Genomic DNA, 288,358 nt, shown 5'->3' on the forward strand with positions numbered 1-288,358 from the left:
TCTTCTGCAACTATCATAATAGTGATGCGTTTTCTTTGTTTATGTATAATTGAATATATGTTATGTGTTAGTTAAGTGCATATGTATAAGGTGTGAATAAAGGGCCTATAACAAGCCATTCTTTTGTTTTATAAATATATCGACTAAGAGTGATTAATTCCCTTTCCAAGTCCAATAACTTGTTTTGTTGGGCCATGGGGGATGTAAGTTTGATATCCCTCCACGTGGCCAAGAAAAAAGAAAGACAAGGCCTCTGTCTCGGTCACAGCGTCATCAATGGTATATAGTGTGCACAGCGACCGTTGGCTTCAGTTCAGCTTTTACATGTATTGGCTTATCCTACGCACGACAGCTACTCAACCACAAAGAGCATAAACTGCAATGACATGGACATTCTACTGCGGGGTAGGCTGGCAGGGGTGATGAGGAAAATGTGGGAGGAACATCCAGTCGAAAGAATGTTACCACGGTTAAGTAACATGTTCGACGAATGGATTGTGTCCTCCCATGTATTCCTCATTTTACAATAGAATCCCAAAGCAGTATTTGCATGTTTGGAGGAGGGAGTCAGAATTTACAGTTTCAAATTAGATTTTAGGAGTTCCTTATTGGTCTATGTGTACAGAACGTAACACTGCCTTCTCAAAACACCTTCCGGCCTGAGGAAGAGGCCAGACTATAGTGCTTGGTGAATGTGTGGACTGAGGACCGTGTTGCAGCTGCACAAATATCCTGAATTGGGACGCCCCTATGTAAGGCAGAGGAAGTAGCCATGCCCCTGGTCGATGTGCTGCGAGACCCTCAGGAGGATAATTTCCAGCTAATCTGTAGCATTCAGAAATTCCTAAAATGATCCACCTAGATAAAGTTTGTTTTGAGACCTCGATACCCAATTTATGGCCCGTGTAACCAACAAAAGTTGATCGTCTTGTCTTAATTTAGACATTCTGGAAAGCTAAAAGCTAAGTGACATTTTTGGTCAAGCCTGTGTAGCCTTTCCTCTTCCTTTCCAGAATGAGATGGGGGATAGAAAGAAGGTAGAATGATTTTTTGAGTTAAATTTAACTAAATTGGGGAAAAAGCGGGAAAACAACCAAAAAAAACAAGCTATGTGGTGGACATGGTTGGCCTGGTACAGCAATGGCTTCTATTAATTTTTAGAAAAACAATGCTCCGCTACATTCCCCCGACTCTTGCAGTTAGGAAATCACACATTTTTTGTAATGTTTCACAAAACAAGCAATACCACAAGCCAAAAACAAAGCCATGGTACACAGGAGTTTTATGCTTACGGCCTGAACAGACGTACTCAGCATGTGTAAATCAGGAAAACAAATGTGGTGAGGAAGGGCAAGCATACATTTTTTAAAAAGACCACAGGCAGACCTTTTCATGGGTAGGTGACTTGTGCAGGTTACAAAAGTGTATATTGCCTAAAGCAGCGACTAAATGTAGGTCACATTTGGGAAATGAAAGGGTTGTGTGACAAAGGGCAGCAGCAAATGGGTCCAAACGTCCTTGGTGGCTTGGACACCCTAGGCACAAATCTGTATGGTGTGTGCTTGAGCAAAATTCCTGAAATTCTGCTGTGCGAAAAAACTTGGGGTTAGCCGTGTTTTAGACTTTCCTCTTTGCGCCCAGGTAGGTGCATCCACACATGTGAGGCACCGTTTTTGTCGGGACACCTGTAGGAACGCGGGAAGATAGGTCTGTCGATTCTTGATACTATGCCTTATTTACACCTCTTTGATTTGACTGTCCTCTCCCTCTTCCAACTGAGAAGTAATAGTGAAAGGACCTGTCCCTTCAAGGTGTACCAGTGTACCAGTGGGCCAAGTTTGTGGCTGTCTGATTGCAGCACCAAGGGATTTGGCTGCTGCTTTGGAGGTCTGTTACAGACCTCCAAAGCAGCAGCCAAATCCCTTGGTCAAATCCTCAAGGCTCTCGTCAGCCTTGCTGCCAAATAAATGTGTGCCACCAAAGGGCATATTAAGAAGTCTAGACTGCAGATCTGGAGCAAAACCAGACTCTCAATCAGGCAAATCTGCGCATTACAGTGCTAGCCGCCATAGTCCGCCTGATACGGTCAGCAGAGTCGAGACCAGTCTGGAGGAATTTGCACATTGCACCTTTCCCATACTTGACCAAGTTTAAGAAGCTGTCTCGTTCTTCCCCTTCGGGGGTAGGTTCAGCCGCCATCGCTATGCAATCCCATAAAGTGAAAGTGACCCTGGCCAGTGCACAAGTGGCATTTGCCGATTTAAGGGCCATACTCCCCACAGAGAAAACATTTCTAGGCAAAGCATCATAACGCTTGTCATCCTTGTCCGAGGGATCATTGGGTATGCATTTTGTTTGGATGTAGAAGTGGCAGCCTGAACTACCAAACTTTCGGGAGTTGAATGCTTTGTCAGATAGTAAGGGTCACTGCTTGACGCTATGTACTTGCTTGTCCGTTTTTTTTTTCACTGCTGGAATTTCTTCTGGTGTCTCCCATTTGGCATTAACTCTCCTTTGTACAGCTATATAGAAAGGAAGAAAAGGGTCTTCCTGAGGTTCCGTATCTAAAATATCAGTCAGGTCATCCTTCTCAAAAAGTGGTGCAGGTCTTTTCCATCCCAGATATTCTATGACCCTACACATCCCAGATATTCTATGACCCTACACATCAGTTGTCTGTAAGGTCCATCAGCATAGTCTAAGGGATTTGGTCAGCCAAACTCTATTTCTGGGGAAGTGTCCAACCCACTTGCAGATTGCAGGGTTTCATGAAGGTCTTTTATTCTTGAGTCCTCCCAAAGTGATGCGATTCATCCGAAGATGGGTCATCATCCTCATAAATTGAGCAGTGGGGTGAAAGTTCAACATCCTTCGAGGGTTTAGCTATTGCGTCAACAATGGCGTCAAAGTCTTCGATGCCGTCGATGGCTTCGGCGTCAGGGCTATTTTAGGCTTTGACTTGGAGTATTTCGGCACCAATGATTTTGTCTTTGTAGGAGTCTTTTCTCTACTTGAGGGAACCTCCGAAGGCTCCCGAGGAGTTCTTCTGGACACCTGGGCCCAGGGTGCACAGGTTTTGTCCCTGGTGTTCTTTTTTCTATGTTTGTCGACATGGGCAGGGGTCTTATCTTTCTTTGAGGGATGGGAGGGAGCGGGGGAGGTCGAGGCCACATTCTGAATACTTTGAGCATTTTTAGTCTGAACCTCTCCCGCTCAGCCGGTGAGGCTGATTTGGTTGGGCACGAGACCCCTTTCCTAGGAGGAATTCGACGATAAATGCCATGAGGATGACGACGACTGGTATGAGCCAATGCGTGATCGGGACATTTTAGCTTTCTTCCAACGAGGAGAGTCATCTCGTCAGAGGATTGTTTTTTCGACGGGGTTGTCAAAGGGGTTATATGAGACCTACCTATGCTCCTTCAAGGTTGTTGCTGTCATCAATAGACAGGACCCACACTCCGATGTTAAATGAGTGGATCCTAGGCATCACACCCGATGGGGTTCCGTAAGTGATATTGCAGTCATGACTTTTTTTAACCCCGATCTCAGAGTTGATGATGCCGACGACAATGCCATTTCACTAAACGAAAGGTTTCTCGTCAACTAACAGAAGCATGCCGATCTTCCGAACCGATTGCTCTCACGGAAAAACAGAACTGAAGCCAACGGTTGGTATGCGCGCTATATACCATAGATGACGTCGACCCCGAGACGGAGGCCCTCGAGGGACATCGAGTCGACGCGCAACTCACCCAGCTGGAAAAGTTTCTGAAGCAGCTAAAGCTGGATAGAGATATCATAAGATGAGGAATACGTGGGAGGACACAATCCATTCAAAGGGGTTGTGGATCTATAGCAGACTATTGGCACATGTGGTGGAGCTGTCCACGTATTAAAATATATTGGAATGAAGTACTAGGGTGGATCAGGGACCTAGACGGGATCCAGAGAACAGTAGACCCCTCTCTTGTCCTGTTCGGATTTGAAAAAGTTGATGATGAATGGAGGAAGGTCAAAGATATAGCTGCGCAGTTGTTATTAGCTGCGAAGGCTCTGATAGCCACAAAGTGGAAATCCCCTACAGTCCCAACCGAAAAAGAGTGGGTCAATGTAGCTTCCAATATGTGCACCATGGAAAAGATCACATCCTCCATACATGGGAGATCCACACAATGCGATATCCTGTGGATGGAATTCCTTAACAAGTACATGCCAGGAACAACACACTAATACCAAGCGGCAGACCAACCCCACTACCCCGAATTGTAGGAGGACCCCTCACCAACAAAACACACAATGCACTGAAGAGAAACAGCACGATAACTCCCCCAGCAAGCGGCCTCTAACACCTACTGAACAGCTCGCCGAACATTGAATAATGCAATCCTCAGCGGAAGTGCCCAAAGTCTTGCAGGGTGGGGAGAGGGGAAGATGGTAGAACTGTTGAAGTATACTGACACATTGAAGTGGGGTTACTTAGGAACGGAAAGTTTATAAGATCAATGTTGAAATGTGCGATTGGAATGTAATAGAATATCCTCACCAAGGATACGAGTTCAAATGCCAGTTCATTTCCTGTGTAATGCTGTTACCTTGTATGCAACAAATTCTAATAAAAACACATTTTTTAAAAAAGGTGTTCTTACAGTACATAAATGGGGTGGTCTTTTCAGACTAGATTTTATTCCCAGTAATCCTATAGATGGTAATTCTTTGTCTGTGCCATGCACTTCTCAGGGTCCCTCCACTATCAGGTGGATTAAAATCCCACTCAAACACCATATGTAAGGGTGCAGAAGGAGGACTCTGACACAAAGGTGGCATTTCTGGGGCTATAGACTTTTAATAAAGCAAAAGAAAACCTATCTTTCCCTATTCCTTAAAAGGAATTTAAGTACAACGGATTCACAACCACACTGCGCATACACGTTAAGTTTAGATGAATGGAATATTTTAATGAAAGTGAAAACAGCCAACACGTGTTTCGACCATAAGGTCTTCTCCCAGGCTGATATATATACATATCGATCACAGACAGTTAATGTACATAAGAAATAAACATATTTGAAAAGTCAAAATTCACAATATTACAATGAAACAATTTTACCATTCATGAGTTGACGTCAACATAGTGACCAAAGTCACCAACAATCCATAGCAGGGAAAAAAAAAGACAACACGCGGTAAGGGTACATATAATTCATTGTTAATTGATAAAATAACCGTTTTAGTCAACCTTTCAAGGTACAACTAATGTTAAGAGTGCAAGTCCACCATGTACAACAATGAAAAATGATTTGCCATATTTATAGTACCCAAGTGGGTATTCATCTACGTGTATGCACAGTGTGGTTATGAATATGTTGTACTTAAATTCCTTGTTGGTTACCCTGGGCATAGGGTCCAAATCATCACAACCGCCAGCTGCATCTTCATTAGAGAAACAACCAATTCTCAACCTTGAACTAGAGGCTTAATATTAAACTAGCTCAAGTTATAGCATTGGCAAGCGCTTTGTGGTTCCAGTCTTATACCAAACAATTATTGTTGCTATTCCTAAAAGGGGTTTCCCTGCCTCAACTAAAGATCTAATGTGACAATCAGGATGTCTGTTAAAAGTAAAAGTGTCCACTGTCATGTGTCGAGAAAACCCTACCTCTGGTCCTTACACTATAAACTAAAGCAGCACTGTTCTGATCCCAGGAGAATGCCTCCCTTCTCCTGGGTTATGGTCACAGTTCCACACAATGTTTCCTTACTGGGCCTCCTGACATTCAGTCTCAAACAAACTTGGGGGAATTACTCCCTTCCCCAGGCCCCAGGTCACAAAGTTCCTGGTAATCATAACCCAATCTCTTACAGGTGGAATGACTCCCTCCCCCTGGTATTCTCCTCATTAGGTTTCACACTTACATCCAACTCAGTGTTATGAGGGTCTGCAACCCTCGCTTCTCTCTTCTTTGGTTTGGCCCAAATCTCTGCCAAATAATGTCACGAGGAAGATGACTCGTATCACCCTCTTGGTTTGGGTCCTCAACTCTGGTTTCTCCCTATGTACCCTTGGCTGCCTTGCTTGGCAAGTACTGACATGAGAAAGACAGTCCTGCTAGTTATATTTTTTAAGGGTTTTGCCTCCTGTACCTTCCAGCCCCTACTGGTTCCTGCGCCTCTTTAGTTACCTTCTCTGTTCCTGGGGTGCACAGCTGGTTCTTCCGGCGGTCTCTCTCACACGCTGTGTGCTGCCTGGGCATCCCCATGTCTGGGTGCCTTCACCTCGTGGATCTCCTGCCTGGCCCTTGGATCGACGGTATGAACGCTGCCTCATACATTTGTGTCACTGTCTGCCAGCCTCCCGTTACCGTCTGGAAGCCATTGGGCAAAGGAGTCCCACTGACCTCTTGACTCTGGGAATGGACTGCTCTCGGCGCTGTCCTGGCCTTCTCTGTGTGCTTCATTGTCTCTCATTCTGGTTGGCTGTGTTTCTCCAATAGGCAGTCCTTCTTTAGTTCTTATGGTATACTTTCCTTCTTGTTATTGCTCTTCATTTGCTCCTGTGTCCCACCTCGTCCCAGTACTTGGATTAACTATGTTCCTGATGTTGTGCTTCATCTCAGTACTTTCCAGGAACATGAAGTAGTCTACAACAGTGCATAGCTACGATCTACAAGGTGGTTAGCAAAAGGAGATTCAAGAGTGTGTGGGGGTATGATGTTCTTATAAGAGCTATACCCAGAATGATCGTACTTCTCCCGAGTGGGTTGGGAGCCCCTGCCCATGAGATCGTCCCACATTATATCACCCCACCGCCCACCCCCCCCCCCCCCCCCCCCCACTATTGGGTACTGACCTCTCATCCCTGGCCTCATGGAAAAGGGCACCCCCTCTGGGAGACATTAATCATCACACAGGGTACGCGAATAGGGCTGCAGGAAGTTTAGGACACCATCTGGGAAAGTGGCCCCTTTGCATCATCCAGGTGAACCACGCATGCTCTATCCCCATTCTGCTGCCCGTTTGCGTTGGTGATCGTTTAAACATATTCTGGTACTGGGGAGCCTGTCCCATATTAGTCCATTCTCCAAATAATCTTTGAGTGGCCAGGAGTAGGTGATCTGGAAAAGCAAAAATGCTGTGCTAATGCAGCCATTATTAATGCAAGAGAGAAATGAAGGGAAATAAACCAACTATTATATCAGTTCAAAGCAACTACTCCAGATAAAAAAAGGACTCACATTTTGTAGAGCATTCAAAGCTGAAACTTTTTCCCTATCCTTCAGGTAAATACCTGGAAATTCAAAATAACTAAAGGGCATTTCTACCTCTACCCAACGACAGCCAAATAAATCATTGCCACTGGGTCATGTTTTCAGATACCTCCAATTCAGATTCTCCCTCAGCGGAGCTTTTTGATTATAGGGATTACTATCAACCATATCATCGAGGCACATGTCTGCCTTTTTCAGGGCGAGGGATCCCAGAGGTTGCTTCTGGGATCCCTTTCACCCAGAGCCATACAGTTACTGGAGCCTGAGGAGGAGTCTATACCGGTGGTAAACCCATTGCTTGCACTACAAACTTTCAACCTTTCAGCTACTGAATTTGCACCTTAGAGGTGGTATTGCAGGATTCAGCCAGTACTCTCTCACTAATAGATGAGGAGGGCGATTGGGATTATGAGGAAGTCACTCTTTCTCCGCTCCCCAACAAGGTGGATTTTATAAATGAAAGTCCTTGATCAGTATGTTTACCGCCTATGAAGAAGGCCAAGTCTAGATCTATCAAAAACAAGAAAGCAATGAAAAAGAGAAACCCCTTAATTCAGCGTGGAAAGCTTCCAGTGTCCTGTATTTGTAAAAACAGTCACTTGGGCCCGAATTCAAAGTCCAAAGTGATTCATACTTCGAGCAACGGCACAGTTAGACAGGTCTTAATTCAGGGCCCCATGGATCGCTGGCTACAAGTTCCATCTACACAACTCACGGGCGAGGTGGTGCCAGATACACCTGCAGCCTCTGTAAGTGAAGTTCCAGCTTTGGAAATTTGAATTTGAATTTTTTTGCAAAATATAGCCACTGAACCAGTAGGTCCCCACATGCCCGCTAAGAAAAGTGGTAATTTTCCTTCCATTCAGGATCAAGTACCACCCCCTAACATGACACTTCTAATCGAGGGAAATTCATTGTACACTTCAGCAAACAAGAAGACCATCATTAAAGAAGATATTAGATTACTGGGTAAATGGGAAGTTAGAGGAACTGCACCCCACCGACTAACGCCCCTTTTAAAATCACAGAGTAATTATGGAAATCTTCTCGCAGATCATCCAGTTAATGATGATAAGTTCCGCTGACATAACTCACATCGAGCTACCAAAGTTTAACAGTCCCCTCAACTGGGTAAATATTGAGTTTCTCTCTCCCCTGATGGTCACACTGTTAAAAACGTGTGCATTCGAGTTGGAATCCCTTGGCTTCAGGTTAATAATCTGTAGAAAGTACTGTCTGCCTTCATCTGAAAAGACATCAAAAGCACCAAACACATTTTCCACTGCCAAACCATCGCTCTGAACGTGCTTCGTTATTAGCCTCCACAATCCACCTTGACAACAACATTATGATAAAAAAGCAGATTGAGCAATGGACCTGTGAAGCAGTGGTGACAAACATTTAAAGCATTAAATAAGCAGTGCTGCATAGAATTTGTTATGCAATTAAGCAGGTTTGCTAATTAAATTGACACTTGTGTAACAAAACTAGCTATTTAAGTTACCCTGTTCAATGAAAGTACTGCTCACCCTACATTCCTCTCTTGCCCCGGTCTCTCTCTCTCCACCCTCTTATTTCTGTTCACTGCAAGTTCAAAGGGGCTAATGTAGAGAGAGTGAAGCAGTAACCCTCTCCTCCAATCTTAAGCACCAAAAGCCTGTGTTAATTGGGATGATACTTTTACGAAGCTAACTATATCCTGTCTGACAAAGACCAGTATGTGTTAACTTATTTTATTTTTAAAGGACATTCACGTAATTTCATTCCTAAAAATGTTGTTTCGTAATGCATAATTACAGTATTGCTACTGTAAAACATTGTCTCCAAGCTTTACAGTAACATTTAATTTACTGCATCAAAATATCATAGTTTCAACTATATTTCATTTAATTGGGGAAGGTGCATCACATTAACTAGTGAACACTTTTGAAAATGTACATGATCACACAACCAAATGCTTTGGTGGAAAACCTATGTCTGTGTCAGGTCCGTAGCATACATCTGTGCAACTGGTGCTTAACCTAGGAGCTGATCCCATACTCAGTGACATTCTAACTTATCACTCTGTTGCTTGATACCAGCTACCCTGAAAGTGAGGTGGCCGAAAACTGCAATATTCCACCTAATTTTCCCAGTTCTCTGCTTGCTACGCCATCCACTCGGATTAGTCTTACTCTCTTGCATAATGAATACACAAAGCTAACTAGATGTTTACGCCATCCACTATGTACATCTACAGATCTGCTGCAATACCATACACTTTAGTTCGCCTCTGAGGTTGCTTTTCTCTATAATTACATTATATATTCTCAGCTGCGTTAGAGTGATGGCCAAACTGTTTTCAGAACCTTTTTATAATATCCATTCATTTATTTGTATCCATTCATGCAGCTAACCTTTTTACATTTTACAGACACTCATCCAGGACTTGCAAAGTCTATTCTTGCAAAGATTGCACAACTTTGTTTATTTACTGGACCCAAGAGAAATACACCCGGCCCATGGCAATGGATGATAAAAAAATGTAATTTTTTAAAATGTATTTATTTATTTATTTTTTTATTTTGTGTTTATCAAATTTCTTTGATTTTACAAAATGCTGCTAGGTCTGTACAGGAAAGATCTTCGTCTTTTGTATTGGGAATGAGTTCCTCTGCGAGTATAAACGTTTGGTTTACAGATGCTGTGTGCCGGTTTGAAGTCGGTCATCTGTTAAGTTTCCTTGACAATTTTCCTGAAGGTTATCTTCTTTGAGGCATTTTGCTAAGGATAAGTCTATGATCTTTGCTGCTGCAATTGTCCAAGAGGTTTTGTTTCCACTTATGAGTCGGTTCCACCAGACGACTTCTTCTCGTAAATCAGAGGGCTTTAGTAGCGGGAGTAAAAAGGCTTGCCTTAGGTCGATTGTTTTTGTGCAGGATATTAAAAGATGGCGTATTGTTTCGGTTTGTGTGGGATCTTTGCACAGTCTGCAAGTACTCACGTTGGACAGACCTCTCAATGCTCTAATTTCATTTGTTGGTAAGAGTTTTAGTCGTGCCCTTAAAAACAGTTGTCCTGTTGTTTTGTCAGGAAATCTTCTCACGATTAGTGGGTGATCGTTTAGTTTTTTTGTGTGTTGCGGCAAATGGGCGAGAAGTTTATTTGTTGCTGCTTTTTCTTGCGTAAGTATCCAGTCTTGTAGATCCATTTTCTTTTTGATTTTGTTGGGGGTGAGGAAAAGTTCTTCTTTGGTGAAACCGAATTCTATCAGAGTATTTTCCTTTTTTGTCACCCAGGCGGATAACGATTTGCAGTTTCCTCTTTGAATTTCTTGATTGATCAATTTGTACTGACTTGGAGCGTCTGGCATGATTATTTTCCGGTATAACAACATTTCATTTGCATCCACTGTCGCTTTCAATGAAGTTAGTCCTAGTTCTCTTCTGATTGCCGCTATCGCTGTTGATTTTGGGAATTGCATTACTTCTCGCCAAAAGTAGCCCTCCAACTTGTCCCAGATGGTTTTTGGGATTGTCAGGAAGGCTTCCTCCTCCATATGTCAGGGCTGGGACCACTTTGCCCATGAAGAACTTTATGATTGGGAGCAAAGAGAAGCGGCCAAATTTCCTGTCCATTGCTCGACCCTGAGCTGTACGTTTTCTGGTCTTTTCCCAAAGATTGTGTTGCATTCTTACTTCGTTGCCTGAGCTGTCAATTAGTACTCCAAGATATTTGAACTCTTTTACCACTTCAATTTTGGTGTTCTCGATTGACCAGTGGAATGTTTTTTTTCTAGCAGTTAATTACTCGAGGATCAGAATTTTTGTTTTCTCCTTGTTTATTTCGAGGTTGTTTTCTGAGATGTAGTTTACTAAGTTGTTTAGTTGGCGTTGCAGCCCAACAGGGGTTTAATCAAGGAGTATAATATCGTCTGCATAGAGAAGCCTTGGAGTTGGGATGTCACCCAGTTTTGGTGCGAAGGTTCTGAGATCTTTACCGGAGTCTTTGTAATCCCCAATGAAAGCCGTAAAAAGTGCTGGAGCCAACGGGCATCCTTGCTTTACGCCTCTGTTGATTGCAATTTCTTTTGATAGAGTTCCAGCGTGGTTTAGTTTTACCCTCATTGATGTGTCTTGATGAAGTGCCTTTATAGGCTCTAGTAATTGGGGTGGGCATTTCCATTGTTCTAGTTTGGCCCATAGCCTGCTTCGGTCGATTTTGTCAAAGGCCTGCGTTAAATCCACAAAGGCTATGAAGACCTTACGTTGCTGTGCTCGAGTTTTGTTCTTTATGATGTTGAGTATCATGATGTTTACTTGTGTTCCAGAGTTCTTCGTAAAGCCTGATTGGAGGGGATCCCAGCTGGGTGAGGTTGAAGCCCACCTTTGGAAGCCTTTTAGCAACAATGAGCCAAAAATGTTCCCGATGGCATCTAGTAGTGCGAATGGGCGGTAGTTAGTGGGTTCAGTGCTGTCGCCCTTTTTAAAGATCGGGACCACCGTGGCCTTTGTCCATGAGCGGGGTATCGATTTTGAGGCTGTTACCGTTTCGAAAACAAGACTTATAAACTCGGCCCATTCTTTTGGGTTGTTTTTCAAGTCTACATTTGTTATTCTATCTGGTCCGGGCGCACGACTTGGCTTTAGTTTGCGGATTGCATCTTCTATATCTTCAGTGTCGGAGATATCTTCCCAATTTGAATTATCATTAGCGGTGTTTAGGATTTGTGATCTGTTGGGGCTTTGGAATAGGGTGGAAAAGTGGGTCGTCCATCTTTCTTCACTCACTGTGTTGGCTAGGTTGTTGGCCTGGTTGCTGTCTATCTTTTTTATGCGTGACCAGAAGTCTCTGGAGTTTCTTCCCATTACCTTTTTGAGCATTTCTTCTGAGTCTTGTTGGTATATTAGGATGCGGTAAGATTTTAACCAAGCTTTGTATTTTGCTGTTTCTTCTCTTAGTTTTTTTTCCGTAAGTATCAATTTTGATTTTGCTGCAAGGCGTTTTAGTTTCCTTAGTGCACAGCGCCTGAGTACCAATAGTTTGTCGTACTTGTGGTGTCCTTGGGGTTTGTCTTTTTTCTGGCCCGTTGTGGGGTTTATCTGGTATTGAATTAACAGGGGTTGGTAGTCTGGTTCCGTTTTGCACCTGTTAGGCTCTTTGGCAAGTTTCTTTTTGTAGTTTTGTGCCCGATCTTTTATCCTTTCAGCGTTCAGTCTTAGGCGATTGCCTTGGGTTGTTACTTCCACTTCTTCCGACATTAAGTGTTTGACTGGGTGTTGTGTGGTCCATGATATTTGGAGGATGTTATGATCGCTTTCCTCTGTGCGTAGAACCTCAAATGAGGTTATGAGTTCTAGCATGCCTTCTGAAGTGAATATATAGTCAATTGTTCCCGCTTGAGATGCTCTTTCCCAGGTTGGAATTTGGGGTTTTGTTGTTGACAGGAGTGCCGTGTTGTAGAGGTTTCTGGAGTCCATTCATTTTAGCCATTTTTTGCCTCTTGAGTCTCCTATTGTCTCGCTGTTGGGTGAGAACTTTTGTGGGGACATTTAGCGTTCAGGTCTCCGCAGATAATTAATTTGGTGGTTTCGGAGTTTATTTGTGTCTCGTCTATTTCTGTTTCGATTATACGAAGAAAATCGTCATCTGAGATTTTGTCTGGGTTCCAGTATGTTATTATTACGATCGAGGTTTCCCAGCTTTTGTTCGTGATTGTGTTTTGTCGGGTCTACTTCACCTTAATTGATATATGGTTCTGTGAGGAAGATAGCTCTTTATCTATTTCCAGACCGCTGCCTGTTCGAACTGCGATCAGGAGGCCTGCAGATGGGTGGCCCGTTTTTCCTCTTACAGCTTTTGAGGTTGTCAATTCGTACCCATCTAAAGCTGGCGAGGTTGTGAGCCAGGTTTCTTGTAGTGCTAGAATATCGAAGTCTCCTAGATTTGTTTTTCCTGTTTTCATCAGGTGTTTGAATCCTCGGGTGTTCCACGATGCCATTTTCAGAGTTGTTGTCGTTGAGAGCAGGTTTGTTGCTTTTCCTAAGGGTGAATCTTTCTCTGCTCTTGTTGGTCGTTGCTATTTAGTAGACCTGTTTGGGCTTGTTTTGGGAAACCAGGACCATAGCTGTTTTATCGGTCCAAGGGAGAGTCTGGTTGTCTTTTTCTGTTCTTTGAATTTAAGGTTCTTTCTTGGTGTTGGGAGCTTTTCTGCTGTCGTTTCATTGCCAGCGTGGTTGTTTATCTTTCTGGGTTCTCTCTGTTTCAGTTGATGGGGTATTTCTTTCTTGCCTTCTCGACTGGTTTTCAGCGTCGGATGACATGTTTTTTCAGGGTGTTTCCGGTGATGTTATCACCTTTTCTGTTAGCTCCGAGGCGGTGCGACGGGAAGTTGTCCGGGCTGGACCGGCTCTGCTGTTTGGGTGTTTGATTGTCGGCCCAGTGTTCCGTCAGAAGATAGCCTATTTGTCGTAGATCCGTGTCAGTTTCTTTAGACAGGGTGATTCCTGCGTTCTTTTTTATGTGTATGTATGCTTTTGCTTTGCGGGCTTTGTGGTATGGTTCTACTAGAGGGATGTCTTCTGGTATCAGGTGTCTAAGGGACTTGATGTTTCTGAAAATTTTCATTATCGTTCCTCTATTTAGAGTTACTGCTTCAGAGTTGTGATCTGTTTGTTCCATTTTGAGGATTATTGTCTGGTGGTTTTCATCATTCTTTTTCTTTAATGCGCGGGAGGTCCATTCTTTTCTGCGCTTATTCCAAGGGGCCTTTTTTTCCGATTGGGATCGGCTTATTGGTCTGCATCGAGGGGTTCTCTCCTTTGACCTCCTGGTTTTATTTCTTTCAAGGTGGTGGGTGTCTTTATTGTTGACGTTGCGTCTTTCATCCAAGAATAGGGCTTGCCTTTTTTGGGATACTGGCAGGGTTGGCTTTGGTTGGGAGGTGAAATTCACTCCTTTCGGATATCTTAAGCTCACTTTGGGGGTGTAGCGATGTGGTGTTACGCTGTTTCGTCTTCTTTTTGTTTGTTGCTTTGGTGGGGTCGAGTCGATGCTGATTGTTGAGACCTCTTCAGCATCTTGATCTGGCGTTAAATGTATGGACAGGTTCATTAAGTTTGTATCTGCCAAGAAGTCTTCCGTTGTTCTTGGCGATTTTGAATAGATTGTTGTCCCAGTTGATGAGTGGGGGGTGATTTTGGTTGCCGATTAGTGAAAGTAGTTTGTTTGGGAAGAGGTGTTTTTTCTGGTCTGCCACGATCAGTAATTGAATCTTTGGTCATTGTGCGGCTTTCTGCCAGTGTGTTCTTTTCTGAGATTCGAGTAGATGGATCTGTTGTATAGAGTTGGTTGGGTAACTGATTCTTCTTGCATGTTTCTTTTCCTTTGGTTCCCAGAATTCTCTTTATTTTGGGCTCTTCTGGTAGTGTGCTTCGGAAACTGAAGATCTATCTGGGAGCATAATGGTTGCTCCGTTTGGGTTTCTGCAGTCGAGTAATGTTTTTGTTCTCCCTTTTCAGCTCTCGGAGTATGGTTTTTAGTTTTTATTTCTTGTTCCTTGGCCGTGATGAAGCCTTCTAGAAAAATTAGTTTCGTATGCATGAGAGCAATTAAGGTTGTATTGTCTTTTAGCGTGTCATTCAGGGTCTCGTAAAGTTTTCCGAAAGGAGCTAGAGCTATGGTTATCGCTGACATTATGGTCATCATGTCTGGTTTTCTCGACAGAGTTTCTGTTGTTTGAGGGAGGCTTATTCTGCCAGGTCTACCCGGTGATGTTTGGGGCTGCTCAGATCTTGATCTTTCTTGTGTCTGGTTGTGTGGCAGATAACTTCCTCTTTGGTCCCTTGTTAGGGTGCTTGTTTTCATGGGTCTGGGCGTTAGCAAAATTTCCCAGTCCGCTCCGACTGCTGGAACTGATGGAGCTTGTCTTTGTTCTATGATTTTGTGTGTTGCTGTTTTGGGAGTTTGGGATTCCGGCAGCTTGTTTTGGGAGCCAATGTTTGTTTCTGCTTCTGAGTGGGTTCCGTTGGCTAGGGAGGGTGCATCTTCGTCCAGCTGTGACTTGGTTTCCTTTTAAGGCAGAGGGTCGATAGAGTACTGTGGGTGTTCGTCTATGATTGCCGCTTTTGGTGGTAGTTTGTCCATGAGTTTGCCAATTGGCATTGTTGGGTCCTGTGTTATGCCGTTTGAGTTTTGACTAGGCTGGTCTCCTTGCTTGGCGATGTCTAACATTTTTCCCTCTGAGTGTAGGACCTTGGGGATCGTTTTGCGAGCTTTTGGTGCCGGCACTGGGTCTATTAGAGCCTCAAGTATCTCGTTGTCAGTTAATTCGTTGAGAATATCGTGTTTACGCTTCCCCTGTCTGGAGAAAAAGACTTTCAGGGAATTGCAGAAGGTGGTTTTTAGTAGTGCTTCGTTTGAGGGGTCCCGTTTCCCTTTTTTTGTTTTTTGCTGATTGCGGTTTTTGTTAGTTTTTCTTTTTGTCTGGCTTTCATTAGCCTGCTTAGTTTTCTGTGTTTTTGGTGCAGGCTGTGTCGGACCTTTTTTTGTCTTGTTAGTTTCTGTGCCGGGTGCTGAGTCTGTTTCAGGTGTGACTTTTTTGCCTGGAGCGAACTCTTCCCAAACACTGTTTGGTTGAGTTCCGTCGATCACCACTAGGGGTGCTCTTCCAGACTGCGTGGGTGTTGGAGCGAGGAGCTGGGGAGGCGTGCTGTAATTCTCCCAGCCCTCGGCTTCTGCTGCTTCCTCCGCGGTCTCCGACACGTGAACCATAGCTAAAACAGTGCTGCGAGCCGGTCTCTCCACGGGAGCTGGAGCCACCGGCGACCTGGTCGAGAGCCTCTGCGCTCGTCCTTCACAGGTGGTGCTGGGAGCCGGTGAGATTTCTCGGTTTCCTGCGGCGCTCGTGTTATTGTTGTGAGCGGGCTCATCCGCGGTTGCTCCCCCCACTGGGCTGAAGCCCCTCGCAGCCTGTCCTCCGACATGCTGCAATGGGCTGCTCTCGGCAGGAGGGAGTTGGCGCGAGGTCAGGTCTTTGTTCGGCTCCGCATTTGTTTTTTTTGGGATTTGCGGCCGAGAGGCGGAATTGTGATGCGTTGTCACGCAGGCTTCGGTCGCAGACGACGGCTGAATGCTTTGAAAGTCTTTAGCCAGTGATATGGCTTTTTTTGGTGCTGCAGGGTTAAAGATGCAGTTTGAGCATCCGCTGGGGGTCCCGCTTGGGGTGGTTGAGTGTGGGGGGGGGGGGGGGGGATTTAGGGCCAGGATTTGCTTGAACTGGTAAGCGTGCTTTAGGTGCTTGTTTTGTAGCTAGTTGGTTTATTGGTTGAGAAGTTTGAAGTATTGATGGAGACGGGCCCGTACTCCTCAGATATCTTTTTTCCGGCTCTTCAACCTCTGTTGTTGGTCTCCCCTGCAAAGAATGCGGGGGGTACGCGGGTTCTGGGTTCATTTCTTTTGCAGCCTGACAGCCTTTCAGTCCTGACCAGGACTGCAAAGACTGCTCAACTCTGCTCGAACTCCGCGGTGCTGGGTACGTTTTTGTAGGTCCTCCCACAAAATGGTGGCTGTAGAATGGAGCACAGAGATAGAGGCAGCCTGGGTGTCTCCTGCAAAGACTGCTCGACTCTGCTCGAACTCTGCAAATGTAAATTTGCTTTCTGAAAATGGTGCATGTCATCACAAACCCAATTTATGTTTGGCACACTGCTGCCACCAGAGCCCAATCATTCAAACATTTATAAAGTCAACGTTAAATAAAACATTCAAACATCCCCATCAAGTGTACTCGCCTTTCACAAAATCTACTTGAGTGGGCGAGTAGACTTTGCAAGCCCTGGTTGAGTGTCTGTAAAATGTAAAAGGTTAGCTGAATGAACGGACACAAATAAATTAATGAATATGTTAAAAAGGTTCTGAAAACAATTTGGCCAGCACTCTAACACAGGTGCGAATATAGAATGCAATCATAATCATAGAGCAAAGCGAGCTCAGAGGCTAACTAGAGTGTATGGTATTGCAGCAGATCTGTAGATGTATAGATATATTTTATTTGTATCGCGCTCATAGACAAGGGTTTCACAGCATAACGAGGCAAGGGAGGACCAAAAACAGCAATCTTACTATGCCCAGTGACATTGACAACGTGCAAGTGCAGGGGAGAGGGCAGGGGGGAAGTGCTGAACACGGGATAAAACAACAAAAGGTAGCGCAGCCAGCAGGTGGCAAGGTTAAAGTGCAGACAAGGGGTGTCTTATAAGTGCAGGTAAGGGGACTGTAGGGTTGCAGATACAGAACAAGTACAAGTGTTGCCAGGCGGTAGTGCGGGTGTGTGGCTGGGTGGGCAGGGACCTCGGCCCGAAAATCAGGGGGTAACCAGGTGCCCGGTGACGAAGACAGATCAGTAGCGGAGAGGAAGAGCGAAGGCAGAAGCAAAGATGAAGGTCTTGAGATGCTTCCGGAGCCGAAGATGGTTCTCCTTAAGTTTCTGAGAGGTAGGGAGGCTGTTCCAGAGGGAGGCCCCAGCCGAGGAAAGAGATCTACCTCCAACTCATTGGTTGGAGAAGCGACTGACCCCGAGGGAGTTGGAGGAGCGAAGAGCTTGAGTAGGAAAGTATTTAAGGAGGAAGAGTTGAAGGTAGTGTGGACCCAGACCCAGAAAGCCTTGTGGGCAATGCAAAGGGTCTTAAATTTAATCCTTGCAGCCACTGGGAGCCAATGAAGAGATTTCAGGGCTGGAGAGATAAGATCCCAAAGCTTGAGACCAAGGACAAGTCTCGCAGTGCTGTTCTGGATGAGTTGCATAGGGCGGAGCGTAGAAGCAGGCAGATTTACAAAGAGGATGTAGCATTAGGCCAGCCTAGAGAGAACCAGAGCTCTAGAGACTGAGCTTCTGGGGGAAGGAGAGGAAAGGAAGAATACCTCTGAGGAGGTGCAGTTGGTAGTTTGACTTCTTAGAGATTTCAGAGATGTGAGGAGAAAGGGAGTGTGGAGTCGAAGATGACCCCGAGGTTCTTAGCCTCACAGGTGGGAGCAGGGAGAGGGCCAAGGGAGGCAGGCCAGAGGGACAGGAAAGGAGGGTGGATGTGTGCTAATGAGGAGAATCTCTGTCTTACTGTCATTAAGGCAGAGGTCATTGGCAGCACACCACTCCTGGATAGCAGACAGACAGTCGGAGATGAGAGAAGGAGAAGAGGTGGCAGAGGGAAGCCTGAAAATGAGCTGACTGTCATCCGCATAACACTGAAAGTTTGGAGCAGAGAGTGGCAATGCAGTGGGCGAGAGGTGCCAGATATTGGTTGAAGAGCCAGGGAGAGAGGTTAGATCCCCTGGGGAACACCACAGGTAGAGAGTGAGATAGAGGAAAGGAAGGACCCAACTTGGTCCTGGGAGGGTCTATCAGAGAGGAAAGAGGTCGGCCAGGCCAGGCCCTGATCGGTGACACCCAGGTTATCACAGAGACAGTTGAGCAGGATGGCGTGGTTGACCGTGTCGAAGGCTGAAGAGAGATTGAGTAGGATGAGGACAGATGGGATGTTAAGTCGAGGCTGGAGAGCAGGTCTTCACGGATGTTCAGGAGAGTAGTTTCTGTGCTTCTGGCAGCTCTGAAGCCAGGCTGATGGTCATGGAGACAACCAACCGAATCAGTGTGAAGATTAAGCTGGGAGATGGCCAGCTTTTCCAGGAGTTTGCCCAGGAGAGGAGTGATGGAGATCAGGCGATAGTTAGGTGGGCATGAGGGGTCGGCTGTGGGTTTCTTGAGAAGAAGGCGCACAAGAGAGTGCTTAAGAGGGGAGGGGAAGGCTCCCGAGCCGAAGGAGAGGTTGCAGAAGTCAGCCAGAGCAGGAGCAAGGGTGTCAATGTGGTCCTTGATGGTTTTGGACGAACAGGGAAGAACCTGTTTTGACGGGACTTTTATAAATCGGACTTGTCTGGAAATCATATCACAGGAGAACAGAGCAAAGGAAGAGAAATAGGGAGGGGGCGGCTGCAGGATGGCCAGAGGTAGTGGAGAGAGAACGGGGAAGAGGAGGAGAGGGTGGACAGGATGTCCCAGGTTTTAGAGATGAAATGAGAGGCAAGGGCCGCGCATAAGGTTTGGGAGGCGACAGGAGAGGTAGAGACTGAAGCTGGTATTGCCTTTGGAGGAGGCGGCAGACCAGTTTGCCAGAGGATGTACCCGAGGCCCGCCATTTCCTTTCAGTCACCCTACACTCGCGTTTAAGGGTAGCTTGGTCGGAGTCGTACCAAGAATTGCACTTGGCTTTGGGCTTCAAGCAGATCCTCATGACAGGAGCAAGAACAACAATAGTATCAGAAATAAGAGTAGAGCATGGAAAGGGCCGTGTCAGGATGTGAGTCAGCAAGAGGAGGGGAAGGGAGAGCGAAGGTGGTGGCGAAAGCCTCAACTGACACAAGCTTCATGGGTCGGATGACCAAGAAGGTAAGTGAGGGATAGAGAGAGAGAGAAAATCACACGGGTCGCGAAAGAGTCCAGAGGAGGAACAGGGAGCATCCAGATGGATGTTGCGGTCCCCAAGAAGGAGGAGTTGTGTGGTTGAGGTCAGGAGGGAGGAGGAGGAGGAGGAGGAGAGGTCCACCCACTCAGAGAGGAAGGAGGTGATCTGACCAGGTGGCCAATAGATAGCAGCCACGGTAAGAGGGCGGCCAGGGGAGAGAGCCTGCAGACAAGGCATTCGAATGAGGAGGCCTGCATAGGAATGGGCGAGGCAGGAATCCACTCTGGGAAGATCAGGGCTACACCCCTTCTGGAACAGTTGGATCAGTGTGTGGAGAGGATCTTGTAGCCATCAGAGAGGAGAGTATCAAAGCTTGTGACAGAGCTGGCCGTGAACCATGTCTCTGTGAGACCGAGGACATCGGGGTCAAGTTCATCCAGGAGGCGGCAGATGTCAGAGGAGTGTTTGATGGCTGAGCGAGAGTTGAGAGTGGCAATGTGGAGAAGGTTGCCATCCCTAAGGACTTCCGGCGAGGGGTACAGATCAGAGGTACGCCCTGTGGACATGTAGAAGGAGGTGTAGATGGAGCCCAAAAGGAGGAAGGAGAAGAGGGCAAGGTAGCCAAGGAGGAGGCAGAGGGGCGAGGCAAGGAAGCCGAGCAAGGGAGGGAAGGGACAGCAGGAGAAGAAAGGAAATAGATGAGGCACGGGAAGCGTCTATCAAAGAGAAGGTTGGCCTGAGGACCTTGGAACAAGACGGTGCCATTCAGTTAAACATTAATGATGACCTTAGAGGAGTGGAAGTGGGCCAGGAGGGCCTTCTTACTGGGTGCCACCGTTAATGGGAGAAGAGAAAGGAGAGAGCACGGAGACTTTATGAAGATTCCATAGATCTGGCAAGGGAACGACAAAGAGGATGTCGGTGAGGGTCTGTCTAGAGGATGCCCTGGTGTAGGTGTCGGCGATAGGGAAACCAGGGTTAGAGACCAAGATATACTTTTTGAACTTCTTCTTGCCAGACCTAGTGAGAAGGTAAGGATAGTCAATGGAGAAACAGAGAAGATAGGAGAAACAGAGAGCGCCATGGCTGAAGTGGAGGGAGAGGGGGGGCAAGAGGGAAGCAGGAGAGGAGGATCAGGATAGGACAGCGGGGCAGTGTAGCACAATGCAGTCACTGGGCCAACCAAGTTCAAGAGAAAAAGCACACAGTACAACCAAAAGGGCACAGTTAAATTCAAATTGTTAGCAGAGGGTGAAAACACAGCTAAATCCAAATTGGAAGCAGAGGGTGAAAACAGCTAAATTCAAATTGGTGGATTTATATCAGAGTGGATGGAAATATTGATAACTACTTTGCGTAAACATCTAGTCAGCTTTGTGTATTCATTGTGCAAGATAGTAAGAGACAAATCAGACTGGATGGCGTAGCAGGCAGAGAACTGGGAAAATTAGGTGGAATATTGCTGTTTTCAGCCATCTCACTTTCAGGGTAGCTGGTATCAAGCAACAGGGTGAAGTTAGAATGTCAATGAGTAACAAAGTTACTCACCGTAGTGAGAACTTACTCCTAATCCATAGTCCCCTTTCCTCCATACTTGTGGGACATTCCGTCCATCGGGACAGGACCGGAGCACTTTTTGTTAAAAAGCATCAAAAACTGAAAATGTTTGTCCTTCTCTTTTTTTTTACGCGGGGTGCCGCACACGGCGTAACCCCGCCCTCCCGAGCTCCGCCACGCGCATCGCCCATCAGTCCTTTTCTATCGCCAGGCCTGCAACCATTTAAGCAATAATAGAGGATACTTATTAGAGGGGACGGCGGGCGATCATATGGAGGAAAGGGGACTATGGACTAGGAGTAAGGTAGTCACTACAGTGAGTAACTTTGTTATACTCCTACGTCCCGTCCCCTTTCCTCCATACTTGTGGGAGATTCCAAAGCACTCCTCACAGGTAATACGGGTGGATGGAACTTCCCTACTGAAAAAGGTTTTTAAGGACAGCCTGGCTGAATTGCGCATTGGCCCTGGAGCTCAAGTCCAAGCAGTAATGCTTACAAAAAGCTGATGGGGAAGCCCACGTAGAAGCCTTGGCAATGGTTTACCAGGGACCATATTTTTGGAAGGCAACAGCAGCTGGTTTGTCACGTACAAAATGGGCATGATTGCCCTTCGGAGGTTGAATTCCCTGAATGGTATACACTTCTGAAATACAGAAGGCAATCCATCGGGAGATAGCCTTTGAAGCAGGTTTCCCTTTCGGGTCTCCGAACGTAGAGTTGAGAGGAGCTCCCGAGTTCAGTTGTTCTGTCCAGATCTCGTCTGACATCTAAATTGTGCAATACTCTCTCGGCATTGGAGGCCGGGTTCAGAAAAAAAGACAGGTAATGATATAGATTGATTCAAATGAAAATCAGTCACTACTTTAGGAAGGAAAGAAGGATGAGTGCGGAGCACAACCTTATGCTTATGGAAGGTAAGGAACGGATGTTCCATGGACAGAGCTTGAAGCTCACTTACACGCCTTGCCGAAGTCACAGCGATCAAGAAGGCAACCTTCCAAGAAAGGTACTTCAGATCCGTCGTAGAAGGCTTCCTTGGTGCTTGGATAATGGGCATATTGTTCTCGGACAGGTTTAACTGTGCTAGGGACTTGAATTCGGGCACCAGGCCGCAAAGCTGAATGATTGTGGGGAGGGTGCCACATCTGCTGATCGCACTGGTGAAGCGGGTTGGGAATCAACGGCAGTCTGATGGGAGGACAAATTGACAGATGCTGAAGTTCCGAAAACCAGAATCAGGCTGGCCAGAGAGGAGGCCCAGAGACCGTTTCTGGATGCATAAAGAGGAAGTTTCCTGTTTGTGGCAGTCGCAAAAAGGTCCACTTCTGGAGTGCCCCATTGGCGAAAGATGTTGGAGAGGACCTCCACGTACAGTTCCCACTCGTAACTGGCCGCTGTCTGTCGGCTGAGTGAGGCTGCAGTGCCATTGAATTGCCCCGGAATGTGTACCCCCAACAGCCAAATTCCGCGCTGGATGACCCATTCCCAAACCTGAATGGCAAGGTCCACAAGTGGTAGTGACTTGGTACCACACTGCTTGTTGATATAAAACATCAACACTGAGTAGTCCGTGCAGACAAGGACCACCCGGTTCATGATGGATGGTTGGAAAGCTTTGAGCGCCAGAAAAACAGCCAGGAGTTCCAAATAACGTATATGAAACTGCCTGTCCGGCAGCGTCCAAAGATCGAAGACATGGAGATGATCCAGCGTCGCGCCCCACCCCCCGAAGGGAGGAGTCAGTGGTAATCGTCACTTGTGGGCAGGGCTCCTGAAAGGAGGCACCCACTGTAAGGTTGTTGGCCGAGGACCACCATAGAAGGTCTGCCATCATGCAGGATGGGACTGAGATCATCTTGGATTCCGAGTCCGAAGCCGGACACCAAGAGCTCAGAAGAGCTAGCTATGTACGCCTCATTTTGAGACGCACAAGAGGAAGAGCAAGCACGCACGAGGCCATGAGGCCCAGAAGTCTCTGGAACCACCAAGCTATCATGTGCTATGACTGGATGAAGAGTTGACAATGTGGCGAATAGATCCGCAATCCTGTCTGCCGTCAAATACACCCTGGAGTCAAATTGTGTTCCAACGGAAACCCAGGAAGATCAGATCTTGGGAGACAGACATGGAAGATTTCTGCCAATTCACTGACAGCCCAAGATGGAACAGGAGCTGGAGGAGAGACTGGAGATTGCTCAAAGCCATCAAAGGACAAGGGCTGCGTAGGAGCCATTCGTCCAAGTACGGATATACATGAACACCCTGTAGTCGAAGGAAAGCTGCAATGACCGATGACATCTTTGTAAAGATGCGCAGCGCTGAGCTGAGACGAAACGAAAGCAGGCAGAACTGTAAGTGCTCCCCTCCCAGGGAGAACCGCTGATTTTCGATGCGGCCTCCATATCAGGATGTGCATATACACGTCCTGAAGGACCACTACACTGAGCCAGTCGCTCTTCCGAAGAGAGGACTTTATTTGACAGGGTGTGATCATCTTGAATTTCTCTTGGGGGAAGAGAAAAGTTGAACTGGGAAAGGTTGAGGATGGTGCGCAGGCCTGCTTGGTTGGGTTTGGGCACCGTGAACAGTCGAGAATAGAAGCCCTCCCGTTGCTGCCCAATGGGAACAGGTTCCAACGCCCTGAGGTCTAGAATCTTCTGAACCTCCGAGCGATGGACAAAACCCACCGATCTTCTGTGATTGTCTGCCATGCCTCCAGAGGAGATGAGATTCGTCTTCCTACCGAAGTCTCGTGCGACTGACAAAAAATATCATTTTGCAGACTTGTCGGCAGGGAGACTACCTGCTCCTGGAGAGGAGGCTGATGGCCGAGAAAAAAACCGACAACGTTGCTATTTTCGACGGGTGCCGCCAACCGCAGGTTCAGACCTGCGCGCCCGGCAATCCTGGAACCCCCTGAAGCCAGAGAAGGATCTAGACTGAGACCCTGACCTCTCTGTATAAGGGGCCTTAGCTGGGACCTTTGCCAGGACTGACAAAGATTTGGTGGTTTGGGTGCTCACCTTGGTCTTTGTAAGCTTGTCATCTGTAGTTCAATGGAACAATTCCTTGCCATCGAAGGGAAGGTCCAGAACTTTATTTTGCACCTCCTTCGAAAACCTTGTTGCATGGAGCCACACTTGGCGGGAAAAGTCAATTCCCACCATCAGGCCTCGAGCTGAGGTATCCACATGATGTGCCGTGGCTTCCAGGAGATCCTGTGCCAACACCCTGGCGTCCAACAACCCAGCCTTGAAATCGTCTAGCCTATCCGTAGGAATGTACTCATGGAAATCTGCCAATTCCTTCTACAGCTTCATATTAGCTGCTGCCAGGATCAGCTCAGTATTTGCTTTGCGAAGTTGCAGTGCCGAGTTGGCAAAGACTTTCTTGCCCAAGGAGTCTAACATTTTGTCATTCTTGGATAGAATCTGAGCCACAGCTGTAGAGGTCGGCTTGGATTGAAGCGTGGCTGCAGCTACCACCGTCGAGGAAGGGAGCAGACAAGACGCCAAGGCCATGAAGGTGTGAAGCCTGTAACGGGCGTTGATTCTCTTATTAATATGCAGCCCGGTGTGGGGCTTATCCCAAACCTTACAGGCCTCAGCCAAAACGTCCTTCTGGAGGAACAGGCCGTTGCACTCTTGTGGTGACAAGGTGAACGCTCCTGAAAGCACCCCTTCCTGCGGAGTCGGGCCTCAGGTATTGGAATGTCGAGAAGGGCTATCATATCCAGAACCCGGTCATGGAATGCTATGACAGAGCGGGGCTGCTCATCGCTATCCTGATCTGCTCGAGGGTCATCCAGCGAATCGGTGGCAGATGGCTGGGCCGCCACAGGTTTTAAAGTGCTATCCTCCTCTACCAGTGTCTTCTCTATGGGAGACAACACGGGGAGGGGAGGAAGAGCTGGAGGCAGAACCGATAAGGTTTGGGATAGATTTCCTTAAAAAGACCCTTAAAGTACTCTTTCATAGGGTCAGAATGCATGAGCCTCTGACATTTCCCAAAAAATACATCCTCTGATGAAGGTTTAGGCACTGTGGTAGGAAGAGGCCTCTCATAAGGGGTGTACCCCCACGAACACAACGAGGATGGTTGCCAGGAAGGCCCACCACCAATCGGGTCCGCATAGATCAGCGGAGCAGAAGTAGGCGGAAGCGAGACAGTATGTGGCAGCGGCATCCAAGCACGCAAGTCGTAAGAAGGGTGGAACAGATTTTTACATTCCACCCAAGGTGAAAAAGGCTGCTCAGCCCCAAAACTAAGATTCCCAGTAGCCGCCGTCGAGAACGTAGGTGTAAGGGAAGAATCCAAAATGGCCACTGTGGACCATGAGGGGTGGGCAGCCATTTTGTTGATGCCTGAAGAGAACTGCGTCACATGTGCAGATGAGGCAACCGTCTCCTCAGGCTGGTCAGGGGACTTAAGTAAAACCTTAGTCTTGCCATAAGGATCCTCGGCAGAGCCAGTACTGCGAGGTCTCGGATGTTTTCTTGACATTTTAGAGCTAGCTCCCAAAATAGCCTCCAGAGGAGGAACCTCAGCAGAGCCGGTACCAGAGGAGTTAAGGTGCATGACCGGCCTCTTTGCCCCCTTGACAGAACCGGTATCACTGCGACCTTGAGCGCGGGAAAGCTGAGGAATCGCCCTCACAGCCAAGACCTTAGGGACAGGTCTCTCGGTTTTGTCAGTAGTAACCTTAGCCTCACGAAGAGGAACCTCGGGTATAGTCCTGGTATTTGTAGCTCCCTCGTAAGGGGCCTCAAGCCGTGTCTTGGTTCAGAAAGCTCCAGAAAAGAAGGCCCCGGAGCGAACCTCAGTGTCCAAAATCACGGATGAACTGGGTTGACGTTTAGCACCTGAACGGTGAAACTCGGAACGGGTTCCGGTCTTGGCAGGTCCGTCATGGGAACCCTCGGAGAAAACTCTGGTACGCCTATTAGGCCTGCGAGGCACCTCAGGAGAAACCCTCGAGGAAGAGCCGCTCGAGCCCCTCTCGGTCCGAGAAGACCTCGGGAAGGAGTCCCCGGCGGGGCCGCCCCAAAAAGTAAGGAACTTCCCAGGCTTCTCTTATTTTCGTTGAGGAAAAGCTGAAGATGACGCGGAGGAACGTGCTGAAAGACGTCCTCCAACCGAATAAGACAGCGTTGGAGTGCCCGGACAGAAAGGGAATTTGCAGTAGAAGCACGAATCCCAGCGATGGTCCGGTCCGAGACACTCCAAGCAGAGAGAATGGGTATCCGCCCTAGCGAAGCGACATTAGCATGAAGAACAGGACACAAATCCCAGACGCTCCGCCATAGACGAAGGACTAAGCAATCGCAGAACCGGAGAAGCGGAGAAGGACAACGGGAACAAGAAAAATTCTTCCCGGTGATGCAAGTGCATCCAGCCCCGACCGCGCAGAGACAAGGACTGAAGGGCAATGCACGGGGCGGAGCTCAGGAGCGCGGCGTTACGGCCGCGTGCGGTACAGAAGGAGGACAAAAATGTTCAATTCTTCATGCTTTTTAACAAAAAGTGCTCCGGTACCATCACGATGGACGGAATGTCCCACAAGTATGGAGGAAAGGGGACGGGACGTAGGAGTATATCGGATCAGCTCATGGGTTGAGCGCCAGTTGCACAGATGTATGCAACGAACATGACACAGACCTGGGGTTTGCACCAAAGTATTTGGTTGTGTGATCATGTACATTTTCAAAAGTGTTCACTCGTCAATGTGATGCACATTCCCCAATTAAATTAAATATAGTTGAAACTATGAGAGTTAGATGCAGTGACCTAAATGTTAATGTAAAGCTTGGAGACAAATGTTTTACAGCAGCAATTCTGTAATTATGCAACAACTTACATTTTTAGGAATTAAATTATGTGCCTGTCCTTTAAAAAAAAATAATAAGTTAACACATACTGGCTTTTGAAAAAAAAGAAATCGTACCTAGCACTCCCACACAGGCCTTTTGACGCTTAAGATTGGAGGAGAGGTTTACTGCTTCACTCTCTCTCCATTAGCCCCTTAGAACTGGCAGTGAACAGAAATAAGAGGGTGGAGAGAGACTGGGGCAAGAGGAATGTAGGTTGAGCTGTACCTTCATTGAACAGGGTAACTTAAATAGCTAGTTTTGCTGCACAAGTGTCAATTTAATTAGCAAACCTGCCTAATTGCATAGCAAATTGATATGTGACACTGCATATTTTATGCCTTGCAAACATAAGGTAGGTTTGTGGTGACATGCAACCATTTTCAGAAAGCAGATTTAAAAAAATGTTTTATCATCTGTTGCCATGGGCTGGGTGTATTTCTCTTAGGTTCAGTCGATAGACAAAGTTATGCGACCTGCAGGTCTAGTAGAATTTTAAAGAATTTGCCACGCCTTACTCATCTCACTAATGTCTTACTTTAGCGGTAGACAAAAATTCTATATACTGATGCTCATTTTATGTTTTGGATACAAATATCATCTGTGGACATTAAAATAAAAATTAGTACAACATTGCTAATAAAAGGGGTTGGTTTGCTAATCAAGAATATTGTAATTAGCAAACTCTGATAATCAATTTTTGTAAACTAATTTATGCTTTGTTATTTGACAGAAAGATTGTAATCCTACGCTATCTTGGCTCTCAGGGAATACTAGAGGCCAGAACTCCTTTCTTGGCCAACCCTTAGGCTTTCTTCGACTAACCTCCTCTGATATATTTTTATTGCAGGAAACATGGCTCACTGCCACTTTTATTATCGATGGTTATAACACATTTTGTAATCCTGCAAAACATTCACACAGAGGTCATCCTAGTGGTTGCTTGGCCATCGGAGCCCATGCCAGATTTACTTTAGAACCTTTTAGTGTTGCGCATTCTCTTCCATATGTATTGTCAGCCTCTGTATATCATTTACAAACCAATGAAAGATTGTTGATTACTGACGTATACGATCCACCTGATGGTATGGTTTCATTGAAAATACAATGCCTAATCGAAGATATTCCCTTAAAATGGTAAAATAGGTACCCCACTAACAAGGTTTTGACTGAAGAAGATTTTAATTTGCATGATTTACATCTAGACATGTCTGAAGACCGTAACAAGAAAATGTTAGAATATTGTCAAATGTACGCCTCTGGTGAACTGATCGTGGATGGAATATTCTTTTGATGGCCAGGATTTAACCTGCTTGTTCAGAGAAAATCCAGACCATGCAGATTCTAACTCCACTTAAACCAACAATCGCTCTAAATCTTCTTTTCTATGGTGTGGTAAACCTAAAAATGTCTAGAAGTTGTGATTTGTTGGACTTCAAGGTTAGGCCATCACTATTGCACGTCCTATCTTTTCACTGTGTTTAAGGTTAACAATGCTGGAAATTGTATAGTGTTGTCTGCAAAAGCGACAACAAGCATTAACAACATCATTCTAGCAAATCAAGATTCTCTTGAATCTTGGCTTTCTTTACACGATTGAGCTATTTAGCTCATGGCAATTTAACCAGTTCTATAAGTGTCCGGAAGGTAAACACTATAAGTAACATTGGCAAATCTAACTCTGCAATATTTGAACCCCTGACCTTAAGTAGAAAGATACAATATCGCTGTAAAAACTGGTTGACTCAACACAAGTACTCTTTAAATAATTATAATTGGTTATTTCTTTTTAGAACTGTGAAGAGAAATGACAATCGAAAATTCTGGACCGTTTCTGAATCCCAATGGGTGGAGTATATTACCCAAATGTATATTGTGAGAAACAAAAGGAAAACTCGAGATAGATATATTCCCTCGATTACATTTTTTGGGAGGGATTTGATGTGGAGGATATTGTTCTTATAATAAAAAAGCTGAAATCCTCCCACGCCATAGGTCCAGATGGCATAGCTAACATTACAATGAAAGCTAATCCGGAATTCTGGGCAAAAGTTTTCCGAGAATTATTTAGAGAAATCGAGACAATTGGGCAAGTTCCAGACAGCTAATTTCTGTATATAAAAAAGGTGGCAGACATGATCCCCTTAATTATAGACTTTTGGCTATGCAAGATAAAGTCAAAAGATATTTTTGTCAATTTTGCTAGTCAAACTTAATGAATGGGCACAGGTAAGATACTTATTTAAACCCTTTGACTGGTTTTAGAAAGGCACATTGCACTTTAGACAATATATGCACAAAACAGTACTTGACGGGAGAGGCAAGGCGCTGCCCTGATTGTAACCTTTATTGCTGTCTCATTGATTATAGTAAGGTTTTTGACCTGGTATCCAGTCAACTGTTATGGACCAAACTTGTCTTATGGGAGATCGATTTGCATCCATTGTATTTTCTTAAATCATTATACACTCATATGACAGTTGCAGTTCACCTGAATCAGGGGCGGAGGGGGGTGAACTCACTAGCTTTACTGAGAGAAATCTAGGACTGAAGCAGGGGTTTGTACTTGCACCCCTGCTGTTAAATCTGTAAGTCTCAGATATGGCTAGTTCGATTGACTTTGTAAGACATTTCCCTCCTAGAATTGATAGTGTTGCAGTGTCATGGGGCTTGGGTATGCGGATGACACCATCCTTTTTGACCAGACCCCACAGGCCTTCAGCGCTTGATAGACACCCTCAATGTTTTTGCACAGGCAAAAAAAAAAATCACATGATGATTAACAACAAGAAAACAAAAATCAGGTAGAGGGCAGCCCTTCGAAAGAAATCTACCTTTGCATGGAATTTGGGAAACGATAAACATGAAGTGGTGGACAGATACATCTACTTATGCTTCCCCTTAAAGTTTAATCCTACTAATCAATTTTATAAGGACGTCATAACTATTAAGATTTGGAAAAATGGTTGGTCATTAAACGGTACATAGCTAGCAGGGGGAGGTAACAACATAGCAGGTCTGCTGATTATTTATCGAACCAGCATTATTCGCGCAATGATTTATGGGCTTCAGGCCCTCCCCTTGAGACAAGTTAAATGGCTTGACAAGTTTGAAGCCAAATTGCTTAGCTCCGTAATTAACTTACGGAGTTCTGTCACAGTTGAGGCTTTGAGGATGGAATATGGTGTTTGGTCCCTTAGTACGATTTGGCTAGTCCAATTTACCATTCTTTTTCTCAAATTGACATCACTGTTGAGTACAGCTAACAAGCTTTTGAGAATATTGGGAAATTGTGACTAATGAAAAAGTCAATCCTTTCATCTTCGAACCGGAACAAATCGGAAAATTCCCTTCTGGGAATATCAATGACTTCTGGTTGTGAATTGCCTAATATAGAACAGATTTTGAAGCAGAAGTCTATAGAGTGGGACAGAATAGGCAATTTGGACAAACTAGCTACCAAGACAAAATACAAGGTCTTTTCATCTCAAAGCTTTTTACTATTTACTAAAAACACCTTGTTCTCATTTGACTGAGCCTTGCTTTCCGGCCCTACAAATATGTATTTTATATCTGCGTCTCAATCTTTTACCTGCGTTGAAGTACCAGGGGGCATGGAAGAACATTCCTTTTGACATCAGACTTTGTAGTCTTCGCTGTTTACAGATTGAAACAGGTCGTCATGTTTTGACAATGTGCCCCAGGTTGCAACCTTATATGTCAAAGGATATGGGAAATTTGTTGAGTATATCGAACAAATTGAAACTGATCAATTTTGGAACACATTATTTAGAGCCGAATCAATTGTCATCACTGCTGCTGCTTACTACATCTGGAATGAGGGGTGAAAAAGGATTGTCAAGATTTTAAATTTGAAAAATAGCAGTTACTCACCGTAGTGACTACCTTACTCCTAGTCCATAGTCCCCTTTCCTACATACTTGTGGGACATTCCGTCCTTCGGTACGGGACCGGAGGACTTTTGTTAAAAAGCATCAAAATTGAAAATGTTGTGTTGTTCTTCTCTTTTTACTCGGGGTACCGCACACGGCCTTAACCCCACCCTCCTGAGCTCCGCCCCACGCATCGCCCTTCAGTCGTTTTCTATCACCAGGTCTGAGACCATTTAAGCAATAATAGAGGATACTTTTTAGAGGGGACGGCGGGCAGGCGTATGGAGGAAAGGGGATCATGGACTAGGAGTAAGGTAGTCACTACGGTGAGTAACTGTTATACTCCTACGTCCTGTCCCCTTTCCTCCATACTTGTGAGAGATTCCCAAGCACACACCACAGGTAGTACGGGTGGATGGAAAAAACCCTTTTACTGGAATAAGTTCTTCAGAACAGCCTTGTCAAATTGGGCGTCAGCCCTGGAGCTCAGGTCTAAGCAGTAATGCTTACAAAAAGCTGATGGGGAAGCCCTCATAGCCGCCTTGGCAATGGACACCCAAGGGACATACTTTTGGAAGGCAACAGCAGCCGCTTTGCCCCGTACATGATGAGCATGGATGCCTTGTGGAGGTTGAAGCCCTTGAATACTATAGGCTTCTGAAATACATGATGCAATCCATCGGGAGATAGTTGCTTTTGAAGCTGGTTTCCCTTCAGTCTCCAAATGTGACAAAGAGTTGTGAGGAGCTTCTGAGATTACTCGTTCTATGGAGGTAAAACTTCAGGGCTCGCCTGACGTCCCAAGTTGTGTAAAACTCTCTCGGCATCAGATGCCGGGTAAGGAAAAAAAGACAGGTAAGGAGATCGATTGGTTCAAATGAAAAATCGGTAACCACCTTAGGCAGGAAGAAAGAATGTATGCAAAGCACAACCTTATCCATGTGGAAAGTGAGGAACGGATGTTCCACAGAAAGAGCTTGGAGCTCACCTACTCGCCTCGCCGATGTTACTGCGATCAGAAAGGCAACCTTCCAAGAGAGGTATTTAAGATCGGTAGTGGCCATGGGATCAAGCGGCTCATGGCATAACACGGTGAGGACCCATTTGGGAGGAGGGTTGCGCACCAGCGGGAAGAGATGAAGACGACCTGCAAAATGTCTTTTAATGACTGGATTAGTCAATGAAAACGAACAGTCGTCCGTGGATAGGTAGGCTGCAATAGCAGATAAGTAAGTCCTGCATGACAGAACATGAATGCCAAAAGCTGCCAGATGGGACACAAAAGAGAGAACAGTGTCAACCGAAGCATGCCTGGGATCGAGCTGTTTAGCTAAACACCAATGGCAAAAACTGAACCATTTGCTCCTGTATTGAGCCCTCGTGGAAGGCTTCCTGGCCGCTTGGACAATGCGCATATTATCTTTGGACAGATTGAACTGTGCTAAAGATCTGAATTCCGGCACCAGGCCGCCAAGCTGAACGATTGTGGCGAGGGGTGCCACATCTGATGATTGCTTTGGTGAAGAAGGTCGGGAATCTGCAGCAATCAGATTGGGGGGTGGGGGGGAGGGGGAGTACCGACAGATGCTGTAGTTCCAAAAACCAGAACCTGGCTGGCCACCAGGGAGTCATGAAGAGGAGAGTGCAGTTCGATGTGCTCCTGAGCTTGAAGAGTGACCGGTGAATCAGAGGCAATGGAGGAAAAGCATAAGCTTTCATGTTGTCCCACAGAGGGCATACCCCAGGGAGGAAACCCCAAACCCGTCCCTGGATGCATAAAGAGGTAGTTTCTTGTTTGAAGAAGTTGCAAAGAGGTCCACCTCTGGGATGCCCCATTGATGAAAAACGTTGGAGGACTTTGCTGTTCATTTCCCACTCGTAACGGGCTGACGACTGAGCGAATCTGCCGCCACATTGATGTGACCCGGGATGTGCACTGCCTAGAGCCAAACATTGTGCTGGATGGCCCAGTCCCAAATCTGCATATACATATCCACAAGGAAAGGAGACTTGGTGCCGCCCTGCTTGTTGATGTAAAACATTGCGATAGAATTGTCCATGAGTACACAGACTACGCTGTTGCTGATAGTCGGTTGAAAAGCTTTGAGTGCCAAGACCACAGCCAGGAGCTCCAGTTAATTGATATGGAACTGCCTCACTTGAGGCGCCCACAAATCAAACAACTCGAGGTGATGTAGCGTCGCTCCCCACCCCAGAAGGGAGGAGTCTGTAGTGACCGTTACTTGTGGGCAGGCCTCCTGGAAGGAGGTCCCCACTGAAAGGTCGATGGTGGAAGACCACCATTGTAGATCCGCTATCATGCAGGATAGAACTGGAATCATTTTGGAATCCGGGTCCGAACCATAGGACCAACAGCTACGAAGAGCTAGCCGAATGCACCTCATCTTCAGGCGAGCAAGAGGTAGAGCCAACACGCAAGACGTCATGAGGCCCAGAAGTCTCTGGAACCATCAAGCCGTCATGTGATAAAACTGGAGGAAGATTTGGCACGTGGTCGACAGGTCTGCAATCCTGCCCATCATTAGGAACACACTGGTATTGACAGTATCCCAACAGAAACCCAGAAAGATCAGGTCTTGCGAGACCATCATGGACGATTTCCGCCAGTTGACCGACAGCCCAAGATGGAACAGGAGCTGAAGGAGTGACTGGAGATTGGTCGTAGCCATCTGTGGGCAAGGACTGAGCAGGAGTCAATTGTCCAAGTATGGATATACATGAACCCCCTGCAGTCTGAGGAATGCTGCGATAACCGACATCTTCGTAAAGGCACGTGGTGCCGAGCTGAGACCAAAAGGGAGTACTCGAAACTGGAAGTGTTCCGCTCCCACGGTTAACCGCAGATATTTCCGATGTGGGCTCCAAATCAGAATGTGCATGTATGCATCCTGGAGGTCTACCACACTGAGCCAATCGCTCTTCAGAAGAGAGGACTTTATTTGGCAGGGCGTGATCATCTTGAATTTCTCTTGGGCAAGAGATAGATTGAACTGGTAAAGATAGAGGATGGTGCGCAGGCCAGCCTGGTTGGGTTTGGGCAATGTTAACAGACGGGAGTAGTAGCCCACCCCTTGATCTGTGAGGGAACAGGCTCCACTGCTCTGAGGTCTAGAAGTTTCTGTACCTCTGCTCTGAGGAAGGGTGACCCGGTCTGCTGGAAGGGAGGGTTGGAGGTTGGGAGGAGGGGAAAGCGAAAGCTTGCCCGAGCAATGGACAAAACCCACCGGTCTTCAGTTATGGTCTGCCATGCCTCCAGATGAGATGAGATTCGTCCTCCCACCAGAGTCTCGTGCGACTGACAAAAAATATAATTTGGAAGATTTGTCAGCAGGGAGACTACCTGTCCCTGGAGAGGAGGCTGATGGGCGAGAGAAAAACCGGCCACCTTGCCGTTGTTGCTTACGGCGGGGCCCACCAACTGGAGCTTCAGATCGGCACGCACAGCGATCCTGAAATCCCCTGAACCCAGAGAAGGACTGACTTTGCGACCCTGACCTCTGTGTATAAGGGACCTTAGCTGGAGCTTTCGCCAGGACCGATAAAGGCTTGACGGTTTGAGTACTCGCCTTAGTCTTTGTGAGTTCCTCATCTGTGGAGGGATGGAACAACTCCTTACCATCAAAAGGAAGGTCCAGCACTTTGTCCTGCACTTCCTTGAAAACTTTGTTGCATGGAGCCACGCTTGGCGGGAGATGTCAACCCCGACCATAAGGCCTCGAGCTGAGGAATCTACATGGTGTGCCGCAGCCTCCATTAGATCCTGTGACAAAACTCTGGCATCCGACAAAACAGCTTTGAAGTCGTCTAGCCTAGCTGCAGAAATACACTCCTGGAAATCAACTAGCTCCCTCCATAGCTTCACATTGGCTGCTGCCAGGATGAGCTCAGTGTTAGCCTGACGAAGTTGGAGCGCTGAATTGGAAAATACTTTTTTGCCAATGGCGTATAGAAGTTTGTCCTCTTTGGAAACGATTTGGGCCACTGCAATGGAGGATGCAGAGGCCGGCTTGGACTGGAGGGTGGCTGCTGCCGCCACAGTTGACGATGGGAGCAGACAAGGCTATTTCTTCCGAGGCATGAAGCTTGTATCAAGTGTCAATCCTATTGTTGAGATGCTGCCCGGTGTGGGGTTTTTCCCCAGACCTTTAGGGCCTCAGCCAAGACGTCCTTCTGGAGGAACAGGCCGGTGCGCTCCTGAGGAGACAGAGTTAAGGCTCCCGAAAGCACCCCCTCCTGCGGAGCGGGGGCCTCGGGTTCTGGAATGTCAAGGAAAGCCAGCATATCCAGTACACGGTCATGAAATGCTCTAATAGAGCAGGGCTGTTCATCAGTGTCCTGATCCGCTAGGCCCTCATCCAGTGAAGCGTAAACAGAAGACTGATCCACTGTATGTGGCGCCTCAGGTTTTAAAGTATTATCCGGAGCAGCCAATGTTTTTTCTATCGGGGAAAGCGGAGGCATAGGAGGAAGTGGTGGAGGAGGCCCGGCAGGAAGAGGTGGAGGAGGTGGCACCACCGGGACCTGTGTAGGAACAGCTGGGGCTGGGACAGAAGGTGGTACAGGAGGTCCAGGATACATTTCCCTAAAAAGACCCTTAAAGTACGCCCTCATGGGATCAGAATGCACGAGCGTCTGAAATTTCCCAAACAAATGCATCCTCAGACGAAGGTTTTGGTGCTGGAGTGGGCAGGGGCCGCTCGGGCGGGGCATACCCCCATGAACGCAATGAGGATGGTTGCCATGAAGGTCCACCACCGGCTGGGTCCACATAGATCAGGGGCGCAAAACCAGGAGGGAGCAAGACTGAGGCAGCGGTGCCCGAGCACGCCAATCGATAGAAGGGCTGAACGGGTTCTTGTTGTCCACATCGCGTGGAAAAAAACTGCTCAGCCCCAGCACCAGCCGTAGTGAACGTCGGTGTAAGAGGTAGTCTAAATGGCCGTCGTGGACCCCAGAGGTCGAGCCGCCATTTTGCCGACACCTGAGGTGAACTGCGTTACAGGAGAAAGCGAGGCAATGGTCTCATCAGGGGAGTCAGGGGTCTTATGTGACATTTTAGCCTTGAAACAAGGACCCACGGCCGAGCCGGTACTGATAGATCTAGGGTGTTTACTGTACACCTTAGGGACTACCCCAGAATTAGCCTCCAGTTTAGGAACCTCGGCAGTGCCGGTACTCGAAGCCTGTGGTGCGCGACTGCCTTCTTTGCCCCAGAACCGGAACCACCACAAGACGTGGAAAAGGTTGAGGAATGTACCTCACAGACATGACCCTCAAAGAGGATCCCTCCGTTTTGTCAGTATTGGATTTAGCCCCAAGAAGAGGAACCCCAGGTTTTACCCTAGGACATTTAGCTCCCTCAAAGGGGGCCTTGAGTCGCAACTTGGAGTGGAAAGCTCCAGAAATGGAGACCTAGGGGCGAACCCCCGGTATCAGTGCTGACCCTGGTATCCAGAGCCAAAGAAGAACTGGGCTGAACTTTAGCCTCCAAACAGGGAGCCTCAAAGGAAAATCCGGTTTTGGCAGGCCTACTGAGGAGACCCTCGGAGGAAGCTCTGGTGCGCCTATTAGGCCCTTGCGGGACACTTCAGGGATAACGCTGGTAGCAGATCTACTTGAGCCCCTCCCGGTCCTAGAAGACCCCGGGAAGGAGCCCCCTAGCCAGGACGCCCTAAAAAGTAAAGAACTTACCGGGCGTTTCTTTTTTTCGTCGGTGAAGAGCTGTAAAAAATGCTGTGGAGGAACGCGTTGACACACCTGCTCCTACCGAAGACGACGACGCTGGAGTGCCCGGAAGGAGAGCGAGTCGCAATAGAAACAAGAGTCCCAAGGATATTCCGGGCCTAGACACTCCAGGCAATGAGTAGGGATCCGCCCTCGTGAAACGGCATTCATATGATGAACAGGACACGAATACCAGATGTCCCGACATAGACAGAGCAGTAGATGACCATGGCAGTGGAGCAGGAAGGACAATGGGAATAAAAGAAAAGATTCCCGGTGATGCTAGTGCGTCCAGCCCCGACCGCGCAGAGAAAAGGACTGAAGGACGATGCGTGGGGTGGAGCTCACAAGGGCAGGTTACTGTCACATGCGGTGGCCCCACGTAAAAGTAAAAGAAGGACAAAAACAAAAATGTTTTTAATGCTTTTTTTTACAAAAGTGCTCCGGTCCCGTCTCGAAGGACGGAATGTCCCACAAGTATGGAGGAAAGGGGACAGGACGTAGGAGTAAGAGGATTTCACAGTTACAGCTCAGATTAATAGAACTCTGTTAGTTTGGCTCAAGACGTAGGAGCCTATGTTGAGCACAGTCTTTGGTTACGTGGAGGCACATTAAGCACTTTACGCGATTTAGACTTAATAATTTCTAGTACTATTTAGCTGTGTATTGTGAGAAACCTCAGGGTTTCTCACAATGAACCCCTTGGATCTAACTCCTGAACCCCTTGGATCCTCTACACAGGTACCCAGGGAAAGGCCATCAATGTTGGCTCCCGACCCTGGGTGCGGAGAAGTGAGGGAGGATCACGTGGTTGACGGGCCCTTGGGAATTAGGAGTGGGGTACCCTGGTGCGAGACATGGTATCCCCTTTTCCTATTGAAAGCCAACCCAATCTCTCCCCAACCTTCATAGGCTGTTATAGGTCCGCAAATACCTCCCCTCTCGAGCTCTTCGCTCCTCTACCTCCAACTCGCTCAGGGTCAGTCATTTTTCAAAGAAACAAGCTGGGGGTAGATCTCTGTCTTCGGCTGGGGCCTCCCTCTGGAACAGCCTCCCTGCCACTCTAAAACTTGGAGAACCATCTCCGGTTCCGGAAGCACCTCAAGACCTTCCTCTTTTCTTCTGCCTTCTCCCCTGCTGATCTGTTCTCTCTTGACATCATGCACCTGGCCACCCTCTGTCCTCCGGGCCCAGGTACCTGCTCACCCTGCCACCCTCCCGCACTGCCTTCGGGCCACCCCTTGCACTGGGGTCTGTATCTGTAACCATACAGCACCCCCCCTTTTTCTTCCTGCACTTCTCAGACCTACTCTGTCTGCTGCCTTAAACCTAGCACTTGCAAATTGCTGGCTGCACTAAAACTGTTTGTTGCCTTTATTATTTATTGTTATTTATCCGTTTCACCTCTGCTTCGCACTTGTCACTTCTCCCCCCTTCCATGCACTTTTCCCCTCCCCCTCTCCCATGCACTTGCACGTTCTCAATGTCACTGGGCCTAGTAAGATCGCTGTTTTGTTCTCCCCTGTTCCCCTCCCTTGCGTTGTCGCGCTCTGAAACACTTGTGTATGAGTGCGATAGAAATACAATATCAATAAGTCAGTTCCCCTAATTTCTCCACCATTGACAGTACTGGGACGAAGAAAAAGAAGCTAAGAGCAATGAAGAGCATGCTCTTTTACCATTCTGGTACTGGGAGGAAGATGGCTGCTAAGAGCTGTCAGGTTCAGGCATTTCCCATTAATTGTGGTCAGGCTGGGCTTATTGACTGCTCACACCTGCAACCTGTCAAGGGGATGGATGCATGTGTATAAAAGGAGCTCAACAGAACAGCAATATAGACATAAGGGCTGACCGGTAAAGCAGCAAGGATGTCGAGGCAAGCGGAAGAGAACCTTCCTGGAACGAGACGCTGAGATGCTGGGGACCATGAAGAAAGAGGGTGCATGGAAGGGAATAGTTTCTTACCTGTAACTCCATTTCTCCAGCATTGGTATCTTTCATGGATTCACATGCTTAGAATATTCCCCGTCGTCAGGCTGGGAATCCGGATCCGGATTCCCAGCCTGACGACGGGGAATAGTCTAAGCATGTGAATCCATGAAAGATCCAATGCTGGAGAAGGGTGGTCGAGGAGCTGGGACTCCTTGGAGCAGAGGGAAGCCATGAGGAAAGGCTGCCCTTTCCCTTATGTCTGCATTGCTTGTTCCCCTATGTGGAGAGGCCCACACAGTGCCTGAGGGGCAGTAGGTGGAGGTCAGGCCTTGAAAGTCAGAGACCATGTGCTCCGGGCTGCAATGAGACCTGTCAGAGCGACCAGTGTGTTTCTGGTGGCTGGGAAACCTGGTGCGCTAATGTATGACCTTTGCTATCAAGAGATATTTTGCATCAGAGCGGTTGCTTGGCACTCCTGAGCACATTTCCGAAAGTCTTTGGTCTTTTGCAACTTCAGTTACTGAATCAACAGGATTCATTGGCATCGGAGTGGTCGCGTGTAGCATAAGACACGTTTTCGAAGGTCTCTGGACATTGCGCAATCCACTTAAAGCAAAACGAACCAACTTGAGCACTTAAAACAGAACAAACAAACAGACAATTAAAGAAACATTTTAAGTGGAACGAACAATATTTCTTGAACAAACTTCAAACACATTCTGAGTTCCACAGTGAATTTAACTAACACACAAGCAATTTACTACATGTTGTGCTTCAAATTAAACTTAACTTTGGAGGATAAGAAAATACAAACTGAAGTTTAATTTATATTGGAACTTTCAACAACAAAAAGATATTATTTTCAACATTCATGAAAGCTACAAGCTACCAAGATGAATCTTTGAAAAATCGAAACAGAATTGTGAAAGTTAAAAAGGAGCAAGGAGCTTTTCTTTTTGAACTGTGTTGCTTAACCAAATTACACCTTGGGAAATGGAACCCTTGAGATATGGCACATTTGCTGAAGTGAGAACTGAGTCTCAAGGTTCCCTTGTGTTTTGTGGCTTGGAACTTGTAGAATGGAACCCCGAGCAATGGTTAAAACTATGGGCCTCAATACGAAGTCGGCGGTACTGGCGGGTTGCCGCCGACCCGAAACACTGAATCCGCCGCGTGACTTCCCGTTGCCACTGGGAAATTCCAAGTCATGGCAGAGCAGCAGGAAGTCAGGCGGTAGATTTGTTAACTTCCCATTCCCCTAGAGTCCAGTAGGACTCCACAGGAGTGAGGAGACAGAAGCACTGGCACTGTTGCTAACGACTCTGCCTACCAGGGCCGATGTGCCCGGCAGGGTGAGACCTGTCAGGCGCTACGGCCCCTGCAGGCAGACTCGTAGTGTGGCGGTCCGGAAACAAGGGTTGCTGGTACGCTAACCAGCACCCTTGTTTCCGGACCGCCACACTCGTAATGAGGGCCTATATCTTTTTGAATTTAAGGAAGGTAACTTTCATACTTTTGTGGAACTGCTTTACACTTGGGGAGGTGGTTGATAAAATTAAGCTTCGAGCTGGAAGACGCTCAGACCTGTTGTATTAAACATGGTTTTCTTTTGGTTACTGACATGCCTACACATTGTATAGAGATATAGTTGTGAGGGCAAGCATAGGTTTTGGCCTCAGACACATTCCTAAATGTAACTCTTTGACTCAGACTTTGTTTTATTTCAGTAGGGAAATCTCATTTTAGCATAGGGAAAGTTAGGCCTTTTTCCATCCCAACATTTAAGTTAATACAAGTATTTGTTTTGAATTTGGAATATGTTGTCAGTGTCCTCCTTCATGATGCCATCACCGTATGCAATGATGTATGTTTTTGAAATAATTGTATGTATCATATTCACTATGTTATGCATGATTGGTATGAATACATTCTATTTTCTATTTATTTGGGTGATGCATTCAGGATCTTAAAAGTATGTGAATGTCTAACAATAAGAGCAGGTTTTATGTAAGGCAAAGCTGTTCGTACCTGACTGCAATATAAATAATGCACTATATGGCATGTGACAAAAATAATTTTAAATTGTCAGTCACCTTCTGTTAGGAGCAGTTTTTGTGTTATATTCAGGAGTCGGTGTGTAGCATGTGGGAGTTTGGGGGACAGCTGTTTGTTGGTGTTAGTTTTGAGATGGCAAATTTGGTATTCCTCTGCCCAATGGAACATCAGTAAAGACGTTCATAGTTTGGATGAGAGGAAGGAGAATGCAGATCCTGAAGTGTAGCCCACTTCCCCTCTACTGTACGCTAAAACACTTCATTCAATATCTTTTAGGCAGGGATGTCGCTTTGGCTCCGAAAGACCCGAGTGCGCAAATGATGAGTTGCGGTATTAACTTTGATGTTTTCAGAGCTTTAAGTTATCAACCTAGTGAGCAGAAATCTATGCACGCAGTGCCTTCCTGTTCATGATGGACCCAATGAGGTGTGCTTGAACTCTACCAGCTCTGTACATAAGCACAGATACAAGTATCAGTGTGCATATAACAAGAATAAGCAAAACTGTGAGTCAGCGTGCTCTGCTTCAACTATGTACTGTGCACTACTGAATGTTTACCCACAAGGCCAGTGATCTACCTGTACTTTGTACCAGACAATATTGGCTTTGTACATCAATAGTTGGTCCAAAACACCCGGTCCTGTGCTACTTCGATTTTACCGAAGCTCCGGTGTGTTCACCTATGCTGGGCAGTGGAGAAGCCTGAAACTGCAGTGCACAGGAATGTGTGCGCAGCTGCGCCTCTAGCTTGGTGCGCTTTTGAGGGAAGTGTGGGAATCTGCATCTCTGATTAAGGAAGCTGCTGAAAAGTGGGTGAAATGTTGAGCCCCGGTTCAAGGGGCATCTGAAGAGAAGGTTAGGAGTTGCACCTCTGGCTCAGTGTGCCTCCTTTGCGTGAGGGAGTAGCTGCGCCTCTTACAAAGGGTGCCTCTGAAGAATGGGCGAGGATCTGCACACCAGCTTATGGTTCTTCAGCTGAGTAATGGGTTAGTGAGTGTCCTTATGATGATAGCCTGGACTCTTACTTGCCAATTCCTAAACTCACGCGAGCAGTATCCATTTTAGGCTAGACCGGCAGATCTGGTGATAAAGAGGGAGCTAGCGAGCAAGATACAAGAGTGCCGGCGCATTGTCTGATTGGGGATCCTGGCCAGCATCAACAGGTTGCCCAAATTCAATGTGGACAATGTAAGCAAATACTCCCAGAGTTAAAACAGCCCAAGCTCCTTCTGTACCACCATCATGGAAATGGAAGCTGCCAAGTACATAGAAACAGGAAGGGATCCCATCACTGCTCAGGCTCCACTGCATTGGCTCTGTTGCCCTTGTGAAATGCAATCTGCACGTGCAAGTCAATGCTCCAGTCAGATGCAATGATCCATGATGCAATACACCAATGGGAAGAAACAAATGGTACTGGGCAGATTGAAAGTAGAATCCATGTAAACAGCGCATGCAATATGCCTATGAATGATCCATCGCTCCCTTAAGACTTTTAAATACGGCTTTTTTCGTCAGATGCCTCAATTAACTGCCCCAAGAGAAGAAAGGCTTAACACGTCTCAAAGACCTAGCCCAGCAGTAACAAAGCACTGCAATATAGACTGATGGGGCATAGTAGCAAGAAGTGTCAAACACGTTAAACAGCATCTACAATCAATGAATGTGTATATTTTCAAACATTTGAAACAGTAGTTAATATCAAGGTTTCAGAGCCTCCTGGGGGGCGAGGGAAATATAGGTCCTAAAGTTGAATTGTAACCAATCGAGATACGCATGACAGGAACGGTACATCTGCACAGTTCTCGCTTCGCTTTTAAAATGTACCATTTGTTTAAATGAAACAAGACCAACAGTAATTGTAATTTATATTTCCCGAAAAAAGATCATTGTAAATGTATATGCCACATTCTAATGAAACTTGCTCTAAACCAACTTCCACACATTTATTTTAGCTCAGATTTCCAATTTAAAACAGTTATACACATAATAATTAATTTTGTGAATCAACAATCCATAATCTGATGCTGCATTCGTGCATGGTTATAAAAGGTGCATGCTGACATTCAACGGAACACATACAGAAATCAATACCTCACTGAAATTCAGTACTTAAATAGTTTAAAATGTGTCAGTGTGCATACAGTAGGATGACAGTACAGTATCTGCCCATTGCCCAACTGTCTCTTAACTCCTTAATCAATATATTATTCACACCAGGTTTCAAAAAGGTACGTGTAAGCACGTGAATTTGTTCTGTGGTTTAAGCAAATACAAAACTATACGTTTTCAATGTATAATTCAAAAGAAGAATACATCGGTGATCTGCATTCTTTTGGCTCCTTTATTAACTAAACCTTCTGTAAAAGAGAAGACAACTTTTACGCTTAATAAAGAACACGTTTTAAAAAATAGCTTTCATTTTATTTCCATGACAAAAATTTCACGCAAGTTCAAAAACAATACATCATTTTTGGATAAAACTGCATCGTAATATTTTGGCCACTGCATTGGACGGAAACGCATCTTGCCTTATTTCCATGGAAAGCAGACGTCCATGAGGTCTGTCGAGTGAGAGTTCACTTGCCCACGTGTTACTCCTGTACATGAATGATGACAAGGCACAGAAGAGCAACTAGTCCCAGAGCTTGTAGGCCAAGAAACCACAGCATAACCCAAAAAAATACAATAAGCACAGGCTCCACAGTCCTTTCACCAAAGTACATTCTTGAAAACCCTATGCCAATCAGGATTTTGTTTATTTCGCCAAAAAGAGTTCCCAACTTTTTATAGTCATCTGCAGGGGACTCTGTTGCATGGTTACTTTGGTTTTGGGTCACCTGTCAAGAAAAAACAAAATGCTAAAATCTGGATTAGATAATGACAGTGAAACCTTCAAAATTAGCTTTCTCTTAATTCCAATGACAAAATAGCAAACATCTCAATATTTGCGTATGCCTCATTTACGTTTTGGCACGTATGGCTTTTTTTAAACAAAAAATCTGCTGCTGCTTGTTAATTGACACTTTAAATTCGGACATATGTCCCAATTAAAAACGTATTCATGTATCATATATGTATACCTTTGATACCATTTTCTTACTACACCCATTGGGCACCACGTAGCATCAAATGAGGGCAAGAGACTTCGTTTGCATATGCATATTCAACTGCAAATGTGCAAGATACGAGGTAAAACATGTTTTACTTGTTACAAACCAGAATTACATACCTGATATCCGTTCCTCTGACCCCACAGACTCCTATACTTAATGAAGTTCAAACCCCACAGACAATTTGCTACCCTGAATTCTATGTACGTGTTTCAGTATTTTTGGCACTTTTACATCAGATGCATTTGTGGAGCCAGCTGCACTTCTAAGATGGTAGCCTTGTCGGTTCTCTTATGGATTGTTATGCTCATTCATTTATAAAAGGTTATTCACCGTAGAGACTAACATACTCCTAATCCAGAGTCCTCTTTGCTTTCCATTCAAGCCAAACATCCATCGAGACGAGGGGCAAGCACTTTTTGGTGCACTAAAAACCATAGTTTTAGGGCTGGCGCATGCACCTGTAGCCACTTCTTCCTGTACCTCGCCCCTCAGTCCTTTTCCAATCACTGAGGTTGGTGAGGTACACTCAATTAAGGACTTTTGGAGGTGAAGGAAGGCAGGCGAATGGAGAAAAGAGAATTATGGACTGGGAGTATGTTAGTCACTACGATGAGCAACTTTTTCTTACTCGTACGTCCCATCCCCTTTCCTCCATAGTTATGGTAGATACCCAAGCACTGGAACAGGAATAATGAGTGGATAAACATAACGCAATGTTACTTGAAGAGGCTTTTGAGAACTGACTGCTTATGGACTGCTGATGGGTGGCAGCTCTTGAAATGGACTCCCAGAGGACATATTTTTGAAAGGCAACTGAAGCCACTCTTGCTCTTGCAAGTTGTTCATGATGACTTTGCGGTAGTTGAAGACCTTGAACCGAGTACGTCTCGGAAATACAGGAAACAATCCACATGGCTATGGTGGCTTTTGATGCTTGTATGCCCCTGTTGGAATTGCCAAACATAAAAAAAAGATTGGAAGAGGACCTGATGTCCTTTGTTCCATCAAGGCAGAATTTAAGAGCCCTCCGAACATCCAAGTTATGTGGGACCCTTTCCCTTTCCACATCGCAAGACGGGTCTAGGAAAAGAAATGATAGGGAGATCTCCTGATTTATATGAAACTCAGACTATTTTGGGCAAACAAGATAGATGGGTTCTAAGGACAACCTTTGTCACAATTAAAGACAGTGAAAGGCTTTTCAGCACAAAGGGCCTTTAACTCACTTACTATTATTGCGCAAGTTCTAAATACAAGAAAAGTGACCTAGAAAGAAACCAGTTTACTATCCGCCATAGTCCTGGGCTCAAAGTATTTTTTTCTTTTTTACAGACAGCCTGAAGTGACACTAAGATCCCACGTATCATGAGGGGATTTACCAGGTGGGTAAAGGTGACAAATGCAATCAAAATGGCCAACAGAAAGGTCCTGCAGGAGTCCATTTGGATCCCTGTAGCAGCAAGTTCCGAAACAAATGATAGAACGTGATCGAAGGAGGCATACTGGTGATTTATCGCCATTTTCAAACACCACTGGCAAAAAAGGAGCAATTTGCTTTTGTATTCCAACTGGCTGTATGGTTTACAAGCCACTTAAATGACTTGAAGGTTTCCCTTTGAAATATTAAGATGAACTACTGATCGGATTTCAGGAACCACATTGCCAAGCTGAGAAATCGTGGGGAGGGATGAGATATCAGCTTGCTGTCCTGCAAAGCTCTAGTCCTTATAAGATTTATTTTTGCACATTTCTCTCCATAGATTTCCATGGGATCCCCATTCTTTTTGCTTGTTTTGAACAGTTTCCTGACTCTGAGGTACACACTTATGCTTTACTTCCCCTGCACTGGGGAAAACGACGAGTCACTAAGATGGTCAGTATTGAGAGACTACGGGTCCGGTGATAACCATGTCGGTGCTACCAGGGAAATTGCTGCTGGAACCGTAAATATTTACCGGCGCCCGACTTCCCGGTACCACCAGGAGATTACAACAGCGGCGGCCCGGAAAGTCAGGCGCCGGTAAAATGTAAGCCCTCATTCCCATGGAGTCCGATAAGAATCTATGAGAGTGGGGACACGGAAGCATTGGCACCGTTGCTAACGGTGGCAGTGCTTCTGTGACCACTCTGCCTACCATTGTTGCTGTGCTGGGCAGGGTGCACCTGTTGGGCACAGCGGCTCCAGCAGGCAGACATGTAATATGCTGGTCCGGAAACAAGGGTGCTGGTAAGCTTACCGGCACCCTTGTTTCCGGACCGGCAGGGTCATAATGAGGCCCAATATCTCTCTATAGGACTTAGTGTGTTGTTACAATTGCACACATCACCTCACAGTAGTGCAGTTAGGATATTTTGTATCCTCATATCGTTGTATATAATGTCTTTTTGGTTACTTTTACAATGTTCCTAAGACAGGGTAGTGGCAGCTGTGATATTTGTATTGGGTTTGTTTTATTTTGCTCATGCACTTTTGCATTTACGAGTGGCTACTAAAGGTGGCTAGCACCCTAAAATGGCAGCGCCACAAGGTTTTTTGCTTGTTTTTTGGCCATATTGTTCTTTGGCTTTCTTGCTGCCTTATCAGTTCAGGAAATGCCTTTTATGGAAATCCCTTTTTCCGGAGAAAGCTGTAGCTTTCGCAGGCTATAGGGCTGCGTTGTGTCGATGCGCCGGAGGAAGAGGCTGGGATTGCAGGTCCCAATCCACATCTTTGGTGCCAGAAAGTCTGTTGCTGGGCAGATGTGATGACCAGTGGCTATGCTTGATTGGATAGCTACTGGCAGTTTGAATAGTGCATATCCTTACCACTGGTGCACTTGGGCTTCCTCCCCGCCTGAATATTTGATAAAAGGATGACTCCTTCGACAGATCGTTGGAACCAAAACTTCTACGAAGACACAGCCCGCTGATGACCCCTGCAGCTGATCAACATCAACTCCTGTGTACACCAGTGAAGCCCTGCTTCTCTGTCTTGATCTGCCTGACGGGACATTTCTGTGGTTCCTGTAGAATTTGCAAATTCACCAAGAAAAAAAAATACTTTCAAGTTTGGCGATACAGAATGGTATTGTGTGCCGCTGTGGCCCAAGATATATTGGCCAAACCATGAGAGCTGCACATGTCCGCATTTCAGACCACAGATCTCGCATTAGATGCAAGAATATTTCAGCCTGATGGTCTCAAATTTAGAAATTCCAATACACATCAGTCGACCTATGAGGGTGGATGGTAGATATTGTAAAACTCTCCACTATTGTGGAATAACCAGGTTACTCACCGTAGTGACCACCTTACCATAGTCCATAGTCCCCTTTCCTCCATACTTATGGGACCTCTCTGTCCTGTGGGACGGGACCGGAGCACTTTGTAAAAAGCATCCACATTTTATTTTTCTAAAATGTGTCCTTCCTCTCTTTCTTGCGCGGGGCCTGGCACGCGGTGGTAACCCCGCCCAACTTGGCTCCGCCCCGCGCATCAGTCCTTTTCTATCGCCAGGTTAGAGACCTATTAGCAATAACAGAGGAACCTTATTAGAGTAGACGGCGGGTGGGCGGATGGAGGAAAGGGGACTATGGGCTAGGAGTAAGGTGGTCACTACGGTGAGTTATACTCCTACGTCCCGTCCCCTTTCCTCCATACTTATGGGAGATTCCCAAGCACTCCTAACAGGAACTACGGGTGGATGGAAATACCCCTTACTGAAAAAGGCTCTTCAGCACAGCCTGACCAAACTGAGCATCAGCTCTTGAACATGAGTCAAGACAATAATGCTTACAAAAAAGCAGATGGGGAGGCCAAAGTAGCTGCCCTAATGATGGACTCCCAGGGGACATATTTCTGAAAAGCAAACGCAGCTGCCTTGCCCCGCACCAGGTGTGCATGAATACCCTTAGGAGGTTTCAGCCCTTGGACGGTGAAAGACTCCGTAATGCAGGTGGCGATCCACTGAGAAATAGACGCCTGCTTACCCTCAGGGTTACCAAAAGTCACAAATAGTTGAGAAGTACTCCTAAGCTCGGAAGTCCTGTCAAGATAGAACTTAAGAGCCCTTCTTACATCGAGACAATGCAGAACCCTTTCTGCCTCTGAGGTAGGGTTTGGAAAAAAGACTGGCAGGGAGATTGACTGATTCAGATGGAATTCAGTTACCACCTTCAGCAGGAAAGCAGGATTCGTCCGTAGGACAACCTTATCCTTGTGAAAGACCAAGAAGGGATGCTCCACCGACAAGGCCTGGAACTCACTCACCTGCCTTGCTGACGTAACGGTGACCAGAAAGGACACTTTCCAGGATAGGTACTTGAGGTCCACCGTGGCCATGGGTTCAAAAGGCTTATGGCACAATGTCGTCAGGACTACATTTAAATCCCACGGCAGGTGCGGACTACGAACTGGAGGGTAGAGGCGTGTCAAGCCTGCAAAATGCTTCTTAACCACTGGATTACACCGAGAGTAAGACCAATGGTCCGTAGAAAGGTAAGCGGAAACCACTGAAAGGTAAGTTCTGCATGACAGAACGTGAACACCCGATTCTGCCAGGAAGGATACGAAAGACAGTACCGTGTCAATCGTAGCCTCCCTTGGGTCCAACTGCTTTCCCAAACACCAATGACAGAACTTGAGCCATTTACTTCTGTATTGGGATCTAGTCGAGGGTTTCCTAGCTGCCTGGATAATACACATGTTATCCGCAGACAAGTTAAGATGTTTTAAAGACTTGAACTCAGGCACCATGCCGCCAAGCTGAGCGATTGTGGGGAGGGGTGCCACATCTGCTGTTCCCACTGAAGAAGAAGATCGGGGGTCACTGGTAACCTGATCGGCGGATACATCGACAGGTGTTGAAGTTCCGAGAACCAAAACGTGACCAGCCACCACAGGGCTATGAGTAGATGGGAACAACGCACCGAGTTCTTCAGCTTCCAAATTGCTCGATGGACTAGAGGCAGAGGCGGGAAGGCGTAAACTCTCATGTTGTGCCATGGAATCTCGAGAGCATCCCCCAGAGAGGAGGTTCCTAGCCCACCTCTGGAGGCATACTCAGGAAGCTTCTTGTTTACCGCCGTAGCGAAGAGGTCCACCTCCGGCGTGCCCCAACGCAAGAAAATCCATTAGAGGACCTCCGCCTTCAACTCCCACTCGTAGCTGACCACTTTCCGCCGGCTGAGGGCATCCGCTGTGACATTCAGCTGGCCCGGGATGTGTACTGCAAGCAGCCAAACACCATGAAGCACGGCCCACTCCCAAATCTGGATGGACAGGTCCACAAGGGGGTCGGGGGGAGACTTTGTTCCCCCTTGCTTGTTGATGTAATACATCAACACCACATTGTCCGTGCGCACACGGACCACCTTATTGGCAATGATCGGTCTGAACGCCCTGAGCGCTAGGAAGATCGCCAGAAGCTCTAAATTATTTATGTGGAGGAGCTTGTCCTGAGGCAACAAGAGATCCGAGACCTGAAGAAGATCTAACGTCGCACCCCACCCCAGGAGGGAGGAGTCTGTCGTGATAGTCACCGTAGGGGCTGGGTCTTGAAACCCCGCACCCACTGACAGATTGCTAAGAGATGACCACCATTCCAGGTCCACTCTCATGGAAGCCGGAATCATTATCAGCTTTGAATCCGGGTCCACAGCCTGACGCCAAGAACTCCGAAGAGCCATCTGGGTCCGTCTCATCGTGAGACGAGCAAAAGGAAGAGCCAACACGCACGAGGCCATGAGGCCCAGAAGCCTCTGGAACCACCAGGCCGACATGCTCTCCGACTGGGCAAACATCTGACACGTGGCTAACAGATCTGCCATCCTGTCCCCGGTCAGGTGCACTCTGCAATCGATCGTGTTCCAGCGAAAAACCCAGGAAAACCAAGTCCTGCGAGACCGTCGTGGAAGATTTCCGCCAGTTCATCAACAGCCCAAGATGGAACAGGAGCTGAAGGAGAGACTGAAGATTGCCCGCTGCTTTCAACGGACAAGGGCTGCATAAGAGCCAGTCGTCCAAATACGGATACACATGGATACCCTGCAGACGAAGATAAGCCTCAATCACTGACATCTTCATGAAGACACGCGGCGCTGAGCTGAGGCCAAAAAGATGCACTCGAAACTGGAAGTGCTCCTCTCCCAAAGAAAAACAGAAATATCTCCTGTGTGGATAGCAAATCAGAATATGCATGTACGCATCCTGAAGATCCACCATGCTGAGTCAATCGCCCGTCTGCAAGGAAGAACGTATCTGGCTGGGCGTGATCATCTTGATTTTCCCTTGGGGTAGGAAAAGATAGATCTGGGAAAGGCCTGGTTGGGTTTGGGCACTGTAAACAGCCGGGAGTAGAAGCCCTCTCACCTCGTTCCCCGAGGGGGAATGGGTTCCACAGCTCTGAGGTCCAGAAGTTTCTGAACCTCGGCTTTGAGGCAGGGTGAGCCCGACAGCTGAAAAGGAGGGTTGAAGGGTGGGGTAGGGGTAAGCGGAAGCCCGCCCGAGCAACTGACAAGACCCATCTGTCTTCGGTGATGGTCTGCCACGCCTCCCAATGAGACGCAATGCGTCCTCCCACCGGGGTCTCGTGCGAGCGCGGAGTACCCTCATTTAGTAGGTTTTTCGGTGGTGTTGCCACCTGAACCTGAGGAGGAGGCTGAGGAGTGGGAGAAAAACCGAGTCTGTTGTTGCCTACGGTGGTTATTCCCCGAAGGACTATCCACTCTGAGATTTCCGGTCGAGGAAGCCCCTAAAGCCAGAGGAGGGTCGGCTTTGGGACAACGGTCTCTGGGTTTTGAAAGGGGTCGTAACAAGGACCGACAAGGACTTAGCTGTCTGAGTGCTATCCTTCGTCTTGGTGAACTCTACATCTGTTGTAGAATGAAAGAGCTCCTTACCATCGAACGGAAGGTCCAACACCTTGTCCTGCACTTCTTTTGAGAATTTAGTGGCATGCAGCCACGCCTGCCATGAGGTATCAACCCCCAGCATAAGGCCCCGAGCCGAGGTGTCTACGTGATGAGCCGCAGCCTCCAGGAGATCTTGGGCCAAGACCCTGGCATTGGATAATCCCCCCTTAAAGTCTTCCAGCTTCTCGACCGGGATGAACTCCTCAAATTCCGACAGACCTTTCCACATCTGCATATTAGCCCCTGCTAACACCAGTTCGGCATTGGCCTGCCTGAGCTGCAAGGCCGAGTTGGCGAAAATTTTTCTCCCAAGGGAGTCAAGGAGCTTGTCCTCCTTTCCCAGAACCCGAGTAGCCATCGTGGAAGAGGATGCTGCAGGCCTGGACTGCAAAGTGGCCGCAGCCACCACTGTGGAGGAGGGGGGCGGACAAGACGACAGGGCCACCTCTTCCGAAGAATGCAGCCTGTATCTCGCGTCAATTTTCTTATTGACGAAAAGTCCAGAGTGTGGCTTTTCCCAGACCCTGCGGACCTTGGCCAGAACGTCCTTCTGCAAGAACAGGCTGGTATGCTCCAAAGGAGACAGGATGAACGCCCCAGAAAGCACGCTCTCCTGCGGAGCGGGTGCCTTGGGCACCGGAACATCTAAGAAGCACATCATGTCTAGTACCCGGTCATGAAAAGCTCTAATAGAGCGGAGCAGGTCCTCGTTGTCCTGAACGCCTTGCCTGTCATCCGACAGGTCAGGATCCTGCTGAGCCGTGCCGGGCGCTGCCTTGTCCACAGGGGAGAATGGGGGCAAAGGCGGAAGAGTCGGGGAAGGCACCGTAGGCAAGGGAGGCGCTGGCGGAACCACCGGAGGAATGGGTGGAGCCGGAGGCGCGGGCGGACATATCTCCCTAAAAAGCCCTTTGAAATACTCCCTCATGGGGTCGGTACGCATGAGCGTTTTAAATTTACCAAAAAAGGTGTCCTCCGGGGACTGCTTTGGAACCTGAGGAGGCCTCTCATGGGGAGGACAATTCCAGGGACATAACGGGGAAGGGTGCCACACCGGCCCCTCCACTGACGTATCCACATAAATCAAAAGTGCCGACCCCGCAGGCAACGAAACATTGTGCGGAAGGGGCATCCGGGCGTTCCAATCGTAAACTGGCCAATAAGGATGCGCACGAGGAACTTTATGTTCACCCAAGGAACCGAGCCCTACACCTGAGGCCGATGGCATAGTTGTAGGGGTAGCACCCAAAATGGCTGCCGCGGTCATGGCGGGAATGGGCGCCATTTTGTCATCGCCTGAGGGGAACTGCAGCACGTGAGGAAGTGAGGCAGGGGTCCCCATCGATGGATCAGGGGTCTTAACTTTAGCCTTAACATAAGGAACCTCGGCAGAGCCGGTACTATGAGGCCTGGAATGTTTCTGCGACATACCACTGTTAGGGAGAATTCTCTGTTTAGGCTGAATTTCCTAACCTAGTGAGTCCCCCAGTAGCTTTGCTGGATTTTTGGGGTTTATTTTTTTCTCCTGCCAAGAGTGAGACTCTTTTACCCTCACTCTTGGACATGATTTGAGTGTGTTTCTTTGAATCTAGATGTGTCTAATGGGCTATGGGGTCTTTTACTCCATAGGGTTGCATGTGTTTTTGTGATGTGTGTTACACGATACCCTCTGTGCAGTAACACAGGGGTATCATAGTGACCCCCCAGTATAGACTCCATACCCTGGGACTGACTACTGTCTCCCAAGGCATGTAAAGTCACCATTGACTTTACTAGTCTTGAATTCTGAACAGAACCAGTACAAACCATCATATTGTGGACGTACTGGCTGGGGCAATTCGATTGCCCCAGGGTCTGTTAGTCGAGGGGGCACGTCTCCGTCCCCCCTGATCGAGTTTTGGCTGGTGGCAGTGGATATTACTTTTTATATTCAACCGCAAATATTTTCCTATGGGATTTCCCATTGTTTTAGGCTACTATCTTTATTTAATTATTTAAGGTAGCCTCGAACATACCGCCGGTTTATTTAATTAATATTAATTCTCCGGTTGGTATTTTTTGCCAAAACTTGATTCTAAAATGGCGTTTGTGTTCTCCACAGAAGCCCTCCAAAGTGGTGCCACTATGTCTGGGGTACTTAGGCGGGGTGGAGGGGAATTTAGGCACCCTGGACTGAGTTGCCTAGGCAACTAAACTCGCACTCCGTCCTGATTGGCCCAAGGCATGTTTGAGTGACAGCTAGGCTGAGTGAATGGGGGTTTGCTGCATAAAAGCAGGGCTTTGGGGACTGGAACTTCAGAAGTCGCCACAGGACCTAAGAATCCGACGAGGGAGAAGCTGAGCCGACCTGCCACGACACCACGACCGGTGGAGCCCTGCGGGACCATCTCACCACTTTTCCCAACGACAGAGGAGATCTCCCGCCGGAGAGTCTTCTTCCTTTGACTGGTGGGGATAACCAGTTTCACCGTCTTTTCGCTTTCCCGACGTATCTCGTGGCCGCCTTGCCCGTGCTAAGCACCCCGGCAACCGGGATACCACGTTTTACCACGACTGCGAGATAAAAGGTACCACCTTTTACCGGAAAACTCAGCGGCTGGTTTCTGCCCTGGTAGTGCAACGACCTGCATCTTTCCTCCACGTCGAGATCTTCTCTTCCCCTGGACGACGCCGCAACTTGCAACCACTACCAGGAACAACTGCCACCGCTGGAGGATCCTACCCACTTAAGGTACCGTGTCGCGCCTGGCTTCCCTTGCAACCGACTGTACGGGGTGGATTTAGCCCCCGGCTTTCGCACCTGGGTTAGCCTGGGACACCCTAGCTAAACTTTTGTAAAGCCTCTCTAAACTCTTTTCTGAACCCTCTGCGAGACTTTCTAAGCCTAGTGTAACTGTGATCTTGGGCGCATTTGTGCTCTGCTTTCTCTAAGAGTGGGCCCAGCCGTTGGACTTTGGCTCACTAGTGACTTTTGCTCTCTGCCTTGCTAATAGTGTTCCTGAATCGTAGAGTGGTGTAATCCTGCATATTCTGTCTTTTTCCCTCCCTTTTCCACAACCTTAGTAGAGTGCAATCTAGTTAAGCGCCCGCCTCTGTATGAAAATAAGTGGTGTTTTACTGTGATTTTCTAATAAGGGGAAAAGGGGTGTATATATCATAATAGTAACTGTGTGTAGAATATTTTACAATAAGAGTGCTGGAGTGTTTCACTGTGTGTTTATAAATAAATAATTATATACTTTGATACCAAAGCTCTGGTCAGTGTTTGCTTGTATTATTGTATCTAAGTGCCTATTGAGTATACTTTGCATACTGCCTAACTCTTCTTGAGAGAAGTCTGACTGCTCAGCCACAGCTACCAGGTAAATCTAGGTGGTACAGACTGCTACCAAGTGGGTTTACTGCTAACACCTGTAGTCTTAAATCTTTTGCAGTGGTCCCTAAGGGAACTGCACAGGTTTCTGCCTAACAACCACCCGCCAAATTAGCCTTCACAGGAAGGACCTCAGCACTGCCGGTAAAAGAAGAACTTTCCTTCTTTGCCCCCTCAACAGATCTGGTGTCGCCGCAAGAGCGGGAACGGTGAGAAACAGCCTTCACCGGTAAGGCCTTGTCAGGCCTCTTAGAAATGTTGGTAACTTTAGCCTCTGAAAGAGGGACCTCGGACCTAAGTCCGGTAACAACCTTATCCGCGCGGGCCTCGAACATCCGTTCGGTGACAGCAAGCCCCACCAAGGCCTCGGGGTGCACCCCGGTCTTATTTTTGAGGGAAGCCGACAGAGAGGCCTCGGAGGGAGCTCCGGTATCCCACGACTCAGTAGAACTGGGTCTACAAACAGCCCCCACAGGAGGGGCCTCAGAGAGTGCTCCGGTATCCACAGGCCCCTCACGGAGACCCTCGGAGAAAACTCTGGTACAATTATTAGGCCCAACGGACACCTCAGGGCGGACCCCGGTGACCGAGCGATCAACGCTCCTCCCGGCCCGAGAGGAACCTGGAAAGGTATCCCCCGGCCGGGGTGCTCTGAAAAGTAAAGATCTTACCGGGCGTATTTTCTTCTCGTCGATAAACGCCTGAAAACGTGAAGGAGGAGTTTGTCGGAACACCTCCTCCCACCGCTCCAACCAACATTGAAGTGCCCAGACCGAAAGGGAGTCGCAGTAAAAACAGGAGTCCCAACGGTGATCCGGACCCAAACACTCTAAAGAGTATTGGGATCCGCCCTCGCGAAGCGACGGTGACACGATGAACAATCTGGAAAGTCTAGTTTGAACGACAGACTAGTACACTATCGCTAGCGAGAGCCAGAGAGGAAAAAAGGGAAGAAAATCTTCGAGGATGCAAGTGCGTCCAGTCCCGAACGAGCGGAGAAAAGGACTGATGGGCGATACGCGGGGCGGAGCCAAGGTGGGCGGGGTTACTGCCGCGTGCCGGTCCCCGCGTAAGAAAGAGAGGAAGGACTAATTTTTGGAAAACATTTTTGGATGCTTTTTACAAAGTGCTCCGGTCCCGTCCCACAGGACGGAGAGATGTCCCATAAGTATGGAGGAAAGGGGACGGGACGTAGGAGTAATAAGAGACCTCAGGGCAAACCCCGGTATCCAGAGCCACAGAAGTATTGGGCTGAACTTTAGTACCCAAACGGTGAACCTCGGAACAGAGTCCGGTTTTGGCAGGTCCAATGTGGGAACCCTCAGAGACCACTGCGGTGCGCCCATTAGGCCCTTGAGGCACCTCGGGAGAACCCCTGGTGATAGAGCTACTCGAGCCCCTCCCGGACCTGAAGACCCCTGGAAGGAGTCCCCTGGCTGGTGTGCCCTAAAAAAGGTAAAGAACGTACCGGGCGTTTCTTCTTTTCGTCGATGAAAAGCTGGAAATGAGGTGGAGGAACGCACTGAAACAGTTCCTCCCACCGAATAAGATGACGGAGTGCCCAGACGGAGAGGGAATCGCAATAGAAGTACGAATACCAGCGATGCTCCAGGCCTAGACACTCCAAGCAAAGAGAGTGGGGACCACCCTCGCGAAACGGCGTTCGCATTAAGAACAGGACACGAATCCCAGATGCTCCGGCATAGACTGAGGACTAGATGATCGTAGAACCGGAGCAGGAAGGAAGGACAAAGGGAATAAAAATAAAAATTCCTGGTGATGCTAGTGCGTCCAGCCCCGAACGTGCGGAGAAAAGGACTGAAGGGCGAAGCATGGGGCGGAGCTCAGGAGAGCAGGGTTATAGCCATGTGCGGTACCCCGCGTAAAAATAAAAGGACACAAATTTAAAACTTTTTGATGCTTTTACAAAAGTGCTCCGGTCCTGTCCCGAAGGACGGAATGTCCCACACGTATGGAGGAAAGGGGACGGGACGTCGGAGTAGGAGTGTTTATAAATCAAATATTCTCTCACTCCTTATATAAGCAATTCTATCAGTGAGTAAATGTCCCTTATTCTGTAAATAAATCTCTTATGGGAAAGGGTACAGGGATAAATGGCACAACAGTTCCTGGCTGATTTGCATAAAAGCAAAGAACATTTTGGGATAATAAAATGGACATAGATTTGTATATCGAATCCATATGGCAGTGAAGGGAATAGTTTCTTACCTGTAACTCCATTTCTCCAGCATTGGTATCTTTCATGGATTCACATGCTTAGAATATTCCCTGTCGTCAGGCTGGGAATCCTCAGTAAGTTATATAGACATTTTCCATAGGAAAAACTTCCGACACTTGTGTCCTATCTACGACGTTTTGGGCCGCGTACGCCAGCGCCACTAGGACGTAGAGGTATAAATAGCCCCGCCCCCGCGGCTGCCTCAGATTTCGGCCCCCAAAGTAGTATGGGGGGGATCTCTGGTTTGCATGCGTAGGGGAGGCTGGCGGGCGCATGTGAATCCATGAAAGATACCAATGCTGGAGAAATGGAGTTACAGGTAAGAAACTATTCCCTTCTCCAGCATTGGATCTTTCATGGATTCACATGCTTAGAATAGATTGTATAGCAGTATCCCCCAACGTTGGAGGTGTGTATGCAAACCAATATCACAATAACCATAATGCATATTTACCATGGCAAAACTTCACATTATAGTATGTTAACAGTGAAAACACAACACTTTAAAGTACATTAGCCGAAGGATGTAACCCCTTAATTGGGGCATACCTTATTGAAACAGGTGCCGTAGGACTGCACGACCCATCTGTGTATCCTCAGCATGTTGCTGTTCGAGGCAATAATGCCGGGTAAACATGTGTGGTACCGACCAGGAAGCCGCCTGACAGATATCTCCCAGCGGAATTCCGGACCACAATGCCGAAGAAGTGGATCTCGTCGAATGGGCCCTTGGACGCTTTTCCAGCGGTTTTCCAGCTTTTGAGTGACAAAAAGAAATGGCAGACGACACCCATAGGGCTAGTCCTTGTTTTGAGATCGGTTTACCTTTAGCCGAAGGGCCATAAGCCACAAATAGTTGACTCGTGTCTCTGAAGCTTTGAGTGCGATGGAGGTAAAATTTTAAAGCTCTTTTCACGTCCAATGTATGGAGAGTCTTCTCCACAACAGACAAAGGTGTTGGAAAAAACGTCGGCAGCACTATAGAAGAGTGCTTATGGAACATGGTAGGCACTTTAGGAATGAAATGAGGATTAGTAGCCAACACGACTTTATTATTGAAAAACCTCAAGTACGGTGGATCGATCACTAAAGCTTGTATTTCTGACAGTCGTCGAGCCGAAGTAATAGCCACCAGAAAAGCCAATTTCCACGACCAAAATTTCAATGATGACGATGACATCGGCTCAAAAGGGGCCTTCATCAGCGCTGCCAGAGCCAGGTTAAGACTCCAGATTGGAGGAAACGTTTTCGTGGGAGGAAAGGTTCGGAACAATCCTTTAAGGAAATATTTAATCAGCCGGTCACTAAATAATGGAGTTGAATGTCTCTTCCGAGTAAATCTCGAAATGGCAGCCAGATGCACTTTTATGGATGAAACGGGCAAGCCTTTTTGAGCTAGGAGTAGCAAGTATGGTAGAAGCTGTTCCGGTGTGATATTAAGCGGAACCAAACCTGGTTGACCTGCGCACCATATGCAGAATCTCTTCCATTTGTATGAATATGAAGCGTTCGTGGACGGCGCCCTTGCAGCTTGCAAAATGCGACGACAGTCCGCTGGAATCGCTAACGTACCAAACTCGGAGAAATCAGGAGCCAGGCTGTCAGACTGAGGCTGTCCGGGTCGTGATGCCAAACAACCCCTTTCTCTTGAGACAGAAGGTTCGGGATCTTCTGGAACCTCATTGGTTCTGCCGCTGAAAGATGGAGTAGATCGGAGAACCACACTTGCCCAGTACGGGGCCACCAGGATCACCCGACATGGATATCTGTGGATCCATTGCAGCGTCGGACGTATGAGCGGAAATGGGGGAAAGGCATACAGAAACTTGTCCGTCCACGGGAAAGAGAACGCTTCCCCTAGTGAGCCTTGCTGTGGCCACCTGCTCGCGTATTGTGGGCATTTCCTGTTGTCTCTCGTCGCAAAGAGATCGAGGGCCGGACGACCCCATTTCTCAAAGACACGGTGTAGTTGTTGGTTGTTCAGTTCCCATTCGTGTAGTCGATTCATCTCCTTGCTGAGAGAGTCTGCTTGCACATTTATGACTCCTGGCAAGTGGAACGCCAATAGATATATCTTCTGCTGAAGGGCCCAATGCCAGATCTCCTGGGCTTCGGTCGACAGAGTTCTGGAGCGAGTTCCTCCCTGCTTTCTTAGATAAAACATTGTTGTTGTGTTGTCTTCATGATCCGTACAACTGATCCCTTTATCCGTGGAAGAAAGGATTTCAGGGCCCAACGCACCGCCCTTAACTCCAGCACATTGATGTGAAGGCCGGACTCCTCCGATGGCCATCGACCCTGAACCTGTAGGGAATCCAGATGAGCTCCCCATCCAGTTAGAGAAGCATCCGTCACCACTGTCATCTGGAACACCGGTTCCAGCAAGGGCATTCCCTTTGTCAGATTTATGGAAACTCTCCACCATTGAAGCGCCTGCACGAGCTTGCTGTTGATGGTCAATTTGTCTGACCAACGCCCTTGACTCCATGCCCATCGATCCGCCAAGAATTCCTGAATCGGCCTCATGAAGAGACGACAATTGTTGATTAAGGGTATGCAGGGCGACATGGTCCCCAGTAGGGACATGTACCTTCGCACTGACACTCTGGTGTCGACTTTCCAATCCGATGATTTTTGCTGTAGTTTCAGAACCCTTTCGACGGATGGCTTTACCAGTCCTGACTGCGTCTGGAACTCCGACCCCAGAAAGACCAAGGTCCTTGATGGCGATAAGGAGGACTTTTCGAAGTTTATTGCGAAGCTCAAACGTTGTAGGAGGCATATGGTGGCATTCAGACTTTCCTGTGCCCTCTCCCGAGGCAATCCCCTCACTAGCCAATCGTCCAGATAAGGGTACACATGATGACCTTCTTTCCTTAACCAGGCTGCTACTGGAGCCAGACATTTCGTGAACGTCCTGGGAGACGATTTCAGTCCGAATGGGAGGACCTTGAACTGATAGTGGGTTTGTCCGACGACGAACCGTAGAAATCTTTTGTGTCGTCGACACATCGGGATATGGAAGTATGCGTCCTGAAGGTCTAGTGACGACAAATAATCTCCCGGTTGTATCGATCGGATCACCTCTTGGAGTGTAAGCATCTTGAACTTTAGATTCTTGAGCAGTTTGTTGAGAGCTTGTAGATCTAGAATGGGACGCCATTTTCCATTGGGTTTCTTGATGACAAAGTAACGGGAGTACACTCCCTGTCCTCTTTCTGCCACAGGGACCAGTTCTATAGCCCCTTTCTGCAGCATAAGCGCCACTGTCATGATGCCTGCCCCTGGAAGACCAGACCAGGCCCAGCAGCCCCGGAAGCAGGCATCATGCCACTTGGAGCATGCCCAAAAGCCCCAGTTAGGGGCTGTTTGGGTGCATTCCTGGCGCCTATGGCGCAGGCTCATAAAGATAAAGTCAGTCCTGGCGCCATGGGCGCCAGGCTCATTATTGATAACTTACCTGAAGCAGACCATGCTGCATACTCACCTGAGGCAGACCATGCTGCATGAAGACCCAAGCCAAATGAGGCTTAGGAGGGACTATTTTACTGAAGGGACTATTTTGTTACTTGGGTGGGGCTGTGGAAGAATACTTACCTGGATCTTCTTCCAAGGCTATTTAAACCACGCCCAGACAGCCACACGTGCTTCACGTTATTCTGCTTGCTGCAGCGTAACGCTCACCGTGTTTTCAGCAGCTCCAGTCTTCAGCCACGCCCGCTTCAGTCCTGGGACTCCAGAAACAAGAAGAAAAGAAGGATAAAGGTTAGAACAGGAGTTTTAACTTTAATCCTTACCTGAATCCATTTCGCCACGGAGCTGAAAGACAGAAGTCTTTGAAGCATCGCTTCGCATTCCTACGGCGCCGCGCTGAACTCACCTGCTTGGCGGTACTTCAGCATTCCATCACGCTCTCTCCATCTCGCGGCCGCCCTCCGACACCTAAGGAGACAAAGACAGCAAGGTGTGGAAGGGGACTCTCTAAGGCTATACAAGCTACCCCCAAGGACTTACCTGATTTACCACGGGAGGTACTCACCTCATCTCGGGTCGGCGCAGTCAACTCTGCTTCATCGCCGTACCCTGGCCCCTAAGGGGAAAACCACAATAGACTTACCTGAATCTTACCAATTGCCATTTGGAAATCTTCGAGTGGATTAATCGGCAACCTGCAAGGAATCGGACAGAGTGAAGATCAGACATTTGAACTCTTATGAACAATTGGACTTTAGGGTCAATACTGGAACTCACCAATTCTTCTACGCCAGTGAAGTAACTGGTCATCAACGCGCCCCTGCGGTCGACGCAGGATGGAAAGCTCATCCTTCCAAACCATCAGGTGAGACTAAGGAGGGGACATCAAGAGTTATGTGTGGGAAGACAACAGGAGTGGGGAAGGTGGGTTGACACTCAATTCCACGGGTGGTTAATTCCTCTTCTCTTTTGCAGAAGAATATTCTTGCGAGCCAGACAAACTAGGCTGAGCGGGCCAGTCCAGTCAGTCACCTCGGCGCTACACGTCACGCTGGTGGAAACAACAGCGGCCCAGTTCCGGTCGACGCCCCCGTGGGAACCAGGTGAGCGTAACAGCCACCTCTTGCATTAGTATTTGAAGGTGGGGCTGCGCCGAGAACACCGGTGGAATGCGTGGTGGCTTGTCCTTGAACTGTAGAGAATGGCCCAGATGTATCGTGTCGAAAACCCATTGGTCTGTTATGCGCTCCCACTCATCGACGTGACGAGACACTCTGCCCCCCTCAGGACGTCCTGAAAGTTGTCATTGCTGGCTTTTGGCCCGTTTATCCTTCGTCGACGAGGAGTAGGCGCCTCGTCGTCTGAAGGTTTGGTAATCTCTGCCTTTACGAGTAGCTTGGGCTGCACGTCTGTAGCCTTGGGAGGAGTAGGAGGGTCTGCTGAAACCTCGGTCTCTAGACGATCCAAACCGGGAGTTACCTGATGCTCCTCTGAAAGGACGAAAGGAACGAAAATTCCTACCACTCTGGAGGGCTCCAAGAGAACGAGCCGTGTCAGAATCTTCTTTCATGCCCTTCAAGGCCTCATCCACTTTCTCCCCAAACAGGTGTTCTCCTTCGCACGGCATATCCAGTACCTTATATTGTACCTCTGGTCTGAACGCCGTGCACTTAAGCCAGGCTTGCCTTCGTAACACTACGCCATTGTTGATTTGCTTAAAGCCTGATTCCGCCAGGTCGACAGCAATGTTAATGGAATGATTGGAAGCCTCTTCTCCCTCACGTACTAGCAGCATAGCAGACTTCCTGTGTTCTTCGGGCAGATAGTCCAAGATAGGAGCCAGCCGATGCCACATATCTCCATCATACCTGGCCATAATAGCCAGGGAGTTGGCTGCTTTTACTGTAGTCGCTCCAACCGATAGCACTTTCTTGCCAAAAGCATCTTGCCTCCTGGCTTTGTTGTCTGGCGGGGTCGTGCATTTGTTTTGAGACCTTGCCTTTCTGGCCGCGGCCGCGGATACCACCGATTCCGGCGAAGGTTGAGACGTCAAGCACTTGGGAGTCGATTCCGGAGCCTTGAATTTCTTTTCCAATCGACCTTTTATTGCCGGTTCCGAAAAAGGATGACGCATGGTTTTTAGTCCCTCCTGCCAGACATGGTCTAAAATGGGGATAGCAAATATCGACTTTCTTCTCTTGCCCATATGATCGAAAAGAAAACAATCTTTTTTCTCTTCTTCTGGGACTAGGCCAAACTCCGCACATGCCTTACCCATCATGGCATGGAAAGCACCCACGTTATCAGGCGGTGATGGCTGCGCCGGACACTTTGGAGTTTCCATCTCCGCTTCAGAGACCCATGTAGGGTCCCTTGAGGGAGATAACGAGATGTCTGAACCCGACCCTTCACGTTCCGACTCTGACAGTTCTCCTTCTTCCTGTGGACGAGAACTATCTTCCTCAACCGGGTAAGCGGTAGGAATTCTGGATGTAGGGCGAGGAGCCGGGCCTGGCTCGTCGACGACTGGCGAAGCCTGCAACACTGTCGGGACACTAGGCTGAGGTAACCGTGTGTCCAACAGCTCCAACAGCTTCTGTAACGTGTTCAACACCTCCAGGGACAGAACTGTCTGGGGACTCAGTAAGGAAGAGGTAACTGGAATGGCACTTCCACTCGAGAGCGACACCGAACCAGTTGGTTGTAATCCCAGATCGGTTGGATGTGCGACCGGACCACGGTCATCCTCCGCCGACGAGATGGAGAAAGCCTCTTCTGGTTGCAGCAAGACCTCAGGCAGGATCGGATTGGAAACCTCTGGTTGCCATCGTACCGACGGGGCCACCGTCGACGATGACATCTTTTCCATAGCCGCTGTTTGACCTGACGAAATAACCGTAGGAAGAGCCGTCGCCAAAGACACAGCAGGCGTCGACGATCGGACCGTCGTCGAAGTCTGTGGCGCAGGGCCTTAAGGCGTTCCTGCCGTTTTTGAACTCGACTTGTGGGACGAGGACTCTCGACTCGAGGTAGACCTATGACGGTCTCCTGAGGAGGATTTCGATGGGTCTTTTCTCTCCTTTTTAGATGAGGAGGAAGAAGACAAAGCCTTATGTGAAGAGGAGGACCTCGAGGGGCGTTTTTCAGATGAATGTGATTTCTTCGCCGGAGGCTCCGCCGGCACTGAGCGACGAGGGGGCACAGGAGACTTAGATCTCGAGGCTGTAGAGCCTACCTCCGATGCCGGGTACGCACCCGCTCCGTCATTGAGCCAAGTAACCAGGCGTCTGTTGCGGTCTTTTAGGGTCTCTTGTGAGAAGCCCTGACAGATCTCACACGTGTCCGCCGTATGATGAGGGTGAAGACAGAAAATACAGTCCATATGCCCGTCTCCTTCATACACTTTAAGACCGCATGTAGCACACGGACGAAATAACGCCTTTCCAGACATTCTTCGAAAAGAAACAGTCGAAGAAGAAGAAGCACGCACAACCTAATAATATAGTAGATACTCGAGGTAATCCCACTACTTTGGAAGACGGTTGAAATCTAAGGGAGCCGCAGGGACAGGGCTATTTATACCTCTACGTCCTAGTGGCGCTGGCGTACGCGGCCCAAAACGACATAGATAGGACACAAAAGTGTCAGAAGTTTTTCCTATGGAAAATGTCTATATAACTTACCGAGGATTCCCAGCCTGACGACGGGGAATATTCTAAGCATGTGAATCCATGAAAGATCCAATGCTGGTGAAGATGATGTGTGCTCAAAATAGTTGTGTGCTTACAATACCACTAGGCTTGGTGCTCATTCTGTTTGCCCCAATACTCACACTATCAATAAAATGTAATTTGGGTATGAGGCTTGTGCTGAGGAGTAAACAATGTATTCCTCCCTTTATTCATTGGACACAGAAACAATGTTTTTGGTGACAATTAGTGGGGGATAGCAGCTTGTACATATGGTCTTTTTGAGGCCCACCCTGCTTTGCCAGTATAAACAAATAAAACCTTTTTGGGGTGATCTATAAGCTCCATTAGTAAGAATCAATTTCTTCTACAATGGTTAGTTATTTTTTACCTGAATTAGACATAATAGTAAAAGTTCTAAACAAAGAGAAAAAACCCAAAAACCTACAAAAGTTTCAGACATCTTAAATTAACCAGCCCAAGTCGTATTCTGGTCACTGTAATTGTTTTACCGCAGAATAAATACAAAGTACAAAGATAGTCAAAATTAGTGGTAGATCGACTTGAAAGAATCCCATGCCAAGAAGAGCTCAAGCACATTATACAAGCCAATTGTGATGTAAGCTGCTGAACTGATTTTGGCTAATAAACCACTAAGGATACCAGGGAACTTTCGTCTCTGGCCTTCCTTTGCTTGCGTGAGAACTTCAAAATGGGCTTCAGTGGAGAGAACAAAAAATGCATTTCTTGCATTTATGAGCAATGTGATTGGGAAGGTTAATTAGCATTCTACTTAAACGAACTTTGGGAGGACATTGGTTATACTCCTCTGTTTATGGAGAATGGAAAACATTGAAGGGACAGCTGATGAGGTCTTGACAAGAGGGACAGCAGTCTATTTTGACATCACTCTCAATTGGTCACAACGCTCTGGATGGACATGAGACAGGGAATTTCCATATGAGTTATCTGATTAACTATTTTGTATCGACTAGTGAACACCCAGCATCTATAAAGTTATGAGCTTTTCAGCGTTCTCTACTTAGTATACCACCCCGGGCTGGATTGATCTTGTCTGGGTTGAAAAAGTTGTCTGGTACCAGAGGCGAGATGGTAATTTGATCACTCTCTTTCACACAAAACCTATTTGCAAGAACTCAGAGCTGGGGGCCAGAAAGTTTCATAATAAGCTTGCACCAAAAGAGACAGAAAACAGAACCTACCGACCACTGCTGCCGACACCTTGCTACTTATAGTGCCTGACACCAATACAAAAAGTACACAGTTTCTAGAGAAATTAGATGAATCCCTAGTTCTGCATTTGTTTACTAATTTAGCAGAGAAAAAGGGGAACTGAATGGGGGCTTTAGTTTAGGCAAACGATGCAGAATCTGTGATGGCCAGATACGCAAACACCAAACGGCACAGGATGCTTATTTTAAAACCGAACTGTCATGGCATAAAAAGGCAAAAGTAAAACCAAAAGGAGTAAAACAATAAATAAATAAATACATACATGCACAGGAAAAACATTTGTCCTTCTCTCTAAGTGAATGCAAACAAAAGCACACCCTGTGTATTTTAGCCACACCATGTAGAGGAAAACTCTGATCAGTGACAATGTGTAAAGATGCAGGAAAGGTACAGTTGCAGCTGGTGAACTTTCAAACAGTTGCAGCATAAATACCAGCCACAAATTGAAACAATGGAGTGAGCCATGTTTGGGCAGCTTTTTGGGAGTGCATTACAATAGGGGGCAAACATTCAAGTTGCAAGCTACTAGCCAGCCATAAACAAATTACTTGCCACCTCCACTATATACATACACAAAGCACACCATTTCTTACCCACCAAGAGTCAACTACCACTAGCCAATGGCTAGTGAAAACTTTGCATCCTGCATTACAAGACAACCAAACACGTCATTTCATGTGGTGTTGCAGCATACTACTGGCAGGCTTGACCCTCTGCTTCTTATGAAGTGTTCATTTGTCAGTTTCCAGTCACTTAAACCTCAGTCAATGTACCCTCTAGCTCACCAGCACAATTCATCATCACCCCCGCAGCCAATCAGACTTCCAGGCTGAACTCAGGCTTGGGGACTGCTGTAAGGTAGACCCTCCAGTGCACCCCATCTGGTTTTGGATGGTAAAGGGGCCCTGCTGGTGCAATTTGTTTACCAATTTGAATTCCGAATAGTTTCACAATCTGCAAGATTCCTAGGCCTGGTTGACAGAAGCAATAGCTGCAAGTGTATGTTTCTCCACCTGCAGCAAAAACGTCTTGGTTCTTTTCTGTACATGGCAAGCGGGGGCTTCCATCTGTCTTTCCCCCTTGGTGGCTATGCCACTGCTAATACGGCTCTGAACCTCGCTGGGTTTTTCGAAGTAGAGAACATCCCCACAAACTGACTGCCATAGTTGGATGATCATCACAGAGTTCCACCAGACCTGAACTTTCAGGAAATACCCCGAATATTCTTTCTGTTGCTCTTTCTTGTATTACTAGTTATTTGCACGCCTGCAGCCTCACCGGACACCAAATGCAGTCAAGCCAGACAGGCTGCTTTTTTCCCCATTACTCTTCCTCCATCTGATGCTGTACAATTCAACTAAAGTTCATCAGGGCTGGAGAGGGGGGCCTCTACCATCCATCTACTAATAGAAAAGAACAGTCACAGTTTCCAGAATTGTTCACACAACTCTCCATTGAAAAGACGTTAATGAATTTCTTTTGTAGCAACCTTAACAATGTTTCTGGTTCATCATAGGAAATGCTCAAAGGTTATCGGCATTAAGAAGAGGATTTAAATCATTTCCGATCAATAATTTGAGCATAGATATTTATATTTAGGATTTATTACATTTTGGTTTATACCAACTACCACAATGGTGTCGCAGGCTACAATCAATTACGGGTTGTCATGTAGACTGTGGCAATGCTGGATGGCTTGTTATCTTCCATGCACGGGTTTCAGCAATCAGGGTTCAAAACCGCCATCCATGACAAAAGAGGTTTTACAGGGAACTTGGGGTGCGACAGGAAAATCATAATATGTAGTGATTTTGGCACATCTGCATTCTTTGCAGCCATACTTCAGTGTTTGAAAATCACCCACCCTTTCGTTTCTATTGTTGCACAAATAAAATTATAGATGTTTCCCTGAATCCCAAATGAATGTCTAGCATTCTAACCAGACATGTTTGCTATAAACTGTGACAAATTTGTAATATATTTGAATCTTTCAAAATATGTTAATATAAACATTCGTGTTTTTACAAGTGGCGTTGATGGGAACATTAATGTGGTTTCATTTCAGTGTCCAAAAAATCACTACTGTTACTCTAAAGGTCAGTCACAGCATGATCTGTTATCCATCAACCAACGGGCAGAGCCAGTAGAATAGTCCTATGTATTGCCCACTAACGAACAGGTTGCATCGAGGCTGGCGCTGCCCTCAAACATGCACACGGATAGATTTATATCCTGGTGCAACTCGTGTTCGATACAGTGGGAGAGGGTGGTGAAGCGTGCTTCCGGGCTTATAGGCACCAAGTTAAAATGTCACAACATACAAAGAAAACTCTGTATGGATTGCTATTTAATCTTGAAATACATGTTTTTATGATTCAGCACAGTTGTTCCAGGTGCAGGGCAGTATAATGTTGCGCACAGAAACTGCGAAAAAGAATTCAGGTTGCAAAAGATTAGATTAACTTGCTATGAGTGCTTAAATGAGAGAAAATGATATAGAACTGAGAAATATACAAAGCAAGCGTCAGACATATTATGTGAAAACATTTGAGCCCCACCACAGCACCACTAAATGTATAAAGATGTATACGCAATGTCAATTCCTTCAGGCTTCTGGCATAAAGATAATAGTTGGTTGAGGCCGTCAAGGTGAGTCGGTCAGTGGAAACCGGTCAGCTGTCTAACATAATCTATATATTGAAGGTTTCTCTACAGCCTGTGTACAGGAACAAGTTTATCCGCATTCTCCAAATACAGCAAAATACGTATCTGATGCACTACTAGCTAGTGTAACTAGTTTAAGGCTAAAGAATGTTAAACCGGAATATCATGCTAAGTTAGGAACAAAACACAAATGTAAGATCTGAATAACTCCCTGAAGCATTCAACAAAAGTCCCTGAAGCATTCAACAACAGTTACTTTATAGTGACTGTTGTACTCTTATTCCGCACCCCCCTTTCCTCCATACTTATGGATTGCAAATTTTAATTTTGTCTTGCAAATTTCTCATTTGCTAGGCTTTCACATTAGGAATTTCTCAGATCTGTACATTTTCTATTTTCTTAAGATGGTCTTTTTTCCATCTACTTTTTGCTGTTCTGTCATAGTCGCGACTTAATGGACATCCTGGTCTCCAACCCAGGCCTCCCTATCGCTGACACCTACACAAGTGCCTGCTCCAAGGAAACTCTCACTGACTCTCACTGACATCCTCTTTTTCGTGCCTTCGCCTGACCTACGAACCCTTCATATGGTCTCTGTGCTCTCTCCTTTCTCCTCTTCTCCCATTAATGGTGGCACCCTTTGGGATGTCTTCTTGGCCACCTTCTGCTCCTCTAAGGCCATCATTAATGTCTACATTAATGGGACCGTCTTGGTCCAAGGCCCTCGGGCCAACCTCCACCTCTTTGATAGACGCTTCCCGCGCCTCATCAACTTCCTTTCCTCTCCTGCTGTCCTTGGCTACCTTGCCTCTACCCTCCCTCCCTGCCCCCTCTCGTGCTCCTTCTTCACCTCCTTCTTCTACACCTCCCCGGAAGTCCTTCAAGGATGGCAACCTTCTCCACATTGCCACTCTTAACTCTCGCTCTGCCATCAAGCATTCCTCTGATATCGGTCGCCTTCTTGAGGAACTGGACCTTGACGTCCTCGGTCTCACTGAGACATGGTTCACGGCCAGCTCTATCACCAGCTTTGACACACTCCTACTTGACGGTTACAAGATCCTCTCTGTGCCCAGGCCCAACCGTGCAGGGGGGGGGGTGTTGCCCTTATCTTCCCTGAGTGGATTCCTGCCACTGTCACTCCTACGCAGACCTACCCCTCTTTTGAATGTCTTGTCTGCCGACTCTCTCTCTCTCTCCCAGCCATTCCCTTACCGTGGCTACTATCTATCGGCCACCTGGTCAAATTGCCTCCTTCCTCTATGAGTGGGCTGACCTCTCCTCCTCACTCCTGTCCTCAACCACTCAACTCCTCTTTCTTGGTGACTTCAACATCCACCTGGATGCCTCCTGTCCCCCCACTGGACTCTTTCGTGACCTCTGCGACTCTCTCTCACTCTCTATTCTCTCGTCTGGGCCTACTCATTCTGCAGGGCACACTCTTGATGCTCTGATCTCTTCTGACCTTCCCCTCTCCGTCCCTCTCTCCACTCCTCTCTCCTGGAGTGATCACTTTCTCCTATCCTCCCTCCTCACCCTCCCTCCCCCACAGGCAAAGCCACCCTCATCACTGCCACCCACCTTCTCGGTCATCCGACCCATGAAGCGCGTGTCAGTTGAGGCTTTCGCTGCCACCTTCTCGCCCTCCCCTCCCCCTTCGGCTGACTCCCACCCTGACACAGCCCTCTCCATGCTCCACTCTGCTATATCTGATACTCTTGATATCCTTGCCCCTGTCATGAGAATCCGCTTGAAGCCCAAAGCCAAATGTAACTCCTGGTATGACTCAGATCTCGTCACCCTAAAACGCAAGTGCAGGGTGGCAGAGAGGAAATGGCTTGCTTCATGTTCATCCTCTGACAAACTGGGCTGCCGCCTGCTCCAAAGGCAATACCGTCTCTCCGTTCTCACCAAGAAGAGAGCCCTTATCCAAGCCCGCATTTCTGCTGCATCTAACAACTCAGCTGAGCTCTTTAAAATCTGCAAGGAGCTTGTCAACCCTGCTGCAGTCTCTACCTCTCCTGTCCCCTCCCAGGCCCTCTGCACTGCACTGGCCTCTCACTTCATCTCTAAAACTCAGGACATCCTGTCCTCACTCTCCTCCTATCACCTCCCCCCCTCTCTTCCTGGCTCTTCCTCTGGCCATTCTGCAGCCACCCCTCCTCCCTCCTTCTCTGCCTTTCCCCTTTTTTCTGCTGACGAGGTTTCCAGACAAGTCCGATCTATGAAAGTCTCGTCTAAACAGGTTCACCCCTGTTCCTCCAAAACTATCAAGGACCACATCGACTCCCTGGCTCCTGCCCTGGCTGACTTTTGCAACCACTCCTTCGCCTCTGGAGTCTTCCCATACCCCCTCAAGCACTCCCTTGTGCACCCCTTCCTGCCCAGCTAACTATCGCCCAATCTCCATCACTCCCTTCCTGGGCAAGCTCCTGGAGAAACTGGCCATCTCTCAGCTTAACCTCCATGCTGAATCTGTTGGTAGTCTTCATGACCATCAATCTGGCTTCAGAGCTGCCAGAAGCACGGAAACTGCTCTCCTGAACATCCGTAAGGACCTGCTCTTGAACCTCGACTCCAACACTCCGTGTGTTCTCATTCTGCTCGATCTCTCTTCTCCCTTTGACACTGTCAACCATGCCATCCTGCGCAACCGTCTCTGTGATAACCTGGGTATCACTGGTCAGGCTCTGGCGTGGCTGACCTCTTTCCTTTCCAATCGACCCTCCCAGGTCCAACTTGGGTCCTTCCTCTCTGACATCTATTTCTCCACCTGTGGTGTTCCCCAGGGATCTAATCTCTCTCCCTGGCTGTTCAACCAGTATCTGGCACTCCTTGCCCACCGCATCGCCGCTCTCTGCCCCAACTTTCAGTGCTATGCGGACGATACCCAGCTCATTTTCAGGCTACCCTCGGCCTCCTCCTCTCCTTCCCTCATCTGTGAATGTCTGTCTGCTATACAGGAATGGTGTGCCGCCAATGACCTCTGCCTTAATGCCAGTAAGACTGAGATTCTACTCATCGGCACACCCACTATCTCCTTCCCTGCAGCTCTCTGGCCAGCCTCTCTTGGCCCTCTTCCTGCTCCTACCTGCAAGGCAAAAAACCTCAGGGCCATCTTCGACTTCACACTCTCCTTCTCTCCTCATATATCTGACGTCTCTAAGAAGTCACACTACCAGCTGCACCTCCTCAGAGGTATTCTTCCCTTCCTCTCCTTCCCCCAGAAGCTCACTGTCTCCAGAGCCCTGGTTCTCTCGAAGCTGGACTACTGTAACAGCCTCCATCTTAATCTGCCTGCCTCCACTCTCCGCCCTCTGCAACTCATCCAGAACAGAACTGCGAGACTTGTCCTTGGCCTCAAGCCCAGGGACCGTATCTCTCCAGGACTGAAATCTCTACATTGGCTCCCAGTGACTGCAAGGATTAAGTTCAAAACCCTCTGCATTGTCCACAAGGCCTTCTGGGGCCTGGGGCCTAAATACCTTCAACTCTCTCTTCCTAAATATCTTCCTTCCCGTGCCCTTCGCTCATCCGTCTCCAACTCCCTCAGGGTCAGCCGCTTCTTGAAGCAACGAGCTGGGGGTCTCCCTCTGGAACAGCCTTCCTGCCTCCCTGAAACTTGAGGAGAACCATCTCCGGTTCCGGAAGCACCTCAAAACCTTCCTCTTTGCTTCTGCTTTCTCTCTCCCTCTCCCCTGCTAAATTCTTCACTGAAACTGCACTGAATCTGCAACTGGGCCACTCTCACCGACCACGGTCCTGGGCCCAGCCACTCTCCACTTGCACTGCCTCCCTGGCAACCCCTGCACTGCGGGACTGTCTCTGAATCCCTACAGCCCCCCCTTCCCAGCACTTGTCTGCACTTACCTTGCACTTGCCACCATCTGGCCCCATTTATTTATTTTTATTGTACTTACTTTGTACTGCACTTCCCCCCCTCCCCTTCCCCTTGCACTTTTTCCCTTCCCCCTACCCCTGAACTTGCACGGTCTGAATGACACCTGGCCTAGTAGGATCGTTGTCCGTCTTCCCCTTGTTCCCCCCTCCCTGCCTCGTCGCGCCTTGAAACACTTGTGTATAGGCGCGTTACAAATGCCATATCATATCATATCAATGTACTATTTAATTACAGCACTTTGGCGTTAAGTGCTTTAGAAATGGATAAATAACAATGTCATCACTGGTATGGGCAAGGCTCCAGGTAAAATTTCCCAGGGGTTTTCTTTCAGGTACCTATGGTATTCTATAGTGCTTTTTGCACTTAGTAAGTTGTTCACACGCTTTAAAAGATGCACCATTATTTTATAGATCCCCTTAGATCAGAGAGGAATATTATTAGATCTCCCTCCTGTGTCGCACTCTGCATCTATGGTGGTATGTGAGTGGAAGAAGGGGAAAGCATTGTTTTTCTCTGCTGCTTTCTACTTTTTTTTTTAATGAGTATTTTGACTCACTTTTGTGAGCATTTGCTGTATTTAGTGAATAAAAGTGAGTGTTCTACTGATTATCTGTAGGGCTGTGTAAGGGTATAGAACTTGTGCAAGTTGCGCAACAGCAGTGAATCAGAACACAGTACCAGGGCGCATTGGTAGAGTCGGCTATCACATCATCTCCCTCTGCTCCAAACACCACTTTCAGCAGCAGAAAACCATTGGACACTTATTAGCGGGGCTGGAGGGAGCACCATATTTGGTAGAGGGGATTAAGGACTAGGATGCAGTAGTCACTATGATGAATAACATTTATATATTTCCAAAGAGAACATTAAGCACACTAACAAATATGATGGCATTATTTATACAAAAAACTGAACAGAAAATGGGATGAATTTCAACTAAATAGGTTATACAGGATTGCAAGCGGGAAAACTCATGCCCATAGCGTAATGCTTCAAGAACGTGTGTGAGAAGGCCTATTTTCCCGGTTTACAAATGTCTCCTAAAGCTACATGACTTTGAAAAGTTACTTATGTTGCCTTTGCCTACACAAGGTGAGCAGACATAATTTTAGCGGAAGGAATCTTCATGAACTTTTAGCACTCCAAAATGTAAGTGGATATCTTCCAATTGAAGGAAGCCTTTGTAACTGAGGGAATCCCTATACTTTAGGGCAAGAAGTATTTTGAAGAGCACACTTCACTGGAGCGATCATGATAAAAGTGGACGGCCCTGCTTCCACCCAGACTGTAAAGCAACCCCTCTACCTCGGTGTGTTGAAGGAATGTGTAGTGCCAACAAAGAAAACGTGTCGGAAACATCAAGAATGGATCTTGTGACTGAAGTCCATAAAGCTTTCCAACTCTTTTCACTGAAGTAACCAGTAACCAGAAATGTGAAACTTGCCTTTCATGTCAAGTATTTAAAGTCTGTGGAAGCCAGAGTTTCAAATGGTTTGTGTAACAAAGAAGACAATCGTATAGTCAAGCCTCTTATAGGAAGGGGCACACACATGTAGGTGTATTCTGGAAGTTCCATTGAAATTTCTTTTGACTAACGGGTTGGCCAGGCTTCTACATCCGTCTACCACTGTACCAGAATTGGTGAAGACTGGTACGGACATCAAAATAACTAAAAAGAGGATTCATGTCTTTATGCTGACACTTGTGATAGAATCATGTCCACATACTGGTATACTTGTTTCCTTCCAACTTTAAGCACTTCCGGGTTTCCTAACAGTCCCACGCTACACAAAGACCAAGCTACTAAGGACAATGAATTCAGGGAATGGAGAAGGAGTATGTCAGAAACTCTGGCGCCAGGTGCAGTGACAACATCACCAATGATCTGACTCGGGGGTCCTTAACCAAAGAAAGAGTCTGCCTTCTTTCTTTGAACGCCTTTGTTTGGAGGTTCTGGAGGCGCTCGTGGATTAAGACCTCTTCCTCCGATACTCCGATACTTCTCTTTGGAACCAGCAGAAGGTGTTCCACCGGAGTCCTTCCCAAGCAAGTGCCCGGCAGGCTGGTTTCCTGGGTCAACAGCATCCCTCACAGCTCTTTCCGTCATGATGAATCCCTAAGCACCAATTGCAACGGTCATGGGTGTCAAGATGTGCATAGTTCTAGAGCATTTGTCGCAGACTTTAAAGCCAGAAGGATTCTTACTCATTTTGGAAAATAATTTTTAAAAGTAACAAAAAAAAAAAAAAAGAAAAATCACATAGAAGTTGGAAACTTCCTGACCGTTGGCAGTGATGGAAATGCATTCCGAAGTCTTACAACCTGTGGCATGGTAAAAGGAACCATTGGGCCTGGGCAATGTGGCTCGACTTATACCATGGGCACCGTCACTTCCAGTGGAAGTCATGTGGCGTAGCACTCGGTGTATGGCTGCGCCACCTGGTACTGAGATGCTGATCTTATGAGGTGGATATTTCAAAGATGATGAATTTGCGGAGGAGTACCTTCATGCATGATTTTTAAGGGTCAATCCAGTGAATTATGTTACAATAGGTTTTAGACACTAAATAGATATGTAAAGTTACTCAGTTTTGATGATGCGAGTGTTGATGAAATAGGTACGCGTAGAGTATTGGCATGGTATCTTTTTTGCTATGCAACCCCTTTAATCCTAGTCACAAACATGATTAAAGTATTTTCCAACCTTTTTTCTTTTCTTTTTAAAACTAAATTAAAAAAACCTAGTAGGGATCACTTTAGAAACTAAGGGCCTCATCACGAGTTGGGCTGTAGCCATTAAATGCGGTGCTAACGGTATTACCGCCGCATTTAAGGGCTGGCCCTATCACAAGTTGGGCGCTAAATTGGCTGTTTTACCGCCAGCTTTTTTCTGGAGGTGAAAATCCCGTTTTTCGGCTGTATTACGGCTGGCTGTATTAGCCCGCAGTATTAGCACCGGAAAATCCCCATTGGACCCAATCAGGAATGGGGATTTACCGTTAAGGCCCAACCCGAGATCCGGTGGTAATACTACCGGACCAGTCGGTGCTAGGGCTATTACAGTTGGCGGTATTACAGCCGGGAATACAGCCCAACTCGTGATGAGGCCCTAAGGCAATTAACCCTTCATTGGTCTTATAGTGCAAATGTTACTCGGCTGTAACGATTTTTCTTCTGCAGTTAGATCTTTACATAGATTTACATGCATTGGCACATGCTTGGAATCCTTGGTACAATGTATACCTCAGTTCAAAAGGAGAGCAAAGCAGCAAAACCGATGGAACCTGCAATACCCCAGGTCAACCCCCCTCCTGCACAACAAACAGCCAGCAGGGGAAGTGGCTCTGCTGCATGGAATAGGAGAATTCTGCTTCACAATCCTGGTGAGGAACACTGAATGCCTGGACTGAAAGCCCCATATTGCAGTGGGTGAGGCAGAAGGTAGCACACCTGAGCCCTGCTGGAGACATGCCCCACACTCCTATAGAAATGGTAGGAGGAAGGAATTGCTGAGAGAGAGTTAAGTGGCAACACAGTGGGCTCCTTCAAATCACACTACACGTTTCCAACCCAACAAACTACAGGTATGGACAGAGGAATTGAGGCATAGGAGAGAAATTACCCCAATAATCCTCTTGAAGAACATCGACTGCCAGGAATGCAAGTCCTAGAGACATTGCAGCTCCGCCTTGTTGTGAATAAAAAGGCTACTCCAGAGCCAAAGTTGCCTGTAAAAGTCTATAGTTGGGGGGACGATAGGGATGCACACTTAAAATGTAAGATTTGTGTGTCTGATTCATAACAAATATTCACACAAATGTGTAAACTCACAAACTCGTATTCCCAATGTCAGTAATTTGACAGCATCCTCTACAGTCAGCGAGGTTAAAAAAGCTTGCAGTAAACAAGTATACACCAGCTCTACAGTAAAAACGATGTTAACAGGCACTCTCCCCCGTTCTCTGGAATGCTCTACTTGAAATAGCATTATAGATAGTAAAATACTGTGTATCAAACTTTAAAAGTCCTGCTAACAAAACAACAACCCGCATTACGTGGGCCAGTAAAAGAGCAGAATTCCAGGATGCTTTGTTATTCAGATATTTTGCTATATTTTCTGGCCCTCTGCCATTCACAATACAGACATTCTTTTAACAGGAATACATGTATTGATGGTACCCTTGATTCCCCAAGGGTAATGGATAACAAAGCTTTCTCTGTACGTTGGCTCGTCTACTAAAGGGATACTCTGTTCTTTTTTAAAGATCATGTTATCACTTGTAAGCGGATGGCCACAGCATCTCACTCTTCAAAAACGTGCTTGCTAATCCCACTGCGTCTGCAGTATTGATGAAGGGAGCACTTTGATTAGGGTTAAAAGCCTCATGGTGGACCTCAAGACAACCAATAGACAATGAAAGCTGGACGGAATTGAGACACTGATGGGGTTTGGTTGAAATCCCAATAGAGGGGAGGCCTTGCTTACCAAGCTGGAGAATGAGAGAAACAGGGTAATCTGGCATTAATGGTGCATTCTCTAGTGCTCAGGAAGTGTAGGTGTGTGTAGGTGTGCGCGTGTGCGTGCGTGTGCGTGTGTGTGTATGAAGCCCAACACGGCTGAAATATGTCTGTGGTTGCTTGTGTTTCTGTGCAAAGGGTGTGTGCCCTAGCAGTTCAGGCTGGACTCCTCTCTTTGTCGGCAATACAAGACTGATTTGCAATTGGGTTAAGATTAATTCGGAACCTTCCACCCTTCACATTTCTTCATAAAGGAAGTGGAAGGCATCAGGGAGGCCAGATTGAGTGTTAAAATAGACGATTGAAAAATGACATTAGTGAATTCTAATTGTCAGCTCAGAAACTGGATGTCAAGCGGTCTCCTGAAAACTACAGTTATATATGGTGAGATCTATTTTAACTTGTTTGCCTCATGATGGACCTGAAACCTCGCCAAGGACTTCACAATCCACCAAAAGAAGGCAAGGGGACACAGAGGAGGTAGACAGGGACGAGTAGCTCGTTGGTATTCTGTCCCAAATCTCTGTAGAACTTCATCATCAAATAACTTTATTCGGCCATGAGGCCATCAAAGTGCATCCTGACAACAAACATTTACATAAGTTGCACAATACATTATATCGTTGCAGGTCAGGTGGCCGCACACTCTATGGACCCAATCAGCTTTGGTTCCCGGTTGGTCTTGACCCCAGGGGGATGAGGTTCGCCCCAGATAGAGGATTATTATTCAGGATGGGTCACAGTTGGCCAAAAGGTTTTGGATAATGGTGCCTGCCCACCGAGATCCCAGACTTGGGTGTCCGCCCGACACATCCAAGCTCACTCAGGACATCTCTGCCCAATTATTGATCCCAGAATTCCAGCTCTACAGAATCATAGAGGGCATCACCGTCATTAGACAGTCTCTTGCAACCCACTATGGCATCCCCAGATACTGAAACACATCGTCTACCCGGTTGTAGCCAATGTAGGCCTTTGTTTACTACGCCATCCTTTGCTTCTCGCTCGTTGATCCTCGGTTTGGACACCCTTTTATGGAGAATTCAAATTTCTGTGCTAATTCCCTTCAACCTTAGAGACCCCCAGCTCTTTTGCTGGACTTTAGGAACTTTGATTTTTATCCTGGCGTGAGTGAGACCTTTATCTCACTCTGTCATGTATTTTTGATCTAATCTGGACTCTGCGTTTCTTTTGGTTTTGGAGTCTGACAAACTCCATAGGCATCACATTTTGTCTTGTGACACACAGCACCCTTAGTGCAGTGTCACAGAGAAGTCATTGGGATTTCTCTGAAGGTTTAAATACCTTCTCTTGGGTAAACTACTGTTCCCAAGAGTAGTAAAGTGAAATTGACTTTACTAACCTGTTTTTTCCTATGTAGGCCCAGTACACCCCATTTTATGTGGAAGTACTAGGGGGTTACTTAGTAACCATTTTTCCTACTTACTCAAGTAACATTTTTTATGTTACCCTCACTACATTTAATGGCTGGTAGCAGTGGTTTAATTTTCCTACCACTGTGTGTTTTACCACAGGCTGAATCCTCAGCTGTAGTATTGGACCCATGAGTGCTCATTTTATCAAATGCCATTGGTCTTCTTTTTTCGCCATGTCTTTCTTGGGTTTTACTCTGCACGCCAAACCAGGATTAATCCCCTTCGTTCGTTTTGTCTTTGGCGGGCTTCAGTGCTGAAACCCGCCTCTGGCTCCAGCACATCTGGCAGGGAAGGAAACTAGGGAGTTTCCCGAAACTCCCTGTGTTTAGTCTCCTTGGTTACTTGAATGCACCCAAAGGTGATTGGCACGCTGCTGTGTGAGTGACAGCTAGGCTGCAAATTAATGGGAGAAATCTACATAAAAGGCAAGGTCTCTCAGACAGAAGGCAGAGCCGACCACCGGACGAAGGAACCAAAGAAAGAAACTGGAAGAGAAGCTTGCTGCACCCTCCTGGACCGTTGGTTTGCCCGGTGAAGCCCTGCTGCAGTGCTGAAGCTCCAAATTTCGCATCAACTAGAGAAGCCCGCAACAGACAACTTCTTCCCTTGGGTTGGTGTGACCAACTGACCCCAAGACGAACTTGCCTGGAAACCCTCTCCTTGCTGCCTGCTGGAACTGAGTGCCAAGAGTCAGAACCTCCACAAAAGAGTGCATCGTCTTTAAGCCGGACCAGAGCTCCAGGAAGATTCCAAGGACCCTCTTGAAGCAGGACGACCCATGCCCGAGCCACCTCAACAGAGTGCTGGAACTCAGAAGCAAGGGAAGCCCACAAGGTGTCCAAGAACCGTGGTGGTTCTATTGACCGGTAGCTGAAACCGCAAAGTGCTGCTGATTTGGAAAGAGCCCTCCGCCGACCTTCAAACTGCAGTGCAGGAGTCCTCCAATGTCCTACCTCTTGTCTCCACGACTGAGGCCCAGGAACAGAGGAACTGCAGGACTGCAACCTGAACAGAAGCCAGCTGGATCCTCTTCTTCCAACCAAAGGTACTGTCTTGACTAAAGGGGTACTTACCTTTTTTGGTCTGTAGCTTGTCTGTCACACTGGAAACTTACAGTAGCTGCTTTTTCTGCAGAGTTGCTTGCAGCTTTGCTTTCACAAGCCTTACAGTTTGTGGCCCAACAGGGATTCTTCTCTACAAACTCTCTATTTAACATTGTGCAAGACATTTGTACTATCTACAAGAAGGGCCTCAGATCACCTGGACTTTGTTCAATTGACATTGGCTGTCCTGGCTCTGTGCAGACTCTTCTGACCCACTGACTGTGTGTTTATCTGTCCCTCATAGATGGTACATAAGTTACTTGTATTGCTGAGAAAGAGTTAACTTCTAGGGATTGTACAGTATTTACCCGTTGAGAGAACTTGTTAACCTTTGTTTCCTTCCCATACCTTTTCAACATCCTCAATATTGCATTAAGTGTGAAAAAATGATATATCAATGTCCACAGTGTCCTAGCTATCGAAGTCTCCTAAGGGTATAGGAAGTGTGTGTGGGACATCTCAAAAGGGTATCTACTTGCTTAAATTAAATCTGAGGAAGTGTATTTTTATTGTTGCCAACTGCCCATTTCTAAAGAAGGCTTATGTAAAACTGATACTTGTTGGGGTTGTGGGCATAGTGGGGGCACCTTGCTACATATGTTATGGGCATGCCCAAGAGTGAATGACTTCTGGAGTGACGTTTTACGCGGATTAGATCTTGTGCTGGGGAATGCAATTGCGAGAACACCTTACTCAACAATTATTTTGTCAAGCAAGGGGAGAGGTGGAATGGCCCAAAAGAACAATGAATGGATCAATAGAGTTCTGGTTGTAGCGGCAAAACAAATATTAAAAGTGTGGAAGTCCAGAAAAAAAAACAAATGTTGAGGACTGGGTACTAGATGTTCGCACTTTGTCTGAATATGAAAAAACTACTTTTTGGAAGCAGAAACGGGAGGAACATTACTTTGAAGACTGGGGATTGTTCAATTAATTGTGTAACTAATGTAAACCTACAAAGCATGTGATAGGCGAATCATAATAGAGAAAGTTACCAGAATTGTCTGTTTTATGTTGAGTGTTAATTTTTGTCAGTGATGTACTGTTTGATGTTGGTAGTTGTTTTTAACCATTACTAAAAATAGAGGTTTGTTATTGTAAGATGGGGATTGAATTTATAAAGCTTACTAGTGCTGTACCTAAAAGTTTGGATACTATATATATTGTATATGTTATATTGCTCAAATATGTGCCTCTGATGTTATGAATATGTTTTGTGTCCCTTTCAAATTACAAATAAAGAGATAAAAACAACTGACAAATAATTATATAAATAGAAATCCTTGAGTAGGGAATCGTTTCTTACCTGTAACTCCATTTCTCCAGAATTGGTATCTTTCATGGATTCACATGCTTAGAATATTCCCCGTCGTCAGACTGGGAACCCTTGGTACATTTATAAAGCCGTTTTCCATAGGAAAAAAGTCGACACTTGTGTCCTATCTACGTCGTTTTGGGCTGCTTACGCATGCCCCAATAGGACGTAGCAGTATAAATGCCCCGCCCCCGCGGCTCCCTTCAGATTCTAACCCCTCCAAAGTAGAATGGGATATATATATATATATATTATATATATTTATATTGCATTCAGGGGAGGCCGGCGAGCGCATGTGAATCCATGAAAGATACCAATGCTGGAAAAATGGAGTTACAGGTAAGAAACTATTCCCTTCTCCATCATTGGATCTTTCATGGATTCACATTCTTAGAATAGATTGTATAGCAGTAGACCTGATATGGCGGTGTGAATGCAATCCAATACCATCCTAAGCACACATTTTTTATTGTCTTCATGCTGCCGTTCGAGGCAATAATGGCGGGTAAATGTATGTGGCACCGACCAGGATGCCGCTTGACAAATGTGGGCCAGAATTCCGCTGGCAGACATCGCCACCGAAGACGAAGTTGATCTTGTGGCATGAGCTCTCAGACGTCCTTCAAGCAGTTTCCCTGCCTTGGAGTGACAAAAAGCAATTGTCGACGAGACCCATCGAGCTAGTCCTTGTTTTGAGATTGCCTTTCCTCTCGTCGACGGACCATAAGCCACAAACAGTTGTTGTGTAGTCCTGAATTGCTTAGTCCGATGAAGATAAAACTTTAGAGCTCTTTTCACGTCCCAAGTATGGAGGCCTTTTTCCGCAACCGATGAAGGAGTCGCGAAAAAGGTAGGTAGTACAATTGACGAATGCTTATGATAAAGAGTAGGAACTTTCCGAATAAAATGAGGGTTGGTTGCCAGCACCACTTTGTCCTTAAAGAACCTCAAGTACGGCGGATTTATGACCAATGCTTGTACCTCCGAGAGCTGTCGTGCTGAAGTGATAGCTACCAGAAAAGCCAACTTCCACGATAAGAACTTCATAGACGAGGAAGCCATCGGTTCAAAGGGGGCTTTCATTAGCTCCGCCAACACTAAGTTGAGACTCCAGGTCGGAGGAAAGCGTTTAATCGGTTGAAATGTACGAAATAAACCTTTCATGAAGTGCTTTATCAGTCTATCACTAAACAACGGCTACAACGGTCTTCTCCGCTTGAACCTTAAAATGGCTGCTAGATGTACTTTTATCGATGAAAAGGATAACCCACTCTCCGCTAAATGTAGCAAATATGGTAGAAGCTGTTCCGGGGTTATATTCAGGGGCTGCAACCCTGGCTGATCTTGACACCACATGCAGAATCTCCTCCACTTGCATGCATACAAAGTGTTCGAGGACGGAGCTCACGCGGCTTGCAGAATTCGACGGCAATCCGATGAAATATTCAGGGTACCAAACTCCTAGAAGTCAGGAGCAAAGCTGTGAGGTTGAGACTGTCCAGGTCGTGGTGCCACACTGTTCCCTTGTCCCGGGACAGGAGGTTCGGCACTTTCTGAAACGTTACCGGCCGCGCTATTGAAAGTTGTAGCAGTTCGGAGAACCACGCCTGTCTCAGACAATAAGGAGCCACCAAGATCACTCGACATCGGTATCTGTGAATCCACTGCAGGGTCCGCCGTAAGAGTGGAAACGGGGGAAAGGCGTACAGAAACTTGTCCGTCCACGGGAAGGAGAACGCTTCCCCCAGCGAATCGATCTGCGGCCATCTGCTGGCGTACTGTTCGCATTTCTTGTTCTCCCTTGTTGCAAAGAGATCCAGAGAAGGCTGCCCCCACTTTCTGAAAATCTTCGACAACTGAAGATCGTCCAGTTCCCATTCGTGTATCTGGTCCATTTCCCTGCTGAGGTAATCCGCTTGCACGTTCTTTACTCCCGGAAGATGGTGGGCTACGATGGTTATATTTTGTTGCAGAGCCCACTGCCATACCTCCTGAGCCTCGGTGGAAAGGGTTCTGGAGTGAGTACCTCCTTGTTTCCTCAAGTAAAACATTGTCGTCGTATTGTCTGTCAATATTCTCACCACTGACCCTTTTATGTGTGGTAGAAAAGCTTTCAGGGCCCAACGCACTGCCCTCAACTCCAGTACATTGATATGTAGGAGCAACTCCTCCGACGACCACCGACCTTGCGTTTGGAGAGCGCCCAGATGCGCCCCCCATCCAGGCAGCGACGCGTCCGTCACTATAGTTATGTGGAACTTTGGTTCTTGCAGGGGGACTCCCCTGGATAGGTTCTGGAAGACTTGCCACCATCGAAGAGCTTGCAGGAGCTTGTCGTCGACGGTCAGTTTGTCCGACCAAAGTCCCTGGCTCTGGGTCCATCGGTCCGCCAGGAATTCTTGAATTGGCCTCATGAAAAGGCGGCAGTTGTTCACCAAAGGGATGCACGACGCCATGGCGCCCAGTATCGACATATATCTTCTTACCGACACTTTGGTGTTGACTTTCCATTGCTTTGCCAGCTGGAGAATAAATGTTATTTAACTACTTGTATTTGTGAACCTCTATGTTACACCTCTACAGCTCACAATTAACCCTCTTGAGATAAGTCTGGCTGCTCAGTCACTCTACCAACTTGTGTAGTACAGACCTATACCAATAGTTGGGTATCTATTGCCAAGAGGACAAGACTGGTGTCGTCTTCCATAGGGTTACTACATACAATCTTGCCTAAAACACCCCAAATAAAGTAGCATTGTTTAGCCCCATTTGGATATTGTTTTTTGACGTTCCCCCTCTAGGACAAGATCTAAAGATTCTAGATTCCATTCTCTTTGGGCATTGTTTGTCCAATAGGCTTGGGCCTTGGTCTATCAGAGAGACCGGCTTGGCGTGAGAGTTGTAATATACATAGACCTTGTGTGCTGCACTGGCTGCTCAGCCTGGGGTTTCCTCTTGTTGTGGGCGCTAGTGGGCCTAAAAGGAGCCGCAACCAAGGGATGTCCCTCCAAGTGAAGGTTGTGGCAGGCAAGGTTTAGGTCTGAGTACACGGATTTAGTTGTGGCCGGCACAAAGGGACATACCGAATGTGGGTTGTGGGGCCTTGTTACAACAGTTGGAACCTTGGGGTGAACCTCCTGAGTGCACCCTCCTCCCCTTCCCTGCCATCCCCTGTGACTCTAATAGGGCTAATAATAGATGTTTAATGACTGTCAGCTCAACTAGCATATAACTGCAGTTACAGTTACATCCCTGAGCTGGTTGGATCTCCTTAGCAGGTGGTTGCACAGAAGAATGAAGGTCTTGGGTGCTTGGTTGGCTTGACAGTTCGGCAGCCCTAAATGGGGTTAGCCGAAGAAAGGAGCTATGCCCCGAGCACATGGCCATCTGGGTCTCACTCCAGGTACTGCAAGTTGAGCCGGGAGAAAACGTGCCCTACATAGGTCCGTGGGCCTCTCTGTCCATTTGGTCAATTAGGGCCATTGAACACGGGCCCGTTGTAGGAGGTATATGGACCTTGGACACCCCAGGCTCTTGTAGCGGCGTTAAGGTCAGCATAGGGGGGCCATTCATCATAAGGATGGGTAGGTCAAGTAGCTGGTTTTCGGTGATCACAGTGGAGACCATTACTGGAATACAGAGATCACAGTGCTTTGGGCTACCTGAATCAGTTTGGAGCAGAGGTGCAATCAGCTGGTCCTTCCCAGTGGCCAACACAGCAGTTTCTGGGGTGGCAGGAATATTCGTGGGCCCCTCAGTCTTTGGAGTAAGAAGGATAACAGTGGACATGCATGGGAAAACCCCTTCCCTTCCAGCTGCTAGCGGCTCCTCTCCCATGGCCATCGTCTTCCTCATCCTGCTCAGTTATGGACCCTCCCAGGGACTCTTGTCATACCCCAAGAACCTGTGTATCTCGCGGATCAGATAGGTGGCATCCCCCATGGATTTGTCCGGGGCGCTTGCTTCCTTGTTTTTTTTTTCTTCATCTCCACCCCCCTTCGACAACAGTGACAATGCCAGGGTTGCAGACCCTGCTCTTGCTCTGGGGGGTTAGCCCAACGTCTTCTCTGGATTGCAAGTATCTTGCGAGGAACCTTAGGTTTTGGGTAGGGGACGGGAAGTCAGTCTGTGCACAGAAGAGAAGAGGGGGATAAAGAGACGTTAGCAAAGATTCCAGCTCCTCCATTGAGGCTGTGTCAGTGTCCCAGCGTGCCAATCCTGAGTGTCAATGTGCCAGTCCTGTACCAATCCTCAATCTTCAAACCATCAAACGATCGAAAATTCAAACACTCAAACCCTGCATCAGCTTACTTTCTCTTTCTCCTTGTCTTTACTCTCGCATGGACTTGGGCCTCTGTGGCCACCACAGGCAGCGCCTCTGGGATTTCTGGGCGTGAAGCCCTCAGAGGATAGAGGACGCACACCCAGCTGTGCCGAATACCAAGCGGCGCCGGATACCAAGTGGCACTAAACACTGTGCCCTTGCCCCGCCACAGGCTTCATTGCTGCAGGGCACTTCCAGGCAGTATATGCCTAAGGGGGCGTGGCCAGGCTGCCGGAGGAACAGGAAGCAGAGCGGGTCCAGTGGGCCACCAAACACTGAGCCCTTGCCTCTTAAATGCATCAAGGATTGGATTGGAAGCATCAGACTGACTGTATCACAAATACAAAGATCTCTGGGTGGTCTGGCCTAGCATGCCACAGAATTATAGACCAGGGTATCCAAAGGGGAAAAGCCACATACTTATGTCCTATCAAAGACCCACCACATCCTAGGAACGCGACAATCAGGCTTCGGCCAGGCCACAGCACTGAATCTGCCCTGCTCGACTTGAAGAACCATCTGGATGAGTTCAGTGACAAAAAGGTACGCCTACTCGCCTCCTTCTACTAGACCTCTCAGCTGCATTCGACCTCGTCGACCACCACATCCTCTGCCACCACCTCACCACAGCAGCCTATTTCACGCCCGAGGCGACGGTCTGGGTCGCATCTTTCCTGAAGGACCGTTCCATTAGTGTTCGTCGACAATGTCAGTGCCCAACCCAAGCCCATTCCCTGTGGAGTCCCACAAGGATCGTGCGTAGCCCCCACCCTCTACAATATATTCACCAAACCTCGTTTTGACCTACTTGACTCCATCAGCCTATTCTACACCAATTATGCCGATGACACCCAAATTCTCCTCCCATTGTCCGACAACTACCTAGATGACACACACGCACACCCTTAACAAAGTGTACTCTACCATCCAGGCCTGGATGGCCACACACCGACTCTGCCTGAAAGTTGAAAAGACAGAGTTCCTCTTGGTAGGTCCCTCATCTGCAATCAAGAAACTCAACCCCACCTACGCATTCTTCAACATGGACGGCATCTAAATCCCTAATTCCTCTTCACTTAAGAAACTTGGAGTCTACCTCGATGCCACCCTCTCACTCACACGCCAGGTGGATGCCATCGCCTCATCTGCTGCCCACACCATGAAGCTCAACAATGCCTCCAGAGCCTTCCTCTCCCAGGACAGTCGCCTCACCATCGACAGAGCCATCATTGGGCAACGCTAGACTATGGCGATGCCCTCTTCGCAGGTACTTTACAACACAACATCAGCAAGATGCAGGTGATCCAGAACAATGCCTTCAGGGCTGCCCTTAATATTGCCAAAAGAGAGCACATCTCCAGCGCCAGGAAAGAGATCCATTGGCTCCCAGTTTGAGAGCGAATAATTTTCAAGACACTATCCATCACTCACAGATGCCTCTTCGACTCAGCCCCACCCTACCTCTCCCAGAAGATCAACAGAGCCCAACCAGACAGGCCACTCAGATCGGCATACACAAACAATCAGCTTCTTCCTAAATTCAAAAAATACAGAGCAGGTGGGGCAAGCTTCCCTACCTTTGCAGCTAGACATTGGAATGCACTCCTGCCATCTCTGAGAGTATAACAGTCGTACTGGGTGTTCAGGAGAACACTGAAAACTTTGCGAGTACCTCCTTGTTTTCTCAAGTAAAACAGTATTCTCACCACTGACCCTTTTATGTGCGGCAGAAAAGCTTTCAAGGCCCAACGCACTGCCCTCAACTCCAGCACGTTGATATGAAGGAGTCACTCCTCCGACGACCACCGGCCTTGCATTTGGAGAGAGCCCAGATGTGCTCCCCATCCAGTCAGCGATGCGTCCGTCAATATGGTCATGTGAATTACCAGGTTACTCACCATAGTGACCACCTTACTCCTAGTCCATAGTCCCCTTTCCTCCATACTTATGGGACATCTCTCCGTCCTGTGGGACGGGACCGGAGCACTTTTGTAAAAAGCATTAAAAAAAATGTTCAACAAATTTGTCCCTCCTCTCTTTCCTGCGTGGGGCCCGGCACGCATCCGTAACCCCACCCACTTAGCTCTGCCCGCGCATCAGTCCTTTTCTATCGCAGGGTCCAAGATCCATTAGCAATAACAGAGGAACCTTATTAGAGGGGACGGTGGGCGGGCGTATGGAGGAAAGGGGACTATGGACTAGGAGTAAGGTGGTCACTATGGGGAGTAACCTGGTAATACTCCTAGGTCCCGTCCCCTTTCCTCCATACTTATGGGAGATTCCCAAGCACTCCTTACAGGAACTATGGGTGGATGGAAATACCCCTTACTGAAACAGGTTCTTCAGCACAGCCTCGCCGAACTGAGCGTCGGCCCTAGAGCTCATATCGAGGCAGTAATGGGAGGCCCAGGTAGCCGCTCTAGCGATGGACTCCCAGGGAACATATTTCTGAAAAGCAACCGCAGCTGCCTTGCCTCGCACCTGATGTGCATGGATACCCTTAGGTGGTTTCAGCTTTTGGACGGTGAAAGATTCCGTGATCCAGGCAGCAATCCATCTGGAAATGGATGCCTTAGACGCCGGCCTGCCCTGGGGTTTACCGAAGGTCACAAACAGTTGGGAAGAGCTCCGAAGCTCGGCAGTCCTGTCCTGGTAGAATTTAAGAGCTCTTCGGACATCCAGGCAGTGTAGAACCCTTTCCGCCTCTGAGGCAGGGTTCGGGAAAAAGACCGGAAGGGAAATCGACAGATTCAGATGGAATTCGGTCACTACCTTTGGTAGGAAAGCTGGGTTCGTCCGAAGGACTACCTTGTCCTTGTGAAAGACCAAGAAAGGATGCTCCACCGACGATGCCTGTAGCTCACTCACTCTCCTCGCTGACATAACGGCAACCAGAAAGGACACTTTCCAGGACATGTACTTGAGGTCAACCGTAACCATTGGTTCGAAAGGTTTATGGCACAGCGCCGTCAGGACTACGTTTAAGTCCCAGGGCGGGTGCAGACTACGAACCGGAGGGTAGAGGCGTGTCAAACCAGCAAAATGTCTCTTCACCACCGTGTTAGTAAACAAATAAGAACACCGGTCTGTAGAGAGGTAGGTGGAAATCGCTGAGAGATAAGTCCTGCAGGACAAGACATGAACCCTTCACTCTGCTAGGGAGGAGACAAAGGACAGCACCGTGTCAATCGTCGCCACCCTCGGGTCCAATTCTTTCTTCAAACACCAATGACAGAACCTGAGCCATTTACTCTTGTATTGGGATCTGGTCGAGGGTTTCCTGGCTGCCTGGATAATGCGCATGTTATCCGCAGACAAACCCAAAGGCTCTAGAGCCGTGAACTCAGGCACAATGCCGCAAAGTTGAGCGATTGTGGGGAGGGGTGCCACATCTGCTGTTCCCCTTGGTGAAGAAGATCGTGAGTTACTGGTAACCTGATCGGTGGACACACCGACAGGTGTTGAAGTTCTCAGAACCAAAACCTGGCCGGCCACCACAGAGCTATCAGTAGAAGAGAACAGTTGACAGAACTCTTCAACTTCCAAATTGCTCGATGAACCAGAGCAAGAGGTGGGAAGGCGTAAGCTCTCATGTTGTGCCATGGGATCTCGAGTGCGTTCCCCCAGAGAGGAGGCTCCCAGCCCCCCTCTGGAGGCGTACTGAGGAAGTTTCTTGTTTACTGCCGTGGCAAAGAGGTCCACCTACGGTGTGTCCCAACGCGAGAAAATCCATGATAGGATCTCTGCCTTCAACTCCCACTTACTTATAGCTGACCACTGTCCGACGGCTGAGGGCATCCGCGGTGACATTCAGCCGGCCCGGGATGTGCACTGCAAGCAGCCAGACCCCATGAAGCATGGCCCACTCCCAAATCTGAATGGCCAGATCCACGAGAGGGGGAAGACTTTGTTCCCCCTTGCTTGTTTATGTAATACATTGACACCGCATTGTCCGTTCTTATGCGGACCACCTTGTTGAGAATGAGAGGTCTGAACGCCTTGAGCGCCAGAAAAATCGCCAGAAGCTCCAATTGATTTATGTGCAGGAGCTTGTCCTGAGGTGACCAGAGGTCCGAGACCTGAAGAAGATCTAACGTCGCACCCCACCCGAAAAGGGAGGAGTCTGTTGTGATAGTCACCGTGGGGCTTGGGTCGTGGAACCCGACGCCCACTGACAGGTTGCTGAGAGAAGACCACCAGTCCAGGTCCACTCTCATGGAATCATTATCCGTTTGGAATCCGGGTCCACAGCCTGACGCCAGGAACTCCGAAGAGCCATCTGGGTCCGCCTCATTTTTAGACGAGCAAGAGGAAGAGCCAGCATACATGAGGCCATTAGGCCCAGAAGCCTGTCCAACATGCTCTCCGACTGCATAAACATCTGACTCGTGGCCAAAAGATCTGCCATTCTGTCCCCGGTCAGATACACACGGCAGTCTATCGTGTTCCAACGAAAACCCAGGAAAGTCAGGTCCTGTGAGACCGTCATGGAGGATTTCCGCCAGTTCACTGACAGCCCAAGATGGAACAGGAGCTGAAGGAGAGACTGGAGGTTGCCCGCTGCTGCCAACGGGCAAGGGCTGCGTAGGAGCCAGTCGTCCAAATAGGGATACACATGGATACCCTGGAGGCGAAGATGGGCCACGATCACCAACATCATCTTCGTGAAGATACGCGGCGCCGAACTGAGGCCAAAAGGAAGCAGCCAAAACTGGAAGTGCTCCTCTCCCAGAGAGAAACGGAGGTATCTCCTGTGTGGGTTCCAAATCAGGATATGCATGTATGCATCCTGAAGATCCACCAAGCTGAGCCAATCGCCCGCCTGCAACGAGGAGCGAATTTGGCCGGGCGTAATCATCTTGAATTTCTCTTGGGGTAGGGAAAGATTGAACTGGGAAAGGTCTAGGATGGTGCGCAGGCCAGCCTGGTTGGGTTTGGGCACCATAAACAGCTGGGAGTAGAAGCCCTCGCCTCGCCCAAGGGGAACAGGTTCCACAGCTCTGTGGAGAAGAAGTTTCTGCACCTCGGCCTTGAGGGAGGGTGAGCCCGACAGCTGAAAAGGAGGGTTGAGGGGTGGGGTAGGGGGGAAAAGGTAAGCGGAAGCTCGCTCGAGCGACTGACAAAACCCATCTGTCTTCTGTGATGGTCTGCCGCCCAATGAGACGCAATGCGTCCTCCCACCGGGGTCTTGTGCGAGCACAGAAAACCCTCATTTCACCTGAACCTGATGAGGAGGCTGAGGAGCGGGAGAAATACCGCGTACGCTGTTGTCTACAGTGGTTATTCCCCGCAGGAGTATCCACTCTGCGATTTTTGCGGTCGAGGAAGCCCCTAAAACCAGAGGAAGGTCGACCTTGCGATAACAGCCTTTGAGTCTTGAAGGGAGGTTTAACCAGAACAGACAAAGATTTGGCCGTCTGAGTGCTGTCTTTGGTTTTGGTGAGCTCTACATCAGTAGAAGAGTGAAAAAGCTCCTTACCATCAAATGGAAGGTCCAGGACCTTGTCTTGCACCTCCTTCGAGAACTTAGTGGCATGCAGCCATGCTTGCCACGAGGTATCAACCCCTAACATCAGACCCCGAGCCGAGGTGTCTACGTGATGAGCCGCAGCCTCCAGGATATCCTGGGCCAAGACCCTGGCATCGGAAAGGCCTCCTCTGAAATCCTCCAGCTTCTCGACCGGGATATGCTCCTCAAACTCCGACAGACCTCTCCACATCTGCATGTTAGCTCCCACTAAAATCAATTCTGCATTGGCCTGCCTGAGCTGCAAGGCGGAATTGGCAAAGATTTTCCTCCCTAGGGAGTCCAGGAGCTTGTCCTCCTTTCCCAAGACCCGAGTTGCCGTCGCGGAGGAGGAAGCTGCAGGTCTGGATTGCAACGTGGCCGCAGCCACCACTGTGGAGGAGGGAGGCGGACAAGACGACAAGGCCACTTCTTCCGAGGAATGTAGCCTGTACCTCACGTCAATCTTTTTATTTACAAAAAGTCCCGGGTGTGGCTTTTCCCAAACTCTTCGGACCTCGGCCAGAACGTCCTTCTGCAAGAACAGGCCGGTACGCTCCAAAGGAGAAAAGGTGAACGCCCCAGAAAGCACGCCCTCCTGCAGAGCAGGTGCCTTGGGCATCGGAACATCTAAGAAGCTCATCATGTCCAGTACCCGGTCATGGAAAGCTCCGGTAGAGCGGGGCAGGTCCTCGTTGTCCTGATCGCCTTGAGGGTCATCTGACAGGTCTGGCTCCTGCTGAGCAGAGTCAGGCATTGCCTTGTCCACTGGGGACAATGGCGGCACAGGCAGAAGCGTAGGGGGAGGCGCCAGCGGAACCACCGACGGGACGGGTGGAGCCGGAGGCGCGGATGGACATATCTCCTTGAAAAGCCCCTTGAAATATTCCCTCATGGGGTCGGTGCGCATAAACGCTTGAAATTTACCGAAAAATGCGTCCTCAGGAGATTGTTTTGGAACCTGAGGAGGCCTCTCATGACGTGGACAAATCCAGGGACGCAACGGGGAAGGGTGCCACACAGGCCCCTCCGCCGACGTATCCACATAAATCAAGGGAGCCGCCCCTGCGTGCAACAAAACATTGTGCGGAAGAGGCATCTGGGCGTTCCAATCATAAACTGGCCGGAAAGGATGCGCACAAGGGACCTTAGGTTCACCCGAAGGACCGAACCCTACACCAGGGGCCGATGGCGTAGTTGTAGGGGTAGTACCTAAAATGGCCGCCGTGGTCTTGCGGGAACAGGCGCCCTTTTGTCCTCATCGGAGGGGAACTGCGGCACGTGAGGCAGGGGTCCCCGTCGATGGATCAGGGGTCTTAATTTTAGCCTTAACGTAAGGAACCTCGGCAGAGCCGGTACTATGAGGCCTGGAATGTTTCTGCGACATACCAACCGCCAACTGAGCCTTCGAAGGACGAGCCTCGGCACTGCCGGTAAAAGAAGAAACCTTCTTTGCCCCCTCAACAGATCTGGTGTCACCACAAGAGCGGGGACGGTGCGCTGTCACCGACAGGGCCTTGCCCGGCCCCTCAGAACTGTTGGTAGTCTTAGCTTCCGTACGAGGGACCTCGGACCTAGGCCCGGTAGAAGCCTTATCGGCACAGGCCTCGAACATGCGTTCGGTAACCTCAAGCCCAGCCAAGACCTCGGGGCGTACCCCGGTTTTGTTTTTGAGGGAAGCCGAAAGAACGGCCTCAGAGCAAGCTCCGGTACCCCACGACTCAGTAGAACTGGGTCTACACACAGCCCCCACAGGAGGGGCCTCGGAGTGTACTCCGGTGATCACAAGCCCCTTACGGAGACCCTCGGAGAAAACTCCGGTAGAATTATTAGGCCCGACAAGCACCTCAGGGCGAACCCCGGTAACGGAGCGATCAACGCCCAACCCGGCTCGAGAGGAACCCGGGAAGGTATCCCCCAGCCGGGGTGCTCTGAAAATCAAAGAACTTACCAGACGTTTTTTCTTCTCGTCGATGAACGCCTGAAAATGCGAAGGAGGAGTCCGTCCGAACACCTCCTCCCACTGCTCCAACCGACGTTGAAGAGCCCGGACCGAAAGGGAGTCACAGTAAAAACAGGAGTCCCAACAGTGTTCCGGACCCAAACACTCTAAACAAAGAGGATGGGGATCCACCCTCCCGAAGCGACGGTGAAACGATGAACAGTCTGGAAAATCTAGTTTAAAAGACGTAGGGCCTCATTCCGAGTACGGCGCTAACCAATGGCGCTATTAACGCCTTGGTTGACGCCGTACCCAGACCGGCAGCGCCTTGGTGGATGGCGGAATCACCGCCCCATTCCAAGGTCGGCGGGGCGGTAATTCCCCATTCACCAAGGCTCTTCCCCATTCCCAAATGAGCCCCCATAGGGCTCAATGGGAATGGGGAAGATGCAAATAACGGTGACCGTAATGGAGGCCCCTTTGCGCCCTTGACTTTAACACCTGCTCAAAGCAGGCGTTAAGTGCGAGGGCGCAGAGGGTACTCGGAGTATGGCGGTAAGGGAATACCGCCACCGGTCTCGTTACCGGTGGCCGCTATCCCTTACCGCCATACTCGGAATGAGGCCCATAGACAGACTAGTAAACGAATGCTAGCGAGAGCCAGAGAGGGGAAAAACGGAAGAAAATCTGAGGATGCAAGTGCGTCCGGCCCCGATCGTGCGGAGAAAAGGACTGATGGGCGATGCGCGGGGCGGAGCCAAGGTGGGCGGGGTTACGGCCGCATGCCGGCCCCCGCGCAGGAAAGAGAGGAGGGACACATTTTTGAAAAAAATGTGGATGCTTTTTACGAAAGTGCTCCGGTCCCGTCCCACAGGACGGAGAGATGTCCCAAAGTATGGAGGAAAGGGGACGGGACGTAGGAGTAACTCTGGTTCCTGCAGGGGAACCCCTCTGGATAGGTTTTCGAAAACTTGCCACCATCGAAGTGCCCATAGGAGCTCGTTGTTGACGGTCAGTTTGTCCGACCAAAGTCCTTGGCTCTGGGCCCATCGGTCTGCCAGGAATTCTTGAATTGGCCTCATGAAGAGGCGACAGTTGTTCACTAAGGGGATACACGAAACCATGGCTCCCAGTATCGACATATATCTCCTTACCGACACTTTTGTGTTGACTCTCCACTGTCTTGCCAGCTGATTGAGCCTGTGGATCCTCTCCATAGATTGTCTCACCAATCCTGACTGAGTTTCGAACTCTGCACCCAAAAAGACTAAGCTTCTTGAGGGAGTTAATGAGGACTTTTTTCGAAGTTGACCGCAAATCCTAGTCGTCGCTGAAGTTGCATGGTGGCCTCTAGACTTGCTTGCGTTGTCATAGGGGACGACCCCCTCACTAACCAATCGTCCAGATAAGGGTAAACATGGTGCCCCTTTTTTCTTAACCATGCTGCAACCGGGCCTAGGCACTTTGTGAACGTCCTGGGAGATGATTTTAGTCCGAATGGGAGCACTGTGAACTGGTAGTGGGTCCGCCCGACTACAAACCTTATGAACTTTCTGTGTCGTCGACGCATTGGTATATGAAAATACGCGTCCTGGAGGTCCAACGTCGCCAGAAAATCCCCCTGTTGAATCGACCGGTTCACTTCCTGAAGTGTGAGCATTTTGAATTTCAGATTTTTTAATGTTTTGTTGAGGTCTCGAAGGTCGAGAATGGGATGCCATTTTCCGTTGGGCTTCTTCACAACGAAGTATCGGGAGTACGCTCCTTGACCTCTGTGTCACAGGTACCAATTCTATAGCCCCTTTTTGTAGCAGAAGTACTACCTCCTGCTTTAAAATGTTCAGGTGGGGTTGAGCCGAAAACACTGGTGGAATGTGCGACAGCTTGCTTTTGAATTGTAAGGAATGACCGAACTTCACAGTGTCCAATACCCACCGGTCCGAGGTTATCTTTTCCCACTCGTCGACACAGTCAGACACCCTGTCTCCCAGGACGTTCTGAAACTCGTCATTGCTGGTCTTTTGATTGTTTGTCCTTCAACAACGATGAGTAACCTCCCCTTTTCCTTGAGGCTTGATAGTCTCGACATCTTCTTGCAGTCTGGGAAGCCCGCCTGTAGCCCTAAGAGGAGTACGACGGTCTATTGAAAGTACGGTCCCTTGATGACGAGAACCAGGAATTTCCTGACGCTCCTCTGAAGGGGCGAAACAAACGAAAACCTCTGCCACTCTGGAGAGCCCCAAGAGAACGTGCTGTGTCGGAGTCTTCTTTCATGCCTTTCAAGGCCTCATCCACCTTCTCCCCAAAAAGAAGGTCTCCTTCAAAAGGCATATCCAATTCTTTATATTGCACTTCAGGTTGAAAGTTGGTGCATATGAGCCATGCCTGTCTCCTCAGAACCACTCCGCTGTTAACCTGCTTAAAGCCTGATTCTGCCAGGTCTACAGCAATATTTATAGAGTAATTAGAGGCCTCTTCCCCCTCTCAGACAAGTAACATTGCAGCCTTTCTGTGTTTGTCTGGCAGATGTTCCAGTATGGGTGCTAAACAATGCCACATCTCTGTCAGACCTCGCCATATTAGCCAGAGAATTGGCCGCCTTCACCGTTGTTGCACCCACCGACAACACCTTTTTGTCAAAGGCATCTTGTCTCCTGGCTTCGTTCTCCGGAGAAGTTGTGGATTTGTGTTGAGACCTTGCCTTTCTAGCCGCAGCTGCCGATACCACCGACTCTGGAGCCTTAAATTTCTTTTCCAGTCTACCTTTTATTGCCGGCTCCGAGAACGGATGACGAATGTTTATAGTCCCTCTTGCCATACATGATCTAAGATGGGGACCGAAAACACAGATTTTCTCCTCTTTCCCATATGATCAAACAAAAAAGTCTTTTTTCTCCTCCTCCTGGGCCAGCCCAAATTCGGTACACGCCTTACTCATCATCGCGTGGAAAGAACCAATGTCACCCGGGGGTGACTGTTGGGCTGGGCTTCTTGGAGCTTCCATCTCCGCTTCCGACTCCCTGGTCGGGTCCCTAGAGGTGGATAACGATATATCCGATATGTACTCTCTCTCCGACTCGGATTCCGTTAGTTCGCCTTCTTCCGGGCGCGCACATGGAAGGCCTTCACGGACCGGCGCCACCGTCGACGCCATAGGAGTCGGTCGATGGGAAGGGCCTGGCTCGTCGTCGACTGGTCTCGCTGGAGCAGCAACCTGAGGTAACTTTTCATCTAATTTCTTCAACAAGTTTTGTAATGTAGACAGAACTTCCAGGGATAAAACAGTTTGAGGATTAAGCAACGGAGTTGTAACTGGGATATTCGCCCCGCTCGAAAGAGTCAGAGAGCCAACCCCTTGCAACCCAAGTTCTGCAGGCCCAGTCACCTGCTCACGCTTGTCATCCACGGAGGATATGGACAGGGCTGCCTCCTGCTGAAACTAGGTTTCTGGTAAAACCAGGTCATACACCTCCGGTCGCCAGCCCTCCTGTGGAGCCTCCGTCGATGAGGTTAATTTCTCTATCGTCACCGTCGTCGTCACCTGACTCGGCGGAACACCTGAAGAGATGATCTGCGTCACTGGTAGTGAGGGCGTCGACGATCGCACTCCCGTCGACGACGCTGGTGGATGTACAGAGCCCTGAGGCGTTCCCGCCTTTTTTTAACCTGATTTGTGTTTTGAAGAATCTGGACTCAGGGATGATCTATGATGATCACCTGAGGAGGATCTTGACAGGTCTTTTCTCTCCTTCTTTGACGAGGAGGAAGACGACAAGGTTTTCGTTTTCAACGAAGATTCTCTCGTGGAATGTTTTTCCTATGAGCCTTTCTCCATCGAACGCACTTTCTTCGCCGGAGGTTCAGTCGATACTGAATGGCAGGGGGCCCCTAGAGATTTAGTTGTTGAGGCCAAGCTATGCGTGGAGAATACCTCCGAAGGGGGGTACGCACCCGCTCCGTCGCTCAACCAAGTCACCAACCGCCTATTCCGGTCTTTGAGGGTCTTCTGGGAGAAGCTTTTACAGATGTCACAATTGTCTGCCGAATGGTGAGGGTGGAGACAATATATACAGTCTATATGGCCATCTCCTTCATACACCTTCTTTAATCCGCATGTAGCACACAGACGAAAAAGAGCTTTTCCAGACATTAGGAAAAACGGAGAAACAACCTAGCAAAAATAGTAGATGACGGGAGGTGATCCCACTACTTTGGAAGACGGTTGAAATCTGAAGGGAGCCGCGGGGGCGGGGCATTTATACCACTACGTCCTATTGGGGCATGCGTAAGCGGCCCAAAACGATGTAGATAGGAAAAATTTCGACACTTCTGTGTCCTATGGAAAACGTCTTTATAAAAAGGTACTGAGGGTTCCCAGCCTGACGACGGGGAACATTCTAAGCATGTGAATCCATGAAAGATCCAATGCTGGAGAATTACAGAAATAGGGTAATCAGTGACCGCTGGAAAAAGCAAATCAGAAAATCTCAGAATAGGAAAACTTCTCACATCGCAATAGCATTTGCATTTTGAGGATACAACAATGGGCAGATAGGGGTCCCCCAAATTGAGTTCCTTTTAAAATCCTGCAATTGTCACAGATGTCCGAGTTGGGGGCACATTGCGAGAGAAAGGGCCTTGCAATCAATGACCCCAAAACTAAAGTTAGGATAGCTGGCAAGAAAAATGTCCAAAGAAGCCCTATCATCTTGTGTGGGACAATTCTCGAATAGGTCCTGTGTTTTGACTAGCTGGGCATTTGTTTTTCTAATAATGGCTTGTGTACGGCCCATGCCGAAAAGTGTGTTCGTACACAAAAAATGACGGGACGAATACTTTGTTTCTCCCAACATTTTTAGTATCATTTCACCTCTCCCCATCTCCCATTGAGCCAACGGTGCTCCAGCAGCACAGTATGGTGTGCAGTTGTGGGGATTTCATTCCTGCTCCCAGATACTGAAAACTATATTAACTATAACATATTTCAGTTTTAAAAAATTGGCAGGAATGAACAAGTTACTTACCAACTGTAACGTTCTTTCGATTGGATGTTCCTCCCATGTATTCCTCATCTTATATATATCCTTATCTTCAGCTTTGCTGCTTTGGAGATTTTTTCTCTCTCCACCAGAGGGCGCACCACTGGAGGCTGCGGCGTCGATGTCCCTCGGCGGCCTCTGTCGAGCGTCGACGTCATCTGCTGCATAAATGCCTCGAGCATGCCCGTTGGCCTCAGTTCTGGTTTTTTCGTATATTGTAGCCACTGGATTGTAGTTAATGGCGTGCCTCTTTTGACTTCTGATTCTTAAAAAGAATTTAGAGTGTAAACCACGTAAACTGTACAGTGGGGTAGGCTGGGAGGGTCGATGAGGAATACGTGGGAGGAACATCCAGTCGAAAGAACGTTACAGTTGGTAAGTAACTTGTTCTTCGAATGCATTTGTGTCCTCCCACGTATTCCTCATCTAAGACTCCCAAAGCAGTTTTGTATTGGAGGTGGGAGTAGAATTTTTTTTAGTCATGTACAGAATGAGGTACTGATTTAGCGAACAGACAGACCTCCTTGTGAAGAAGCCGAATATAGAGCATAATGTTTTATGAAAGTATGCATGGACGACCATGTGGCTGCTGCGCAAATATCTTGCACAGGGACACCCCTTTGAAGTGCTGATGAAGTTGCCATGCCCCTGGTTGAATGAGCCCTCAGCCCATCTGGAGGATCTTTCCCAGCCAATCTAGAAGATTCAGTTATAGCCAAAATTATTCATCTAGATAATGTTTGCTTGGTCACGGCTAGTCCTAATTTGTGGCCAGTGTATCTCACAAAAAGTTGGTCATACTGACGTAGTTTTGCCAATCTTGAAATATAGAAGCTAAGAGCTCTTCTAGGATCTAATCTATGTAGCCGTTCCTCTTCCTTACTTGCGTGAGGAGGAGGGTAGAATGTAGGCAGTGTTATTTATTGTGACAGGTGAAAATCTGAGACAATTTTTGGCAAGAAAGAGGGTTTGACTCCAAGGACCACTTTATATTTATAAAAGATGGTGTGAGGAGGCCTGCTAGAAAGTACCTGCAACTCACTTACCCTGCGGGCTGATGTAATTGCCACAAGAAGAACAAGTTACTTCTTACCTGGTAACGTTCTTTCGACGGGATGTTCCTCTGACGTATTCCTTATCTTTGATAATACGTTTCCAGCTTGCTGGCCTCGGACATTTTTTCTGTAGAGGGCGCTGCGCGTCGACGTCCGCCGAGTCGATGTCCCTCGACGGCCACCGTATCGGCGCCGACGTCACCATGTCCATAAATAGACACGCGCTGCGTCCGTTGCTCAGTTCCGTTTTGTAGTATAAGAAAAGACATGCCTGAATCAGTTAGTAACCTGGAAGGAACGAAAGCTGCAACCACAAGGGAAGTTATCACTGCGGGGATGGATGGGAGGGGTGATAAGGAATACGTCGGAGGAACATCCCGTCGAAAGAACGTTACCAGGTAAGAAGTAACTTGTTCTTCGAAGGGATTGTGTCCTGCGACGTATTCCTCATCTTTGATAGACTCCCATAGCAGTGCTATGTAATTGGAGGAGGGAGTGATAGTGTTATGTATCCCTTTAGGGATGGACCAAGTGTAATACGGCCTTGCCAAATCTGGTCTCAGTGGAGGAATCCAGATTGTAAAGTTTTGTGAATGTATGTGCGGACGACCATGTGGCAGCCGCACATATGTCCCGGACCGGTACCCCTCTCTGGAGAGCCGAAGAAGCTGCGATACCCCTGGTTGAATGAGCCCTGAGGTTTTGTGGTGGCTCTTTCCCTGCTAGTCTATAACATTCCAGGATGGCCAAGATAATCCACCTGGAGATGGTTTGTTTTGTTATGGGTAGTCCCAACTTATAACCTGAGTATCCTACAAACAGCTGGTCTGCTTGCCTGATCCTAGCCATTCTGCTAATGTAAAAGCTGAGAGCTTGCCTAGGGTCCAGCCTGTGTAGCCTTTCCTCCTCTTTCCCCGGATGAGGAGGAGGGTAGAATGAAGGCAAGGTAATTTTCTGAGTAATATGGAATTCAGAAACCACCTTTGGGAGAAAATTAGGCTTCACCTGAAGGACAACCTTGTCCTTGTGGAAAATTGTATGTGGGGGTTTACAGGAGAGAGCTTGTAGCTCACTCACCCTCCTAGCAGATGTTAGTGCTACAAGTAGGACAGTTTTAAGTGTGAGAAATCTCAATGCGCAAGAGTGAAGTGGCTCGAATGGAGTGCCCATTAAGAAGTTTAAGACTAAATTTAAGTCCCATAATGGAACCTGGAATGGTTTTGGAGGGTAAACATTAGTTAGACCCTTGAGAAATTGTACCACTAGAGGAATTTTGAAATACGATGGTTCCTCCGCAGTGCGCTTGAAGATAGAAAGCGCTGCGAGATAGCCTTTTACAGTGCCAACTTGAAGGCCTGAATTTGCCAAGTAGAGTAGAAACGATAACACTGTTGGCGTACCACATGAAAAAGGGACGATATTCTCTTCCCTACACCAGCTGCAAAACTTGTTCCAACGGCAGCGGTATAAAGACTTTGTTGCTGGTCTTCTGCCCGAAAGCAACACCTCCATGACGTCATCAGGGAGATCCCAATCCTTGTACCTCAACCTTTCAGAAGCCAAGCATGAAGGTTGAGGGTTCTGGTGTCTGAATGGAGAACCTGACCTCCCTTCTGCGAGAGAAGATTCTCTTTGAGTGGAAGACGGATTGGAGGACAGATGGACATATCTAGAAGGGCCGGGTACCACGTTCTCCTGGCCCAGTCCGGGGCAATTAGGATCATGGTTTTCCGGAATCTTCTCAACCTCCTGATCATTTGAAGAATAACAGGGACTGGTGGAAACGCGTAGAGGAGTGGAAACTCCCAGTCCACTACGAACGCGTCTCCTAGAGCTCCTCTCGGGGGAAATTCCCTTGAACAGAACAGATCGCACTTCCTGTTGGTGCTTGTGGCGAACAGATCCACCTGAGGGGTTCCCCAAAGGGCGAAGATCTCTTGAAGGACTTCCTGAGCTAGCTCCCATTCGTGGGAGACTGTGCTCTGCCTGCTCAGAGCGTCCGCTGTCAAATTCTTCTCTCCGGCTAGGTGGACTGCCGTTAGAGAGATTCCTTCCCGAATTGCCCAAAACCAAAGCTGGATTGCCTCTCTGCACAGTGGCAGTGATCCTACGCCTCCTCTTTTGTTGAGGTAGTGCATGGCCACCGTGTTGTCCGTCATTATCAGGACATTTCTCGCCTGTATTTATGGCAGGAAAGCTTTCAGCGCTAGTCTGATCGCTCTCAGCTCTAATAGGTTGATGTGTTGTCTGGACTCCGATGGAGACCAACGACTGCTGATGGTCAAGTCGTTGGCATGGGCTCCCCACCCCGTGAGTGAGGCGTCTGTGACTACTGTTATCTCCGGCCATGGTTGCCAAAACAGTTCTCCTTTCAAGATGTTCTCTGGATAGGCCCACCATTGAAGGTTGCGGGCTACCTTGTCCGGAATTCGGAGGAGATCTGTCATTCTCCCTGAGAATTGCGACCACTGACTTCTCAGTGCCCACTGAAGAGATCTCATTCTCAGGCTAGCCTCTGGCACAAGGAAGATGCAGGATGCCATGAGGCCTAGCAACCTCAAAAAGTCGAAGGCTGGGAGACGCTGGGCATTCTGTAGAATATCTTGAGCCCTCACCTCTGGTGGCGAGGCTTTTCCCAGGGAAGTGTCCAGGACCGCTCCAATGAACTGGAGTCTCCGAGATGGTATCATCTGTGACTTCTTTAAATTGAGGGAGAAGCCCAGTCTGTGAAGGAAGAGGCAGACATAATCTAGCTGGGTTCGGGCCTGTTCCGAAGATACGGCCCTGATCAGCCAATCGTCCAGGTAGGGATGGACGTGGATCCCTTCCCTCCTTAGACTCGCCGCCACTACCGACATCAGCTTGGTGAAGACCCTCGGGGCGGAGGTCAGCCCAAATGGCAGAACTCGAAATTGATAATGAGAGTTGCCAATTGCGAACCTCAGGTATTTCCTGTGCTTGAGATGGATTGGCACATGGAAATAAGCATCCTGAAGGTCCAGAGATACCAGCCAGTCCTGGAGCTGGAGGGCCTGAAGGATCTGAGAGAGAGTTACCATCTTCAACTTGTCGTTCCTGAGGAACTTGTTCAATTCTCGTAAGTCCAGGATGGGTCTCAGTCCTCTGTCCTTCTTTGGTATGAGAAAGTAGGGGGGAGTACCAGCCCTTGTTCCTGTCCGCTACAGGTACCGGTTCTATGGCACCTTTCTCTAGCAGGTCCATAATTTCCTGCAAGAGGAGCGGATCTGGAACTTTTAGGGAGCTGTTCCCCGGTGGATGACTCTGAGGGATGTGTAGAAAGGGTAGGCAGTAACCTTGAGCAACTGTCTCCAACGCCCAAGCATCTGACGTTATAGCCTGCCATTCCGTCAGATGGTGAGTTAACCTGCCCCCTACAGGTGTCTTGTGTGCGAAGGCCTCAGAGTGGTTTGGAGGCGGCTGATGTAGATGCCGAGGGTAAAGAGGCACCTGCTGCTGCTGCGGTCTTAGTACCTTTGACCCGTCCACCTCGGGTGGATCTTCTTTGGCCTCTTTGAGCCGGCTGTCCTCTGCCTTTTCCGAATGCGGAATAATAGCGAAAGGACTTTCCTCTCCCAGAGGTTCCTGAGGGGCGAAAAGGAGTTTGGCGGATAGCAGCTCCTAAGGATTTTGCTGCTGCTTTAGAAGTCTGTAACTTTTCCAGACTGTCATCAGCCTTTTTTCCGAATAACGAAGAGCCGTCAAAGGGCATATTCAAAAGTCTGGCCTGTACATCTGGAGCAATGCCAGACTTTCGCAACCACGCATGCCTGCGGATTGTTGTACTAGCCGCCATGGCCCTGCTGATACGGTCAGCGGAATCGATGCCAGAGACTCGCACATGGCATCTTTGCCATCTTAAATGATGTTAAGGAAGGCTTCCTTCTCCTCTCCATCGGGTATGCAGTCAGCCGCTGATGAAGCACACTCCCATAATGTGTGACTGAACCTGGCGAGCGTACAGGTGGCGTTGATGGACTTCAATGCCATACTACAGGCAGAGAAGACTTTCTTTGCCATAGAGTCGTACCTCTTGTCATCCCTGTCCTGTGGGACAGTAGGGTAAGCAGTCCTACTGCTGGATGAAGTTGCCGCTTGAACCACCAGGCTCTCTGGGGTTGGGTGTTTTGACAGGTATTCAGGGTCAGCAGCGCTACCCTATACTTTGTCGACAGTCTTTTATTGACTGCTGGGATGACTTCGGGAGTCTCCCAATTGGATGCAATTTTTATTTGTAGGGCTGCATGGAAGGGGACCACCGGGTCCTCCTGTGGGCCTTTGTCCAATATATCCGTTAGATCATCCTGTTGGAAAACAGGTGAAGGCGCAGACCAACCCATAAACTCAATTATTCTTGCCATCAGGGTTCTATATGGTGTTTCGGCATGTTCCCCTGGGTCTGGCTTTACAAATTCCACTTCTCCGGAAGTGTCAAGTCCACTGGCCTCATGAAGTGAGTCCTGTAGTTCCTTCAGCCTCCTTTCTTCAGAGGTGAAATCCTCTGCAGGAGGCAGTGTGGATCTCTGTAAACCAAAAGTTTCTTGGTCAGAGTCTTTTTTTTCTTCATAAATTAAAGAAAGACCAGGGTATTCTGATCACCGAAATGGAGTAAAGCCCATCTCTAGGGCCGAAGGAGCCAAACTCGTCGTTATTGGATGAGAAAATGTCAAAGTCGTCGACGCCGATGTAACCGGCTTCGAAGGCGCCAAAAATGGCGTCGAAAAAACTGGAAGGGGTCTCGAAGAACTCGAGAGGATCGGGATCCTACTCGAGGGCATCGACGACGGTCTCGGCGTCGTGCCGGAGGCCCTTGAAAACACCGTTGGCTGTGGAGCCTTGGTCCTCTCTTTCATCGGCGTCGACGATCGAGTCGATCGACCGATGCGTTGAGGAACCCTTCGACAACGGCGTCGATGGCGCCGACCCATGCGTCGAAGGAACCCTCGACGACGGCGTCGAAGACGGTGCCTTCTTACCCGATGGCTCATGGCGCTCTTGGGTGGAATGTTTCGCCGGGTGCTGCGACTCGCTGCGTTTTGATTTTTTGGGTTTTTCACCCGGGGTATCACCCTCAGCTGTCTTCGAGGGGGTCGAGGCCGCGTTCTCGAAGACGCTTAACATTTTCTTTCTGAATTCCTCCCACTCAGCTTGAGAACTCTTACTGGGGACAACGAAGACGACGAGGAATGGGACCTTCGACATCTCTTTTTTGAGTGTCTAGATCTCGACGAATGGTGGGAGCTGCTTCGAGATCTAGAATGGGAGTGTTTTCGACGGCGAGGAGACGAATGCCTCGACTCAGCCGACGAAACCTTCGAGGAGGATTTGGCTGACTTACCTCTCTCGAGCTTCCCCTTTCGCTCCTTCAGGGCTTTCGCGTCATGGACATGCAGTCCTCACACTCAGAACAATGGTGCTCGGACCCTAAGCACCATAAAGAGACCCTGTGTGGATCCGTTATTGACATTTTTTTTACTGCAGTCTCGACATTTCTTGAAGCCGGATCGCGGCGTCGTCGGTTCTGATGAAGAGGCCATCGAGAACGATAAGTGAATATTCGTCGAAATAGATTTAGTAAACCTGACTGAACTGAGCAACGACGTTCCGAGGCCCCACGAAGCGCGGAAAAACGGAACTGAGCAACGGACGCAGCGCGTGTCTATTTATGGACATGGTGACGTCGGCGCTGATACAGTGGCCGTCGAGGGACATCGACTCGGCGGACGTCGACACGCAGCGCCCTCTACAGAAAAAATTTCCGAGGCCAGCAAGCTGGAAACGTATTATAAAAGATAAGGAATACGTCGGAGGACACAATCCCTTCGAAGCATGGTTTTAAAAGTTAGGAGCCTTAACGGACAAGAATGTAAAGGCTCAAACGGAAGGCATGTGAGGAACTTTAGTACCACGTTGAAGTCCCACACAGGAACTTGAAAAGGTTTTGGTGGAAACACATGATTTAGACCTTTTAAGAATTGAGTTATTAAAAAGGTATCTTAAATTAAGATTCTTCTTCTGAGGAGCCCTTAAAAATTGATAGCGCTGCTAAATAACCTCCTATCGTGCCAAACTGGAGCCCCAGATTAGCCAAGTATAATAGAAAAGATAATATTGTGGGAATATTACACTGAAACGGGTCCACATTCTTATCTCTGCACCAGTTACTGAACTTGTTCCAACGACACCGATAGAGATTTAGTTGCTGACCTTCTGGCCGAAAGCAAGATCTCCATGACATCATCTGGAAGGTCCCAATCCTTATAGCTCAACCTCTCAGAAGCCATGCATGAAGGTTGAATGGGTTGACCTCTGGATGGAGAACGTGACCTTTCCCTTGCGAGAGAAGATCCTCTCTTTTTGGAAGACGTATTGGAGGGCAGATGGACATGTCCAGAAGGTCCGCGTAGCACGTTCTCCTGGCCCAATCCGGGGCAATTAGGATCATGGTTTTCCTGAACTTTCTCAACCTCCTGATTACCTGAGGGATCACTGGGACTGGAGGAAACGCATACAGAAGTGATAACACCCATTCCACTACGAACAAGTCCCCTAAAGCTCCGCTCGGGGGAAATTCCCTCGAGCAGTACAGTTCACATTTCCTGTTGACACTGCTCGCGAACAGATCCAATTGCGGGGTTCCCCAAAGGGCGAAGATCTCTTGAAGGACTTCCTGAGCTATTTCCCACTCGTGGGAAACTGTGCTCTGCCTGCTCAAAGCGTCCACCGCTGTGTTTTGCTCTCTGGCTAGATGAACTGCCTACAGAGAGATCCCTTCTTGTATTGCCCAGAACCAGAGCTGCATTGCTTCTCTGTACAGTGGTAGTGACCCTGCTCCTCCTCTCTTGTTGAGGTAGTACATGCCCAGCGTGTTGTCCGTCCTTATCAGGACATTCTTTCCCCGTACAGAGGGCAGGAAGGCCTTCAGCGCTAGTCTGATTGCCCTGAGCTCCAATATGTTGATATGTAGTTTGGACTCCGATGGAGACCAACGACAGCGGATTGTCAACTCGTTGGTGTGAGCTCCCCACCCTGGGAGTGAGGCGTCCGTCACTACTATTATCTCTGGCCATGGTTGCCAAAAAGATTCTCCCTTGAGGATATGTTCCCTGCAAGCCCACCATTATAGATCCTGTGCTACTCTGACTGGAACTTGCAACAGATCTGACATTTCCCCTGAAAATTGGGACCATTGAGTCCTGAGGGCCCATTGAAGGGATCTCATCCTCAATCTGGCTTCTGGCACCAGAAAAATGCAGGATGCCATAAGGCCGAGCAACCTGAGAAAATAGAAGGCCGGTAGATATTGGGCATTCTGGAATTTTATTACCAGCTGCAGAGCGTAGTGAGCTCTCTCTTCGGGAGGCGATGCTTTGCCTGAACAAGTATCCAGGACTGCTGCAATAAACTGGAGTTTCTGAGATGGTATCATGTTTGACTTTTTAAATTCAGAGAAAACCCTAGTTTGTGAAGGAAGTGGCAGGTTTTGGACAGATGTTCCTGGGCTTGTTCTGGAGAATATGCCCTGATCATCCAATCGTCCAGGTAGGGGTAGACGTGAATCCCCCCCTCTTCTGAGACTCGCTGCCACCAACACCATTAACTTGGTGAAAACACTCGGGCGGAGGTCAACCCGAATGGCAGAACTCTAAACTGATAGTGAGAATTGCCAATCGCGAACCTCAGGTACTTTCTGTGCTTGAGATGGATTAGCACATGAAAGTAAGCATCCTGATGGTCCAATGATACCAACCAGTCTTGGGGTTGCAGAGCCTGAAGGATCTGAGAAAGTGTGACCATCTTTAACTTGTCCTTCCTGAGGAACTTGTTCAAGCTTCTGAAGTCCAAGATGGGTCTAAGTACTCCGTCCTTCTTTGGTATGAGGAAATACAGGGAATACCAACCCTTGTTCCTCTCCGCTACAGGTACATGTTCTATTGCACCTTTCTGTAGCAGGGATAAGACTTCCTGCAACAGGAGCGGATCTGGATTTTTGACAGAGTTGTATCCCGGTGGGTGATTTTGAAAAAGGAAAGCAGTAACCTTGGGATACTGTTTCCAGTGCCGAAGCATCTGAAGTAATTCCCCGCCATTCTTCCGGATGCTGTGCGATCCTGCCTCCCACTGGGGTCATGTAGGTCTAAACCTCAGAGTGGTTTTGTGGCAGCTGCAGCAGATCTAGCACCTTTTCCTCGCCCCAGAGGAAATTTCCTTTGCCCTCTCTGACTGGCCTGTCCCCTTCCTTTCCCAAATGAGGAATAAAATCAAAAGGGACGACCCCTCAAGGAAGATGAGCTTGTGTAGGGGCTTTGTTGAGGTTGTCGTATAGTGGCACTGAGTGATTTTGCCGCCGCTCTGGAGGTCTGCAGCTTCCCCAAACTTTCATCCGCCTTGCTGCCAAACAACCTCGAGCTGTCAAATGGCATTTAAGAAGCCTGGATTGCACATCCGGTGCAAAACCTGACTTTCTTAGCCATGCAAATGTGCGTAGCACTGTACTAGACGCAATGGACCTACTGATACGGTCAGCTGTGTCCAAACCTAATTGAAGGCATTCCCCTGAAGCCTCCTTTCCATCCCTTACTATGGATAGGAACCCTTCACGTTCCACACCCTCCTGGATGTGTTCAGCTGCCGCCGACATGCAGTCCCACAGGGTATATGTAAATCTTGCAAGGGTGCAAGTTACATTTGTGGATTTTAAAGCCATGCTCCCTGACGTAAAGATCTTTCTGGACCATGCATCAACCTTTTTATCATCCCTATCAGGGGGAATTGTAGGGTATGCAGCATTTCTAGTAGGAGGTAGCTGCTTGAACTACCATACTTTCAGGAGATGGGTGTTTACTTAAGTATTCGGGATCTGAGGAACAGGGTCTATATTTTGACACATACTTATTTACTGCAGGAATTGTTTCTGGGGTTTCCCATGCAGTGTTAACCTTCCTTTGTAAGGCTACATGAAAAGAAAGTATGGGATCTTGCTGAGGGCCTCCTGAAAGGATGTCAGTCATGTCATCATCCTGATAGACAGGTGAATTTCTACTCCATCGCATGAATTCAGTTACCCCGTTCATCAGTTTTCTATAACCTGCATTTGCATGTTCAGCTGGGTCAGGCTTTTCAAATTCATATTCTGGCGATGTATCCAGACCACTTACTGACTGCAAGCACTCATACAAGTCTTGCATCTTAGATTGAGGGTCAATTAACTCCTCAGGGACTTGTTTTGTACCAAATTTAACACCAGCAGGTGAAACCGCTTCTTCTGCTGATGAATCTCCTTCATATATGAGGACATGGTTCTAAAAAAAGTAATGTCTGCTTTCTGGATGAAACACCTTTTCAGGTGGTATAGACTTTAACACTGGTTTCGATTTTGTCATTGGAATGGACAAAGACGTTGATGGTGTCGATGTTGTAGTTATTACTTTCGATATTGTCGAGGTAGTTTGACACCCTCGAAGGAATCGTTGACCCTGAAGGAGTTGTCGAGACCATCGACGGAGCCTTCGATACTGTTCACTGTGCACTCGGCATAACCTTTTTAGGTTGAGTCATCAACAACTTGTGCTCGACCGCCTTCGATATAGGCTTCGAGGATATTTTAGACGAGGACTTTGACGTACGAGAGTCTGACGCCATTTTCTTGAGTTCTACCTCCGATTTATGCACCGGTAGGCTTTTTCTATGAGGTGTCTGGGAAGATTCCCTGGACGACACCCTTGATGATTTTTTGTTGGATTTTCTAGTGTTAGATCTTCCCCGGTCACTTTTTTTGTGGGCTGGGACATGGTCTTCGTTAGAGTTCTTTGAGGGGATCTGGGCCACATTCTCAAACATTTTTAACATTGATGCTCTGAAAGCTTCCCACTTTCTTGGGGAGTCATGTCTCGATGGACATGTTATGACTTCCACAGATGACGTTGAGGAAGAGGAAGAGGGAGACCAGTGTCGTCTTTTCTTCGCCTTTTTAGAGGAAGAAGAAGACTTCCTGGATCTACTCCTCAACCTAGATTTTTTTATGACTTTTTGTTGAAGACTCAGCCAAGTCTTTTCTCCCCCTCGAAGAAAACTTTGAGGATTCCTCCCCCACCGCCAGTTTACCTCTTCGTTCTTTTAAGGCCCTATGGGTCGACTGACAGGAACCGCACTCATCTATACAGTGGTTGGAACCGAGGCAATTCCGATGGGGGATCAGGTAGCGACATCTTTCTTCCACATTCCTGGCATTTCTTGAATCTGTGATCTTTGGTGTGTAAGGATTAGATGAAGACGACATTCGTACAAACTGAAGCGCCGTTTTATCGATCCGAAGCGAAGCTAACGGAATTGAGGCCAACGGGCGCGCTCGAGGCATTTATACAGCAGATGACGTTGACGCTCAACGGAGGCCGCCGAGGGATATCGACTCCGCAGCTTTGAGTGGAGCTCCCTTTGGTGGAGGGAGAAAAAATGTCCGAACCAGCAAAGCTGAAGGTAAGGATATATCTAAGATGAGGAATACGTGGGAGGACACAATCCATTCGAATTTTTTCTGATTATATTGCGTTGAAGTCTGATATTCTAGGTCAGATTATGGACATCGGCGGGTTCTACAATATATAAGTGATATGTTAATTCAGCCTGGGCTGAAAATGTAGGATGTTTCAAGGCAATTAGGCAGGGTATGAATAGGTTAGATTTGGCACAATTATGGGCGCACCTTAAGGAGATGTGCAAAGTGGATTTAAGGCTCTTTAAGGACAGGTATTGGGAAAGGAAAAGGAATTACTTTTTGAGAGGGTCACCCTATGCACAGGGCAAGGCCAGTATTTAGACTTGAAGGTGGAAAGGGGCAGTCAGAAATATGTGAATATTACATACAATGCGGATTTGCGTTCGCTATACACCAGGTCCTGTGTTGGTTCTCTTACTCAAAACGCATTGGTGAGGGGGTGGAAGAATTTGGACCCCTTATGTGACTCTGGCGGTGACATGGAGACTATTGCCCATTTTCTTTTTCTTTGTCTTTTCTACAAGTCCATTAGGTCCGCTTGACTGAAACCGTTGTTGAGGGAGGCACAATTTAGATCAATTCGTTTTTATTTATTTTTTCTTTGAAAATCATATAGCAGTGGTACAGACCGCAGTTGCCCACTTTAAATTGGAACAAAAGAAATGGAATGGTTACACTGCAGAGCGCGAGCCTCCGGATCTTCAGCAAGTTAGCGCACCATGATGTAATTGGGTGCTGTGTCAGTGGTGCCTTTTGCAAAGCCCTCACTTCCATCCCATCCAATATTCTGCTACTGTGCCGACTATCGATAGCCTGCGGGGAGGATGCCTGCCCTCTACCGCGCAGATCCTGGAGCTGTTAAAATCCATATTGTGACCGTCAGTTGAATGTGAGAGCTGGATGTCACAGCTCGATGAGAGGGATCCTTGGTGGCACTGGAAGGGCGAGGGTGAGCTCTGATCCAGAGGCAGCCTCAGATTGAGTGCTGTTATCAGGGTTTTGTCCTCAGGGTCTGTAAAGGAGTGGTTTTTACCTTAGATGTGAAAGTTTGCAATCCCTTCAGGATTCCAGGTAGCAAGGAGGGCAATCCCCGATTCCAGAGCCGGTTTGGATCATGCTACACTTAATTCGTCTGAAGCATAAAAACACCCATAAACAAACCTACTCATAGGGGCCGTCACTACCACCTCTCCTCCATGAGCACAAGGTAAGGCTTATAGGCTTAGAGACTACATTTCTTTCTGGGATTTGGGAGATGGGAGGGTCTCTTGGTTTGAGCAAGTAGTTTGTTTACTTTATCAGTTCCTTTGATCAAAACATCATCTACATAGGCAAGGTTTCCCCCCTTGCCCAAATCGGGAATGACCTCATGCAGAAAGATGTTGAAGTCATTGTCAGAGTTTATGCATCCAAAAGGGGTTCAGGTCTTCGTGTATTTCTGCCCCCAAAGGTAAAGGTAAACTTGTATTGGTCTTCCTTACTCACAAGTACCGTCCAGTAACTGTTGGTCAAGTCAATGGCTGTGTACACCTTTGACCCTTGGATCCGTGCCAGCCCTTGGTCTATCTAGGTAAGTGGCCATATTGACATGTGGACTTGTTTGATCAACTCCCTCAGCTCTGCCCATAGTCTCCATTGCCCATTTAGTTTTAGTATCCCCAGTAGCGGGTTGTTAAAGGTACTGTGGGTCGGATTAATTATCCCACAGGATTCTAAGTTCTTAATAATCTCTGCGAGTGGCTCCATGGACGTGATAGGTAACCGGTATTGTTTAACAAAAACTGGAGCCATCTCTGGATCAGTGGGTATAGTGGTTGAATGAACAGATGTACGTCCACAGTCATATGAGTCTACTGAAAAGATATGCTGAAGTCTAGGAATACCTGTTTCAGTTTCGGGCTTTGCTCCTCAGTCTCACAGGCATCAACAAGATTGATCCATTCTTCGACCAACTGCTTGAAACCAGGAAAGACCTTGGGCTTGGCAATTTCAGCGGTATCCTCCAGTTGGGCGGAGAGATCTCTTTTTATTGGGTTTACCTGGACAGAGGGTTTTCTGGATTTGAGGTAGTTGTTGTTGACACGAAATACTAACTCATCCTTCCTGATGTCACAGGTTTCCTCTTCCACCAATAAGGCCATGAACAGTACACCCAGAAATTCCCCCTATTATGGGTAAAAATCTTTTCTGTCGAGACAGTTGATTGGAATTGCTCCAATGATTTAATTACCTAAATAAATGGAATAATGTTGGACATCAACCGCTATTCCAATAAAGATGTCTGCACCCAAGGTGATACTTTGAGGGTCGCTGTTATCCACCAATATTCAAATGGTGTCATGTTTGAGATACACTAGAGGTGTCGGATGTAAATACAAACCTTGTTATTGGAGATGAGAATTCAAATCAATTTATATAGGCGTCCTGATGTTTTGAGGTTCTGTCGTCGCTTATTTTTTGGGGGAATCATGAATTGTTGCACCTGTCCTAAGATGCTAACGGCTTCTCCCACTTGAACTTCAACCCCATAAGGCAGCACTTGAGCAGACCAAAATGCTTTTTCTGTGTTGTCAAAGCCCATGGGGTTACCCCTCCAGTCGGGACCATACTTTATTGTTGAATAGATCCAGACTAATGGCAAATCGATTTAGAATGTCACTACCCAAATAAATGTCAGAAGGGACACCTCTAATGACCCAGAAATTGTGTTCTATAATTTTAATCGACAATGGACATTTTTAGCATACAACTGCTAGACAGAAAATGTTTAGAATTTGGTCTTTCCCGATCCACTTCCCATTTATCACTCAATTTAAATGTGGGAATGGGCTGATCTTTTGAGAGTTTCCTGAATAATCTTTCGCTCATGAAGCCATTTCCATTATTAGGTTATACTCTGGCGATCACAAGCTGCCCCTTATTTATCTGAATGGGGAAAAACAATTGTTTGCCCTTTTTCTGAATGTGGGTCTGAATATGAGCTGGTTTTTCATCGTCCTCTTTCATGGGACTCAGGGTTTCTTCTGACTTTGGACTGGTATAAAATTAGGGTGTTGCCTTCCAGTGTGGAATGCCATTTAAAACTGTCAGGAAGGTTGATTTTTACGAAATGAGAAGGGTTCCCATCACCAGTTTGTTCTCCTACAGAGATGACGGTGATGTCTGGGACCTAATTATTCTGGAAGTGAAATTCCACTTTCTCAGAACATTGTTTGATTAAATGACAGGTGCTATTCAAACTCACATCATTTGTACTCGCTTTTAGTTTTATAGGCCTTTCAGACGCATGTAGTCTGTACTTTTGAGATTTTTCAAATTTAATTGTTCATTTTTATAACGTGCTTAATACCAGCGGTTTGGTTTCCAAGCACGGGATCGGGATTCGAACCTGTGTGGCGTTGCATTGTATTGCTTCCAAGACAAACGTGTTGCCCCTGGGCTATCCTTCCTCACTGTTTGATAGGCCGGTTAGTCTGGGTTAAGGTGTGCCCTCTGATGTCACAACTATCACTGGGTGTTTTAACCAATGTCGCCCAATTTTTATCTCTAAAACCGCAGTCCCTTAGACGGAAATATCATTCCCATCAAAATGTTTGAGTTGTCCGGGAAGAGGTATAAGGGGAATCTGGTGTCCCTTACCCTTCATATAGTCAGTTGGTCAAATGCCTTTTTGAACAGGAGGGTGGCTTGGGATCCAGTATCCATCTGCCCTCTTTCTCCTCAAGGGTGCAAAGGAAGTGTGAGTTATTTGCCAGCTCAGCAGCAATTTTTCTGATATTGGATTCCCACACCGTGTGATCTTGGCTGATTTTCTGTGTCAGAGATCGGGAATCTGTAGGAAAGAAATTACATTTCTCATTGCGCATAATTGGATGATTCGCTTTCTTCCTAGATTTGTCACTGTCCCCCTTTACCTGAAGACAGTTCTCAGAACCTGTTTGTGGAGAGGAAACCTTTACAGTTTATGTATTAGCTGGCTCACATTTTTGGGGACTAGGAATCTTTCGCTCCGAGTCGGTCTCCATACTTACCCTGTCGAACTCAGTCTTTTAGGACCCATTTTCCTTTGGTAGAGATCCCTCCAATCCTGAAGGAGATGATTTCCTTACCTGAATCCTCCAGGGATTCTTCTCTTTCAAAGGGGATTATCGTGTTTTGTTCCTCCACAAAGTGGGCTCTTCTTGGACCTCTTCTACTTACCCTTTGCTGTTTGGGCTCTAACTTCCTGGGGGTAGCAGAGTCACTATCAGGCTGAGTTTCCCAGGGGTTCTTTGCTGGGAACAAAAGAAGTTTCCTCTAGGGCTTGCAATCTCCCTTCCACCTGTGCCCCATCCTCAGGAACCTGTTGATTGTCGATACTTTCCTTCAGTCATTTCCCTCCCTTCTCCCATGGCCTCAGACCTAGGTGTTGGGGTTTTCTGGGGAGCCTGGACAAGCTGTGGGTTCAGCTGAGCCCTCAGCCTGCGCCCCCCAGGTCGTTGGTCAATTGTTGGATCTGACGTTCCAGTTGTGTAACTTTTTCTGCATTGTAAGGAGGTCTCCGATCATACCTCTGCTGCTCCCTAATAGGGTAACTGTCCCTTGTAGCGGCGTAGCTTGGGTATTGGAAATGTCCCCCATAACGTACAGTCCTGATTCTCCCTTGTTCAAGGATCTAAGGGAGAAGGAGGAGGATTGTTCAGGGATCTATTATCCTGGAACCGCGGAGAAGGAAGAGGATTGTTCTGGAAGTTGTGGTTTTGAGGGTATCTGATGATAGAAATTAGGGTTGGGAGGTGGAGTAGTACTTCACTCCCGCGAGAAGTTTGGAGGGAAGTTTCCAGTGGAAGTACTTAGCTGGTCCTCCCCTCATCCCCCTTTTGTGCCGGAGGAGTGTACACATACCCCAGGATCGGTTTTGAAACCTTATGTTGAGAGCTTACATAGGTGGCAGGGTCAGAGGGGTCATTGTTTTGGAAACCTGCCTCACTACCGTTGGATTGGGCTGGGGCAGAGCATCCACTCTGCCTTTCCTTCTGCTTGTTGGAAGGAGTATTTTTAGCCCATCCCTGTTTCCAGGTCCAAAGGAGGGGTTGTTTTCAATTCTGCCACCTTTGCAGTGGCCGGTGTGGTAGATGGCTTGGTGGTTTGGGGCTATTTTTATTGTCAGTCTTGACCTCATGTATCCTGGTGGCTTGCTGTATTAACCAATCCAGTGTCCTGCGCTCATGGAAATCACGCACTAACTGGGTAATTAATTATATATTTGGGAAGTGCATGGAAACAAGTGGTCACAAATTCCCTACTATTCATGTTTACCCGCCTTTAAGTCTGTGCAAATGCACGTTTTAATTCCTGTATAAACTCCCTAGGCTCCTGATCTTCTCCACATTGCAATTTATATGCAGCCATACTGGCGTCTTGTGGGTTCCTATGAGTGGAGAAGTGTTTCAAAATGGCCACCTTAAAGGTGGACCATTTATAATGATCCTGGTCCTCCAGTCCTGCAAAGAAAGCGGAGTAGTCAGGAGAAAATATACATTTTGCAAACTCCATGCAATTGACATAATTTTTTATCTCAAATGACATATTTTGCTCATAACGTTCCAAGTGCTCCCACACTGAATACTTAGCATTCTTATGGTATAGGGATGGAAGCTCTTTATGGCTTGGATCTGTCTGATCGGGTCTTTAACAAAGCCCTTTCACTGTTTTGCTGTCTTTCTGCGCCTTTGCACTGGAGTCCATTCACCTTTCGACTCCGAGCTACTATTTGAACTTCATTCCCGGTCTCCTAACCGCTCCATATATCTATGAGATTGGGAATACCTCCCAGAATCAGGGTGTCTGAACTCCTCTTGCTTGTGTGTGCCGTGAACTCTCAGGGTCACTTTCCCCGTTATCACTTTTAGGCACAGGATAGAACATAGTCTCTTCTTCAGACCGTTGCCAATGGATACTAGCCCTCCTTCCAGGTAGACTAGGAAAATACACCCATTCGCCTGAATACGTGGAGGTTTTTAGAATGCCCTTCTTAGGTTGACATTTTGAATTTTCTTTTTCAGCAAAGTGTGTTAGATGTTCTCTTTGCAAGATCATTTTCTGCAGGTCTAACTCTGATTTTTTCATTATATGAGTTTTCAGGATCAGAAATACTTGCAGTATTATTTTTGGTCTCCCAGGACAAACTGGTCCGGCCCTTCTGTTTGGTAGAGGTGAATATTCATCAATGTCAGATAAGGACTGACCTTCTGGATCAGTTTGGCTATGAATTGGTGAGTCCAGCTATCTCATTTTTCCCTGTTCTCCAGGTCCTTGATTGGAAGGCCATCTCTCCTTGCTTATAGGGCCCAGTCCCATACCCTGATATCAGGATGTCTCCATGCCAGTTTATATTTAATTGGTTAAAAACTCTTATACTTGCTTCTCTCTGTCCTGATTTCCTGTTTATATTCAGAGAGCTAGATTTTTAACTCTGACACCAAGGGCTGGCAGGCTTCGAGCAAACTGCTCTGAGCCACCAATTGATCCTAGTGCAATCTGCCCCTAGGAAGGAGTACATGAGATGCCCCCCCATCCATTTGGGGTGGGGGGGAAGAGGGCCATCAGAAAACATTGGGATGGCCCCCCATTGCATGGGGCAGTACGTTTTTTCCTTGATGGCTTCGACACACTAGGAAATCATCTAAATTTCATAAAAATTGATAAAAAAAACACAATTTCATACCAACAATCATGGCCACACACAAAAAATTCATTCAGACATTCACACGATAAGAACACTCAAGGTGTTTTATGCATCAATGGATATTGGAAATATAATATTTCCCTTCATTTAATACATTAAACAGTGACCCAGTCCCTAATATTAGGTGTCGTGGTATATCTGATGCCGAATTAGGGTCAGATATCTTTCACAGAAAAGCGTCGACACGTGTTTCGGTCGGAGACCTTCTTCAGGACGTAGGGCAAAGAAACAGTGCTTGGCCCTGTTCTTAACAGGTATGGGCCCGTAACCAATCTAGAAACAATTAAACAAAGTGTCATCCCTATTTCTTCAAAAAAGTGACTAGTAATGTCACACTGTGTCTCAGATCTCTTCACACCCCAATCCCTACTCAACCCCAGGTTCGAAGTCAAGGGTAGGTGAACGGGATAATGGACATTAATCCTCCACTGGAAACAGTGCAAATACTGTACCTGTGGAACCAACACAAACACACGTTTCAGTGTCCATGATGATATTAATATCACTGCGAGTTATACAGTGAAGTTTAAAAACAATAAAATCACTTACAGGCACCCATGGTGCAACTCGAGAATCTTCACTGAGGTGTCGTGACCAATGGTCACTCGTGGACCAGCGTAGGAATTGCCGACTCAATAGGCCATTCACAATGCTATAGGGGAAACACATAGTGAGACCCATGTTATAACCTAGAAATCTTGTACGAATCATGGAAAACATCACACCCAAATACATAGTCCATGTCACCATGCGAAGTCTCCGGAGACACACGCATGGTGACACCCCCTCTTTCAGTGCCTCTAGGAAATGTTAGCTAATAGATTGTTTCCAGCAGGACCTAAATAGCCTGTGCTAAAAAGGAAGCAAAACAAAACATTTCTACAATGCTTGAAAATATAGGTATTGAATTTGTGCAAAGATAACAGTATAGTAAGATGTATAAAAGCCTTCCAGTAAACCTAGTGAGTACTAGTATATGATCTAATGTTCAAGAAAAATCCTCCATACCGAAAGCAAATGTATACAAGAGCAACATTTCAAAGCGTCCTCGAGTCGCAGAGGGGGAGAGCTCCATAACAGCACACATGCAGGGAAACATTAGCAGGCATCTGGTCAACCTGTCTACCCAGATTAGGTCTTTTTGAATATCATGCTCTTTTATACTGCTTGACATGGGTTTGGAGCAGCCCCACAGGTCTCAAGGAGCTAGTATCAGGCATCACTGTGCTACTAATTTATTTTGGATGTTTTTATTTGCTGCCGTCCGATGTACACCAGGTACCAAATTGAGCCTTTTTTGATTGATGCTCACACTAATGATGTTATTCCCAACCCCAAGTTCTCACTTTGAATATGCACATATTTTCGTAACGGTGCCACAGGTGAAGTCGCATATATAGGAACTTTTGCAAGTGTAGTCTGATTCAACGTGGGTCACTTTTAGGTCACAGAAAAGAACATTTGTTGACTAGGTTCATTCCAAAGGAAGACTACTGTGCGAGTGTGATATGCTCCACCTATCTTGAATGAACATTTATGTCTAAAAACCCTTAAAACTTGACATTTCTGATGACTAATATTTACATTCTATTTATTTACCTATCTGAATCAATGCCTCAAGTTCTTTTTTTTAGCAATTGTGCCATGTCTGCTTAGACATATGGTTTTTGATCTAAATGTGTTCTATACTGCACAAGTGTTTTTAATGTTACATTGCTTTGGTATGCAATGTTCTTTTACTGCACCAAATCACCAATATAGTCATCTCTTCCTTTTAATAAATCCTGGCTCAGGGGAGAAGCTAATGGTCAAAGAGAAATTTCAGACACACAGGATCTACTTTCAGCTCCTGCTAAACGATTACCAATTTTGGCCCCTGGTGGATGAACTAAAGCACCCAATAAAAGAGGTTTCTGACCAACCTGGGAGTCAGCTGTAGAACTTCGGTCAAGACAGTAACTTCTACAAAAAGCCAAAGATGAGGCCCAAGTGGCCGCCTTGGCGATAGTTTCCCAAGGAACATACTTTTGAAAAGCCAGAGAGGTGGCTTACCACCCCTACTAAATGTGCATGAATGCCTATCGGTGCCAGCAGGCCTTGTGCTTTGTGAGCTCCATGACCCAGCGAGTAATTGTAGCCTTAGAAGCCTGTGTTCCTTTTCTGTCATTTCCAAATGTAACGAAAAGATGGAGGACGTTCTGAAGTTTTTTGTCCTATCCAGGTAGAACTTTAGAGCCCTTATCACGTCTTGATTGTGCAAGACCCGCTCTGCTTCTGAAGAAGTGTACGGAAAATACAATGGTAAAACAATGGATTGGTTAATGTGGAACTCTGAAATGATCTTGGGAAGGAAAGAAGGATGTGTATGAAGGTCCACTTTATCCTTGTGGATGGACAAAAATGTGATGCAGAGCCTGTAGTTCGTCAATCCTTCTTGCTGATGTGATGGTGACCAGGAAGGCTATTTTCCAGGATAAGATCGATATTAGCCATAGGCTGAAACAGCTTATGACACAGCACACTGAGAACCATGTTTAGGTCCCATTTCACCGCAGGCGGCTTGACGGGAGGAAAAAGATGAAACAGGCCTTCCAAATGACGTTTTATCACAGGATTTGTTAGAGTGGAGGATGAATCGATGTTCGAATACGCACCAATAGCCGCCAAGTATGTACAACAGGAGTACATGTGGATGCGAGGCCAGACATAAAAGGAAAGCACACTCTCTACTGAGGCTTGCAGAGGATTGATCTTTTTATCTAGACACAAGTGGCAAAGGCTGAGCCATTTGCTCCTATACTGTGTGCACGTATATGGTTTGTGTGATGCCTGTATGATGCGCAGATTTCTCTTCGGACAGATTAAAGTGCACTATGGGCTGCCAAGTTGAGGAATTGTGGGGAGCGGTGCCACACTTGCCGATTGTTCTTGTTATGAAGATTCATGTTTCATTCATGATTTGCTGTGGTAAGGCGGCCGAGGGAATCAGCTGCTGTATTTTCTTGGCCCGGGATATGAACCGCTTGGAGCCATATCCCTGCCTGGACGGCCGATTCACATAAATGTAGGGATAGCTGAATGAGAGGAATGGACTTGGTCCCCTCCCTAGCTTGTTCACATAAAACATTGAGACAGAATGGTTATGTTAGTGTTATCTGTTAAGCGCAACATATGCCACAAGGGCATCTTAACTCAGGCAGGCAGATGAAGACCAAGTCAAAACAAGTAGGTTTTAAGAGAACGCCTAAACAGCAAGTGGTTCTCTGTGGCGTGCCGCGTACGGGGAAGAGAGTTCCATAGTTGAGCGGCAGCCACAAAGAACGCACGAACACCAATACAAGAGTATTTGAACCCAAGGACTGGAATCAAGCAGGCATCAGCAGAACGAAGAGTCCACGTAGGGATATAGGGCCGAAATTTGGTTTGTAGAAATTCTGCTCCAAATCCATAGAAAGCCTGATGTACCAAACGGAGGGATTTAAACTGAATGCACTTTGTCATGGGAAGCCTTGAAACACTTGTGTATAGACGCGTTATAAATGCCATATCATATCATATCAAGCCAGTGCAAGTGGCGAAGAGTTAGGGTAATATGCTCCTAGGCTTAAGTGCAACTGCTCTTGCTGCAGAGTTCTTCAGGACCTGGGCCTGACGAAATCAGATAAGCAGGTTCTGGCAAATAAAGGGATTGACAGTAATCCAATGAGGACACCACTAGTGATGAAACCACTGGTGCCTGCAGTTGAGGGGGTAAAAAAGGAAGGATTTTGCGCAGACTTTTTTTGTTGTCTGTCCCAAGGCGTACTATTTTGTTGATGATGCTGAACTGGAAGGCTTTCAGAGCCAGAAAAAATGGCTTACAAATAGAGGTAGTTGATGTGCTGTTCCTTGTCGAAAGGAGACCATAGGTCGAAAACTTCCATGTGGCCCAATGTTGCTCCCTATCCTAGCAGAGAGGAATCCGTAGTTGCCACGTGAAGGGACGGGTTTGAAAAAGAAGCACCTTCAAGAGAACGGAATAGTCTGACCACCACTTGAGATTGGGCATAATTTCCGGGGTCACTAGGATCAATTGAGAGTCTGGATCAGTTGCCTGACGCCAGACCGGTCTCAGGGCTAACAGTGTGCACTTCCTTTTCAGCTTCACTAGAGAAGCACCAAAATGCAGCAATCCCAGAAGCCTCTGAAGGGCACATGTTCAAATTCCATCTATCATTGTGTCCTCTATCAGAAAAACCCTGCCCATCGTTGTGTTCCGGCGAAAACCGATGTAAATCAGGCCCTGAGTGACCATCATAGAGTATTTCCTCCAGTTTGCCGATAACCAGAGGTTGAACAAAAGCTGTAGTAAAGTCTGCAAATAGAAGGCTGTTATCTGAGGAGCCAGTCGCCCAAATATGGATAGACATGGACTCTGTATGGCCTGCAAAAGGCTTCTATGACTGCCATCATCTTCGTAGAGACTCTTGATGCCGAGCACAATCCAAAAAGGGAAGGACTCGGTACTGAAAATACATGCCGACTACCGATAAACGAAGGTACCTGCAGTGTTGGGGCCATATTGATCAATACACAGAGCCAATCGTTCTTTTGGAGAGACAAACTGATTTGTGCTAGCATGATCATTTTGAACTTTTCTTGGGGGAAGGTGTAGTTTGACGTCTGACAGGTCTAAGATAGTGCGCAGGCTAGCATGGTTGGATTTCGGCACTGCAAATATGTGGGAGTAAAGGTCCCCGCCCACTTTAGTCATAAGGACTGTTTTTATTGCTTTCATTAAGTTTCTGGATTTCGGAATGGAGAGAAGGAGATTGTGTCTGAGTCGGGTGTGGACGTAAGGGGGCAAACTGGCAGGAGAGGAAGGCATAAGCGTGAATAAGCAACAAACAGGAAAAAGGGATACTTTGTGATGGTCCATCAAGCATCCAGGTGTAGAGAAATGCGTCTCCCCATTGGAGTATCATGGACCATTCCGAACCATTATTTTGGTGTCTTGCCTGAAGAGGAGATGTTGTTCCCTGAAGAGGAGGCTGTTGAGTAAGGGAAAAAAACCTTGTCTAATCCTAATCGTTCTCAGCAGTTTGTGGTGAGGGCCGCTATGGAAGCGGTTTGGCTTTTGCTGGGTAAGAAGAATTTGCGCTGCCAGCGCTTTTGTAAGAACAGACGACTTTGCAGTTAATGTGCTCACCTTGGTCTTATCTAGCTCATCATCAGTACAGCTTTGGAACAGTTCTATGTCATCAAAAGGAAGGTCCAGGACCATCTCCTGGACCTCCTTTGTAAACTTGGTCACATGGAGCAGGTGACTGACACCGATCATGGGGCCTTTTGCACAAGTATCAATATGATGAGCTGCGGCTTTCAATACATCTTGAGACAGAACCCTGGCATCCACTAGACCAGTCTTGTAATGGTCGAGCCAATCCTGAGGAATTATCAGTTCGAACTGTCAACAGGTTTAGATTGGCTGCCACCAAGACTGCTTCAGTATTTGTCTTTCGTAGTTGGCGGGCCGCATTTTTTTCCCCCAATCCCTCTGGAATCTTGTCTACCTTAGAAAAAACTTGAGAGCCTGAAGAGGTGAATGCTGAAGACTGAGTGGAGGGTAGCCGTCGCCACCACTGTAGAAGGAAAGGGGCACATAGTCATGTCTAAATATGACATAACATCAAGCACGGTCATGACACGCCCCGATTGAGAATGGCAGCTACTCCTCTTTCTCTTGTGTATCCGATGCACCCTTATCAGTGAGGCGTTCAGCAGGAGCGACCACGCACAGAGCGTTTGGCTCACGCACCCTTGATTCAGGAGGTTGCTCCGCCTGCCACTGGCTGCCAAGAGGGTCCCCCACCAACCACAGAACATCGTAGTGTAACAGTGAGAAAGAGAAACTGTTAGTGATAATGGCATGCTCGTGTGCAGAGTCCAATCCATTCCCGGACTGAAAGGTTCTCTCCCCACTGACGCAGATGGGATAGACCTGCACCTGGCGGGCTTGAGAAAGAGAAACGGTTAGTGATAGTGGCATGCTCGTGTGCAGAGTCCAATCCATTCCCGGACTGAAAGGTTCTCTCCCCACTGAGGCAGATGGGATAGACCTGCACCTGGCGGGCTGAAGACGTAGACAAATGGCTGACGTCATTGAAACATGAAGACCTACTATTTTAAGAACTTCTGTGGTAATGTGCGTCACAGATTTGTCTGAAGCCCTGGATGACTTGGCCATTATTTTAGGAGCTTTCAATGATTCCTTAGCCCTTTTTGATGAATCCTTGGCTGAGCCAGTAATTGTGTACTTTGAGTAAATGTCTGTTTGGCCGGTGTAGCGTGGCCAGTACTATGTTTAGCCACTTTTAGGGGAACCTCAGATGCTACTCCTGTTTTATTAGCCCCAGAACAGCGATCTTTGGCTTTGCTGGTTGAAGACTATCTTTATGGGGGAACCTCGGTGGTGGCCCCAGTACTTTTAGCCCTCGGAGGAACTGTGGTATCCAGCTTAGAACCAGAGTGGGGTACCTCAAGGCGAGCCCTGGTGTCGCTAGAGTCAGGACGACTCCTCCCTGAACTGGCAGAGCACGGTAAGGCGTCATCTGGCTGGGGTGCTCTGAAAAGAAAGGTACTCATCGGGAGAATTTGCTCTTCCTCAATGAATATGCCCGATTTCTCTTTTTTTCTATGAATTTCCATAGAAGAGTGGCAGGAACTCAGTGGAAAACCTCCTCCCACCTGACAAGTCTTCTTTTGAGTGCCTGGACCTAGAGGGCGTCGCAACAGCGTTTTGGAGTAAAGCGCTATATAAACATGATAAATCCAAATACAAACAGAAGCACAAATTCTAACCATGTTCTGGACCTAAACAACAGAGGCAAAGGTTCTGAGGGCCTGCTGCCGCACATGGACGTCAACAGGAGGCGCATGTCGTGAAGACCTTACGCTGCGGCATAGGCGGAGGAAAAGAAAAATGGCAGCAGAACCGGGCAGGAAGAATTGAAGGACAGAAAGATGAGGGGTGCAAACAAAAGCCCTGCAGATGCTACGCATGTCCGATCACGATGGCGCAGAGAAAATTACTTAAGGGCAATGCACTGGACAGGGCTCAGGAAGGCAGGGCTAGAGCCGTTGTGCGAAGGCCCAGTCTAAAAATAAAAAAGGACAATCATTTTGTGGATGCTACCAAAAAGCGCTCTGGTCCCATCCGGAAGGAAATAATATTTAATTATGGAGGGGACGGGATGTAGGAGTACTGATGCTTTGCTTGTTTACATGTGGTTTCCATCTAGCTTGGATTTATGTTTCTCATTGAATTTCTTAAGCACCACTGATAGGGCCTTTGGTTTATGGATGTGGTTTTATTTTATTTTTTTAAATTGTGTGTTTTTATACGAGTTGGTTTTTATGGTTCATTTTGGAATTCATGGAATGTTTTATTGCTGTAAGGATTCCAAGTGCAAACAAGGTTTGTAATAAACCAAATGTTGCCATAAATAATTAAAAAAAGAAAATAGGGCTTTTACTAAATCATCAAACTTAGTAAAAAAAAATCAAAGTACTTTTGGATTATTCCACTGAAACAGAATTCTAGGACATCCATTTCTAAGCAATATATTTTCTCCAGTAAGCCCTTTTCTAGGATAGTATTCCACTTAATGGAACAGTGTTGGCTAGAAATCTTAGTAGGCAAAACATTTTTAGGAGGGGTTGATGTGGAATTGGGCAGGCCATAGGTGCGGGAGAGAAGAGGGTCCAAACTCCAGTGGGGAGCCAGTTAGTACCAAACTATCTGGTCGGCAACAAAAAGCTATGACTCTCTGCCAGAACTCTTGAAGATATCCTGGAGAGGAGACGTGGAGCCAGCCGGTTGCTCCATGACGTAGAACGAGTGTGTACTGGTGAAATACCTTATCTGAAGCCATTTTATGAGAGCCAGTGGAACTATTTAAGATGGGGAGAGATTAATGAATATTGTTTTAAAGAAATGTTTTCGCTTTACGTATTTAGTGACCCACTTCACCTATGTTGGTCTGTCTGTCTTAGTGTTCATCTTCCACTTAATCAAGGATGTATCTCTAAATCCCAGAAATGCTGCGTTTTCCCACTTCATTTTAGGTTACTGGTACTTCTACGATTCCTTTGCCCCCTCTGCAGATCACTGCTGCATAAACAGCACATAATCTTGGGGTCATTTTTTACTTTTCCGTCACTTATCAGGATCAAATCTTTCTAATCACTCATTCTGGTAGTTTTCCATTATATAACATAAGGAAAATTCGGTATTTACTGGCTTTTTCCTCTGCAAAACAGTTAATTCAAACTCTTGTTCTTTTGCATCCAATATTCACTTGTGCGCGATTTTTGTACAACACTTTGGATGAAAGTGCTATAAAAACAAACTTGCGTTGTTTCAGTACTGCTTATCATCAATATAGGATGCGCTTTCCACTTTTGTGCTGCATTGCGATTTTTTTCCATTGTTTTTGATGACCATGAATCAATAGGATTATTAGTAGGTAAAAAACATCACAGCCAATAAATCCGGCTTAGGAAACAGAGGATATTTAAGAGCACGAGTAATTTCAAAAAAGAAATGACTTACACAGTAGGTAATAACAGAGAGCAGAGGAAGTCCTAGGGTAAGGTGCCTTTACATAAGAGCATTGTTGGATTGAATGACATACATCGGGTGATGAGGGGGAGGGGGGGATAAGAATAGGAACATATACTAGGTATAACAGTGACTGGAGTACATTATAGAATTTTTTATAAATATTGAGAGCCTGTATTTACAAATTACATAGAGTAGTGGAGAGCATTCGAGTGGAGTGGGAAAAGTAGGCACATAGTGGGGCAAGTATGGAAAATTAGCAAAAGCAGGAGGGGGCACAGGAGGGAGGAGACCGATGGGCTGTGAACGAGGAGCGCAGAGGTAGAGAGAGAGGTAGAGAGAGAGAGGTAGAGAGAGAGGTAGAGAGGGAGAGAGAGAGAGAGGTAGAGAGAGAGAGAGGTAGAGAGAGAGAGAGGTAGAGAGAGAGAGAGAGGTAGAGAGAGAGAGAGAGGTAGAGAGAGAGAGAGAGAGAGAGAGAGAGAGAGAGAGAGAGAGAGAGAGAGAGAGAGAGAGAGAGAGAGAGAGTTTAGTGACATGCATTCACCGAATTAGTGGGGGTAAAGACAATGGATGGATATATAGACTAGTAGCAGGAATTTAAAGATCATGATTTTGGATAGGGAGCCATCCAGCATGGTAGGTAGAGGCAGGGTGTTAGGGAGAATTCTCATAAATGTCCCAATTCCCTTCACCTTAGAGACCCCCATCAACTTTGTTGGATTTTGAGGACTTGATTTTTTTACCTGCAGAGAGTGTGAGCCTTTTTCCCCACTCTCTCATGTATTTTGATGTGCGTTTTACTCTTGTGTTCTTCGATTATGGGGTTTTAGATAACTCCATGGGCATCATCTTTTCATGGGTGTCACCCAGCACCCTCAGTGCAGTGACACAGGGAATCCTTTTAGGCTGTCCCAAAGTTTAAACACCTTCTCTGGGATAAACTACTGTTTCCCAGAGAAAGTAAGGTTAAATTGACTTTACTAGTCTTTTTAAATTCCTAGACCCAGCACACACTATCTTCCTGTAGAGTGCTGAAGGGGTTACCTGCTACCCTTTCCTCTCGAAATGGCTTGTGGCAGTGGTTTTACAACAAACTACCATGATTTTTCCCGACCGCGAACACCGATAGCTAAAAATCGCAGGAGCCATGTTTTTCAAGATGGCGCTTAAGCCTCCTTTGTTTAAACGGGTCCCAGTCTTCTTTTTTTGGCATTTCTTTTTGGAAAGGTCCTTCTAGTGTTTGTCTCTGCGCGCCAAACTAGGTCGGGTCCCTTTGTTTCTATGCCTTTTGCGGGCTTCAGGACTGAAGACCGCCTCTGGCGTCCGAGTGTCTGGGGTGGACAGGAAGTGAGGGAGGTGCCCGAAACTCCCTGTGCTTAGTCTCCTAGGAGACCCAAATGGACTCTGGCGTGATTGGCTGGCTGACTGTCCTGCAAGGACAGCCACCCTGCTGGGTGAGTGGCAGCTAAGCTGGAATGAAAGGGAGAAAACTGTTTAAAAGGCGAGTCTCTTGGCTTGGAAGGCAGAGTCGACCACTGGATCGAAAGAACCGAAGACTAGCTGGAAGAGGACGGCTGCTGCAACTACTGGACCGTTGGTTTGCCTGGTGGAGCCCTGCTGCAGGTCCGAATCGCCACATTCATCTCGACAGAGAAGCCCCTTCAAGGACGACTTCTTCCTTTGAGTTAGTAGGACCAATCAACTCGTAAGACACCTGGACACCATTCTAGGAGCTGGTTAGGATTAACCAGGGAGAAGGACACCCGTTTGTGTGCTTGAAGACAGCTACCGGAATTGAAGAATTGCTAGTTTGCCAGCTTTGCGACCAGTCCCCATGCAGTGCAGGAGTGCCCCAACGTCCTCCCTCTTGCCCCCACGACTGAGGCTCAGGAACAGCGAGATCTGCAGGAACTGCCAGGAACCGAAGCCTTCAGCTGCATCTTTTTCTTCAAAATAAGGCACTGTGAAAACCTGACCGAGAGAACTTACCTCTCACTGCAAAAGTTGGCATCTTGCAGGCCTAATCAGCTTGTGACCCAACATATGAACCTTTCTCCCGTGAACTACTTCTGAGAACCGTGGAAAAGACTTTTCCGTTTAAATACCAGGACCCTTTTTACCTATACAAGACTCTAGACCATTGACTTTGGCCTCCCTATTGCATTGAATCAACTCCTCTGGTGAACTCGAACTATTTGCATTGTTTTAAAGTAACTAATATTCGTTTTATTAATTTATGCCTTTTGGCTCCTACTTCAAACACTCTGAATGCCATTTTGCTCCTCCTTCAAAGTAGCTTAAATGTTTCAGAACCGGTTAGTGTAAAGTATTGTAGTATATTTTTGTGTGATATTGATTGCCTCCTTTTAGAGAATGTTTTCTAACTGACTGTGTAATAAATTAAGAAGTGTTTTACCAAGAAACCTTCAGTATAAGTGTCTATCTGAATACCTGTTATTGTGGACCTCTGTGTAACATCCTTACAAGCTCACATTCCCTCTTGAGATAAGTCTGGCTGCTCTGCTCACTACCAAAAACTGTGGTACAGACCAAAGGTTGATTTTGCTTACACCTGTAATCCTAGTTGTGTGTAGTGGTCCCAAAGGGTACTGCATACAAACTTTGCCTAACACTGGTGGCAGGCGGTGAGGATACATTGTACAGCTGTTACATTCAAAGTTCTGCTTTACTTTTGTTCAGATAGTAAACTTCACAAGGCTAAGCACCACTAGAAAAGCAATTTTATCATGCCTAATATGGATAACTACAAACAGGAGGCCCTGATCGCTTTAACAGTAGATCAACTGAAGGAAATTTGTAAGGATAGGAACCTCCCTGTTAAAGGAAAGAAAAATGAATTGGGTGAAAGATTGTTGGAACATCAAAGAATGAGAAATTGGGCTGTAACCCCCAATATCTCAGAAAATGTGGATAATGTTGATGAGGAGGATGATGATGTAAAGTCTAGCTCCAATGTTATTGAAGAGCCAGAAGAGTCAGAGGAGTCTCAGGATGTGAGCCCCACTGCACCTCTACCTGCTCTTGGGCCTCAACCTTTAGCCACAGGGACCCTACCAGGTCCAGTAATGAGTCCAGAATGTGTCTCTCTTGAAAGACTGAGACTTGAGTTAGAGTTCAAAAGGCTTCAAATGCAAAATGAAAGTAAACAGCAAGAAATCAAACTCAGACAAATGGAAATGCATCATGCTCTTGAAATGAATAAATTGTCTCTTGGAAATGGTTCTCTCCCAGAGTCTTCTAGGTCTTCCAGTCCTAAGAGACTTCTCATGCCTAAGGAAGCTGTGAGTATGTATGAGGTGAAACGTGATATTTTGGATTGGTTGGCTGCTTTTGAATATAACTCTGGGACTCAGGGTTTTACAGGGAATCAACTGATTCCTTGGCTTTTGTCTAGGCTCCCCCAGGTTGCAACTGATGCTGTAACGGAGGTGGGGGGACTTGAAAGATTGGAGTATGAAAATGTGAAGCTATCTTTGATAGCTAGATTTAGGAAAACTCCTTCCCAGTACCTAAAGAGGTTTAGGACCCTCAAAAAGCATGATGGTACCCCTGGGCTACCCGGGTGTGTGAATGTTTGAAGACCTTAGATGGTTGGGTAAAAGGTTACAGAGTTAACACTTTTGAAGGAATGAGAAATTTTTGTTACAATCTATTTTTGATGACTGCTCTCCTGAGCTGAGACAGCACTTGGCTGACTCTCGAAATTGGTCCAAAGAAGTAAGCAAAGGCTGCTGACTTGTGGGTTGCCAACAGGGCTACACACAAGGATTCTGGGGCAACTCAGAAGAGGGATGATGGGAAGCAGCAAAAGAAAGATTTCAAAGAGAATTCTAATACCTCAAATCCAAAAGAGGGCCCCAAACAGAAAAAGGGTAAGCCACAATGGAAACCGAATCAGGCTAGTGAAACCTCTGGTGCTAAACCAGAGGGAGGTCAGCAGATGCCCCCATTTATCAAAACATTTGAAAAATGTTATGCTTGTGGGTCAACTGAACATATGAAAGGGGATCCCAGATGCAAGGTAAAACCTTCAGGGATCCACACTGCCTCCTTAGCCTTTTCCCCAGAGGGAGAAGTACAAATGGCAAGTGGAAACTTTCAACTATTGGCTGAAGACCCCATTGGAGTCTCTGCCAGTGTTTTAGTGTCCCTGGGAAAAGCTGAATTTAGGGGTCTATAATTCAATTACAGATAACACAAAAGAATATTATAAGGACAGCATACTTGTAAATGGTGAGGAGACCCCTGCCATTAGAGACACTGGGTCCAGATTACAGTGGTGGATGAATCTTTTTTCAAACCTGAGGATGTTGCTAAGGCACCCAAAGGCCTCACTAAGCTTGCTGGAGGCCCTGTTCAAATGCTTCCAAGATTACCAGCTCTCATCGATTGCAACAACATGCCTGTCATGATACCAGTTAGTGTGCAGAGTGAGGTGTCTGGGAGAGTCCTGTTGGGGAATGACTTAAAAACTCTTGGGAGTTGTATCAAGCACCCTCAGGCCTTCCAGTAAAAGGAAACAGGAACAGACAAGGAAGGCCAGATAGAGTACCTTAATTGGCTCTCAAGAGGATGTTACAGAAGAAACTAGAACACCCAGCCCACAGGAACTACTAACTGCTATTTCTAGGAAGAAAGAGACAAAGGGGAAACCCAAGGTTTCAAAGAAAAAGCCAGTGAGTACTCCTGTACTTCCAACAAGGACATCCCCGAGAGGACTGTCCAAAGTCACACCTGTGACTACTCCACCAGCTGAGGCTGAGTGTGAGAAACAACCAGGAGACGTTGAACCAGCTGCTGAGGATTCAGAGCTGGAATAAGACCTTCCCCCGTTGGAGATCTGGATCCTAAGGACCATCCCGAGCTGCAGTCTTTACTGGCAGAAGGTGGCCCCTGTAGGGCAGACTTCAGCAGAGGCCTACTCTTGAAGGACTTTGCCAACAGACAGCTTCCCAGCTGGACAGGCAAGAGCAGGGAAGCAAAGGTTGTACTGGGACAATGGCCTCGTCTACAGTGAACCAACCAAGTCTATCCCAGGGGACTGCAGAAGACTTGTAGTGCCTCTAGAGATCAGAAAACAGTTCCTACAGTTAGCCCACAAGATTCCTTTGGCTGGTCACTTAAGCTTTAAGAAGACCAAGGAAAGACTCTCTCTATATATTTCTACTGGCCTAAGTTGGGGTCTGATGTAGATAAATTCTGTAGGAGCTGCCACACTTGTCAAGACATCTGGCAAGAGTGGGGCAAAGAATGTGGCACCATTGGTGCCTCTCCCAGTGGTGGGAGTCCCTTTTGAGGGTTGTAGGTCATAGGATCGACAACAAAAGGATCGACGGGTCAAAGGATCGACACAAAAGGATCGACGGGTCAAAGGATTGAATTTCTTTTTTCTTTTCACATTTTGTTGGTAAAAACCACTTTTTTTTCCCCTAAACGAAAACCCCCAAAAAATATATAATAAAAAAAAAAATTTGATCCTTTGACCGATCGATCCTTTTATGTCGATCCTTTGACCCGTCGATCCTTGGAATTCGATCCTTTGACCGGACACCCCTTTTGAGAGGGTAGAAATCGACATTGTTGGTCCCTTAGACCCTCAAACCTCTTCAGGCAACCGATTTATAGTTTCAGTGATGAATAACATTTCTAATATTCGAAAATTAAATCAGTTATGACAGAGCGTTGATAACTGCTGATCTCTCATTAAGTAGTGCACAAGTTACGGGTGTATGGCCCCAGAAAAAGGTGCCAGAGTGGGGAATAGTAGTAGAGGTAAATTGAAATTGTATATTTTAGTTCTTTGAATCTTATTAGCATGAATTGCGTTAGTTACTCTAAGAGTAATGGATCCCATATTAGTCTGTAACGCAATCAGTTGATCTCTAGAAAATAAGTGAATTTGGTAAAGGCAAGTTCAATGGAGCGAGCAAGTGGACGAGAAAGAGCTTGCAGAGAGATGATGACAAGGTAAAGGTTGGGGTCCACAGCGTCAGGCTTGAATTAACATTAACATTTGGTGATAGATGGGAAGGCGAGCCGGAGAGTAGTGAAGAAACAGAGTGAAGTGAACGTAGGAGAGATCAGAGGGATAAATTATGAGAGCAAAGGTGACCAGAGTCAAAGACAGGAATATGAGATTGAGAGTTGCCTTGAGTCTGGGTTGACAAGTTATGTGGGTTGGTTTCAGAGAGAGTGGAGTCAAGTTGGGAGTAGTTGGGCCTTAGCCCAACCAATGGTGTGTCCATGTAAACTCTATGTAGGAGATTATATTGAATTAAACTAAACCTAGCGTTCCTCAATACCTTTTTGACCTGTTCCCATATGCAAGTTCATGTATCATCTGAAATCTCATACCCAGTGTCCCTCTCCCACTTCACCTTGATCCCCAGCTCTGCTCACCTATCCCCTTATACAATTATGATATTGCTTCTCTGCTCCCATAAATCTGCCAACCTCTTTACTAGGCCTGCGAATCCCAGAAAAAAAACCTTTGACATGTTGTATGTCTGCCTCCACTGTTCGAGCGGCAGAAGCTTCCCTTCCATATACAAGTCCCCTACCCTAAGGCAACCTTTACTATGCAGTTTGCTCACGTCTAAACTCTACAGCACCTTCTGTAGAATTGGATGGAACCCTAATCTATCCCTTCCCCATTTCTCAGGAATGATCCCCTTATGGCATATCATTCCAATGGGTTACCGTCTGCAGCTGAGCTGCCATAAAGTAAGCTTCTTTATCTGGGAGTGAGTCTCCCCCATCTAGATCTGGGCGGTGAAATGTGTCTAAGGCCACTCGTCGGGGCACGGCCTCCACAGTAGTTCAGCTATTTTTCCACCCAGCATATATTTTTTAAAACCCTTTTTATTTTGTAAGGTATGTTAGCGAAGTAATATAAGAGCCTCGGTAACACCACCATCTTGCATATGGCGATTTTGCCCATTAAAGACAATGGCAATGTTTTCTAGAATGCTAGAGCGTCTCCTATTCAAATAATGCCCGGCCCGTATTATACGCAAAGGTTTCTGCCATCTAATGGAAGACCTAAGTAGCGGAAGAATTCCAATTCCCATTTTACCTCCAAATGAGAAAGCGATTCCACGCGGTCTTCCTTGTAGGATCGCCAGCGGGAACAGGAACGACCTTTCCTTGTTCACCAGAAAACCAGAGAGCCGTCTAAAGTTGTTTAGCACATTCAGGATTATTGGGATGTTCTCCCTCGGGTAACTGACGTACTGTAGTGCATCGTCGACATAGAGAGAGATATGAGTGATACCTCGGACCCTGATCCCAGTTTCCGACATGTAATGTCTGAAGTACCCCGCTAAAGGCTCCAGAGCCATGGCAAACAGCAGTGGGAAAACCGGCACGCCTGCCTGGTTCCCCTTTCTAGCGACCATTTTGAGAAGAGTTCCAGCCCCACCCCCGTTTTGACCCACGCCACTGGATCCCCATACAGTAAACAGATCCACTTCTGAAAGTCAGGTCCTACCCCAAAAGCTTGTAGTACTCGAAAAAGCCAGGGCCGCTCCACCGAATCAAAAGCCTTAGTCGCATACAGGGTCATTATCGCTAATTCTTCTTTCAAACCCTTACCTGCTCCATAATGTAGTTTAATCTCCTAATATTCATGGAAGTATTCCTCCCTCAGCCCCCACAAACCCACATTGATTCGGGGGATATGAGATCCGGGACCACATTAGATAATCTTGATGCCAGCACTTTTCCTAGTATTTCAGCGTCTACATTTATGAGAGCTAGGTCTATATGAGTCACAGTAGTCCAGATCTTTTTGAGGTTCCACAGTACTGAAACAACGCTTCTCGTATAGAATTAGGAAGGGCACCCTTCTCAAATGCCTCCTCATACACTTGTTTCAAATGGGGGATATTATATGTCTACATAGGTTAGGTAAAATTCCACAGGCAAACCATCTGCGCCCAGGGTTTTGCCCCTTTGCATGGACCGGAGTGCTCTCCCAATTTCCTCCTCCTCGATAGGAGCATCTAGTTCCTTCCTCTCTCTGATGTTGTGGCAGCCATGGTACCCATGCAAAGTCCAAGAGGTTCGCTGCTTCCTCCTCTGTGCATGTGCCTTCCCTGCTGTATAGGTTTTTATAATACGCCTGGAATACTTTGTTATGCTGCTGCGTGACGGCCTGTGTTTCCGTCTCATCGTAAATCTGCGTGATAGCCCCCTCAGAGATTCCTTGCGTATCAACCATGCTAAAAGGTGCCCTGCCTTATCCCCTTCGCTGCGTACCTTCCTCGTGTATTGACTCTTGTTGAACTTGGACAGTGCCTTTTGACGTTCCCGCTGTGTATGAAGTGCTACCGCTAGTTCTTCCCCTACCCCGTGTACATTACCCATTTCATTCTTTAGGTCTCAGATCTCTTGTTCAGATTTCTTTAAGGTTTCTGATAGCACTTTTAGGGCTTCCCACTGTAAACACTGGAGGGGGGTGTCTGTACTCCTGCTCTCTATATGGTAGAGGAGAGGCACAGAGGACCCCAGCCAAGATTCTATATTACGGTAGCAATGGACGAGCAATCAAGGCCTAGCTTCTCAGCAGGTGTTGCGGGCTGGTTCTTAAGTACAGTGTAGTCCCCACAAAGGAATGTCCGCACACTGTATTAGTTAAAACACAGTCTTTATATAATTAATATTCAAGGTTATGTACAATATCACGATAACTAACTTTGTACTCGGTTATCTATAATGGCAAATATACAGTTCTACGTGGTACCACAATTACTATTCAATCTCTTTAAAGTGCCTCAACTATACGGTTAAGGGCACACAAATCAGTTCGTAAAGGAAACCAACAATAGATATAAGAGGAAAGCAGTTTATTAGAACAATTGGCAGAATACTGGCCCCGTTACCTATACACAGTTGTGTGTGGAGATCCCCCCCCCCCCACCTGGGCAACCTGTAGAATAAATATATATCACAAGCCCAGTCCATATATTATTCAAAAGAGACTTTCCAATAGTTCAGCAACCTCAAAGTACTTGGCATTGTAGCGTTCCTCGTCGGGGAATCGACAGCCCTTCTTGAGTTCCCTTTAAGGCAGGAGTCACAGGTCGTCGAACGTCTGGCGAAGAACAGGGTGAACTACGACTATGTAGTGGTAGCTTCTTTCCTGGCGGTGCTTGTCGACGGGGAAGCGTAAACATCCTGCAAGGAAGAGGTGTGTGGGGCACCTCAGTGTCGATAGTTCAGGTCCGCAAAGAGTTTGAAGAACTGTGGCTCAGCAAGGGCGTCGGGTCGTCGGCGTCTGTGGTCTTTGGGTGGTGGGAAACCCTACCGGCGGATGCTCCTCGGCGTGTCGACAGCCTAGCCTTCTCTGGCGGGATAAGTCGGGCGGCGGTGCGGACGAGCGCGTCCGTGAATCGAAAGTTCTTAGGCAACGGGAGCACGGCGCCTCCGGTCGGCGACGGTGGCGGACAACAGTCCGGGCGCTTCTCTTTGGGATTCTGTGGTAGTCCCCGTCTCCGGTCGGCAGCCTTTCGTAGGTCTGTCTACCAGGGAGCTTTGGCAAAGGTCGGCTGGTGCACGATGGTCCCTCGTAGCTCGGGAAGAGGGCACCTTACCAGGTACTCTCTGGGTCAGTCCTTGGAGACACAGCAGCTTTCAGATTGGTGAAGAAGAGCAACGGAAATTCTTCTCGTCCAGCAGGGCTTCAAGATCAAGCTTCAGTTTCACTGCAGTTACTCTTCGTAGTTGCACTTCAGCTTCTGAACACGATGCCTAGCAGTGAGAGGTCCTGAGATATACCGTTGATCTCCCATTCATTCTGCTGGGTCACACTCAAGCATCCAATCACTTCGAAGGGCATTCAGCAGTCAGTCAGCCAGCTAATCAGGCACACACTGTATTCAGGCCATTCTTCTCCATACAGACACTCACAACATAGAATGTGGATTCAGACAAATACCACACCATTCAACACTAGTCACTTCATTCATGCCAGTTTCGGGCAGGGCTGTCTCAGTTATTGTGTCAAAAACCAGATACCAGACAGCCACAACAAGAATTGTAGATATTGTCACACACTCCATTCACCCAGGTCCCACCCACAGGTGTACCCACAACATACGGTCATTGGGAAGGCTCCAGCCAGCCTGGTCGGCACTTCCCCACACTACTATATATAGCACTTCCACTGAGCAGTCAGTCAGGGGGAAGGGACAGAGTCGGGGCTTCCCGGGACTTCGGGAAGATCAAGGTAACAGGCAATGGAAGGCAAGATGCCATGGGGGCCATCTTGTCTCCATCAGGAATCTACCGATTCCAATGACAGGGCCGGGGCATCCCAAAATGGAGGACGCTCAGGGCACTAGTCAATTCAGCACGAGCTGCCACCAGCCCGTACCCTGCATACACTAGGGGCACAGGGTTGTACCCCCCCACCCATGGGTGCCATAAGGGTATCCCATTGGTCTGTACACCAAACCAAAAGAGAGAACTGCACCGTCAGGAGTCCCACATGAACTCCTGTGCGTAAAACACGACAGAACACACGATAAAAAGCAGTACAGGACAAGGATACGGTGGCCCTCTCCCTCCGAAGCATTTCCAGCATTACACCCACATGGTCCCCACCTCTGCTACTGGCCCTTCATTGTTCTATAGGAAGGCAATTATCTCATCCCTTATAGTAATTCAGAATGCTACATCTTCCAATGAGGATACTCTCAGTCTCCATGTTGGTATAGCCATTTGTTTGGCGAGTCCCTTAAAAGATTGTCACCAGCGGGGCATTGCCTGACAGAACCTTCCATAGATACTCAGTGTGGTAAATCTTTGCACGTATTCCCTGCCCACAAATAGATAATCTAGCCTGGAATATGACCAGTGCACTGGTGAGTAAAAGGAGTATTCCCAGTCATCCCCCGTGTGACCCTCTCCACAATTCCACTAGGTCTAGTTCAGACAGCACTTTATTCAATATCGTTGACTTCAGCCTGGGTGCTGTGTCTGTGCCCGACTGGTCCATGGTCGGGTCCAGGTAACAATTAAAGTCCACATCCCAAATACAAATATTGTCTCCCCCCCCCCCCTCCACTAAAGCCAGTACTGACTGGAAATATACCTTGTTGTCTGTGTTAGGTGCTTAAGAGTTTACTATACAGAAGCTTTGCCCCTCTAATCTCCCTTTTACCATGAGAGTCCGTCCCTCCGAGTCTCTCTTCGTTGATTCAATATGCACAGGATCTTCCGAAACCATAACCCTCCTAAAATACAATGAAACCGTAGACCCTACCACTTCTCCACCCCATGGTCTACGAACCTCTTCCAGATCCGGCCCTGTTAAGTTTAATACCACTTGGACTCCATGCCATTGCAAGAAGTTCCGTACCTTGGATCGTTTGACCCTGCTGCCCAATCCCCGGACATTCCATGTTCCTATCTTAATCGCCATCAGTTCCCATTAACGCACCCGCTGTGCTGCAATCCCAACCTGAACCTGCAGGGTGTTGCCCCCTATCCTGAAAATGTGTTCCACCATGGCTATGTATGGGAATGTTCTGTTCCATTGTGTAGTCTGACTGTCGTACAAACTCTAACCATGAATTCACTCCTTTCTCCCCAACTTCCGCCTCCCTCCCCTCTTGTACCCTCCCTTCCAAAACCATACATCAGCGATTGCAACCAAACTCCCCTCAACCCCTCTCGCTCCCACTGCTTCCCCCCTCTTCCGCCACCCCCAATTCCCCTAAAGTACATCTGTTGTAAAGAAAGTCATTCCCTCTCAATTGCAGCATGCCCATGCTGCAGGTCCTCTCTGAAATGTGTGGTGTAAACACCCAGTCCATCCACCCTATCAGTTATAGCCCTCAAGGGTTAACGCAGCCGTGCTTGCAGCTCAGCCTCCAATGTGTTCTCACTCCCCAGTCTGTCCCTTCTCTGTGGTTCCTGTTCCTGTGAGGGGTCGACCTCCACTCCCTGCTGTCTTTTCCCCACAGGACTTCTGTCCTACAATTCCTGTTGTCCTGTAGCGTCTCCCCCTTTCATTCCAGCTCCCGAGTCACCGTTGTATCATCCTAGACTCCAACTAGGACCAGGCTTTCCGAAGCAGAAAAAAAAACGTGCGAGTTCCCGTTGGCCAACACCTTAAATTGTGCCGGAAAAAAACATCATGTACTTCAGATTATGTTCACAAAGCTTCCTTTTCACTGCATCAAAGGACCTGTGCTGTTTCTGGGCCTCTGGAAGTCATGGAAAATAAGGATCCTTGCACTCCCTTGCTCTATACTACCGACTTGCGTTGCGTCTTGTAGAATGACATCGCGGTCTCTAAAATGAGGCAATTTGGCCACGATCGCCTTAGCGGGTGCCGACCCGGCACCCTATGTGCTCGCTCCACAGTGAACAGTTTAAGAGGCACCGCAGGCGCAATGTTTCCAACACCAAATTTTCCACAAACAGTTCTGTGCAATTGTTCTCCTCTCTTTCTGGTGCCCCCACCAGTCGAATGGGAGCAGCAGCCCTCTGCAACCTCTGCTCTGTCTTCGAGGACTCTCGTTGCTCCCACCAAGCCTTTAACCTGATTTTGCAGTAGTGCCAATGCATTTTCTAGGTCACCAATCCGTTGTTCTGCCTCAGATACCCTATCGTTGACCTTCAAGTCTGTGCGTTTCAGGGACGCATCCACCCCCACCTCTTGGAGTTTGCCATCCAGCGCCTTTTGTGTCCTGTATTTCCGCCATCAAACTTTCCATAGTCACAGCTCCCGTTACTGGCTCAGTTCCTGCATTATCTTCCGGCCGGTCTGTGGCCTGCTTATTCTGCCTCTGTTTTGCCCACACGTATGCTTCTATCCTTTGTTGTCCCTTCAACATCTCTATTCCTCTGTGTGCCAGGCCCAATACCGTCTCTAGGAGTGCTGTGCCCACAGTGTCGATATGTCTGCCTCGTCAACCTGGACATGCCTATCCAATGCACTTCGTCCAGGTCATATCCAGTCTGTGTGTTTCTAGCCACTTCATTCAAATGGATTGTGTCCTCACACATATTCCTCATATTATGATAATTATCCTTCCAGCTTTAGCTGCTTCAGAGTTTTTTTTCGACAGGGGCTGCTGGGTGCCGTCTTGTCGAGTTGATGTCCCTTGAGGGCCTCCGTTTGACTGTCAACGTCATCATCAGTATAAATAGTGCATGCAGTGCCCGTTGGCTTCAGTTCTGTTTTTCGGAGCCAACAATTCTAAGAATTACGGCTTGGTTCTTCACTGAACTTAGTTGCTATTTTCGGAAACGTAAATGTCTTCTCCATCGACTCCATCAATGCCTCAGAAGGGCTTCAAGAAGTTCCAAGACAGTGGATCGAAGATGTCGATCACCGACCCCCACTGCATGTCTCTGGTGTCTTGGTACTGGTCACCGTACCTCCGACTGTAACTCCTGTTAGGCGATGACCGAAAAGGCACCGAGGGAGTGTAAAGGTAAATTGGCGGTGGGGAGATTGCCATCGAAGTCTCCTTCGAGCAGTTCCAAAAGAAAATCCGATGAGTCCAGAGATTCTCCTCGATGGAAAAGGTCTAAAAGATCTTGATCGAGAAGTTGATTGCACCTTTCTTCATCTACTTCTAAGAAGGCCAAGAAACAGCATCACAGGTCACCTTCGACCTCTAGTGATTCCTTGGCCGAGGTAATCAAATGTCCAACGAAGTCCGACTCCCCAGCTAAATGGGATGCATTTCATGAAGAAATGCTTCAAATCTTCGAGAATGCTGCCCAACCCCCCCCTCGAAGGACAAGCAGAAAGGCCATGCCCCTGTCGATTTGCTTCAAGACGGCAAAGGGAAGTCAAAGACTAAATCATTAAAATCTTCGAATCCTACCCATAAGCTGGAACTACATAGAGAGAAATCTTGATCCGACGAAAAATCTTTGAGGGCTTTGAAAAGCCCGGAATCCAGTCCATCGAGGGTTCCTTTGAAAAAACATAAAAAGTCGGTAACTCTGATGGCCCTGCTAATGCCTTCGCGGCAGAGCCGTCGACGCCAGTGTCGAAGTCGACTCCGACAAAATCGACTCCAACTTCCAATTCGTTGTTGCAGATTTCTTTGAAGTTGTTGAAGCCAATAGTAACTCAGGAAAAGGTATTCAAACCCTAGCCAAAGAATGAGTCTTTAACCGCAAGCTACGAAGACAATGAGCCATCAGACGATAATACACAACCATTTGGTTTACAATATGACAACCCAAATGTGCCAGAGGAGTTGATTTCTGAGGAGTCTAGGTTAAAAGCCTTGTATGATAACCTACAATCAGCCAGTGGTATAACCATCTCTCCAGAACTACAATTTGATAAACCAGATCCTACTGACCACGCCGACTCCTCATATAGTCAACGAAAGAGCAAGGTGGTAGAATTTTGTAGGTTAGGGCAGGCCTTCACCTTCTTTCGTGTAGGATGACCGGACAGATATTTTGGATCAGGGTCGCCAAAGAGATCCAATTTTGTCTTTTCACAGTGCCCTAAAAAAAAGTGTCTCAACAAATTGGGACACACCAGAGACTGTGGCTGCATTAAATAAAAAATTGCAAAACAATATAGGCCATCCAGCAGTGACCCAGAGTACTTAAAGCACCGAACACCAGAGAGTTTGGTGGTTCAAGCTGCTACATCTACCAAGCAATCAGCATACACCTCTATCCCTCCCGATAGGGATCATTAGAGTGTGGATGCTTGGGCGAAAAAGATATTTACTGCTGGAAGTATGGCTTTAAAACCTGTACCTGGTAAAAGTTTACGTTTACCCTGTGGGACTGCGTAGCTATGGCGGCTGACCACATCCTAGAAGGAGAAGAAAGACAGCTTCTCCTGGCTTTCACCAGGGATGGTAAGGAGATGGGCCTCATTACAAGTTAGGCGGCAGCCATGCCGGTAATACCGACAGGCTGCCACCAAACTTGTGAGAAATTCCGGCACCCGCGAGTGGGCAATTACTGGGTCATTACGGCCCCGTCGGACCCGGTAATTGCCCATTTGCGGGTGCTGGAAAATATTCTTCCCCATTGAGTCCCATATGGCTAGATGGGAATGGGAAAGCCGGATGTACCGGCACCATTCATGAATGGTGCCGGTGCATCCGACATGCTCTGCTCGTGGGTGCCGGTACGCCAGCCAGACCAGTAACTACAGTACCGGCAAGCTTACTGGTACTGTAGTTACCAGACTGGCAAACTTGTAATGAGGCCCAATGTGTGAATGCATGCCTCGTCAGGTCTGAAAACTGCAGATAGTATCAGCAGATCCATGGCCACTAGCACTGTGCTGCACAGATTTGCGTGGTTGAGGAAGTCCGGATTTGCACCAGATGTGCAGTCTAGACTCCTCAATACGCCCATTGACGTCTCAAGGCTGTTTGGCAGCAAGGCTGATGAAAGTTTGGAAAAACTGCAGACCTTGAAAGCGGCGGCTAAATCTTAGTGCCGCCATTAAACAGCCTCAACACTCTACCCCGGTTCATCATCTTTGAGGGGAAAGTCCTTTCGATTCTACTCCTCAGTTGGAAGAGGACAAGTCAGTCATAGAGGTCAGAGAAGATTCCCTTGAGGTGGACGACGAAGAGGTGCCAAGTCAGCTCAAGCAGCAGCGGTTTTACCCTCAGCCGCCGCTTCAGCCGCCTCAAAACCACTCTGAGGCCTTAAGTCACAAGACCCCGGTGGGAGGCAGACTTTCTCAGCATCTGAAAGAATGGCAGGGCATTACTTCAGATGCCTGGGCACTGGAAACCGTAGCCCAAGGTTACTGCCTTCCTTTTTAAAAAAAAGGACTAGGGATCATCCACCGGGGAGCAACTCTTTCAAAGTTCCGGATCCGCTCCTTGTGCAGGAAATCTTGACCCTACTAGAGAAAGATGCTATAGAACCGGTACAAAAACCAAAATATTCCTTTAGGTCATATATTGTAGAACCCTATGTAGTTTAGTGTTATAGCAAGTGTCCATCATTGTAACATCTAGTAGTGTACAGCCGCTTTTCATTAAGCATGCTGACACCTATACTCGATACATTTCTATTACAGATAGCAAACCAATTCTCCTTTTTATCAATAAAAAATAATTTACTCCATCATTTAATTTGTGCAGTTCATAGTTTTATAGAACATTCATGATATTAAACAGCTAGTAGATAAAGTAGTAGTGTATACAATAGAACCGGTACCTGTGGCAGAGAGGAACAAGGGTTGGTACTCCCTGTATTTTCTAATTCCCAAAAAGGACAGAGTATTGAGACCCATCTAGGACTTTAGATAAGTTCCTCAGGAAGGACAAGTACAAGATGGTTACCCTTTCTCAGAACCTTCAGACTCTCCAACTCCGAGACTGGATGGTGTCATTGGACCTCCAGGATGCTTACTTTCATGTGCCTATCCACCACAAGCACAGAAAGTACCCGAGGATTGTGGGCTGCGGTTCTCATTATCGAGTTATGCCATTCGGGCTGACCTCCGCCCCAAGGGTTTTCACCAAGTTAATGGTGGTGGTGGCAGCGAGTCTCAGGAGAGGGGGGGGAATTCACGTCTACCCCTACCTCGACGATTGGCTGATTAGGGCACGTTCACCCGAATACGCCAGGGAACATCTCAGCGTAACCTGCCACTCTCTCCGCAGACTGGGCTTCTCCCTCAATTACAAGAAGTCCCACATGATATCTCAAAGGCTCCAATTTATTGGAGCCGTCATGGATGCGTCCTCGGGGAAAAGCCTCGCCACACGAGGCAAGGGCTCAACACATTCTGCAAATGGTCACAAAATTCCAGGGTGCCCAGCGTCTTCCGGCCTTCGATTTTTTGAGGTTGCTCGGTCTAAAGGCATCCTGCATTTTCCTTGCACCAAAGGCTCGCCTGAGAATGAGATCCCTCTAATGGGCTCTCAGGACTCAATGGTACCAATTCTCGGGCAGAATGTCAGACCACCTTCAAGTTCCGAGCAGAGTCGCACAGGACCATCTAAAAAGGTGGGCTTGCAAGGAAAATATTCTGAAAGGAGAATCTTTTTGGCAGCCATGGCCTGAGATGTGACGGACGCCTCAATCATGGGGAGGGGAGCCCACGCCAACGAGCTGAACATCAGCGGCCATTGGTCTCCATCGGAGTCCAAACTACACATCAACCTTTTGGAGCAAAGGGCAATCAGACTAGCGCTGAAGGCCTTTCTGCCCTCTGTATGGGGAAAAGAATGTCCTGATAATGGCGGACAAGACAGGGGCCATGTACTACCTCAACAAGAGAGGAGGCGTAATGTCACTACCACTGTGCAGAGAAGTAATGCAGCTCTGCTTCTGGGCAATTCAAGAAGGAATTTTTCTATCAGCAGTTCACCTAGCCAGAGGAGAACACAGCGGCGGATGCTCTGAGCAGGCAGAGCACTGTCTCGCATGAGTGGGAACTAGCTCAGAAAGTCCTTCAAGAGATCTTGACCCTTTGGCGGAATCCCTAAAGTAGATCTGTTCGTGACCAGTGTCAACCAGAAGTGTAAACTGTTTTGCTCCAGGGAATTTCCACCAAGAGGAGCTCTAGGGGACGCGTTCGTAGTGGACTGGAAGTTTCCACTCATGTACGCATTTCCTCCAGTCCCCGGCATTCCTCCTTTGATAAGGAGGTTGAGAAAGTTCAGGGAAATCCATGATGCTAATTGCCCCGGATTGGGCAGGGAGGACGTGGTGCCCCGACCTTCTGGACATGTCCACCTGCCCTCCAATACGTCTTCCACAAAGAGAGGACCTTCTCTCACGAGAGGAGGGTCGGGTTCTCCATCCAGATGTCAAGACTCTCAACCTTCACGCATGGTTGAGATACATGGATTGGGACCCCCCCCCCGGATGATGTAATGGAGATCTTGCTATCGGCCAGAAACGAAATATTTGTACCGCTGTCGTTGGAACAAGTTCAGCAGTTGGTGCAGGGATAACAATGTGGACCCTTTTCTTTGTGATACACCTATGGTGCTTTCTTTTTTATTACATCTGGCAAATCTGTGGCTCCGGATTGGAACAATTAAAGGTTACCTGGCGGCGGTCTATTTTCAAGCGCTCTTCACAAGAGGATTCATATTTTAAAATCCCTCCGATTGTTCAATTCCTAAAGGGTCTTACTAACGTATTCCCATCAATTCCTTTCCAAGTCCCTATATGGGATCTTAACCTGGTGTTAAAATTTCAAACATGCGTCCCTTTTGAGCCAATACATGCATACATTCATGCCCATAAAGACTGTTAACTTTGAAAACTGTTTTACTAATAGCAATGTCAGCCTGCAGGGTAAGCGAGTTGCAGGCACTTTCCTGTAAACCTCCACATACTGTTTTCTATAAAGACAAGGGTAAAACCTTCTTTTTGACCTAGGTTAGTCTCCGACTTCCACTTGTCGCAAAAGATAATTTTGCCAACTTTCTACCCACCTCCTCACCCTGGAGAGGACGAGGAAAGATTACATAGGCTGAACCCAAAAAGGGCTCTCAGATTTTATATATCAAGAATGGCTAAGATTTGTCAAAATGACCAATTATTAATTGGCTATACACATCCCTAAATTGGGTTTAGCTGTGACAAAACAGACCCTATCCAGATGAATCATCCTGGCTATTGGGGAATGTTGCATGTTAGCGGGCAAAGACCAGCAGAAGGCTTGAGAGCACATTCCACAAGGGGCATGGCAACTTCTGCTGCTCTTCAGAGAGGTGTTCCAGTCAAAGACATTTGTGCAGCGGCCACTTGGTCGTCTGTTCACATGTTTGTGAAACATTACTGCCTGGATTCATCTTCCAGTCAAGGAGGACAATTTGGAAAAGCGGTCCTTCATTCAGTCCTTGATGACAGTTGAGACAAAATATAATTCGTACTCCCACCACCAAATTATTACTGCTTTGGGAGTCTATCATAAGATGAGGAATACATGGGAGGACACAATCCATTTGAAGCACACGTTATTTACCCCAAGTAACGTTTTTTCGATTGGATATTCCTTCCACGTATTCCTCATCACCCCTCCCAGCCTACCACACCGTAGAATTTATGTGTCTTTACGCTTTTCCGGAGCCCACAGTCTGTGGTACGCCTGGTAATTCCTCTACAGGAGGCAGAAAAACTGAACTGAAGCCAACAGGTGCTGTGCGCGCTATTTACTGATGTTGACAGTCGAACGGAGGCCCTCGAGGGACACCGACTTGACGAGACTGCACAAAGTGCCCCCTGTCTAAAAAAAAAATAATTCTGAAGCAGCTAAAACTGGAAGGATAATTATCATAAGATGAGCAATACGTGGGAGGAACACTGAATCGAAAGAACGTTACCAGGGGTCAGTAACTTGTTTGTCTATCAGGTTCTATCGCCTCCCTTGCTTGCTATGGCAGCCTGCACTCTTGGATCCTCTAGTGGCTCTGCACACACTTATTGATCCACTGTGAGGCCTGCACAATTATATGAGAGAGCCCTCTCGCTCGTGCCTGATGTTAACAGAGTTTCCTCCTCTGCTGTTCTGCAGGCCCTCCTCCCAGGTGCACCTCCTGCACTGTTACAGTCTCTGCAGTCATGAGTTTTGCCTTCACCACAGGGCAGGCCTCTGCTTTCTATCAGGCCCCGGGACCCCTCTCTGGGACTGCTTCGTGCTGGCGTTCCGTTATCGCTCCCCTTCCTCACCACCAGACTGGCGCACCCTGCAGGGCTCCTGTTCTACCGAGAGCGGCTCCATTCACTCTCCCGCTTCTCTGCCTCTATCAGGCCTCCTCCTAAGCTGCTCCCAAGGCGCACGTGGACAAGGCTCCTCCTTCCAGCACCTCCAGGGCACTGTCTCTCACCGCCACGGTAGCCGCTCTCAAAGTCCCCTCTCAAGATGGGCGATACCTCAGACGAGGCGGCCCGACAATTCCGGTTCACTACGACTTCTTTTACCCCATTTTGCTATATTGTAGCGGCGGTCCAAGTCTCCTCCACTTCCCCTTCACGATTCCACGAAAGGGGATTTATTGGGGAGGATTATTTCAGGATGATGTCGGGCCGGCTTTGGAGCTCTGCAGGCTCATGTCTTCATAGCTCGGCTGCCGGCCACGAACCCAGAGCAGGTATTGTTGATGCTGACTGCAGGCTTCCATTTGCCCAGTAGAAGGTTTACCAAAAATCATGCCCTGTACAAGGACTATGCCAGGCAAATTGGCTTTGCCAATGGTTGATTATAGAGCTGCACTGTGTGCATACACAGCAAGCCTTTGCCTTCTGCAATCCCTTCTCGCTGCAAAATTGCACTGGCATCCATCTGTGTACACAAAGAAAAATTCAGCAATGAAACTTTTGAAGCGAACATGGGGAACCTATTTTAAATAGAATTATGAAAAGAAAAAAAACATGGGTACATATTAGAGTATATGATGTGTTCCCCACTATCACCCTAGGGTCCGGAATCTGCAAGCGCTGGGGGAGGAAGCACTGGCCATCTCTTCCCCCCACATAAAAAGGATGGGTAGCGACCTGGGCAAAGGATCTGATAAGGAGCCACATAGGTGCGAAGTGCACCTGCTCGGATGGGAAAATTGTGTAGCCTGGCAGCTTTGATCAAGCCACCCAGGGCTGGACCAAATGCTGTGCCGCAGCCAAAATGTGCCCGTTAAATAACAGGGTCTGAAACCAAGAGCTCAGAATCTTGCACTCCAAATGGAGTGCTCAAGTTTTCAGTGAACGCTGGAAACCTTTCCTTTTCTTTCTTTCTAGCTACATTTCAGCTCCTCGCCCTGCATGGGACTTGGAAGCTGCGACTAGTCTTGTTTTTCTTTAGTTTTCATGCAGTCCTTGCCCTGTTCATGGCTCGGCTGCTGCAGCAAGCGGGACCTTCTACAAGCTTTCCCCTCCGTTTCCCTCCTTTGCACTGTCCGCACCCTGCACAGGGCACATATGCTGCCATTTACCTTTGCTTTCAAGCCGCACATGCAGCAGATTTGAATCCTTTGCATACTTCTCCTGAATTGGGCTTGCTGTGAAGAACAAGAAAATCAAGCAGGCACAGCAAGTTGAGCGGAGGGTCGCTCTCCAGTCGTGTCACACGTCTGCCACAACCGAGGCCCTGCAGAGAGGGTTGCATCACCTGCACTGCGTTTGCTGGCAACAGGGAGCGCGTGGTTCACAGGCAGCCAGCTTTTGCCTGACAGAAGGGACCAGTGAAATATAAGTACAACGGAAAACTATTTAACTTTAAAGCAGCGGTACATCAGCTCCAGAAGTGCAAAGGGGAATGGCAGAACGCACGCAGCGAGAGTCCCAGCTGCTTGAATTGGCATCAGCAGCAGAAAATGAATTTGGACAAACTGGGTGCGCAAGAAACTGTGCAGAAAGCCAACACAAAAAGGTAGACATAAACGTGGCCCTCGTTGCGCCTATCCCACTCTCATCACAGCGGCAGAGAAACAAGTAGTGTAAATCGTTCCTGTGCCCCTCCTCCCTATCCTCGATATATCGCAGAGGCGAAAAACGCTATTTGCTTAGACAGCTTCAGACCCTAATCTGCATAATGCTTTGTGCTCCAACGCAACCCTGAGGTCAACTTGGTCCAATTTTCCTTTATATACTACTCAGGACATCTTGATAGCAATCAGTAAGCTTAAATCCGCATCCCCCTCAGATCCAATTCCTCAAAAAATTCTTAAGGATATCTCGGTTGACACTGCCTCTTGGATAACAACAGCAGTCAATTACTCCTTCACGACAGGACTTATCCCTGATGTGTTGAAACATGCCTTATTTGTCCCTCTACTGAAGAAACCTTCACTGGATCTCTCTTTACTATCCAACTTTCATCCTATTTCACTCCTGCCTTTTCTGATGAAATTATTGGAATCTTTGATCTTTCCTTAACTTAGTTATTTTCTTGAATCTTCTGGGTTCTTTGACCCATGTCAGTCCGGGTTTCACCCTGGCCTCGTTACTGAATCGGTTCTTGTTTCGGTACTGGACCATCTATCAACTCTTGCTGACCAGGGTGGAGTGGGTGCACCGATTCTTTTAGATCTTTCAGCCGCTTTTGCTCCGTCAACCACTCCACCCTGATCACCCAGCTAGCCCCCGCAGGTCTCTCCGGCCAGGTGCTTGCCTGTTTTTTTTCTGGGAGCGCTCTCAGTCTGTTTCCCTCTCTTCTTTCTGCTCCAAACAAGTGCCTCTGACCTGCAGAGTTCCTCATGGATCAGCTTTTTCTCTGGTCTTGTTAAACGTTTGCATCCAGCCACTTGTCCAATTTATCCAATCCCACGGCTTCCTTTGCTACTACTAGGCTGACGACACACAGATTATTCTGCTTCTTGACCATCATTTGTCTGAAACAGCTGATCGTCTGACAGGCTGCCTGGAGGCTGTGTGGAGGTGGATGTCCGACAGCTGGCTTAAGTTCAATGCAGAGAAAACAGAGGCGCTGGTAGTGGGATCTTCTTCCTCACCTTTCTGGACTCCTGATTTCTGGCCACCCACTCTTTGGCCCGGTCCTCTCCCGGTAGTTGTGGTGAAAGATCTGGATGTTAAAGTCTCAATGAAGGATCAGGTAGCTTTCATCTGCCAAGCTGAACATTTTAGGCTAAAGACTCTGCACAAGACTCTTCCCTTTAATTTCCTCTAATTTCCATGCGCCAGTAGTATCTGCGCTGGTCATGATTGGTGTTGATTATAGTAACTCTCTCTACCTCCCCCAGCCATCATATCTTATTCGCCACCTCCAACTGTTACAGAATATGGCAGCAAGGGTAGTACTGCATCCCTCATTTGGCACATACATGTCACCCTTTCTCTGTCAGTTGCACTGGCTCCCCATCGAGTAGCGGATTCTATTCAAATCTATATGCATTGTTCACAAAGCTTTCTACATAAATCGGTGAAGAATATCTTCAGGCTAAATTTCGCCCTTATGCTCCCTCTACAGTACTCTGTTCTCAAATACCCCTGGCCATACAAGTACCAGCTTAAGCTGTCTTGTGTCAGTGGGTGGCCTTTCTCAGTGGTTGGCGCTAAAGCTTGGAATTCTCATCCGCTCACGTTATAAGCCATTTCCAACCGCCTCTCATTCGGTCGCTGCTGAAGATCTACCTGTTCTGATCCTTTCTTTCTGCCTTTGGTCCTCATCTGTTTTCTTTAGCGCCAAGATGCCTTTTGGTGGATGTTGCGCTTTACAAATTTGTTTCACATAACATAGCATAACCCTATCCTGATGAAAGTCCTTAAGAGATACAGCTGCAATCGATGGAACAGGTCAACTGACTATAATCATGAAAAGCTGATGACGTCACAACTAACACTGACGTAGATGTGTTAGACATGAAGCACATATAAATCCCGGCACGAAGCTACACAAACACTTTAGATTAAATTGCTAGTAGACACAAAGACCATACTTGTGACTCATTTAGATAGAGGACGCACACGCACTTCCGCTGAGCAGAAACCGCAAGATGCATACGCGTGCATATGGAAAAGCTTGCCTACGCTTAAAGCAACTAACATGGGCAGTCATGTAAATCAAAATGGAGGACACATGCACATTGAAGTTAATAGGAGCTGCTGAGAGGATTCGAGGACATAGGGAGAGGGAGACTTGCTGATTCTGCAGAGATGCACAGACTGAGTTTCCAGTGCAGTTGCTGAGCACAGCCTTGTCAAGGACACGGAGCGATGGATAATTACAAGTCAGCAGAAGAGAAGAAACACCTGCAAAGAATAAACACATCCCCATAAATACACTCAGGATAAATCAATTCTGTGGTCCTCACACATGTGACCTGAACAAGACAGAGCCTATTCATTTGAGCCAGACAGGAGAGACTTTTCCCATCTAACTAAATGCAAGAGGATACAAAACAACATCAGGTTCAAAAACAAGTGTTCTGTCTCAAGGCCTAGGAGATCGTAGATGGTAATTTATTGAAAACATTCAGCTCCTTCAGGGCCGTTCCCACCACCTTGGGCAGTCACACTTGGCCTGGTAACTTTCCAAAGCCCCAAGGATGAGAAGACCCTCTTTATCCAATCCCTATTCACCTTTCACGCTAAGCTCAAACAGTGATGCATCTTCGAAGCATTGCCCAATAACCTGTAACAATTGTACTCACGCCACTTAGAGGTGGTCTAAGGAGGAGCCACCAGACACGTATAAACCCAATTTCCACGCTAACCCATTATAGAATGTATATGTAGTCCACCTTACTAACCAATCCCAAGTCTGGTTAGGTTTTGTAGGATGCAACTTCATTTTGTGACGTCACCTGTTAACCAAATCGGATGGCAGGCTCAAGACTAACGAGAGCAAGTGTGGAGAATGCTGAATTGTTCAGGCTTCAATCCGTGTCAGTGAATTTGTTATAAAGACAGTAAAACGTTGTCCTATGGCTGGGTCTTCCGTTTTTGGTGCATGAGATTTCCTCGGCCCAGTTCCTCTTGCTTGTAGTTGGGGAAATTGATAACGATTCCCCCTGCGCCTATTTCAGGTGGCAGTAGCGGATGGTCGCTAAGACCCCCGGCAAGTTAAGCCGTCTTTTCCCGCTGCATGCCGAAGGATGTGTCCCGACCCGCAAGGACCGGATTAAAGGCCACGAGTGGACATTGAGAGGTTGTCAGGAGCCACCTATGAGAAATTCTTGCCCGCTCCCCTTTGGACGCCAAGCAGACTGGAAGGCAGATTGGGGGAGAGACAGTGCCCGAGGGCTTTAGTAGATCTGCGGAGTATAAGTATAGACTCAGTCAAATGACAAATATAGGGGAGGGAAATTGTTGTTTGTGTTTAGTTTTGTGTTTTTTGTGAAGGATCCCTGTGTCTAGGCATAGATAAGGACCACATGAGAGGTATACCTGTTTCTAGGTTGATTAGCTTAGCTTAAGGATGATTTATTTACGAGTTCCTGTTCTCTAGGCACTAGCTTGGTTAACGGATGACGAGAGGTATCCCTGTGTCTCTATGCGCTGGTTAGCTCATGTCATGGAAGGTGGTGTCTTACTGAATATTTTATAGATATGTTCCTAATCGACGGCATAGCAGAAGAGCCACAAAGTTTTAAGAGTTGGTATCCCCTGTGATTTTAAAAGCAGGAAGTCGGCTGTATGTCATTTGTGTTGTTGTGTCTTGAGGTATTGTGGGATTTGAAGGTGCACCTAAAATGTTGGGTTTTTTATCTTAGACGCGTAACGTCATATAAAAAGTTAATAGGACGTGGTGCGTTGTTGTGAGGGCGATGGCCCTTGGCAGGGCACAGACTTGTCAGAGAGAGAAGTGAAGAAAATTGAGAGACAATGGTGGGTTTCTAACAAGTTGAGGCAATATTGAAACTAAAAAAAGAGTGGTACCATTTGGATTAAGTTCAAGGAGCACATGGAAGGACTGTGACTAGGCATTGAGGGTTGAAAATAGGGGGCAGAAAATAGGGGGAGAGCAGTGCGCGCAGCACACTCCTGTTGGTGTTCGTGAACCAAAGAGAATGGTGGAATAGGGTTGACAGTTATTGTGGTTTTAAAAGTTTATTTGGTTAAGAATCGTTATATACCTGTTGACGTTTTTTTGAGAAAGTGTAAAAAATCCCGACTTGAAGTCAAGTAAGTATCGGCAGTCAGAAAGTGACATGCCATCATGGGGGTTACTCCCCTTAAACACTTGTGCAAGTCCCTTCTGCGGTATAAGGACAAAATATTAAAAAATCGCACAGAATGGACTTGCAATACTACGGATAAAATGGCAAAGCCATGGCCCCGGGAGGGCAGTCTTTCCAAATCTGTGCTGCAACACATGACCACTTATTTACATACCGCGTATAAAAGGGAAAAAATTTGAGTAGCCGATTAGCTATATTGGAGATATGGAAAATGTTTGAGGACAGGGAAGAGGACCCACCTAAGTGGGGGTGGGTGATAAGTCAGCACGATGTGGGGGGCGAAGCGCGCACAACTCCTCCCTTTCCCCAAAACCCTGATCCCACAACAGAAGGCCAGGGTTTGAAGGAATTAAAAGCAGCGGCAGGATATACCAACCCTGTTTATGTGACGTTGGAACACAGTAGGGATAACGGAGTGACAGTCGTGCCAAATTAATGAGTAGGAGGACATACATTACTTAAATTGGACAAAAGGGCTGCCCAGTTCCTGTTAGAAAAGGGAGGCGGACAACCACATTACATACCATGGCAACAAATGGACAAGGATAATTTGAGGTGCAAGTTACGCTTGTTGACAGCAGAAGCAGGGAAGTGGATACATGAGCTAGAAAGACTGATGGCAGGCACCACACTTGCTGTGGGAGACATGAAAAGTTTACGCTCAGCTATTCTTGGGGAGGTTGCGGACAATGTTTGGAAAAGGGCAGAGTATCCTGGAGTGACAGCACAGAACACAGCGACAACGGTGCACCGTTAAATAACTGTAGACCAGGCGTATGGCAAGCACAGAGTACAGTACCCAGACACATCTGACATAAGCGCGATTGTGGCATGCAAAATGCACGAGGACGAAGACCCACTTCAATATATTCAGGAGACACAAGTACATTGGCGCCTCGAGACGCGGGAACCGTGGGACAAAACAGTAGGGTTATTTTACCATATATTAAGCCGAGGGTTACCAGAAAAGTTGCAGAAGCAGTTGAAGTTAGTGGGGATGGAAGCAAAGCCATGGTCAGAAATTCAAATAAATATAGTACACTATTGTCCACTAATGCAGAAAAATGCAAGAAAGAAACACAAGGACATAAACAGGAAGAAGCGAAATTAGTACAGAAAAAAACGATCAAAGTATACAAGGGAAGAGGCAATGTTAACGAGTGGAGAGGGAGTGGTTACCCAGACTGCACAAAACAGGCAGCAGATGGCAGGGTGAGCACGACATTACCATGCCACTATTATATTCCCGACAGACACCAGTCAACATAATGGGGAGGGACATGATGAGCTAACTAAACATGACCATTTCATTCACAGAGCAGGGGATAGTGTGTTCGACCCCAGGAATTCACTACATGAACGCACAAGAATGTATTCAGGCATTCTGCGGTCAGACTGTACAGAGGAGTGTGGCCATAGACCATGAGTTATTTCAATACAGAGTGGAATCACCGCTTCTGGGGATACAGGGCACACTGCTTTGTTTACCTAACAAGTTTTTGTTTAGGTCAGAGATGTCCTTAGATTAGAGGGAAAGCCAAGTGTATGCACTTGAGTTCGAGACGGTTATAGTAGGGGACGAGAGGATAGCACTACATGGGACTGATGACACAGGACGGGCATGGAGAGCAGGGATTTCAGGGGAAGGATACAAGCCGATGACGAGTTATTCAGGGATGACTATTCTGACCTGGAGACAGCGTTCCATATGAGCATTACTTACTGGTGGAGAATTCACTACAGGGAAGTACCACAAAGAATGGCCCTATTTAAAAAAGGTGCCAGCACCATTTCTCGAGGAAGTTCTAGCACAAGTAGCAGACACATTATGGAACTGCAGCCTGTATGACGTCGGCTTGTTGAAGTGAGTGGGAGCTGTCAAAATCAAGCTTAAGCCAAGGGCGATTTGAACAAGGGCGAAACAATGCCCTTTATCCAGGGAATCAGACAAAGGAATTTTTTAGACTATTTCCGTGTTAGTGCAGCAAGGGATTTTGGTGTAGTCAGAATCACAGTATAATACAGCTGTGTACCCAGCAAAGAAGACGACAGGGGTATTGTGGCGTTTCAATCAGGATTTACGCTCATTAAACAATATTGTTGAAGCAGAGTTCCCGCTAGTTCCCAATCCAGCGACAATCTTATGTAGCATTCCACCGGAAGCTACTCACTTCACAGTGATACACTTGAACAATGCTTTCTTTTTTATTCTACTTCATAAGGAGTCCCAGGATCTGACTTCGTTATATGCCCCCTGCCCGGCAGCCCCATCGGCTAAGGACCCCAAGGCAAAGGACGGCCCCCACAGTGACGGCTCCAGGTCGTATCTGCAGGTATCCGCAGGAGAAGCAAGAAGCCAACAATAAGTAAGTGTGGACAGGGCAATCACCGCCCCACACAACTAAGGAAGCCTCTGAGTGGGAAGTTGCATTTAGAAGAGTGCCCAATTGCATCTAGAAGTGTACCTAATTGCATTTAGAAGTTGTGACCAATAGCCTCTCGGAGAAAGTTGTATTTAGAAGTGTACCCAATTGCATTTAGAAGAGCGCCCAATTGCATCTAGAAGTGTACCTAATTTGCATTTAGAAGTTGTGACCAATAGCCTCTCTGAGAAAGTTGTATTTAGAAGTGTACCCAATTGCATTTAGAAGAGCGCCCAATTGCATCTAGAAGTTTACCTAATTTGCATTTAGAAGTTGTGACCAATAGCCTCTCTGAGAAAGTTGTATTTAGAAGTGTACCCAATTGCATCTAGAAGAGCGCCCAATTGCATCTAGAAGTGTACCCAATTGCATTTAGAAGTTGTGACCAATAGCCTCTCTGAGAAAGTTGTATTTAGAAGTGTACCTAATTGCATTTAGAAGTTGTGACCAATAATAGTCCCTCTGAGAAAATTGCATTTAAAGTGTGCCCAATAGTCTCTCTGAGAAAGTTGCATTTAGAAGTGCGCCCAATTGCATCTAGAAGTTGTGGCCAATAGCCTCTCTGAGAAAGTTGTATTTAGAAGTGTACCTAATTGCATTTAGAAGTTGTGACCAATAGTCCCTCTGAGAAAGTTGCATTTAGAAGTGTGCCCAATAGTCTCTCTGAGAAAGTTGCATTTAGAAGTGCGCCCAATTGCATCTAGAAGTGTACCCAATTGCATTTAGAAGTTGTGACCAATAGCCTCTCTGAGAAAGTTGTATTTAGAAGTGTACCTAATTGCATTTAGAAGTTGTGACCAATAATAGTCCCTCTGAGAAAATTGCATTTAAAGTGTGCCCAATAGTCTCTCTGAGAAAGTTGCATTTAGAAGTGCGCCCAATTGCATCTAGAAGTTGTGGCCAATAGCCTCTCTGAGAAAGTTGTATTTAGAAGTGTACCTAATTGCATTTAGAAGTTGTGACCAATAGTCCCTCTGAGAAAGTTGCATTTAGAAGTGTGCCCAATAGTCTCTCTGAGAAAGTTGCATTTAGAAGTGCGCCCAATTGCATCTAGAAGTGTACCTAATTGCATTTAGAAGTTGTGACCAATAGCCTCTCTGAGAAAGTTGTATTTAGAAGTGTACCTAATTGCATTTAGAAGTTGTGACCTATAGTCCCTCTGAGAAAATTGCATTTAGAAGTGTGCCCAATAGTCTCTCTGAGAAAGTTGCATTTAGAAGTGTGCCCAATAGTCTCTCTGAGAAAGTTGCATTTAGAAGTGCGCCCAATTGCATCTAGAAGTGGACCCAATTGCATTTAGAAGTTGTGACCAATAGTCTCTCTGAGAAAGTTGCATTTAGAAGTGCGCCCAATTGCATCTAGAAGTGTACCTAATTGCATTTAGAAGTTGTGACCAATAGTCTCTCTGAGAAAGTTGCATTTAGAAGTGCGCCCAATTGCATCTAGAAGTGTACCTAATTGCATTTAGAAAATTGTGACCAATAGCCTAGCCTCTCTGAGAAAGTTGTATTTAGAAGCGTACCCAATTGCATTTATACCTTGTGACCAATAGTCCTTCTGAGAAAGTTCCAACTAAAAGTGTACCCAATTGCATTTAGAAGTTGTGACCAATAGACTCTCTGAGAAAGTTGCATTTAGAAGTGTATCCAATTGCATTTAGAAGTTGTGAACAATAGTCCCTCTGAGAAAGTTGCATTTAGAAGCGTGCCCAATAGTCTCTCTGAGAAAGCTGCATTTAGAATCTGCCCAATTGCATCTAAAGTGTACCCAACCGCATTTAGAAATTGTGCCCAATTGCCTCTCTGAGGAAAGTTGCATTTAGAAGTGTGCCCAACTGCATTTAGAAGTTGTGACCAATAGTCCCTCTGAGAAAGTTGCATTTAGAAGTGTGCCCAATAGCCTCTCTGAGAAAGTTGCATTTAGAATCTGCCCAATTGCATCTAGAAGTGTACCCAACCGCTTTAAGAAATTGCGCCCAATAGCCTCACTGAGAAAATTGCATTTAGAAGTGTGCCCAATAGTCGCTCTGAGAAATTGCATTTAGAAGTGTACCCAATCACATCTAGAAGTTGTGCCCAATAGCCTATCTGAGAAAGTTGCATTTAGAAGTGTGCCCAATAGTCTCTCTGGGGAAAGTTGCATTTAGAAGTATGGCCAATTGCATTTAGAAGTGTGCCCAATTGCATTTAGAAGTGTACCCAAGCACATTAGAAGGGTACTCACTCGCATTGAGAAGTATACCCAATCGCATTTAGAAGTTGGGCCCAATTGCCTCTCTGAGGAAAGCTGAACTTAGAAGTTGTGCCCAATTGCATTTAGTAGTGTACCCAATTCACCTGATTGGACCTGATTGCATAGAATTGCATGACGTACATAATATGCTCTGGAATGCAGTAAACATTTGAAAGGACATATATCTTACCACACCCCACGCTTACTCTCTCCTTTACACCACCACGCACTAGAACACAGAGATACTATGACACCATTCGGTATAACTGTTCTCATATCAACATCTACCGCTCACTCCCCATCGCTCCAAGTAATCACTGCTGGTTTCACACCCCCCAGCCAGGCGTTCTCCTCAGGCCTAACGCAGCCACACTCGGTCTGGATAAATCCTGCCAGAGCGAACACATATCCCTGATCTCCCAACCACCACACCTACCGCTAGGAAGCAGCTACCACACGAATTCCGCACCAGCTGCACACATACCGGTGCGCACTCGCACCTTTGAACTCTCTCTACTCTCTCTACTGACCCGAACTTCGGTTCCCAAGGGCGTTCAACCTACCAGCGCCTTCAGACCATACCAATGGTATTTAAGGCGCTATACAAATGCAAAATAACATAACATAACATATAGCAATAAAAAGTGAAAACACAATAAGATTCCTACAAGGGTACTTCAAATCATCATCTATATTCAACAGGGTCCTCCAAACGGACATAGGGAATATACACTTGGACAGCACAGTTATTCAGTACGTAGATAACATTTTGATATGCAGCAGGTCAGAAGGACAGTGTCGGAAGGACTTAATACAATTGCTGACAGTTTTAGAAGAAAAGTATTACAAGGTGGACAAGGCAAAGCTACAATATTGTCAAAAGGATGTTTTGTACATTGGACAGTAAACATGGCAGGAAGGCAAAAAAAGAGCAGAGGCGATCTACAGGACGCCACCACCACAGACTGAGGGAAATGCAGCAGTTTTTGGGTCTTTGTAATTATGGCAGTGCCTGGGTGGTTGATTACAGCACATACACTAGATCTCTTTTAAGTGGGCTTGGGGGAAGGCTGAGAGGGGGGGACGGCAAACTGACTTGGGCAAAGCAGATGACAGAATCTTTTGAAGAACTGAAAGGGGCAATATGCTCAGCCCCGGTGTTAAGGATTCCAGACTACAGTGAAGAATTCTACCTGTTCTCACACTCCAACCGAGTAGTGAGGACAACATTGTTCACTCAGAAAACGACCCTAGGGCACAAATCAATAGCCTACTAAAGCATACATTTAGATCCAGCAATGATCTATCCTTGCAAACAAGCACTGGCTGCTGCTGCCTTTGCAGTAGAGAAGTCAGCAAGCATCACAATGAGGTGCAGCACCACGCTATACGTGGAGCACGCCCATTTTGTCATCCTCGACAAGCTCAACAGCCCGTTACCCACATAGAGAGCATCTGGATACGGGGGGAATCTCAAACCCAGCAAAAGAGGTAGTGAGATGCAGAGTAGTAAACCCTGCCACATTTATAGCAGAACCTGTAGAAGAAGGAGACTATGTCCATGACTGCACGACATACACCGAATACTACGACAACATATCCAGAGCAAGGGATAATGCTCTTGGACGGGTGGGGAGTGCTCTTTAACGATTGATCAGGCGGCAGGTGAAAGACACATAGGGACAGCAGTAGTGAAGCTGAAGCTTAAGGGTATATATGAGATACTGACAATCGCAAGATTGCCCTCATATTCTTTTGCGCAAGCAGCAGAATTAGTAGCTCTCATAATGGCATTAGAGGCGCATGAGTATGAGATCACTGTATACTTCCATTCCGTCTATGTGATGTCAACAGTACATGCAGGATTGTCACGTTGGAAGAGAATTGGCAACCAATGTACACACCAGTTCAGCATGCGCCCCTATTGGCTTGGCTCATCGATGTGCTGCAACTACCATCAGCCATAGCCATCGTGAAGTGCCAAGCACACACAAGGGCAGAGGACACGATCTCCCGCTGCAACGAAGCCGCAGAAGCAAAGCAAGCAGCATATTTTACAGAAATAAATGCATTTGATACACCACCCAATAAACACATATGCAGCACTACAAATAAGGGGCACATCGGCCACTTTTACTCCCTAATAATAGGCAAATACTCCCAAAAAATGTAAATAATGAGTACAAATACCCACAACAAAAAAAGCAAATGGACACACAGAAAGAAGCCCGTACCCTGGTTTACGTCCACACAGATTCATGGATATTTTTATTTATTTTATTTGAATTTTTAAAGCGCGCAACTGCCCTGGTTGGACCAGTAGTACACAGAGTGCCAGAGGCAGAAACTACTGCCTGATCCGAAGTGGTAAACGTGTGCATAAATAAGTAAAGAAGTGTGTATTACAATAATATTACTGGTTTACAGTTAAAACATTTTTACTTGCTTATTAAATACTCCCATTGGGAATAGCACTTTTTTAGTCCTTACAAAATAATTTTACTCCCAACTTTAAAAAATAGGGAGTAAAATATTTCTACTGCAATATCTTATCTGGAGCACTGCGCATAAGCGCACTTAGCATGATATTGCATGAAGGATATAGCGCCTTACCCGTTACCCAAATAGTGGAATTTCAGGGGCGAGCACCAGCAGAAGAAAAGGAGCTATGGATAAGGAGAGGGGGTTCAATATCCCCCACATGCACTGTGGCGACAAAAAAGCACATGCAAGCTAGTGATTCCCGTAGTATTACTGCAGATTGCGCTCACACAGCTACACTAGCCTACTTGCCTCAGTAAATATACTCTTGTGGCACATATTGGAGAAGATTGGTTCTGTCCCAAACTGGCGGAACATATCACCATGTTTATGAGCGAGTGTATAGTTTGTGAAAAGTTCAATGCAGGTCACACTTTGCGCGTAGTGCGAGAAGCAATGCTGCACCCTAATGGGCCTTTCCAACATCTCCACATTGATTACGTAGACATGATAGAAATTTGCAAGGGGTATAAGTACATGATCGTAGGTGTGCCCCTATTCTCGCTGGATCGAAGCTGGTCCGTGCTCACACCGCGATGCAGTCAGTGCAGCGAAATTCCTCATCATAGAAGTAGTCCCATGACGGGCGGTGTGTGCAAGGTCTTGCTTTCAGACAATAGACCTCACTTTGTAAATGAAGTTTTTGAGAACATCACAGCCCTTCTGGGGACTAAGCATAGGTTTCCTCCGCTTATCACCCGCAAGCGAATGGGATTGTGAATCCCTTAATGGCCTGCTCAAGGAAACAAAATGCAAAAATAAAAGCAACCTTGAAAAAGGGGTGGCTTCATTGCCTAGCCTTAGCTCTGTTCACATTGCGTAATCAACCTGGATCTGAGCACCATTTAACCCCTCATGAGGTGGTAACAGGATGACGCATGAACCTCCCGATTGCTTCTCCCACTAGAGCCTTGATGGATGCTAAAGTACTGCCTCTGATCTGGGTGATGAAATGCACAAATATTTAGTATCAATGATGGCTAGTGCTTCTTTTAGCCCTCAACAGTTCCAATATCGGCGGGAGAGGACAAAGAAGGATGAGGAAGACACTGGACCAGTAGAACAGTCTGAACTGCTTAAACAACCACCCCTTTATCCGGGAGACAGTGTTCTCCTTAGGAATTTTGTCCGGTCCTGGCACAAGCCCAGATCTGAGGGGCTGTTCACAGCATAACAAGCAACCATTAGGGCCGTCACTATCTTGGAGATGTTAAGTCCTGCAGAGATGAGACCCCTTGGCCCAACACGCAGGCGGTTTGATGCACGAAGAAGAGCCAGAAGGAGAAGAAACACAGTGATTAATTTCAACACGATCAATGACAAGAGCAAATTGAAACGCAAGGTTAGGTACACTTTTCTTACACTAGTTAATCATTGTGAATGTTTCGACTGATCTCAATAAATAACTGTACACCTGCACAACTGCTGAAGAGCACTTTTACCAATTTGTAGCATTCTTCGGACAAATGATACCACCTAAGATATTCCTTTACTCTTTCATCCTCTACCAAGCCCATACTTACACGGCCTTGACACAAGGAGACACACCTGTTATTGCCTTACTCAACAGCCCGAAAGTGCGTATTATTTTTTCGAGTGATTGTTTCTTGCTGACTTAGTGCAGTATTACTGCAGGAGAGCCTGATTGTATTAACCTGTACTGGGGTAATGAATATCAAATGGTTCTGCAGACTGTTCTATGGACTTAATGGGTAAAACAGGGGGCGAACAGCCTTGCAAGAAATGGACCATATGGCAAGAGTATTTTTGGCATTCTGCCGTCTCTATCTCTTTACCCTCATTGCGTTACAAAAGGTTGCATTGTCTCACGTACACACTGAAATACATGCTATTACAACCCCTATCTCCGCTGTTACTGAAGCCATACGAGTGCAAGGGACAAGCGCTGCCCAAGAGGTAAAAAGACTCGGGTGAAGCGCAGACATGAATTTTGAACACGCAAATGCCTATTTAGCAGATTCGTCCCAGGTGTCCAACAACGTGTGGTATAAGTACATGACCAAGGTGGGGAGAGAGGCAACGAAGGAGAGCCGATATGTGTGCTCTCTCATCCCCTACGAGTGCCTCCAGAACATTCATAGCCACAGAAATCCCGAATGCCAGCGCACCGTTTCTTATGCATCTGTCGCTCTGCACAACCAGAGGCCGATTTCAAGGAAGACAGGCCACACTAAGATGGATGTCACAGGAGACATTCCCATACGAAGATAGTTATATAAAAGACTCAAGAAATGATAGATGACTATTGGAGCACAGACAAGACAATAGAATACATTCCGAACGGGCCAAACAAAGGAGAGGTCCGAATAGTGACACAAATGCAGTTACCGTGCCCAAAGACAGAACACAAGGAGATAGGAGGAATTCCAGGATGCTAGGAGAGGATGGAAGGAAGGGATGGTCGGAAGTAAAGCACATGCACTTCTGACAGTGCCAGCAGAAGTATTGCAGAAGGTGAATGATGACTATGCCAAGAAATGGGCAGTTTAAACAAAACTCCTCACCTGGGTGGAGAATGAAGCAGGTCCTATGCCAATTATACCACTCATGAATGCTTCCTTGTCTTTCCAGAACTATGGCCCTGTGAAGGTTGGGGAGAACAAAGGATGCAGGTGAATATCGAAGATATCAGGCATGAAGGTCAGCACCACAGTATTAATGGATCACTATTGGGCCCGAGGATCCAAAGCGTACATGCAGCTACCACCAAACTGGAGGAGTATGTTCCTTAGCTGAACAAACCACATTAGTAGTGCTGCAAAATGTTATACAAGTAGAAGGGTCCTACAAAATGGATACACACCAGATGAAGAGGAGATATGTAGAGCTGACAAGGGTCAAAACAGGAAATTACCTGTCATCAATGATGGAAGACACACTGGACGCAATACCACCACAGCATAGGTTGTTCAGCAGAACTGAAATGTTCTTTGCATCAGTAGTTCATGCCAATGTGAACGCCAAAAGGCTGCAGATCACTAGATGGGAACTGTTTCAGAGAATACATTTGAACATAAACGTGTTCAGCACCATCAAGGAAGAGTTGAGAGCTGTTGACTGATGACCCTACAGAACAAATATGTTCTGGATCTCCTCACGGCCATGGAAAGAGGTGTGTGCACCAAGATCGGCCTTCTTGCTGCACCAACGTGCCATCCAATGACAGAGAGAATTGGACACTCACAGAAGCAACAATGCAGATATCCGACTTGCATGCCACAATGGAGGCAGAGACCAACCCAATAGGTGATATTGAAGATTGGCTGACGTATATCTTTTCCTGGATACCATCATGGACGGCCAGCAGACTGAAGGTACTCATAGCTGCCTTAGTACTAGTACTATTCACCTTCTTTGTTACTGGAGTAGCTATAGTGCAATGCAAGAAGACCACAGAGAAGACATTATTAGACGTAGAGACAAAAACATACGGAGAGACGCAGAATTTTGACATATTGCAATCACACTTGAAGCAGTGTCCTCTGTTCCCGGCAGGAGCAAGGTTCTCATTTCCCCCAGATCCACGTAACGATTGAGGAAGATGGGTGGTGTAAGCCCAAAGAAGACTGTTGCTATACGACCTGTAGCTTGGATGAACATGTGAAATATCACAGACACTTGGGAGGAGCGACGAAAGTATGGATTTCAAAGATGCACACGAACAGTGAAAGAAATAAAGGAAGTGTGGTCAATTGAACGTGGCCCTTGTTGCGCCTATCCCTTTCTCATGACAGCAGAAGAGAAACGAGAGGTGTACATCGTTCCTGTGCCTCTCCTCCCCATCCCTGATGTATCGCCGAGGCAAAAAATGCTATTCCCTTAGATAGCCATTCAGACCCAATCGTGAAGAGATACAGCTGCAACCTGTGGAACAGGTCGACCGACTATAATCACGAAAAGCAGAGGACATCACGACTGACACCGACTTAGATGCGTTAGACATGAAGCACAATATGCATCCCTGCACAAAGCTACATGAACACTTTAGATTAAATTGCTGGTAGACACCAAGACCATACTTGTGACTTATTTAGATAGGTGACGAACACACACTTCTGCTGAGCAGAAACCGCAAGCCGCATACACGCACATAAGGAAAAGCTTTCCTACACTTAAACGCAACTAACATGGGCGGCCATGTAAATCAAAATGGATGCACACTGAAGTAGTTAGGAGATGCTGAGTGGATTTGAGGACAAAGGGAGAGGGATACATGCTGATTCTGCAGAGATGTACAGACCATGTTTCCAGTGCAGTTGCCGAGCAGAGCCTTGCCAAGGACACGGATAGATGGAAAGTCACAAGTCAGCAGATGCGACGAGACACCTGGAAAGAATATAAACTGAAAATCCTCATAATTAAACTTAGGATAAATCAATTCTGTGGTCCTCACACATGGGACCTGGACCTACGAGACAGAGCCTATTCATTCAAGCCAGACAGGGGAGACTGTTCCCATCCAACTGAATGCAAGATGATACAAAGCAACATCAGGTTCAAAGCCGGATGTTCTGTCTCAAGGCCTAGGAGATCGGAGATGTTAAATTATTGGGAACATGCAGCAACTTCGGGCCGTTCCCACCACCTTGGGTAGTCAAACTTGGCCTGGTAACTTTCCAAAGCTGAGAAGACACTCTTTACCAAATCCCTATTCACCTTCCACGCTAAGCTCAAACAGTGATACATCTGCCAATCATTGCCCACTAACCTGTAACAATTGTACTCGGGTCACTTGGAGGTGATTTTAGGAGGAGCCACCAAACACATATAAACCCATTTGCCACGCTACACCATTATAGAATGTATATGTAGTTCACCTTACTAACCAAATCCCAAGTCCTGTTAGGTTTTGTAGGATGTAACTTTGTGACGTCGCCTGTTAACAAAAATCGGATGGCAAGCTCAAGACGAGAACGACAGCAAGTGTGAGTGCTGAATTGTTAAATAAAGACAGTAAAACTTTGTCCTATGGCTGGGTCTTCTGTTTGGTGCAGGGGATTTCCTAGGCCTAGTTCCTCTTGCTTGTAGTTGGGAGATTGATAACGATTCCCCCTGTTCCTGTTATTTCAGCGCCAGTTCTGACAACGAGGTGGAATCACCCAGCAAGAGGGCATGCAAAGACAAGGGAGGTGGGGGGGGGGAGAGATCATCAAACTACAGAGGCTCAACCAAGGGGAAGAAGCAAACCGGGAAGAAAAGGGGCGGGGGGAATGGGGAAAATGATTAAGAAAGCTTTGCTAGGAAATAAATCACAGCAAGAGGAGGAAATGTTGGGGAAAATTGATTAATTGTTGAAAAATTAGGGAAAATGAAGAAAAGCAATATTTCAATTTCTGCTTCACCTCCTCGGAGGCATTCTCCCTTTCCTCACCTTCCCCCAGAAACTCAATGTGGTTATCTCCAAACTGGATTACTCCAACAGCCTCTTCCTTAATTTTCCTCTTACCTCCCTCGGCACTCTTCAACTAATCCAGAATAGGACTGCAAGACTTATCCTTGGCCTCAAGCCCAGGGACCGCATCTCTCCAGCCCTAAATCTCCACACTGGCTCCTGGTGGTTGCAAGAATCAAATTCAAGACCCTCTAAAGCATCCACGAGGCTTTCTGGGGCCTAGTTATATCCAACTTAAATACCTCCCTGCTAGAGTCCTTCGGTCCTCTAGTTCCAACTCTCTGCAGGTCAGACGTTTCTCCAAGCAGAGAGTGGGGGGTAGATCTCTTTCTTCGGCAGGAGCTGCCCTCTGGAACGGCTCCCCTGCCCCTCTCCAACTTGAGCCGATCTACTTACGTTCCGGAAGCTTCGCAAGACCTTCCTTTACTCCTCCTCCTACCCAATCCCCTTCCTGTGCTAATCTCCACCTGAGGCTGCGACTGGTTGCCTGTGTCCTTTATGAGCCTTACCGGGGCCATGCACCCCTTCAACCAGTCCCCCCCACACTTTTTACCATCACTTGCCTACAGGCCTCCTCCCGGACTAGCATGCTGAGTCTGGTCCACTCCCACCCCAGTTGACCCCCACCCCTGTTTTCTTTCCAAAACACTTGCCCTCCTGGCTCCCCTTAGCACTTGCCCAGTCCCTGGGGCCCCCTGCCCCCTACACTTCTCCCTCTCCCCCTTTCCCTATCCAATCCCCCCGATCAGCCCCCTCCCTGTGCACCTCTTGCACAATCCGAACATCACAAGGCCAAGTAGGACAGTTACTGTCATTATCTCATATGTCTCCCCTGCCACCTATTCACTTGTGGCACCAAGAAACACTTTCTTCTGCATAGACGCCATACAAATGTTCAATAAATAAAGAACTAAATAAGAATGAGGCTGACAGAGATTGCAGCGAGGATGAGGAAAGAGACCATTTGAAAGCACAAGTGGGAAACACAGTCAAAGTGAAGGGTAACACAGACACAGTAACAGATATAACAGGCAAGGGGGTGTTTAAAACAATGTTTGGTATGGCCACTGCAGGCCATGAACCCCAGAAAAAAATGTCAAAAGGACATTAGATTGGCATATAGAAAAGAAAGTCAAAAGGAAAATATGGAGGAAAGAGTTTATTGAAATCTTCACTCTGCTAGAATTTTTTTTAAAAAGGGGTTATGAGGTGACTAAAGAGGAGAAAAGAGATGGAGGACAAGAGTTCAACGAAGAGAACACCAATGGAACAAAGCTTCAGGAACTGCTTAAGGGCTTTCCTTATACTGGCAATCACAATCCTAGAAAAATTCCTAGAAGAAGGGGTAGCATTAATGGCCTACCAAGACAACATTATGGAGGTTAATGATGCCTTTGGGTGGGGTAAGAGGTAGGGGGCTCAAATATGCTATGGAACTTAGAACAACAATGGACAAATACCAAGAGCTGCGTGGGATGAAGTAGAAGCTTACCTCTGCAAGGGAACAAGCAGAAATCGGGAGGCGAAAAATACAAAAAAAATAGACCTCGGCTGGTTAAGTGGGGCATGGGAGGTGGCACCATTCCCGGAGTTTATTTGTTCCCCGCTGGGCCTGGTCCCCCAAAAAGGAATACATCACCTATCTTTCACACCGGAAGGTCAGGGAACAATGGCATTTCAGATCTAGAAGCAGCAGGGTCATATACCAGCTCCAGGAGCCCATCAGGTTAGTACAAAATGCAGGGAAAGGGGCACTACTAGCCAAAGCGGACATTGAAGCCGCGTTTAGGCTACTGCTGTGCACCCAAGATCACAACCCTGGATATGTTTTCAGTATGAAAACAAAAATCTACTTTGACAAATGCCTCTCCATGGCCTACGCAATTTCATGCGCCTTTTTTGAGAAATGTAGCTGCTTTCTGCAATGGGCCTACCAATGATTTATGCAAGAGGCATCCCCGTCCACTACCTAGATGACTTCCTATATATTGGACCAAAAAACTTTTGTCGCTTGCAAACAAGCTCTGGAAAAGTTTTAAAGATTAACAGAGGAATGGGGCATCTCCCTGGACCATAAGAAAACAGCAGGCCCGGCAAAAATAATATCCTGGCTAGAAATAGATATTCTAAAAGGGCCTGATCCCCAAAGACAAAGTGGAGGGACTGCTGGAGACAATCGCAGCATTAATGAAGAAATAGAAGGTGAAGGAGCTACAGCCATTAGCAAGCAGAATTAATTTCGCTGAAAAGGTCATACCACAAGGAAGGATTTTTTCAAGAAGCCTGGAATTAAAAGCCCATACACGTAAGGTTGGGAGACAACCTCAAGAAAGAGTTGGCAACATGGACAGGGTTCTTGAGGAAATTCAACGGATCAGTGATATGGCGCACGCCATTAAATCTGGAAAAAATGAGAGTGCTATTTATAAATGCAGCCGGCAGCAGGGGCTTGGTGGCAATTTGGGGAAAAGGAGGGAGTGCTGGACCCCCTCAGGCATGGCACACCAACGGGTGGGCCAGAAATAATATGTTACTGGAGATCTTCCCCATATGGATGGTCATGTGGCTATGGGTCAGAGATTTCAGCAACAAGGAGCTGGTATTTTGGTCAGATAACATGGCAATGACTAGAAATTGCTTTGAATAACAATATAGTCAGCGAAACAGATTGTGGGCGAAACAGATTGTGGGCAAAGAGAATGATGTTGCAGATGCCTTGTCTCGCTTACAGTGGTACACATCCAGATGCCTCAGACCAGCATATGACAAAAGTGTGAGAGGAGGTTTGGAAAGTCCTGGCAGGAGGCTAACACCAATTGAATTGAGCACAGCATTAAAACACTCCACGGCAACGGATGCCAATAAAGGTTCCCCTCCTGTCAGAGAGCCAGAGGCCTCCTTAAGTGTTTTGATGGAGCTGGCCAACAAGGCGCTAGCAGCAAGAACATCAAAGCAATACATACATGTTTGGCTACGGTGAAACAAGTATCAAAGGTGGAGCACACAAGAGATATAAATGAGAATGATGTTAGCAAGTTTGTGGAATAGGCCTTTTGTCAGAAAAGAAGAAATCCTGGGCAAGGGTGCACCTGTCATCAGTAGCACACTTTGTGAAACTGGCAGGTGGAAGGGATCCAACAACCATTGGCGTCCTACTCAGGGAATCCCTGTGACTGGCAGGGATATTTATCATAAAACCAACCTATTTAAATGCATGTGTACCTTTCTGTATTAATAAGACATGAATTCAATGTTCTGGATATCTCATCCAACTGCTACACGGTAGTAGGGCAAACAACATTTGGGAGCTAGCAATATACGAAGAAGACACCACCTAGCACAAATATGCCAGAAGCTGACCTATACAAGTAACCACGAGCAAAGGATCTCAGCATTTGACAAGCATGGAACAAAACTGAGCAAGTAACCCTAATGCAAGGCTGTCTCAACAGCGCACCAAAGCCATTAGTTCCACTACGACCCCATAAGAGTACCAACGTAAACAGTATAAATGAAGTTATGCCCTGGTGAAGAAGTCCTCGTCCAAACTAGCGCATGTCCAGATCTAGAGACTAGTTCCATCTGAACGTAGCCAACATTGTAGTAGATTCAGCTAGTAGGCACCTTGTACTTTATAGAGGCACACAGCACTTGTTTTCATCATTAGAACGATTGTCAATGGGTCCATTCAACAGCTGCAACATTACTAGACTATATTGCAGTATCCATGACAGGCAGTCATTGTTTACACAAAAACTAGCAGCGAGTGCACCTATATTCAAGGGGGTTTACTTGTAACATACAAGTACAAAATATTGTGAATGGTTATTACTGTAAGAAAGCAATGTCAAATAATCCCATACAATCCCACCGCATTTGAGCCCTTTTAACTTGTGTACTACATTTTGTATATGCTGTTAAATGAGTTATGTGGAATATGAGTGGTATGGTAAAAGTTATATATATTGTTTTTAGGTATTTGAATTTTGAAATAAACCAACAATTGAAGCATGAAGAATACTGCAGCTTATTAAGAGCAAGTATCTCTCACATAGTGGTGGACTAGCCACGACTGTTTCATACATAGGCATGCAGAACCTCGGCTGGGGTATCAAGAATATTGAAATCATGTTTTATTAATACAGAAAGGTATCCATACACTGAAATAGTGTGGTTTTATGAGGGATCAAACACACAGCACACTCGTAAATTACACCGTCAGGGGTTGGAGGAGGCTGGAAGCGCCAACAAAGGACAAAAAACACCCCATGAATGTAAAGAAGTGGAAAGTGTTAATAGCATCACTGGATGACATGTGCACCCACACATAGGAAACGAAGTTATTCAGAACAGCCTTTGCACTGGCTTAGTTTGGGGCCCTCATCATCAGTGAGTTGATACCCACTAGCACAACGGCAGAAGACCAGCTAGCAATGGAAGATGTGGGCATGGGGAAAGATAGCATGACAATCCTTTTAAGAAAATCAAAAACAGACCAAGAAGGGAAAGGTAGCATGATCAACCATTATTGCGTAGGTGATAAAGATAACTGTTCAATAAGTGTCAGAAAGAGGTTCCTCACCACACACACCTATCTCGGGGGAGAGTTTGATTCACAGAGATGGCAAGGCACTCAGCCATTTTCAATTTCAGGCAGTCATGAAGAAAGCGATCGCAAAGGCAGGATGGAACCCCACAGAATATGGCACCCACTCTTTTAGAATAGGGGCAGAGACCTCAGCATGGAAGGGAGGCCTGGGCCCACAGGGAGTATAACAGCTAGGAGGGTTGGCATCAGTATGCTACAAAAGATACATAAGGCCCGAGTTAATCTAACACAATACATTCTTAACAGATGAGGACACCCCCTACAAGGCAGTGTGGATTGTAGGGCACTCCTTTGTGGCAAAGGAAGAACAATGAACCGAGGATACAAGGGAAGGATTACCATTCAGAAACACTATCATATCGTTGTGGGGCACCCCTGGGCATGCGATGGGAATAAATACAGGACAAATTAGCGGACCTAGTGGGATTCAGAGACCCCCGGAGTACCTAGTAATACACCTGAGGGCAATGACTTATTGAATTTAGAGCGGAAGCAGTTATTGCACGATATATGCTCATCTTTGACAGGCATGCTGGAAAGACAGATTTCCATGTCTGAAATTCTACTCAGAAAACAATGGAGGGGTGCCTGATCTAACAAAGCCATAGACACAGCAAGAAAGAAACTCAACTAAGGTATTGAAAAAAAAAATCTGCAGCATGGGTTTGAATTTTATGAGACACGGGGGCATATAAATGGCAACCCAAAGACGGGACCACCTAACAATAAAAGGGATGGGGATGTACATAGAATAAAGCGTTCTTTTGGGGGAACCCGGGTGGCTGGAGACCCACTTAGGTGTGGCGGCATCAGCCAGGAAGGAAGCCGCCATCAGGCACAGGAGTGCAGCACCAGCCAGATTACACAACAGGTCCCACTGGCACGGACATAGAAAATTGTGATGATTAGGGATAAGAGTTAGTTATGTGCAACTGCTTATGCTTTTCCTCAGATTATGGAACTGTGGTCTTGCTTGTACCAGAAGAACCCTGGCATCCCCCTGAGGTGCATGCACTAGGTCCAGTTTGCTTCGTCCTGAAAGGGGGACAAAATGCAGATTAGAAATAAACTAAATGCGGCAGATGTACTATTTGTTGACGCTGGTTTGCCAAAACCCCAGGCTAAAAGTTAGCAGAGGAGATGGGCGGAGAGAGAAGTAGGAAACGAATCGACTAGCCAGTGAGGGGGTGGGAGTGGTTGAAGTGCTCGCAACTCTCATTCTGCCCCATACCTGGTGTGAGCAGTTACTCCGGTGCCATGCTGTTCGTTGCATTCCGATACTTGTAGTACTACATTTATAAAATTAGAACTAAAAGTACCTAAATGCAAAGAATTAAACTGGATGGACTACTCGCGCATTACACTTGACAGCTCATAACATATTTCCAGGAAGCGTTGGGCCTCACTGAGCGCCGCAGAGAAGTTCAATGTCTTGTATGTGTCCCAGATCCCAGGGCAGAAACCGACTGACTGTGTGTTCCGATAAGAGCGGCTGGGGCTGCCTCGTGGGCTGGAGGTTTATAACCTCGCAGGACGCGTGAGAGGTGTTTATGTGGGGAAAGGACGGGATGGGTGGACACTCACCGTCGTCCTCTGCTGCTCCAGCTGCTGCTGCCTCTCGCCTAGTCTCCTCAAGACCTCGGCCGCTTGAGGCTGGCATGCCTCCTGCCGTCTGAGCCCGGAGCCCCATACCCGCTCCCGGAGTCGCACCAGTTCCTCTGTGGCCGAGGGGGAGTGTAAGGTGGCGGCAGAGCAGCTGCTCTTTCTCACCGACTCCGGCGGGTCGCACATCCCGCACACACTCGGTTTGGGCTGAGGCGGTGACGCGCTTACCAGGAGGCGAGCACGCGCTGCAGCTCCTGTCAGTTCGTTGCAGCACGCGCGCGCTCTGCTGTTTCCCTTCTTCAGGCAACTGTCACCAACCGCTCCCGCCGCCCCCAACTCCTCCTCGCTCTGGCTGTGACAGGCAGCTGGCACTGGCCACAGCACGTGACGTGCATGGGGACTGAACTATCTTCCTCTCCACACCCTGTGAACACACATTTAGCGAGGGGAGATAAAACGAGCATTAAAGTCAATGTTGCCTGCCAGTCTAAGTCTGATAGACGTCTCGCGAGCTGGTTCTGTAAATACATAGCTTGTAATTTGCCCTTCCAATTGGAGGACTCGACCGCACGGTACTATTTGAAGGAAAAAGTGCAGTCCTTTTTCCAAGAATGATTGTATGAGGTACTAGGCCTGCGTTGATAAGATGAGACTCCAGACAAATCACAATAGGGTAGCCAACTTTACAAAACGTTTTCGCAGGATGCGGTAGTGCATCAGAAGCGGCCTGTGTGGGGCCTATAGTAAGCGCGATTCCATACAGTATCATTTGCGCCCCCTCCCATCAACTTTTTTAGTAAATTAGTGGCAGATGGCATTTTAAAACATACACAGCACAAAAAAAGAAGGACCATTATTTATGCAGAACACAAATCTGTTAGAGCTCTGTCCAGGGCCTGTGGGGCAATATATACATATATATATACATATATATAAATAAATATATGTGTATATATATTTATTTAAGACTGAGTTTATTACAAGCCTTTTGTCTAAGAAAAAAAACAGGTTTAAAAAAATCTTCACTTGCGTCACATGTAAAAACCACCAATAGTGCCATAATGTTTGGCTCACATATCTTTCTGGTTCATTTCAAACTCTTCTTTTAGAAATTTCAGCAAACAAAATATTGCTGAATTATTTTCTCCATGGAGGAACGACCAGAATTCCTCAGCATCACCCGAGTAGGTAGTGTGATGGGCGCACCCGTGCCTCGGGCCGCCCTGTACTGATACAGGCATGCATGCACACACTGACATGTCCGTACGTTCTAGGGTCCCGGCGGCAACTGCCGCACGGACCGTCTTTATTCCCAACGTGCATGCGCGGCCAGAACGAGGCTCGCGCATGCGCACTGTTAACTTAAAGACATAACATCCCTTTTTTTCTTTAAACAAAACAATGCAATCAACAACAGTTCTAACTGACCCATCGGTGGGTTGCTGACCTGAGCCAGTCTACCGTTCAGTTTCCCGAGTCCAGGACGTAGTCCTTGAGCCGAACAGGTGGGTTGCGACTCTGTCGCATCGTGTAACGCCTACCGCTCGTCGGGGTTGGTGGCGAGGCCCCTGCCACTGGTGGCGGGTCCATTGCGGTATCTTCTTCGGGGATCTCAACGTTGTTCTCTGGTGCTGCAGATCCCGTCACTTCAGCCTCTCGGGATCGGATATCAACCTTTTTGAAGAATTACTTGTTGCGGGTGACGGTTCCCCTTTCACTTGCATCCGTTAACATTGACCCCTTGACGTGGGTGACGGTCCAGGGTTGAGGTTCGCACGGCAGCGATAGCTTCCCCTCGGGTCTGCGGTTCCGGACCAGCACAGAGTCTCCCACAGCTACCTCCTTGTCTTGTAGTCCTATCCTTCCGCTCTCCTTCTCGTGGTGGGCCTCTCGATCCTGTCTCACTCGGTCGTTGTCTATGACCACTGGCTCACGGCCTTCAACTTCCGGGAGGAGTCCTCTCAGGCAGCGCCCAAACAAAGCTTTGGCTGGTGTAACCCCTGTCGACTGGTGGGGGGTTGTTCTGTACTCCCTGAGGAATTCAAAGAGGTTTCTCTTCAGTTCCCCTCCACCATTAGCCGCTATGCGGAAGACCTTATTGAGCGTCCTCATGAGCCTCTCCGCTTCTCCATTCGCACGAGGCCAAAGCGGTGAGACCTTTCTGTGCTGAATCCCCTTTTCCTTCAGATATTGCGCAAACTGGCTTCCGGTGAACGGCGGCCCATTGTCCGAACACAGGACTTCCGGGAAGCTGTGCGTGGCAAACATCTTTTCCAGGGCTAGGATCGTGTGGTCGGTTGCTGTTGAATCGACTAGCTCCACTTCTGGATACCGCGACCACTGGTCAACCACTGCTAAAAAGTACATGCCCCTCCCGGTTGACCCAAAATCAGCGTGGACCGTGCCCCATTGTAACGCTCACCTGGTGTAACGCTCACCTGACTCCCACGGGGGCGCCGGCCTGGTTCGCGCTGCTGTGTCCTCGTCTAAGGTGATGCGCAGGGTTCAGAAGACGGACTGGACCGGGCCCCAGATCTGGCTTGTCTGACTCGCAGAAGTATCCTTCTGTAGGTGAGAATATGGGGTTAACTGTCTGCGGGGTAATACAATCGGCCTCCCACTTACCCCTCTCACCCTCCTCAAAACCCTTCTGTGCTTCCCCGTAGCGTCTCACCTTAGGGTCTGGAAGGACGAGCTCTCCATCCTGCTTCTGATGCAGGGGCGCGTTGGTATCCAGTTACGTCACTGGATTTTCAGATGGGTGAGAACCAAACTTGCTTGGCTTCCAGGTAAGTTTTCTATAAGTGGTTCCCCTTGTGTCCATGCATTAATGTTCTAATGCTAGTGTCTTTTTCCCCATAGGGGCCGGGGTACGGAATGCCGGGGAACAGGCACCGACCCGAGGTGAGCGGTGAAATCCTTGTGGAAATCAGGTAAGTCTTTAATGAGTGTTTTGGTAATGTCTTTTCATTCACTCATTAACGCTGATGTCTTTTTCCCCTTAGGGGCCGGGGTCCGAAAATGCCTGGATGCGGCGCGGACCCGAAATGAAAAGGGAATGACCCAACAGGTAAGTCTTGACATGGAGTTTTAGCTTCCCTTTTCCCTTCTTTCTCTCACCTTTGTTCTTGTTTTTTTCTCCCTAGGCGCGGGGGTGCGACTGCGAATCCGGATGGTCGCTGCAGAACATGGAGGCGCCCAGTAAAGGTGAGAAGAATGCGGCACTGCAGCGATTGATGCGATGTGCTTTTAAAAATAAATGTCTTCCTTTTCAGGATTGTCGGCGAAATGTCTCTGGGATGCAGATTTAGCAGGTGAGGCCTTTTCCTTCTTCTGTTCTCTTGTTCCCTTCCTTTGCAGGTGATTCAGGATGCTGGCAGGTGTGGCAGAAGTCAAGATGCAGGAGCAGACATGGTGAGCGTCCAGCTGCTAGATGCAGAACAACGCGAAGCACGTGTTGCTGATCGGGTGTGGTTTAAATAGCCTTGGAAGAAGTTCCTAGAATGTGTCCTTCCTCCAATCAGGTATGTATCCTTCCCCGACCACGCCCGGGTGGTAAATGAGTCCCACAGGTAAAGTAGTTCCTTTCAGGCCTCAAGGAGGCGGGGTTCTGCAGCATGGTCTGCATCAGGTAAGTGCACCCAAACGCTTTCATAATGAGCCTGGCGCCTATGGCACCAGGACTGACGTTTTCTATGAGCCTGGCGCCATAGGCGCCAGGACGCTCTCCAAAGGGCCCCTATAAGGGGTTGCTGGGACCTTCCCCGGGGACTTGATGTCCGCTTTCGGGGACGCAGGGCCTGAGCCGGCTCCCCGGGAGCGGGCATCGTAACACCTGGTTCCCGCGGGGGCGCTGGTCTAGTCTGGATTGCTGTGGCCTCTTCTAGCGTGATGCACAGGACCCGGAACGCCGATTGGACAGGACCTCCAAATCGTGCTTGCCTGGCCCGTAGGAATATCCTTCTGCAGATGAGAAAGGGGATTAACAGTCTGCAGAATAGTGTGCTAGCCACCCCCTTTCCCCCTTCCCCCTTCGTTCCTCTCTAACTTCCTCCAAACCCCGGTTTAAGCTCACCTTATGGTTTGGAAGGATGAACTCTCCATCCTGCTTCTGGTGCAGGGGCGCGTGTTCGTCCAGTTACTTCACTGGTTTTCAGAATGGCGCTGGCAAAATCCACTTGACTTTCCTGAGCGATGCGCCGTAAGTATGAAAGTTCAAAGTTCAAGTGAGGCCCCCTTTATGTTGTCTTTCTAACCTGTGATCTGTCCTTTATTTCAGGTGCAGAATGAAGGCGATGCGTCGAGGGGTTAAACTGCCGAGGTGAGTAGTGATGAGGGCGATCCCTCTAAATGTCCTTATCATTCCCCAGAAATGTCTCTTGTCCTTTCCTCATAGGGGCCGGGGTACGGTACCTGCCAACGGGGCGGCGCCGACCCGAAATGTGGAAGAAAAGCCGGTAAGTATTATGGCTGTTAATCAGGCTTTCCTTCTGTGTTCCTTCTGCTCACCTTTTGTTTCTTCCTCTCTCCCCTAGGTGCAGGGATGTGGCGTCCGATGCTGACAGCCGCGATGGAGCCGGGAGATGTCTCGAGGACAGGTGAGTGAAGCGTGGCGCTGCAGCGAGCAACGCAATGCTTTTAAATGGAAGTCTTTCTTCAGGGATGCTGGCGAGAAGATTCCGGATGCAGGTAAGAAGTTTGAAATAGTCCTTGGTTTTCACCTTTCTCTTCTCTTCCTTCCTTGCAGGTCTTGCAGGTTCGAGGCGGGCATGGCTGGAGTCCAGGAGCAGTAGCAGACACGGTGAGCGTTAAGCTGCAGGAAGCAGAACAACGCGAAGCATGAGCTGCTGTCTGGGCGTGGCTTAAATAGCCTCCAAAGAAGTCCCAGGTATGTATCCTTCCCCAACTAGGTATGTATCCTTCCCTGGCCACGCCCGAGTGAAAAAATAGTCCCTATGAAAAAATAGTCCCTTTCAGGTCTCAGGGAGGCCTGAAGCGTGCAGCATGGTCTGCATCAGGTAAGTGCACAAAACACCTCCCTTTATGAGCCTGGTGCCTATGGCGCCAGGACTGATGTCCAACATGAGCCTGGCGCCAAAGGCGCCAGGACTGAGCCCAAAGAGCCCCTATAAGGGGCCGCTGGGCTTTTACCCGAAGGCATGATGCTTGCTTCCGGGGGTGCTGGGCCTGGCCTGGCGCTCCGGGGGTAGGCATCATGACAGCACTCCCTCCCAAGGACCCTCCCAAGGTCGTTCCTTCTGGAGGTTTCGGTTTGTTTGGGAAATTCCGATGGAACCTTTTTACCAGCCGAGGTGCATGTACGTGATCACTGGGTTCCCAAGACCTTTCCTGAGGCCCGTACCCTTTCCAATCAATTAGATAGAAAAGTTTTGATTTTGAGATCTTGGAATCCAAAATGTTCTTCACCTCGAATTCAGGCTCCCCATCTATCTGAATCGGTTCTCGTGGCTTTGTTAATCTGGTTCCTGGGTGCACTGGTTTCAAAAGTGACACATGAAAAACGGGGTGAATCCGCATGTTAGCTGGTAGATCGAGCTTGACTGCCACTGGGTTGATTATAGCCCCTTGAGTGATAGGTGTTTGGTAGCCAACCATACTTGATCCCCTATTTGGTATGGAGGCGCCTCTCTTCGATGCAGATCCGCATTCTTTTTGTATTTCCCTTTCGCATGTTGCAAATGTGCAGTTGCATCCTTGAAGGCTTGAGTGATCGTAGAATGCAAATGGTCCACTGCGGGCATTTCAAGGCTCAGAGGTGAGTCCAAGTCTGAAGTACGAGGGTGATGTCCATATAGGGTATAAAAGGGGCTCTGACCAGTTCCAGAGTGTATCGAGTTATTGTATGCATATTCTGCCACCTATAAAATGTCCTTCCAATTACCCTCCGATTGGTGCAACATACATCGTAGATATTGTTCAAGGGTCTGGTTCGTTCTCTCCGTCTGACCATCGGTCTGTGGGTGGTGGCTGGTCGAGAGTCTTACGTCGATTTGTGCCAGTTGACAACACTTTTTCCAAAAATGAGAAATAAACTGGCTTCCCCGATCGGAGACTAGTATGGACGGGAATCTATGCAAACGGATGATATTTTCGAGGAATTCTTTGGCAAGAACAAAGGCTGAAGGTAATCTTTTCAACGGAATAAAGTGGGCCATTTTGGAAAATAAATCCACCACGACCAGAATAGTATTGTAACCATTACAAGAGGGCAGGTCCGTGATAAAATCTAGTGACAGGGTGTGCCAAGGTGCTGGTGGAATGTCTAAGGGCTGAAGAAGACCGGCGGGTCTTGTCTTTTGACCTTTGTTTTGGGCACAAACTCCACAGGACATCACGAAAGATTTAATATCCTTTCGCCAGGAAGGCCACCAGAATTGTCGTTTAACCTTTTCCTCTGTTTTGGCAATGCCAGGATGTCCTTCCATCAGGGTATCATGATGAGGGGAAATAACCAGTTCTTGCAATTCCTTTTCTGGCAAAAATAAGCGTCCTTGGAAGTAAGGTAAGCCATCCTTGACTGAAAAGTTAGACCCCCTTTTGATCCAATCCTGCAAGGCTGAAGAGTCCAGGAATTGTTTCACTCGTGCTTGAATGTCTTCAAGGGTTTGTAAAGTGGTTATCCCCAAAATTCTTTGTTCGGGAATTATCGGCACAGGTTCTGAGTTTGTGTCTATTTCTTCCATTCCAATTCGGGATAGAGCGTCCGCCTTACCATTCTTATAGCCGGGGCGGTAGGTGATTACAAAATCGAACTCAGCAAAGAACAAAGCCCATTGGAGCTGTCGAGACGATTGAGCCTTGGCAGTTTTTAAATATTGTAAATTTCGGTGATCAGTGATCACGGTGATGGTATGCCGGGCGCCGAGGAGATAATGCCGCCAAGCCTTGAAGGCGGACTTAATGGCTAATAGTTCCTTATCGGTGATCGCATAATTTATCTCCGGCGGCGAGAACTTTCTGGACCAAAATGCTACGGGGTGCAGTTGGTTGGTTTCAGGGTCTCTCTGAGACAGGACAGCTCCCATGGCTAAGCTGGACGCGTCGGTTTCGACTATATGTGGGAGATCGGGACGCGGGTGCTTCAAAATAGGTGCGGACATGAACTTAGCTTTCAACTCCTGAAAGGCCTGTTCGGCTTCCTCGGTCCATTCAAAACGTTTATTTTTTCGCAAGAGTGCAGTGATGGGTTGCACCACACGTGAAAACTCTGGGATAAACCTGCGATAAAAGTTGGCAAAACCAAGCATGCTTTGGACACCTTTCACCGAACTAGGTGATGGCCATTTGAGGATGGCATCCACTTTCCGTGAATCCATTCGGACCCCTTTAGGTGTCAGGATGAATCCGAGAAACTCAACCTCGGTGGTATGGAAAACACATTTTTCCAGCTTGGCAAACGGTTTGTGCTGGCGCAGTTTCTCTAGGACGGCCCTGACATGCTTTCTGTGATCAGATTCCGAAGAGGAGTACACAAGAATGTCATCGATATACACGACAACACAGACATCGATGAGTTCCCGAAGCACATCGTTCATGAAGAATTGGAAGGCTGCAGGCGCGTTACACAACCTGAAAGGCATCACCTGGTATTCGAATAGTCCATATTTTGTACGGAAGGCCGTTTTCCATTCGTCGCCTTCTTTTACTCGTACCAGATGATAAGCCCCCCAGAGATCTAACTTGGTGTATACGCAAGCGTCCTTCACCTGGTCAAGGAGTTCAGGGATCAGAGGCAGAGGGTAACGATTTTTAACAGTTATCTGGTTCAATGCGCGGTAATCGATGCAAGTTCTAAGGTCGCCTTCTTTTTTAGGCACGAAGAACAAAGCTGAGGATGCCGGGGACTTTGACGGGCGAATGAAACCATTGGCGAGGTATTGATCTAAATATTGTCTCAAATGCAGATTCTCTGGTTCAGTAAGGGCGTAAATCCTGCTACAAGGGGGTTGTGCACCGGGCACCAGATTGATTTGGCAATCGTACGATCTGTGGGGAGGTAACGTGTTGGCCTGTTCCTTTTGGAAGACGTCCTGAAAGTCTTGGTACTCTGGAGGTAGTTGCACGGGGACAGAGGTTACTGATGCTAGATTAATCTTTGGATTTTCTGGGTAGCAGGTTTGTGCACAATCCGGGAAGGTTATTCTCTTCGCTCGCCAATCAATTCGAGGATTATGTGTCTCTAACCAAGGGATTCCGAGAATAAGCTGAAACTGTGGAGCCTTGATTACATCAAACACAACTGCCTCCCGATGGCCATCCGGACGTACAAGTGTCACCTCAGCTGTGGAATGTGTTACCGGTCCAGAGGCAATTTCGGTTCCATCTACTGTGGTGATGACATCTTTGTTGGTTTTAGGACGCAGAGGGAGGTTTATCCTAGAGACCAATTCTCGATCCACAAAGTTTCCTATAGCCCCGCTATCGATGTATGCCTTTATAGCATGCACCCGTTTAGACTGTTCCGGATCTATGAGGACCATTGGCACAATGAAATGCGAGGTCTGAGAGTTAGTTTTCAAGCTCGGCAAGCGGACCCCTACGCTTGCCGGGCGTGGTCGTTTCCCGATACAGAGTTTCCATGGATTTTATCAGCGGCTCCTACCACCTTCTTGGGCGGCTTAACCGGGCAATCTCGTAGAAAGTGTCCAGAGGACCCACAATAAAGGCATAATTGCATCTGTCGTCTTCTTTCCCGTTCTTTTTGAGTTAGGGGTCCTTTAACACCTCCGATTTGCATAGGCTCCGAGGCATCAGCCCCCTTGGAGTTAGCGTGGGTCTTGGCCAACACCCGGGTTTCAAACTTGGACCGATCTGCTTTTCTGTTTTGCAGCCTGTGATCCAATTGGACCACTAAGTCTATATATTCAGTGCATTCTTGGGGCGGATTTACAACTTGTGCCAGGACATCTTTAAGTTCTCCGCGTAGACCTCGATAGAATAACGTGATTCTTTTATCCTCTGGCCAACCAGTTTCCACAATTAGTCTATTGAAGGTTGCAATGTAGGATAGAAGGTCTTGATTGCCCTGTCGCAGAGATAGAAGTTCGTCATCCAGAGCCTGTCCCTGGGAGTGTTGAGCAAATAACCTTTCCATGCTTGTTTGAAATCCTTGAAAATCACGAAGAATCGGGTCATCTTGAGTTACCAGTGGGACTGACCAATCGGCAGCACAGCCGCTGAGATATGACAACACAAAGGCTACCTTGGTCTGATCATTAGGGAAGGCCCCAGGTCTGCATAGGAAGTGCAAACGACACTGATTCATGAATACGGCGAATCGTTTGGGGTCCCCAGCAAAGCGTTCAGGTGGGGCCAGCGGCATGTTTCCAGGTAGATTAATCTGCACCGGGTTACTGGAAACCACAGGAGCGGGGTTCCCCCCGGAACCGGGTAAAGGAGTTTGTCCAGCTTGACCTTGCAAAAGCTGCCTAGCCAGGTCATCAGCTCTATCCTTTATTACAATCACTTCCCTCCTGAGGGCACTAGTTTCTTGATGAGCGGCGTGTACTTCGGCCCGTAATTCCCCCAGTAATTGGGCCAACTGGTCAGTTTCGGAAGTTTCCATAGCGCCTGGGTGGGAATTTGTAGGAAGGCTTCGCGTTCTGTAACGCTCACCTGGTTCCCACGGGGGCGCTGGTCTATTCTGGATTGCTGTGGCCTCTTCTAGCGTGATGCGCAGGACCCGGAACACCGATTGGACAGGACCTCCAAATCGTGCTTGCCTGGCCCGTAGGAATATCCTTCTGCAGATGAGAAAGGGGATTAACAGTCTGCAGAATAGTGTGCTAGCTCCCCCCCCTTTCCCCCTTCCCCCTTTGTTCCTCTCTAACTTCCTCCAAACCCCGGTTTAAGCTCACCTTATGGTTTGGAAGGATGAACTCTCCATCCTGCTTCTGGTGCAGGGGCGCGTGTTCGTCCAGTTACTTCACTGGTTTTCAGAATGGCGCTGGCAAAATCCACTTGACTTTCCTGAGCGATGCGCCGTAAGTATGAAAGTTCAAAGTTCAAGTGAAGCCCCCTTTATGTTGTCTTTCTAACCTGTGATCTGTCCTTTATTTCAGGTGCAGAATGAAGGCGATGCATCGAGGGGTTAAACTGCCGAGGTGAGTAGTGATGAGGGCGATCCCTCTAAATGTCCTTATCATTCCCCAGAAATGTCTCTTGTCCTTTCCCCATAGGGGCCGGGGTACGGTACCTGCCAACGGGGCGGCGCCGACCCGAAATGTGGAAGAAAAGCCGGTAAGTATTATGGCTGTTAATCAGGCTTTCCTTCTGTGTTCCTTCTGCTCACCTTTTGTTTCTTCCTCTCTCCCCTAGGTGCAGAGATGTGGCGTCCTATGCTGACAGCAGCGATGGTGCCGGGAGATGTCTCGAGGACAGGTGAGTGAAGCGTGGCGCTGCAGCGAGCAACGCGATGCTTTTAAATGGAAGTCTTTCTTCAGGGATGCTGGCGAGAAGATTCCGGATGCAGGTAAGAAGTTTGAAATAGTCCTTGGTTTTCACCTTTCTCTTCTCTTCCTTCCTTGCAGGTCTTCCAGGTTCGAGGCGGGCATGGCTGGAGTCCAGGAGCAGGAGCAGACACGGTGAACGTTAAGCTGCAGGAAGCAGAACAACGCGAAGCATGAGCTGCTGTCTGGGCGTGGCTTAAATAGCCTCCAAAGAAGTCCCAGGTATGTATCCTTCCCCAACTAGGTATGTATCCTTCCCTGGCCACGCCCGAGTGAAAAAATAGTCCCTATGAAAAAATAGTCCCTTTCAGGTCTCAGGGAGGCCCGAAGCGTGCAGCATGGTCTGCATAAGGTAAGTGCACAAAACACCTCCCTTTATGAGCCTGGCGCCTATGGCGCCAGGACTGATGTCCAACATGAGCCTGGCGCCAAAGGCGCCAGGACTGAGTCCAAAGAGCCCCTATAAGGGGCCGCTGGGCTTTTACCCGAGGGCATGATGCTTGCTTCCGGGGGTGCTGGGCCTGGCCTGGTGCTCCGGGGGTAGGCATCATGACACCCATGGTCTCTCACTCCTCTCCATGGAGTTGAACGGTGGAGCTCTTTCAAGGGGACTCGCTGCTTGGCACGGCAGGCATCCCTTCACATGTGATTCCACTAGGCCCTCCAGGGCCGGGAACCATACTTTCGGTCGTAGTCTCGCCTTCGTTTTCGCTACCGCTTGATGGCCTGTATGGGCCAGCTCTAGGACTTTGGTCCTTAACGACCGAGGTATGACTATTTGCCGCCCCCGCAGCAACAGTCCATCATCTGAAATTGACAATTCATCACAGACTTTCCATAGTGCCTGAAGGACTTTTTGGGCTCGTTCTTCCCGCCTAGTGTTGTTTTGCAGTACATCTCTCCATTCCCTGCTCCGAATCGTGGCCTGGATGATCCTAAACACCTCATCATTGGATGACTCTCATGCCACGACCTCCCTGGCCAGCGCCACCGGCATTGCCCCTTCTAAGATGTTGTGGATGAATTCCTGGCACTCCACCAGCTCTCCTTGGCTTATTGTACTGTCCTTGTTGGGGTGGCGGGCCAGGTAATCCGCAGGATTGTTCGTTCCCGGTTGGTACACCAATTTGATGCCATATTCAATGAGGGCGAGCATCCAGCGCTCTACCCGTGGAGGAGGCTTCGAGGACACGCCCGCCAAGATGGGCAGTAGAGGTTTGTCGTCTGTTACGACGGTAGCTGGCTTTCCGAGGATGCATAACCGGAAATGCTTGCATCCCCACAGGATCGCCAGTGCCTCCCTCTCAATCTGCGGGTAGCGTCTCTCAGTCTCCGTGAGGGCCTTACTCGCATACGTGATGGGTAGCATGTCACCTCTGGCGTCCGCCTGCATGAGAACCGCCCCTAGGCCCACGGGGCTGGCATCCACGACGATCTCCGACTCCGCAGTTGGATCAAAATATGCCATTGTGTCCTGGTCAGAGAGTGCTCTCTTGATTGCCACGAACGCCTCCTGTTCACGCTTGTCCCAGACCCAAACAGCATCATTCTTTGTTAGGGCCTGCAGGGGTTCAGAGAGCGACGCCAACCCTTTGACGAATCTGCTGCAATAATTAACCATTCCCAGGAAACTGCATACCTCAGTAGGCGACTGGGGCGCCGCAGCCTCACGGATGTCCTTGATCTTTTCCGGGTCTGGAGACACCCCGCTCGCGTGGAATACGAACCCAAAGAACCCAATACGGTCCTTGAAGAACTCGCATTTTTCCTGATGCAGGGTGAGGCCTAGGTCTTTCAGTCTCTGTAGGTTTGCCTCCAACCTCTTCATGTGCTCGGCATGGGATGTCATCACTCATATTTATTACCCCTTTGAGTCCCGCCAAAGCATCCCTGATGGTATTTTAGAAAACCTCTGCGGCAGAGGATACACCAAAGCTGAGGTGCTTGAACTGGTACAGACCCTCGTGCGTGGTGAAGGTGGTAATGTACCTCAAGTCTGTATGGAGTTCGAGCTGGTGGTACCCTGCTGTCAGATCCAGCTTAGAGAATATCTTGGCCCCCTGCAGTTCACCAATTATATCATCTAGCGTGGGAGTTATGTGGCATTCACGCTTAATGGCCGTGTTCGGAAGCCGCATGTCTACGCAGATGCGTACCGTGCCAGGTTGTTTGGGCTTTGGCGCCACGACAATCGGCGAAACCCATGGAGTCGGTCCCTCGACCCTCTCAATGATGTCCATTCTGATGAGTGATTTAAGTTCTTCTTCAACCTGGGATCGGAGGTGGAACGGGTTGCGACGGTGTTTCAGTGCCATAGGCCGGATGGTCTCATCAATGTGTAGGTGCACTGGTTCTGCCTTCAGCTTGCCTATCCCCTGAAAGCTACTAGCGAATTTCTCCAGAAGTGAGTCAATGTCTCCTTGGTAGACCTCCAGTGCAAAGTGTACAAGGTCCAAAGCCTCCGAGGCGGCACAGCCTAACAGGGAATGTGGGCTGACGTCGGTGACGAAGAACCTGGCTTTAATGACTTTGGCTCCATGGGCCACGGGGGCCACGAACACTCCCTTGATGGGCAACGGGGTGTCACCTCCAAACGTGAAGATTCTGGCTCTCGACATGTCCAGGGGAGGTGGGCCCAGGATGGCTTCATAGTGTTCTGTGGCTAGCACACACACCGACGCCCCTGTGTCTATTAGCACTTGTGTGGGGGTCCCTTGAATGTCTACAACGCACGTCGGTTGTCTGCGTTTCTTTGTCCCCGTAGCCAAGTTCGAAATCAAAAAGACTTCTTCGTCTTCCTCTTCCTCCTCGGCAATGTTGAGCCTTTGGGTGTCCTGTTCCAGCGCGGCAACACTGCGTTGTGTCCTGTAACCACCACCTGCTCTGGCTGGCCCTCTCTGTGTGGTAACCGGGGCAGCGGCCCGACACATTCTGGCATAGTGTCCCGGCGTGTTGCATCTCCCGCAGACTCTGGTTTTTGCTGGACAGTCTTCTGAGTGTGGCAGGTCATATCCACAATACTGGCATATGGCAGAGGCACCCTGTGGGGTTGTCGCTTCCTGTCGCTTTTGAGTCCAGCGTGGTTTCGGCTGAGCTTGTCTTCCCACTGCAAAGGCCTCCTCACCTTTGCTTGGGCGAACCGTGGCGTCCATTGTCGCCCCTCTACTTTCAGCGAGCTCGTACACCCTTCCATTGTCCAATATTTGCGTCAGAGTCATGCTCGGCTCCCTCAGAACCTGTCTCCGCAGCTTGCTTGAGCTGCAGCCTTGGATCAGTTGATTGTGAACCATTACATCTGCGTCTGCCCACCTGCAGGTACTTGCTAGCTGTCTTAGGCGTGCGCAAAACGTGTCTAATGACCATCATCATGCTGCTTCTCTCCGCACATGACAAACCTGTCAAAGTCAACGTTCGACAAAGGAATAAAGTGATCGTGAAGTGCTGTCTTGACGGCTCTATAGGTTGCTGCTGGTAAATTGAGAGATTCGTAAATGCTCAGTACTTCTGTACCTGCTGAGTATAGCAGCGTCGCTACCTTCGCATCATCATCGGTTTCTCCGGTCGCAGCGAAGAACATATCAAGTTTTTTGATCCATAGGAGCCATCTTGGGCCCAATTTTGAAGGTGGGCCTGATGTGTCGAATTCTTGCATGGGTTGTAAGGATCCATGCTGCCTCCTCACCACTCTTGCCACTGGAGGGGCTTCTCCATCGCTGTCTGCCATCTTCACAGGTCGCACAGGCACCTCAGTCGGTAATAGAGGCCGCAAACCTGGCTGAAACTGGCTCTGATATACTTGGACCCTTGGGCAGTGGCACTGTGGTGATGTCCTTTGGCAGCTGATCACCTAAAACCTGTATATTCAGGTCTGAAATGCAGACCTCCCAGCTGGAGGGCTGCAGAGTGTCCAAAAATGGAGGTATTGTTCTCCTCAGTATGTGGGCAGCGCACGAGCGCCCTCATGGGCCGCTACTGCCTCTCATACCGAAAAACAAAATGGCCGCCATCACTTGTGTCAAGTTCGTAACACACGCGAAGAAAAATGCCCATAAATTACGTGTTCACACGTGCCAAGCGCTTCTCTCTCCGTGTCCCGCCTCGTCGCCAATGTGATGGGCGCACCCGTGATTCGGGCCGCCCTGTACTGATACAAGCACGCATGCACACACTGACACAATGAGCCACACGTCCGTACGGTCCAGGGTCCCGGCGGCAACTGCCGCACGGACCGTCTTTATTCCAAACGCGCATGAGCGGCCAGAATGAGGCTCGCACATGCATACTGTTAACTTAAAGACGTAACAGGTAGTAGCAATCACTTTTCCCAAGTAGCAAGTTCTTAAATCCGTCAAACCTGAGCAGAACAAAGTGATGTGTTTCAGGGTTTCACTTTTCCCTACCTTCGAACAGAATCGGCATTCCATGTTTGCAGATTCTGTGACAAGACAGGAGGCTTCATATTATGCATTACAATCTTGACTCTTGAAACCACAGCAGCAAAAACTTAACAAACAAAAAGTTGAAACCATAAACTTATAACACAGTTAAAAGACAGTGTATGAGGAACACACAAGTCCAACATGGAGGGCAGGTCATGCCCTGTAGATGACCAGTGATCTGAGACCCACCCCGATAAAGGTCCATTACTCTAAGACCAACTCCTCTTTCTTTGCTGCTGATGTCACACCTAAGTTACTCCTTCTAGTTCCTTTAGTGTTGACTTTGATACTTAGTGACAATTGTATTTTATACAGTAATTTTCTTTCCCGGTGAAGCGCTCACTTTTGCTTCGCGCTCGCATTCGTAAAGTGTACTCAGAGTGAATGATTTATATGTTTCTGTCTGTGAGGAGCGGGTGAAATTTTCTTTATTTACTTATCAGCACGTTTACACACGCCGTGCCCCTTTCTTCACAGAGCTCTATCGGCTGCCCGCTGTGCGTGCCTTTGAAGCCTTCGCTTCAGGCCGTCGCGTGCAGGCTGCATTAGTAGCTTATCAGCGTGTTTATACATGCCACGCCCTGTTCCTCATGGAACTCTCTATCGGCTGCCCGTCGCGTTTGCCTTTGAAGCCGTCGCTTCAGGCCATCGCGGGCAGACTTTGTTGCTCTTGCATATTTCCCTCGTTAGCTGTGACGCGCACAGCCTTTCAAGAAGCTTTGCTTCAGGCCCGCCGCGTGTCACAGAAAGTCACAAAATTCACAAAACTTCGTTATCATTGGCTTTGAAGTATTTACAGAATTTTTATGCCCAGAGATTTCACGCTGCTCACGTGTTTAAGCCTGCTAGGCCTCAGGCGGTGCCTGACATGTCTGCAAGCTTGTATTCTCATGTGCTGCGGCTATCAACACCCTGCTAGGGTGAGCAGCGGGGAGGTGCTCCTGCTCGACTGCTGTTTCCTCCAGGTAGGCGCTAGGGGTGCCCTATACCAAGACTGTTGGTCTGTTTTGTAGGAATGACACTATATGCATATATATATATATATATATATATACAGTGAAAAAACTTTGTTAAAGGGACGCTGTGGTTAAGTTGCGCTACTAAAAACCTATGAAATTCAGTGAAAAAACTTTGTTAAATGGACATTATGGGTTTAACTAAAACCGAAAAACCCTAGAAATTCGCCAGTTATGGTAAGCTAAGCAACCATAACTCGCGCCACCACCATGTACTGCTAAGACTAATACCCATGACATCAAAGATGACATCACACATGTCATTCATGACATTACTGATGACATCACATGTCTGGCTACCCCTTCTTTTTTGTTCACTAACATATCTAGGCCAGGTGGGTTTCTTCACTGACAGTCAGGAAGTAAACCTGCAAATGATACTAAGTTTGTAGACCTTACTCTTCTCATATGTACTCACACTACTTTCCCTAGAATCCACTCACATTATACAATACACATACATAAGGGAAGAAGCCGCTTTAAGACACAGCAATTATGTGTGTGCATGAACTTAAGTAGTTAGGTTATGAACATTTTCTGGTAATGCTGCTGTTTTTTGTTGTTGCTTACTTTACTTTCCCTGTATGTGCTCATATTTTTATGCATTGTGGTCTTTTTATATTTTGTGTGTACTAGTACAATTGTGAACTAAGGAAGGCATTGTTAGGTATTTATTATATTTGTCACAGTGCACAAAATTCTGGAACAAAAGGATTCATCATTTTACTATCCAATATTACTCTAATTTAATATCCAATTTTACTCTCTGCTGCCTTTGACACTGTCGATCACCCCTTACTTCTCAACACTCTTTCCTTTCTTGGATTCAAAGGATCTGTTCTTAACTGGCTCTGCTCTTACCTCTCCCACCGCCCCTTCGCAGTCTACTGGGGAGGACGAACCTCTACTACCTTCCTTCTTAATTACGGCGTCCCCCAAGGCTCAGTCCTCGGACCCTTCTTATTCTCTCTTTATACCTCGCTCCTTGCCCGTATTATCTCTTCCTTCAGGATTTCTCACCATTTCTACGCCGATGACACCCAGCTGTTCCTCTCCTTTTCCCCCTTCACCTCTGACTTACATCTCAACCTCTCTTCATGTCTTACTGCCATTAAAGACTGGATGTCATCTCACTATCTCTCTCTTAACACTGACAAGACTGAAGTCTTGTTCTTTCCTTCCAACTCCCTACCCTTTCCATCTCCACCTCCATCCATCCATTTTCCCCTTCTAATCTTCCAATCTCCAACCATGGTCGTAATCTAGGCATATACTTTGACTCTTCCTTCTCCTTCTCTCATCATATCTCCCTCACTGCTCGGGCATGTCGCTATCATCTCTTCAACATCCGTAAAGTCCGTCCCTCTCTCACCTTCCATGCTACCAAACTCTCAATTTCCTCCCTCATCTTCTCTCGCCTTTTCTATTGTTCTTCTCTCTTCTTTGGTCTTCCCGCTTCCCATCTTGCCCCCCTCAAATCCCTTTATCACTCTGCCATACGTACTCTCTGCCTACTCTATTCTCATGACTATATTTCCAATTCACTTTCTTACCTAGGATGGCTTCCTTTTCACTCCCAGCTTAAATTTCACTTCCTTTGTCTTGTCTTTAAATCTCTTCATGACCCTGCTCCTCCTTACCTCTGTTCTCTCCTCTCATTCTTTACCCCCTCTCGCTCCCTTCGTGCTGCTGATCTCTTCTTACTTTCTGTTCCCCCACCACCATTTGCCTCTTCCCGTTTCCGCTCCTTTCAGCTTCTTGCCCCCTTACACTGGAACTCCCTACCTCTCTCTATCCGCTCCTGCCCCACCTATTCCTCTTTCCGCTCCTCACTGAAAGAACTTCTTCTTCTCTCCCCTCCCGGATACATTCCCCCCTCTCTCTATCCCCTCCCTCCTTCTATTGTCCTCTCTCTGTTCTCCTTATCTTTATCTGTCCCCGTCTCTCCTATGATCTCCTCTCTTTTGTTGCTCACTTCACTCATTACTCTCTCCCTCTCTATCCTTCTCTACCCCCTCCTCTCCTCTCCCTTTTTACTTGCAAATTGTTCTAAATACCGATTTTATGGTTTGATTCATATTTACTGTTTTGCTTCTACTCTTCCATGTTTTATGTGCTAATTGTTAACTGTAAAGCGCCTTGGATTAAGGCGCTATATAAAACAATAAAAATACAAATACAATATAGTAAGGTTTTGAATATTGCAGCTCTATGGCACATTCTGCAGAGAATGCCTACATTGGTATATGAGTTCATTCATGTACTGTAATGAAGTCAGTAACACAATGGTGTTTATAGAAATGCATTACCTAATGAACTATTTGGCACATGATAGTTCTTCCAATGATTTGTTGACATTTTTCTGCCAACATTATAATGACAATCCCTTGTAGAGGCTGTGCATAAAAACTAAATGCACATGTGATGTCATCAGTGATGTCATGAATGACATTTGTGATGTCATCTTTGATGTCATGGGTATTAGTCTTAGCCGTGCATGGCGGTGGCACGAGTTATGGTTGCTTAGCTTACCATAACTGGCGGATTTCTAGGGTTTTTCTGTTTTATTTAAAACCATAACGTCCATTTAACGTTTTTTCACTGAATTTCATAGGTTTTTTGTTGCGCAACGTAACCATAACATCCTCTTAAAAAAGGTTTGTTCACTGAATATAGATATATATATCATGAATTTGATAGGTTAGTAGGATTCCCTTAGTTTATATACATGTACCATACAGCATATTGAACCCTGTGTCGTAAGCTAGTGGTTCTGATGTCCGTGGACCGTGCGCATGTCCGCGGACGGACTCGGTCAACATCAACACTATCCAAAAACTCAGGGGGTATCTTACATTGTTCTATCATGCAATAAACACACTGAACATGTTCAAAGAGCAGCATATAAATAAATTACATTACAAAATAAATAAGAAGTGCAAACTGTATATGTAAGACACCAACAGTCCAATTACATAGCATATGAAACATAATGGAACAAACAAAAAAAAATTACATCTGCCTCCAACAGAATTACCTCACTGATGCTTTATACAGAAACTTCACAACACATATCAACAGAACACTTACATAGCAGTAACATGAAAACTAAAAAACAAACTGGTAACTACACTACATTAATTCCTATATTTATAAACTTTCTCTAGTAGGATGCACTGAAAAATAATATTCCTTTTTTTACACAGAAACGTCTAGTACTTTGGAATGGCTAGGACGAAATGAGTGAGAACAGTGATGCTAATGGTAGACACTACACTTTTCTAAATAAGCCAATTAACAAACATTATTTTATGTGTACGTAACACTTTCTTTAACATACAGACAATAAGAATAATACTGAATCAGACACTTTGGAAAATCATCTGCAGCGTTCAGAGCAAGAAGTGGATCAATTAATGACCAATATTATTTTGAAAAACTTTGTAGAGAACCATATCATAATAAAAAAAAAATATATCACTGTCCCACATGTACCTGTACCCCTTCTCCATGTCCCAGCCAACCATCCCCAAAAAATCCCCATCACGAAAAACATTATGATGAGACTTCAATGCCTTGCTCCCCTACCATCCAACATGTAGAAACCCCCAATTCCCCCATATTTGTATCAATTTCTGCTTCCCCCTCTCTTTCATAATGTTTATATTTGTATACAATAATAAAATATTCTGTATGCTGTTACTATATTCCTCTGTGTTTTTTTTATTTTTAAAAAGGCCATTAGGGTGTCCGCAGACAGCACGGGTGTCCGGGATGTCCGCAATTAACCAAAAGGACACCATGCCTGTCCGCACTGTTCACAATCAAAATAGAGGTGTCCGCAGGACACAAAATCTGTCTGCATGTCCGCCATTATTCAAAATAAGGTGTCCTAAGAACATCCATCCTATTTGCATTGTTCGCAATCAGAGTGAATATGTCCTTAGAACACATAGCCTGTCCGCCTGTCCGCAAAGTTGTGACGCACATTTAATTAGTTCGGGGACCTGAACACTGTCCGTAGAACACCTGCACGCATGCGTATCACACCCTTGGGTCCTACGAACATCGCGCCTGTCTGTAACTGTCCGCCGCATGTATGTCGCACTTTTAATTAGTTTGGGGACATGAACACTGTCCGTAGAACACCCGCACACGTGCGTACACCCGACTCCGCGCATTTGGTGTCTTACGGACACCCGTCCCATTCGCAAAAGTGTCAGTGATGTCACCATGTGACCGCACCCACGCTAAGTGCCCCCGGACACCAAAAAAGTGCTTTTTGTAAGTAATCCAAGGTATTTTCCTGTGAAACTTCACCCATGCACATATCCCAGACCATGTTCCTAGCGATCTGCATACTTTTTGGAACTTTTTGAACCCTTTTTGGTGTTCTAAGTGTTTGCGGACAGCGTGGGTGTCTGCGAAGCACGCACCTGCACCCCTATAAAAGGCCACACCCCAAAGCTGCTTCTCATTCTGTTTTTGGAGTTCTAGGACAGACAATGCTGAATTTGATATTCTGCAAATTGCTGCCTTTGCTGTGCCTCCTGACACCATTGAAGAGGGGAACCATGGCTGCTGCTGCTCCTGCTAGTCTACTTCTGCCTCAGCACCACCCCAACCTCTCCAACACCATCACCTCCCTAAGGGCCTGGAGAGGGGAACTGGCATGAGGATGCAGAGGAGGATGAAGAGGATAAAGAGGATGAGGTAGTGGAAGTGCCTACTACTAGCAGTCACTGTGAATCTTGGGTGTGGAGGTTGTTTGCCACTCTTGATGGAGTACCGAAAGCTCGTGCAAACAAGGTGCCCTGCACTCAGTGCCAGTTGGTGCTCAGTCATGGCAAACCAGGTTTGTACAGCTACGCTATGACCTCAATGAAGCAACACCTAAAGTCGTTCCACGGTGGGGCTATTGGTAAGGTTGTAACCTGCGATAAACATAGTAGGTTGAGTTCCTCTGCAGCATCCTCCGTTTCTGTTCCTGCCACCACAAGAGGCACTCCTGTGGGGCAGCGCATCCCTCCAGCTGCCTCGCAGGCCATACGTGATGCTGTAGACCCTTACCTTTCGTGGGTCACAGTATTGTGTATGTACTGCGACGCAGTACTTTGCAGGGGGAGACCCTTCGAAGTGCTTTCGAGGCTGCGGTCTGGGAGCATGAGAAGGACTGCTAACTACCTGATTAAGGCCCACCCTACATCTTCCTCTCTCCACCTGCCCTTTCTTACCCCCATGGTTGGTGCCCCTTCCTTACCCTCCCTTCCCTTCCTTTCCTTATGTGTCATGTCTGAAAAATAAACAAAATACAAAACAACAACAACAAAAAAGGCTCTTTTCAGAGCCGCCTTTCACAGTTCAAAAATAGAAGTGCCAATGAAATGCTGCAGGGCCTTGTGCATTTACAGAAGTCCGCGGACAGTCCACAGACCTTTAAAAATGTTGGGGTGCTGCGCTATCAAAACCATTGCACTCTTCTCCGGGAGGAAGTGGTGGCTCTGAAAAGAGCCTTTTGTGGTGTTTTTTTGTGTTTCAAAAACTTCAAATGGTCAACACCTTGGGCCTCATTAGGACCCTGGCGGAGAGGGTATTACGCCAGCGTAGTGCATGGCGTACCTCTCCGCCATACTACGAGTTCCCGTAGCGCCATGGAGGTTTTCTCCGCCTGGTTTTACCAGCCGGAGAAAACCATGGCGCTACGGGACCTCGTTGTTAATTACGCCACCGTATTTTACGGTGGCGTAATTAACTCCTTCCCCACTCCCATTATACCCTATGGGGCGAAAATGGGAATGGGGAAGGGCAGAATGGGGATTGGGGATTTACCGCTCCGCCGAGGTCGGAATGGGGCGGTAAATCCGCCAACCCCCATGGCGCTATCGGCGGCTTTCCGCCATGCTTCGCGGTGCATTTAGCACCGCGAAGTCCGCCTGGGTCGTAATGAGGCCCCTTGTGTTTGTTGACTTAAAACAGGCGTTTGATAGCATCAATCGGCAGCTCTTATGGAGAAAACTCAAGGCCTGGGGGTGTCTAAATGAGCTACTGCTCCCTCTGACGGCGTTGTATTCGAACACTACAATCCGGGTGCGGCTAAATTCTGAAGTTGAGGTAAACGAAGACATAAAAACAAATAAAGGGGTGAAACAGGGTTGCCCTTTAGCAGCTTTGCTGTTTAAGCTTTTTATATCGGACCTTCCCGCAGCCCTTTCAAAAACAAAGACTTTTCCACCAAAAGTCAACAGCAAGCATTTAAGCTGGGTAATCTACGCTGATGACGTGGTTTTACTTGACTCCATGGAAATTGGGCTCAAAGACTGTTGTCAGCTTTACAAAACTATCTTGATTTAAATCACTTGGTAATAAATTTGAAGAAATCAAAAGTAATTTCTTTGGGCCCTAAAACGCAATCAAAGAAGAAAATCTTTAAGTGGAAGGTTTACAACAAGACCTTGACCAAAACTGACTCCATATGTTATTTGGGAGTGTCATTTAATATCTCAATAAGAGAGTGGAGTTGGACGCGCAAAGTTTTGTCTCGAATGAGGATATTCACACTGCAGAGAGCAAAACTACATGCAAAGCATGGCAAATTTACTTTATTGCCAGTAACAACATTTTATTTGCAAAAAGTGACGCCTGCCATCTGCTTTGGAAGTGAAGCTGGTTGGAACATTGATGCTGGTTTAAGGTCTCGACTAGAGGGGAAATTCTGGCGCAAAGTCCTTAAACTACCACAAAATGTCCCAGTGGTTGCCATTTGATATGAATTGGGCTTGGACTCCCTACACTCTCTTGTTGTGCGGAAATCAATACCAGTACTTCGAAAAATGCATCTAACGCCAGTGGCAAAGCCCTATTTGATTTTGAATGAAAAGAGCAAAGATCCTTCAGCCTTCCTATTAAACAGCTGGGAAGAAAAATTGTTATCAATATTGAGCGAAGCTGACTTGAGCATGGCTCAAGTTCTGCAAATCCCACAAGTTGCGAAAAAAAAGTTCTGTCAATGGAACTGGGTTACCAATATGGAAAAGCGAAGATCGTTAACGTCAGCATTAGAATTGGGATCATCAATGCAAAAAATGGGCAAACTGCCAAAGTATTTGTCTAAATTTCCATCACGATATCATCGCAACCAGTTTATAGGATTACATCTAAATCTTTATAACACGTACGAGGTTCTGATGAGGAGAAAAGATCCGGCGACCAGGTCCAATATTTGCCGTTTTTGTATGACAGATGTGGAATCGCTTAAACATCTAGTGATTGAGTGTTCGAAAATTGCTGACCAACGCTCATTACACCTAGGGCTGTTTGGCCTGAAAAATGGAAATATGCTTGAGTGGTGGAGTTATCTAATTTCAGGCACAAATGTTCAACTAACTTGTGCTACCATTAACTTTATGGACCTGATCTTACCAAACACTTAATGGATTCAGACTGGGTTTGTTTTGGCTTGTCTTAAGTTTGTGTTTTGACTGTTTCTGAAACTGGAATTTTATGAAAATTTGTACGATTTAGATAGAAATATGGAATGACAAAAGTTTTTTTTTTTCTAAATTACTGTGAATAAAAAATAAAAATAAATGGTCAACACCTACTGGAAAAAAGATTGCAAAAATTCCAAAAAGGGTCTCAATGCATTTTGTATATTTCACAGAAAAATCTGATTGCCAGCATAAGTAAGATGTACTCCATCTCTGCGAAAAATGTGTGTACTACGAAACATAATATTTTCATTGTGAAAAGAGGACATGCCAACATCTCTCAAAAAGGTACAAACAGCTTTGTTGACATTGCGCCTCGCTTTCTCCATTTGTGGACCAAATGAAGAAGAACGCAGCCACATTTGTCTCTGCGCAATATGAGAAAAAAAATCACTCGGGAGTTTGGAAACATGTCCATGACTTTCCCAAATCCTTCTTTCATTGCAAATTGAAAAGAGATTCCAGAGACATGTCCTAAACTGTTACCTCCACAATGAATAATAATAATTTCTGGATGACGCTGTGTCACGAAAGTAGCACAAAGAGGTACCAAATCCAGCCACTTTATTCCACGCACTCCATGCCAGTGAACTTCCACAAGAGGGAATCCAAGATGTGCAGGCACTCCACAGCAATCTGCATGCACCTCCAACCAATTTATCCACGAGCCTCCCAAAATCCAGACAGCCTGTCTTCTGAGAGACACAGCCATCGCTATCTGCTCTCCTCTCAGGAAACAGACTGTCTGACAAAGTCTCTCCTTACACATCACACCCAGTAAACCTTACTGACCAATTCCTTGCCCTGCTAAGTCTCATTTGCATGACTCTCAGCCTCAAAATCCCTGTATGTAATACGTGCTGTCTGTGGACAACCGCGGTGTCCGTGGACAAATCGTAAAATCTGAGAGTGGGGAATGAACATTTAAATAGTGTGCCCCACTTCCCCTTTGAGGTTGGCTCTGAAAAGAGCCTTTTTTTGTTTTTTTGTTTTTTTTGCAGATTTTTTCAGACTTCTATTAGGCTTTTTCAGATTTTATCTGCTACATGATGTCACAACAACTTTGTGATTGAGGTCTGCATATTACCAAGAAATATTGCATGACCAAAATCTGTCAAAGTCATTCCATTACAAGAAATAATTGCACCATTTTCCAAAAGGTTCTCATTTTGGAATGATGACATTCCCACACAATACATAAAACAAGATATTCCTTTATTAACAAGACATCTTTCTATGTCCTGCTGAGGATTAAATACATGACAAGGCATCCATGCAGTTCTAGGTGGTATATGTGAAAAAGTGATCTTAGCAGATGGAAACAGGTACATCAGTTCCTTTAGCAACTGCTTCAGTGCACCCAGCAAACTTGTTGCACTCAGATAGCCCAAATACATTCCTCCACAATTTACCACCAGGATATCAGGAGTGTTAAAATAAGCCATATTTTTACTAAGTGTATAAACAGCTTGCAAATTTCTCCCTGGCACATCACACCACATAGTCTCCACTCCCTGCATTCCAACATTACCTGAAATGCCACACATGTTTGCATAGCACTGCGGATTAGTGATATAATGATCTCTCACTATCCACACTCTAACTCTGTCAATCTCAGCAACCACAGCCATCTTCACAGCATAACGCAATGAAAGAAATGATTACCCTATCTCCCTATAAATGACACCCTCAGTACCTGATTGGCTAATTCCCCTAGTCCTATTTCCATGCCAGATATGCTGAGAAGCCCTGGATGTGGCACACCCTGTCCGCGAAAAACCGCAGTGTTTGCGGAGCGCGTAACACTGGGGCAGCCCTTCTACTCTTTCCACTTCACTCTCTGCACCATTCCCTCATTGGCTACTGTTAAGCAGTCACACAACCACCCACCAGTCACATCCAAGAACTCTACATCTAACTCCATCATCACGGTCCAGCACTTTAGATGTACTGATGATCACTCTGAGTACAATTCTGCAGTGATTGCAAAGCACCTACAGCAATAACTACTGTAAAATTCTCCAAGATTTCTGCTTGCAGATTCATGCACATCCACATGCATAAACACAAACTACAGGTATGAATATCTTCTGCGCAGTACAAGTACAGCTCCTGTATAAATGTTTCGGAACAGGGTAACTGCAATTTACCCTGTATAACCTACAAAAAAAGCTTACTGTCATTTCTACCATTTGCTATGATCAAGTGTCACTTGCAAAGCTGTGTGCTTTCCAAATTTTCATTTCCCATATTATTAATTGTAATGTGCAAACTGTTATTCTCTTCATTGATTCTGTCATTTTTTTTAACCACTGCCACCTATTTATCCACATTTCAATCATAGTAGAATTTCATGGATTATAGTGCATAGGATGTACATACAATTTCCTTTGTGTACATTCTGAGCATTTTACATACAATCTTTCATTTGAACTTCCTTTAGAAATGATTACAATAATAATCATCAGACACAACACACACAGCTTTCTAAGAAACTGTCATTTCATGTTAAAAGGTAGCAGAATTACAGTATGATTGTAAATGGCAAGAACCATATTCAAATGCATGCAATGTATGGTTTCCTGTTCTGTGTTATGATATGGGTAAATGAAAACTTGTAAAACCCACATTAAATTGACACTTGATCACAGCAGATGAGAGAAATTACAGCATGACATTGTTACTACTCATCCAGGGTAAGTAATAGCCTTCCCAACCGAAGTAACAGCCCATTGCACAATCACACACCTCTACATACATGCCTACCATCATACTCAGACACTCATGCACAATGCACACATACATTGCAAAACGTCCCAACCCACACTTTCTTTTTTTCTCCAACAGACCACAAAGAATGCCTACCAAAAAGCAACTCTGTAGAAAGCAAAGCAGAAGTAGAGAAAATCAAAATAAAAGTGTCCAAAATAAGCATACACCTCTAGCAGAATTTATACAAAAAGTTCAAACAAAACAGCTAATACAGCTAAGTGAAACAAAAGCTGCTACCTTTAAAGAAACTTTGCCTCCTCTTTCAAAATGTAAAACTAAACAGAAAGTTTTTAAAAAAGACTGCAGCTACCACTAATGGTAACACTGCACCTATAAATCTCGATGTAGCCACAAGTAAGCATACCAAAAAAATATTTTACTAAAAAATGTCCGCCACAGAGTCCTTCAGAACCTTATCAAAACAAGAGAGAAATCATGCACAACCCTTAAACCTAACGCAGAAAATGTATTCCTGGAAGCTCTCATAGACAGTGCAATCCTTCACAAAAAGAAATTATTTATTTTAGTTTTAAACAGAATGAAACAACTAACACAACTAACTACTAAACTACAAAAAAAGACTTCTCAATAAATGGAATATCAAGAAAGATAGCTTTGCAAACATCTGTGGAGGGGAGTGCAGTCACACCACCAGCACAGAACCATATTTCAATGAAGAAGCATACAAACAAAAGCTAAGAAACCCAATTGCCATCGATAGTAGTGGACAAGGGTTTGAAAAACGTCATAATACCATTATGGAACAAGAAACGCTGCTCACAAAAATATCCCCAGAAAACTTAGCATCAACTCTCCATTCCACTAAGGGAATGCGCCCAGTCTACAAATGGCTGTGCATATCAATGTGTAACATAAGCAAAACATCTTTCACATCTTTACGTCAGTTCCTCAATCAGTATGTGAAAGGTAAAGACAAATTGAAAATAAAACTATTACAAAGTAGGGACTCCTGTCCAGTGCAAAAATACACAGGAATACAAGGACATTCATTAGCCTTCATTTCTGGACCTATTTGCAAAAGCACCTTCCACCATATCAAAATGATATCAACACACCATTCAGCTATAAGAAATCTGGTTCATAAACTGTACTATGCCAAAAGTCCTGCTTTAGCACTAGCCAATTTAAACAACAATCTTCTACATGGTACAGCCAAAGAACTACTCCAAGAAATAGAGCATATCCAGAGAAAATATTTTCAAAGTGAAAGCCAGTTACAAAATCCAATAGCTTTACAACAGACGAGCAACAACTTTACAGATGGCAACCTTCTTTTACACACATACAAAAATTAAATACTAAAGTTTAAAAGAACATCTGCTGAAGTACCAAACCATGTCTGTGTGTGTTGCTGCAGGACTTTTTATAAGAATAGCACAACAATTGTAGACATAATATACAAAATAGAAGACAATGGAGATTCCAAGTGGTTCCAATTAGCTCTCTATCTTATAGCAGAAAACAAATACGAAATGACTGACCCTTTAACACTTTGCAGTTACTGCACTGCAAAACTTGACAACAACCAAATACCTTCACGTGCTATCACTTATAACTTGGAATTATTCCCACTACCAAAACCACTGCAACAACTTAACTTGTATGAGAGCATCATAATTCAAACAGTGCACCCATTCAAGCAATAATACACCTTCAACCAAAAACAGCAAAACTACCTCCCTCTGAATTACTGAAAGGCAATAGTGGCAAAGTAGTTTATTTGACATTAAATCTCAAAGAAAATGTACACACTCTGGGAGTGCAACATCTAATAGATCAATCTTTGATTATCTTAGTAAATGGCGTACCTACAAAAGACAAAGAAATTTGGCAACAACTTGTGGATTTACAAAAAGATAGAGAAGCCCTGCAATATCTAAAAGACAACAATGAATACTACAAAGAAATAAATATTGAAGAAAACCTGAGGGGAACCACCGAAATAATTCAAGACTCATCAGGAACTGGTCAATTTCAACTTCTAGATCCTACTGCAAAATCCAATATTTTAGACCATTATACAATTCACCCATTACACTCTAAAGACACAATAGATGATGCACTGGAAACTTACCAAATGCGACAAGCCAAAGGATCTCCAATCAGCATATGCGAAAAAAGTATAGAAGCACAAGCCTTTCTTCTACTCTTTCCTACTGGAAAAGGAGGAAGGTACGATGAAAGACCCACACAAATAACAGCATCAGAATACAGCTCTTTACGAATGTATTCTGAAGACCCCAGATTCAGACAAAACGTGGAATACATATTCCACCTTCTCTTTGAAAGTGAACTAACAACTCTATGCTACGGAGTTGAAGACACACTAAAATCAGGTAACAATTTTCAAAATATGTCAGCTACGCAATTACTAAAAAAAAGTGCAAGAAAAAGATGAAGTTTTACAGTCAAGCATTCCAAATCTTTTAGCAAACATGCGTGGTACAAAAGAATACTGGTTCCGACGTCATGCAGATGTACGCTGTATGATAAGAAACCTTGGCCCACCCACTTGGTTTGTGACATTAAGTTGTGCAGAATATGCATGGGAAGATTTACACGATTTCCTACGCATAGCAAACAAAAATAAAACAAATATAGATATAAAAACACCAGGAAAACTCTGCTCTCTAGATCCTGTAAATGTATCAAGATATTTCCCTCATTGCTTCATTGCTATGCTCCACTTCATTTGTAATAAAACTGTTCTTCCACTCAGAGAAGTGCAACACTTCTTTTGGAGAAAAGAATACCAAGCAAGAGTAGCACCACACATCCACCTGCTTTTGTGGATTAAAAATACTCCTAAATTTGGTCAGGACAGTGATGCTACTGTTTTGCAGTTCATCCAAAAATATTTCACTTGTGAAATCCCTTCACAAACGACACATAGTGACCTTCATGCACAAATTTTACAATTTCAAAGACACAAATGTGGGAAGTATTGTTTATCGCAAATATAAAAACAAAGGGAAATACTACACCAAATGCCGCTTTGGTTTCCCTAGACAAGTTTCAACAACAGGTCAAGTAAACAACTTCATGTCTCCAGTTAGACATAGTGTCAAAGGTAAATCACCTAAGAACACATATTACATAAAAAGAGCAGAAGAGTCAAAATACATCAGTGATTACAATGCAATCATTGCCCTCCTATGGAATGCAGTTGCACGAAATGTCACAGCCTACTTCACCAAAGCAGAAAAAACAGACCTGAAAGACCTCTGGGATGATATATCATCTGACAAAACACTATCACAGAAATTGTACAGTTTAGGCATAAAAATACTCTCCCATAGGTACATCCTTGTATGGAAAATCTGAAAATATAGTATGGCTAAGCCTTGGTCCTACTAAATCTAGAAAAAGAGTTCTCAAATCATATGAAGACATAGAAACAATAGCCAAAAATGATCCCAACAGCCAAGACATTTTGAAGAACAAATTACTACACACATACTACCCAAACAGAAGTACCACTTTGGAAACCATGTGTCTATATCACATAGCCCAAAACTTCACATACAAAAATAATATTAAACCAGATGAGAAGAACGGTAGATACAGAGTGGAAAATTGTGAAGGCAGCTTAGTGAAACTTACCAAACGAAGCTTAATTAATCATATCAAATGGTCATTAAAAACTCCTCAACATAAAGAACTGTATTACATGTCCCTGCTACAACTTTTTTAAACCATGGAGAAAAGAAGAAGATTTACTAGATACCTATGACTCCTATGAAGACGCTTTCAAAGCAAATGAAAGCACTATAACAGACGTAAACTTTATACAGTACAAAACAACGTTGCACAATGAACAGCAACAAGAAGAAGAACTCCAGGTGCAACTAGATGTGGACACTCCTCACAGTAGTCAACCTTCTGTAAGAGGAAGCCAAGAACCACTTGGACAGCCACTAATAGCAAATGAGGCAGAATTAGCCATCACTGAAGTAGAAAACACCACGTGTCAGAATATGTAATCTACAGAAGACTTTGCTCTACTAAAATCACAATTAAACAATGAGCAGCGTAGCATTTTCCAAGAAATAACTAAACAAATTGAACATGGTGTGCAGCATGAAACTAAACATTGTACCTCCCAAGACTACAAACCTATACTTCTATATGTGAGTGGTCAAGCTGGGTCAGGCAAAACATTCTTAATCAAAATCATCAGCAAGTTCCTCCAACTATTGCCAAACAACAAACTGTCAGTTGTTGTAACTGCCCCCACAGGTTTAGCTGCCTACAGCATAGGCGGTGTCACTTTACACCGATTACTACTCCTTCCAGTAGAACACCAAATCAAATTAGACTATTACAAACATTCTCCAGAAGCTGCAATGGAACTACGCAGAGTTTTCAAACAAATGAAAATGCTGCTAATAGATGAGGTAAGCACGGTTTCCAATCTAATGTTAGCCTTCATTCACCTCAGATTACAAGAGGTCCTGAAAACAGACTATGAAGAACTCTTTGGAGGAAAACACATTATAGTTTTCTGATATCTTCTTCAATTAACACCAGTTAAAGGTGAACCTATTTTTAAAACCTTAGGGCACAAACTATGCCTTAAAACTCTTGGCAGCATAGGAAATGTCAACCTTTGGCAACACACCCAATACAAAGAATCAACTGAAAACATGCGTCAGTCTGCAGACCTCACATACGCCAATATTTTAAAAAGTATAGAAGCACAATCTATATTAAAAACCAGGCACATCCATGCACTCTATGTCCATAAGTCATGTGCTACTGTTGTCATGGAAAAATTAGTACACAAAAATGTAAACTGTATGACCTTGATGCCAACTCTTGCAAGCTGTTCATAATTCAATGAAACAATGTTGAAAAAAGAAATGCAACCAATAGTTCAAATTTGCTCCACAGACAAACTGGACGTGCATGGTATGACACTACCCATGTGTCAACAAGCCACAACAAGGCTAAATACCTTAGAAAACTCTATCTCTAATACAGCTGGTTTGGAGAAAATATTAAAATTATCTTTAAACTGTAGCGTAGTGCTTAAACATAACCTTGACATGGACCAAGGACTAGTTAATGGAGCACTTGGTACAGTTGTTGGCTTTCAAACATACCCAAGTGACAACAACATTCAGTTTGTCAATATTCTCTTTGACAAACTATCAGATGTTAAAAGGATAGGGCGCTCAACAGCCCGCTTCCTTCTTTTCAAAGACATGAAAGAATTCATCGAGAACAACCACCTCCTCGGTCTGCGCCAATCTGGTTTTCGACCTAGGCAGGGCATGGAAACTGCCTTGCTTGATTTAAAAAATCAAATGGACGATCTCAGAGATGTCGGCAAACCCGCGCTCCTTCTCCTATTGGACCTTTCCGCTGCCTTCGATCTGGTGGATCATCATATGCTTATGTCACCACCTCTCCACCGCAGCCAATTTCTCTCCGAGCGCCTGTACCTGGATAACCTCCTTTCTACAGGACAGAGTCATGAAGGTTATCTCTGAATCTTCCTGTGCCAACCCGAGTGCCATCAAATGTGGGGTACCGTAGGGCTCTTGTATTGCTCCCACACTATATAACCTTTTCACAAGGCCACTTTTCAAAATTCTGGATGCTCTGGGCATCTCATACACCAACTACGCGGATGATACACAGGTATTGATCCCCCTCTCAGGTGACTACCAGACTGACCTTGACACCCTCAATGCCATCTACTCTACTATCCAATCCTCGATGGCAGAGAACTGCCTCTGTCTCAATAGTGATAAGACAGAACTTCTATTAATCAGATCCTCAGGGACTCTAGGAAAACTGGGCAAGCAATACTCTTCCTTTAATATCGACAACATCCCTATTGCAGTCTCCAAAGTCATTAAGACTATGGGTGTGGACATTGTACCTGACCTAACCAAGAACAGGCAGGTCAATGCTGTCGCCTCTGCATCAGCATACCACTCCAAACTACCTAACTCAGCTAGACCCTTCTTCTCCCAAGAAAACTGGCTCACTATTGCTAGGGCGATAATTGGTTCCAGGATTGACTACTGGAATGCACTCTTTGTAGGGACCTCTCGCAAAAACCTGGCCAAACTCCAACTAGTTCAAAACAATGCCTTGAGAGCCGCTACGGGTGCCTCCAGACATGACCACATTTCGGAAATCAGGAGGAAGGTTCATTGGCTCCCCATCAAGGAAAGGATTGTGTTCAAAACACTGGCCTTGACGCACAAATGCCTCCATGGGCTGGCACCACCCTACCTAGCCCACAGAATTATCCCCCACACCACTTCCAGACCATCACAAACGGCCTACGCCAACAGAATAACGGCGCCCATGACACACAAAATGCGCGCTGGTGGCTCGAGCTTCCCTAACATGGCTGCCACCCACTGGAACGCTCTCCCTCCAGAACTGCGTCAGATTCACTCTCATGCAGCCTTCACGAAAGCCATCAGGACTAGGTTCTTTGTATAACAGGTCTGCCTGGCAAAGTCATAAGCGGATGCACTCACGGTATGCTTCCTTGTAATGTCTAATGTAAATGCTCACTATGGGCCTTATCACCAGTTTGGCGGTAACCCTTAAAATCGGCGGTAACGCTATCAGTGCTGATTTTAAGAGTCCGTCGGATCACAAGTCCAAATACCGCCGGCACCATTACAGCCGGCGCAAGTACAGCCGGCTGTACAAGCGTCGGCTGTAAAAGCGCCAGTAACGATTTGCGCTAAAACATTAGTAATCACAAGTCCGGCGTAGGCACAATTAGCGCCAGAAAAGCGGCGGATAATCCGCCGAAAATACCCCCAGCAAAAAGCTGGAGGTAACAGAACACAGGCCACAGCAATAAGGGTTTAGGTGAAACCAATGCAATTCAGAGGCCTACAAAGGACCCATCTATGCACAACACACCCTCCGCAACACCATTACACCAACAGGAGCAGGGAGGAAACAGCAATAAGGGCCCAGGTGAAACCAATGCAAATCAGAGGCCTACAAAGGACCCATCCATGCACAACACACCCTCCCCAACACCATTACACCAGCAGGAGCAGGGAGGAGACTGCAATAAAGGCCCAGGTGAAACCAATGAAAATCAGAGGCCTACAAAGGACCCACCCCTGCACAACACACCCTCACCAACACCATGCTGCCATTTGGAGCCGGGAGCCTTGATGTTGACTTCTACCTGCTGCGCCTGGAGCTACAGAGGCCAGCCAACCAGGCCAAGGCCCTGGGAGCGCAGGGGGTAGTGGGGATGAGGATAAGGAGGAGCAAGGCGGCCAGCCATCCCCAGGGTCAGGCCAACTCCCTGGGCCCTGACTGATGGGAAGTTGGTGACGGAATATCGGCTGGACAGGGCAACCATCCCCCAGTTGCTGGACACAATCCAGGGTGACATCGGCAGCCGCATAGCCACCAGCACAGCAGTACCTCCCCTAGTGAAGCTTGTGTCTGTTCTTCAATTCCTTGGGACTGGCAGCTACCAACATACCGTTGCCATGATGCATGGAATGGCCCACTCCATATTCAGTGCCATGCTGGGACAGGTGCTCGATGCACTGTTGAATCATGTGAACGAGCACATCGCATTGCCAGCCACACAGGCACAGGTGCACCAGCTGAAGGGTCAATTCTATGCCATTGCCCAAGTCCTGAATGTAATAGCAGCCCTGGACTGCACACATGTGGCACTTGTACCACCCCAGGCACATGAGGTAGCCTACAGAAACCGGAAACAGTACCATTCCCTCAAAGTGCAGATGACATGTGGTCCTGACCTCACCTTCAGCCACTGCTGCACCCGCTACCCAGGATCCACCCATGACTCCATGGTCCTGCGCAACAGTACCCTGCCGGCATATATGGAAAGGCACCGAGGGCAAAACACATGGCTGCTTGGTGAGTAGAAATGTATACCATAATGCATGTCAATCCACAACTGATGGGGCTGGTCACACACAATGAAATCCATGATTCCCAATAGGCAGCACCATTACTGCAGCATTCACATTCAAGAAGCTTGCACTACAAACCTTGGACATGTCCAACACAGCAGAACACACCCATTCAGGATGTAAAAGACATGTGGCAGCACAGTGACATATGGAAGGCCCACCACCATAAAGCCTCCTGTGTGAGTAGCACTATGGCTCCCAACACTGACACAGTACAGAAATCCCACCCTGCCCACCCGACAGTAATGAAAATCTAACCCATAAATTGCCACATTCACAAATGCACCACACATGAGCAGACTGAGTAATGGCAATGGGCATCCCACAAACACTGTCCCCAGAATGGCCAAGCAAATGCATGGAGAACAGTACATAATAGTGACAACCAGCCAATGCAACTGCAGCCAAATTGATTTGCAATGACACATGAGGCAGCCACCTCTGTCATGCAGAAGTAGATGGAGGGGCCCCCTTACCCAGTGACAAGTGAATGAGTACTGTTACATCCTGAAACATAGGCGTACCAAGTTGAGAGTACCTCATTGATTCAATTGTGCCCGTAGAACAGCACACTCCACAAAGTTGTAGACCTAATGACAAGTATGGCAAAATGACACTGATGACAGAGCTCTGTACACCCACTGGACTTACCTTGTCCCAATAGGGGGTTTCTCTCCCCTGCAGGTGATTCTGGATATCCCCAGTACACGTGGCTCATGACCCCTGTGCGTCATCCACACACGGCAGCGGAGCGGGCATACAACCTTGCCCATGCTCGTACACGGATCTGCGTGGAGAGGGCATTTGGACTGCTGAAGGCACGCTTCCGGTGCCTCGACCGCACGGGAGGGGCAATGATGTATGCACCAGAAAAAGTTGGCAAAATTGTACTGACATGTGCCATGCTGCACAACATCTGCTGTCGCAGAAATGTGCCACTGCCCCCTGATGCTCATGTGCAGCCACCTGAGGATGGGAGTGAGGGTGATGACGAGCCAGAAGGTTTTGCACATGCACAAAGGTTTGGGCCGAGGGAGGGGAGGTTGGCCAGACAGGGATTGATTGATGCATTTTTCTAACACGGGTGATGGTTAAATTGAACAGATGTCACTTCAACGTTAAATTGGATTTGTCAACGATCACTACTGTCCATGCTTTGTGATTTTTCAAACGTGATTTAATTTCAGTCCAACAAACCCCCCTCCCCCCAGTGAACACCCAGCACACAATCCCCCCTCCCCCCAGTGAACACCCAGCACACAATCCCCCCTGCCCCCAGTGAACACCCAGCACACAATCCCCCTCCCCCAAGTGAACTACCCACAACTGTGCAGATAGGTGCATGTGTCTTATCAGGGCACCAACAACGATGCCATGCACGACTAGGATGGTCGTGGGCGCTTTCCTTTTCCGGGCCCCGGTGGTGTGCGTGCCCTCAGGTGGAGCATAGACCAGCGCCTATGAGATGGCTCAAGGGAACCCTCCGTGGGTGTGGTTGATGTTGAAGGGACTGACCCGGTGGCCTGCATGTGCTGTTGCATGAGGTTGTTTCCCTCCCTTGTTTGCTTAGCAAGTGCTGACACTGCCTCGCTCAACTCCCTCACTCGTTGTCCAAACCCTGTCAGGGCAGCGGTACATTTTTCTACGACTCTGAGTGTGCACGCATTGTCACACGCTATGTATCTGCATCCATGGCGTATAGATGCACTGACAGCCTTGATGTGCCGGCTCTGCACCTTGGCCATTGATTCTACCCTGGCCTGTTTGGCCTCAATCACGTTGAGTCGGCCCATCACTGCTGCCCCTGTGACGAAGGGCACCACTGGTGTGTCATGTGCTGGCCTGCCACATGTGTGCTGTCGGTGGGGCTGCATGGGGACATGGGCTGGCTTGGATTGGGCTGGCAGGCTCTGAGTGCCGGTATTCAGGGCTGCCATATGATGGCGTGTCCTCGTCCGGCTGTGGTGTGCAGACACGACGCACATGAACATGTGGGGTTTGTGCTTGCTGTGTGCCAGGCCTTGGGGTTCCCTGTGGTGTGACCATCCCTTCTGCATCACTGCTTCTGGGTGAATGCTGTCCTCCTGCATGATGAGCACGTGGAGGTGTAACTCCCACGTTGGGCTCCGATTCACAGGTCAGTCCCTCTGCATCGGGGCTGTGTCTGGTGGCTTAGGGCGAGCTGGCGGTGGCCCCCCTGCGGGCATGTGGGTGCTGCTGCTGTCTGGGAGGGCTGCGTTGGGGTGAAGTGGGGGGTGGCCTGGGTCGTCTCCCTTCGGTGCGGCCTCTTTGTGAGGTGGTGGTGCTGGTGGAGGCTTGCTGCCATGGGTGCTGTGTTGGTGTGGCCTCCTCCCCATCATCTTCATCCTGTTGGGTTTGACGTGTGCCTGTGGGGTACATAGGGTGTGGTCTGAGTTCAATGCTACCTACATTTGTGTAATGCAGTTCATGCTAACAAGTGGGATTGAAGACAGTATCAATCACGCATTCAACTTGCATTCTGTTCAGTCGCCATGTGGTGCTTGGTGTGAGTGAGTATGGAGGTACACTCCATGGGAATGTTTGAGTGACAAGATTGCATGCGTGGTTGGGGTGCACTGCGCTCAGGGTTTTGGGGGTGTATTCATGCACACTCAAACTCTACGTAGCTGTCCCATGGCTATGGATGTCTATCCCCTGCCCTTGACATTGATGCACTGCACGTGCAGGGTCGTCTAGGCAGCACTACGGTTGAATGGATGTAGGCCTCACTTATGGGTGTCTGCAGTTCATCACACACATTTCTTCACATTCATTCACTCAGGGTCTGGATGTGTGGTACTTTCAGTTGCATGCCTTCGTGGGTGGGACTCACCTGCAGTTGGATTGATGCCAGTGCCTGCCTCCGCTCCACCAATTCCCTCGATGGTGCCAACATCTATCAGGGCAGTCATTTTCACCTCCCAAGGTGAGAGTTTGGGTGGGGGTGGTGGTGGCCCTCCTCCAGTGCCCCTGCTTGCACTCCTGTGCTGTGACAGGATGCCGCGGACTTGCACACACATGTCGTTAATGCGCTTGCAGCAATCTCCCCATCCCAGGGCACGCGCCCCACAGCAGTGACCCTTTGGCTGATGGTGTGCCAAATTTGTGCTCTGTGCTGGCCACTGGTTTTGCGCTGCTGCAGCTCTTCATGATGTATCTCAGCCTCCTCCACCAGTACAGCTAGCTCCTGGTTGCTGAATTTGGGCTTTCTCACCCTGTCCAGGGCAGTCTTGCCCCTAGTGCGCTCCTGTGACATGTTTTGGTGTTAGATGGCGTGAATGGCTCCCAGGGGCTGTGATATCCGACGGATTGTGATTTCCAAGATGGCCGCTGCTTTGTTTCCCGTTCCGGCGGTGACGCTCATGGCGCACGCTATTAGCGCGATATGGTGGTAGCGCACAGGGCGCCGGATTTAAGGGTTCGCGCTATTTGCGATAACACCATGGACCGGGGCGCGTGAGCAATAACTCGTCATTTGGCGGATTATCCGCCGGGGGCCTTGGGGTTAGCGCTATTTACGTCCGACGGGAAAACCGCCGCATTACCGCCGAACTCGTGATGAGGCCCTATGTATTTTATCACTCTGCACTAAGTATTTTTGTGGGGCCGCATTACTGTAACCCTGAATCATGCGTTCATCCATGTCCTTCACAGCGCCTCAATGCCCGAGGGCTGCAGTGCGCTTTATAAATATAAATAAATAAATAAAAAATAAATGTATGTACGTAGAGAACAATTTTCTCTAACTCTGGCATACGCAGTCACCATTCACAAATCACAAGGCCTTACCCTAGGTAAAGCATTGATAGATATTGGTAGCACAGTGTTTAAAGAAGGCATGAGCTATATAGCACTATCACGCTTACGTAAACTTGATGGACTATTTCTAATCAACTTTGATGAAGTAAAGTAAACGCTGATATTCCTTGCATTCTAGAATATAATAGACTGCGTTCACTCTACGACCTCATCTAAAAACCTATCCTGTTCCTCAGAAAGCAAATGTTTGTAAAAGAAAATTACTTCATACTCAAATTATGCAGGATCTCACAGCAATTCCTCCAAAGAAATTAAAAGAAGCTAATACTTCATCAAGGACCACAACCAAAGAAGGATCTAGTTGTTAAGGATTTCAATCAGGCAACGCACACCTTGGTCTGGGCCTAGTATGCAGCGCACAACTGAAATACTTATTTTTTTATATTAGATTCAATATTGAGATGGTACACCACTCATATCACACCCCCTTTTCAAATACCCCGGGTCACAATGGACCATGAACCAGGCTGGTTGGTAAAATACAATATTTATTTATTTATTTTAAAATACAAAATAAATCATACACTTTTAATATGGGGCAGCAATCACCAATGGGGTGATAATAACAATGAGAAGGTGAGCAATGCACTGGGTTACCCTGCTAATGGAACATATACACAGCACAGCAGAATAGGAACACTTTTGGTTTAGGTAAGATAGCACTTCAGTTAGAATTTCCCCCTGCAATTTTCCCTCAACCCACAAATAATCAATTCTGAGTGGATAAACAGACGCAGCAGGTAATCAGGAATGACAAATAAGAAACAGAATTCAAGTCTGATCTCCCCTCCCCAAATAAAAGAGAAAAAACTCTTGCAATGTTATAAAATGACACTCGGAAATGGACAATTAAATAATGAATGTGTGTGAAAAACCTTGAAGCAAATATAATTCCTCACTAAAGCCACAAGGCAAATACACTAACAATCACAAAGAATGGATTACCAAAAGCATACAATTTGAAAATGAGTGGAAAGATTAAAACAGATTACAGCAAAATGACGTGTGAAAGCCGATTTTTTTCTATTCCCGCCTAAAATTAACCAAACGTATTCTAATAAAAATGGGTGAAATACACTTATTCAGAGTGTTTGCTTGGGGATAGCTATAGATCACAGGTACAATATGGAAGTGAAATTAAGTCTCTAGCTGGTAAAATGAGAGAGATATGAAAGTTAGAGTGAGTTTCATTTTCATGGAAAATAGAGCAGTGAAAAGAGGAATCGGCTTTAAAATTGAAAGGCAAATCTCACTTAAACTAGATTTAATGGCTAAGAAAAGAGGAACGCCACCCGTGAATTTCAAAAGTTACACTGCAGTTGTAACCCTTCACGCAGTGTACCCCCTTTCTTAAAGGAAAATTAATTTATTTAAACACAATATCACTGATGACTAAGGATTTATGCAAGACAGAAATGAAGAGAAACGTGGCGCTAACACTAAAAATCAGGGGCAAGGTTGCACGGATAATTCTGACAGTTTTACAAGTTAGCAGGGTAAGGATAGGATGGCTTAGAGAGGGATACGGACCAAGGCAAGACAGGATATACTATGGGTTTAGATGAGGTAGGGATGATACTTACAGTTCACTTTTAGTTTGCGATTTTGGACTGTCAAGGGTTCTGGTCACTACACGGGAGGTTGCCTGGCAAACAGCGGGGCAGTTCTGGTCGCCGGGTAGCACTTCTGGACTTGCAATTCTGGTCACTGGATACTACAGATCAGCTGGATGGCAGGATTGCAGGATGCATGCAGTTAGTGGGATCAGGAGGCTTCCCAAAAACACCACAGCTTTCCCCTTTGGTTATTTGGGAATTTTAGTAGGATTTAAAAATTGAGGACTTGCTGGAGCAGGATCAGCAATGCTAGGGTTTGCAGTGGGCCCTGGAGCAGGGTCAGCAATGTTTTGGCCTTGCAGTTGGGATCTGGAATCTGGATAGATGGAACAGGAACAGGACGCTGGCGCAGGAAAATCAGGAAGAGTGTGTGTCTAGAGTCTTGTCAGGGACTCTTATTTATCATACATTATGACATCACCAAAGCATATGACTGGGGCAGGCTTAACTAAGCATGCCTCTAACAAGGGATTGAACAAGGGTGGTAGTCTATGCCTCGCTCTCAGCTGGTTGGATTTCAGGAAAATGATGTCAGATTTATGGTGTTAGCTTTACAATGTCCAAAAACCTCCCACAGTTCTTTTAACTAAAATCTGATTTTGCCAAAAACATACATTTATACAATTTCAATCTCTTAGCAAATTATATACACAGGTTACATGTTTTGTGCAGCACATTGCAGTCCAATCCTTCAGTCCGTGAGACCTTGTTTCACCCTTTTACCAGTTTTTCGCGCTTTTCAATGGGATTCATATGACTCAAAATTCTATAACTTTATACATGGATGTGGATGATCATCAGAGATGTATGTACAAAAATGTGCATTTGCAAAATGGATGCTTTTCTGTTAATCTGCCATATTTTCCCATTTCTGTCCTCAAGGTGTCAGTGAATTCTACCAAGTCTTAAAAGAAAGCCCAAAAATTAACTTTTACACTGCGAAAATTCTACATTTTTACAAAGTCTTGCTGTTGAGATACAAGTCTTTAAAGTTTATTTATGAAACAGTCTTTGGAACCAAAAGGCAGTCCATTGTCACTAGATCATTTTTTTTCTTCCTTCAACTGCAACCAACTGTCATTTCCTTCAAGGCAAGGTGGGGGTTTCTCATTTTGATTGGAGGTTTTATTGCCCCTTCACACGTCCAACTTCCTTGCCCTGGGAGTCCCACTGTCAGTGGGTTTCTGTAGACTAGATTCTTTCCCATCCTGTAATTATCAGTGGATTGTTAGTCTCTGAGAGTTTATGGTGTGATTCTCTTCCTCATAGGGATGTTTCTGGGCTGACAACTGGAGTAATTGTTTTCTTTGAGAGCTTGCAAATTCAGCCCATGTGTTTTAAACTCTTTATTTTCTTATTTTGGGGTCCTGGATTAAACAAACCTGTGAAATGAAAATATCCCATATATGTCTTTTCACCACCAACAAAGCCCCTTTACATGGCTAAAGAAGTAGGCTTTCATGAAACAATTTATTTTTAAACAGGCCATTTATTTTTTCTTTAGTTTTGAAAAAGCCCATTTTTACACGTGTTGAAAACTGCTAGCATTTTTTTTCTTTCAATTCGGTTTGGCAGCTCCCTCAGATTCCCACACTGACCTTTGCAGCTATAGTCATTTCCTTGAATGCAGGAGTTTTATCTGAAGCATAGATACATTGACACTGACCTGGCTCAGAGAATTAAAGTCTCTTTGAACTGCTGAGCCTGGATACTTTTGGAAAGAAATAAACGCTTGTTCCTGTGCGAGTGAAAGTGAAGTTGCTTATTGATTTCTCTCAGAGTTGGTTTGACTGGGCCTGTCGCTCTGGAATTATGCCTGGTTTTGGTGAAGCACACTGAAATATCCTGGGCATGACAGGGCCTTTTTAATGACAGTGATTTCAGAATGAACATATGGAATTAGCCTCAAAGCAGCATTTTAAAAGGGTGAAAAGTTTAATTTTGAAGGGGAATTTCGGGTTTTCAGCAAAGCAGTGCTGCCTTTTCACTTCATTCCATTTATGTTTCGGAACACACAGGCACGCTCCTTCAGTGGGCCCACTTGTTCCATCCTGCCTGAAGTGTGCTTTGCAGGACGGTGCAGCCATTGTTTTGTTTGTTGCAAAAAAGCAGTTTGGAGATCCTGGGGTGCACAGGAGCCAGCGCACCCATATTGCTTTTTCTTGCGCAAATGCAGCTTGGTGATGTGGTGAAATACTGTTGAGTGGGCCAATATATCCCACATAGTGCACAAACAAAGTCAACTACCTCTTCAAAGAAACAATGCACACTCTGAACAAATGACTTGGACACAAAACTGTCAGGTCCATTCACATTTTCAAATGTTTGTTTAGGTGGGAGAAGGCTGCGATATGTTCGCGGTGTCCGCGGTCACCGCAGTTGTCCGCACACATACTAAACACTGGGCGCACTACTGGCTATTTTACTTTACTATGATGTTGGTTTTGGGTTGTTAGTAGAGCAATTGGGTGATGAGGGTATGTATTGAAGAGTTTCTGTATTGGTTGTAATTATTGTTTTAGAATGTTTATTGAAGTGGATAGGTTTTGAGGCGGTTGTGTTATGTTTTTTGGGTTGTGGTCATTGGCAGGTGTTTGCTTCATAACCACCGAAGCATAACACACCCTTGCTAGCAAACATTTTGACTGTGGTATGTTGGCTGCTTAGGGGATATGTTTTCAAAAGTTTATGTACTGATTGGTAGTAGTGTAATAGTGTTTATAGGATAGTGAGATAATGTGTGTTAGTTTGTTTTTTGGATTGTGTTCAGAATGTTGGTATTGAAGACTCAAGGCATTTTGGGTTGTATTTATTGCTTAGGTGTTTGTTTGCATGGGTGTGTTATGTTGCAGTGTTTGTGAGTCTAATCATTATAGACTTACTATTTCTTTTGTTTAGGTTGCATGTAGAGTTTTGGCCAGGCCATGCAGTCAAGATTGTAGGGTTAGGCAACAAGCACTTCAGCATAAGATACCCATAGAAGGAAACATTTTGTATTGAGGTCTATGGTCAGTTGTTTGCTTGAATGGGTGTGTTATGCGGTGGTGTTTGTGAGTCTAATCATTCTATACTTACTGTTTGACTTTTTGTGGTTGTATGCAGTTTTTTCATGACATGGGTAATTGGAGCAGACATTATTTTTCAATCTCTGTGATAAAAGAAAAGATCACATGTTAGTGTCGGTAGTTTATAATGAGTTATTGCATTGCATAGTAGACATTTCTGTATTTTGTCGACCCTCCTAGTTAGTACTTTAGAAGTACTATAGTTCATACCAGTGTACTGTGCAATTTGCTCAGTTCATGTGTTTGTTCATTTGACCCATCTCTCACTGCCTCACCCTCTCCAACCACTCCTATACACCAACACACTCCCCAAAATTGGATTTATGCTTAGTTCCATGCTGCGCTGTCCGCGGATATCCGTGGATCCAACATGGCGGGCGCATCGAGAGAATGTGATGCACCTCACGCTTCACCCCACCCAATCAGCGAACACGTTGACTGTCCGCGGACACGACGTAGGTCCACTGGACAATCAGTGTCCTGTCCGCGGAGTGAACAGGGAAGTGTGTCTGTGGAGTGGACATAGACATCACTAATTATTTTAGGCCTACTCTTTCTTCGTTTTAAACAAAACTACTGGACAGATTTCCACCAAATTTACAAATTTTGTGACCAAGCCGTCGCTCCTGCTGCAAATTTGCTGCAAATCCGTCCAGTGGATTGGGCTGTAGGCGTGAGCAAAGTTTTCTCCATTCAGTCTACGGGAAAAAAATACATTTTGGGACCCCACTTATAACTTTGCCCCCCCTAAACCAAACCTCACCAAACTTTGCAGAGTGGGGCATATACTTTTTTTGCAAAGTTTGGTGAGGATTCGTCCAGGGGGAGCGAAGTTATTAGCCGCCCAAAAAGTGCTCTTCCTATGGGATTAGCAACTTAACCATAACTACATGGCCGCTACCGCTACCGAAACAGTCATATGGACATATATATATATATATATATATATATATATACATATATATATATATATATATATATACATATATATATATATATATATATATATATATATCCCTTGCTTTTTTGGTTTAGTTTTTTATTCTTCTCTATCTAGGCTGGAAGAGGTAGAACCCGCTCCTCAGGCCGTTTTTCCCAGGGCTCTACCCGTCCCCGCCAATACGCATCAAGAGGCATGCACAATTCCTCCTCTGCTCAGGGATTGGCTACCCAGTTTTACCCTCAAAGAAATTTCCATTGGAGACGACGTGCCGGCAAAGGTGCTGGTAGATCAAGGGGAGCATCAGGTAATGGCTCAGGTGTTAAAGGTTTCTTCCCACAGAAATTTAGGGGGCAGGCTAGCCTGGTTACTTCCTCAGTGGGAGGCCCTCACCTCGGACCCTTGGGTGTTGCAGACAGTGAAAGGGTTTCAAATAGAGTTTTAATCCCCCCTTTGCCAGTTCTCCTTTCCCCTTCCCTTGGTGTTCGACAAGGTCAAACAGAATCTGATAGATGTGGAGGTCACGGAACTCATTTCCAAAGGAACAGTAGTCCCGGCTTCCTACATAGCCTCTCAATTTTTTAGCACGATTTTTTCGGTTCCGAAGTACAAGGAGGGCTTTTGTCCGGTTATAAATCTAAGGGCACTCAACTCTTTTGTAGTATATCATCACTTCAAAATGGAAGGGATCCATCTGCTCAGGGATACCCTTCTCCCGGTGGACTGGATGGTCAAGTTAGACCTCAGGGACGCATACCTCATGGTCCCCGTCTTCCCTCCCCACCAAGAGTTTCTTCAGTTCCAGTGGGGGTGGGGGTCACATTTGGCAGTTTGCCTCCCTTCCGTTTGGCCTGTTGTCAGCTCCCTGGTGTCTCACCAAGTTAATGAAACCAGTGATGGCTCACCTCAGATCCAAAGGGATTCGGATAATAATTTACCTGGATGATATGCTCATTTTAGCTCAGAACTCTCAGACTCTTCGCACTCACCTGGGGGTTACAGTGTCCCTTCTCCAGAGATTAGGGTTTGTCATAAATGTAAAGAAGTCCATATTGAAGCCTACGCAATGTATCCAGTTTCTGGGCTTCAATATAGATTCAAAGCTCTGCATCCGCCTCCTCCCAGACTGCAGGCTCTCCAAAATAAGGAAGGAAATTCGTCTTCTCCTCAGAAAGGGGAAGGTCACCCTCAGGAAGTTGGCCAGGGTACTGGGGATGTTGTCAGCATCTATTCAGGCTATCTTTTTAGCCCCCCTACATTACAGAGCGTTGCAATGCCTCAAAGCCAAATATCTGTGCAAGAGTCTTTCTTACTCGCAATTAGTGGTGTTGTCCCACAAGGCCAGGTTAGAACTCCTTTGGTGGCTCAGACACATGGATGCCTGGAATGGCAGAGCAATTTTTGGTCCCTCTCTGGATGTTATTCTGGAGTCCGTTACCAGCAAAGCGGGCTGGGGAGCCAGGTTAGGACAGGTCTCCCCGGGGGGGGAAGTGGTCCTATTCAGAGAAAGAACTGCATATCAACTTCTGGAGTTGTTAGCGGGCTCTTTCACAGTCAAGAGCCTTCTCAAGTATCAGGGGAGTTGTTGTGTCCTCCTCGGCATGGACAATGTCTCGCCGGTGAGCTACATCAATCACCTGGGGGGCACCAGGTCCAAGGCCCTAGCGGATCTAGCAAGGGAGTTTTGGTATTTTTGCCTGGATCGGGATATTATGTTGAAGGCGGAATATCTTCCAGGGGTCAGCAATGCGGTTGCGGATTGGAACTCCAGGCATCTGCAGGACAGAAGCGGCTGGATGTTATACAGGGCGCTCTTCGCCAGGTTATTGTCTCTTTGGGGTCCCATTGCAGTTGATCTGTTTGCCTCAAGGCTAAACTGCCAGGTTCCCAGCTTCTAGAGCTGGAGACCGGATCCCTGTGCTCTAGCTACCGACGCTTTCTGTAGTAAAAAGCATCTAGGCACTTGCGTTAACCTAGGCACTTGTGTTAACCTACTGAGCTATCTTGTGTATATTAAGAGCTTATTCGAAGCGTGGAGGAAAATGCTGACCAGCCAGGCCTCTCGAACTGAGTGAGCCAGCATGCTTGCGAGGGGTTAACGGCAAAGGCCCTTCTTGAGACATAAATATCTAGTTTTGCGGGAAGCCCTGTGCAGCCTCTAGGAGCCAGGCACAACCTTTCGCCACTGCGCTCTGCGAGCCAGGTGCACTGATAGCACAGGAATGTAGAAGGCACTTCCCAAAACAACATACATGGAGCCTGGGAGCCAAGACTGTCAGTTTCTAGTTGGAACTTTCCAGGCGAAAACATGTTTTGCTGCATAGAAGGTTTGGCCTGGAAGATTCTCGAAGAGCTAGTACGTCATAGTGATTGACATGCACACCTTCATCAGAGATCTTAGCACAAGCGCAGACAGCGGCAAGGCAATACGTCAAAAAGAATTCGAGCATTAATTAGGAAAGATACATGGGATCCAAATGTATGGTCTGGCGAGGTCAGCGATAGTAAATCCGAACAGACATTTGACTGGGACGAGCCAGTTGAAGTCAGAATCGCAGAGCTAGACTGTTCCGAGGGAGAGGAGCTGGAATGTGCTCCAAAGAAATGTGTTTATCCAGCGCGGCCATTAATCACTAACAAATCAAAAGGCCAAGCTGGCGGTGGAAACATTCAGAATACTAGAATTGTCCGCGATTATATGTTATGTTATGTTATGTTACTTTGCATTTATATAGCGCCTTATGTACCATTGGTATGGTCTGAAGGTGCTGGTAGGTTGAACACCCTTGGGAACTGAAGTTCAAGTCAGTAGAGGCAGTAGAGAGAGTCAAAGGTGCGTGTGAGCACTGGATATGTGTGAAGCTGGTGTGGCATTCATGTAATAGCTGCTTCTTAGCGGTAGATGTGGTGGTTGAGAGATAAAGAGTATGTGTTCGTTCTGGCAGGAATTATCCAGACCGATTGTGGCTGCGTTAAGCCTGAGGAGAACGCCTGGCTGGGGGGTGTATAACCAGCAGTGTTTTGTTAGAGTGATGGGGAGTATGAGGCAGATGTTGGTATGAGAACAGCTATACCGAATGTTGTCATAGTATCTCTGTGTTCTAGTTGAATGGTGGTGTAAAGAAGAGAGTACGCGTGGTGATGTGATATGATGGGTTGCATGCTCTTTCAAATGTTCCATGCACTCCAAACCATTCCATGTAAGTCGCGCAGTTCTATGCGTTCCAATCCGTTCCATGCACTCCAGTCCGCTCCATGCACTCTAATCCGCTCCACGCCCTCCAATACGCTCCACGCACTCCAGTCTGCTCCACTCCCTCCAATCCGCTCCACGCCCTCCAATCCTCTCCACGCCCTCCGATCCGCTCCACGCCCTCCAATCCGTTCTACGCACTTGAATCTGTTCCATGTATTCGAATCTGTTCCATGTATTCCGATCCGTTCCGTGTATTCTAAGTTGTTTTATGCACTCCATCGACGTATTTCACCCGTACCATCCATATACTTCCCTGTACCTTTCACATATTACACCAGTACCTTCCACATACTTCATCCGTTCCATCCACATATTTCACCCGTTCCATCCACATATGTCACCCGTTCCATCAACATACGTCACCCATTCCATCCACATACATCATTAATTCTATCCACATATGTCACCCATTCCATCCACATACTTCACCCGTTCCATCTGCTCAACGCACTCAACGGCTCTACTCACTCATCCGCTTTACGCGCTCATTCGCTCTAGGCACTCATCCATTGTAGGCACTCGTCTGCTCTACAGTCACCCATTCCATCCACATACTTCACCCGTTCCGCCCGCTCTACGCACTCAACGGCTCTATGCCATTCTCCTTGGGGATGTCAACCTAGGTCTCCTGGATAGTAAGGACTTAGCAGCCAAATCCCATGACTCAGCTCTCAAGGCTCTAGGCTACAAGAACACCATCCTTAGCCCAACTCACACCCAGGGCAGAACTCTCGACTGGATCGCACAGCACAACTGCCCACTCATCATCACAGGAAACACACCCACCCCATGGTCTGACCACCACATCATCACCTTTAACATCCTCACCACTAGCTCCTCCGCTGCCCCCCCACCCCAACCGCTCCCACCCTACCTCGCCAGAAGCTCCCGCCAGCTCACAAAGGAAAGGCTACTACCCTTCCTCCAAGGCCCAGCCTTCAGACCACCTTTCTCCACAGACCCAGAAACTCTTGCAACAGCCTATGATGCTGCCATCAAAGCAGCTATCAACTCCATTGCCCCTCTCAAACTCTGCAAATCCAAACCCACTACCCACTCCAACTCATGGTTCACCCCTGACCTCCTCATACTCCGCAACAAGAAAAAGGCTGCACTCACACAGTGGCAAACGTCCCACTCTGACAAAGATAAGAGGATCTTTAAAGCCCAATCCACTAAATACAAGAAGTCAATCACCCAAGCAAAGGCCAAATCTTTTGAATCCAGAGTTTTGGAAGCCCAATCTAGCACAAAAGAAATCTTTGCCATTTTTAGGGAGCTCGAGACACCCACTCCCGCCCCCCAGAATTTCAACAAAGACAAAGACTGGTGTGATGAAATACAAACGGCCATGCAAACCAAACTAAGCCTCCTTAAAAACAAAATACTAGCCACTAAACAAGCCATACCTAATAAGCACATCCCTGTCCCACCACCTGCCCCAGTCCCCCTCAACCTTTCTCCTTAAAACCCATTCAGGAAAAAGATATCATCAACATAATGAGGAACATCAAGCCCTCGAACTGCAAAGGTGATGCATGCCCAGCCTCCATTATCAAAGACTGCACTGAAACGCTAGCTCCCTTCTGACAGCCTTTGTTAATGCCTCCTTTGCCACAGGGAAAGTCCCCGCCTCCCTAAAGGAAGCTTGGGTCTGCTCTCTTTTAAAAAACCAACTCTCGATCCCACCTCCCCCAACAACTACAGACCTATCACCACTGTCCCATTCCTCCTCAAAATACTGGACAAAGCAGCCTACCTGCAGGTTCAGTACTTCATTGAAGAGAACAAACTCCTTGGACTCCGCCAATCTGGTTTCCGTCCCAGACACGGGACTGAAACCGCCCTACTTGAACCAGATGGATGATGCTAGAGACATGGGTAAACCATCACTTCTCCTACTCCTTGATTTATCCGCGGCCTTCTACCTCGTAGATCATGGCATCCTATGCCACCACCTCTCCTCTACTGCCAAATTCTCCCCAAAGGCCACAGCATGGATCACTTCCTTCTTACAAGACAGAACCATGCAAGTATTCTCTGACCTAGCCTCCGCCTCACCAACCATCATACTCTGTGGGATGCCCCAAGGCTCCATCCTCTGCCCCACCCTCTACAACATCTTCACACGACCCCTCTTCCTCATCCTCGACGCTATGGGCATCTCCTACACCAACTACGCCGATGACACTCAGATCCTCCTCACCCTCACTGGTAACTATGACACTGACTCCCTGACCCTCAACAAACTCTACAACACCATCCAAGCCTGGATGGCAGACAATGGACTATGCCTCAACTCCGACAAGACTGAACTCCTCCTGGTAGGTTCCCCCGACACGCTAAAAAATCTAGACTCCCAATTCTGTCACTTCACCATTGACACCATCAAAATTCCTGTCTCAGATTCTGTCAAAACTCTTGGAGTCCACCTGGATTCCAGCCTATCCATGGATAGACAAGTCAACGCAATAGCCTCCGCAGCTGCCTATCATGCCAAACTAATCAACGCAGTCAGACCCTTTCCCTCCAAAGAGAATTGCACCAACATAGCCAAAGCCATCACTGGCTCTAGGCTAGACTATTGCAATATACTCTTTATAGGAACTGCCATTAAAAACCTAGAGAGACTACAAGTCATATAGAACAATGCTCTCCAGGCAGCCCAAGGCATTGCTAAAAGAGAACACATTTCTGAGGCCAGAAAATTAGCCCACTGGCTCCCAATAAAGGAAAGGATTGTCTTCAAAGCCCTGACACTGACCCACAAGTGCATTTACCTCACTGCTCCTGCCTACCTCTCACAAAGGATCCACCCCGTCTCACTACCAGGCCAATCAGATCACCGTATACCAATGCTCTCCAGGCAGCCAAAGGCATTGCTAAAAGAGAACACATTTCTGAGGCCAGAAAATTAGCCCACTGGCTCCCAATAAAGGAAAGGATTGTCTTCAAAGCCCTGACACTGACCCACAAGTGCATTTACCTCACTGCTCCTGCCTACCTCTCACAAAGGATCCACCCCGTCTCACTACCAGGCCAATCAGATCACCGTATACCAACATGCTCTCTGTGCCACTAGTAAAAAGAGCCAGAGCGGGCGGATCCAGCTTCCCTTATCTTGCACCCACTCACTGGAATGCCCTACCTCCGACTATCCGAGGTGAGGCCTCCCTCACCACATTCCGCAAAGCTTTGAAAACCATCCTCTTCACATAAGGCCCTTCACATCAGCATGAATACTTATCATATGACCCGTTGCATAAGTTGTAATATAATGACTATGTGCAATATCTGTAACAACAGTATGATGTTTTGTAGTATTCATAATGTGTCAGCGACCGCTACCATGCCTGTACCTGTGTAACTAAGTTCTTGCAAGTAACAGCGCCTCAATGCCCCTGGGCTGCATGCGCGCTATATAAATATAAATAAATAAATAAATACACACTCATCTGCTCTACGCACTCATTCACTCTAGGCACTCATCTGCTCTAGGCTCTCATCCGCTTCTAGGCACTCATCCGCTTCTAGCCACTCATCCGCTTCTAGGCCCTCACCTGCTTCTAGGCACTCATCCGCTCTACATGCTCTGCGCACTCATCCACTCTACGCACTCATCCACTCTATGCAGTCATACGCTCGACGCAGTCATCCGCTCTACGCATTCATCTGCCCTACGTACTCGTCTGCTCAATGCACTCGTCCGCTCAAGGCACTCGTCCGCTCAAGGCACTCATCCACTTTATGCCCTTGCACGCTCTACGCATTCACCCGCTCTATTCACTCACCCGCTCTGTGCACTCACCCACTATACACACTCACCCGCTCTATGCACTCATTATACACAGACAGAGCTTTTAGACATTGCCAAGTTGTTTAGACAAAGAGCAGGTGAACCGATTTTTAAGTGGTATTTGAGATTGTGGGATACCGGCAGCGATGGCATCTTCTTAACCCCAGAAGAATTATTGAAGATGGGTTCAATCACTACTTATGTAATGCTGGGACAGATGTTGTGCGGCGCGCTAGGGCAGCAAGGGTCGCATTACTTGTTCAATTGGCTTCAGACTGCATTTAAAACGTGCAAGTCCGATGGATATGGAGGAAGTCTGGGGGACCTGGAACTCACTGCCCGAAGCGACACAGCAGCTTAGAGAGATGGGGTTACAGTGCGCGATGTACAGTGCAAATTTTGCAGGACCCGATATGCAGCTGTTTACGGCAGGGATGCACGGGCGCTTATTGCGAAATGCCCCTGGTCACATGAAAGGAGCATTGCTTTCATTGCTGAGTCCAGCGCAAGGTAAAGCAATTGGTGAGGTTGCACTGTTACTGGGGCAATTAGAAGAGCTGGATGTGCGCAAAGCCGCGCGCTTAGTGGCGGCAAGTAATGATTCCGAGAAAAAGCTTGGCAAAAATGCAAAGTCTAAAGAGAAAGCTGATACCATTCAAGTTACGCGCAGGCAAATGTGGGCAGACCTGATAAAAGCAGGCTTTCAGAAGGAAGAGATAGACGGTAGACCCACACATGTGCTGCTTGAGAAATTGAAAAAATTACAGAAGCGGGGGCTGGGGAAAAGTAACCCTACTGCACCCCCTGAGGAAGATGTCTTGAAGCCCAAGTGGGGGCAAAAGTGTACCCTGATTTGGCAAAGGACAAACGGGAGGTCCCAGACCCCATTTTTGATTGAAGGGCTGGCTCTGTCTTTGAGGTACGGTTAATAAAGAGAACCAATCCCAGAGACAGGCGCCCTTTTGTGCCACTTACATTGTATTTGAATGACAAAGTGAAACAGGTTTTGGCTCTATTAGACACGGGACCTGAGGTAACCATTCTGAATGGCAATCCCAATAAATTATCTGGTCCCAGAGTTTTGGTCAATGGTTATGGAGGAGCAGAAACTGTTGCAAAAGCCTTTAATGTAAAGATGTCAATTGGCGAGGGATTGCCCTTCACCGCAAATGTCCTGATTGCAGACATACCCGAGTACATACTGGGAATGGATGTGTTGTTGGGCAAAAGTGTGACTACAGACTTAGGTGAATTTGTTTTTGGCAATCGGAAAATCCATGTGAGAGTTTTGAACCCTGTGTGGTTGGGCATGCAAAATGGTCCCCCTTGCCTTTACCTCCTCCTGCTGAGCCAGTGTGCGTGAAACAGTACAAGCTGCCAGGAGGGCACAAAGAGATTGATGGAACTATTGAGTCATTGGTGAAAGCTCCCAAAAGGAGGTGGGCAGTCAGTCCAATCAACTCTCCCGTCTGGCCCATCTGCCGCCCAGATGGGGCGTGGCGCCTGAAAATTGATTTTCGCGCCTTGAACAAGAAGGTGCCACCTTTAGCCGTGGCAGTGCTAGACATCATTACTCTGATTGAAAACCTCACGAGAGAAGTGGGTGAATGGCATGTGGTCCTTGACTTGGCCAATGCATTTTTCTCCATTGATATTGACGCTGAATCACAAGACCAATTTGCTATAACTTGGGGAGACAGACAATTTACGTTTATGAAATTGCCCCAGGGGTATTTGCATAGACCCACTTTGTGTCATGGACTGATTGCCAGAGACTTGAAGATGGTGCAGTTGGATGATGTGTATGTTGCCCATTATATTGACGACATCATGCTAACCAGTGTTGAGAAAGAACATGTGGAAAAAGCTGCTGAAAAGTTGATCACACACATGCAAAACCGGGAGTGGGCCATAAATCCCAAGAAAGTACAGGTGCCCGCTCAAGAGGTGAAATTTTTAGGTGCAATCCGGGCTGGTTCAATTAAGAAAATTCCTGAACCTGTGATCGATATGGTTCAACAGATGAGTCCACCAGCAAATAAAAAAGAGGCACAAAAATTCATTGGGGTTAGTGGGTTTTTGGAGAAATCACATACCTCATTTAAGCCTGATACTGAAACCAATCTACAAAGTCACCAGAAAGAAACATGATTTTACAGGGGGCCTAGATCAACAGTCTGTCTTTCAACAGGCTAAGGACGCTTTGCAGAATTACATTACGCTGGGCCCCATGACGAAAACAGATCCTTTTGAACTGGAAATTCTTGTCTACAATGATGTTCCTGTGTGGAGCTTGTGGCAAAAGCAAGGACAGAAAAGAGTGCTGCAAGGGTTTTGGTCAAGAAAACTCACAGATCCTATGACAAGATATACTCCACTTGAAAAACAAGTTGCTGCAGTGTAATGGGCTCTAGCTGAGACTGAAAGAATCAAAGGCGAGCAACCAGTGACAATTTGCACACAAATTCCGATCATGGGTTGGGTGCATGACACTGCTGCGAGCGGAACGAGTGGCATGGCGCAAGACGCCACTCATGTCAAATAGAAATGGTATTTACAGCAACGTGCAAAAGCTGGCTGCACAGGGGTTTCCAGAATGCAAGAACAAATGCTTGAGGCAGAGGATCTGGAAGCGATGCCTGTACCGAGCACCCCAGTTGCGTTGCCAGAATCTGCCTTCAAAGTTGCACCCACCTATGATACATTGACGGAGGAAGAACAGAATTCTGCATGGTTCACGGACGGCACGGCAAAGTATGATAAAGGGCAAAGACACTGGCAAGCTGTTGCATTCCAGCCCCACCGAGAGACACTGCTGATGAGTGAAGTTGTGGGAGGATCCAGTCAATATGCTGAACTGCAGCCGGTGGCCTCCGTGATTGAACAGGTGAAAGAGACAGAGACTGAATACCTATACATTGACAGTTGGGCCACATATCAAGGCCTGACGCATTGGGCACCGGCATGGAGAAGAGACAGCTGGCAGATCAAAAACACTCTGATCTGGGGAGGGCCGGATATCTGGGAAGAGATGTGGCGCAAAGGTGAGAGGTGCAAAATCTGCATTGGGCATGCCGATGCACACATGCCCCCTGACACCTCACTGGCTGCACTGTTCAACAACGAAGTGGATCAAATGGCAAAGATTCGCCCACTGACAACACCTGAAGAAGCTGAGGTATTGCATGGAATGGCGGACTGGGCACACCAAAGCTCCGGGCATCTAGGGCAACTAGGAAACTATGAATGGGCTAAGAGGAGACAATTGCCCATTACCATGGATCATTCCAAGCAAGCTGCCTCCCACTGTTCCGTGTGCTGCGAAGTAAAGCACTATCCACTGGAGAGGAAGCCTCAAGGCCCTTTGAGAAGAGGTGAAAGAGCTGCTAGCGTATGGCAAGTTGACTACATGGGCCCTTTGCCTCCCGAAAATGGGAAGCATTATGTGTTAACCGTGGTAGACAGATATTCTGGACTGCTGTTAGCCTATCCAGTCGCACATGCATATCAACGGGCTACCTTGCAAGGAATGGAATACCTCATCAGGCACTATGGCATTCCAGATGAAATCCAATCAGATCAAGGCAGCCATTTTACCGGACATAATGTGCAGAACTGGGCGCTAGGGCAAGGCATCAAATGGACACTGCACATCAGTCGATATCCTGAAGCTTCTGCTCTGGTGGAACGTAGCAACGGACTGCTCAAGCAACAAATAAAGAAACTGACTAATACTCACATTCTCAAGGGGTGGTCCCAACACCTGGCACAGGCACTGTTTGAACTGAACAATCGTCCGTTGGGAAACCGGCAGACACCCTTTGTGAGTCTGACAAGTGAGAAGGTGGAATCCACAAAGACTCTTATTGTGTGGAAAACAGACTAAGAAGCAAAGCTGCCTGTACAAGCTACTGCGGGCAGCATTGGACTTGATTTATCTACCTATGAAGATGATGTTATACCAGCGGGGCAAACCAAATCCATATCGCTGGGTATTGGCATCAAATTGCCGGCTGGCACTTATAGACGCATTGCTGCATGTTCCAGCCTGGCGAAAAAAGGCATTGACATTTTGGGAGGTGTGATTGATCCTGATTATCGAGGGACTGTTTCGGTACTTTTACATAATGCTGGTGCATCTGAGGTACCATTAACCAAATATGACCGAAATGCACAATTGATTTGTGAGCAAGCAGTTTTTCCTCAGGTGATTGAAAGTAAACAAGCCCCAGATGCCACGCAGCGGGGTGAGGGAGGGTTTGGTTGCACAGGGAAAAAGGTGTGGGTCCACCATCCAAACAAAAAGTCTGAGGCGGGGAAGTGCTGAGTCAAGGTGTTGGAAGTACTTATTTTGTACTATTGCAGAATTCTGACATGCCTGTTTATATCCCTGCTACTAGGCTCACACCACGAACGTAGTGATACATGACATGGATGGGACTTGCCTTGCTGTGGGTACTTCCGACCTGCCAAGCAAACGCTTTCTCTGTAAAGAATGGGTTGATGCAAGACGCAACATGGTCTCTGAGAATCGCATGCACTACACCTGATGCTCCAGTCCTACATGATGATAACAATTGCACCGCAACCTGTGAGAAAAGCGCTACAAATGAGTATCCATATGGAACTGCTAAAGTACTGGCTTGGCACATTGTCGGACACCTTTTGTCACAGACCCAAATGACTGGTGCTTATGAAATCCTAGGCCCAAAAGTTTCAGTGAATGGATCCAACAATTTGTTTGATGTTTCATGTTTTTTCTGCCCCAAGAACTGCTGCGAGTGTACTCGCCATGATTTTGTGGACTATAACTTGACTAAATGCATTTCATACAATTGTGCAACAAAACAGCCACTGCCGGATGGTAGTATGATGTTTGTATCTAAAACTAATATTGTATAAGGCAGGCATGCCACTTGGAGAATGGTGTTCTTTAAATCACAAAAGGTAGAAACTGTGCACATGCTAGATTTTCCAGTAGTAAAAACAACATTTAAATTGTAGGCCCGTAATGCACACCTCTATTATTACTGAGGTACCCTTAGATACAGACTTGTCACGGGGCAATGTTTCATTATTACAACCAAGCTGCTACAAATGGAGTCAATTTCTGTGGCCCATCACCAAATTGCGCGTAGCTAGGGGGCTAGCCGGGGTGGGAACGGGAGCTTTAAATGCCTTTGACATAGAAACTGTGCGCAATAAGTTAGCCACCATGGGTTCTGATGCCAGTGCTGCCATAAAACTTCTGGCACAGTGGCGTCCATTGATAAGCCCTACCCTGCGAAATGCTGCTACCAGTATTGGCAACAATTGGAGATGGCAGAATTTTGGCTATGAAGACATCTTTTCTGCCATAGGGCAGGTCAACAAGACTGCAAAAGACACCCGATGCATTTTATGGCAAACCTTGTTAAATTAGCAGGTGTTGGCTTTTCGTTCCGAGTGGGGGCGACTATCCTCAACCCACTGGCACACAGAGCTACAGTTACCAGCAAACATATGGATTAAACCTCTTGCTTTTGATTGCATGAATAACACATGCCACACTTTATGCTTTGGAAATATGGTGCCCTTTCATAGTCTTGCCTATGAAAATAAATGGCTCCTGGTGGGTTCCGCAAATACGAGGGGAATGGTTGGACAGCCAAAACGACACCATCCACAGCCATACCTGCATGCCCTGGGATCAGGGGTGGGTGTGTCTCCAAACTGGGAGGATTACGGACCCGTGCATGCATCCTATAGCAGGGTAATGCACCTGGATGCAGTACTGATGGACTGACATTTTCCAGATAGACCAGCATAAGGCCTGTATAGTTACTAATCATTCCTTGCTTATTAACAATTATAGGTTGCTGGGGAACCCTCAAATATTTTGCGTAGATCAGGTCGTAACTATCTTAGACATTGTTACTCACACCTTATATTCATTGACCCGGTGGTCTCACATCACTCTACATGCTGAGCTCACGCATCTGCTTAACTGGACTCTACCCTATGGGTAATTACTGCCAGGCTTCAAGCTATAACACAATTTGCTCAAACCGCTTGGAAAGATTTCCAAACGTTAGCTACCTCGGTTATCTCTGCAGAGTGCAATATGATGATAGACAGGAATGAATTAATCAAAACTTTTAATCATCTGCCGTCAGTTACTACTCACCACTGGTGTGATGTATTCACTGGATGGTCACCCTCCTCCACAAAGCTGCTTAATATAATGTTGCATCCCTTGCTGTGGCTGATGATTTCCCTAATGCTAATTGCTAAAGTTTTTATTGGGCTCTTGTGCTGAATGACTTTCCTCTATAATAGAATGACTGTGCTAGAAAAACGTTTGATCGGCCTACAGCACACCGTACAAGCCTCTAAATCCAGGAACTGAGTCAGCATTTTCAGGCCTCACTTCAAAAGGGGTGAAATATAGTAAAAAGCATCTAGGCACTTGCGGTAACCTAGGCACTTGCGTTAACCTACTGAGCTATCTTGTGTATATTTAGAGCTTATTCGAAGCGTGGAGGAAAATGCTGACCAGCCAGGCCTCTCAAACTGAGTGAGCCAGCATGCTTGTGAGGGGTTAACTGCGAAGGCCCTTCTTGAGACATAAACATCTAGTTTTGCAAGAAGCCCTGCGCAGCCTCTAGGGGCCAGGCACAGCCTTTCTCCACTGCGCTCTGCGAGTCAGGTGCACTGATAGCACAGGAATGTAGAAGGCGCTTCCCAAAACAATGTACACAGAGCCTGGGAGCCAAGACTGGCAATTTCTAGTTGGAACTTTCCAGGCGAAAATATGTTTTGCAGCATAAAAGGTTTGGCCTAGAAGATTCTCGAAGAGCTATTATATCATAGTGATTGACATGCAGCCCCTAATAAGAGATCTTTACCTGGGCCAGTTAGGCAGGGTCTCTGTCTGGGCTGTTTGCGAGAAGTGTGCACGCAGAGAAACAGCGCCTGGACAACCAGCCAGCACTAGAGGGCAGAGGCTCCGGGTGTCACATTCCCACTCGTGTGCAGGCTTTCAGGGGCTAGGCCAGTCCCTGAGCGGTGCCAGGCACAGAGTGGCGTGGGTCCTGAGTGTGATTCTATCGTATCGGCATCAACGATTCCTAGGAGCGTAAGAATAATTGCATATTCATCTGTGACTGATAATTTGTATTACTCAGCTCGCACTTTCATTCCCATACTATTGAAAACTGCTGCTTGATTGTTATTAGTTTATGTAATAAATAAATGCAAGCATAAAATCTTCTGAGTGAGTGGCTTTCTTCCAGACTGAGTTCATTGTGTCTCGCATAGGTTCTTACTTCTGAGGGAAGGTGATTAGGAGTTATATTGAACTAAGGGTTGGCCCCAGGGGGGTGTGGTTCCACTTTTCACTAGACTTTCCTCCAGTATTGGTTGGGCACTCTGTCATATGCCTTCCCTCCCTTTGCCATGATAGCCAGGGTGCTAGTTCAAGTGCACAGGCAGGCGCCAACTCTGGTGTTGATTGCCCCCTTTTGGCCTTCCCATGTGTGGTTTCCAGCCCTTCTGGAGTTGGCGGTGGACGTTCCTCATCTTCTTCCTCTCCATCCCCGACTGCTGTCCGATCCTGCGGGTCTCCCTCACGAGCTGGTCCTTCAGGGGCACATCTCCCTTATGGCTTGGAAGATTTCAGATCTTCCTGGTGCTTCCAGGGTCTTTTGCAGGACTCTGTCTCTGTTATGCTCACCTGGTCTCCACAGTGGCGCCAAACGAAGCTGGACTGCAGCGGTTTCCACAAGCGTGACTCGTAGCGAAGTGATGAGTGACTGGACTTGCCCACTTAGTTTTGTCTTTCTGGCATGAAGGAAGATTTGCCTAAAATGTTGAAATGATATGTTAACTAGCCGTATGGAGGAGGACCGACTTCCACCTCCGTGACCTTCTAGAGCCCCTTTCCACTATGTCTCACCTTAATGTTATGAAGGACGGGCTCTCCATCCTGCGACTGTATGCAGGGGTGCATTGAGATTCAGGGATCCAGTTAACTTCATTGATCCTGTAGCTTCATGGCAGAGTTCCAGACAACAATGACTCTGAGGTAAGTCTTTATGCCAATCCAAAATAGCATGAATTGCTTTAGAGTTCAGGTTGCCCAAAGTTCACTCCTGTGCCTTTTCTTTGCAGATTCCCCTACGAGATACACCGGATAAAAGTCGACTCCCCTCCGGAAAAGATGAGGTCAAATGCCAAGGTAAGTTTCTATACTTGTACAATGTGAAAATGTCTAAACATGTGATATTGTTCTTCTGTGCAACTAATCTCCTGTCCCCTTTTATTTCTGCAGGTGCGGTGCCTCAGGAGCGAAGATCGTGTGATGGTGACTTGTGGAACCGCAAGCGTATACAGCTTCTGGTGAGTATTATGCTGCGCGAGATTGAATGTCTTTAGAGAGGCGCAGCTCACATGATGTGTTCTCTTCCTTTTGGCAGGTGCGGCTGCTCCGGGATGGCGATCACGTGCATGTGCCTCGTTGGATTGTAAGGACGAACAGCGTACAGGTGAGTATCACACTGCACTATGCTAATTGTCTTCAAAGTGGTTCTTACACTGCACTGGTTTACTGGTGTTCCTTTTCTGCAGATGCAGAGACTCACGGACGATCGAGATGGAGAATCAGGTAAGGGTCTTGTTCTAATCTTTACTCTCTCCTTCCTTTGCGGGCATGGATCGCGATGCCCAGGATGGGCGTGACTGAAGACAGGACTGGAGCTGCAGACACGGTGAGCGTTATGCTGCAGGAGTGCAGAATAACACGAAGCGTGTTCTGTTCTTCGGGCGTGGTTTAAATAGCTTTCCGAAGTAGTTCCCAGGTAAAGTAGTCCCTTCACCACACCCTATCAAATAGTCTCCAGATAAAGTAGTCCCTTCAACCAGCCTCAGACTGGGCTGCACGTGGTTCTGTTACTCGGTAACCTGCCTTGCCTGAGAAGGCAGTATGAGCCTGGCACCAACGGCGCCAGGACTGAGTCCAGGAAGCCCTTAGGCAATCCTTTGGGGCCTTAAAGGCCCCCATGGGTGCCAGTACCCTGAGTAGGCTGGTCTGCTCCTGATGTCTGGGGGCAAGCACCATGACAGCACTCCCCCCAAGGCCCCTCCCAAGGTGGTTTGTCTCGCTGGTCCAGGCGTGGTCGGGTAGTTCTGATGCAACCGGTTTATCAGTCGAGGTGTATGAACATAGTCGCTTGGCTCCCACGATCTTTCTTGTGGACCGTAGCCTTTCCAGTCAACAAGACAGAAAAGTTTTGATTTGACCAACTTTGAGTCCAAAATGTTTTTCACCTCGAATTCTGGTTCACCATCTACCAAGATGGGTGTTGGTATTTTCGTTATCCTAGTTCCTGGTTGTACTGGTTTCAAAAGAGAAACGCCAAATACGGGGTGAATTTGCATGTTCGGAGGTAACTCCAATTTTACTGTCACTGGATTGATGATGGCCTCAATGGTGTATGGTCCCAAATATCTGGGATTAAATGTGTGGGTTCCTTTTAGTGGTATGTGTCTTGAGGCTAGCCACACCTTGTCTCCGATCTGGTATATTGAGGCTTCACTCCTGTGTTGATCGGCGGTTTTCTTGTATCTTTCTTTTGCTTGCTTTAAATGTACTGTCACCTTTTTGAAGGCTTGTGTAATGGTAGTGTGTAAACTGCTTACGGCTGGCATCTCCAAGTGTTGAGGTGGGTCGAGTTCAGAGGTCTGTGGATGCATTCCATATATTGTGTAGAATGGACTTTGCCCTGTGCTGGAGTGCAAAGAGTTGTTATAGGCTTACTCGGTTATCCATACAATGTCCTTCCAGTTGCCTTCTGTTTGGTGTAACATGCACCGTAGGTATTGCTCTAACGTTTGGTTGGTTCTCTCGGTTTGACCATCGGTTTGAGGATGGTGGCTGGTTGAAAGTTTTACGTCAATTTGGGCCAACTGGCAACATTTTCTCCAAAATTGTGAGATAAACTGACTGTCCAATCCGAAACTAGGACTGAAGGGAATCCGTGTATTCGGAGAACCTGTTCTAGGACCTCTTTGGCCAGAATTGAAGCTGAGGGTAAACCTTTTAACGAATGATGTGGGCCATTTTGGAAAATAAGTACACTATCACTAAAATAGTGTTGAATCCATTACAGGGGGAGAAGATCCGTAATAAAATCGAGGGATAATGTATGCTAGGGAGTAGGTGGAATGTCCAGGGGTTGTAGAAGACCTGCTGGTTTCTTTTTCTGGGCTTTGTTCTGTGCACAAATGCCACAAGATAGCACAAATTGTTTAATGTCTTTACGCCATGTGGGCCACCAAAAATGTCTCTTGATTTTAGCTTTGGTCTTTGCAATTCCAGGGCGGCCGTCTACCAAGGATTCATGGTAATTGGAAATAACCAGTTTCTGCAGTTCCTTACTAGGTAAGTAAAGGCGTCCTTGGAAGTAAGGTAAATGATCAGCGACTGAATGATATTTGCCTTTATTCGACCAATCTTGTAAAGCTGTGGAATCGAGAAGATGCAAAATTTCCTTTTGGATGTTGTCCAGGGTTAGTGAGGTAGTTATCCCCAGAATCCTTCCTCCAGGGATTATGGGCACTGGTCCTGGATTCGAGTATGCTTCTTGCATTCCTATGCGGGATAGAGCATCTGCCTTGCCGTTTCGACAACCGGGTCGGTAAGTAATTACGAAATCGTATTCCGCGAAAAATAACGTCCATCTGAGTTGACGAGATGATTGGGCCTTGGCCGACCTTAGGAATTGTAAGTTCCTATGATCCGTAATCACTGTGATGGTGTGTCTGGCTCCAAGGAGATAGTGTCGCCAAGTCTTGAATGCTGCCTTGATGGCTAGAAGCTCCTTGTCGGTGACGGCATCATTTAGTTCAGGTGCTGAGAACTTTTGTGACCAAAAGGCCACTGGGTGGAGTTGACTTGTTGTCTCAGGGTCTTTTTGAGAAAGGACCGCCCCCATTGCCAAACTGGAAGCATCAGTTTCTACCACGTACGGGAGATGTGGGCATGGATGTTTTAAAACTGGGGCTGAGGTGAATTTTCGTTTTAGGTCTTGGAAGGCCCTTTCCGCTTCATCCGTCCACTGAAGCATTTGTTCTTCCGTAATAATGATGTGATGGGATGCACCAAATGTGAAAAGTCTGGAATGAATCTGCGGTAGAAGTTTGCAAATCCAAGCATGCTGTGAACCCCTTTGATTCAAGTTGGGGAGAGCCACTTGAGGATGGCATCTACTTTCCGCGAATCCATCCGAACACCACTTGGGGTCAGGACAAAGCCAAGAAACTCGACCTCGTTAGTGTGAAAGAAGCATTTTTCCAATTTTGCATACAATTTATGTTGCAGAAGTTTTTCAAGTACAGCACGGGATTGGGATGACCAGGACGGGCGTGACTGAAGACAGGACTGGAGCTTCAGACACGGTGAGCGTTACGCTGCAGGAGTGCAGAATAACGCGAAGCGTGCTCTGTTCTTCGGGCGTGGTTTGAATAGCTTTCCAGAAGTAGTTCCCAGGTAAAGTAGTCCCTTCACCACACCCTATCAAATAGTCCCCAGATAAAGTAGCCCCTTCAACCAGCCTCAGACTGGGCTGCATGTGGTCTGTTACTCGGTAACCTGCCTTGCCTGAGAAGGCAGTATGAGCCTGGTGCCAATGGCGCCTGGACTGAGTCCAGGAAGCCCTTAGGCAATCCTTTGGGACCTTAAAGGTCCCCATCGGTGCCAGTACCCTGGGCACGCTGGTCGGCTTCTGATGTCTGGGGGCAAGCACCGTGACAGCCTCAGAGACTCCTGGGTGGCCTCTACTAAGTCAGGATACTCTTCAGCGTGGAACCATTAGGTTGTCTGGTGTGTGGCTAGACATTTTGATCCCGTTTCTGCCCCTCCAGTAGAGGTGGTTAACTTTCTGGTGAAGTTGTTCAAAGAAGGCAAAGCTTACAGGACTATAAATGGGTTCAGATCCGCTATTTCAGCGGGTCACATTTTGGTTAAAGGGGAACCTGTTGGTAGGCATTTTTTGGTATGAAGAGCCCTAAAATCCATTCATATTAAGGTCCCACCGAAAGCAAAGTATTCTGTTCTCTGGGATGTTAACATGGTGTTGGATCTTTTCCGAGCCTGGCCTCATAATGAAAATGTGTCTTTGCAGCAACTATACTCAAAATTGACAATGTTGTTATGTCTGGTGTCTATTAAGAGGGTGTCTGATATCAGAGTGTTGGATGTGGACAATAAAATGTTCACCCCTCAAGGGGTCCCCTTCTTTATTTCCAGAAGAACTAAATGTTTGCTTTCCTCAATATCTTATCCAGCTTTTCCAGAAGATTCTAAACTATGTGTTATTAAGTGTTTAAAATGTTTTGAGTTGACGATGGAGGATCTTAGACCTCCTAATACCTCTCAGCTGCTGATTTCCTATAGGAAACTGCATAAGCCGGTATCCCCTTCCACTTTGGTCAGATGGATTAAGTGGGTCATGCGGGAGGCGGGAGTTGACACATCCTCATTTGGTCCCCATTCGGTTAGGGGTGCTATGGCCTCTAAAGCCGCTTTCCTTGGGGGTAGTCTAGATCAAATTCTGAAAGCAGCTGATTGGTCAAGAGAATCATCTTTCAAAACGTTTTATCATAAGCGTATTGCTCATGTTGCAATTGATGTAATGCAAGGGCTTTGAACTTGCTGTTACGCTCACCTTGATTCCACAGGGGCGTCGAACGAAGCTGGACTGCTGCGGTCTCAACCAGTGTGACTCGTAGCGAAGTGATGATCGACTGCACTTGCCCACTCAGTTTCGTTTGCCTGGCCCGCAAGAATATTTTCCTAAAAGCAATAAAGGGGATTAGCCACCCGTGGTAGAAAGGTTACACTAACACTATTTTCCCTGAAAACTTTCAGTATTCCCCTTCATAAAGTCTCACCTTATTGTTTGGAAGGATGAACTCTCCATCCTGCGTGGAGTGCAGGGGCGCGTAGAAGTTGAGTTAATTCATTGATCCGAAGGTGTTTGGCAGAGTTCCAAACAACAATGACTCTGAGGTAAGTAGTGTGTAAACCGAATGTATAGTTCTTTTAGAGTTCAAATGTCTGTTAATTCACTCTTGCTCCTTTCATACCTTTTCCCTTGCAGCGTGATACAAGGAGTGAGTTTGCCTCGATGGATGAAGGTAGCGCTTAGGTAAGAGTCAGTTTGTACCAAGCACTGTCTAGCAAGTAATATTGTTCCAAATGTAATTAACCAATAGTTCTCTAGTAAGTATCTTGCGGTAAGTAAAAGAATGTCTTTGGCGGAACCCCGCTCATCTTTTGTTTGTTCTTGTCTTTTCAGATGCTGATGTTTCGGGCGGCGATTCAATGGGTGCTGCGCCGGGTCGTGGAGATGCTCCGAAGACAGGTGAGTATGGCGCGGCTCTGCAGCTGGCAATGCAACGCGGTTTATTTTAATGTCTTTTTCCTTTATCCACAGGTGCGGCTGCTCCAGGAAAAGATGATGACCAAATGGAAATCTCCTTGTTCTAACCTTCTCTTCTTCTTTCCTTTTCGCTAGGATCGGCTCCGGACACAAGATGGGTGTGGCTGTAGACTGGATGCTGGACTGCAGACACAGTGAGCGTTATGCTGCTAAGATGCAGAACAACGTGAAGCGTGTGCTGCTCTTCGGGCGTGCTTTAAATAGCATAAAAAAAGTAGTTCCCAGGTAAGAAGTTCCAGTACCACACCCAAGCAGCAAAATAGTTCCTAAAGGAAAGTAGTCCCTTCATGGCCTCATGATGGCCTGTACATGAGTTCTTTGCAGGAGGACCTGCATAGTTTAAAGTTGGCAATATGAGCCTGGCGCCTATGGCGCCGGGACCGAACCCATATAGCCCCTATGCGGGGTTTTGGGAATTCCTGTGTCTTCTTGGGTGCCTGTTCCCTGGACAGATGGACCTGTTCCGGATGTCTGGGGGCAGGCATTGTGACAGCACTCCCCCCCAAGGGCCCTCCTAAGGCTGTTCTCCTCACTGGTCCCAGTTTGTCTGGAAATTCTGGTGGGACCTTTTCACCAATCGGGGTGCATGAATATTGTCACTTGGTTCCCATGACCTTTCTTGTGGACCATAACCTTTCCAGTCAACCAAATAAAAAAGTCTTGATTTGACTATTTTTGAGTCCAAAATATTCTTTACTTCAAATTCTGGTTCCCCGTCTATTAGGATGGGGTTAGGTGGTTTAGTTAGCCTTGTCCCTGGTTGTACTGGGTTTAGAAGTGAAACATGAAAGACTGGGTGAATTCGCATATTTGACAGTAACTCCAATTTGACGGCCACAGGATTAATAATGATTTTAAAAGTGTAAGGTCCCAAATACTTGGGGTTAAAGGTTCGAGTCCCCTTTAAAGGTATGTGTCTTGAAGCCAGCCAAACGTGGTCTCCTATCTGATATTTCGGAGCTTCGCTTCTATGTTGATCTGCGGTTTTCTTGTATCTCTCTTTAGCCTGTTTCAAATGTTCAGTTGCCTTTTTAAAAGCTTGTGTAATAGTGGCGTGTAGATGGTTCACGGCAGGCATCTCTAAGTGTTGAGGCGAATCGAGTTCAGTGGTTCGAGGATGTCGCCCATATGTAGTATAAAATGGGCTTTGTCCTGTTCCGGAGTGCAATGAGTTGTTGTATGCATATTCGGATATCCACAAAATGTCTTTCCAATTGCCTTCGGTTTGGTGTAACATGCACTGTAGGTATTGCTCTAGTGTCTGATTGGTCCTCTCAGTTTGACCATCGGTTTGAGGATGGTGGCTGGTTGATAATCTAACGTCGATTTGGGCCAATTGACAGCATTTCCTCCAAACTGAGAAATTAACTGACTTCCCCTGTCGGAAACCAATACGGAGGGGAATCCATGTATTCGGACGATATGTTCTAGAAATTCCTTGGCCAAGGTCGAGGCTGAAGGTAGACCCTTTAATGGAATTAAATGAGCCATTTTGGAAAAAAGATCCACTATAACTAGGATGGTGTTATACCCATTACATGGGGGGAAGGTCAGTAATAAAGTCAAGGGATAAGGTATGCCAAGGCATAGGCGGAATGTCCAAAGGTTGTAATAGGCTTAATGGTTTCCTTTTCTGGGTCTTATTTTGGGCGCAAATACCGCAAGACAGTACAAATGACTTGGGCCTCATTACACGGATGGCGGTAAGGGTTTACCGGTACCGGTATTTTACCGGTAACAGTAAATCCTTACAGCCTTACTACGAGGTCCCTTTGCGGGTTGGGGAATTTAACGCCTGCTTTTTGCAGGCGTTAAAAAAACAACCCGCAAAGGGACCAGGGAGCTAATTATGGTACCGCAATTTACGGTACTGTAATTAGCGCCTTCCCCATTCCCATAGAGCCCTATGGGGCAAAAATGGGAATGGGGAAGGGCAATGGTGGAAGGGGGAATTACTACCCCGCCAACCTTGGAATAGGGCGGTAATTCCCCTTTCCACCAAGGCGCTGCCGGTATTTTACCGGCATGAACCATGGCGCTAATAGTGCCATGGTTCACCGCCATCCGTGTAATGAGGCCCAATGTCTTTCCACCAAGTAGGCGACCAGAATTGTCTTTTGACCTTGGCCTCGGTTTTAGCGATCCCAGGATGCCCTTCTATAAAAGACTCATGGTAATTGGAGATAACATGTTCTTGTAATTCTTTATTTGGTAGGTAAAGACGTCCTTGATAGTATGGTAGGTGATCGGTAACTGAATAATCTTTGCCTTTGTTCAACCAGCTTTGTAAGGCTGCAGGGTCGAAAAGCTGTTGAATCTTTTTATGGATGTCGTCCAGAGTCTGTAGAGTGGTTAAACCAAGAATTCTTCTCTCCGAAATTATGGGTACTGGTTCTGGATTTGAATATGCTTCTCCCATTCCAATACGAGATAAGGCATCTGCTTTGCCATTTCGACAACCTGGTTGGTAAGTAATCACAAAATCATATTCCGCAAAGAATAAAGCCCATCTAAGTTGGCGTGACGATTGAGCCTTGGCTGTCTTTAAATATTGTAAGTTCCTGTGATCCGTGATTACGGTGATGGTGTGTCGAGCTCCGAGAAGATAATGCTGCCAGGCTTTGAACGCCGACTTGATGGCCAGTAGTTCCTTGTCGGTAACTGCATAGTTTAACTCTGGTGCTGAAAATTTCCGTGACCAGAACGCCACCGGGTGAAGTTGACCAGTTTCAGGATCCTTTTGGGAAAGGACAGCTCCCATGGCTAAGCTGGATGCATCAGTTTCAACCACGTAAGGAAGTTCTGCACGAGGGTGCTTTAAAACAGGAGCTGAAGTAAATTTCTGTTTTAGGTCTTGGAAGGCCTTTTCAGCTTCTTCTGTCCACTGGAAGCGTTTATTTTTCTGCAAAAGAGCCGTGATGGGGTGTACAAAATGTGAAAAATCAGGAATTAATCTGCGGTAAAAGTTCGCAAATCCAAGCATACTCTGTACCCCTTTAATCGAGGTAGGTGAGGGCCACTTGAGGATTGCATCCACCTTTCGTGAATCCATTCGAACTCCATTTGGGGTCAGGATAAATCCAAGGAATTCAACTTCCGAAGTATGAAAAACGCACTTTTCCAATTTCGCATATAATTCATGCTGGCGTAGTTTTTCTAGTACAGCACGGACATGCTTCACATGGTCTGATTCAGATGAAGAGTATACTAAGATGTCGTCTATGTATACAACAACACAGACGTCTATGAGTTCGCGAAGGACATCGTTCATAAAATACTGGAAGGCTGCCGGTGCATTGCAAAGCCCGAAAGGCATCACCTGGTATTCGAACAATCCGTATTTGGTACAGAAGGCAGTCTTCCATTCGTCGCCTTTTTTCACTCGTACCAGATGATACGCCCCTCAGAGGTCCAACTTAGTGTAGATACGAGCATCCTTTACTTGGTCCAGTAGTTCTGGGATCAGGGGCAACGGGTATCGGTTTAATGCGTGATAGTCAATACAAGTCCTAAGTTCACCTTCCTTTTTAGGGACAAAGAATAAAGAATATGCTGCCGGAGACTTGGACGGGCGAATGAAGCCATTAGCGAGGTATTGATCCAAATATTGCCGTAAATGAAGATTTTTGGGTCAGTGAGGGCGTAGATTCTGCTGCATGGAATTTGAGCGCCGGGTAGGAGGTCGATCTGGCAATCATATGATCTGTGGGGTGGTAACGTGTTTGCTAGGTCTTTCTTGAAAACATCCTGAAATTCCTGGTATTCCTGGGGTATTTGGGTTATCGGATTCGTGACCGTAGCCAGTTTTTTGATCAAAGTTCTTTCAGGGTAACAAGTGTGTGCACAATCCGAGAAGGTCACTCTCTTTTCTCGCCAGTCAATACAAGGATTATGAGTTTCCAACCATGGCATTCCCAGAATTATTTGGAACTGTGGGGCCTTGATTAAGTCAAACACAAAGCTCTCTCGATGCCCATCTTGTCCCAACAGTGTCATCTCCATAGTTGAATGAGTTACTGGACCGGAAGCTATTTCGGTCCCATCGACGGTGATGATAACATCAGTGTGGGTTTTTTGCAAAGAGGCAGGTTCATCCTTGTAGCCAATTCTTGATCCTTGTAGTTTCCTATGGTTCAGCTATCTATGTATGCTCTCACTGCATGCATACGAGATGGTTGCCATTGATCTATAAGGACCATTGGTATAATTAGGTGTGATGTCTGAGTGTCCTTCTTCATGCTCGGCAAGCGGACCTCTACGCTTGTCGGGCGTGGTCGTTTTCCGGCTCTGATTCCATATTGACTTTGTCGGCGACTCCTACCCCCTTCTTAGGTGGTTTCACTGGGCAATCCCGTAAAAAATGCTCCGAGGTTCCACAATACAAACACAATTGTAACTGCCACCTTGTCCCTTTCTTTTTTAGGCAAAGGTCCTTTAACCCCCCCAATTTGCATGGGTTCAGATACATCAGTTCCTTTAGGGGTGACGTTGTCCTTATTCTCGAATCTAGCCCGATCAGCCTTCCGATTCTGAAGTCTGTGATCCAACTGGGCAACCAGGTCTATGTATTCAGCACAATCTTGAGGTGGGTTCACTACTTGTGCAAAAACGTCTTTTAGTTCACCTCGTAGCCCACGATGAAATAGCCTAATCCGCTTGACCTCTGGCCATCCGGTTTCTACCACCAACCTATTGAAGGTTGCGATGTAGGTCAGCAGATCCTGGTTACCCTGACGCAAGGACAAAAGTTTGTTACCCAAAGCTTGGCCTTGGGAATGTCGGGCAAATAGTCTTTCCATGCTTAGTTGAAAACCCTGAAAATCCTGAAGAAGAGGGTCATCCTGGTTGACTAGTGGAATAGACCAATCGGCTGCACTGCCGCTGAGATACGATAGCACAAAGGCTACCTTTGCTTGATCATTCAGAAAGGCTCCAGGTCTACATAAAAAATGCAGGCGGCACTGGTTCATAAAGACGGCGAACCTTTTCGGGTCCCCCGCAAAGCGTTCTGGCGGTGCTAAAGGAACTGTCCCTGGTAAAATTACTTGCACTGGATTACTTGATTGAGCTTGGGCCGAAGCTCCCCCGAGTCCAGGTAAAGGTGTGTGCCCAGCTTGAGCTTGAAGTAATTGCCTGTCAAGATCATCCGTACGTTCTTTTGCCACAATCAGTTCTGTCCTGAGAGCATTAGTCTCTTGACGGGCGGGATGCACTTCAGCCCTTAGTTCTCCCAGTAGTTGGGCTAATTGGTCAGTCTCTGAGGTCTCCATAACACCCGGGTGGAGATTTGTAGTAAGGCTTTGCGTTCTGTTACGCTCACTTGGATTCCACAGGGGCATCGAACGAAGCTGGACTGCTGCGGTCTCCACCAGTGTGACTCGTAGCGAAGTGATGATCGACTGCACTTGTCCACTCAGTTTTGTCTGCCTGGCCCGCAAGAATATTTTCCTAAAATACATAGGTTACACTAACACTATTTTCCCTGAAAACTTCCAGTATTCCCCTTCATAAAATCTCACCTTATTGTTTGGAAGGATGAACTCTCCATCCTGCGTGGAGTGCAGGGGCGCGTAGAAGTTCAGTTACTTCACTGATCCGGAGGTATTTGGCAGAGTTCCAGACAACAATGACTCCGAGGTAAGTAGTGTGTAAACCGAATGTATAGTTCTTTTAGAGTTCAAATGTCTGTTAATTCACTCTTGCTCCATTCATACCTTTTCCCTTGCAGGGTGATCCAAGGAGTGAGTTCGCCTCGATGGATGAAGGTAGTGCTTAGGTAAGAGTCAGTTTGTACCAAGCACTGTCTAGCAAGTAATATTGTTCGAAATGTAATTAACCAATAGTTCTCTATCTTCTTTGCAGGTGCGGCGCCTTTTCCGAAAATGTCTAACGTAGGATGGTGACCAGCGGTGCCTCAAGCGGTAAAATTCTGAGTAAGTATCTTGCGGTAAGTAAAAGAATGTCTTTGGCGGAACCCCGCTCACCTTTTGTTTGTTCTTGTCTTTTCAGATGCTGATGTTTCGGGCGACGATTCAACGGGTGCTGCGCCGGGTCGTGTAGATGCTCCGAAGACAGGTGAGTATGGCAATATGAGTTGGCAATATGAGCCTGGCGGCTACGACGCCAGGACCAAACCCATATAGCCCCTAGGCGGGGTTTTGGGAATTCCTGTGTCTTCTTGGGTGCCTGTTCCCTGGACAGATGGACCTGTTCCGGATGTCTGTGGACAGGCATCGTGACACTTGAGTAATATGAAGCCTCCTGTCTTGTCATAGAATGGTTAATCCCCCACACTAACGTGAGAGGGGGTTTAGATTCTATTAAAGACAAGGAGGTGAGTATTATCCCTCCCACCCACCCTTTTTCTGTTTGTTATTCTTTCAGCTTTCAGGTGAGAGGTCCTGTTCAGAAGAGTTTCGTCGCAGTTTCAGGTTGCAGAGAGGTTGAGATCCCTTCAGTTTTGCTTGGATCCTTTTCTCCACGCTACACAGTTGGATCTTTGCAGTGGGCGTCTGATGCAAGACAGCTGCAGAAAGTGGAGTTGGTGTTAGAGTAATGGACCTTTATGGTGGTGGGCCTCAGCTCATTGGTCATCTACAGGGCATGACCTGTCCTCCATGTTAGACTGGGGTGTTCCCCATACACTGTCTTTGAACTGCGTTGTAAGTTTATGGTTTAAACTTTTTGTTTGTAAAAGTTTTTCTTTGCTACTGTGGTTTCAGGAGTAAAGATTGTAATGCATAATACTCGCCTCCTTGTCTTTAATAGAATCTAAACCCGCTCTCACGTTAGTGTGGGCGATTAACCATTGTAGATCAGAATGATCTGCTTGGTGGGGTAAATATTCAATATAAAACACATTAATTGGGATCTATACCACCAATTAGGGAATTTAATAAGATATTTCGGTAAGGCACTCTGATGCTTAATCTAATCCATTTGCCACAATTCCCATTTTACCTTATCCAGATTGTTAATACGTTTTTGCTGTGTGGAAAATAGATAGTTCAAATAAACTATACAGCTGTCTTTCCATTGGGTCAATAGGTTTTTTTACCCCAACTTTACATCTTTCAGTATCCGGAATGGGTTCGCTGGTTTGGGCAGCACACATTTCCAATAGAGGGCCAAGGTTTTCCATACAGTTCTAGCATAAAGGGAAATCAGGCACAACTCAAACCTAATAATGGAGGTCGAAGTGAGGTTAGGAAGTCTCAGTATTTTCCTCCAAAAAGTTCCCCCTAAGGATAGCCATAGCTCCCAACGTGTGGATGAAAATCCCTCAACTCCATATATCAGCGTAGGAGTAACCTTCTGGCTGTAAAAAGTAATTACAGGCAATAATGAGAATATTCCAAACTTTTGCTGCACCAGCCTAGCTTGGTTCACTAAAATTCTCAATTTTGCTTTCAATGGCAATTGGCGTGGCAAGTCAATCCTGCTGTTATTGATCAAAGTCCCCAAATAGGTCACCTTGTTTTTTTGCCTGAAAGTTTTTTTTATTCACAAACCATTTAAAGATAGAAACTGTATGGGAGAGTTTAGGACCAACGATCATGATGTTGGTTTTGAACAAGTTCATTGCCAACCCGTTCACAGACATGTATTCATTTAAGGCCTTGAGACTTCTCTGAAGGTCAGTTGGCGTTCTGTCAATCAGCACTAGATCATCAGCAAAAAGCATTTGTGAGAGGAATTGCCCCCCAATCCTCAATGGAAAGGTTCTGATCTTGTCCAAATGATCCCCCACATCAGAGAGACAAGTTAAATAAAGTCGGCGCCAGGAGACATCCTTGTTTCAGGCCACTGAAAGTATTAACAGGGTTTGTCAAATGGCCTTCAGCATTCAATCGAATTTGTACCATGGTGGATTTGTACAAAGCTTTAATCGCCGCTAGCAACTATTTCAGATAATTCCAAGCCTCCATTTTAGACCATAAGAGATGTCTATCTATGCTATCGAAAGCTTTACGCAAATCCACAAAGGCCAAGTGAAACCTGGAGTTATACTTAAAAGCTGTACCTTTCAGGAGATTTAGGAGAAACAAATTTAAATCAGTTCCAACGCCTTTGGTAAACCCTGTTTGTCTGGCATCTTCTCTTTCTACCGGGGTAATCCAGCCTTTTAGTTATTTTAACACAAGTGCCGCAAATAGCTTCCCCAAAGAATCAAGCAGTGCATACGGGCGATAGTTTGCCAGATCAGATCTTTCGCCTTGTTTGTAAATAGGAACAATTATTGTTGATTTCCAAGAAGTTGGAATTTCTCGTATTCTCATTATCTGATTGAATAGGTAGAGTATGAGGGGCAACCATATATATGAGTAGGCCTTAATCATAGAGTTAGAAATCCCATCTGGCCCGGTGTTCTGGAATGATTAGACTTCTTAATTAGGAGTTTGACTGCTCTAATGAGAAACTCCAATCAGCGTTGGGATTAGCGATCTGAATGGGTGCCATATCTTTTTTTTTGTTATTCGTTTTACTGTAATTTTGCAACACAACCAGCATTCAGTGCTAGCAATACCCCTTACACACCCCCAAGCCCCTTCAAATACAATGTGTTTCAGTCAAGGACATGCACATCTGAATCCAACTCCTGGGTGTCATAGTCATATTGTAAATAAAGCACCTCTCTCCACCATGATATGATATATGATATGATAATTTATTTGTATCACGCTCGTACACAAGTGTTTCAGAGTGCGACAAGGCAAGGGAGGGGAAAAGGGGAGAACAAAAAACAACAATATTACTAGGCCCAGTGACATTGAGGATTCGCAAGTGCATGGGAAAGGGAAGGGGAAAAGGGCATGGAAGGGGAAGAGTGGAAAGTGTGGAGCAGAGAGGAACATTTAAATAATAATAAATAAAAATAAATACATAATAGAGGCAATAAACAGTGGTAGTGCAGCCAGAAAGTGCTGTGTTTAAGGCAGCAGACTGGGTAAGTCTGATAAGTGCAGAAAAAAAGGGGGGTGTGGGGAACTGTATGGGTACAGATACAGTCCCGAGTGCAAGGGGTGGCCAGGAGGCAGTGCAGGAGGGTGGCAGGGTGAGCAGGTACCTGGGTCGAGGGGACAAAGGGTGGCCAGGTGCACGGTGCCAAGAGAACAGTTCAGCAGGGGATAGAGGGAGCGAAGGCAGAAGCAAAGAGGAAGGTCTTGAGGAGCTTCCGGAACCAGAGATGGTTCTCCTCAAGTTTTAGAGTGGCAGGGAGGCTGTTCCAGAGGGAGGCCCCAGCCGAAGACAGAGATCTACCCCCAGCTTGTTTGTTTGAAAAACGACTGATCCTGTGGGAGTTAGAGGTAGCGGAGTGAAGAGCTCAAGAGGGGTCCAAGGGGTGGCCAGGATGCTGCAATACAGTTATTGTCCTCCTCCTCTACCACACTCCCACTCCTTCCTCACGCCCCCATCTTCATTCCGGGGGTTGTGGTGAATCATTGCTTGTGATTGGGTTATTCCCCATCAGGTATTGTATATAGTGGCTCCACGTGGCTGTAACACCAGGTTGGGTGTGGGTTAGGGCACCACATCCCATTTCCATGTCATTGCAATACAAAATATTGTCCCTCCACTGTTTCACCCCGGGGCTCTGCTTCCCACCCCACTGAATCTCTACCCGCCTTTTGGCGAGAATCAGGATCAATCCTATCAACTTCCTCATACTCTTGGGAATTGGTTGGGTGAACCCCAGTAACACCATTAGTGGATCTGGTTCTATGTTTCTGCAGGTTATCCCACTGATCGTCTCAAAGACCCGTATCCAGAACGCACATGTGGGAGGTCATTCCCATGCCACATGTATAAAGTCAGCCCCCTCACTACCGCATTTTACACAATCGCTAGACTTATCAGGGAAAAAGCCCTTGAGCTGGGCTGGTGTATAGTAAAACTGGTGCAAGTATTTAAAGTGGATTAATTTAAGATTGGTGTTGGTAGCCCCTTTCCTTGTCCCCTTGCAACAATATCTCCACACTGTGTACGAAATATCCTGTCCCAGGGACTCTTGCCATTTCTTCCGGGGGGAGGTTTTATTCTCCTCTGACAGGGTGAGACTCATGTTGTACAGTGCCGATGTCACTCTGCGGCCTGTAGCGCCCTGGAGTGTTTTTTCTAGTATGGGGGCTATCTGTGATTGTTTGGGGAATGTTAGGTGCATCTGCCGCATGGCCACCCTCAGTCTGTAGTATATAAATACATCCAAAGCTGAAAGTTCCCCCTTTTCCTTCAGTTCCTCCAATGTAAAAAATATCCCATTCGGGAAAAGGTCACGATAGCAAAACACTCCTAATCTGTTCAACAGGGCTATAAAACTCACCTCACTTGTCATGGGGATCCTGGGTGTATGTATTATCAGCAATTTGGGGGAATACAGGACGTCTTCCTTGGTTTTGTGTTCTATACGAGCCCACGCCCTGCATGTAACATCTACTATATTGTGTGTGTGCTGTATCCTATCAGGTGCTGTAAGGATGACGGAACGCAGGAGCGATGGAGCCTCTATTGCCCTCTCCACTTCCACATGCCTTCTGTCCCCCTGTGCCTCAAACCAATACTATAGGAACCCGGCCTGTGCCACATTGTAATAAGTTTCAAATTCTGGCAGCGCTAAACCCCCCTCATGTATGGGTGCCACCAGCTTGTCCCAAGAGACTCTGGGTTGTTTACCTGCCCATATAAAATGCAATATCGCGAATTTCAATTCTCAGAAGTATCCTCTGGTATAGCTATTGGGGCATTGAGGAAGACATTTAAGAATCTGGGAAGCAACGTCATCTTGATCAAGGATATTCTCCCTTACAGAATAAGTGGTAAGTTCGTCCACCTTTCCATGGCATCACTGGCCTGCTCTAAAACCCTCTGATAGTTATATGTATATACCAAGCCTTCATCCCAGGCTATGTGTATTCCAAGGTATCGAGTGTGAACCATGTGCCATAGGAACCCCCACACGTCTGAGTATTGTTCCACCTTGTCTTTTATTTCATTTCATTTACTTTCAGCCCCGAGAAGTCCGCAAACCGTTGAACGTCTTGCAAACTTTAAACTCACATGGATAAAAGGCGGAGCGAGACAAAGCATACGAGGAAACAGCAGTTCCAAGATGGCAGTTTAACACGAGGAGAAAGACAGTGAAACCAAAGGGGATCACAAGGAGGGAAGTTCCCTTGACCTTTTCGACAAGGAAACGTTGCATTCATGAAGCCCAGAGAATAGAAAGCGCAAGAACAGGAAACAAGGCTAAGGAATCCTGCTTTGTGTGTCGGAGTTACCTGGGGCCTTCCCGAGTCGATGATCAAGATGGGAAAAATCACCAGCTGCCGTGGTACTGTCCTTGGCTCCTACAGCAAAGCAGCACCAGTGAAATCAACACAGGTGGTGAGTTGGGGAGAATGTTACCAGACCGGTCTGTCTTGAAGCCAAGGTTGCAAGCAGCAACATTGTATAGTGAGCGATGAAGTGAACAGTGTATGAAACGCATATGATAACCAACATGAGTAAAATTGAACAACAGATGAGTGATTGAACTTTGAAACCAAGATACGTTACCTTTGACAGAGTGGTCTGGCACCGCATGCGTGCTCATTTGAAGGTCTCTGTAAGGTATCCAACTGAGAGTTGACAAAGGTGAAAGAATGGCAAAGAACTCTGCATTGAAGTGGTCATGCCACGAGTCAAGCAAAATTCTGTGCACAATCGAAAGTCGTTTATGTTGATACTGCCAAGAAAGTTGATGGCAAAGTAGATAAAGTTGGTCCAAGCCGTAACGAGTGAGATCAATGGAAAGCTTTGGGTTAAAGCAAGTTTCTGTTAAAGTTAATTAAATTGGTCAGAGCCCAACAGAGGGAGACTGATTGAAGAGTTTGTGTTGAAACGGATCTGAGACCGTCTGAGGGGATCCGGGGTGAACCGTGAATCACCTGAGAAATTGTATACATGAAAATCCTACGAACATTGTGTTAAAGGGGATCTGAGCCCGGTTGAGGAGGATTCGAGGTGATTCGAGGTGAATAGTGAATTACCTGCGAAATTGAGTATGCGTGAAATCCTAAGAGGAAAGAAACGTATTGTTTGTTTGTCACATCAGGCGCTCTGAAAGAAGAGACTTTGAAAGTCAAAGAGACTTGGGCACAGAAGGCCTTTATGATAATGTGTGAACTGCACCATCATGTTAGAGAAGCCAGAGACTGTGCTAAGCTCGAGTGTGCCGCCTTGTCCCGTGCTGAAAATGTGGGGAAGGGAGGCCAAAGGCCTGAATATCCTGACATATCATTTCTTGAACCCTTCTTTCTTTTGCATAACATTGTTTCCCACACTATTTGTATTTAGAGGTAAGAATTGGCAATAGGTTTATTAGTATAGGCCCTTTTATTTTGACAAGACACCACTAGGACTGCTTTATTATTATTTGATGGCCATAGCTTGCTCCCATCTTTAGATTGCGTTTTTTCAAACCCAATTGAAGTTCAATAAACACCCTTGAACTGTGGTTACTTGTGTCTGTCTTACTGTTGATACCATGCCTTCCTTACATAGGGCTCCTGTCAATGAAAGTTTATAGGGAGAGTTGTGCTGTACGGACCCCCCCAAAATTTGATTACAAAGGTAAACTCTCATGAGTGCAGGAGAATTATTTTAATAATCAGGTTAAATGTTTTCCCTTCCCAGTGCGTACCATGCCCCATGGTTTGGTGTGGAGAGGAAATGTCCATGTGGGATGAGAATGCCCGGGAACCTTTCACATTTCCTGTTGGTATGTAAATTTGATATTGGACCAGGAAGAAAATGGTTAAGACCACCTTTTTTAAAGAATAATGTCAGAAACTGTGCAGAGGCTATATTTGTAATAATGCACTCGATAGATGAGTATTTTATATTTGATATTGTATCATGTGATAAGAATCTTTGGGGGCACATATGTGCACTTTTTTGATAGGACGGTATTACGGTATTTATAAGTGGAATTTGATAGTATGTATGATGGATGTTAATGGTATATACTGAATAAACGTTGATTGACTGACTCTCCCTCATTCCTTCTCAGAGCTTCACTGTCCCCCAATACAGCAGTCAATTTCTCATCTTTTCTCTTGCCTCATATAATTTATTTATTGTATTTGTTAATCTGTCACTCTGTTGTCTCCCTCCACTCTATAGCTTCTTTTTACCTTTCTTCCTCTCTTATTCGCCTCTTGCTTCATCACTCTCTCATATACTGGCATTTCTGGGGTATTTGAGGCAATGCTTGGCATATGATGGCAGCAAATGAATATATGTAACTGCCTATTGCAGGGGTCGGACACCTTTGCCTCTCATGCTGTTTTGGACTTCATCTCTTATCAGTCGTATACAGCATAGTCAACTGTGCAGGATCACGGGAACCATTGGCAAAACATCTTATTACCCACAGGCTGCAGACCCCTGATGGTAAAGATGCCATGCATATGAGAAACTAAGTGTTGTTTTGTTGGCATTTGAGGCTGCATTTGACATTTCATGGTAGCAAATGGGCACAAGGCTGCACATTACATATAGTGAAATACCATTTGAATGAGGCTTCCATTGTCATTTCTGGGGCATATGAGACTGCACATCACCCATTGTATATATACCAGGTATATAAGGAGCAATGTGGTGTTGATGGATCATTTGAGGCTGAGAATGGCACAAGATGGAATCAATTATGCATGAAGATGCACATATGGCGTTGTATACCATGCATAAAGGCATTGAATTGCATTAATGGGGCATTTGAGGCTGCACTTCCAATATGATGGCAGCAGTTACACATGTGAGTCCCTCTCTTACATATGGTGACTATAGCAGGTGCACAAGGCCGTAAATTCCAATGGTTGGCATTACTGGACATTTGAGGATGCACTTTGTGTATGATAGAAGCAACTGGGCATATCAAGCTGTAACTTTCATATTTTGACTGTACCTAAGCTTTCAGGCTATATAACATACATAGGATGGCAGTATCTCGAATAGAGGCAATATTTGGCATACTGCATTATGACAGCACCTGGGAATATGGAGCTTTATTTGACATATGTTTACTAGACCTGACATGTACAGCTATAATAGGATTGGTGTAAGATGACAGTAAAGGGCCATATGAGTAGTGGCATATGCATGGAAGTGCACTTGGCCAATGTTGGCTCAACTGCGTCTACCTCTCTCATAACATGACCCACTTCATGGCATACCAAGTCAGCACCCTAGTTAAAATGTGGTTGGTATCAAAGAAAGTCTTATGTTCTATCCCAGCGCCAGCGCCGTTCCCCGCTGGACAGGGACTTGTGGCGAAATTCCTGGCGGTTGCCATGCCACCTGGGAATGCCAGTGCTAGCTCGGGACTACGGTTCCTGACATCGCTGGCGTTCGTGCCATCAACACGAACTGCAACACAGTACCAATCTGGTGCGGGGAGCTGCAGGCAACCTTCCAATGCAGAAATAAACCCTGTGTGTTACTGTGGCCCCAGGCTCCTCAAACCAGATAGCCCCCATACTCCTTGGATCCTGATTCTTTGGTGTGTTGGACTTCTAGCTTTGTTTCTCCTTTTGAAATGGTGCTGGATTATCCTTGTCTGCTGGTGACTCTTTGGGGCATGGATTGTCCTGGCTAACGTTACTGGACTCTCCTACTGGATTGCTCTTGTTTGCTTTGGTAATATTGGAACTGTAGGTTTTTTACCCAGATTATGCTTCATTGGACTTTGCCTATGGACCACTCTTCTGCTTCTGATAACCGGTAAGAACACTCACCTGGATTATACTTGGCCACCTCTTTGGGTGACCTCCCTTTGATCGATGCGTTTTGGTTTTTCTCTTGTTACTCCTTTAGTATATCATCCTCATGCTGCCCGGGTCATGCCCTTTTGGACTATTGTGTTTGGGCTTTGGGAGCCCCCTTTTACTCCTAGTACACGGACGGCTACAAGGCAGGTCTTCTGATCTATGGACTCAGTACCCAGGGGAAGAGGTACGTGAAGCATGTAGGCAACCGGCACTCTGACCAAATCTCTAAGGTAATGAAAGGGTACAGAGGGAAGATGGGTGGTGTTATCTAGGGAACAGCCTTTCATGAGTAACCCTGTTTCCCTTTCTTTGCAACCTGGGAGAGCCGTTCTTACGCACCTTTGCCTTTTCCCTGGACCGCTACCCTCAGCAGTGTTAAAGTTTCTGCTTTGTAGGGGTGAGGTCCGGAGGAAAGTATACCATCCTCCATGACACTCTCACTTGTCCAGGTACCTTTGTGACATCTTATGTCTGCTTTAGTACTGGTTTGGTGTTTTATTAAATGTAATCTTATGTATGTTTTTAGACCAGTCAGTCATTTGAGGTGATGTTCTGGGAGTAAAATGTCATATGATATTGTTTCATGTGATGTCACCAGGATCAAAGGTCATATAACATCACTTCCTGGGATGTCATCGGGTGTGTGATGTCATTCTTTATACCCCAGGCATTTCGGTGAATTCATGTCCCTGTGTAGGGGTGATGTTTTATATTACTAACCGTGTTCCTGGGCGAGAAAAAGCGAGACAAGGGGGAATGTAATGGATTACTAATGGGCTACCGGAAGGATGTAGAGTCAGGCAAGGGTTATAATGTGGTTAATGGGAGGAGGAAGAGGGAGGACAGGGGTAGTGTAATATATTACTGTTGGGGTACTGGAACTAGGAAGAAATAGGTGGGGGTAATGTAATGGATTACTAATAGGGTACTGGGATGAGAAAGAGGGATGCAAGGATTATGTAATGGATTGCTAATGGGGCACCGGGATGAGGGAGCGGATGAGCGTAATGTGATGGATTACTAATGGGTTACTGGGTCGAGGAAGAGGGAGGCAGGGGTAATATATTAGACCACTAATGGGATGCCAGGGCAATGGAGAGGGGAGGTGGGGTTACGTTTTGGATTATTAATAAGGTACCAGGATGGGTACTAAATAGGCAGGAGTACAAATATGGTAATGGGATGAAGGAGAGGGAGGCAGGGGTATTGTAATGGATTGCTAATAGGGTATTGGACCAAGGAAGGGGGAGGCCAGTGGTAATCCAATGGATCACTAAGGGTGTACTGTGAGAAACCAAAGGGTGTCTCACCTACCAGTCCCTGGGGATCTCTCTCTCAGGTGGCCAGGGCACGGCCATCGCCTTTGGATCCAGACCCTGGGGATGGACCAGTGCAGGAGGATCACCTGGGTGAAGGGTCTTCGGGGAGTGGGGGTGAGGTGACCGATGGTGAGACGCAGTATTCCCCCCTTTACCATACAGATTTTATAGGAATCTCCAATGTCCCAACCCCCGCTCCCCCCTTTTCACACAAACACTGGGCCGAGGAAGAGGGTGACTGAGAGTAAAGAGGCCATATCTCATTGGACATGTCCCGCTAATCGGGTCAGGCAAAGTCAGGCACTTGACTTTAAGTGCATACATCTGATACAAATTAGCTCTCCCCACACGGATAAAAGGCGGAACATAGAGACACACTCTGAGCAAGGTGGAAGACGAGCAAGAGCAGAACCTCCGGGGCAAAGGCGAACCTACTGGAGCAGAGCGACAGACAGAGGGACGATAGCAAAGGGTAGAGAACCCCAGGAGTTCCCTGCAGGAGGTTGTTGCCTCCAAAAGGCTTCGAAAGAAACGTGGAGAAGGCCAAATCCCAGACAAGAAGACTGCATTGTGTTTCAAGGTCGCCAGTGACCCTCCTGGTGAACGGCAGAGTTGGGGAGGCAAGGCCAAGCCTGTCGTATTAAGCTGGACTCGTGAAATAAAACTGCAAAGTCAAGAAAGGAATGCACACAGCTGGTGAGTTGGCAAGTGCCATGAAAGACCGGTGTGTGTTAAGGAAAGATTGAAGTTGCAAAAGCATATCACACAAGTGAAGGCTGCTTGCGTGTGGATGAGACGTGAAGGAAGGCAGACCTGTGATGAACTTTGAATTACTGATAGCTGTGAAACCAGCGATACTGAGTAGTGGAAAGGTTTGGTGAAAGGAAGTAGTGATCAAAATCAACCCCTGGAAAAAGGGGTGAAGTAAAAAGGTGAACGTTGAACTTTTGTGCTTATGACATCGAACTACCCAGACCACGTGACACTGGGGCAAATAACACAAGAGTGCGAGCTGAAAGGAAAGTCGAAGTGGACCTGCGGCGGTCTATAGTAAAAGCCACGCACATTTGAAAGTCTTCGTCATCAGGAAAAGGTCAGAGCCCAACTGAGGAAGACCGGAAGTGTGATAAGTTAGGGGAAGGGAACCCCTAAAGGATGTGAATTAAGCTTGGGGGAAGGGAATGTTGTGTTTGAAAGCTCTGAGCCCGACTGAGGGAGACCTATGTGAACTTTTTGCTTTGAAAGGTCTGAGTCCGACTGAGGGCGGCAGGAGTGAACTTTGTTGTTGAACTGTGTTTTGAAAGCTGGAAAGAGAGACTTTCGATACACGTTTTGAACTGCCTTTTATTTTAAGAACCTGAGACAGAGTGTGTCATCCTGTCTACGCGGACCGACTTACTGCGTGCTGTCTAACGTGGGGAGGCGAGCTGACTCAGCCACACTTTTTGTTTATATTCTAACACTGATTTTCCTTTGCATACAGATTCTCCTTTACACACTTTTTGTACAAGAGATAGGGCAGGCATTAGGTTTTGTTAGTGTAGGCTATTTTGATTTGACAGACTCAACTAGGACTGTTATATTTATTATTTGATGGTAGAGACTACTCCCATCCTAGCTATAGGGCAAGGTAGGAGTTTTTCCAAACCCCGAAAATTGAATAAAGGTTTTACAAATTGTACCTTTTGTGTCAGTGTCATACTTTTGATGCCATGCCTCCTTTACAGTGCTAGGCCAGGGAACAGGGAGGCAGGGGTAATATAATGGATTTCTGATTTGGTTATCGAGACAAGGAAGAGGGTGGCTGGGTTTAATGTTATGGATTACTAATAGGGTCCAGGGGACAGAGAAGAGGGAAACATGGGTAATGTTGTACCTGGCCCTGACACTTCTTGAGTTATCCAAATCATGAAGAGGGACACAGGGGTAATGTAATGCACAATTATTGGGCTACCTGGACAGGAAAGAGGGAGTAAGTGGGTTCTTACCATCACACTGCAATGTATAAATGTCAGCTTCTTGGGGGGTAGGAACATGTTGATGCTAGAAGGTTAGAAGGGACTATGCTGTCAATGTGTCTGTTCTATTGCTTTGCAATACATTGGGCCTCATTACGAGATTCGCGGTAATGGAAAAACGATGCTGGAAAGGGAATACCGGCACCGCTCCGGCCTATTACGAGTAGGCATACGGTATCAGCGCCACCGCTGAGACCGTGCCCCTCCGTAGCAGCATGTGCGCGGGCACGTCCTCCTTCGGGCTGGCAATACCGGGATGCCGCTAACAGGAGGACATCACAAGTCACACGGACATGCACCTACCGGCATCTCGAAGGCGGTAATTAGGGATACCGTGATGCCGGCATCACCGGCATCGTGGAGCACATGTTAAAAGCAAACTGCTGTGTATCCAAATGCCACAGGTGGACACAATCAGCACAGGTTGAGGCAATGGAGCCTGGCCAAGCACAAAAGGAGCACACCCACACACCACACCCCTTCCTACACCAAAATGATCATACTTGCTAGTGCTAATTTGTGGCTGGAGGACATGCCTGGTTGCTGGGTGAGTCTGCAACCAGGCCCATGGCAGTGTGTGAGGTGGTGGGGTGGGATGCATACTCCACCTGGGTGAGAATGGGATGGTGACTGGACACTGGCCATACTGCAAAACACTCTCCCCTAAACATCCCAACCTAAACATGACACTGAAAATGTCAACCTACTCACCCTTGCGGCACAACAATGCCAATATGTCAGACTTGCAAGCAGCCCACACCCCTCACGTGTGACCACGTCATGGCCCCTCTCATTGGTTGTGTGGTGAGTCCGATATGAAGGCCCCTCAGTCCTGTAAGTCACACTTGCCCTACACCATGTCGTCGCCAAGTAGTGAACAAGGCAGATAGTTGCGCATATGTGTAGCCAGTGACTGACAACTGTGATATCCTGCGTACCAACATAAACAATGTACAGCCTTAGTACAGATGTCATGGAGGACATACCCCCACTCATACACAATTGTGCTGCCATGCAGGTGATGCTGGCTATCCCCTGATTCCGTGGCTCCTCACCCCTATCAGGAATCCTCAGGACAGGCACAAGGAGGACTACAATCGGGCTCATTCCCGTACCCGTGTTGTGATCGTGCAGACCATTGGCCAGTTGAAGGCACGGCTCCGCTGCCTCAGCAGGCCTGTTGGCGTACTTCTCTATGGGCCTGAGAGGCTGGATGAGATCATCATGGACTGTGCCATGCTGCACAACATGTGCATCTGGCAGAATGTACCTCTGTCACCTGACATTGGCCAGCAAGCACCGGTGTGGATGAGGATGAGGAGGGAGTACATGTTGCACGACGGCCAGGGCACCATGCACCAGATGGACGTGTGTTGCGCCAATTAGTGCTTGACAATTACAAATGAGAGACAGGGATGCAGAGGGTGGAATGGTGGCTGTAATCTGGGCACTGTGATAGTGTTTGTTTGTTTGTTTGTTTATTGATTTGTAGGGCGTACCAAACCCTTAGGTAACTGGGCGCACAGCATAACAAGAATACTTAGAGCTTAGTTACAGGTATATCGAGGTACAGAGAATACTTATAGGCGTGGTTACAAATGCCGAGAGGTAGAGGTAGGAGGCATACACGTAGACATACAACTGCGATCATTAGTCTTAATGGTCGTTAAGGCATAACCAGGTGAGGGTATTGCGTCTGAAGCTATAATAGGACTGATCCCTTCTGAGCTCCACTGGTAGTGCATTCCAGTACTGGGCCGCTTTTACTGGGAAGCTGTTGCCTCCTGTTTTTTTTAAGTCTGAATCTAGGTATTTGAAGACAGTAGGAATTGGATGTCCTAGTAGGTCGTACAGAGGTTTTTCTAATGATTCATTCCTGCAGGTATGGAGGGGCTGCGTTATTAAGACATTTGAAGTTTAATGACAGTTTTAAGGAGGATCCTATCGCTAATTTTCAACCAGTGATGGTTTCTCCTATGCTTGGATATGTGCTCTCTGGAGGGGAGGTTCAAGACCGCTCTGAGCGCATTATTTTGCAGTGTCTGTAGTTTGTCGATTATGTATTTGTTGGCTCCTAGTGTGCATATGGACACAGGGTGTGGTGGTAGATGGACACTGTACACTCTAATGCATTGAATGGACACACACCAAATAACCAATGTCCACTCGTGATTTCTTTTTTAAACACAACGGTTGTATTGAACAGTACATTTCGGCATAGTGATTTGGCCCTCCACCACCACCCCACCCCTCACAACTCCCCCACACACCCCCTCCCCCCTCCAACTCCCCCCACAACTCCCCCACACCCCTTTGCCCCCTCCCCCCACAATTCCCTCACACCCCCCACAACTAGCCCAAACACCCCCTCCCCCACAACACCCCACACATGATGTGCAATGCAAGTCATTCAATGCAATATGAGTCCGCACATGCAGGCTGCCCCTGCTACTGGCAGCCTCTGTCGGCCTCCGGGGGCTGCATATCAGAGCGACACGTGATGCGTGCAGATCTACGCACAGGGGCTCACATGGGTTGAGCTGGTAGATGACGCTGTGCCTGCATGTTCCACTGTTGGGGCAGGACGCAGCACCTCCAAGGCCTGTGCAATCCTGGCCAGGACCTGCCTCACCGCTAATAGCTCCTCGCATATCAGCCTGGTATTTGCCTCCATGGCCCCTGTCATGGCTGCAGTGTTTTCACGTGCCTCCTGCCTGGTCAAGCCACCATCGGAAACATATTGTTTGATGAGCTCTGTGAGCTCCTACTGCCGCCCCTCCATTCGGGCCATGCACCCCTCTCCGTCCTGGATGGCTGTGGAGGTGGAAGGACAACTGCCGAGGGGCCCAATGCAGGTCTGTCCTCTGGGGGGCTCCAGGCATCTGGGATCGCCTCTCCTCCTGACTGATGCAGAGGGTTGCTATCTGGGGTGCTCAGTGGGGTGTGCTGGGAGGTTTGCTGGGCGCTCAGTGTGCATGCACCATCCCTGGACAGGTTGTCATCCTCAGGTATGCATTGCTCAACCTGGCACTGTCCTTCGTCTCCACTCTGGGGCGCTGAGGCAGCTGCTTTCCCTATGGAGCTGTTTGCGGCTGACAGGGTCCTGTCTGCCACTGCCTCCGGATCAGTGGATACCTCCTGTGTTCCCTCTAGTGGTGTTGCGGCAGTTGTTTGTCGACCCTGTGCCTTGGCATGTTGAATTGGCTTTGGTTTGGGTGGCATTTGTTGCTTGCTAGTGGCCTTTGATGTGGATGGCCTGGTGTCGTCATCCCTGGCCCTGGCCTTTTTTGTTGGTGTCCTGGCCTGTGCTGCAGCATCCTCACCATCGCTGCCGGCATCTGTGCCTGTGGGAGACCAAGCGAGGCACGGCATCAGTGATGGTTGTAAATGCATCATGCATACATTGGTATTGGTGCAGTTGTACGGATGTGATGAATTGCTATCTTGGAGTTGAGGCATACAGGTTGCTTGCTTTATGGGGGGGTTATTCAGGCATACGTCAGGTTCTCACATGTGTAAGGTGGTGTATGCTTTGTGACATGCCTTTGTGTTGTGGACTGCGTGCAGTGTGACACATGCTGTTTAGCTGTTTGTGGGGTGTGTTTCAAGTATGGCATTGGCATGCTGCATGCATGTTGATGTGACAGTGCTGGGGACAGCATCTGGACAGGGATGTGTGCATGTGTGTGTGATGGCCCATGCATTGCCTTATGTCACTATCACATGTGTATGCCATCTTCATGCTTTGGTTTCCTATGGTTTGTGTGGCCACTCACCTCCATCTGCCGATGACGGTACTACACGCTCCATATCTCCGACTCCCTCTATGCCCTCCATGCTGATGGTACTGGCACATGTCTCCTCCCATCTGGTGAGCTTGATGGGGGAGTGGGCCCCGCCGCCTGTTGCTAGACCCTCGCTCTGATTGGCGGATAGTATGTTCTTCACACGGAGGCGTAGGTTATCCCACTGCTTTTTCACGTGTTTAACCGTGCGATCGGTGCTGCTGACCGCACTGACCCTTCTGGCCACTTCCTCCCAGATCTCCTTTTTCTTGATTTGTGCCGGTTGACTGAGGTCTGCTGCAAAAACCACATCTGCATTCTGGGTCAAAGTGTCGGCCAGCATATTCAATTCATCCTCAGAAAAGTGCACCTTGCATTGACGGAAGGCACCTTTCTTGATCGCCTTTGGCATTCTGTTATGTTATGTTATGTTACTTGGCATTTATATAGCGCGTTATGTATCACTGGTATGATCTCGAAGCGCTGGTAGGTTGTACGCCCTCGGGAACCGTAGTTCAAGTCAGTAGAGAGAGAAAGAGTCATAAGGTGCTTGTGTGCACCGGATATGTGTGCAGCTGGTGTGGCAGTTGCATGATAGCTGCTTCTTAGCGATAGGTGTGGTGGTTGGGAGGTCAGGTATATGTGTTCATTCTGGAGGGATGACGCCCAGACTGATTTGTAGCTGCGTTAGGCCTGAGGAGACCCTTAAGCTAGTGGTACGTGCTAGCTTACTGTATTTAATTAGGATGATGAGGAGTATGTGGCGGGTGTTAGTATGACCTGTTATACCTGTCGGACTCTCATGTATAGTTTTAAAGGTTGTTGCCCTTTTTTTGAAGGTGGTCTAGCACAGGATTTTCTTCCCTTCTTACCTCCTTTGTGTTATTGGGTGTTAGTATGAGAACAGCTATACCGAACGTGTCATAGTATCGCTGTGTTCTAGTTGAGTTTTGGTGTATAGGAGAGAGTAAGCGTGGTAGTGTGAAATGGTGGTTAGGTGTTCCATCCACTCCATCAGTTCCATCCACTCGATCTGTTCCATCCACTCCATCGGTTCTATCCACTCCATCGGTTCCATCTACTCCATCCGTTCCACCCTCTCCATCCTTTCCATTTATCTCCATCCACTCCATCCATTTCATCTGTTCCATCCACTCTACATGTTTCATCCATTCCGTCCGTTTTTCTTTAATGCATCCGTTCCATCCACTGCTTCCATTCCATCCATTTCATCCGTTCTATCTACTTCATCCGTTCTGTCACTTCATCCTTTCTATCCACTTCATCCGTTCTATCCACTTCATCCATTTCTTCCATTCCCATTTGCTCCTTCTGTTCCAACTCTATACCATCCGTCCCATTCATTCTTACCAGTACGTCCACTCCGTTCCATCTGTTTCATCTACTCCATACGCTCAATTCGTTCACCTTTTCCATCCATTTAATTCTTTATCCACTTTATCCATCCATTCCATCCTTTCTACGCGTTCAATCTACTTTTCATTTTGTCTACTTCATCCGTTCCATCCACTTCATCCGTTCCATCCACATCCGTTCCATCCACATCATCCGATCCATACACATCATCCATTCTATGCACTTCATCCGTTCCATCCACTTCATACGTTCCATCCACTTCACCCGTTTCATCCACTTCATCCGTTCTACTAAATTTATCCGATTTTATTTACATTGGCCAATTTAGTTTTCTGTTGGTTCGATCGGGTCTCTTAATGGATTATTATCTTTGATTCAACAGCCTTACGTTTCTGTTTAATGTGCTTGTTTTAAGGGAAGAGCCACGTTTTCAGTAATTTGCAGAAAGACATGAGGTCTTCGGTGAGTCGAATGTGGGGTGGAAGTGAGTTCCACAGAGTGGGGGCCAAGGCTGAGAATGATGATCCACCTAACCTGACTGAGCTGGTGTTTGGTATCACTAGGAGGCGGGCGTAGCTTGATCTTAGAGTGCGCAGTGGATGGTAGGGTTTTAGCTTGTTCTGAAGGTATTTGGGTATTATGCATTGCTCGGTGAGAGATGTATAAGGTTTTGAAGGTCACCCTTCGTCCAACCGGGAGTCAGTGGAGGGTTTTGAGAGCTGAGGAGGTGTGATCTCTTGGGCAAAGTGCTAGTAGTAGTTTGGCTGCAGCATTTTGTGCTCTTTGTAGTTTAGTCAGGTGGTATGCTTGGACTCCGAGGTAGAGGAAGTTAGCATAGCAGGGAGTGTAATTGACATTACAATTGTTTGGACCGCGGCAAGTCTGTTGGGAAAGGTTAGGTACGGAAAAATGCGCCTAAGAATTTTGAGGTGGTAGTGGCAGGACTTAGAGATGTTGACTTGGTGCGAGAGGGTTAGGTCAGAGTTGAGAGTGCATCCAAGGTTTTTTACTGAAGTTGAGGTTCTCGGGGGATTGCCCATGGATAATGGCCAGGGTAGAGGGTGCGGGAGAAGTTTGGTGTTGCCACACACCATGATTTCAGTTTTGGTGGGGTTTAAAAGGCGGTGGTTTGTAGTCATCCAGTGATCAATGTCAAGTAGGCAGGCAGCAAGGTCGGCCTGGCAGTTGGGGTTTGAATTAAGGAGTTTTAGGATTAGTTGGGTGTCGTCGGTGTAGTTGTAGCTCGTGGAGATGTATGTGGTGGTTTGTGGATCCAGGTCCTGTGTGTGGAGGATTAAAATGGATTGTTTTTTTCAAGATGGCCGCAGTTGCATTTCCCGTTACAGCGCAATGACGTTACATCCGGTTCTGGTATTGCCGGGCCCGGTATTGCTGGAGCCGTTGTTGCCGGTGCCCGTTATTTAGGGGTGGACGGAGGCAGAGGAGGCGCTAACGGGTGTTTTAGGGTCGTTAACGGCATGCCGCTACAGACGTTACCGGCATGCCGCTGAGCACCTGCAGGCATTCTCGTAATCGACCGCTGTTAGCGGCATCAGTGCTACTCGGACGCGGTATTGCCTCCATGCTGGTAAGGATTGGTTTTTACTGCGATTCTCTTAATGAGGCCCATTGTCTCTTTCCTTTGCTACTCTTCAAATGACATTGTGTGAGCTTCGTTTCAATGACAATTTCAAGTACAAGAAAACATGTAATGACGGCCACCATGGATGTCATAAAATAACATTCAAATATACCACATAATGAAGGAATACAGTCCATTCAGGAAAGCTTGCAAAACACAATGGGGCTTATAATGAGTTGAGCAGTAGGGGGGAAAAAGGTACAGAGCAGTGCCAAAGATACACCATGCACATTTAGCAAGAACATTCCTGGGGCATGATCCACATGGACTCACTAACACCCCATACCAAGTCCCCTCCACACTGAAGCAATTGGGCTGAAGGAACCAGATGTCTCAAAATCCATAACTGAAATTGCATTTGATTGTTAGAAAATCTCTCCAATCACTCAGACATGAGCAGCCTAGGTGGTTACGCATGGAAGCTGAAAGTAAAGCACCCCTCCAGTCCTAGTAGTACACAACTGCCTGGAGACATACAATGTGCCAATCAAAAACACTGCCATATTCAAACATCCAATACACCACAATGATCAAGGAAAAGCCAGCACAGGCGGCAATATGCCAAATGCCCTGTGGGATGTGCAGGGATGATTGGGGATGAAGAATATGGGGGTGCATATATATGCCACAGAGCAGGATGGGCACAACTCTTTGGGCAATATCAACTGCAAGGGAAACACGCCTTGATGGCACTTGAGTGTACCCACTTTACTTTATGGAAGTCAAATGCCATCACCACTTAGTCAGAACAGACGAGTATGACCATTACCAATATGCAAGTGACCCAATGTCATTTTGCTTGCAGGTGACTCTGGCTACCCACAACTACCATGGCTCATGACCCTGATGAGGAACCCTGGAAAACCACAGGAGGTTGCTTACAACCAGGCACACAGAAGAACCAGGTTGTGCACGGAGTGCACATTTAGACTCCTGAAAGGAAGGTTCTGGTGCCGCAACTGGACCGGGTGGACACTTATGTACAGGCCGGAGAAGGTTGGTAAGATCGCCCTTGTGTTTGTGATGCTGCATAACAGGTGCAGCAGGAGGAATTTACCACTGTCTGCTGAGGAGGACGTGGCGCCAGCAGACTCAGAGGCAGCAGAGGAGGATGACGATATATGGGCTGGCAGGCCAGCACAGGATGGCTATGAAGAAGGAAAGGATGACCACTTGAGGTGTCAGGAGCTGATACTGAACTATGATATGCACACTGTACACTGTAAATAGAAAATTCACTGTGGTCAAATATATAAAACAACCCAAAAGACAACTCCATTCATTTATTGTGTAACATCCATGCCCTCGCTCCACCGTCAATCCCCAAAGCCCATTGCCACCCTCCACCCTCAATCCCTGCACCCATGCCCTCCTGATACCCTCAACACCAATGCCCACCCTCAATCTCCAACACACGTGCCCCCCTTACAAATCAATGTCCACAGACAGCTGGTTCACTTCTTGCTGCGCTTACCTGTCCAGAAGGAGACTTTGGTGCATGTATAACAGTGCATTGAGACCTATGTCATGGCCTACAGGCAAGTGATCCCTCTGCTGAGGTAGGAGATGCAGAGCTAATTGAATCTAGCCATGGATGTGCTGCAGTGACAGCAGCAGAGATCTTTGCATTGTTTTATTGCCTGCAGGTATGGCCTTAGCTAGCTTTCACACTCTGCCCAACCACAGTATTTGAATCTGTGTCTTCTATGAGGTGTCTGCACTGGTGACCAGGTTCTCTTGCCATCCTGGGAAATGCACTGTACACTACATCTTGCATTGCTTTCAAAATGAATCTAGTGGCGTCATCACAGATTCGCTGTCAGTGACCTCCTCCCATGTTGCCAGGGGGTGGCAGCTGCTACCTGATCCTGACTCTGGAGGCGGTTATATGTGGGAGGATCACAAGGGAGCAGACAAATACTGAGGAGATGTCATGACTTCATTGGATGGAGCACAGTGTCCCCCCCTTTCCCATGAGAAAGACCCTCTAATACCCATGTTCTTAATGGCCTATTGTCATTCTGGTCAAGTCCCCACCTTTGACCCAAACACACACAACTCCCACACATAACACCTTTTGGGCCTCATTACGACCCAGGCGGTAAGTTACCGCCTGGGTCGTACCCTTACCACCATGGTGTAAACTATGTTTACACCATGGTGGATGGCGGATTTACCGCCCCATTCCAAGGTGAGTGGGGCGGTAAATCCCCATTTCCCATTTTACCCTTCCCCATTCCCATTTTTGCCCCATAGGGCATAATGGGAGTGGGGAAGGCGCTAATTACGCCATCGTAAATTACGGTGGCGTGATTAGCACCATGGTCCCTTAGCGCCATGGATTTTAACGCCTGCAAAAAGCAGGCGTTAAAATCACCATGGCGCTAAGGGACCTTGTAATCAGGCGTTAAGGGTCGGCGCCATTTACGGCGCCGTTAACCCCTTAACTCCTGACTCGTAATGAGGCTCTTTGTGTCTGATGTGCCTTTATGTGAAACCACTGAGAAAAACCATTAGAGAGTTAAAAGTCTAAAGACATCCATGGACTCTAACTACCATAACCACCCAAGTACCGAGACGAGAATGAGGATGAGGAAGTTTGTGCAAAGTGACAGGAGCTCAAAGTACAAAATGCAGGGTAGTTGGTTTTCCAAGCCTTCAGTGCGTGGTACATTTAAAGATGGCAATTGCACTATGGGAGCGAGCAGTGCAGGAGAAGACGTTGAACCCCAAGCTGAGGCTCACGAATGCGGGACACATGGTCCGCGATGCTGGAACACAGAAGCCTCCGGGGCAGGAGGAGAAACTCTGACTGGGAGCATGAAGGACCATGGAGACGCTGGGAGCTGCGCAGTAGCTCCTGGGGGTTGGGCTGCTCGAAGGGACAGTGTTCTACAGCCCAGACCATAGAGGAATGCTGGCATGTGATCGTACAGCCACACAGGATGCTGGAGGAATGTCCACAAACTCCAAAGAAGAAAGCGGATGAAGGAACCACAGCACAGAGGCGTGAGCACCATTGGAGATGCTGGAAGGAACCGGTGAGTCTGCACAAAGTAGCTGGGCACCCCAGGGCATTCCGACAAGTGTGCCAACAAATGTTTAAATGGTATGAAACTGCTGATGCAGGAAATACCCAACGTCTGTTTGAATGCAGACAAGGCAAAGTACAAAGGCAACGTTTGTTTGACTGCAGTCAAGGCAAAGTGCAAATTCAACACCCAATAAGAAGAATGTTTGAATGCAGACAAGGCAAAGTACAAAGTCAAACCCCAATCAAGTACAGATTCAATAGATGTCAGTGTGGGGGGAGACGTTTCAGCAAATGCTACCAAAAACAGATATACCATGTACCTCACTGTATATGCTATTGTGGTATAATCACAGAACTGTGAATGGGAAACGCATAAGAAGTCCTGGCAGGCAAGGACACAAGACAGCTGAAATTGCATAAAGATTCCTGGAAGGGGAGTATACCAAGTGATCTGAAAAAAACATAAAGAGAAGACCTGGCAGGCGAGTACACCAGGCAGCTGAAATTGTATGAAGATCCCTGGCAGGGTAGTATACCAGATGATCTGCAAAGTTACCAGAAAGGCTACAGAAAGACTGTTGCTGAACTTATTGCTGAACATATTGCTTAAACAAGAACTTTTTGAGTTCAGTTAAGAGACAAAGGAACTGTTAGTTAAAGAGACATTATTGTCATCCTTTTTAAGAATCCTGGGAAGGGGGACCACCCTCTGGATCCCAAGGTCTTTACCTTGGAGAACATTTTCGTTTGGAGTTATTCTTACACTTTTTGTTTTTTAACACTTTTTGGCAACATCAAGTTAAAGACATTTCCTTGCACACTTTGTTGTTTTGTTTGTAGTGTGAGGGACAGAATAGGACGTTTTGGACACAAGGACAGCTTTTCAGTTACTGGCATCCTGACACAGAGAGACCCTTAGTTTTTGGTTTCTTGGTAGGGAAGTTCCTCTTTAGAATAGGGCCAGGGAGGCATTTTCCCAACCCATTCTTATTTAAGAAAATGCCTTTAACCAAAAACATGACATGTTTGTGTCCGGTTTTAATGCCGACCCCTCACATAGCACATGCTGTAGTTGGAGGTCTGACCGCTTCTCCATTCTTCGCTGGCACTGCTGCATCCTCATGAGGCTTTTCCAAATGGCAGTCATTTTGCAGCACCTCATCCGGTGGGTTGGCAGGGGAGGGGGTGTTCCCTTGGGAGCGCATTCCACTTCCATCATCCCCCTCAGCTGCAGAGTCATCATCCTCTGTGTTATGTCTGTGCCTAAAAGGGGAAGCCGCTGTGGACCCAGAGCAACTGAGGAACAGTGAGAATGAGATGCAGTGGGCTCATGGATGGGAAGGGGCACGTTGTCCTCTGAGGATGCACCCATCAGTGTACTTGCAATGATGCTTGTGACTGGGACAGCGTCATGAGTGCCTAAGGCCTGGCTTGCAGGGGTGTTGGTGGGTTCCTTGCCAGCAAGGGCTGTGGCCTGACTGGCAGTGGTGGTGACTGGAAGTTCTATCATTGCAGTGGGAGTGATGCTGGAAGTTGAGAACGGTACAGGTCCCATGATGGCTCTAAGATCTTTTGCAGGTGTTATTGTGCAAGTTGCCAGGGTTTGGGCTGCCTGGGTGGAGGATAACTTTTTTTCTGGCAATGATATGCTGAGCTTGAGTTGTGCCCTCAACCTATGAAGATCCACCTGCACTGCTGCTGGTGTCATCTGCCTGGCAGCTTTGGGAACCTGTTGTACAAAAAATGGAGCTGTACCAATGACATGCTAAGTATTTGTTTAGTTTCATTACAACCATGAAATCTAGAGGCTGCTCTGTATTTGTCGGTCATGGACTGTCCATGACACCTCTCATACAAATCCCTATTACATATCACCTGATGTTTGTCATTCTCTCTGGCGGTTTGCTACTCCTCCACCTCTGTCTCAAGCATAGATTACCCTTCCCTTTGCATATTAGCCTTCTCATGGCAATGTGACCACCCCTTCCTTCCTTTCTCTGCCTTAGTTCCTTGTGCATGCTCCATCTGTTTTCTTTAAACCGCAAAATCCCTCTCCTGGGCCATTTACTTCTCAGTCCTTCCTCTGTCTCACTGTTTTTGGGTGGCAACACAAGTGATCCTTTCACTCTCCCAAACTGTGTCTTCCCTGCCACCTTATTCTTCTATGGAAACTATTGATCCTCTCCATCACTTCCCACACCAGTCTCTGTCTGAACCACCTCTTTCTTTTGCTCACTGACCTCTCACTCTCCTGGCCCCACCTCTTCCTTTCCTCCCTCGCTCATGCATCCTTTCCTCCCGCTCCCCTCAGTGCCTCTTACTCCCTACTGTGACACTTGTCCTCTTTAGCATCCCTCCTTCTGCCTCGTAAACCTCTCCTCCACTTGAGCTCACCTCTCTTTGCACCTCTCTTCAGCTCACCTCTCTTTGCACCTGACCTCTCTTCAGCTCCCCTCTCTTTGCACCTCTCTTCAGCTCATCTCTCTTTGCATCTGACCTCTCTTCAGCTAACCTCTCTCTGCACCTGGGTCCTCTTCACACTCCTTCTGCCCCCAGTGAAGCCTTTTGTGTCAATCAAACCGCTCTCCCTTAACAGGGACATCACAATTTACAATCTCTAATTGAGTTTACCTACATTAATCCCAAAAGTCAGGGGTCCATTCTGACATAGGGTTATGCCACTTGCTCATTTCAACATACAATTAATAGCTCTCTGAGATACCAAAGCAGCTCTTGCTTGCTAAGCCAAAAGACATGCACACGTATGCAAATGCAGTGCTAGGTGTAAGAATTGATGTTGGATGCATTCTTACTTGATTATGTGCTTGTGGCTAATACATTAAGCTAAATACCGGGTAGCATGACATGAATGCCTTGTATGGGGAAGTACAGCTGGCCAGCGGTCGGTGCCTGCTGATAGGTAGAGGACACGTGTCAGTGGACAGGGAAACCAGAACTGTTGTCAGCGGTGGCCAGTGGTGTGTCACGGTGCGGTGGCAGAGGTGGGGTGGTGGTGGCTGCAGCGGGTAGGACAAATGGTCTTCAGCTATGTTGTTGCTCACGGCTGGGATTCCTCTTCTACCAGACCAGAATGGAGCCAGGGCTTTGGCTTGGTGGGGGTGCAGTCATTAAGCCGGCGAGACAGGTCCATGTTAAGGAATTCTGGAACCAAAGAGCCTCAGGGATCCAGAGTGTCTAGTCACGCCCCCTCGTCCTGATCACAACCCCTAGCTTGATATGCTGCCCAACAACAATCAACATATGCACATAGGTCTGTGAACATTTAACTTTTTTTAAAAAAATCTTTTTATTAGTATGTCAACAAATATAATTCATCCCAATATGATACAAGGATTTGAGTTTACATCAAGAACATAAACTTTCCGTTTAACTATATTACAAGAAGTACATATTTCGAAGTATACATTATAATTAACCCGACACCCCCCCATAGACATACTTAACATTTTCAATATATGCAAACAGTAAAAATTCCAAAAAATATAACCATCACTCCTAACAGAACTCAAACACAAACACAAGACTTCATACAGACAAACACCAACCAAACCACTGTGAAAAAGAACAAAGAAGAAACTGATGAAGGAACATAAAGAGAAGAATAAGAAGGAAGAAGAAAAAAAAAAAGATTTCCCATTCCTTAATATCAACCACCTCCTAGATATTCAGTCATATAAGGCATTAAATGCCCCCCATAACAAATTGTACTCCTTCTCCTTCTCTTTTGCTTTGAATGAAACTTTTTCATAATTAGACAAGGTCTGCAACTCCACTAACCAGTCTTCCACCGAGGGTTTTTTCCTGGTTTTCCAAACCCGGAGAATCAGTCTCATTGCTACCAGCAGAACTTTATCAATCCACACGCTGTATTTCATAGAAACTTCACACCAACCTTTATGCATAAGAAGAATTATATTAACTGCCGACCTCTGTAAAATTACACACAGAGTCAACTCAATTCTGTCAATGACCTCATTCCAAAAGCTACGAACTCTCGGACAGCTCCAAAAAAGGTGTAACAAGGTACCTCTGTCACTCCCACATCCCCAACACAATTCATCTAATTGCAATTTCAATCTATACATTTTAACCGGAATCCTGTATACCCTACCTATTATTTTCTGTCTGATCAAACGTAGATTTAAGTCCACTCCTAAGGTGGCACTCACTCTAAGTATATCCCTCCAATCTGTATCAGTAAAGTTCGTATTCATATCCACTGACCAAGCCTCTCTTAATTTCCCCCAAGCCTCAACATGTCTATTATCCAAGTACATGAAGTTCATTTATGTACGAGCATTATACTCTTGTCCTATAAGTAGTTGGCACAAATCCGGTCTAGTTCCCATTGAACAATTAAAAATGCCTATCCGAAGATTAATTAACGAGATTAGATCCGCATATCTGTTTCTTTCGCTAACATTCAGACCAAACTTCCTCTGCATCTCTTCAAAAGACAGCAAACGATCTCCATCAAATAAATTCCCTAAAGTGAAAATACCCTTCCTAACCCAACTTTGCCAGTTAAGACATCTGTTATTGAGCTGTAGAACTTCATTATACCATAGTGAAGCATCTTCACTAAATCCATACGACTGCTTATTCTCTCCAAACCACATCCAAAAAAGTGTCTGGTTGCCAGTACCGATTTAAGTTGCAGTCTATTAGTCGACATTTTCCCCATAGTATAAAGGCTCTTCAAATGATATGGACTACATATATCCTTTTCCATGTGCAACCAAATAGGTCCTTTATAACCATCATCTCTATAATAATAAGATCCTTTCTTAAGCAAGAATGCCTTACAATATTTATGCAAGTCAGGATAGCCAAACCCACCCTCTTCAATCTTCTGCATTAATATATACCGTGGAATATAAGGTCTTTTATCCAAGCCCCATAAAAAATTCTGGAAAACCTTATGAACTCTTAATATCTGCTTCTTACTGATCAAAAATGGGATTGACTGAATAACATAGAGTATTTTTGGTAATAGGACCATCTTAATGGAGTTTATTTTCGGCCATAAATAAAGTTTAAATCTTTCCCATCTTCTTATAGAGTAAGTCATATTGTCCAACACCTTATCAAAGTTATTTTGCACAATTTTATTTAAATCACCAGTAATATGAATACCAAGATATTTAACCCCCTCAGGAGACCATTTACAATTCCACATATTCAGAATTTCTTTATTATGAATCCTAGATAACGGGAAAACCTCAGTCTTGTCCCAATTCACTTTATGTCCAGATAACCTACCCACTTCCTCAAACATCTGTTTCAATAACAAACCACAAACTTCCGGGTTTGATAACAGGTCTACCATGTCATCTGCATAGGATAAGATTTTAACCTCAACTCTTCCAACACACAATCCCTTAATTTCTTCACACTGCCTAATATAAGCAGCTAACGGTTCAAGTGCCAGGTCAAATAAAAACGGTGAAGGAGGGCATCCTTGTCTCATTCCTTTAGTTAGCGGAAAAGACTTAGAAATCAAACCATTCACAGATACTCTCGCTTTGACCGCTCGATGAATACATTTAATCATAGACATGAAAGTCGGCCCAAAACCCATCCTCAACAAGGTATATTCTAAAAAACGCCAATTACCCATGTCAAACGCTTTTTCTGCGTCAAAAAACCCTATGATTCCTTTTGAGCCCTTGTTATAATGCTGAATCTGACTTCAAGAAATCTAAATTGAAAAAACTTGAGGAAGAATTAAGGAATCAAGAGCAGACACGGTCGGGGAAGGGATTGTTTCATATAAAGCAATTATTTTGGGAATCTGGTGACAAAGACGGTAAGATATTGGCAAATAAGCTTAAAGATCTAATGACCGATACATACATCTCTTCCATCGATAATGATGAAGGGGAGTCGTTCCACAGGAGTGCAGACATTTGTACAACGTTTAGATCTTATTATGAGAAGTTATATAAGGAGGATTTGCATCCTGATGATTCGGATCTGCAGACTTTTTTAGATAAGATAAATCTTTCTAAATTGAAAGGGGATAAATGTGAGCTACTTGAATCAATGATTACTGTGACAGAGGTTAATACTGCTATCATACAATTGAAAGATGGAAAATCGCCGGGCCTGATGGGATTGTCTCGGAATTTTATAAGAAATTTGCTGAACAGCTATCACCATTTTTGTGTGCACTTTTTTAATGATTTTTTAAAGACGAGATCTATCTGTGCATCGATGACGGACGCCATAATTGTTGTTATTCCAAAATCTGGTAAAGATCACAGGAAATGTGGGAACTATAGGCCGATTTCATTACTAAATGTGGATTTTAAGATATTTACAAGAATTTGGGCAAATAGGCTTATGGTGAATATAAAGGATTTTGTAGATGAATCCCAAGTTGGCTTTATCCCAGGGGGGTATGGATATGATAACATCCCCCTGCTTTCTATCAAAATAATTTGAGAAAACAAATTGATAAATAAACAATAGAGATAGAACCTCATAATATGCATGGGTACTAGCTTCCAGTCCCGTTGCGCTCTTCATCTTTGCTGGAATCTTAATAATAAACAAATGGCATTTTAAGTTTAACATTAACATTCCACAACAGGTGTACGTGTGTTCTAACATAGGTACTCGATACATTTCAAGAGTACCAGCCACGAGGAAGGTCTAGCATAGATCCATAACACATATCAGTAGCCATATGGAAGACGTGCCCATACCCCAGCACGGACACAGGACTCATATCAGCAGCTTCAAAAAATGTGAAAGTGCTCAAGCATGGAGAAAGATTGGATACAATCCTTTCCACTCAAACGGCCTTTTCCTAAAAAGAAAGATCAGGAACTGGCTAAAAATGCCACCAGTGAGAATTACAACCTTTTCATAGAAGGCAGTACAGCACAGTGTGATAAGATGATTGGTCCAGGATCTCTCTGTCGTCTGCTTGCAAACCATTGGTCCTGCAGACTCAAATTTGACTACCTAATCACATCTCCCGACTTCCATGGACGAGTGTGCTTGTCCTTTTTGCATAGACTTGCATAATAGCCTGGCAGTTAAGAGGTTAAGCTCTTCACTGGACGTGGCTGGTCTGTTACAACCCTCATGTACAGGAACCGACCCCATGACCTTTGCCATACTGATGCTATGTTTCTCTTTATAGCTTGGTACACCAGGAAGGTTTTTTGTGGAACAGCAGGTGTTACTATCGCAAAAGTATGTACACATACACACATACAAGTTTATCAACGTCAGGCATAGGAAAGGAAGAGCCAGCCTTCATGATGTTTAGTGCTTTCATCTGTCCTCTGAATACAAATCTCTGTAACGAGTGCTTAACACACAGAGTTACTTTCTGAGCAATCATGGGACTCAAACATATCAATTTGCATTTCATATTTCTGTATTGCATGTGACCGATATAGTCTGACCGTTGGCTGAGAATGCTACAGGAGTTGTGCGAAAGTGAACGCATACACTGTGTGTACTCTAGTGAACATAGAAAATGTTACAGGATTAATTGATCAGATCCAAAATACACATTGTGGGATATATTTACCCACTCAGCAGTACTCCCATCCATAACCAGCCTGTATTTCAGCAGAAACAGCACAATGGCTGTGCTGGCTCCTTTGAGCACCACTGCCTCACACCAAAACTGCATTTTGCAACTACAAAAAAATGGCTGCACCATCTAGCCAAGCACATATTGGGCAGGATGAAACAAGGGGGCACACTGAGAAAGCCTGCCAGTGGGTTGCTTACATGTACAAAAGGAGGGGAGTGAAAAAGCAGCGCTGCTTTGCTGCAAGCCCAAAGTTCCCATTGAAAAAAGGGAAATATTTCCATTTTAAAATGATCCCGCTCTGATGCTCTTTTCCTCTGATTCCTCATCACACTATTTTTATTAATGAGACCCTGCCATGCCCATCCACATTTACATTGTGCTCCAGCAGACAAGAGCAGTATCCCTGAATGACAGCCTGTAGTTCAGATCTGAAGGAATCAAAAGAAGCTTTACTTCACCTACACAGGAAATGCTTTACTTTTGGGCTACAAAATGTCAAAGATCAAAGCGTCAAAAACGCCCAGGCTTTCTGGGACTTTGTCAATTTCAGTTCATCTGTGTTTTAAACAAATTGCTGCCTACAAGAAACTAACTATGACTGCAAAACAATGTGGGAGTTCAAAAGAAAGAGAAAAACCGGAGTTGCAAAGAAAAATGCCTGCAGTTACCACATGTTTAAATGTACTTTTGCAACTAAGAAAAATACTTGTTTAAAAGTGTATGTTGGATAAGCCCTGCTATTATCTAGTAAGGTGAAGGGGTTTTTGCTGTGAAACATATATGAGAGATATTATTGAAAAGGCTTTATTCTGATTTATAACAAAAATAAATAAAATAAGGAATTAAATTGCTTTGGCTACATGGGGGAAGTCAGCCCCAAACAGGTTTCTGCTTGGGGGGTACCAGCAACAGAAGGCCCCCACAGTAGATACTAGAACACACAAGTGCTAATTGCTACCTTGGCAGACTTGGGTCTGGGCTGAGGCCTCTTACAATGGAACTTCTGGGACACCAATCTGTGAAGTGGAAGTGGCCATAAAACCTTCAATCAAACGGGGAAACCCCCATCCCAACAATAGGCTGAAGTGACGGTTGGTGGTAGCTGAAGAGACAAAAATGGTCCAGTGAAGGACAAAGGCCAGCCCATTTGTTTCAAAAGACAATTTTATTAAGAAACTTTGAAGACGGTTATTTTTGCAACAGAAATTCACAGGAATGTAAAAAGTTAACAGTTTTAATGTAATTTTGTGGGTTTTAATTTAAGGTAGTTGTAGACTTCATTGCCACCTTGGGAACAGAAATGGCAGAGAATTGGGTATTCTAAGGAAAGTATACATAATGCCAATGTAAAATTCAATACTGTTATGCCTAATGATAATCCATACACCTGTATAAAGTTATTGAATTTTATGCTGAATATTTCGCACTACAAATGAACAAAAATTATTAGAAGGGTGAAACAATGTCTTACAGACTGCAGAGATGGACTGGTATGTGTAGCATAAAATATGTAACCTGCTTATGTAATTTCTTAAGATGCCACAATTGTACAAATGGGCCATTTATGTCAAAAATGGATTTTAGCTAAAGTAACTGTGGGAAGTTCTGGACATTGTAAAACTCAGATCATAAATCTGACATCATGCGCTTGAAACCCAACCAGCTGAGACGAAGGCGGTAACTATCACCCTAACCAATCCAGTTGTTTAGAGGCGTGCTTAGCTAAGCCTGCCCTCCCATATAATTTTATGATGTCACCATGCTCTATAAAAAGGGTGGCTGACAGAACTCTTAACACACAGTCTTTCCTGAATTTCCTACACCTGCGTTCCTGATCTTCTACATTCATCGTAGCAGATTCCAGATTCCACTGCAAGGCCAAAGCATAGCTGATTCCACTGCAAGGCCAAAGCATTTCTGATCCTACCCTAGCAAGGCCTCAATCAAGAAAATCTCACTACAAAATCCCAATAATCAAAGGGAAAACCTGTGCTATTCTTTTGGGAAGCATCCTGAGACCAGCCCGGATTTTTGTCCAGTTACTGCATGCCCGCTGTAACCCTGCCATCCAGCTGTCTTGTTATCCGGTGACCAGACAGGCCCAGCTGTTGTTCTGCTAGGAGAGTCCGCCGCTACCTGGTGACCCGAGGCCTGGAGCCCAGAACCCGGTTGACTGTTCCTAATCCCAAAGTTAAGAGCGGACTGTGAGTATCCCACAACACATAGTCTACCCCATCTTCACTTTTGTCTTTGTTCCACTCTCTAAGCAACCCTATCCATACCCTGATAACTTGTATAGACTGTTCTAAATTCTCAGTGCACCTTGTTCTTGCTTTGCTAGTGTTAGCGCAATTCTTTAATTCATCTCATTTTGTAACTCCTTAGTCATATCTGGAATAATTTAAATTAATTTCCACATAGATCTGAACACGGCGGGAAAAGGTTGACGTTGTGAATCAATCTTTGAACGTACTGTGGCTTTCTTTAACAGTATAGTCTAAATAATTTAGTTTAAGTAAAATTTGCCTTTCATTTTTAAAACCGATTCTCTCTTTTTAACTGCTCTATTTTCATACAAACTAAACTCATTCTACCTTCCAATTCCCTCTCAATTCTTCACCTATAGCACTTCTTTCACTTCATAACTGTCCCGGTGCTGTGTATCTATCCCCCAGCCCAAAAACTGCATTCCAATTCAGTGTTTTTCACCTGTTTTTTGAATAAAACGTTTTTACATTCAAAGCTGAAAAAAATATTGATGCAACTTTTCCATGCGTGAATTCGTCTGCACTGTGTTATCAATTTCAACCTGCTTTGTGAACGGTATGCTGTTGTTATACTTTACCTTATAGTTGCTAGTGATATAAAATACCTCAGACTGTGATAAAACATATGTATATCATTATTTAAACACACATATAATTAATTATTTGTCAAAATCAGAGTGTCATTTTTGGCCTTTGCAAAGGGTTTAAAATCCTCTTATTTTGTGAGGAAAATTGAATTTTGATTCTGTTTGCTGCCTCTTATTCCTGCCTACGTGCTGCTTCATTCTGGTTGGTGGGTTGAGGGAACATTGCAGAGGGAAACCTTAACTTGGTTGCTATCTAGCCTAATTCAAAAAGTGCTCCTATTCATTTGTGCGTTGGATATGTTCTACTAGAAGGTTAACCAAATGCATTGCTTCCATTTCCATTGTAATTATCACCTCATTGGTGATTGCTGCCCAATATTAAAATTTGTGTGACTTTTGTGAATTCTAAAAATAAATAAATATTGTATTTTCACCAACCAGCCTGGTTCATGGTCCATCGTGACCCGAGGTAATTGTAAAAGGGGGTGTGAGACGGGTTGGGTACCGGCTCAATTTGAATTCATTGAAATTAAAGAAAAAGCATTCCTACTGAGCGCCACATCCCAGGATAAGACCAAGTGTCCTGGTCTGGTGTGTGACGCCCGATTGGAATCCTTAACAACATGTCAACAACAGCAGGCCTGCAGGTTTAGAATCCCAGGAGCGAAACCTTAAAACATCCTGATCTGTTATTATGGTTTTGTAAATAATGGGCAGTGACTTCTTTCAATCAGTCGGACATATGGGCCTCCACCCCAAAGGTGGATGCATGGGGCAAGTGCCACTTTTGCCCTCCCATAAAGATCTCACTGGGATGAGGAAACGGTTGAAGGTTGGACATCTTAATGCTGTCCACAGAAATGTGAAACTGTTGGCAACTGGCTACCCTCACAACCCCCACCTTCTGATGACTCCTTTGGCCCGGTTTCTGCCAGGGCGCTCCTGCAGCATTACCTTTCTGACACTGCCTGCTTGGTACCAACTCTGTGATGTTACATTGAATAGATACTGAACTAACTGTGTTGCTGGGGCTTAGAGGTAACTGCAGAACACTGGGAGGCAGGCGGTCACTCTGCATGCCCCTTTCATGCCTATCGGAATCTTGGGACTTAATCTTCGGCCTTTTCCCCAGAGAAATTAATTGGGTTTGTGGCAGTGCTTAATTTGTGGGGTTGTTTGCACTTATTTTTGAGCCCTGACACTTATTTTCCCAGACTCAATTTAATAATGATGTGCTGTTTTAACAACTTGATTACTTTAAAGGATCTACGTTAAAAGAGCGAATTCGAAAAGCTGGAGTTGCGACATTGCAAATCCAACTTAATCGCAATTTGCAACTCAAGCTCTTCGGGTTTTGTTGTTTTGCCCCTGCCTCCCTTTTAATGCATGTGGAGGACACCTCTGCAACCCCTGAATCTGAAAATACCAAACTAGGTGTGCAGGGGACACCACCACATTCCCCTCTGACCTAGTTCGGTATTTTCAGATTTGTGATTTTATATAATGCTGAATGCGCAGTAAAAGCACATTTGGCATTATATATATGATATTTTGGGGAAATACCACTTTAAATGCCAATCAGTAGTAGTGACAAAACAAGCAACAACAGCTTGCCCTGGTCACGTGTCTCTGCATCCTGGGTTGGCTCATTGTAGCTCATGAACATGATGACCCGCACTGGTGCGGCAGTGCTAGTTAATAATTTTCATAATTACCAATAAGGTGGAAAGTGACAGTGCCATGCACTCATGCTGGCCACGCCTGCGCACCGCTCCAGTCAGCCTGCATAACACTGATGCAGCTCCACTACCGTAATAACCAGCAGCAATGCCACAGCAGGTGGGTTGACAACAACACGAAAGCCAGCAGTACCAACTTCAGGGCACTACCAGGGAAAAGGCCAATGCAGAGGAGGAGTGCCTGTCCTGAGTGCCAACCTACACAAGAAGATCTTGCTCGGTGTTTGACAGAAGTCTTCATTTGAAATGTTGCCATAGGAGGAAAGCAGGTTTGCTGTTTTCTGAGGCTAGACAGTCAATAGGTTCCTTTTGCCTCAATATTCATTGCAAGATGTTAACCATGATCAAGTGTTTAAAGAAAGAAGCATTTATTAATGTGTCTCATGTAAAGACATAACTAGCATGTGATATGTTTTGCTGATTTTCATTTGTAAATCGCTTTTCTGCCATGGACAGTGCATCAACAATGTGCCGCTGTGACATGCAGCTTTAACTCCATATATGATGATACTGTGGGGGGCAGCTGTGGGCGGCGGCCACAATGGCGCAGAGCAGTCTGCCCCAATGTGTCACAGGAATGCTAGGACATATTTGGGCCCTGCCACTTATTTCTTTGCAAATTAAGCACTGGTTTGTGACCCTCCTCTGCTCGGTTTCCTTCTCCAGGGCACAGGGGTAGATGTTTGGATTTCCAGGAAGCTTGACTTTTTACCTACGGGTTCCCAACCTGCTTGTGGTTCAGAGCCTGACGTATAGTAAGTACTCTCTTTTTTTACTTTTATATCCTTTTGTTGTCATTTTATCATTTCTCTGCATCTTTCCTATGGTGCCAAGACGCCTTTTAGGAGGAGCACTTTTGCTCTTCAAAAATAATAAACATAAATATTTGGTGAGGGATCAGAGGGTGAGGGAAACTCAAACACACCTCCCTTAGGCTCAGTAGAGAACCCTGCTTGCCCAACATTTTTATCAGGCTGACGTATTTTCTGGAGAAGCAGCAGGAAGGTTGCAGAATAAACACATGGACTCAAGTTACAAATAATCGGAACACTTTCACCTTTATAAAGTTCATCAGAAGGCGAGTAGAGATTAAATGATCATGTGGTCCAGGCCAGAACAGAGAGTGATTCAAATCACAGTGTATCTAATGGGCGTTCAAATGCAGATACGTTGTGAAAGAGAGCAGCAGGTTTTGGGTGTGGGCTAAGTGACTGGGCTGAGAAATTGATTCAAATAATACATAATCACCAATTGAAAGGAACATTGCACATGGTCAAAGAGTAAGCAAGATGAGTATCAAGATAAACAAACCAAACCAAGATGACAAGCCAAGTTATTTTTTAACAAAGCGCTGGGGATATTTGCATATGCAAACTGCAGCAGAGCTTAAGGTTGGTTGCTATGACTGGCCTGTGATGTCAGCTCTGGAGAGCATGATGTGCACTGACACAGATGAATAGGTGGTGCTTCGAGAGGCTGTAGTATGAATGGGGGGTGGGTGGCCACTGTTAGAAGTGTCATTGGACCGTCTGGGTCGTAATTACTGTAACTTGCAAGTTGTTATCCCACTGTCCTAGTGCAAATAAATGATCTTTCAATTCATTTTTGCACCCGGGCTTAAGTGTAAAGATCCCTTTTACGCGTGGATGTCCCTCTACAGTGTATATATAGGTCGCTGCTCTGTGTATACGGGCCTCCTCTGTGTTTATGTACCTCCTCTAGCAGGAGTGAACCCCTGGGGACAAGAAGCTGGTACCGCAGCTGGCAAAAGAACCAGTGAATAAACTGATGTATTAAACGGGAACTCTAGTAACATAATGGCCGCGATCATATTTTGATCATATCATCCTAGGGAATTCATATCAGTCAAATTCTTCCCTGGGCTATTAGTGGCATATTTTACCAGCAAGACCCACGCAATGATGTTATCTGTATGTTCTAAATGAAGAGGGAGTTAGTTCCTTGTCATACAGGCTGTGTTTTTCGAGAGTGGTTGAACGGGGCATCTAATCCATTTTAAGGACTCAGTGGCATATTTTCCCTGTATGTTTTACACAAAGGTTGAACTTCACCCTGTCTTTCTGAAACACACATTGCCATTTCTTATTGAATGTGCACCTACATTTTGCTAGAATGCGCTTGATGCAATTTTTATCATTCAACTGAGTCCAATATCAAAGTAGACTTTACTTAATAAATTGTAAACACTTCTATGTTTTAAATGTTCTGGGCTGGGACATGCTCAGGGGGGTTGACTATGTCAGGGAAGCACAGGGACACCTTCCCAACTGGGGCAGGAGGCCTGCAAGGATTTCTACAAGAGCCAGTCCTGCCCCAGAGGCTGGGTAAGGGAGCGCCCAGGTCTCTGCCCCCACCTCGCATGTGCTGTGTTCAATGAATATGGTGCCATTGGTAGCTTGCCTTTCGATGCTGGCCTGAGTTCTTGATATGATATGATAAGTCATTTATAACACTCCTGTACACAAGTGTTTCTAGGTGCGACAAGACAGGGAGGGAAGACAGAGGGAGGACAAAACAAACGATCTTAATAGGCTATGTATCATTCATATCGTGCAAGTGCGATACACAAAGTGCATGGGGGGAGGAGGGAGGGAAGAATGCCAGGGGGAGGGATGGGGAAAAGCAATCACGGCAGCATTGCTCTGAGTAAGTGCATCCAGGGGAGCACAGCTCTGGGTAAGTGCAAGTAGGCAGGGGACTGTAGCGTTCAGGTTATAGCCCCTAAGTGCGTGGTAGGCCCAGAGGCAAGGCAGGGGCTACTGGTCGTGGAGGAGCCTAATACCCAGTGAGACTCTGAGGGTAGCCAGGCAACTAGTCAGCTCAGCAGACAGGTAGGTCAGCAGTGGAGAGAGAGAGAAGGCAGAAGCTAAAAGGAAGGTCTAGAGCTGCTTCTGGAACTTCAGGTAGTCTGGCTAAAGTTTGAGAGGGGCAGAGAGGCCATTCCAGAGGGAGGCACCTGCAGAGTAGACCTACCCCGCAATCTCTGCCTGGGGAAGCATCTGACCCTCAGAGAGTTGGAGGGGGCTAATCGAAGGGCTCGAGAAGGAAGGTATTTTGGAAGAGAGAGTTGGATGTAGTGCGGCCCCCACCCCCAGAAAGCCTTGTGGATGCTGCAGAGGGTCTTGAACTTGATCCGTGCAGCCACCGGGAGCCAGTTGAGAGATTTCAGGGCTGGAGAGATACGGTCCCTGGGCTTGAGGCCAAGGACAAGTCTTGCAGTACTGTTCTGGATTAGTTACAGAGGGCCGAGAGTGGAGGAAGGCAGATTGAGAAAGAGGCTGTTGCAGCAGTCCAGCCTAGAGAGAACGAGGGCTCTGGAGACATTGAGCTTCTGGGGGAAAGTGAGAAAAGGAAGAATACCTTTGAGGAGGTGCAGCTTGTAATGGGCCTTCTTGGCAAGGTCTGTGATGTGAGGAGAGAAGTAGAGAGTGGAATCGAAGATAACACCAAGGTTTTTTGCCTCACAGGAAGGCAAAGGAAGATGGCCGAAGGAGGGCGGCCAGAGTGCGGGAGGGAAATCCGGAGCAGGGGTCCCAATGAGAAGGATCTCAATCTTACTGACATTAAGGCAGAGATCGTTGGAGGTGCACCACTCCTGAATTGCAGATAGACAGTCACGAATGACCGAGAGAGGAGAGGAGGCTGAGGGGAGCCTGAAGGAGAACTTAATGTCATCCGCATATCACTGAAAGCTAGAGGAGAAGGTAGAGATAAGGTGGGTCAAAGGGGCCAACTAGACATTGAACAGCCAGGGTGAGAGGTTAGAGCCCTGGGGAACACCACACATGCAGAGAGAAGTGGTGAAGAGAAAGGACCCAAATTGGACATGGGAGGGTCAATCCAGGAGGGAAGAGGTCAACTAACCTAGGCATCCATGATGTCCAGGTTCTCACAGAGAAGATTGATCAGGATGGAATGATTGACCATGTCAAAAGCAGAGGAGAGATCAAGGAGGATGCGAATAGAAGGAAGGCTAGAATCGAGATTAGTGAGCAGATCTTCACTGGTGTTCAGGAAAGCAGTTTCCTTGCCTCTAGCTGCTCTAAAGCCAGACTGAGGGTCATAGAGACAACCAAAAGATTCAGTGAGGATAGAGTAAGCTGTTAGATGGGCGGTTTTTCCAGGGGTTTGCCCAGGAAAGGAGTGATAGAGATCGGGCAGTAGTTTGCCGGACAGGAAGGATCGGCAGAAGACTTTTTCAGGAGGGGGTGCACAAGGGAGTGCTTGAGGGGAGAGGGAAGTTCCAGGGGCAAAAGAGTCTTTGCAGAAATTGGCCAAGGCTGGAGCGAGGGTGTCAATGTGGTCCTTAATGGTTCTGGAAGAGCAAAGGAGCACCTGCTTGGATGGCACTTTCAAAGATCGGACTTGTCTAGAAACATCGTCAGGTGTGGTCGGAGAGAAAGAGGAGAAAGGAGGAGGAGAGGGAGAGGAAGAGGAAGAGGAGCGAGAGGACAGGATGTACTGAGTTTAAGTGGTGAAGTGAGAAGCCAGAGCTGTATAGAGGGCCTTGGAGAGAGCAGGAGAGGTGGAGAATGCAGAAGGATTAGCCAGCTCCTTGCAGATTTTGAAGAGTTTGGCTGTGTTGTTTAAGGCCGCAGTGATGCAGGCTTGGATGTGGGTTTTCTTCTTGGACAGGACAGAGAGTCTGTATTTCCTTTGTAGCAGGCGACAGGCCAGTTTGTCAGAGGATTCACCTGATGCCCTCCACTTCCTCTCAGCCACCCTGCACTTGCGTTTCAGGGTGGCGAGGTCGGAATCATACCAAGAGTTGCACATGGAGGTAGGCTTCACACAGATTCTCATGACAGGGGCAAGGACATCAAGAGTGCTGGAGGTCGAAAGATGCAGGTTAGAGAGGGCTGTGTCAGGGTGTGAGCCAGCGGCAGGTGTAGGAGGTGTAGACAAAGTAGCGGCAAAAGCCTCCACTGATTCACGCTTCATGGGCTGAATGACTGAGAAGGTAGGTGGCAGTGCTGGGGTCGGCTTTGCCTGGGGGACAGAGAGCTTCAGGTGAGAGGAGAGCAGAACGTGGTCAGTCCATGAGAGAGGAGTGCTGAGAGTGTTCGAGAGGGGGAAGTCTGAAGAGATGAGAGAATCCGAGGTGTGCCTGGCCGAGTGGGTCAGACCAGAGGGTAGAATGGAAAGAGAGAGGGTATCGCAGAGGTTGCAGAAGAGTCCATAGGAGGGAGTAGAAGCATCCGTGGATGTTGAAGTCTCTGAGGAGAAGAAGTTGAGAGGTAGAGGCAAGGGGAGAAGAGGAGAGGTCAGCCCACTCAGAGAGGAAGAGGACGGCCTGTCCAGGTGGCCCGTAAATGGTGACTACAGTAAGAGAGAGGCCAGGAGAGATAGAGAGCCTGCAAACCAGATATTCAAAGGAGAAGTAGGCCTTCATAGAGATGACAGAAGCAAGGACCTACACCAGAAAGATCATGGCTACTCCAACTCCAGGATGGTTGGTTCTGGGTTCGGAGAGGAACTTGTAGTATCAAAACTCATGTCAGAGCTGGCCGTGAACCATGTCTCAGTGAGAGCGAGGACATCCGGGTCAAGTTCTTCAAGGAGTTTGCATATGTCAGAGGAATGTTTGACAGCAGAGTGAGAGTTGAGAGTAGCGACATGGAGCAGGTTGCCACATTTGAAAGACTTCCGTGGAGGGGTACATGCTTGAGGTACGCCTTGCAGAGGCGGTAGAGGGCCCCGAGAGTGGGCAGAGGAGGTTGAAGGAGATGGCACGGTAGCCACAGACGATGAGGAGAGTGCCAGAGAGGTGACGGAAGAAAGAGGTGGCGGAGGAGCCAGAGAGGTGCTGGTAGGAGTAGCAGGAGAAGGAAGGAAGTTGATAAGACGCGGGAGACGCCTATTGAAAAGGACGAGAGTGGGTTGAGGGCCCTGGACCAAGACAGTGCCATTCACATAGACATTAATGACGGTCTTGGAGAAATGGAAGGAAGCCAAGAGGACCCCCCACCGGGTGCCACCATTAATAGGAGAGGATGAAAAGGAGAGAGAACAGAGACTATATGAGGGGTCCATACGTCAGGAGAGGGAACGACAAAGAGGATGGCGGTAAGAGTCTGTCGGTAAGAGTCTGTCTGGAGGAAGCACTAGGAGTATTTGGGTGTCATCCGTGTAGTTAGTATACGTGACACCCAGTATGTCTAGGAGGTCAAAAAGTGGCATGGTAAACATGTTATACAGAGTTGGCGAGACACTGTCACACCGCGGCCGTGGAAACTCTGGGCAAGATGGAGGCGTTATTAGACCCCTCTACAGGTCTGGTTGACGCTCTAGTCGTTTTTGGACCGGCAGGTATATAAGGAGGCCACGCCCCCTGCAAGTCGCGTTGCAACTCGCATTCGTCGGTCTTTGGACTTTCGCCTGTGCTGCAGTGCCCTGCTTACGAGTATTTCCTCGATACTATTTCCCAGAGCCTTGATTCTTCCCTGGTCTTCCCCTCTCGTGCATTTCCCTTTTCTCGCCTGCCCTGCCCCTTTCCCTGTCTTTTTTCCTTCGCTTCTCTCAGGTGCCGGTCAGCCTCTCCGCTGCCGCTTTCCCGACTAATCTGCAGTTCTGGTGGTGCTTTCTGGTTTTTTTTATATACTTTACCTTGTGGTCTAGTGGGCTCTCAAATATCCGTCCGCTGTGTTTTCAGAGCGGTGACATTCTATTCCGAGTTTCTCTAACTTTCCATTCCATTCGATCACCCATTCTCTCCCTCTCTCTCTCTCTCTCTCTCTCTCTTGCTCTCTCTGGTTCTCTCTCGTGCTTGTTTTCTTCATCTTATTATTTCATCCGGATTTCCCTTGGTGGCTTTCCCTATTTCTTTCAGCCTCCTGTCATCTTACCTGTTTCCCTGTAGGTCTGCCTTCTGTTTGGGGTTGTTCCTTTGTCCCAAGCGTGCTGCCGATCCCTATTCCCATACAGAGCATAAGCTTGGAGCTAATCCCTATCCAGGAAGATCAGAGACTTCTACCATCATTCATTCGAATTTCCAGTTTCTATTTTGGTGCACGACAATACCAGCCTCTCCAACCTTCACATCGGATTGGCCAATACCATCTACTATTACACAGGGTTTTTTCTGCCATATCTGGCTTTTTCCCTGTTTGAAGGGACGGTCTTCCTTGGGTTCACCTGACTGCCAGTTCCACAGGCGGGCAAAGTGGCCTCGGGGGGAGACCGTCCCTACCTCTTCGAACGCAAGAAGGGAAGAAGGACTGTCAAATCGAGTGACGAAGGAGAGAATCCCACGAAGGAAAGAAGAAGGAGACAGAGGACATCAAACCCCACTGAAGATCCAGGTGAGGAGTCTCAGGGGGAAGGAACTTCCGCATACCGTGACAGATTGCAACGCCACCCAACCAACATGGCCTCCTTGGAGCAATGCCAGGAGATGGTGACCGCTATCCAGGGCCTTCAGGCTGAGGTTCAGAATCTCCGAACCGAGAACATTAACCTACGCCAACAAGTAGCGGCACGAGAAGATTCCCGAGGCGATCTACCTCCCCTGACCTTTTCCTTTGGGAAGTATGATGGCAGTCCGAAACTCCTAAAGGAATTCCTGAACGCCTGTATGATTTACTTCACGTTTCGACCAAAGGCATATGAACTGGATAGAGCTAAAGTTGATTTTCTTGTTTCCAATCTTGTGGGCAACGCATTGGCCTGGGCAACTCCACTGATAGCACAGTCGGATCCTGCCATAAATGATTACTCTCAGCTCACTCAATTGATGCATTCTAGATTTGAGAGACCAGAGGTCCAATATTCTTCCTATGAAGCCCTTCTGGATCTCCGTCAAGGAAATCAAGATGTACAGACCTATGCCTCTACCTTTACCAAATTGGCCACAGACGCAGGATGGCCAGATTCGGCACAGCAGACCCTTTTTCGTCGAGGCTTACATGATGAACTTAAGGATGAGCTAGCCAGGATGGCGCGTCCTGCTTCCTTTCAAGAGTTGGTCACGTTGTCCCTGCAATTGGAGTACAGACTGCAGGAGCGGAAGCTAGAAAGAAGGAGGTTCAGACTTCATCCTTCAGTAGGAATTCCCACTGCAAGCCCTCCAAACCGACCACAATCGGATGAGCCTATGCAAATAGGAACAACCCGAGGTCCTTTGACTCCCGAGGAACGCAAGAGACGCAGAGACCTGGGTCTCTGCATGTACTGCGGATCTTCAAAGCATTTGCTTCGGAATTGTCCCGAAGTACCCCCGAGACGCTCGGGAAACGCGCCTCCCCGGTCTTGAGCAGGGAAAAGAACTGGGCAGAGTCGAAGAATCCCTGCAATTCCACCCACCAGGATAATTCCGTTGGTGCTCATAGCCTCATGGTGTTTACGGTGCGGCTTACATTTGAATCCTCCCCATCAGTAGAAGTCTTAGCAATGCTGGATTGTGGTGCGGCCGGAAACTTCATTGATATCCAGTGGGCTCAAGAACAAGGCATACCCCTACCCAAGAAAGCCTGCCCTTTGCCTGTAGAAGGGGTAGATGGAGCACCCCTTTCCTCCGGTCCCATTATTAAGGAGACAGTTCCGGCTACCATGTCCTTGTCTCAGTACCAAGAACAGATCATCTTTGATGTGATTAGAGCAGCTCATTTCCCAGTCATCCTGGGCATACCCTGGCTACATAAACATAATCCCAGGATTGATTGCTCTGCTAATACCATCTGTTTTTTATCACAGTACTGCTCGAAGGCATGCCTACCGCTTGCCCCTCCTTTGATGGGGAAAGGGGTCGCACTCTCGACTTCCACGACAGTGGTCCAAATGATTCCGCCGTGTTATCAAGAGTATGCTGAGATCTTCGAAGACAGACTACCCCGTACTTTACCCCCGCATCGAGCTGAGGACTGCACCATCGATCTAAAGCCTGAGGCGTCTGTTCCTTTCGTTCACATGTACCCTATGTCACTCCCGGAAAGAAGAGCTTTGAAGGAGTACTTGGATGCCAATCTTCAAAACGGTTTAATTCAGGAATCTCGTTCTCCAGCAGGGGCCTCAATGTTCTTCATCCCTAAGAAGGGTACCACGGAATTGAGACCGTGTATAGATTACCGTGGGTTGAACAGCCTGACTATTCGGGATAGGTACCCTATGCCCCTCATAAAGGAGGTGCTTGAAGCCGTGGAAGGAGCCTCAATCTTTACCGAATTAGACCTTCGAGGAGCCTATCATTTGTTGAGAATAAGGGAGGAAGACGAGTGGAAAACGGCATTTAGAACTCCTCTGGGACACTTTGAGTATAGGGTAATGCCCTTTGGACTTGTGAATGCTCCTGCTGTGTTCCAACGTTTTGTAGACAAGATCTTCTCGGATATGTTATATGCCTCAGTAGTGGTCTATTTAGACGATATACTGGTCGTCTCTTCCTCCCTCTCTGAACATCGAAGGCATGTCAATCAAGTCCTTCAAAGGCTGAGAGAACATCAACTACTGGTTAAACCAGAGAAGTGCGTTTTTGAAGCCTCCTCACTATCCTATTTAGGGTTTATTCTTTCTAAGGAGGGGGTGCAGATGGATCCCGAGAAGGTGAGGGCGGTTCTTCAATGGCCTACTCCAAGAAGTCCCAAGGATATACAGAGATTTCTGGGACTATCTAACTTTTATAGAAGATTTATTCCCAGCTTCTCAGATATTGTTCTACCAATCATCCGTTTGCTTAAGAAAGGCCATAAGTTCGAATGGGATAAGGAGGCGGATCAGGCCTTTCAACTACTTAAGAGGACATTCACTACCGCTCCCATCCTAGTGCAGCCTAATCAATCTCTTCCTTTTGTGGTGGAGACGGATGCCTCCGGAGGTGCTATCGGAGCTGCTCTTCTACAATCAAGCAAGGATGGAGCAGAACATCCGGTAGCATATTATTCCAGAACTCTTACACCTAGTGAGAGGAACTACTCTGTGTTGGAACGGGAATTATTGGCGATCCGTCAGGCATGCATTGAGTGGAGGCATTTATTGCAGGGGGCTGCCCATCCTTTTCTGGTTCGCACAGACCACCGGAATCTAAAGGTTTTGCAACAGATGGAGTGTCGCAATTCTCGTCACGCCCCATGGGCGTATTTTTTTTCCCAGTTCGACTTTGAGATAACCTACCTTCCAGGAAAGGAGAATGCCTTAGCTGACGCTCTGTCCCGCAGCCTGGAGCCCGAAGACGATCAAGGTCTGGGTGAGATACTCTCTGGTAAGAGAATCCTACGAATGGTCAGCTCCTTCATACAAGAAGTAGAGCGCTCTACCAATCTCACAGAAGTTTCTCCAGACCATATACCCCTCATGGAAAAGAGAGGGAAGCTATATTTTCATCAAGGTTCACTGTATTTACCGTCCAAGAAGCTCCAAACACAAGCCTTGTTCTGGTGCCATGACCTTCCTTCGGCAGGACATAAGGGCCAAGGGGCAACACTACATCTGATATCCAGATATTTCTGGTGGCCGACTATGGACCAGGACGTCAAGACATATGTGACGGCTTGCCCGGTATGTGCAGCTAATAAACCCATCACTCATCGACCCTTGGGTCTGCTCCAACAAGAACCTCTACCATCGCAACCCTGGGAACACATTTCCACTGATTTCATCGTGGATCTCCCTCTCTCTATGGGTTCCACAGCAATCATGGTTACGGTGGATACATTGAGCAAGATGGCTCATTTCTCTCCCTTGCCTGGCCTGCCTTCTGCACCGGAAGCAGCCGAAGTATTCATGAGAGAAATAGTGAGATTGCATGGTCTACCTCGGACCATTGTGTCCGATAGAGGGTCCCAATTCACGTCTCGATTCTGGTCAGCTTTATGTAGCTCTTTGGGTATAAAGAGAGCTTTATCCGCTGGTTATCATCCCCAAAGCAACGGACAAACAGAACGCTTAAATGCCACTCTCGAACAATATCTCCGTTGTTTTTGTCACCAGGAACAAGATAAGTGGAAGTCCTTTTTAACTTTGGCAGAGTTCACTTACAACAACACCCATCATTCTGCAACTGGCTTCAGCCCCTTCTTCTTCACCTACGGATATCATCCGAGACATATACCTCTCTTTGGGGTTCCTCCAACTACAGTCCCTTCGGTAGATCAGCGCCTTCATGATCTTCGTTCCATCCAGAAGGAGGCTGCGCAGAAACTGGAGGCGAGTAGGATTCGATACAAGAAGTATGCCGATAAGAAGAGATCACCTAACCCCAAATGGGAGGTGGGAACTAAGGTCTGGTTGTCAACCAAATATCTCCCACGTTGGGTCCGTCCTGGTAAATTCTCAGCCCGCTTTATAGGCCCATTTCCCATCTTGTCTCAAGTAAACCCTGTGGCCTTTCGTTTACGATTGCCATCCCAGTCTGAAAAGGATACACCCTGTTTTTCATACCTCTCTCCTGAAGACCTATCACCCAGATCCCATGAGCCGTCGTATACCCTCCTCCTCTATGCTCCAAAATCCCGACCCGGAAGAATATGAAGTGGAGAGGCTGGTTGATTCACGTTACAGGCATGGGACTGTACAATATTTGGTCCAGTGGAAGGGGTATTCTGTTGCAGAACGATCATGGGAACCTAGACGTCATATCCATGCCCCATGACTTCTAAGACAGTTCCATCGCCTACATCCGGGAAAACCCGGGGGAGAGTGGATGAAGAGAGGGCATACTGTCACACCGCGGCCGTGGAAACTCTGGGCAAGATGGAGGCGTTATTAGACCCCTCTACAGGTCTGCTTGACGCTCTAGTCGTTTTTGGACCGGCAGGTATATGAGGAGGCCACGCCCCCTGCGAGTCGCGTTGCAACTCGCATTCGTCGGTCTTTGGACTTTCGCCTGTGCTGCAGTGCCCCGCTTACGAGTATTTCCTCGATACTATTTCCCAGAGCCTTGATTCTTCCCTGGTCTTCCCCTCTCGTGCATTTCCCTTTTCTCGCCTGCCCTGCCCCTTTCCCTGTCTTTTTTCCTTCGCTTCTCTCAGGTGCCGGTCAGCCTCTCTGCTGCCGCTTTCCTGACTAATCTGCAGTTCCGGTGGTGCTTTCTGTTTTTTTTTTATATACTTTACCTTGTTGTCTAGTGGGCTCTCAAATATCCGTCCGCTGTGTTTTCAGAGCGGTCACATTCTATTCCGAGTTTCTCTCACTTTCCATTCCATTCGATCACCCATTCTCTCCCTCTCTCTCTCTCTCTCTCTCTCTCTCTCTCTTGCTCTCTCTGGTTCTCTCTCGTGCTTGTTTTCTTCATCTTATTATTTCATCCGATTTCCCTTGGTGGCTTTCCCTATTTCTTTCAGCCTCCTGTCATCTTACCTGTTTCCCTGTAGGTCTGCCTTCTGTTTGGGGTTGTTCCTTTGTCCCAAGGGTGCTGCTGATCCCTATTCCCATACAGAGCATAAGCTTGGAGCTAATCCCTACCCAGGAAGATCAGAGACTTCTACCATCATTCATTCGAATTTCCAGTTTCTATTTTGGTGCACGACAATACCAGCCACTCCAACCTTCACATCGAATCGGCCAATACCATCTACTATTACACAGGGTTTTTTCTGCCATATCTGGCTTTTTCCCTGTTTGAAGGGACGGTCTCCCTTGGGTTCACCTGACTGCCAGTTCCACAGGCGGGCAAGGTGGCCTCGGGGGGAGACCGTCCCTACCTCTTCGAACGCAAGAAGGGAAGAAGGACTGTCAAATCGAGTGACGAAGGAGAGAATCCCACGAAGGAAAGAAGAAGGAGACAGAGGACATCAAACCCCACTGAAGATCCAGGTGAGGAGTCTCAGAGGGAAGGAACTTCCGCATACCGTGACAGACACATGAAACTCTGCAGGAGACAGAGGCCAGTGCGGCTACTGCATTAGTGGAGAAAACTCTCATTGTGCGGTTAGAAAGGAATTATTCAATCCACTCTATGGCCTTGGTCGAGAAGTGGGCAGCTGAAGCGAGGTGTTGACATAGGGCCTCATTACGACCCTGGCGCTAAGGGATTACCGGTTCCGGTAAGGGTACCAGTACCGGTAATCCCTTAGCGCCTGATTACGAGGTCCCTTTGTGGGTTCCCACCTTAACGGCTAGTTTTACCAGCCGTTAAGGAATGGACCTGCAAAGGGACCTTTGTGCTAATTACGGTACCGCAATTTGCGGTACCGTAATTACCGAATTCCCCATTCCCATTATGCCCTATGGGGCAAAAATGGGAATGGGGAAGGGCCATGGTGAAATAGGGAAATACCGCCCCGCCAACCTTGGAATGGGGTGGTACTTCCCCATTTCACCATGGCGGACTTGTTACAATACCGGCAGCAACCATGGTGCTAATAGCGCCATGGTTTAGCGCCGGTGTTGTAATGAGGGCCATAGTATATTATGGTTAACTAGGTTGAACCCGGCAGATAGGTCAAGTAGAAGGAGAATCGCCAGGTCCTCTTTGTCTTTTATTTGGTCCATTTGGATTTTGAGGTCTAGGAGTGCTGTTTCGGTTCCGTGGCCAGGGTGGAAGCCTGACCGCCGGAGGCCTAAGAGATTGTTGGATTCTAGGAATTTCTATATCTATAAGTAAGCTACTGTATTGAGTATTTTCAAGAGGAAGGGAACCGTGATGATAGGCAGGTAGTTAGTGGGGACATTAGGGTCCAATGTAGGTTTTTTAAACAATGGGAGTACCCATGCCTCTTTCAGGTTATCATGTACTTTACTGGAGGAGAAGGAGTTATTGATCAAAGTTGTGATGAAGGGCACAAGCTCATTGACACAGTCTTTAATGAAGGTGGCAGGGCAGATGTCACCTTGGCATCTTGATGGCTTTAGTCCTTTAATGATTTTTATTGTTTTGGCGGTGGACAACGGGGTGAATTCAAATGTGTGGGCTGAAGATACTGAAACAGTGGTAGAGATGGGTGGTGAGGTATCTCTGGTGAGTTTATCTCTTTTGTCTTTTAGTTTGTTTTGGGGAAGGGCAATTTTGTCAGAGAGGGCATTTTGGACGTTTGTGCACCAGGGTTGATCCTTGATACAATGGTCAGGTAATGGAGCGGGTGTTTCTAACTCGCAAAATATAGAGAAGAGCTCCCTAGTGTCAGACTGAGCATTTCAAATTATTTGGTTGTATGAGTTGCTCTTTGCTTTGATAGTGGCTTCGTTGTATTCTGTAGCTAAGGTATTGAACTGCACCTTGTTTATGTCTTTACTGTTGCCTAGGGGGGTGGAACTTTGTAGATGGCGGCTAGGACAGTTTGGTTGTAGATAGTCACCATAGCAGTAGGATCGGATTTAGTGAGCGGGTGGTTAGTTATTGGTAGTAGCAAGGGGAGCATGTCGACTGGATTGATGTTTCGCTGGCTTCTTGATGGCGTTGCCGAGGTAAGTTGAGTCGGTTTATCGGGCTTGGTTATTGCGGCGATAGAGAATAGAATGACATTGTGGTCAGAGCATGGGCAAGGGTTATTGGCTAGTATATAAGTGACACAGTTGAACTCAGCTAACCAGTTCAGTATACATCCTTTGTTGTGTGTTGGCTGGAAGATGCAATGAGTGAAGCCTTGGGCTTCGATCGTACTGGCATGAAGGTGCGCTTGGGTGTCTGCTGGGTCATTCAGGCCTAAGTTGAAGTCTCCCAGAATTACTATTTTGGACAATGGTTTAGTGTTAGTGGCAAAATTGTCTTCGAATGAGGACAGAGGGCCTGGTGGTCTGTAGACAAGGTGGAGGGTGAGGGTACAGGTGGCAGAGAGTGAGATTTTAAGTGAGTTCTCTTCTCCCGGTGGGAAGGTGTGGGTAGAGGATTCTCTTAGAATGATGTTGTTTATGGTGACGAGCACCACTCCACCTCCTTTGGAAATTGCTCTATCTTCCCTGCGGATGGTATACCCTTCACGGATGGCCAAACAAAGGGCAGGGCCAGCTGCTGGTTGCAGCCAGGTTTCAGTACTAGCGAGGACGTCTAGGTCATTGGTCTTGATGAGGTCTGCAATGTCCAGAGCGTGTGCTAGGAGAGATCTGGCATTGATTATTACTGTTCGGATGGTTGAGGGCTGCGTCTCGCAATCACACTCTGCACTGCTACCCCTTCGCTGCCAAACACCTGCGTCGCACAACACTTTGGCCTTGGATGCGTGGACATAGGCGCAACGTATTACGTATTGACAGGCAGTGTCTCCTGTGCACCTGCGTCGCACAACATCACAGACTTGTCCTGTGAGGGCTTTGCCGCAGATGGTCCAATCCTTGTTCCTTAAAGTTTTGGATGCCTGGACGTAGGTGCAACATATTACTTATCGACGGGCAGCATCTCCTGCGCACCTGTATCGCACAACACTGTGGCCTTGTCCTGTGAGGGTTTTGCTGTAGAGGGTCCGATCCTCGGTTCTTAAAGGTTTGGATGCGTGGACGTAGGAGCAAAGTATTACATATCGGCGGGCAGCATGAGTCTTGGTTGCATGAGATATCAGGCCCTTCTCTTGTTCAAGCTATGACACCTTATAATGGCATTTTACATGTTGACAGGAGCTCTGCTCACCCGGGCGGCGGTCTTGCAGTCATTTATCAAACAACGATACTATGCCCCTTATTACTATTGCAACACACTGTTCAAATGGAGGTTCTATTTCTGCGTGCCACCCTGTCTCACACCCAAACAGCATGGGTTGGAGACCGGGATGTCCCTCTTGAACTTACTTCTTCCTTCTTGACTTAGTGAGAGGAATAGGATAGGAGATAGAGTAGCAGTTAAAGAAGATAGGGTAGATGGAATGCACCATAGAGGGTGCGAGTAGGGGTAGGATGAGGAGGGAGCGGAAGAGAGAGAGAAGAGATGCAGAGCACATGCCACGCAATGTAGGATGCGCAGTGTGGGGGGGCTCACACAGAAGGGATCACACACAAGGGGAAGATGGGAACACTAAACAGTACAAATGTTACCCTAAGCGGGGTGGGATCCTAGAGAGAGGGAAAGCGCCTAAAGGACACAGATCACAGTGCAACAGTAACCACGGTTGGGGGGGACCTACAGAGTGGGAGAGAGTCTAAGGGACAAGATCACACACAGTACAACAATAACCTAAGTTGGGGAGGGGGGTGGAGAGTGAAGGACACTTCATGGCAGTCCATCAACACAGGATGGGACCTTCTGTTCCACACTTTTGCTGACCTTAAATTACAGCACCCTGA

At 46.8% G+C, this 288,358-nt stretch overlaps 1 protein-coding gene and 1 long non-coding RNA gene across 2 annotated transcripts; both read right to left on the minus strand.

The window, feature by feature from the left end:
- Positions 1–43,464: 43,464 nt before the first annotated feature.
- LOC138515951 (uncharacterized) lies at positions 43,465–167,993 on the minus strand. Its single transcript, XR_011282185.1, has 3 exons — positions 167,879–167,993; positions 115,384–115,486; positions 43,465–43,596 (listed from the first exon to the last, which is right to left on the minus strand). It is a non-coding gene; the product is annotated as an uncharacterized lncRNA (long non-coding RNA).
- An 84,912-nt stretch (positions 167,994–252,905) lies between these two features.
- Positions 252,906–254,384, minus strand: LOC138515201 (myb-related transcription factor, partner of profilin-like). Its single transcript, XM_069630165.1, has 2 exons — positions 253,964–254,384; positions 252,906–253,531 (listed from the first exon to the last, which is right to left on the minus strand). The coding sequence occupies exons 1-2, from the start codon at positions 254,382–254,384 to the stop codon at positions 252,906–252,908; spliced, it is 1,047 nt and encodes a 348-aa protein (XP_069486266.1).
- Between the last annotated feature and the right edge of the window lie 33,974 nt (positions 254,385–288,358).

Source organism: Ambystoma mexicanum, chromosome 6q, assembly GCF_040938575.1.
Source record: "Ambystoma mexicanum isolate Mex_15411 chromosome 6q, UKY_AmexF1_1, whole genome shotgun sequence".
In the NCBI taxonomy this organism is placed as follows: domain Eukaryota; kingdom Metazoa; phylum Chordata; class Amphibia; order Caudata; family Ambystomatidae; genus Ambystoma; species Ambystoma mexicanum.

What these genes read in the sequence shown, in the direction of transcription:
- LOC138515201 (XM_069630165.1), bottom strand. Translation starts at nt 254,384, where the DNA reads ATGCCAAAGGCGATCAAGAAAGGTGCCTTCCGTCAATGCAAGGTGCAC. An exon ending in ACCGTCATCGGCAGATGGAG is followed by an intron (nt 253,532 to 253,963) that starts GTGAGTGGCCAC and finishes GGTCTCCCACAG; the next exon opens with GCACAGATGCCGGCAGCGAT.